This window comes from Agelaius tricolor, unplaced genomic scaffold (assembly GCF_023055355.1).
Source record: "Agelaius tricolor isolate 1412-34295 unplaced genomic scaffold, bAgeTri1.0.p SCAF_7, whole genome shotgun sequence".
Classification (NCBI taxonomy): Eukaryota; Metazoa; Chordata; class Aves; order Passeriformes; family Icteridae; genus Agelaius; species Agelaius tricolor.
In genome coordinates this window covers 33133767-33422124 of record NW_027269267.1, presented here as the reverse complement: position 1 = coordinate 33422124, position 288358 = coordinate 33133767, and the positions used below count along the sequence as shown (strand labels likewise).

General features: G+C 38.9%; 2 protein-coding genes across 2 annotated transcripts; both read right to left on the bottom strand.

The window, feature by feature from the left end:
• Positions 1-49589: 49589 nt before the first annotated feature.
• Positions 49590-205575, bottom strand: GABRG3 (gamma-aminobutyric acid type A receptor subunit gamma3). Its single transcript, XM_071429970.1, has 6 exons — positions 204678-205575; positions 201375-201523; positions 188103-188170; positions 53802-54022; positions 51401-51483; positions 49590-49627 (listed from the first exon to the last, which is right to left on the bottom strand). Exons 1-6 carry the CDS (start codon positions 204728-204730, stop codon positions 49590-49592), a joined length of 612 nt encoding a protein of 203 aa, XP_071286071.1. The 5' UTR covers positions 204731-205575.
• Positions 205576-211582: 6007 nt separating this feature from the next.
• Positions 211583-268054, bottom strand: GABRA5 (gamma-aminobutyric acid type A receptor subunit alpha5). The gene is made up of 11 exons (XM_071430886.1): positions 267902-268054; positions 267203-267257; positions 266422-266574; positions 258334-258455; positions 256461-256528; positions 256129-256349; positions 240083-240165; positions 221361-221504; positions 215520-215672; positions 214036-214247; positions 211583-213119 (listed from the first exon to the last, which is right to left on the bottom strand). The coding sequence occupies exons 3-11, from the start codon at positions 266505-266507 to the stop codon at positions 212817-212819; spliced, it is 1392 nt and encodes a 463-aa protein (XP_071286987.1). The 5' UTR covers positions 266508-266574; positions 267203-267257; positions 267902-268054; the 3' UTR covers positions 211583-212816.
• Between the last annotated feature and the right edge of the window lie 20304 nt (positions 268055-288358).

The window sequence follows — 288358 nt, the reverse complement described above, 5'->3', positions numbered from 1 at the left end:
GTGTTCTGTGGGTAGGAGAGTCTTTTCTCTCTTCTGGTTGTCCACTTTGAACATACTTTTAGCAGAAATTTCAGGGAGTAAGACCTATACTTACATATATTCTTGGGACCTTGAAATGCCCTGGTTTGCCATTGGCTTCCTGTGACTATCTGTTCCAAGAGAGCCTATTAAAATGTTTTAGTAAAAAAAAGGATTTGTTCTACTGCAAGCTTATTATCATCACTGGGAGAAATCTCCAACAGGAGCTAGTATAACTGTATTATAGTTCTGTTTCCAATCTTTTCAGCAATTACTTGAATCATGGCATGAAAAATACTTTTAAATTCTGTAAATCATTTCAACTTTCAAAAGAACTGCAAATGCTCTGGATTAGATCACAGCTCAAATTATGTGGTTAAATTGGAGATAGGGTCAGCAGAGTCAAAAATCATTACAATGAAACTTGTTAAAAATACATGCATGAACTGTGTGGGAAAAGACATGAACACCATTCAAGGCCGATGTTTACTTATTCCCAGTGCCACCCTTTCTGAGAAATACCAACAAGCTGAAGAGAATCCTTAGAAAAGTAGAGAGAAAACAGGTTCAAGAGGCATGAGTAAATTATGAATAAGTTTGATTCTTTAGTTCTGAAAAAAACTCAGAACTGTAAAGTTCTACTAAAAGTTGCACAGATTGTAGAATTTCCTCTTGAAGGTTTTTTTACAGCTGATCAAATAAGCTTCTGTTAAGGTTCACAAAAGTGTCCTTGAATCCATTTCAATGCAAAAGGTACTGGATTGCCTCTTGAAATTTTTTGCATCTTTAAATTTCTATTCTTTAATATTATGAAGCACCACTGCCTTTATAAAGAATGGAGACCTGGGGACTTTCAAAGTCTCCACACCATCAGAAGCACTCCTGTTCAGCTATGAAAAGATGATATTCCCAGTACATAAGTACCTGGAGCTGCTAAAGTGTCTACAGAAGTAGGCATTAAACACATCCCAGTTTTTTCTCCTCCTCAGAAGTTCACTCACAGAAATGGTAAAGAAAAAAAAATTCCTTTTAGATGCATATTTTGTTACTGTTAATATAAGGTGATTCCAGGAAGAACAAAAGGTTTGTAATTTATAACACAATTCATAAGATGCTGAGTCAAAGGAGATTATTTGTTCGGAGAGTGGCTAACAGAGGCTTTCCACTAGCAGATCTTTGTCATTTGAATAAACTTAATTTCTGAAGTATTCTCTCATAAGTAGCTGGAGAAAAATTTTTACTCCTATTTTTTCTTGCAATCTTTTTTATTCTTACCTAGAATTTACTGTTTGAGTATTAAAATGATAGGAAATTGCAATGGAGAAAAATGTCAAGAAAACTATGACTTTGTTAAAGAAAATACTTTTCCCCTCTCTATCTCTGCAGCGAAGCCTTTCTTTCCTGAACAAAATATCTTAGGAATAACTCCCATTTCATAAGAGATGTGAAGTAATTACAGCCAAGGCAAGGATGACTGACTGGTGCCACTCTAGTTGCTAATCTCTGGAGGGACATTCAGGCAATTAAACAGCTTGTCCCAGTCTGCCAGCATCCCTGCAGCCAGCTTACCAGGTTTTGTGTTTGCCAAAGTAAAAAATGCCTTCCAGGGCTCTGGCAAACAGTCAGAGTTGCCATGGTAACTGGAAAAATGGTGGCAAAACATAAACAAAGCTCTAATAATACTTCAGGAATTATTTACCTTTTAATCTCCAGTATTCAGTGGTTCTGCAAGCTCATTTTTAACTGTTTTGTGTCTCATAAACTACAGTTGACATTACTTGGCCTGCAAGGTCTCTTCCTGAGCTTTAGCGTCCTTAAGCAGATTTAACTGATACACTTTCAAAAAATTATATATCAGTACAGAAATTTTACTCAGTTTTGAGCCTCATTTGTGCATTTATTGTGATAATTTGATTTTGGAACCAGTTTAACCCTCCCAATTTTAATCACTGGAGCATAAAACTGAAATAATATAGAGCAGACCATCCTAAACAAGGCAAAATTTCTTAATCTGTGATTTTGATGGTTCCTGCTAAAAGTCCTAATTTGCACCGTCTATTAAGTTTAGAGGCTGGTGATGGAATTGACAGAGTACACCTTTACTTTTTGTTGTTCTATTATGTACCAGACTAGTTCATGCTTTCCTGTGTTTGAATTTGTGGGGCACTTCTATTTCAAAACATATCTGGCACATAATATTTTGGAAGCAAACCTGGGGAACTCACCCATTATGACCACAAATACCCCTTGCAGAGATAGCCTTGCTGCAAATTGTGTGGAATATTCCTACTTAAGAGCTACATTTTCATCTTTCCCAAGGGAGATTATAAACAAAAGTCTAGTGACAACCACTGCAATCAAATGACAACTTTCTATAAACACAACTACATGACACAATTACTCTAAATGTTCCCTGTGAAAGTTCTTCACATACTGTGTGTTGCGGTTTTAGCTCCAAGAGCTCTGTAACACTTTATTAAAAAAAGACCTCAGAGACACTTCTTAAACAAGAACAGAGAATATTACTCCAGTAAATCAGGTTTCAAACTGTTTTGCAAAGCAGTTAAGCATTAATGAAATTGTTCCAAAGGTCACTAGGTTTAGTTCAATTTCCCACTAAGTGGAGATGAGAGCTCAGTGAATAATTAATAGCAAATGATTGACTGAATTTCACCTTCCCACTGTAGTTACAAGCTCTTTCAGCAAGTCACCATAATCTCAAGGATGTTTTGAAATCACTGCCTAGCTTGTTTTCTAATGCTTCCTTCTCATGTAGTGTTTGGGCTGGCTCACCTCTTGGCACTACACGGATAGACCCCATGGCACTTGGGGCCTGCCACGTTCCTTCTTCTCTCCTTGCACTGGAAATACAAGCCAGCAGCAGTACACATACTGTACCCATGGCAGAGTGTCACAGCTCATCAAACTCACCTGAAGGATGAGAACTAATCATAGAAAAGGGCTGAGAACTCACAGGGTATTTCTCTAAGTTTTATATTAAATAGAGTAGGCCACAGGATGCGATGCATTTGTTCATTGCTTATTTTAGCAGGAAAAGGTTAAAGAAGAAGCCAGATACTTGAGTGGGCTCGTCTGCAGCTTTAAAGTCTAAAAAAAGAGTGCTGTCACTGCATACCCTGTAATCAATGTTTTTTAAAGCTAAGAGAGCAATTCAGCTGAATGATAAAACTGCTTACCACAGTGATTAAACAAAGAACATGCAGTATCTTAAGAGCAGCAGCCCATCAAAAGAAACAATTCCAGGCATCAGCAGAGGTTCCAAAAGCCTTATGATAGACTGGATAACCATAAACACAGTAAAAATGCTTCTTGAGAAGGAAAGGAGGTACAGCCTGTCTCCTACAATAAGTCATCAGGAACATCTAACTCCATGAGTCTGAGAGATGTCATTGCAACATAAAGAGTGTAGATTTTCTTGTTTGCACACTTCAAACTTTATGTATTATTCATCTGAATTTCTTCCTATAACACCAAACTCAGTGACCAGTTTTGGTGTTACATCACATTTGCCTTTTTTTTGAAAAGAATTTCACCACAGATTACCTCTGATACAAAATACTGGCTGGATGTTTTGCCAGGAAATTTTAGTGTTTTGCAGATCAAAAGAAGTTTCTGCCCTTTAGACACATTATTATTAATTAATTGTACTCCTCAGATACTACACTGGCTGTCCCTGGGATGATCATCATATTAAAGTTAATGGCAATCAGATTCTTCTCTCACCATTGAATGACATTTGCTTTGCTGTTTCAATTCTGATGATACCAAGACATTTGGTTTACAACAGGCAATAAAGGGAATACAGTCAGCTCCTGATGGCAGATTAGCATCTCCCTGTTTGAAAGACCACTGGACTAACAATAAGGAAAGGAAATGTAAAACACAAAATGTAAAAAAAGGAAAGAAGAGTTAATTTGTGAAAAAGAGCAGCAAGCTCCTTCTTTTTCCTAACAAATGGTTTCTTCATTCCAGTAGACTGCAACTTTTCTGTATTTTGGGAGAGTGTCTTCTGCTGGGAAAGAAATTCCCTAGAGCTGGCTATTTTTATATCATTGTTTTGATGTTTAATAACTCTTGATGTTCTTTTTCTCGATGTCTAGATGCATGGCTAAGCACTCTTTGAACCATTCATATTTTTAGTCTCCAGAACACCTGGGACAGAGTTTAAAAATCAAATTTTATAAAGGAAAGTCAACCTATCTGTTGAAAACCTGTCTCTCAATTGTTTCACTTGATGCTTCTGAGTTCTTACATTAAAAGAAACACAGAGTAATCATTTATTTTCTCTGGGCCACTAATCATTTAATAGCTATACATTATCCATCCAAAACTGTCATGACAACTTTCCATAACTTTCTGTGATTTCTTTTTTTAATAAGCCTGAATAATTTTTGTAGCATACACAAATTGTCTAACCTCATTATCCATCTCCCTTTCCAGGTAATTTGTGGACCTGTTAAACAGGAGATCTCCCTCTGAGACCCTACTGTTAACCTCTTCTCTTGTAAGACTTTACAATGATGTTTTCCTTTGTTTCCTACTTGGTCTCAACAACAGCCACATTTCTGGCTGTGTTTCCTTGCACTCCATACTTCAGTTTATTTTCAGAATGATTTCCAGTAAACCCATCTAGAATATTTTAAGTGAAAACATCCATCTTGTTTTCTGCTATTTGGCCTTGTAACTGACTGCAGGAGAAAATGAGAGTGGGAATGTGCAGTGGAGTAGTGTTTTATGTGTTCTTTGCCTAAATCTTTTTTGCTAATTCTAGATGTGTAAGTGCTATGCTGAGAATGTTCAATGAGGTAAGGAAAACAGCCCATTGCCTATGTGAATAAGGAATGGATTTGGCCTGTTAAGGAGTTGATTACCTAACATGACAAGGATTGAACAATACTGAGATAAATAAAAGTAGGAATACCTCTGATTAAAAATGATGTCTGATTCGTGTCTGTTTTCGTATTTAAAAAACAACTTTGACAGCTGTGAGCTAGTTTTAGCCACAGGTAGGTTTGTGCCCTTGTTTGCATTTGGAGTGTATTAAAGAAAAAAAATCAGAGCAGCAGCTGGGAGGAAGATGATTAATCACAGAGGGAGTTAAGCCTAACCCCCCTGTAGAACCAGCTTTCCCTTAATGCACAACCTTGTTCATGCTGAGCAGTATCTTGCTCTGCGAATCATCTCTCCAAGATTAATGCTGCCATTAGTTTCAGAAATGAAGCCCCACTGAAGACAGGGAGGTTTGCAAGGCACTTAATCAAAAGGCAATGGGATTATATGTTTCGCCGTCAAAGTACAATCAATCCTAGACTGTGAATGGCAATAATTTTTTATAAAATAGAAAATAAAGCTCACTACCAGTTTTGAATCATTTTGATGCTCCTATTACCACTTCTGTCCCTGATTTAGATTCAGTTTACGATACTGGGATCAGAAGTTAATTGGTGAAGAGCCTATTCAGAGGTGGATCAGGCTGCCTTAACTCTGGGCATTAAAGGTGCAGTGTAGCATTGTGTGTCCTGTATGGGTTTATTGTAAAGTTGGTTATTTTTTATAAGTTAAGAATTTGGTTTGACCCTCGGTTCCCCCCATGTTCTCCCTCATAATGGTTCGTTCCTTCCACCAGTTACCTGTCCTTCATTGTAACCAAGCCCCTTTGATTTCTAGAAATTTCTATGTCAATCTTCCCTTAACTGACATATTATTTGTCCCCTGAGCCTTTTCCCTCCCCTGGGCCATTCCCATTGGTTCAGTTGTGTCCCTCGCTCCTCCCCTGGGCTTCATTCATTGGTCCCTCGTGTCTCCTCCCGTTACACCCTTCCCCTTTATCAGTGCCTCCCTAACAGTTTTTCTTGACACTGTTACTGGCCCCGCCTGGGTCAATAAAGCGCCTTGGCATCCGTACGCGTGTCCACTCCTTCCTTCCTTCGCCAGGAGTGCTCCGCAGTCCTGCTCTCACCTGTGTCACCACGCCGCAGACAGAGCCACTACCCAGGGGTTCTCGCAGAGGACCTGGGAGTGGCGGGATTCGTGGTCTCCACCGGTCACTCTGGGAGCGGCTAGCCAGCACCCGTCAGCTCCATGGCCGCGGGACAAGACTGCAGTGCAGGGCAGCTGATGAGGGGCACTAACAGTTTCAGCCATCTGATTTTAACTTGCCACTACACTTTTGCCATGGCTCTCAGCATTCATCTAAGTTGTGCTAATGAACTTAGAAAAAACAGTTAATTATTCCCAGCTACCTTCACTGCAAAATTTCTCTTTTCAGTACACCCAGCTTTTTATTCCCCCCCTTCTTTGTTTTAATTCTTTGTATGTCTCAGCTCATCCTTTCATTTACTTCGGGAAAGCACCAGATCTTTATTCACATATTTGGAAACTTCCTCATCAAGGTCCTAAAGTATGCACAACTGGAGTCAGCAGGGCTACTTAGCTTCTTAATACAAGCACATACTTAAGCACCTTGATGAACTCTCTGAATTTGTGGATAAACACTCTATATAAGGTCAGATCTCTGATTAAGCTGAGAACAGATTAGGCAGTTCACATCTGTGTTATAAAGACATACAAATACTGGAGGAAACATGGGAGAACCCAGATGTTTTCTTTGAAACTACTAATGGGGAATACAGCATTACTGAGACAGAATAGGTGAGGACTTTATGGGGCTAGTGTTAGGTTTTCCAACTAGGTTCTGTGATCACTTTTCCCACTGATTTATGAACTCACAGATTAATTTCAATCAAATGTAAAAAAGCAACAAAAAAGCTGAAACATACAAAATTTTCACAAGTTTCACAAACCAGTAGAAACTACAGGTCCATGTCTGGCTGAATCCTGCACACTCAGACAAAGTAAGGCTGTGTCTCCCTGTGAGTGTTCCTAGGTCTTGGGGCACAACCTGAAGCTCTTGCAGGTGTTGCAAACGAAAAACTATGTTGATAATGGGGTTTTATTAGGTCCTTGTCCCATTGGAACAGTTTGTTACCACAGATGTCAGAACAGGCTGCACTAAAATTGCACGGGCATGTACAGGACTTGGCTTGCTAGTAACATTTGTTACAGTGAGTGATGGAACACTATTTAAATCCCTTGCTTTTTCATTAATGTTTTCCCTAATTCATCACAGGATTTTAGAGACAGCAATATGATTTCTCCAAGCAGAAGCTGCTTCAGGGGTTTAGACACAAATTTTTCTATTCCAGCTGAAAGAAACCTGGCATTCAGTCCCTTCTGGCAGTTGGACACACTAGAAGAGCTACTTAAAAATGCCTTGTTTAAGGACTCTGGTTGTTCAACCTAGGTAGGATGCCAGGTGCCCACCAACCTGTTTTATCACTCTTCTCAGCAGGACAGAGGAAGAGGAAAATAAAATGCAAAAAGCTGATGAGTTGAGATAAAGACAGTTTAATAAAGCAAAATCAAAGGCCAGATGCAGAAGCAAAGGTAAACAAAATCTTAATTTTCTACTTCCCATCAGTGGATGATGCCCAGCCACTTCCCAGGAAGCAGGGTTTCAGAAGAAAATACTGAAGGACCCCCCATCCTCCTCCTCCTTTCTCTTAGCTTTTTCTGCTGAGAAGACATCACATGGCATGGAATATCCCTTTGGTCAGTTTTGGTCAGCTCTCCTGGCCATGTTCCCTCCCAAGATCTTGCCCACCCCCAGCGTCCTGGAAAGGAGGAAAGGTTGGGAGAGACCATTGATGCTGCACAAGCACTGCTCAGCAGTAGCCAAAACACTGGTGTGTTACCCACACCTTTCTATCTGACAGTAAAAGGCACAACACTGCAAGGTTTGCCTCAAAGAAAAGCAACTCCCCCTCAGCCATATCCAAGGAAAAGCATCCTGTAACTCTCCTGGATTGCTGTGATTCTTTGTGGAGGAAGATGGAGCAATAACATTATGTCTAATCTATGTTGATCACCTATCAGTACTTTCAAATGCTTCATCTAGTTTAGTAGTAAGTGCTCTCTGCTTCCAATACAGTCGCTTGCAGCTATTCTGTATGATAGATATGCATAACAGCTGTGAATATTTCCTCCGAAAGCAAGTGCAACAGCTCATAGCTCAGGTGAAAAAAAAAAAAAAACCAACCAAACAGCAAAAAACCAAAATGCAACAAAAAAACCCCCCTGTATAATGTAGCTTTTTAGCAAATTCTACTCTTCTGTCTTCACTGATTATTCAACAAGAATATCATACTTGGAAATCACCTTCTGTGATATGACCCTGTAGAACACTAATACAAGACATTAAAAAATATTTGTTCATTATCACACATCAGATCAACATCCTTGAGGGATTTTATAGAGACAAACAGCATTCAAACAATTGCCTCTCATTAAATAACACCTAAAAGAATAATGTATTAGGAAGGAGACAAACTACACACATTCAGTATCTTCATAACTAGTCAGAGGATGCCTGTTGAGCCAGAATATCTACTTTATGATATATGTTATTTTATTTCAAAAATGGGATTATTCCACTTTTCCTAAAAAATGCCAGCTATCATGTATGTGCCATGGGCAGATGGTAACCCCTAAGAAGACATATGTATGCACATATGCTTTAATATTTGTATTCACAAATGACTTTAATATTAAAACCACTCTAATCCAGAAATTCTATTCCTGCAGTTCATATTCTCTGTGAACATGAGAATGTGTGATTGCTGAGGACTTATAAGCAACGAAAACCCTACTGAGAAAGCTTTACAGATATTAATTATGCTTGCACATCACTGAGGGAGAGAGAAAATGAGTAATTCCTTTTACAGCCCATTTACAACACTCAAGCAGCTCCACTTGTGACTCTGAATTTGAGACAAGTCAGGCTGTCAGGGTTCTATTGAAAATCTGTATTGGACAGTAGTGAGACTCCTTCCAGCACAAATTCCAGCAACAGAAAGGACAGAACACAAGACTCCATCAAAGTCCATAGGCTAAGCGATATAAAAGTTATCAGAGGAAATACAGAGAACATATTAGCAAAAAACATCAAATTAAGTTCTTAAAACTTCCTTAGTAGTTTCTTGTTTGGCTTTTGCTTTTTTTTTTTTTTTTTTACACTAATGTAAAGAGGAAAAAATGGGAAAAGTGGAAAAGGGTGGGACTGAAGGAAAACTGAAGGATCTCTTCCTTTATGAGGCAGAGCTTTCAGCTTTTAGCTGAAATACAAATAGGTCCATCAAACTATAAGGTAACATCCTGGTGTATATACATGACATGCTGATAAGGAGAGCAACAACTACTGATTCTGGAAGCAACAGTTTGCTATATGTGTAACTGTGCTCTAAAGTACTTAAAGTCCACAAAAAATAAAATTCAAACTTGCTAAAACAATGGGAATTATATTCTCAATTTATTTTGAGATCAGAGTGGCTCAGGTATTTTATTACATTTCCTTCAGTACGTACCTCAACAAATAAACAACATGTATTCATTCACCAGGCTGACACAATAATTAAAGGACCACAGGAGTGCCTGACTGGCTTAGCAAAATGTCAGTCAGATATATTCAGGTAACATTCCTTAGGTAACAGATATGAAAATGAAGAGTTGATTTAGTGTGCTGGGTTTTAGGGTAACAACACAGAACACACTACAGGTTTTTTTTTCATGTAAATTTTTTCTAAGAGATGTTGTTTTCAATTTCAGGATGAAATAAATGATTCAGTTTTGATCTCTGATGAAATGTGAAAGGAAAAACTTCTTTCCCTTACTTCCATAAAAACTAACATGAAATCCTTAATACAGTAGGAGGGTTAGTATATTAGCTTTCCTCAGCAATCTTTCCACCAAGTCAGCAAGAACCATCACCAGCTAATAAATGATCCAAGGATAGTAACAGTAATCTCCAACTGAAAAATAAATACCAAGATAGGAGTCTTTTGGGAAGTGACAGAAAATAATTGAAAACAGAACTTCTCTATTTAAAATAAATTAAACTGTAATTTTTAGCTGAGTCTGTGTGGCTGAATCTGGGGGAGTGAGAAATCCAAACAACAAAAACCTATCAGCCTTACTTACTAACAGTATATAAGAGAAATTACAACTGTGCTCACTTATTCTGTCTTTCAGTTGGAATATATAGTTGTTAACCTATGAGACAGATCCCATAAAGATGCTGGTGGGGGATTCTCAAACCAGGCTGGAGGTGACTCCCTGCAGCTGTTGCCTGTCCAAAAGGAGTTACATTCTGCCAGTGGGAAGGCACAACATTGGAAGGAGAAAGATGGTGTCAGTGTCTTCTGAGAGTGAGGAACAATGGCTCTCTCACAAAGAGAGAGCATTAGTCCCATGGAACAAGGGACTAATCCCTGAAGGCTTCTTGCTGCCTTGTCTGTGAGCATCTCATGGGCTTAACATGAGATGTTCCCCATGGCATTATTTATGTGCTTGATCATGGAATGCATTCAGGTTTCCAGGTCTATATTTGTGCTCCTGCTGGGTGAAATCTTCCTATTAGGCCAAGATCTGACTGCTAACCATCTCTCCTTACCCTCATTTTTCAGAGAGAGAAAAACCACGGCCATCGAGAGGGCTCCAACACACTGTTAAGCAAGTCCTCTGGATTACTAAGCAACCAAAATCCTGGAGGCACTGTAGCTTTCCCCACTGAGGAAGACTTGATGCAAGTGCCCAGAGACAAAAGTATACAAATAACATAAAATGAAAATTTGGAGGAGTTCATACATCATATCAGTGTCAACAAAATTTCTTCCTCAACCTCCTGAAAGTTGATTGACCAGAGCCTTTGATGTCTATGCATCTTCAGGGCAGCAGTAGAGAACTAAGCCTTCAGGTGGAAATTTAACTTTAATTTTAGAAGCAGCATAGAAACACAAGACCCAAATATACAGTTGTCAGTATTCAATATATCTGTGCTGGTACTGACTGGATGGTCATGTTTTCTGCCTGCCCTCTGCCTCCCTCACCACCAAGAGCCAGCCAGTGCCTGTGTTATTAATTCTCCCTGTGTACTTAAAAGAAAAATAAGCTTGGTTGTATCTCCAACCTTATGTTCAAATCAATATTGGTAGCGGTTCTTAAAATCCAGTTGACTATAAAGGCTGAGAGATAATGTTTGTTCTCTCCAAACTGCAAATACAAGGGAATGAAATGTGATTTTAGTGCTTTGAGTATTCCTCTGCAAATAAAGTCACTCACTGAAATTGCGTGTTGTGTTTATTCTCATCACACATCAAGTTTGCACATGCACAGTAACAGCAATGCTCTTCTTCCAATTTGGCTCTGGTCACTACTGTGACTCTTAACGGATGTTTTGTGCATTGTGTTCCTGAAAATTACTTTCAAAAAGAAGTTTTGCATTTCTTTGGGCAACAAATCAGAGAAGAAAAGCTGAGATGTACAATATAATGAGAACTGTTATTTATTTCCCTAAGAAGTCAGCATAAGAAATCCTTTAGATATTTTTAAAAATCAATAAACTGCTATAAACAATGTAATGCACCAAAATATTGATATTATACTTGCAGGTCTGTAAGTGAAAACTACAAGTTGTTCTAGAAATAAGTGACAGACCAATTTCATTAGTTCCAATTATTATGATGAATCATTGGACATTTTTTCCTTTTTCTTTGTTTGCTCAAAGATAAGCCAGGAGTAATGAACCATAGCCTTTTCAGCACTCTTCATACCTCCTGGTTTCAAAGCATGCTATTTACCTGGGAACATTTGAGTAAAACCATATTACTCCATAAACAGCAGGTAGCCATGAGATGACTGAGCTTTAATGCATGGCAGCAGGCTTGCACACCAGGTTCTCCCCTTGAGTAGGGACAGCTCTCAAGGTTAGTCCTTGAGGTAGGAGAATCCTCATTCAGTAAGCGAATTTGGAATAAGGACACACTTTGCTCTTTCAGCTAAGTGATATAAAACATTGATTGCACTTACAGAATCCTTTAGACATAAACCATTGACCAAGTCTTGGACTGAGTCTGAATCCAGCAGCACCTAAATCCCCTTCTAAGAAATTTAGACTGCATTTCAAAAGGTGCTTTAATAAAGTGCTTTCTGAACCTCATTATTCAACACGGAGGTATCACTGTCCATTTTGACCCTGTCTTCTATGCAGTAAATACTCCAGTGTACCTTACCAACAAATCCTGTTAAACCACTGTCACACTTTCCACTGTTATGTCACTGGCTTGTATCAATGCAAGACATTGTTGCTAATCTCTTGAGAGTGAAGTGCATGATCCACCTGTGACAATCACACAACACAATCACTCTATGTAGTCTATATAGTGTTGGTGGTCTGCAGCATGGGCACATATTTCCTATGCTAATATAAAAAAACCTTCAGAAAATATTACTTGTATTTATAGGAGCAAGGGTACAATATAGGAAATTAGAAAGATCAGAAAGAAATGCAAAATCCAGTGCACTACTGAAATTTGTAGGTACTTTTCCTGTATACAACACCTTGCTCTCAGGTATTTAATCCAGACTCCCTACTCCTGGGAGAGTTATGTGCCTACCAATGCTGCCTAGCACTGAAATTGGCACAGCAAAGTAAAGTTATAATCCACAAACAAGAGAGCTACAAAGATTTAAAGCAGCACAAGCACTATGGAACTGCAGCTGAAACTTTATCTCAGCCCTCCAAGCATGCCTCCTTGCTTCACATGAGAGGAGGAGTTCAATATCCAGAGAACAGGACAATTCAATGTGTAATGGCAAATTCTCCCTTTGAGACTGGTAGTGGAAAGATGGTTTTCCATCCAAACCAACATAGCTTATTCATAGCAATGTTATCTTAGTTAGACACAATGATTAATTACACACAATGATTAGATGCAGTAATTAAATCCATTAATTAAATATTGTTGCTTACCCACTTTTCATTAGTGAATTTCATTCCTTCAAAATACCAACATAATTGAAATTATTTGTTTCCCTTTAGTCATAAACAATGAAATTCACCAAAGAGCTAAGAATGGAAGTGCATCAGTTCCATTCCTAATTTCCCAAAGCTTTTTCTTACCCTTCTGTAGTGCAAGAAATGCCTGAATTCATAAGGTGCTTCTTTGTTTGACTTTAATCCCCATTAGGAGGCTGACTGTGCCCAGAAGTTGGCTTGGAGTAAGGACACCTAGATTAGAGCTTAAAACCTCTGCAAGAGAATACCTTCTCTCTCCTCATTTTGGTGGGCTTATTCATATCACACCAAAACAATACCAGCTACAACTACCACATTCACATGGCATCTAAGTGAAGAGTAGAGGGAAGTGATATTCAATAATATTAGTTTATAAGATAAGAGAAATTGGGAGAAAATTCCTCCCATAGTCTCTAGGGATCCAAATTCCCAAGATTCATTAACTGCAGGATTGCCCTGTGTTGCAAAGTTGGATAGATCAGGACTGCAATGCCCTCTGGTAAGGACAGGTCGAATATAACACAGGATTCACAAGATCAATCAAGAGCAGCTATCAGGGCCTGTGGTTAGGATTGTCTTGATCTTTGTTCCTACATCTTCTTTAGTATTTTTCCACTGTCAGCATTCTACTGTGTGGGAGGATTTAAAGCCCTTGAAACTGAAGGAGGAATCAAACCCAGTGCTCTCATCTCTAGGGCAAAAGCTGTTACATTCTAGGGATGAAAATATTTTTCGCCTGTACCACTTGCACAAACCCTGTGTTAAGTTCCTCAGACCTAATTCAAGAGAGACTCCAGGGCAACGGTATCAGTTTTCTGAAGTCCTGGGTAAGATGCCTAAGGATTCAAAAGAAAAGCACTCTTTAAACATTTCTATCTTTATTTTGTCTAGCAGTTTCCAGCTCTGAGTATCAGCCTGTGGGGATCCTGTCAATCTGTACCAAACTACCCCTTTAGGGAATCAGACTGCCTGGACGTGCTCTGGATAAGATGCCTCACTTTAAACTTAAAAGCACATCATTGGATATAACACAGATTTGAGATGCCCTGTTAATTAATATGGAGGTATCTATGCAACAGAGCATGGTGTCAATAAGAACTGAGAACATTCCTCTCTCCTAAAAATATTCTTGAAGAAAAGGGGAATTAATGAAACTGCCCCTGAATTTTTATCTCCCTGAAATTCTCCAAGCAAAGCACCTAAACTTTTCTCAGAGGCTCCTGTTCATAAGCAGAGATTTCCCAGCACCTTCCTAAAAGGCAAAATGTGAAGCTATTCCCTAAGCCGTGACACATGAATTTTAAAGTCACAATTCAATCTCCATCCAACAAACAAAGGTACTCCTGGCTGAAAGTTTGTGGGTTACCTCTGTGCAGGAAGAAATACTTGGCCAGTTTCTTACTTCTTGTTTTATATTTGTCAGACCACCAGAACTCAAGGGATAAATGAAGCTTTAAATTACTAAACAGATTCACAAACTTAGCAAAAGAGGGAATTCTCTTGATTCTGGAATGATTCCATGTAATATCATCATCTTTTGCTAGCAGGATGCCAACTGTGAAATGAGAGCTGGGGTGTAATTACAATAGTCATGACAGGAGAAGAAGCAACAACTGAAGAAGCAAAAACAGCCATGAAAAAGAGTGTGAAAACTCCAGAGAAAAATGTAAATAGTAAGGAAACCAAAACCCTACCACCACCTCAAAGCATCTCCCTTCCTCCATCCTCTTCTTCCCGCAAAAAGAATCCCCCACAACTCATCATGAGATATCTGGGGTCATACAAATAACCCAAAATAAAGATGTATCATTGTGCAGCATGTCTACTGCACTGTGGCATATGTATAATCATGATCACAGCATTCTCTGGACCAACATGTTAAAAAATATAATTATGTCTAAATAAAGTTAATGGGCTGGAAAATGGCTCAACAGCTTAAAATATCTAATGACTTTGAGAGCAGCTTAATTATAACTACATTAATTCTAGGCTCAGGCATGTACTCATTTATTGTAACAGTCATGAAAAAATATTAGTCCCAGCACAGAATTTTTGCTAAAAGAGCTTTTTACAGTAATTTTCCTATTTCTTTCTAATCTACTTCCCTTAAAAAAATCCTATGCTCCAGCACCACAAAGAATCAGAAGTTTCAGCTGGTTTAATCACATAGCAGACACTGCAATATGGCAAGATGCCCACCTTTGCAAAGCTCAGGAATTAAAATAGTTTTAGGAAAAGCAACATGACAATGTGCTGGTTTTCCAACAGAAGAGAAAAAATGCAAGGGCAGCAAAGGCTGTATCCTTCAAAGAATTGTAAGTGTTTTGCTACTAAAACAGGAGGTAGTGTTCTACACAAATCTATCATCCTGGCTTCAGTGTTATTCAGTATTTTTACTAGGAGAAAAGAAATAAGCCTAAGTTAAACTTTCACATTAAATAAAATTCAAAGAAGACTGAACAAACTGGGGAAATGGTTTGAGGAAAACAACATAATTCAATTGGAAGCAACACAGATGCTGAACTTGTGATATTCAGCTCTGAGCTGCATGGAAAAACTGCATTTTTATGTGAAATTAGAAATGTGTAAAATAATTGGAGAAAGGAATAACAAGAACAGTCAGAAGTGTGTGAGCTGGAACTGGCTGTTTAGAGAAGTGCATGGAGGGCATAAGAAAGCTGGGTAATTTCAACTTTGTGAAAAACAGGTATAGGGATAAAAAAATCCATCTCTTGTATGGGCAAAACTCCCACAGAATGACTTTAAATTGTACTCGAAGAATTCAGTCAGATATCACAAAAGGTGAAAAGAAAACCTAATGGTGAGGTTTGAGCAATGACCAAGCCATGAGTACAGCCCTCCTGGGCAGGTAGGTTCCAGTCACCACTGAGGAAAACTAAAGAACAAGCTTGGGGTGGGCTCCTGGGATCATCAGAGCCCTGGCTAGGGCTTGGTATTTGACCTCTCTCTTTTCATCAGTAACCAGAAGCTGCTCAAAGTTTATACTTATTTTGGTTTTTGTCTAGAAGAAGGAAATACAACCTCCATAAAGGAGCTCTTGAGCAATGCCTTCAACTTTTATGGTGGTTCCCCACTCTGTACTGAGGTGCCTTATTTACAGGAAAGGAGATTCTTCTTTGCCTGTTTGAGGTTTAAAAAATAAGTACTCAAAAAACAAACTAACTTTGAACAAAATAAACCAAACAGGAAAAAAACCCCAAACCTATTATAATATATAGGGGGGGGGAACAAGTTGATGGATTGCTCTTGTCAGCTCTTTGTGGAAAGGCATAAGTTTAAGACAACTACAGGAACAGAAAATGAATTGGCACTTCACACTCCAATATACTGTGAAGCCTCATGAGTGCTATTTTTATTCTTCTGATATTGCCCTAAGACCATACACATTGTAGATAAACACCCCCTGTCTGAGGCCTACCTGGTGCTGAGTCCTGGAGAAAGCCCTGATCAGACAGCTGTGTGAGAGCATTGGGTGGGTGCCCATCCTCTGGATGTGCACACCTACTGAGGCATGGCATGGCTCCTCTCTCCAGTACCAACACGTGGCTTTCCCTCTTTCAACACCATGACTAAACAGAATTTCATTTGTTCTTCCTTTCTGCACGCAGAAGGTGAGGTGACCACAACAGAGCCAGCCTCTCCATTGTCACCAATTTACTTGTAAACCTGGACTTGGAATGGAGGAACACACCAGCATGTGAAGTACAAACACTTATCCTGCTGTGAGCCACATCTTTCCTGCACACCAGGGAGACCAAAACCCTTTTCAAGTTATGAGAAGCACACTTGAAGTGAATACTTGGCACTTGCCCCCAGCTGACATCAGAGCTCACACACCACTTTGGTGTAGTGCTGACCTCAGTTTTAGATCAACACTTGAGAGACTGAATATAGCTCGTCAAACAAATATGAAAGCTAGTAACTTTAAAGTAGGAAACCTCAATATTCTATATTTCATTTTTTGCATATTTAACATTTGGTGACCATATTTAAGTTAAGGATAATATGAACATTGTTGCCATGGAAATTTCATTTGTGAAGTGCCCCAAACCACTACGAATTAAATGAGACCAAGAGGCCATGGTTCAGAGATGAGAACTCTTACGGAATTTCCAGATGTTAATAAATAAAAATTCAAACCATCTCATTATGATTATTTCTTTGCTGTTCTTGTATCCACACCTGGAGAAGTTGCAACACAAGAGCACTTCAGACCAGGAGAGGTCAGGTAGCAACCACCCTACAGCATGCATGAAGTGCAGATCTGTGGGGGCTTTTGTTCAGCAGACATTGGAGAAAGGAGGAAAAGATCCTTCCTTTCACTGTTCATTTATCCTCATCTAGTAATGCAGTATTTTTGCACTAGTTTAATAACTGATAATTAATTAAAATACAGTAATAATGGTAAATAATAATGGCTAAAGTAATAATAACAATAATAGAAAAAAACAAGTGATGCACAATGCAATTGCTCACTGACTGATACCAGATCCCCCCTTCCCAAACCAGACCAGCTGCCCTTTTGGGTAACTCCTCCTAGTTTATATACTAGGCATGACATTCTATGGTGTGGAATATCCCTTTGGCCAGTTTGGGTCACCTGTCCCAGTTAGGCTCCCTCCCAGTTTATTTTTTCTTTGTACTTCTCACTGGCAGAGCATGAGACAGGAAAAGACTTAAGATAAACACGGCTTAGCAAAAAAAACAAAACGTAAGTGTGTTATCAACACCATTCTTATTCTAAATCCAAAACACAGCACAGTAACAGCTACTGAGGAGGAATTATCCTAGCTGAAACCTGGACAACAGTTCAGAACAAATCTGACTCCAGGCTGCTGACTTTAGGGGCCAGACACATTGGCAGGGCCTGTGGCTGTGTACTGTAATGCCATGCAAATGGCTTTTGTAAACAATTTACTGGGAACATTTCACATTTAACTTCTAATTTGCATTGATCTGTACTTATGGGAAATTAATTTTTCAGTAAATAAGCCAGCATTTATAGTTGTTTAAATAAAAATGCCTCAAATACATTGTACGTAGGAAAAGCTATACTAATATGTGTTCTAAACTGAAACATAATTATTAAAGAAATTTGAGCATAATTGTTAAAGAAATTAAATATTATTTGTACTTATCTATCTACCAATTTATATCAGACCACCCTAGCCATGATTTTAGGTCAACTAATTCTCCTTTAATTACAAATAAAAATACTGCATCACTAGGTTAAAAACTCCTCTTTTTTTCAGGTTCTATTCAGCTTGACTAGAAATTAATTGAAAAATATAGGGAGAGAGATGAGAGGCTTTTCTCTGAAGTTATGGGAGCAGTTATACCTGACAAGGGTTAAGTTTTAACCATCTGCAAAACTTCAACAAAGCTAAATGTTCCCCATTAGTGGAACTAATGCCAGAGTGATTCAATCTTCCAAACTCATCCTCACTGCTTAACTGCCAAAGCATTTTTCTGCCTTCCCGTACACATAACAAGGACTGGCTGGCACAACCATAACTTAAATAGCTTTGAGCACAGAAGTAAATAGAATGTTACATGAAATAATAAATAAATAGATGAATAAATAAATAAAGCATTTAAATCAAGCATATGCTATTTATTTAGTTTGTCTACATATATTTATCTGCAATGAAGTATCAGAGAGACAGTTGTAGAAAATGTCTGACTATGGGTATGCTCCAATTTTTTCTTAATAGAGAAAGCCTATTTTTCCACCTGCTCTCACACCCTGCTCCTGATTTATACCTCCCTGGCCAGGTGCATCTGCACCAGCACTCTGACCTGATCAGTGAGGTGAACCCTTATCTGTGTGCCAGCAGCAGGGGCTGTGAGATGTGGCAGAGAGGGAGAAGTGACAGCTTAGGAAACTTTGTAATTTGAGAGGGTGGAAATTCTTGCCATGATTTGGTCTGCTCAAGGTCTCACCACATGAAAGCATCATCCATCTCAGTGCAGGACATACATGCAAGCACATGAGCCAGCTGGCATTGACATGTGTGGTGCAGGCACTGTGGCATGGCAGAAAACAGACCTGACCCTCAGAGTTAATCATGACATCCCTTTTTAAAGGAATGGCTATTCACACTCCCAGCATTGCACATCATAAAGTTCAACCATGATGAGTCTGCTCATCTGCATCTTCTATTTTCTCTCTAAGCTGCTAAGATACCTTGGCAAAGTGACTACCTTCATTTGTGTATTTATATATTTTTTAAAAATCTCAGCTCTAACTAGAAATGTGGGAGAAAACAAGCTGAAAGCAGCAGGCCCTCAGGTACTGCCAAAAGTCATTCCTCAGATGAAGTCAGAGAGGCTTTATTAGATTTATGTCTGGCTGGAGGCATTCCCTCTTGAGAACCTTAACATTTCACTCCCATCACCATACTGTGTACTCTGGTAAAAAGCTTAATATTTTATTAATAGTATTTCACAAAGTATCTTACCACACATGAAACAATCAGATGCTTTACTCCATCATCAGAACTACCTCTGGCACACAAGTGCACGCTCACATTCTTTGTCCACATCTCATTCTCACTGGCTGAGGTGGAAAGCCCTCTGGAGTGGGTAAGACAGGGAATCATTCACCAAGTTATTAGCCTAAGATGAAGTATTTGTGCGATAACATGCCTCTTACTGAAGTCAAGAGGAGCCATATGAACACAAGAGTGCAGAATTTAACCCATCCAGTTCTTAATTTTCTTGGGAGACAGCAACAACTGGCATGCAATCATGCTAGAAGAAACAGGTATATAAGAGGACTGTACTTTTTCAATACCTTTGCTTTTTATTTGACTCCTTCAGTCTTTCTGAGGCTTTCCTTTGTCAAAGTTCTCCGAAAGAGAAGGCCTTTGAGAAGGGGGGCAGAAAGGACACTGCCTGTTTAGAACACCTTCTCTTACAAATGTATGAATAAAGCACAACTCCCCTTTGTCAGCTAGAAGGTTCTGGTGAAGTGGTGCAATGTTTTTCATTATTTGGAGTGAATAAAGGCCCTTTTGATGAGATGCCACCTGTCATTCTTCCTTAACCAGCAGGTAGCCATTCTGACAGCACTGTGACAACTGCATCCAGAACTTTTCCTTTTATATAATCTCCAAAATTCAATATAAGCAATTCTCTGCTAAGATCTAAAATTCTTTGGTCTTTTGTCATAAGTTATGCTTGAATTACAGTTCATGAAAACTTGACACACACTTTTCAGCTATCCGGAAACACTCACTTTTCTGATTGCCATTTCTTTACATATGTACAAAAGTTTTTGGGATTTTCAGGTTTTTTTCCTTAGTTTGCTCCCCACCCTCTGCAGCTTAACTTTTCCAGTAGTCCAAAGAAGGTTGGTTTTTCAATTATAGGACATCTCTATATAAATTACGGAATATACCCCCATCTCAATAACAAACTAACATTTAAGTAATGAAACTTACTTAAAAAATCCAAGTGAGGCATTAGTTAGAGTTATGAAAATAGTTTTATCTTCATTGCTCCTGATTATTGCAAAATTAATTTAGTAAATTCACTTACCATTCTGACACTGGGATAAAAGGTTATGCTTTTCTTTTGGTAACATTTGTACACCAAGAAGCTTTGTTCTCAGCTCAAAACACTCTACTGTGTTGTGACACAGTGATGTACTACTCCCTCAGCTCTCTGACACCATCACTCGCATTAGTGAACTTCCAGCCCACATACAACAGGAAACACTCTGTCACTTCACAACACGAGAGAAACCAAGGCAGCAGGAAAAAACCTGAACATCCTTGTTCTACAGCAAAGACATGTTTTTCTGTGATTAGACTACTTGTAAAAATTCAACCTTTTTTCACTGAGTTTTAATTGCTCAAGGCTCAGCTTCATGTAATGTTAATCTTTTCCACTCAGAACATGCCTAAAGCTTATTATAGTTCATCCTTTGGTACAGGAACTGAAATTAGTTACCTAATTGTCTTTCTGCAAATTTGTGTATTAAGCATGGATTGATGAACACTCAAAAACTGTCATTAATCCATTTTTCTGTACCACTCTGTATGCTTGGGAAATTTGCAACTTTTATAGCAATACATGTAAAACTCAAAAAGCTTCCTTTAAAAAACATAGTAGAATTTGCATTCTAGTTGTTTGAAAGATCCTTCTGTTGTTTGAAAGATCTTCAGAGGCAGCTGATGAAATACCAAAGAACTCTTGGACTGCGCAAATATTACATTTAGTAGGAAAATCCACTACAGTGGTTACAACATTCCTATTAGACAACATTGGAAATGCAGGGAAAAAAAAGAAAAGATAAATCTAGGGATACATACCATATGATGGAGAACTAAAAAGATTTATTCTTTAAATCAGAATTATTTGAATTCTCAGCCACAATAACCACATATATCTCAGCTGTATAGATGAAATGCTATGGAAAAATTAAAGTTGTGATCAGTTGTGATCTGGTTTTACTGCTCTGCCACCTGCTTAGCTTATTGAGGATGGAAGGGCTTGATGTGAGCTGTGAAGAAAGTTAGCCCAGGAATCAGATGGCAAAATTTAAGTTTCTATGCTATGCAGAAAGATCACAAACTGTTGGGTTTTTTTGTCCCTAGGCTAGATATGCTCAGAATAGTTCCACAACAAGACAGAAATCATGAGGTCAGTGGTGGTATAATTGTGTAGCTTCAGGATCCTAGTAACAATACTAGCTGCTCCATGCAATTCCATGGACATGATAAAGCTACTGAATTCACAAAAGATAAAAGCTTAAGGGTTATCTACAAATAATTTGACTGAAACATGTTTTTTTAAACCTCCATTTGCAAAGTTGAACAAACAATATGCTGTTTACCTTCCTCTAAATTTTAAGTCTCATGAAGAAATTAGGTTTCCAGTTTAGATTGGTTTAAATATTGCACAAACCCTTATCCAACCATTTTGACTGCATTTCATAGCCAGTGTAGAATCATGCTTGGAGTAGTCTTCTATATTTGTATATTTTTTGAAGATCATGCAGGAATTAAATACAAAGTGTTTTACATAAACCCAATATATAATTGTATTCCCCATAACAAATATGGTCCAAATGATACCACCTGATCTTATAAAATGTTCAGTTATGTAGAAAATCAGATAGTTTTGTCCTTGTTTATTTTATGTACTTATGCTTATTGTAATTCTCCTACTCTTTAAAATATTAATTTTGAGTTGGCACAGTTTCAATGGAATTTTTACAATAATTCAGGAAAAGTCTCTATTTTAACTTTCTGTAAATATACACGCTTAAATTGTCACAAAATTTGCTTAATAGTTTATAATCTGTGGCCAAATGGATGGATGATGTTCAGAATTTTTTTCTTATAATATATTCTTTGTTTACAAAATCACCACTTAAAATCCAATTTCCACAGCATTTAACAGCAGCTTCACTGTAAAAAAAATATTCTGCTTCAAAGACATTGAAAATTTGCTAAATCTAAATAGATTATCTCTAACTCCTGGCAAAACATAATGCTTGCAGATGAAAAACAGCAATGCTGTTTTGTTCTATAACATTATAGAACAAATAAATACAAACACTTTTCAAATACGGAATTACAAATTATTTTATACTACAAGTAATCTAGTTTTACTTCTGCCTTACTGCTAATAAGAGTTGATGGCACATATATGATGGGGCAGTGTTACAGCTGAAATAGTCATGATGCAAGTCCCCAGGCAGAAATCAAGACAAGAAATCTGTGCCTCATTCATTTTCACTCATCCAGGCATTCTTGCCAAGCACTACCCCCTGTAACAATCATCACTCACTGCAGCAAAGTTAATCTAAAAAGGAGGTATTTTTATCACTAAATACACCATTGGGGTAAATTTGTCTAACACATCACTATTAAAAAGTTTTACATTTTATGTGCCTTGCTTGCAGATACTGGAGCTTATTTTCATCGAAGATTATAATAATGTAATCCAACATTGAATAAAATAAAATATTTTTTAAATATTTAGCTTTCCAAAATAATCACTTTTTTCCTTTGAAACTGCTTTGTGTATGACATTTACATACATACTGATTCTTCTCTAGACATACAGTGAAATATCCCTCTCTAAATTACCATGCAACTTGTTGTTCTTGCCTCTGCTGTCTTTTTTTCAGCCAATGTCAGGAACATCATGTGTTACACCTGAAATTTCCTCATAAACATTTCAGGACATAAACTGAGGTCCCTTGGATGTAACATATCTATAACAACAGTTTAAAACTCAATTACTGTGTCATACTGAGCTATAAGGAATACTTTATTTTGTCATTTTGAAAGTAATACCTTGGGATTGAAGTGATCAGGTGGCTTCCTCCAATTTGGACTTATTTTTCAAAATATTATAGGTTATGTAAATATTCAAATCTTGGATGCTAAACAGGTCTGTATTTATACAACAGCTTGAAAGAAACTTGCAATTTAACATTAAAAAATGTGTATTTTCGTTAGATCATATCCAATATACTCTAATGACAATTTTTTAAAATGGAAAAATTGCAGTGTTTCCAAAAGTGAAACACAATTATTTTGCTACCTTTTTGAAACAATGTAATGAAACATCTCACATGATTACTTTATAAGACAGAACACTGTTGTACAAACTTAAGAATCACATACTGTGATATTCAATCAATCAAACACACTAGAAAAATTCAGACTATTGATATACACTGAAAATCAACAGTAATTTTTTCTCCTCTCACTGCTATTAAATGTTCAATTCATCCAAGCTTCTAGGGTAATCTTTACAGTATCTGAATTCTTATAATTATGTTACTCAAAGAATGATCTGTCCTTTGCTAAAGCTTTCCGTACACCCGCAGCAGACCTAGGTCGACCAAGTGCAGCATTATTTTATTTATCATGCTCCACTGCATTAGTCTATATGAAATTTTCTTAAAAAGTTAGGTTGTGAATTCATTTAATATGGCCTTCTGCTGAAAATTATTTAAGAAGCAGTCCAATGCTTGTTGTTGAAATAAAGACAATTTCGTAGCACAGCCATCTAACTCTTCAACAATGTGTGCTTGTTTATTAGTCTTCAGTTGTTTGAGACTGCTGTCCAAATCCATGAGCATATTGTGGTAATATGAGCAACGTGAAGCTTGAGCCAACAAAAAAAAAAAAATACTTAGCTTGAAGTATTGTTATTAGGCAACAAAAGTAATTTATTTGACTCAGAGTGTTCTAATGGCCCACACACTCTCTTTTGAAAATAAAGTCAAAGTCCTTATGAATGCAGGCTCCTTCGAACATCACAAACCCCATAACTTCCAGGAAAAGAAACTGAGCAGAGAAATGTAGTTTCTTCAGTTCCAGCAATTTTTTTTTCTTCAATAAAGTAGTAAAGAGGAGATGGATACCACCAAATTATCAAGATTAAGTTCTGTTGAGAATTGCACATGAAAAATGCTGAAAATAGTGCATAATGTGACTGAAGATTTGGTGCAGTGCTTTCCACAGCATTCCACAGGGATCAGTTCAGTCCCATATTATCCCAAGGGAATATGCCACTTTATAGGTAAATTTATGCAAATTTTATTAAAATTTATTTTTTAGCCCTAACTCTGCCTTTTTTTCATTCTGCAAGACAAAGGGATTAATAAATATGGGTGGAGGTTAACAGATGGCTGATAACTACTGGAGTTGCTATCTCCATAATGCCTTATCAGTTGAAATACATTAAGATTATGATAGAAGTTTAGCTTACAACTATCCAGACATGAATCTACATTTGGCCATATGGTAAATTTAACACATGAAGGGTGGAGGAATGATTATTTATACCATTCAGCTAAAAATGTCTGATTTGTAGTCTCTCTAAGCAGCCTACATAGCTCAGGTGCTCTGAATCATCCTCTGGAAGAGCCAAATTCTCTCCATTGACAGCCTTGAGAGCCTTGTCTCAGATATTTGGTAGAGCAATCAGATTATGCAAATCTCCCCATTCTCCTCCTCCATCTGTCCCCCACACACATTTATACATATAGCTCAGCCCTGAGAGCTTTTAGAGAGGATGCAGTAATGGGGGAACAGCACACTAATGCTGCCTAGAGCCCACAGGACACCTCAATGTTTACTGCTTCATCAACCTGTCACTGCTGCTAAAAGACACAAAACAGTTTAATAACTGAAAGGAAGGACAGTTCACTCAGAGGTATGAAATGAATAAAGACAGTGTTTGGAGCAGAATACTTAAGGTGTCCTTCACTTCTGCCTTTTTGTCCTGTGCATGAAAGTCTAGGACACAGAGCTGAACACCGTAAGGGTGAGAGTGTCACCATGATATTCTCTGAAAAATCACTTTGCCAGCTTTTCTTCTCCTGGGAAGCTGGGAAACCTCAGAGAAGAATGAAAACAATAATTATCTGATTGCTTGGGAATGTGTCTGGAGATTGTTTACCAACAGGTGCATCTTTGACTGCTTCCATGTGAATTGTTTTTAATTAATGACCGATCACCATCAGCTGTGCCAGACTCTGAGGAGTCAGTCACGAGCTTTCATTATCATTCTTGTTTAGCCTTCCGATGTATCCTTTCCCTTTCTTTAGTATAGTTTTAATGTATAGTTTCTTTTAATAGAATATCATAAAATAATAAATCAGCTTTCTGAGAACATAGAGTCAAATTCTCATCTCTCACCTTGTCCTGGGGGCCTCACAACACCACAGTGAGTTACAAAACTGGGGTAGGTAGTACAGTCTTTAAAAGACTTTCTGAGAGAAAGAGGTATATATAAATTAGGCAAAAAATTTTACAGAATTAGAGAATTACTTCTTCAAAAGACTTACACAAAAGAGAGCACTAATCTCAAATTATTTTGAAAGTAGCATTTTTATATTTTTATTGCCCCATTTCAATGCCCAACATTTGAAAAAGCTCTATTCTTCAAAGTCCTATAAACCAAAATCTAGCCTTTAAAACATTGCAAAATATGACAATATGTGTGATTGCCAAATAATTCTCTCTAATAATTTTCCTCTTTGCAGCCTATCTTTGTAAATAATTCATATAAAAATCTGAATTATCCCAACTTTATTACTGATTTACCCAAGAATTCAAGTCATTGATGCCTTCATATACTCTTTAAATACCAGTTTCCAGAGGAAACCAGTACTTCAAGCACATCAGTGAATGAGATTGGAAATATTCAGTTGGAAAATGTTTGTTATACCTGTGTTATACTTTTAATAGTTTCAAAATGACACATTGTAGCATGATGCTTCTAATTCCAGTGAACAATACTTTCTTCCCTTAGTAAGTAGAGGCTGGAAAGACAGGCACTACTTGTCAAACCACATGGTTATTCTTGGAGAGGCTGAAATGCAGTTAAAAATTCAAATATATGCATAAAAAGTAAACTGGGAGCCACTTGTATTTCTCTCTTTCCTCACCCTGTTGCCTCTGCCTGCACCCATCAGAAGGAAGCAGTGTGCTAAGGGACATAGCAAATGAGGGCCAGCAGTACCCTCAGGTGGGATCTCATCAGGGGTCAAATTACTGAAAGCACCTACCCTGAAATCTGACTTGCCTAAAATTCTGATTCAGGCTAAAATAAGACTTGGGACTTGCTCATGAAGATACTTTCTGCACGTGGTAATACCCGAACAACTGAAAATTTTCTATCTGAATATTTTTTCTGTCAGAAAGACAGTATCAGTTAACCAAACTCCCCTGCAGGAACCCACTGATTGCCGCAGCAACACAAGCTGAAAAGTCAACCATTAATTTCCTTCAAAGGAAAAATACTGGCAGTGTCAGTGGACTCTGCCTGTTGCACAGCATTGTAGCCAATCTTGCTCTGTGATGTTATCACAAGACACAGGCGCAAACTGAAATACAGGAAATTTCATTTTAATTTAAAAGAACAACTTCACTATCTTCACCATGGCCATGTTCACTACTAGTGGAACATGTTCTGTGGAGTCTCCACCTGCAGAGATATTTAAGGCACAACAGTGCTGGCAGCCTGCTGTATCTGGCCCTGGGCTGTGTGGGGGAAAGGACCAGATGATCTTCTGAGGTTCTTTCCAGAGTCAACCCTGCTGTGATTGCTCTCACCTATTGCCACCACACAGCCTAATAAGAGGTTTAAAATGCCCTAGCAAAAACTACTATGTTAGTGGATGCTGGAGTGAAAATAAATAAATGAGAAATGTAGTTTTATTAGAGATATAAGAAGAGAAATGGTTTGTTTACATTCAGAATAGATTACTTCCTATTACTACTAGTAATGCTTATGATGAGCTCTGTGTTTTCATTGTATCACACACTCTGATCTACTTTGCAGTAGGATTTTCCTCATTTTCCCCCAGATTACATCCTCCAGGAAGCCAATGAACATATTTACTTTCAATCTCTCCTTTCTTTCCAAATATCATGCAATGATTAAATAAAATATTACATTCAATATACAGCACTGGAGGACAAGAAGGAAAGCTATCATTTAATTAAAGGATTGATTCAGCATTTTAACTGACATATTACTGTTCCCTCACACTTGTGATTTGAAAAAAAAATCAGTCCATCGATCATTTATATCTCTGTGGCTGGGCTTAAGAAAGAGAAATTGTTAGGCATACTTATATTAGTGTAACTACTTTAATAAGTATAGAGGACATTGTAAAAGGAGAGTGATTGTTGTGAAGAATCTCCACAAAAAAAAAATCCTTCCATAGACTACTCTTGGAATATCCTGATAACCCATTTTAACTAATCACTTGTTTTTCTTCTAGAAATTCTAGATGTGAGATGGGTTTGGAAAAAAAAATCTCTCAATTCAAAACACAGAGATATTCCAATTAGCAGTAAAATCATCAGAAGAGACACATGTATTTATTTTTGGTTGAGGTACAGCAGGATACCATGGATATCCATGCTCAGAATACAAAGGAGGAATTAATATCTTTTTTTCTTCATATGCTGTTGGGAAATTTTTTTATTCTCTGTAGGTCATTTGAGAAATCACTGTCATTCTAGTATCTGTCACAGGTTACACTTGATTTGAGAACACAAAGACTTTTTTTTTCTCATACACAAGGTTTAAATTGAGCAAAATGAAGTTAAAGGGCTAATGTCATTAGAAAATACATGTTTTTCAAATAACAGTAACATCAGTAGCAACAATCTTGAGGGTTTTATTTAAATGAAACTGAAAGAAGGAAGCAATCCTAGAAGAGATGATTTTAGAAAATATGGACAGGTATATATTGGGGGAAAGTCTGAGAAACAGATGTCCTAAAGAAAGCTCACATAAGGTTTCTTCCACACACATGCCTTTTTGTTTTTCCTGCAAATCATAAAATTCAGTCATAAATACTTGAATTACACTTTTCTCCTGCTAATCTAAATTACAAGTCATCTATTTGTATAACATGAAGAAGAAATACCAGCAAATGAAAAAAGTAATCACAAGATTCTATTGATTAAAATTTGTTCTAGATGTAGACAATATGATTTTCATTTTCCTCTAATGCTGTTCTTTTACTGTAAAGTCCTAAATCCTAAATACTTCAATTTATGTGCCTTGGTAGCAAAAAAGCTACTTAACACTGTGCTATCCAGAGATTACATTACACAGAGAGCCACAGGCAAAAAAAGCCCCTTGATAAGCAACTGAATGGGAACAGGCTGACAGTGTTTCAATCTGGAGCAGGACTGCTTTTCCCTTATCTACAGGGTTATTAAAATCCACGTACTGATGTATTGAAATAACCTTTTAAAGAAGGTGACCTTGTGCCTTGAAAAATTTGACCTACTCGCACTGTTTCAGCAGAGTGCACAAAACATCCAGTGACATAGAAGTGAGGACAGAACAGTGCTTCAAATCTCTTTCCATTCTTTTCCATTCTGCAAATCTGCCTGGCCTCTATTGAGCACAGCCAGGGTCATTCAGCACACAGTCACACAAGAGAAAGAATTTGGCTCACTCAGGCAAAAAATGAATTTCCCAGTCTGAAGCGTGTAGGTGCAGGTCAGGTATGGAATAGGGAACAAAAATCCCAATTCACTCCAGAAAATTCAACAGTCAAACTAAGTAGAACAAAGGTTTGTCTGACATGTTCAGTCCTGAAATTTCTTCCTGTGGCTGATGAAGGTCAGGATTTCTCCAGCCCCTCTGTGGATGCAGAATAGAGAGAACCTGACATCTTGCTGCTGGCAAGGGAGAGCAGAGTATTGCAATAAGAGACATAGAGAAGATTAAAAATAATCTAAACACCTCCTCTAAGTTACTAAATCTGTAAAAGGTAGAGTTCAAAGAATGAGCAAAGAACCTTGATGACTTTGTGAAGTATTTTTCAGACCACTATAACATTTTCTTTACATTAAGTAGACATTCACTGTCTAATGAATTCTCCCTGAATTAGAACACAGCAAGACAAAGTGTTTCCCAGTTGTCCCCATCTAGAAATCTGAATAGATTAGTGCTGATTAAAATGACATTATACCATTTGAGAATATCCTCTGCCCACCAGGATATGTTAAAAATACATTTTTCACATGCAGATTTTCTAAAATTGACACAAAACACTTCACTTTTTGGATGAGCTGGAAACGGCTAGACTAAACTGACTAAACTAATCTAAACACCTAGTTTTAAACAAATACCCCATTCTCACTGTCATTCTGGATAGTGCAATTTAGAGCTGTGACTAACTAGCTAATGCCTAAGGAAGATGTAATAGGAATCCTCATCTAATTTTAACACAGAAAAGTCAGAAGTCTTTTGAGACAGTATAATTAATACACAATTGAATACTGTTCAAACAACTTTAATGTAATCCTCATGAAGCTTTTTCTATAAAAAAATACCCATTTACAGGGAAAGTATTTTCTATAAAAGAAACATTACTCTGTTAGAGAGTACCTAAAGAGGGCCATGAGGATGGTGAAAGCTCTGGAGGGGAAACCTTATGAGGAGCTGCTGAGAACATGTGGTTTTTTCAGGCTGGAGAAGACTGAGGGAAGACCTCACTGCAGTCTCCAACATCCTCATGAGGGGAAGAGAAGGGGTAGGTTCCAATCTCTCTCTGTGGTGACAGTGACAGGACCTGAAGGAATGGACTGAAGTTGAGTAAGGGGAAAATTAGGTTGGATACCAGAAAAACTTTTTTTACCCAGAGGGTTTTGGGCACAGGAACAGGGTCCCCAGAGAAGTGGTCACAGTACAGCCTGACAGGGTTCAAAAAGCATTTGGACAACACTCTGAGGCCTATGATGGGATTTTTGGGTCAGGGGTCAACATGATGATCCTGATGGGTCCCTTCCAACCAAGCATATCCTTTGATTCTTATTCTGTGACCAAATGCACATGCACACAGCCTGATAAAAGACTGCCTTACTTTAGTTTCCTCATCCACAAACCACCACAGTCTTAGCTGTCCCTGTGAGTCACAGATGGTTACCACCCCACCACTTCTACAAGTAGACAAAAAGGCATTACTTTTCACTCCTCTCACACATCCCTAAAGAACCACATTACCTCTTTTATGCTCGCTGGTGCATGCATGTGTGTGGGAAAGAGCTCTTCTAAAAGCAACACCTCAACATCAGGCCAGGACATAGTATTCTCCAAGGCTAGATTAAGCCCCAGCATACAGCTGACATAAAACAATGTGAACAAAGCACTACTATTCAAATGTTTTAATGACTGCATCCCATTAAACTAAATAAAATGCCAGCTATGAGGCAACTAAAGAAAGAAAGATAATAATGAAATTAAATCAAAGAGTTGATTTCAGTAAAATGAGATTTGACATAATTAAAAGGCCTCCTCTGTGATCAAGGTAGGCTTTTTCTTCTACAACTCCATCAGTGCAGTAATTGTGAATGACCTTGAGTATTACTAGTTCAGAATCCAAGTTGAGAACACTGCAAAAAATGGTTTCTGTGTTAAGACAGTGTGGCCACAATGCATCCTTGTAAAGGTCAGGCCAATGTGTTGAGTTCATCAACTGTATGACTGATCCCAAGGAATCATAGTGAGCACCTTTCAGAGAGCCCACTTTATCATGGGCTCTGTTGACTCTAAAGTTTGAAGAATAGTTGAAATACCGGTATTTCAGATTAGGTAAATGGCATGTGCCCAGATGTTATCTATGTCTGTTCCTTGTAACAGTCAAAGGAACAGACATAGATTTATTTTTATCTTGTTATGCATTCATTTGGTATTTCGTTTTAAATAATGGAATGCATAGAAGACTCTCATTGAGAAAAAAAAAGGAAAATAAATGAGTAATTGTCGCTATAGGACACAAAAGAACACACGCTCACACCGTTCTCAAGGTGAAAGAGAAAAAAGGGCCGTTTATTTTCTGACTCCAACATTTATAGTTTTCCAAAAGTGACAGTGGATTGGAGGGTGACAGTGGCACCTCTCCAATGCCACTGGTCAAACCAACAGTCCATCAACTCTCTCCTCCTCCATAAAGGAATGCAAAACAATGAGTTATTTACAGAAGGTGTGTGAGAAAATTCACCACAAGAATGTCAACATCAGAAGGCTTAGAAAATCTTAAAAACTCAGGGTGACAAGTAATTATTTTAGGCTAAATAGAACACAAATGAAATTCCAGGTGTCTGGTAAGTTAAATACCTGGTCCCTATACAAATTTTGACTTAAATCCTTGAAGGTTTCTTTAAAGCAGAAAGAGAAATTCTGCTAGGCAGGAAGCAGTGATTTGAAGAAGGAAGATGACTGAAGAATCTTCTACTTCATGGATAGCATAGGTGAAGGTCTCCTTGAGATGGAATACAATGAGAAAAACATTGTCTAAAAGTTAGGTGAAGTAATAGTTGCCAGACAGTACTTCCTCTGACTTGGGGACAGGGGAGGGGCTTTTTGCCCTGAATATACATGCAGAGACAACTTCTGTTCTGTTTTCCATCATCTGGACTGTATTTTGAAGAGAAATTTGCCTCTACTTGCTACTCAGAAGAAAAATATCTAAATGCAAGTGCATATCTGCCATGGTGATATATTGCTTATCAGTTCTTATTCATTGCTCCTGATTGAATTTGAGACAGAAAAATTATTGATGGGATAAAAATATCTTTTCTGCCACTCACACAGGAGATGAGAGAAAGAAAGTGATATTGAACACTGGCATACACCATAAGTACAAGGATTAAATATGACTATATGGTGTTTGAGTGATTAGTACTACCTGGCCAGCTGCTTCTTGTCGAGTTTTGGCTTAGAGAAAATGAAATAACCTTCAGTGTTATTTGGCATATGGAAAAACAAAGGCGCAGGCACTTGGGTCACAACAACACCATGCAGTGCTACAGGCTTGTGGAAGAGGGTCTGGAAAGCTGCCTGACAGAACAGGACCTGGGAGCTGACAGTGGCTGATCATGAGCCAGTGTGTGCCCAGGTGGCCAAGATGGCCAATGGTTCACATCGTGGCCAGCAGGAGCAGGGCAGTGACTGTCCCCTGTGCTCAGCACTGGTGAGGCCATCCCTCAAATCCTGTGTCCAGTTCTGGGATCCTCGCTGCAGGAAAGACACTGAGCTGCTGTCCAGAGAAGGGCAATGAGCTGTGCAAGAGTCTGGAGCCCAGCTCTTATGAGGAGCAGCTGAGGGCTGTTTAGCCTGGAAATAAGTAGGCTTACTGCTCTCTACAGCTGCCTGAAAGGAGGCTGTGGCCAGGTAGGGAGTGGTCTCTTCTCCTGAGTAACAAGCTGCAAGACAAGAGGAAATGGCCTAAAGCTGTGCCAGTGATGGCTGCAATGGGAAAGGTTGTCTAATATCCTAACTGGATATTAAGAAAATTTCTTCACTGAAAGGGTTGTTAAGCACTGGGCCAGGCTGCTCAGGGAAGTGGTTGAGTCACCATCCCTGGAGGTATTTAAAAGACACGCAGATGTGGCACTTGGGGACATGGCTTAGTGATGGACTTGGCAGTGCTGGGAAAAAGGTTGGACTTGATCTTAGATGTCCTCTCCAACCTGAATGATTCTATGAACAAACACTATGTTAGAAGTTTGAGCATTCTCTTTCTAAAATCAATTCAGACACACAAACTGATGTAGAAAATTCCCCAGAAAAACACCACAAAAACATTTAGACCCCACAAAAACCAATCAAAAAACCTACTAAAAATAGGAAAAAAAAAAAAAAAAGAAGTGAAAGGTAACTGCACCATAGAGAAAAACCTATGAAATACATCCAAGAATTTCATTATAGGGAAGATGAGTAACAGATGTAGAGCATTTTAAGCCTATATTTAACATACACACAGGCAGCACCAGCTCTCTGATGCCCACCTCATCACAGAAAAGCACCATATTCATAATGGAAAGGCAGTCAGTTCTTCCTCCATGGTAGAAGGTGGTAATTATTAAGGAGACTGATGCTTCCATGCATCCCAGATTTGCTTGCTGTACTGATTTTGATTTTTGTGGGCAGAGCATTTCATGTGGCAAGCATCAAGTTCAGAGGGAAACAAAGAAGGGAGGCATAGCCAGAAGCATCCAGGCAGCAGCCTGAAAGTAATACATGGTAATACCAAACTGACCACATGATAACTGAGAAAACAAAGAGTAAGCAGATGCAAGGAAGAAAAAAAACAAAGAGCAAGAGATGACAGTAAATGTATGACAGAAGACCCATGGAAAGTGAGAACAAAGCAAAAACTGGTGTTGCTGTGAAACTAATGAGAACACAACAATGAGATCTTGAGGGAGAGTCTATATTCCCCAGGATAAGAACAGGGAAAAAATTCCCCCCAGTCTTCTTGAGGGGCACCAATTTTTTTGAGTTTTTCTTGTCTGTTTTTCTCCTAAAACTTCCTGTCCTTTTTGTCTTGTCAGCAATTCTATGGCTTGTACAACTTTATAGAATCTTTCTCTCAGCAAAGAGGAAAAAATGTGTTATGCAGAATCTTCTCCGAACTACAAGCAAAAACTTCTGTGAATCTTGACATACTGAACTTACAAAACACCAGATATTTCTCTCAATTTCTCTTTCAATGCTATCATTATTGAACTTGTGAAAAACAGAATTTTTTTTTATAGCAATAACAGAATAAATTTTGAAGATTGTCCTTCCTGATTCCCTCCTTTACTCTCTTGTTTGGTTAATGAGGTGGAAGATAACACAACTGATAAAGACTGAATAGCTGAATGAGTTTGTTGAATAGATATAGGGAATCTAATTTCAACAAAGAATAAAAATAATAGTTGACGTAACCTTTTGATATACATTATTCATGCTAGCCGAGAAGAAATAAAAAAGCAATTTCTAGTTTTCAAATCCTCCTTTGAATACTGTGTTGTTTCATGGGAACTACTTGATTTGCAAATGAATGTAAATCTAGATAGCAAGATTACATTTACTCTTGCCACTTTCATAAAAAATCCCACTTCTTGCATTGCCCACTTTCTGTTTCACTATTAGTTCTTGTCAAATATTTCATTCATATGCTGACATTTTTAAATAACTTTGCTTGATTTTAGTTTGCTAATAAATACTTTCTTTAACAAATTCAGAGATTTATTACTTCTTTCCCACGCTGAGATTTTTTTTTTCAAATTATTTTATCTCTCTGTTCCCACTGACACATGGAATCTGACAATTCCTCAGCTATAGGAAGTTATCCAGGATGTCCAGGTCCTTTTTGTTTGCTAAGCTGCTTTCTAGGCAGCCAACCCCTACATAAAGTGTTTATTCCACCTCAGAAACAGAATTTTGCTTTTCATTGTATTAAACTTCTTTTAAGGCTCCTGTTACCCCATTTCCACCACTGTATAAAACCCATTTGTTTTTAGTTTCCTGGTAGAGATACAGCCTCAGTGCTTTGAAGGAACTTGCTTTATAGGGTACCTTACTTCATAGGGTACTGATTCTGGCAGCTATTTAGTAGATGTTCTATCCTGAAAGTACACAAATATTTTGACTCAAAGCCAGACCCCCAGATTTATTTCAGACCTTTAAATATTTAATGATGAACCTAAAAATGTAATTTCTTAATATTAGGAATCATTTTATATTCTACATCACATGCACAAAGGTAAAACTGGGAGCAATCCAGTCTTGGGCAACATAGAAGAAAAATAGTAATTGGGTGAGATGTTTTTCTCCCAGTGAAAAATAAAATTACCTTTCCTAACAATTAGAAAACTCAATACATTAGGGGAATAGAATTTTGGTAAAATTTTTGGTATAGAAATAACAAGGCCAGTGATTGAAGGAATACCATGCTTTTCTGTTACTATCTGTAAACTCCAATCACATGCTGTGTAAAACCTCTCCTGGTGGAGCTGCTATTTCACTTACAAACCCAGCTCCTGGAATCAAGAACAAGGATGTTCTCAGGTTGCCATTTTTAAATTAAATTTATAAGTCTCACATTTGCAGGAAGAGAACTGAAAATAACAGTATGATTACAGAAATTCTATGGAATATCCCCTCTCATCTGACAGGTACCCAGCACAATTACACTTGGTGTTGGCAGCTCACATTAAACAAATTAGTCAAGGCTTAAGCAATCAAGAGGAAAGGCACTGAGGCCTTGGTGACAATCCTATATGGATTCACTGATCAGCTACTTTGGCATTCAAAGAATTTTAGCAGATGTCCATGCCAGACATCTAAGAAGATATCCACAGCACTAAACTTATTAAGATTCTCCTCTATGCCATCACAGCATGTGAATTTTATGTGTCTACAACATGACAACCCTTGAGTTTGGGGGTTGCTTTCAACACAACATGACACCTCCTCCAACCTGATAACCTGAGGTCTTTCTGGCATTGCACTGTTACTGTACAGACTTTGTAGATTTCTTATAGTTCTGAATTGTAACAGATGTCCAAACTAACACACTGACATAAACACAGCAAAGACATTAGAGATTTATTTACTTTTACATATACCCGGGTCATGTTAAACCTGGTGCAATGCTAAATGTATATGTGTCAGTGGGTTTGTTTTACTTTCAGTTTATAAGATCACATAATTCACAATAGTGAATGAAAGAACAGGCAATATTTTAAAGAGTAGGAAAAAAAAACCTTAAAAGTCACATCAAACTCTGATCTAGGTCAAAATCTACTCTATAACCATCTTCAAAGTTTATCATTTATATGAGGAAAGTAATTTCAACTGTTAAACTTCTATAGCTTTGTATTTAAAAAAAATGCTATCCCAAACTCACTTTAAATGGATTTTTCAGTAAAAAATAAAGTCAAGTAATTGTGAAAAAAACCCTCTTGATCAAGACAGTTCAGCAATATTCATTTCATATGTTACTATTCTAGAAATCTGATCGTGATAAATATATATCACACTAATAGTCATATAAAGTAGTTCTTTCAATTTTAATAATATTTCTAGTTGCAGAATTTCTGTAACTTTGGTACTGAATATCCTAAAAACCTCCAAGGCTGTACAGAAAGTAATATCCTACAGCCAGAATAGCTTAATAAAAAGGCCTTGAAATTACTGACACTTCAATGGTGTACAAAAGTATTTTAGGTTACTTAACAAAGGTCTCTTCAGTTTCCCAAGACCTTATATAGTTGGAAAAGTAATCTCAACCTGAGGTAAGAGGTGAGAAGAAATAGAATAAATAAATTAAAATAAATTAAATATGTTTTCAAAGAACATGCATAAATCTCCTTGAGAGATTTAACTGCCATTATGAATTTTCTATAAAGTTCTGATTATTACAGGTATTAGCTTTTCCTATGGTTTCAAAAGTGGTTTGTGCCTTTTCTAGTTAATGATGTTAAACTGAAGTTTATATTAAAATGATGATGCAAATTTGCAATTGCAGTCTGTCATTCAAGATAGTATTTGTGTGATAATTACTTTCCAGAATGTCAAAAGATTTCATTCTGACCATCACTGAGAAGAGTGTACATCTCTCTGAGCAATATTTCAGTCTCACATTCAGTTATTACATTGTCCAGAAATTCTACAGAGGTAAAACCTCCAGAGAGAAATTTCTGCCATGCCCTACCTCTCTTTATTGAACAAACACCATGAAAATATATTTTACAATATTTCAGCTCTTCTGCTCCAATTTCTGATTAAAGTGAAAAAAATACCAAAACAAAAGTATATGATAAGAAAACTACTGGAAAGAAAAATACGGAGAGTTTTTTAGGGATAGCTGGTCAGATTTCAGCAAAGAACAGACATTTCAGATCATTACAGAATTATTAAAACTGATGTTTATGAAAAGAATTTAGAAAAACAAATTCACAGAAACGTTTAAAATTGTGTGATAGGTATGTATATGGCACCGTTCCATGGTTTTTTATGCTTGAATCTTGAACAGTAAAGTAACTACAGATTTTCTTCCTCTGTTTATTTTTTGGTCTTGGTCTAGCTTCTATACCAATTCTCTATGTTCTCAGTACTTCCTAAATGCAAGTTTCCTGTGGATACCCTGAAATTCAGTCATAGTTCTTAATTTTTCTCTCTGGGGGTTCTACTTTGCATCACTAGTTTTTTGGATCTGTCTCTTCAAACACAGAAATTACTGTCTGTTTTTCTCCTCTGTTAACATCTGCATCACAAAAAGATTTTCTACTCCTTAAATATTTTCATTATTTTTTCCCAGGCTTCTTCTCTCAGCATTTTGATTCTGCCTCCTTAATTATATATAATTGTCTAGCTGAATGTCACTTGACACTTATCACACCCTGATCTTCCAAGGAAGATATATTCTCTAGGTGTTACAGTTATGGTTTCACAGGTGAACCTCAGCCACTCAACTCCTTTCTGTTCTTTGACAAAGAATGAAAAAGCTGAAAAGAACATCTGTTCTTGCCAGATGGAGAAGGACCACAGCCAGACAATAGTGGGGTGCAAATAAAAATTGTGTAGGTGGATAAAGGAAATATTCATGGGTTGAAGAATACAATAGGATGAAGTGAAAAAAGTATGGAGGGAAAGGAAAAAGAGAAAATGAGAAAAAAAAAAATGAACAGGGGTGAGGAAGAGGACAAAAAAGGAGAAGAAAAAAGGTAGGAAAAAAGGAAAAGATCATAGAAGACAGGAGAGACATAGGATGTTTCTGGAGAAAGCTACAAAGATAGGAGATGATTCTGATCCTATTCTCTGAATAGGAGATAGAGTAAAGGTGCAACAGATATTGTGTTTGACCTGTGACAAAAAACAGAAGTACTGTCTAATTTTAGCTGAGCAGAATGAGCTGCCACAGGGTCAGAGCCCTTGTGTATTGTTGTGGTGAATGCCAGTGGCCAACAGGTGGAAGAACTGGCTATGACAGGAACCTGTGGTACAGGGACCCTGTATGCCAAGGACCTGAAAGTCAGTTCCTGCACAGTGAGGAGACCTCTAAATGGAATAAAAGGAAAAATTCTGTACTTTGCTTGGCTTTTGAACATATTGCCTGTTTGTTTCACTTTTTGGAAGAATCCCAAAATATTGATCGACTTAAGTTTACCTTGTTTGCATATAATATACCAGTGATTACTGGTGGAAACAACCATTTCACAGTAAAAAAATACAGAAAAAACTTTACCATTTCTAACAGGATAGATATTCAGCCATTAAAATATATATATCTATATAAATAGGAAGTGGCAACAATTTTCAACTCTTTCCCAACTCCTTCCTGCTTTCTTGGAGTTCCTTAAGAAAGCCAATTGTGTTTTAAGACAAACACAATCAATTTAAGGGAAAGATGGTTTTCCCAAGTAGATATTTGTACTTCTGAATGTGGATGAACTTCTCTATAAAGAATAATGTATATTTTAATATTAAAAATTGTATTTTAATATAAAAATTGTTTTGAATGAAAAAAAGATGTTACAATAGAGTCCATCAGATTGGAAGGGATTTCAGGATGTCTCTAGTTCAGCCTCCTGATAAAATTGAGGTTGAAACTAATTCACACCAGGTGTCTCAGGGCTTCCTCCAGTTGCATCTCAAAAACCTTCAAGGACAAAGATTTCTCAATGTCTCTGAGAAAAATTTCTCCAACTCTTGATTGTCCTTGCTGAATTTTTGTTCCCTTCCATCAAGTCAGAACCTCCCCCACTTCAGGTGATGACCATTGCCACATTAATTCATGATGCACTTCAGTACAGTACCTGCCCGTTAAAGATTACAAACATGCACTGGCCATTATGTGCTTTGCTTTGGCACATGCAGTTATGCAAGATACTGGAGGGAAGACACCCTTTGGTGGCTGTGACAAATCATAGTGAATATGAGTGCAGATATAAGGGAGACTGTTATTCTGGAATCACAATAATACCTCAGTTTTCCTGCTGGAACTCCCATACAAGTAGTGACCAGTTCCAGCAGGCTGATTTTGAAATCTGGTAGCACCACAGACCGGGATTTTTGAATGTCAGTTCTGCTAAGCCTTTACATAAGAAATGTTGCTATATTTTGCACATAAATCAATAGAAACAGGCAGTACAAATCTCCCAGACAACTCTGAGATTTGCAAGTTGCTGGGAACAGCCTTTTATCTTTCTTTCTGCAGTCTCATGTTGGTTAGAAAAGAAAAGCTCTAAAGATTTCAGGTATGGACTTTGGAGAAAGGTGTTGGGGACAAACAGAAAGAAAGGAAATCCAGTGTTATAAACCACTTGGATATCTCAGTTTTCTTTTAATCATAAGAGATATTTATCCAAGAGTTTGTGGTTGTATTCTCTGACTGCCAGAGGCAAGCAGTGTTGTCTTACTGAAATACTGATTTTTCAGACAATTGCTGTGAACAAATACACAATTCAGACCTCAAAGTTCGCTTGTGCTGAAAGTCATCACTTGCAGACAAACTTCTCCATGCTCATTTGGTCTAGCAGCTTCATTTGAAGTCAATCAATACAGGAATAAAATACCTGTAAGGTAGAAACATGCATTTCCTGCTGCTTTTTCTTCCTTTTAACTCAGAAAGACCAATTTTCCAGAGCTAAAACATCAACAATAGTGAGTACCCTAAATGGCTACCAGTTGTTTCCCTAAAGAAGTGGTATTTTTGCCCTCTTTCATAGTAATACATAGATAGTACTGTAATTGCAAAATAGCTACTATCCCGTTAGGTATACATTTTGAACTAAAATAAGCATATTGATTGCACCTTCCGCAGTGAAAAAATCAGAGAGACAGAAGTAATTTAAAAACTGTAAAATAGCTACTGTGTGATCAGGCCACGTACAAACAAAATGAAAAAAATCTACTGAGAAGCTTTACATTGTCCTTTTAAGGTGAGATTTGAAACGAACCGTGCTTCAGGTTGTGATATGGTGGATATGTCTTTCTGTTGATGACCAAAACATGGCAAAGTTAAAATGTATGTTCCTCGAAAGATTCACAGGAATAATCTCCTCTAAAATGAAAAAAAAAAATTTCTTTGAAATTTCTTCATGAGCTCTGACATTCAGCCTTCTTCAGTTCAAATGCCTTGAGATATGCAGATTATTCCACTGCAACCCTGAAGACAATACTTTTAAAGCACAGTTATAGGAAATGTAGACTCAAATGTCAAATCAGTTAATGTTGATAAAACAAAGACCTATAAGCATAGGAGCATTGGAGTTCCTCAAGGTCCTAACCAAATATTGACATATATTCCATTGAGAAAAGTTAAAGGCCAGACTGTTTGTCCATTTTAGAGGATTCACACTAGGATTTGTTCTTTTCTTTCCCTCATCGTGTTTAATTCTACCTGGCTGCAATCATATTGCTTGTCACCTTATTAGCTGAGAACATGCAAGTAATGAAAAGATTAAAAATTATTAAATATATTTTTTCACATCCTTTCTCATTCTTCTAGTTGTGTCTGTGAGTATGTGTAGAAGGATGGATGTCTGTGAGAGAAAGAAGAACACAGATTATTTTTGGTAGGTTTGTTTTGGTTATGCTGATTGTTTTCTTGCCAAGGGACAAAAGTAGAGCAGAAGATGGAGTGGTCTTTTTGTCCAATATGTCCACCTAAAAATGTCATATTAGCCTTTCACACACATTATTTGATACTGCTCTAGTCAAAAAACATTTTAAATTAGGAATTTAGATAGCTTTAATATATCCTGGGCATGGATCTAGAATACCTTGATCTAGGGACCAAGTCTAGGAACCTCAGTAATTGTTTTGTTGCAAAAGAGACCCATGGCAAGCATGGAACAGCTCTGCTGTGTTTTTGTAGTAAACTGTGCTGCTGAGGATGAAAATAGAAAGATATTGATGAAGGACCTAAGTACTGTGAACTGCAATTCATTCCACTTCCTGACAATCAGATTCATTTTAATAAAAGTCTTGTTTTTTTACTGATGGTTGTTTTCTAGAGAAGAAACACTGAAGTAAAATGAGGCTCCCAGAGTTAAAAAAAAGGCATTAACTGGGACCTTCCATATACTGATGCACTCAGGGCTGGCCAAGCAGAAGAGACAGGTACAGCTGGCCTGGCTTCCCAGTGCTTACCAAGAGACAACAATGCAAGTGGAGCAAAAGCGACAGGCCACATGAAACAAATAATCTGATTAAGGTGACACAGCAACTGAGGGAGCTGGGAGAATTTCTGAGCTCCCAGATTCTCCTACCCCATAAAGTCACACACCAAAGAAAGTCCTTTGGCTTTCCTGTGAAAGAAGCTCAGGTAGAAAGAGCTAGAAAGGAAACTCAGTGTCCCCTGCACAAGCTGTTGATTTGGCAAATCACCTCAGAACAGCGTGAACTTTTTCTTCAATTCACATGCCTCTCTATATTTATTTTCTTAAAACTGATGGAAAGATTTTATGGAAAAATCAGCTCTTCCTGAGTTTTAATAGACTAGCAGCAAAATTGCCAGAAGTCACATTATAAAAAATTAGGGAAAAATAAATTACTTTTTAATATGCATGGCTAACCAAACATTAAATCATAACATAATGTCCATTCCACAGAAATAATCTCTCTATTTCGATACACAAAATTGCAGTGTTTCTTAAAGTACCAACTAAAAATCTACGTCCTATGGGAGAACATAAAAATACTTATTTAAAAATTGATTTAAATTTCATGTCTTGATGTGTGTTCCCACCTTCCCCCCTTAAAACTTATCACTTGTTTCTTTGTCTGTCTGAGGGGCTGTGTGGTAGGAAAAGGCATAATCCCATCTTATATATTATTTTGACAGAAAAATATGCTACCTAACTCTGGAAGAGGATTAAAATATTATTATCTGTCATACAGCATGCCCTTTACACAAAGTTAATCCCTTTTAGGGAGGCCAACCTGCACTTCATAGCAAGGGATACAGCCAGCCAAACTTCAGCAATGTTCCTCTTAGAGGAACAGATGAGCAGGGCATTTCCCTGATGGTTCTCTAGCTCTGTGAGGGAAACAACATTCAAAGCTGCATGATGCCTCAGTCTCCTTTCCCAGCTCCATCAGCACTTAGGATATGCTTTTGTTTTTCCATGAATTTTTCAGTACCAGAAGCAAGAAAAAGATGGGACATTTTATTTTATGTTTCCAGGCTGTCTTGTTTTTTCAGGTGGTGTTAAAAGTAAATAAAATTGACAAGACAAGGCTAATGAGTCGAGGACTTGTTTTCATCTTATATTTTGAGTCTGTTACAAGTAAACCTTTAATGGCTTCTACTAACTCCATTCTCATCTCTCAGCCAAGCCTGGCAAAAGTAACAAGCATCAGCTGGGCTCTAGCCAAGATGAGTTTAATTTGAGAGTCAATAGTCACTGGTTTTGTTACACTTCTGTGGAGTACTGCAGGTGTTCTGGATGACCTTGGCAGCTCTGGTCTCCCTTCATTCTCCTTTTCTCTTTTTCTCAATTACTTGGTATTTGTTCTGGATCTGACACTGCTTTGTTACCTTTTGGTTCTCAAAATCCCAAAAGGTTTCTTTATACTTTGAAGAAATTCTGCAGCAATCCTTCATTTCTTATAAGAAGATCAGCAAGTTCAAACATACAGTTCTCATATTTGGAGATGCATTACTGTAATTGTTAATGTGGCCACTGAGGTAACTAAGGACGACAATAACACAATCAATTCTTTTTTTTTTTTCTGATCCACTCTTTAAAACCACTAAAGAAATTAGAAAATGACGTGCTCTTTGTTTCTTTAAAAACATGAAATGTATTGTACTAGAGATCTAAAATAGCTAGAACCTTCTGGATTCAATCAAGCTTGTCTTCTGCCTTTGGAAATGTGCAAATTAGAGTAGGAGAAAGGATATGTTGCAACTTTTATGTTGCTCAGCAGGGGCTACCTGGACTTGTAATTTCATATTTTATGTAATATTTTATGAGGTACATTTCAATTACATTAAGGGAGGCTACAAGGAACAAAAGCAGTTAATTATACCAGCATTTGCAGCACTCCAAAGAAAGGAATACCAAATAAGCTATGTTGTAACATCTGTGCACACACAGCATGAATTGTGGAAGGTGTCTCTGGAAATTTCTTCAAGAATTAAGATAATTATCAAAGGACCTTGCCTGATTTCTTACACCTGGGGATCAAGACTTCTTGCAATCTATGGAAAGCACCCTTAGACATCTGTCAGATCTGTCCCTGAGGGCAGTATCCCAGGGATTTCTACTGGCTCACAAGGTTCCCCTTGTTGCCTTGGTCTCTAAATCTTACCCATAAGATGTCGACCAAGTCAAGGCCATTCTCCAGAGACATTCTGTCCACTTCTTGGTGTGGCTGGGATCCCTTGCATCACCTTCCTGTCCTGTCCCTGCTGGAGAGCTGTAGCCACCAAAAGTCATCGATGGCTACACGCTGAGACAACATGGCTACATTTTCCAGTCATATAATTGTTACAGTGTGTCAAAATCAGTCATTCCTTATGCTAAGAAACACGTTGCAAAAGACTGTGACTGTCTCCTCCTGGTGCTCTGAATATCACAAACACAAGCTCTGTATATCAGATTTTACAAATGTAGGGCTGCCAGGACTTCACAGCTTATGGACCAGCCCCTCCCTAATTATCAGATTAATCTGAAAACCAATTATCAAAGACCTAAATAAGCAGCTAACAACAACAGAAACCCGAAGTTCGTAATAGGTGTTATATTACATTTGAGGGTTAAAACTATTTTCTTTCTGCTAATGGTGCATTTGTCACGCTGTCAAATGTCTGGTTAGAAGAAAGATGAAAAGAACAGACTCACATTGGCACATGATGAGATGCTTAAAGGGGTTTTAGCTTCAAATACACACTGAATATCTTGAGATCTGTGATGAAATCATGGGAACTAACAATGACTACCACATGGCAGAGATTCCAGGGCCTGTTGCTGATACATTCAGCTTTCAGATATGCAATCAGCCATGTCTTGCTTCAGCACTTTCTCTTATTTTCAGCTGACACCACAAGCACAACTTAGCTACATATATTCTTGTCAAAAATAACTGGGGCTCTCAGGCAGGTTTTTTCTTTTCTAAAAGTTTTTGAGGCTGTTTTTTTTTTAATTTTACTAATAGAAAATACAGAAAAATAAGACTTTGAAAGGCTAGACTGCACCTGGGATTTTTAAGACTTCCAGTCTCCCTGTATAAATATAAGTAAGAGCTGGGGGGTCCTATCCATGAAATACAATCGCCTATATTAAATTTCACATCCAGGAATAACAGCACTTTTTTTTTTGCTCTGAAGCAGGTTGCCAAGAGTGTTTGTTTCATAACATGGGCATCCCATCTTCCTCAGAAAATTGTGCAGGGCAAACGGAGATACCGAGGATCCTTGGAAGACCGCTGCAAAACTGGGGCAGGTGCCAGGTTCCTGGAATAGCCTACCATCAATCCAGAGAGTCTCTGGAAGACTGTGCTGGCCTCAAGATATCATGAGTTAAGCATTTTAGGCTTCACTAATTAGCACTTACTGTAATTTTACTCTAGGGTCTCATTTTCACTGGAAGTAATGGCAGCTGCTCCCTCTCCAGAGGAGCCTTCAATCTTGTGGAGAAAAATTTCACTATAAAAGGAGAGAGACATTTGGTCTGCTACCAGTACAAAATCTTAGCTCTTTGTGAGGAACTGGAGCATGGGAACGAATTAACATGAATGAACCAGGGCCCTCAGTTCTGCCTGATCACTAAGGAGGCAGCGGTCAACCTATGACCCTGGGGGAGTTTCACTGCTTTTTTTACCAAAGAAATATAATCTATGTACTAGTGGTTATCAGATGCAATATCAATAGTACACTTCCACTACAACATGTTGCATAAATTTGTAGCCAGCATTGAACCATATAGCCATAAATGTTTAAAAAGGTGCCAGTAATATACCTTGAACAATGGGACACAATGCTAACAGAAACAGTAGTGCCAAAATAATACTTACAATTTGGCACAAATCTACCATAAATTTAATGTAGAAAGTATAATTTTAGTACTGAGTGTACTAACATCATGGATGAAATTTGAACAGTTTCATAAAAATACATCATATTTGAGAAATTAGATAAAAGTTAGCAGAACTTGCAATAAAAATTAACTTGTAATAATTATTATGAGTCTTGGCTTGGCTATAAAATAGAGTCATAAAAATCTAAAGATACTTAATGCAGTGTCTCTTACGTATTGAGAAATTTATTGAGTCACACAGAGAAAAGTAGTAGTGAATTAGTCAGTAGTGAGTAGTCAAGAAATTGGATAAATATTCCAATATTGATTCCCCAGGAAATAGTACAATACTCCCTAGGAATCTAACTTATGTTAGGTAAAAAAAGAAATATCCTCAGGGAATTTTAAGGAAACCTAAGGAGAGTTAAAACTGAGCAATGCAGTAGCAGAATACATTCAGAAAAGCTACTGGAATGACGAAATGGAATTGCATAAGATTATCACCTATTTTAAATTCATTGTATCCTGGTGTCATTGCAGGTATAGGTACCTCAGGAAAAAATGCTCAGAAACATTAATGCTCACAGGTTAACAAAGGCAAAGAAGATCCCTACTGAGTCATGCACACCTCATAAGTCTTTGGGATGATCAAATTTTCCTTAAAGATTGTCTTGCACACTAGTCAAGCTATTTGAAAAAAAAAAATGTGTAATTAAAACAGTTTAAGAGAGGGGAAATGAAATAAGAAGATATGGGAATGTGTAAGAGAAGAATTAGCAGATGAATAGGAGGAGGGGTGTGTCACAGATATGCTTCACATATTATGTTCATTAATTGGCATATATGACAAAAGTCATGCTAAATACAGAGCTTGGGAGGAAACTTCAAAGGACAAATTTTCCATAAATAGATTTGTTTTTTCTTCTTTATAAGACCTCTCTATATTGACTAGTCTCTGAAAAAGACAGTCTTCTGAAGAGAAGGATGAATGCATACGAATATTTCTACCTTCCTAGAAGAGGAAAAAGTGGCAATAGGTAAAATATGCTTATCACAAGAACTGGTTCAAGAATTCCATTGATGCCCCATGATCTGGCTCAGCCCATTACAGAAAGCACAGATGGAAATTCAGATCTGGATTAAAGTTCTTTCTGCACATTACAATGCCTTCCCAGCATCTTTAATGAAACTTCTCTTGAGATATGAACATTAAGCTGTGCTCCTTCTGGCCTGTTCTTCATCAGAAGTAAATTTCTGCCCTCAGACTGCATTAATGACTCTGCTGATGACAAAGGAGATGAAACAAAGCACAGCTCATTCCACAAAACCAGCAATTACTTTTCTAGGCTAGGAGAAACATACTAAAATGGGTGATGACAGCTAGTTGTGTTAGAAATTAATGATACAAGGCTCAAAGTACTGATTGCATATCCATAAGAGGTTTCATGTTCAAAGGGGGAACATTTGATTGAACTGAGTTTATATTTAGAAAAATGGGATCTGTTCCTTTCAAGCACTATGTTAGATTTGGATAAATTTCTTTTAAAAGCATTGCACATTTCCTTCCAATTTTTTTCCTGCAATACTTGCTATGCTTTTGTATATCACTTTAAAAAATCCCAAAACAACTCTGACATTTAAAAGGCAAAAATTATTTAAGTCCTGACTGAACAAACTGGACCATCAATAGCTGGAAATCTTGCTTTCTCCTATTTTAAACTAACTAAAAGTAATTGAATTCTTTGTGAACCTTTGTATAAGTATTCTGGTGTTTGCAGTAAGAATGGCATTCTGGGCATGCCCACCTTTTCCTGTCTTGCAGAAATCCTCCAATAATGGGCAGCTCAGGACACCAGACCTTCTCACTAGGGAGCAGATCAGTAATTGCCTATAAAGGGTGCCATAATTCCTGTTGTCTAAGTCAAAGGTGCTTTGAAAAATGAACAACTGTATCTGCAGTTTGATCAAAACAGCAGCAAGAAAAATAAACCAGTGAAAACCCATTAATCAATTTGGTCACCTTTTTTTTTTTTTAATTTGGCATCTTGCACTGCAGCTCAGTGCTACTGCATCTGGTAAAGCCCCAGGCATGGCCTTACAGATTGTTTCAGACCTCAGGTACGCAGCTAGCACACATTCCCACCACAAACCTCCTTGGACATCTTTAAAAAGTTAGTTGACCAGATGCTCAAAACAAGGTGTAATGGACTTGTCAGCTTCATTTTGTCATGGCTTTCATATGCTGTCACCTGAAGGAGTGTCAAGTTAATCTTGAGCACATGTATGGAGAGAGGAGATTTCTGCTGGTCTGGAAAAAACGAAGACCTCAATTAACTGTTACACAGCTTTGGGTGCAAACATTCTCACATTATTTTTACAGCATGCTTAGTCCCCTCAAATTAAGAAAATCCAGAACATTCAACAGTCTCACCAGTGACTGAAAAAGGAAAACTAAAACCATGTAAGCTAGCTAGAAAACAGTCACATGATAACTCTAATGCTGAAGAGTTCTTTCAAGTAGCTTAGCCATACAGCCCCTTTTTCCTGCTCTTTAATCTGTACTGTTCTTATCCCTCAGAATAAAAAAGTAGTGGCTGTTACTACAGAGTGATCTTGTTATGCTTGATGGTTCCCAATGTACTGTTGTTCTAGTGCTTTGTTCAAACACTTGTGAGTCGTTAAAATATTTGAGCACTCACAGTCCCCTGCAGAAGAAGTTTCACAATTAATGTGCTTAACTTTTCATTCCCAGTCTGCCTTTTGTTGCTTGTGTTTTATTTATCTCCTCTTGTGTTGACATCATCCTTCAGACAGAACACCTCCTCTTCCTTCCTGAAGTTTATGTGAATCCTAACTACCTCAATAAACTAAATTTTATGGCAGCATCCTGTGAGTATTTCCAAAATGCTCAAATCAATGCTGAATAGAGATAACCAAGACAGTTTAATGTGCTATTTGAGTGCCAAAAGCACCACAGCAGCCTCCCTTGGCTCAGGAGGATAAATTAACCCAAATGAAGAATGACAGTGACAGAATATTTTTACGTAGTCGCATATAGTACTTTAAAACCATAAGAAGAGTGATCATACAGAGAAAAATCTATCCAAGACTGCTTTAGTGCAATGAAGTCACAGCACTGAATCTTTCTTCACATTTACAGGGAAATGCACATTCATACCATGCCTTGCTGTAGCTCGTTAGGGAGAAATCCTGCTTGGCACATGTGGTTGATCAAACCAATCTGGTGCATGGAACAGACACAAACTGTCACATGGCACAGCAGCCCTGCATTTTGTTACTGGGATCAACTTCTCACATAAGCAGTGTGCTAAGTGCACATCTACACAAGAACAGCAGCTGCAGACACACACTGACCACAAGGCCTGATATGCCAGATGAGTCACCCCATCATGGCACCTCGCACACAAAACGTGCACAGGTTGAAGAGCTTCAGATTATGTCAATACTTTTTAAGTCCTGTAAAAGAAACTAGAGAGCTCTAGGAGCTTGTTCTTGAACAAGATTCTCCACAGGGAGGGGTAGGTGTAACTACTGTTAGCACACTGAGATGGGTCCTTTTTATAAGCCTTATAAAGCCTTGTTTTTTCCTTATTCATCCTGGCAACCAGATGAAGTAGAGCTCAGTATTCCCACTGAGGGAACATCAACTGTCTCCAGAGTAACAACAGGGTTAGGGTGCAAATTAGCTGGCACTAGAGGTAAATATTCTAGAAAAAATTTAAGATGAGTTTCATTACTTCTGAAATATCAAGGGAAATTTATATAAAAAGTCATAAATTTCAAATATTAAACTTCATCTGTGTGTAGAGGTGTGTGGAATATTTCCTGAAACTTGTGCTTCTTTGTGCCTGCCTACAGTGGAAACTAAAAAGATTTGTCTGTGTGCTGAGGAACAAACGGAAGGGAAGAAGGGGGAAGCAGAGCTGAGCTGTGAATTCTACAAAGGTTATTATTTCATTCAAAGACATACATCTTGGAATCCCTAATCAGCTTGTCCCTTCAGAAACTTGTCATAGAAGGCAGTAATAAATCATTCATGCATTCACTCAGTCATTCACTTCCTGAGTCCCACTGAGAGCTGTCTAGCTGGAGACTGCTGTGAATGTACACAAGAGTGAAAATACAAGTGAGTTATGTAACAAACTAATCATACAGGAGATGTCCTGTATGATGGCAATAGCAGCATTAAAACTGTTCAAGGAAAAAAATATAATTCAGTATGAATCTAAAGAAATAAACCCTTGTAGTCAACATGACCAAAAAGGTTGACAAAACTATAAAATATTATTTTAATATTCCTCTACAGGGTCCTCCATCTGGAAAGAAACTAAAAAGAACATACACAGGAACTACAACACATTCATATTCTGCTTTATCCAATGTAATCTCCATCTCCATAGACAGTAGTACATGTCTGATGGAAACACATACATTCCAAGGTCATAAATGTTATGAGCTAATAGATCAAAATTAGGAGGAACATTTGCAAAATGTATTTGGAACTTTGCCATGGAGCAGAGCCTGCTGAAGTACCCACTGATATCCTCTCTCTTTCAATAAAAACCATAGAGCATAACTTACTTCCATTTAGCAGCTGTCTAGCTATTAGGGAATGCAAGGTTTGAAGTGACTTCCTGTTTACTGGAGTTCACTTTCTTTGGATATTGCTATCACAGGAACAATAGAATTTATGTGGTTTAATTAGTATCTTTGGACTTCAACCAACATTTTAGTAGGTTTCCTTAAATCTCTGGAATTTGATTTTTAAGTTCACAAACCTTTCCCAGCTCTTCAACAAAACAACAGCAGATTGCCACAAGAGCAGTTTTATGTAGTAACTAAAGATAGCTGAGGTGCATAGAGTTCAGTGACAAGTGTTCATGAGCAGGAAAGCTCCTTCAGGAGCTATCTGCCTCTTGTAGTTGAATATGCATCTATTACACAAACCTGAACTAAGCACACAACTGTGTATTTCTGCCCAGATTCACTTATACATACAAAAACCAAAAAATTGGCAACATAGTGGTAGAATTTTAGAGGAAAGGGAGATATTTATGTGACAGATTTAAAAAAAAAAATTTCCTGGGTAAAAAGAAAAATCCTGGGTCAGAAATTCAAATCTGTTTTGTGATTGTGGATCACTGTTTATATAATATTTATAAACAGAAATATATACCATCACAATAGCATATTTATTATGAAAATATTCAATACTGTTATTCTTCTATCACTTTAAAAGGGATTAGGGAGATAATCTCATTTCTAAATAGATGGACAAAATGATACATTTTCCTTTCACTTTCTGAAGAACACATATCTTGAGTCTTATAGATTGTCAAGATTAAAATCTTTTGTGGAGATCCTTTTAAAGATGTTTTTAAAACCTTTGCATTGTGCGGTTTTGGAGTACAAAACTGTGCAGGTATTCCTATAAACAAACAGCTCTCAAAGTTTTCTAAATGAATCAGTATGAAGATAACTTCTCAGAGTAATATTGGACCCCAGAATTAACTCACCTGACTTTTGTTTTCCATACGTTTTCCCATGTATTTGTTTCGTCTGTTAGGAAGGTTTTAAATATGCCAGCAACACAACATACAACACAACACTGGGACTGCTGGCAAAGCTGAGCAATAAAAGGAAAATGAGATTTACAGTAGCTGCACCATTTACTTTTACTATGAAACAGAGAGGCATTACCAGGCTACGTGCTATAAACTCAGATGTTCAGAGATTTCTGGGCCTGTCCCCATGCTGTGCACCTCTGCCAGAAAACTGTGGTTTCAATTCTCATTTGCAATGTCAAGTGATTGTATAAATTAACATGGCACAGAATGGTAGGAATATCTGCTGAGTTTGTGACTATGGTATCAGCTAAAAAGTCTGATTCTAATAAAAATAACAGAGTAAATATGCAGGAGACTTCATGTCATAAGTCCATTGATCAGAAGTGCAAGAGAGGATAACAAAAATTCCCTAAATATTTGAGCAAACCTTCACTTCTTATACTGGTTATGGAACAACTGACCAACCTGACAGAAATCAAAATTAAATTCATGCCCCTGCATACACAGGAATAAGGCATCAAAGAAGCACTTACAGCTGGAGAATATCAGAGGACAGGAGTGTTCATCCATGGGGAAGTTGTGCAGCTGCAGCTGGCACTCAGCATTGATGGTAAGCCTGTGAAGAAACCAAGAGTCTGTTACTGTGTGCCAGTACAGGCAACAGCCAGAGGAGGAGGCAGGGTAACCTTAAGCATCATGCAAGAATGGATTTGATATCCATAAGTAAGGCTTGAAAGGAAAGAACCATATTTGCAGATTGTTCGGTGGCTATTTATACAAAACAACGATAATTATCTTTAATAATTTCAGACACATCATCAAGACTTTCTGGATCCCAGGAAATCTGTGCAATATGTGTTTCTCTAGACAATTCATCATAGAAGGTTCTGGGATGAAAACAACTGTTCTTTACAAAAATAACAGGAAATATGGCTCATGTTGTATGCAATTCCACAAAATCTGTACTTCAGAGGGAAACTTATAAAAATATTCTCCATGTGTACTTATAGTGTGAACTTAAAATTCTTTCAATTTCTTCAGGCTCCCTCTCCAAAACCTAATAAATCTCTACATGCCATTCTTATCGTACAGATGCAGCAAACAGATAAGCAGAAACATCTCCATCCCTACTTGAATGCTGGTTTTACATGACATCCCTAAAACAAAGTATGCTATGAACACAGCCAATTTTAAAATTACTGATAAAAATCAATAATCTTCAGTCTAATAGCCTACAAAGTGAATGTACTTACTCAGGGAAATTGAATTAAGTGCTAGTTTATTGTACAGTCTTTTTAAAAAATGCTACATAGTTTCATGACAATTAATGCATGTGGGCTATGTGGGTTTTTCCTTTTGGAAACTAAATAAAAAGATTAAAAATTTTATGGTGAAAGGTTTGTGTCTCAGATATAGGATGGCACAGAGAAAAACTGTCTTGGAACAGGTCACCTGTGAGGAATTTCATTACTGTAGTAAATTGCCCTTATTATTAAATGATTGCACTGCCACTGGAAGAGGATTTGCAGTGTTGCAGCAGGAGGGCATTCACACCCTAAAAGGGGCAGGGAAGAAGATGGAGAGGTAAGGAGCATGACTGTACCTTGTACACTTCCTCCTGTACACATAACACCCATCAACACCTGACAGCACCAGGGCATACACTAGCTACCTCTTCCATGTCATTCCAATCGTGACACTTAGATAAATTTGGCTTGAACTACACAGTGTTAACAATGATCATTCCAACAGCTTTTCCTGTTTAAAAATGAGGTCAACCTGATAGATCAAAAAGGACTCAAAACATCTTTCACAAACTAGAAATGCTCATTCCAATGGGTCAAGTATTAACATACTTTTAGCTGGTTTAGACAAATTTTGTAGTCCATTTGACAAATAGTTTCTTTAGTGAGAGGTACGTAAGTCTAACTACTATTATTATGTAGATACTTGGCCTGAAATACTGAAACAGATCTTAATAGAAAAAAAACCCAACCAAATAAATAATCAAAATCTCCTGAGGGAAAAAAACCCCAATAACCCAACCAAGAGAATATTGGAGCTGACACCTTAATCCCCAAACTCTTCAGCTAACGACAACTGCAATAAGCAAGAGCTCTTCACAGTAGAGCAATCCTAAGAAGGAAAGGGCACTAAAAATATCAGCAGCTTTTCCAGATGTTTATTTCCTTTCCTAATGTTTTCCAAAGACTTTGCATTGGAGCCCGAGAGCAGCTGCAAGTGTGATCAGCCCTCTCAGGTGCACTGAGAGGGCTGAACACAATCACAGAAGAAAATGTAGCGTGAAAGGCACATCTCTGAAACAGTTTCCCTTGTGGAACATGGCTTATGGCAAAACTCCCTTCTGAACATCTCATCTCTTCCACAAGTAAACACATATTTTGATTCCACAGGCTTTTTAAAATGCAAATATATACAGTATTTCTAATACCATATAGTCGATTTTATCACAAATATTAGAAAACTGTAAAAGCCTTTCCTCCAGCAATTCACCCTTGTGATGAGATGTGACAGACTATCTTTCAGCATGACTTATTTGAAGAATCAAGTATTGGCATTAGCATGAATCTAAAAATGCTTTATCCAACCCTGCATCTAACTCCGATCAAAAAGGCTTTTGACAGGTTTTATGGGACTACATATTCCCGATTTTATTACAAGTACTAAAAAGCCCAGCTTGTCCAATTTAGACAGACTTATTTCCTATTTCTCAAGGTCGCGTTCATAGAAAGACAAGACTTTGTTTTTTAAACTTGGCAGTACTTATGCCTGAATAATTAAATATTTGCAAAGCATGGCCACATACACATCAGGAAGAAAACAGCAGAGGAGAGCAAAGATATTGCTGAAAATTACTCTTACTACACCAGATCTGGGAGAAGCTTTCAGCCCTGCACCTTGCCAAGTGCTCACCTGAGGGTGTACAAGATCTTGCCATCATTCCAAATGCGGAGGAGCTGGTTGGGGGTGGTGATCCAGTGGGCCTCTGCTGTCTTTGAGTTACGAAATATCGTGTCTGGGATCCAGATCAAGCCAACCATGTTGCTGTTCAGAGTCAGTATCTTCATGGTGCTGTTGAAACGAAGACGGCTGTCTGTCCACGTCTGGGCAAAAAATATATCAATTTGATATTCCTGCAAAGAAAGCATAATACATCAATTGAAATCAGTTCCACATTTCTCACTATTTGGTATTTGATTAGGTCTGTTCCGGTGTAGATCAACAGGGTATGTTCTGGCCAATGGAGCTGTGTTTTCTTTTTCTACTGCCTTAGGAATACTTTTTTTCCATTTTTTCACCCTTTTTTTTTAATATCTAGCTGCTTAATGAAACATGCTAAACATCTCACTTCCATTAGTCCTGTGCTATAACAATTTCAGCATTAGCATATTCTTTTTCATTGTCTCTGAAGTGTCACAGCTAGAAGGTATAATTTACAGAGACTTTGTCATAGAACCCATAAGAGACATGAAAGATGAACAGGACCAACAGACATAAGCTAGAGAATGGTAAATTCCCCTGATTATAGCGATGCTTTTTAGGGAACAAGTTGTGTAAATGCAATAAAATAATTTTTCCATTTGCTACCAATTATTCAGCCACGCTTTCTCAGGCCACACTGCAGTAGAATGAAAAGGCAGGCATGAGCTCCTTTTACAGACCCTGATTCTAAGAGCTGAACACTCATCCCTGAATATGCTAATACCTTAATTTATATGAAATTTGTCCTTCCATTTACTCCATGTTTTACTATTCTGTTTCTGTAGGTAAGCCATCATAGTACATATAAATGCAGAAATTAAAGTACACATGGACGACAAAATTATACAGGTGAACATACAAACACAATGGTTTATGCATTTAAGACCCCATGGAAGAAATTGTATTTTAATTTTGTATTTGAATTGTGAATTCAAGCCACTGGAGGCTGGAAAAGGTCATGCTACATCTGCTTGTGTTCCTCTTCCTCTTTTCAAAGACTGAAAAATGAATAATAGACTGCTCTATTTTTGAACTTCAGGGAAACATCCTTCTGAGTCTGCCATGCAATACCCTCCCAATACCACAGGGCTGGCTCTGACAGGGATGACGTTTGCTGATGTGGCACAAAGTGTGTGCTCTACAACAGGGGCTAATACAGGGCTTGGGAATAATCCAAAGGAAAACATCTCTTTAGGACCCCTGGTAGATGCACTCCCAGTATATCTGAATAAAGGCTAATTAGGGCTGTATGTAAAGTCTAGTATGTCTTTGACCACCCCGAGTTTGCTTTTATTTCACTTCTTTCTGGCTATGGTTTCAATGCAGTATTATTGCATTTTTTTCTTTATAGACAGTTAGTAGAGCTTGCAGTCTGAATTGAGGACAGTGTTTTTACTAAGAGCCACCTGTTTCTCCTGTGCTATTACATTTTTGGCAGGCCATCCCTTCAAAGCTGATGTTATAACACCAGGAAACCCAATTCACTGGCACTGTAATCCAAGTCCAAAACACACTCTGGGCCCCACATCTCTAGATGATAAATGATCAAAAGGTGCATAAGTGGCACTAGCAGGTATCCAAACACCAGATAGTAGATCACCTCAGGAATTAAAGCCTAGCCACCAAAGGCAATAAAGACCATTTTCCTTCATAGCTCATCTCACTACTATTTCTCATTGTATTATTAGCTTTAGTTTTGCAGGAAAGATGACAGATTTGAATCTGAAGAGACTTTTCTTTCATAATGGATGACATCTCCACAGATTTGAGGCATGTAATGTAATGTACACAGTGTACCTCTGTTATTCAGAAAGAACATCCTTAATGCACCAGGTTTTAGATGTCAGAGCACTGATGTTCTTTTTTTAAGTCAACTGCATTTAGCCTTTGAAAGTCTAGTGACAAGTATTTGGCACATTCAGCTTCTGTAGAGAGGAATATGCCAGACATGTCTATGGGTTTCTCCAAATGCTGAGTGAGTAGAGTTGCTTTTCCTAGCCCACATGTGAGAATCTGTATTTATAGAACCAAAGACCGTTTGTGTACAGCTGGCTAATGACAGTGCCGTCTTTTCACAGGATAAGTTTTTGCATGATATTCACATTTGAGCTTATTTTATATGAATGCTTCATTTTGACTAAATTTAGGAGTAACCATATTTCTTTTCTAGTATATCATGCATATTTAATGATTTTTAGGATTTAAGGTATTCAGGATTTCTACCCTGCCAAAAGACAGGAAAGACCCTGAGCTCCTTAATACATTACCATGAGAAGGTACTGCAGCTACATCTGAGCGAAGTGGGCCCCAGGAGCAGTGTAAATGTAACATTGTGGTTTCTATTCCAGTAAACCACTCTGGCTAAATGGATTACATCAGCCTAGAAACAGGGTCATGCTAACACCACTGCCCAACTCCTGTTCTGCATCTTTGTTATTTATTGCTGCCACCAATGATCATTATTCAAAATACCTGTAGAATGGGTCACTCCATTTCCCTTAATAAAAAAATTTCAACTCAAATTAAATGGTTCCCAGATCTTCTAGAGTTAATTAGTTCTGAAAAAAACCTTCATTTTTCTTTTGGCAAACTGAGATGATAAAAAAAAAAAGCAGCATTTTTAAAAGAAAAGTCATTAAAGTTGAAGTTAGTTGCATTGACTTTTTAAACACTTTAACCCTATTTTTAAAAAAAAATTAAAGTATTTACAGTCCTCAGTCAGAACATAAAAATTACAAAACCAATTTTTTTTCCAGGAAAAATAAACACACACTTCCATTTAATATCTGAATTGAGATTCTCACCATTAATCCCTTTTGGAAGTGAATGTTATATCAGTACATCCCTTACATTAATCTTTGGAATTTCTTCAGTCTTTAACCAAGCAAATAAGTCACTTTTGAAGTTGGCACTCAATTCTCCACTTCTAATGGTTCCAACTCTATGCATATTTCAGAAAATTACCTCTATCTTCACTGACAACAGATACTCCATTCCCAGTGAAGGCAACAGCTCCCATACGCTGTTTTGCACAGAGCTGGTACACTGTGATCTCCAGCACACAGCATCCAACAAGAAACTGCCAGAAGAAAGGTCTCTATGTTGGTTTTACAGACAGGTCAATATCATATGATAAAAGAAAATAATACTCTTCCTTTTCTAGCTAATACCTGCCATTTTAGATCTTTACAAAACACAGTGATTGCACTTAGAGAGTTCAGACAGGACATCAGGTTTCAGTGATGTGATGTCTCACATGAAACAACATCCTAGGACTCTAAAAATATTCTTCATGTTCTGTTCTACCAATGCTCATTATGTCTGTTTATTTATTGCATCAGTAATTTTGTTAATAATCTTCCAATTCTTCCTTCTCCCCTTTTCTTTTTTTTCCTGGCAGCAACTATTGACTGCTACAATGAACACAGAAAGAAGTGAAAAACAGCAACATTTTAAACAAGGTTTCTTCCCAGCAGCAAAAAAGGTAAAACATGTTCTACAAGAAATATTGAGGTCATGTACAGAAAAGTGTTCTGTCACTAAGCCTTCTTGTCTTAATAGCACCTAGTTTGCCATGCTACCTAAACAGACCCAAGATTTTCCTACTTTTTCCATATATTCACAGAGTGCCTGGATGCATTCACTCCAGAGCAGCCAAACTTTGAAAAAGGCATTCATTTCCCACGAAAACTCAATCAGTTTATTTGTATTTTGTTTGATTGTATGAAAATACAGAGCCTCATTTCAGGCAGCTACAGAGTATCTTTGTGTGAAATGTCTTTTTGTTTTTCTTTTTTACTCCCCAGTGTTGCACAGCTACTTATGAGCAAAGAATTTCTCATGGGTACATTTTTTTGCAAATGTAACCTTAAATGAATGCATTACCTTATATATTTCATCGTGTAAAGAGACAGATTGTCCTACTTGGAAGACTTTGCAAGAAACATTTAGTATCATCTTAAAATTATAAGGGACATTTTGTCACTGAAAACCTCTGCATCACCTCCTATGAGGTTCTCTTTGAAAATGGGATCGTAATTTGACACCTGACAATGCTCACATAGCTTCCAAAAGTAACTCCTAAAACCAAGAAAGCATATTAGGGCTTTTTTACCTGCACAGTATGCAAGTAATTGTTTCATGTAGAACATTTCTTCCCATTCAAATTGTATAAATTCTTTAAATCTGTAACATTGGCTGAGAGAAATGACTGAATGAGATGAGGAAAATTAGATGGTATTTTCCTGTTCTATGGTTATGTAGGGAACAAGAAATTAAAGACAATTTTACCTACTTGATTTTCAGTGATTTTTGGACAGAAGCTATAACCCAGATTTAGCAACAGTATTACCTGAAAATAGCTGCAGATAGTCAAAGTTCCAACTACTTGATTTCAGCTTTATTTTTTTCACATTTTCAAATATTCCTAATGTGGTTTCATTAGTACTTTGAAAATAATCAAGAGTCAGCACTGAATTATTTGCCCTTCAACTGTGTAGGAATGATTAATGATTGTGAACACCTTGAAAATGCCATTGTCTAAGTTATCTGTAGTCACAGAGAAAAATACATTCTTTTCAACCAAGTCTTCAATTGTTTTCTCAGTCAAAAGAGTAGCTAACCTGCTGTTGGTAATACATGGAGCTTTTCTCCTATCACAATGTCTCCTTTTAATTCTGAAAAATATGATGTAATAGGCTGTCACAGTCAGGTAATGGATGCAAATGACTACGGATAAACAGTGTGGTATTCCTTTGTTGCTTCTGCCGAAGCCTTCTCATTTTTTCTGCATTTCCAAAATTCTTCACAATAACAGCAACAACAATGTCAAGAATCCTGTCCTTGGAAAAAATGCAAGAATTTCTTGCATGATACTTTTCAGGTTTTTACTGCTGCCAACTAGACTCTTTTTGCTTTTAGTTTTAACTTTTTTCATTTTAGAACCTCTATCTTGATTGGTGATAGAGTGAGACTGTAAATCATTAAAGCTGCTACTGGCATTTGTGTGAGGCTGGTAATCAACTAAAAATAGTGACATAATTAGGGTCCAGTTTATAGTACAATAATTCTGTGCCCTCCCACACCCCTTGTATAACATGCCAGCACACCACAACACACCACAAACATTGTCTGTAGAAGCTTGGAACTACTCTAATAAACTGTGTAAGGGATAAAATCTCCTTTAGCTACCAAAAGGCTGGACTTCACTGAAGTGGGAAATCCCATTTGGAAGTCTAAAACTGTTCTGGAAATAAAAACTTTGCTGTTATATTTCAGCCTAAACCATTCAGTAAGAAGTATGCTTAAAAAATGAATAATGGTTGAGTCTGTTATGTACAAAATGTCATAGAAATGTTAAGTATTATGTTTTAAAAGGGAACATGGGAAGGGGCTGTTCAGGGAAACAGGAGAGACATGGGAGCAAATCTCTAAAGACTGGGAGTCTCCCCCTTATTGCACACAGCCATAGACCACAGGTAAACACACAGGAATGTTCTTTCTTTATGCCCCTGTCACGCTTGGCTTAGAAGTACAAAGGGAAGGGTTTGAGATATTGTGTTTTCATAGAAAATGTCCCAAATACTAAAGCAATGCTCATTATGTCTGTTTATTTATTCTGCAATCTGATGCACTTGAGAACATTAAAAGTGAGTAATCTCTTAGGAGTTCAAAGGTGATTTTCAATAAAAGCATATTTTTTCCAGCCCAGCTCACCACTAAAAGAAAAGTTCAATGACTGATTCACCTGCCTGTTTATTTGTGTGACAAACAAGTGCAAGAGTAAATACTCCCTGAAATGAGTATGGATATATAAATACTCCCTGGATATATAATGGATATATAAATGGATATATATATGGATATATAAATACTCCCTGGAATGAGTGGTTCCCTCTTCCTGAACCAGTACATTCACATGTCTGATATCAAAACACAGAGAATTCTCTTGAGCACAGGCCACCTTCAGCTTCCCTGATTTATTGCATTTTACCCTGGGCTAGAGTGAGGAGAAAATTGTCCTCTGTCCATCTTATGAACAGACTTTTGATAATTTGAAGAGGTACCTTGATCATACCTATTTTTGGTATTGATGGAAATAAGTAGCTCCACAGCAGCTGCCACACAATGTGTGCTGATTATTGATCAGATTGCATGCTGTATAGATTGTGAAAAGTCAGGAACTATGGTGATCTCAGGAGACCTCTAGAAGGCTTAAAATGTTAAGCTTTAATGTAAACCTTAATAGTACTGCTTGACAGCTTCTGCTTGGGTTTGCACCCTGTGTGCAACATGCATTTTAATTTTAAGAACTGGTTAAAAGCTCTCAGATATCCTGTGGAAAGGAACTAAAAGTTCTACCAATGGAAACCTACATTCTCATTTTGTGGAAATAGTGCAGAAAGAAATAAATTATATTTGCTGTAGAAAACACAGTAAAATAGTGCACTTCATATGCAGGGTACATTCAAAACTCTTGCGGTACCAAGACCAACACAAGCCTTCCGTGAAGACAATAATTCTCACACAGGTCCTGAAAGTTTGCCTTGCTTCCAGCAGAGCTTGGGATGAGTGGAGTAGCACCATTAGAGCTGCCTGTCACTTTTCCTGGAGTATCTGCCAGGCTGGAGCTTTGTGTTTCCAGAGGCTGCCCAGGAGTTAATGGGGGTGTATTTACTTCCCACAATATACAACACTGGGTTTGTTGCCTAACAGACAGCATAGCAGGAATCATCTTCCCATTCTCCACCAGTTTACTTTGTTTCCACTCTCTGTGCTCCTGCTCCCTTTCCAGAACCTAATTCCTAATAGCCTCTATTGAGAGTGGAAGAGTGGGCAACATATTCCCACTTCTGGATTTTTTCTCTTCTTAATCTGAATTTATCTTTCCCATCAGTGTTAAGGCTTTACCTCCAAAAGACAGTCAAAAGAAAGAGATTAAAGATTAGTTTTACAGTAGTAGTAAAATATATAAGTTTGAAAACTTTCCAAACTGTTTTATGTATAGAAAGGCTTTCAATAACTTGCTCTTTTTTTTTGAGAATTTGCTTTGGTACTTTCACACTGTTACAAGCATCATGGTTCCATGGGCAAAACACAGCGGAAGAAGCAAATTCAAAATTGAGATTGTCACCACAAATGTAAGGGCTAATCTAGTTAGAAAAATCAAAATATTTTAGCAAGCAGCACCAATCATCTCCATAGCTGAATGCTTTGAGTCAAAAAAAAAAAAAGCTATTCTCATCACTGACTCAGTAGGAATGTTGGGGCAAGAAGGATGGAAGCTCACCTTCTTCACTGTAGTATTGCCTCCTGCCTGCTTCAGAATGTTATTTCTCTGATGATTTTCTGCTATTATAAAGAGGGAAAGACATCTAACTTCACACAAGAAACAAAGTATGCAAGTATCATATAGCACTTCCTTTCCCTGAGAAAACACTTGTCTGTCTCCCTCTGCCTATTTTGGCTCTTTGGAGGCTAGCTTTAGCCCTTCTTCATTCCAGATAAATTCTTCCATTCAGTTACAGGAAGAGCTGGAGATTTTTGGCTTGGCCCATCCCCTGACATCTCTTTGAGACTTCTCTTCACTCCACATTGATGGATTATCTCTTCTGCTTCAATCAATCATTTCACAGTCAGCAACAGAGCATGAAATTAGAAATGATGCATTTCAGAAAATCAGCTGTAGCTCTGTTCTCTCCCCTTTTGGTGGAAGACTTTTTAAGTATTGCCACTTCCCACTTCCTTTTGGAGCCTTTTGTTGGGTTCTGTTGCTATTAAAGCATTCCCAAAGACATCCTGATTGCTATGATCATGCCACAATTGCATTTCCACAGCCTGTTCTCTTGGTGTGTCAGGGTTCATGTCCTGTTGCAGACTGTGCCTGATGAGAAGCTTTGCCTTTGATGAGACATAACTGTATATGCTTAAAATTGGTCTGCTTTAGAAAAGAGGTATCCAAAGCATGCAAAGAAGTGCAGGGGATGCACATGGCAGCGTGCAGACTTTTCACCTCTGTTAACTGGTGAGCACTGTTACTCAAAATGCTAATCAGAGTAGTCCTTCCTAAGAAGATTGCTGCTGGAAGGAACAATGTTTTTTGGGACTGACAGAGAAAGTACAGTGCTCACTCTGACCTGCAATTTAAGGCTTTACTACTAAGACAGCAGTTGGGATGGAGAGAGAGAGAGAGAGAGAGACTAAAAATGCATAACTGAAGAAACTGAGGTTGTTAACTTAAGAATTCAGTAACATAAATGCACAAGGACAAGCTTAACTCCTGTGGAAATAGTAAAGAAATAAAAATTAATAATCCCTGATCAGAAGAAACAAAGAAAGAAAATTAGGAGACTGTGAATATATGTTAATGGCTGTACCTAATATAATAAAGTACATTATCAATGTCTCCTAAGAATGCCTGATATCTGAAAAATTTATAAAATTATAAAGGTACTCAATAGTATTTACATATTACAATAGAAGACTTACTGACTTTATAAACATAGTTTTTGAGGCATGACCTTATTCAAAACAGAACCTAAACTATACTTTTCACAAAAAATAAATGCATTCTCAAAGACTGCACACAAAACCACAAAAAGATTTTATGCTCATAGTCTCTGTATGAAACAGATTTTTTAACTGGAAAGAGTGCCTTTTAACCTAAGAAGTGAAAGAATATTTTGAAATGTCTTTTATGCCATCAGGAACCTAGGAAAGGAGAGGTTACCATGATGTTTTCACACTTACTGTCACTCTTAGCACAAGAACAGTTGTAAAGAAATGGGAGACAGGGCAGTCATGAAAAAGCAGACACTCAGAGTAGAGGGTCAGGTACAGTGATGGTCTCACACAGAATTCTGAGTGAGAGAAAAGATGGTAAGGAATACTTTTTAAGGAGGCAGATGGGAAGATCAGGTAGGTAAAAGTCTTGTTCTAGCTGCTCTCTTCCAGAGGCACTTTCAGGGCACCTCCCGAGGCCATGTTATACCTTAAGATCCCACATGCCACTCCACTAAAGAACCCAAATGTCCCAGAAAGTTGCACTCTTACAACACCATGGTTGGGAAACAAAAAAATTACAACCTCTTTTTCTCAGAAGCTGAGATATTGAGGGCATTCATGTCTTCTCCAAGATGCAGGAAAGCTACAGCTCATCTGGAATATTTTACCATCTCAAACCATCATGCCACGCATCACCGAACACTTTCAAGGATCAAAATACATAAATACAATCCTGCATTTGATCGAAACAAACCCTAACTCAGTGATTGTATCCCCACAGCTGAATAAAGAGAGACTACACACATAGCTCAAGCACCACACACCCAGTCATTCACTTCACTTTACTGCCAGCTGAATTCCTTGCACTTCTGCTCCCAAGGCAAATGTGCCACAGAGGCAGCTAAAACTAAAAAAATGTAGACATACACCAGTTGGTGCCACTCAGTCTTGGGGACAAGTATTGGTCCCTGGATATCTTTGATTTAGCAGAATAGACATACCCAGGTCACAAAGTCTAAATTTATTACAACATAATAGGATCCAAAAGGAGAGTTTAAAATTCTGGATGACAGAAATCAGGGAAATAAATGAAGCCACAGCAAGCAGGGGAGTTATATCCCATATCCACGGGATGTGAATAGGTGTTACTCTAATTAAACAAAATGATGCACAAAAAAGCCAACTGTGCACAAAGTAGCAGAAAAAAAAGCTCATCTGTAAAAGCCCTAATTTGCATATGAGGGAAATGCAAATGTTTAACTGCTCTAAAAATAAGATGAGTGTTTTGCCACGTAGGCACAAGAGGATGGTCTGTAATGAGTCTGTGTACAAACCTTTCTTGCTCTTGGCCTCCAAAGGAGCCAGGACAGCCCTGCACCCTGTGAACTGCTGGCTCAGGTGAAACCAGAGCCTTCTCTGCTTCTGCACTACTGGGAGCATGCTTTGAGAGGAGGCTGAGACTTCATGTGCAAAATACAGAGCCCATAAGACTGGGCTAGCTGCCCTAGTAGGCTGAGCCCAGCCTTCCCACATTTCTGAGCCTAAGAGCACTCCAAATCACAGCCCACCTCTTCAAAGGAAAACACAGCAGGTAAACGTGTGCATGCTTCACCTAGGCTTCACAACAGAAGCAAAGAGGCTTTTTCATAGGATAAGTATCTTGGGGTTGATCCTTGCCTCAGCCGCTTTGATCTCTTTTTATGGCCAACTCCAAGGCCCTGAGCTCCAGTGATCCAAGCCATACCTCCTCCCAAATCTTCTTGTATTATGTGGTTTGACACCCAGAATTAGTTTTGCCACGCCATAAAACCCATCTTTTCAAGCCAAATTCCAATTCCTCCTTGATTTCAGTCCATTCTTTTTTGATGTGAGACTTATTGAAACACCTATTGACATTGGTAATTCTTCACTGTCCCTATTCAGGGCACAAGGGACACCAGATGAAACAGTAGATGGCTGATTGCCATTCACTGGGCCCTGCAATGATTGAAATTTCAGGAGTTCAGGTTGTTCCTATCAGTTTTACATGAGCACATTCCTCTTATGTTCACAAATGCCATCACTCACCAGTTGGGGAAATTTTAAAGAAAATTACCAGAAAATATGATTAAGGGGGAAAAAAAGAAAAAATTAAAAGAACCCAAACAAGAAATGTTAAGATCTGTCTTGCAAAGCTCATTGGGGAAAATGAAATATAGTCCTGAAAAGATGTGCAAAACAAACTCACACCTTAAATCAGCATGTTTTCTAGTACTTCATTATTAATTCCTGATATTGGCACACAGCTTTTTACACTATATTAGAAAGAATAAGAAGGAATTCTGCTACAACTTGTGACCCATGAAAAGAGATAATTATGGGTGTAGCTTGTGTGGGAAAAAATGCTTTATATCCCACATACATTCACTTTTGAACTAGAAATGAAATAGTTAATGTAAATAGATGGTAACATTAGCACCCTCGATATGCTGTGCCCAAATCCCCCAGCACCAAGCAGGTAATTTTACATAAGGGCAGCTGCATCTCAACCCAGGGGAGGAAGGCACTTCATCTGTTGCCATGGTAACACTGCCACTCCCCCATCCCCCTTTGCTCCCCCACCCTCGGCTGGTCCCCTCCCTGTTGCTATGGTAACCACCTGACATCAGTCCCAGCTCCTCCCAGCCCTGCATCCCCTCCCTGGGCCCCCCCCCGTCCTTCAGCCATCAGCTGAGGGGACACACTGACATGGGCAGCTGGGAACTGAACCAGGGAGACACAGGGAAAGCACTGTTCCAGAGTCACAAGAGCTTGTGCAGGATCTGTTTGTTTTGTTTGGATGGACTTACAGAGGGATGTGCTACAGGGGAAAATCATGGGGTCAATATAATGTTTGTATGCAGTGTTCTGTGCTCCATGGACCCAGGCTGACCCTTTGATCACAAGTGTATGTCACTTTCTATTATTTAATGACCAAAACAATAATATTGACGCAGTCACATTTCTCTGACTCATGTCTTTTGGATTATTCAGTCAGCATTTTTTCCTTTCTGAATACTGTCCTTAAATTGGGAGAGGTTTTATTACTACTTCTGTTTTGTTTTTCTTTTTCCCAATTTCAGCTTAAGCAAGACGGAAAGAAATGTTTTGCTTAGAATCTTGCAGTATTTCTTCCTGAATCCTGCTAAAACTTCTCCAGCCTTGAACACTTTCCACTGCTAAGATATAGACCTGGTAAGCTTCCCAGCATAAGTTTTCTGAACCTTTCTTAATGACTTCAAACTGGCCCAGATTAATAAAGCTTCTTTCACTAGAAGAATAGGACAAGTCTTTCATGGTCTATCCTTTTGTTGAGTTGTAGCAGACAACTGGAAGTACAGCAAGAAGACATGTGAAAGTCCAAGGGCTAACAGTAATCTCCATTTTTACCAGATATCAATACAGATTCACACTTCCTCACCTGAACATCTCTAAACTCGTAGCAAGAGAGAAAAACTAAGATCTAATTCAACAAAAATTACCCCAGTACAGGAAGAAAGAGATGTCTTTTCTATGGCAATTTTCTATTTTACTGTTGTTCTCCAAAATAGATTTCATAATGCCCAGCTGTGAAGCGCTTCATGTAAAAATTTATAATATAAATTTCAGCTGCCTATGAAAGAGAAAAGTTATTATTGCAGTTTTAATACCAAAACACTAGTTCATTGGGAACAACATGAAAGAAGTGGACATGCTTTTTTGGTAATGAAATCCTCCATAAATCCTTACTTTTTCATTTCCTAGCATAAGAGTAAAAAGGAAAACAAAAGACTCAAAGTACAAACTGCTGGAAGCAGATTTTTCTCATTCTCAAAATGTGGAATGAAAGACATGAGAAAGATGGTTGAAATTGCTCTGGAGGAAATAACTGAGTGAAAAATTAACTAAAGAATGTGAGAATTCTTGAAAGCAGCTATTGAACAACTGAATTTTTAATTATGCATTTTTTAAAAAGTGAACATCAGGCCCAGTTGATAAATACATACATGTGTCAGCTGCCATTACAGTGAACAAAGCTTGAGAAGCAAGCCTAACACAGTTTATATATTTTTCCAAACTCATAAAGATGAATACTCATCAGAGCTGGAAACTGGCCACCTGCTGCAACTTTGTTCATTTGGTTCAGCAACCTTCATAATTAAGTGGCATTACCAGCTTGGGAGAAATAAGTGATCAAATATGAAACCAAAGCATTTTCTCAGCTGATCCTTTATTTGAGTTTCTTTTCATCATTTTCTTATTACAATACACAGATGTAGGAGTGCATAACAGCAACCATAGGAACTCTTCTACCTGACATTAATGTTCTTTGATAATAAGCTGACACTAATTACTCTGCAAGTGAGAAAAAAAACAACTTCTAATCCTACAAAATTAAAAATTAAAAGCATCCAAGGGACAACTTTGGACAGTTGCCAGTGGTCAATGAATCTAAAATTAAAGAAAACTGAGCACGATTATGTTTTAAAGAATGAAGACTAAATGTATAACTGATGCTTCTTTCCAAGCATGAAAATCTTCATCCAGATAAGGGTCAACAAAGGTAGGCAGACATTCCTCAAAACATTTATTTACTCAAATCATATGAACCATAAGTTCAGGGGAAAAACTCAGCAAAGCTCTGACCAAAAATGCTGAGGTGCTTCAAAAAACTAAAATGCCTAAAGGTGTGTTATGGAGCAAACTCAGCAGATTTTGCTGCTGGATGGCAGCACATTGCACACCTTCTGTTGAAGATATATCAATGTGTCACCAGAAAGATTAGTTTCACAGATCCAGAAGATCAAGACAAAAATATTCCTTTGACTGCAATATACAGCTTCTTGTAAAGTTAGCCAAACAGTGAAACAAGAACAAGAGTTTATGCAACTCACATTAGACAATTACTGGATGAAAAGGAAAAATATCATGCTAAAGCTTTGTCCTTCTATCTTAGCTCTCCAATCCTGTCTAAGTCAAGCTCTGACTTCTATTCTCCCAAAGATATTTATGGCTATCCAAAAGTCAATGCTCTAAAACATGTCCTTTCCATTAAATGTAATTTCTGTTAATTTAGGTACCCCAGAAATCAGAATTGTGCCCATTATAAATACTGAAATCTGAAAAAAATTCAGAATTTTCCTGGTGTTTGTGTGTCAGTCAAGTGCATGAATTATGCTCCCAGAGAGGTCTGATTTATGCCCAAGCCTGGAGTGAATGTCACAGCTCTTCAGACCTCTCATTTAAATTTGGCAGGCATTGCAGTAGATCAGGAAATGTAGCAGGAAAAGAGCACGTTTGCATCACACCTTGAAAATTTCCATACTATTTTAGCAGTCAATTGTTTCTCATAAGAAAAAAATTTAAAAAAAGGCAATTTAAGCCAGTTGAATAACTATATTTGACAGTGGTCAATCACATTTTTATTGGGAAAACCAAAGAAACTAGAAATAAAGGCACAAAGCTGAAGCGTCATTAAAATATTTGTGCGGAGGAGAATTCTGAAGTAGATAAAAGATAACGTAATCAAATGGCAAAGGCCCAAACTGATCCAGATGAATAGCAAGCAAACACAAGTCAATGACCAAAGTGTAACACCTGCTGCCAGAGCCAGCTTTGATGCAAGAAGTGTATTATTAATCTAAAGCATTATCTCCATTCCTATCAGAGACCCAAATATTTAATCTATTAATCACAATTCCTGCCAAAAATATTTTTATATATGAACCCAAGTGACATGTACTCCACACACTATTGTATAAATAAGGTTTATAATGAACATTAGGAACTTCATGGACAACTCAGCATAAGGCTGCTCTAAATTATACACCCAGAAGGATAATGCTAAAAGCCTCAAATTTATGAGGTAAATAAGGTTCTCTTTAGATAAATTTATCAGAAAATGCAGTTCTATTATGTAACTAAGAGTTTCTATATCAAAATCATTTTGGTATATTGTAGGTGAAGTTCCTAATGTCAACAAACAATATGGGATCTGACTTGTCTCATTATAGAAATCTATTTTCAGTACATATACCAAAAGCAATATCAGAGTCAAGTAAATGACTCAGACCAACTTTTTAATTATTGTTTTCATTCCAGTCAAAAAAAGTACAGCCATTTCTAAGTATGAAGTTATGATCACAACATAATCTTATTTAACATTACAAAAAAGTAAGTTTTGCAAAATTCCTGAAAGAAATTATTGCCTCAAGAACACAAAAGTCACAACAAGGGCAGCTTTGGCTGAGAAATCATACCTTTATGTATGTTGAAAATTTGCCCAAACTGTGACAAAAAGAAAACAATCAAACAGTAAACACATGTCACAGTCTATATATTCTTGTAAACAATTTCTAGATTTTTGCAGCTAAATTTCGCAAAGAATCTATCAAAATAGACAATTTTCTCTGTTGACAGTATGCAGGACTTTCTTTGTAATCATTGCTCTGCATTGCTGAGGCCCCAATGACAGAGCAAAAAGGAAATATCCTATCTCTTCCTACCTCCACATTCTTTTATTTCCATGTGCAGAGGGTGGAGGACAGATTACACCTTAGCAGAACCCAGCAAAACTTCATTGCCATCTTCCCAAGGAGGTGAATGAGAAAATGAGAAAAATAACTTGACCAGAAATTTCTATTAACTTCTGAGTTACACAATTTCACTGAGACCCTTGCATGACAATATGCATGCCAGCAGATATTCACTCTTTGCTATTTGCAGTGGAATATGGCATGATGAAATCACTGTGACTGTGCATGCAAATGTTCCAAAATACATGTGTTGTTGAAGGTAAATACCGAGTTTTATAGCAAGAAAGCAACAAATCTGATAAATTAAACTGAGCAAAATACTGATGAATGAGTTCGTGGTTCTGACAAATGTTAGGAAAATAAGAACAAAGATAGGGTCTGAAGAAGTGTTTGAGAAAAATTGTACCAGTTTTGGATTTACACAGTCAAGAATTTCTATCAGAAAATGTACAAGTAAATTATACAAGTGGTGCTTTCTTTATTCTTTCTTTATGCTTTTGCAATTTTTAATTCTACCTGATTTCAAACATTGTGCAGATCACTGTAACCTAAACAGGAACTAGAAAAATTGCAAAATTTATCTCAAGACTGCAGTCCAGGCTTGCCTCTCACTAGAGATCTTCCTTTTCATTTTATCAGTTGAAGATAAAACAGTTAGTATGACATTTTACACTATCACATTATCAGAATTCATGTATTTGACAGTGGCACCTCTATGCTAAAATCAAGCTCTGGCTCAAGCAAAAGCTAAAGTGCTGTTTCAGAGCTCAGTCTGGAAAAGAACATGTGCACACCTTCAAATCCCACTGAAATTTGCAGAAGTGCAGTGCCCTTAAATGCTTCCAAAGTTTGCACAAACTCATACCTCGAACTGGTAATGAAATGATGCAGAGATTGGTCAGGAAAAGGAGATGATGATGGCAGAAGAGCAGGACCCACCAGTGCCAAGGGACTGCCAGGTGTGACTGCAGAGCCCCTCTGGGTAATCCTTGATGAGTCAGAGTGACTGGGAAAAGTGTCCAACGACTGGAGAAAAGCAAATGTCATTCCCACCACCAAGGCGAGCAGGAAGAAGGTGACTACAGCCTCACCTCTGTCCCTGAAAAGGCGATGTAGCAGCTAGTCCTGGAAGTACTTCTAGGCATAGGAATGACATGTTTTTTTGATTTTCTGTCATTTTATGATTATCAACTAAGATTTTTTGATTTATGAATTTTCAGGAACAGTTTATCTTCCACTACAGAGCTGCTGTTTCATTTCTTATTGTCTTAGATTCCTAAAGGTTAAAGAACATACCAGGTGTTGTAGTTCTCTGTGTCTGTGCAAAGAGAAGGAAGAGTCACATTTCACCTGATTGAAGAGTGATCACATCCTGAAAAACACTGCCAGTGTCATACTAATTGTTTCCCTTTCTCTCACAGAATATGGGTTTGTCCACCTCAAAATATTTAATTTCATGAAGATCAGCTATAGTAAGTATAATAAGTAATATATATTTGAAACAGCTTTTTTTTTTGGTTTTTTTTTTTTGGTTTGGTTTTTTTTTTTTTTTTTTTGCAGTACAGCTTTGCAAAAATCCCACAAAACAACCAAAAACATCTCAGGTGTAACATCATCCTCCATATGCTCAGTGCAGCTCTTTGCTTTGGGACAGACAGGCGATACAGGCATGTCAACTTAGTGAAACGTTTCATGTGTCAAAATTATTTTCCTGTATCTCTTGCCAAAAAGGATTTAAAATGTCAGTTCTGCTGAGATGGCAGCTTGGTATAAAATGAGGAAGACAGCCTAAGTGTTTTGGTTTCCTACATGTACCATATGTATTTTTGATGTAACAAGTACAATGATTTCAAAGAATTACATAATGATTTCTGACATTAGGATCTTCATATCAATCAGTACATTTAGAAAAAATAAATCACTATGGTAGGCATTAAAAACCTATTTAAAGTACAAAATACATGTCTCAGAATCAAACATGACTTTTTTTACCTTAAGAAACACTGCCACCTTCTTTAGGCAGTGCCTACACCTGCCTTTGCAAAAGCAGTGTTATCTCTGAAATAGTTAATGTTTGATACATTTTCCTGCTGCCCCTTGTTAGGTTTACTCCAAGAATTCACTTTAGTGCCGCAAATTAGAACTGCTCTGTTGCAGAAGTGCCAGCTGGGACAAAAAAATTGTTATCAGACTGATTAATCAATTATACAAAAGGTCTGCTTATCCTGTAAAAGGCAGTCTCCAGAAGATCCTTCCAAATTATCAGTTATGGGACCTCTGCACAGGTCCCTTTAAAAGAAGGGCAGAGGTTTTTAAATGGACATCTCTAGAAAGATTTGGGAAAACATTATAACTCACTTCAAACCATATTTGGCACAATGGATGTGAGTTACCCAGTGGAAATTACTTCTCCTTTTCAATTAGGAGCTTTGAAATACTGCTCTGCACATGATTACTTTTTCAACAGCACTGCTATACTTGTAAAGTCTGTGGCTGAAGAGCATCTCACTGCAGAGTGCCTGAGCATCTGTTGCCAACTGTGCATGGCAGATGAAAGTTGAGAACAGAGATAATTACAAGATGGCAGCATTATATCATTACTTTTTTTGTATAAGAGACGAACAAAAATACCATCCAGAAACAGTAAAAATATTTTTGTGACCAAAACCTCAATATCTGAACTTTTTTCACATAAAATAATATCTTTGCTTATAGCATCACGAACTCTTCTCATATGTTCAAGAACAAAGATCTCCTTGTTCTTAATTCCCCCATTGTACCAGGAAGACATAAATTAATCTCATTCAAATATGACACAGTTTAATAGTATCAGAGCAACATCAGTTAAACTGTGTACCAGCTGCCCAGCTACATTGTTAGGTTGCCTTTTCTCCAAAATTCTACCAGAAGACTATTTTTCAGTTAAAAAACCTAGAAAGCCAAAAATCTCCATCCCAACACAAAAAAACAACCATCAAAAAAAACCCCAACTCTTTAGATTCTCCTTAACAAAGAAGGACTGCTTGAGTAAAAACTCTTAATCCACATCTTCTGTCCAGAGTGTTCAAATTCTCACAGAATATTTATATATAGCTCTATTCATGGAGACGGACAGATTTTGCTGATACGATAGGAATAGAAAAATTACTGAAACTACTCATACCATAGAGCTAATTGATATTTTGTTTTGGCTGGAAATAGCATGAAAGTTGCAGGAAGAGATGTTGAACTACATACTATGACATTAAAACTATAATAGAGTTATGATTACTGCAGTTGCCATTTGAATGCTGCCATTTAGCTACACAAGTGTTTAACCAAGGCCCTGTTTATATTCTCCTAATATATTTCTAAAATAAGACACTGCTGTTTGATGCAAGCATCATTTTCCCTATGAGCTTCCTGGAAAATGTTTAATTGTAAATCTGTGATCAGTGTTTCCAGGCTTTGCTGCCTGCCCGTAGGTCCTATAGCAACAGTTCAACACCCTTTAAGAGTCCTGCTTTTCAGAGTTTTGAGACATCAACACAACCCATGAAAAGCAATTGCTGATAACTCACATAAAATTTAAACATACTTTTGAAGACTAGAATATGCAGCTGGCTGCATAACTATGATGGCATTTGCCAAAATTTTGCACCTAAGTTAATTTTTTTGTTTTATTATAATAAATATAATAATTCCAAATTTAATATGGAATACTATAATATAATTCCAAATAACATGTGGAATAATTCAACTTTCTACAGGAAGCAGGTATTTCATGGTGTTTCTTTGGAATCTTTACTCCATTTGGACACAGATATGAAGAGAAGTCTAGAAAGTATCCTGGAATTTTACTGTTTGGGTTATAGTTCTCAGCTGGACTAACAAATAGCACAGAACTCTATGCATTTTAAAGGTGGCAAGTGTATTGCATTAAATGACCCAGAGAGTAAACCACTAGGCAGAGCCCCACCAAGGACAAGAAAAGCAAATCACAAAACAGCAGCTCCCCTGCTCACCAAGGAATAGCAGCACTGTGGGAAAAGTGGGGCAATCAATGAAGCACTTTGACAGCCCTAAGGCCTGATTAAGTCCTGCTAGGTGTGGTAAAAGCCCACGACTCTCACTCATGACTGGGAACACCTGAGTTCACAGCAGGAGTGTTTCCTGCAGGAGAAAGCCCATGCAAGCTTCCTCAGCTGCAGTAGAGCAGCAGGGAGAAAAGGGCTTGAAGGAGATTGTCCTTGTGTTACAGGAACTCTCAGTCACAGAAAAACAGAGTGGTCCTCATGGAAAATCTGTGACTGCAAACCACAATATCCCACTTTAAGTCCTTCTAAACAGAAAGCATCAGCCAGTGAGGTCAGTCATATATTAATGTATAATACTGCCATTTGCCAGGCACACAGTGGTTACTAAGGAAAAAAACATCTTCCATTAAATATTTCACTGGAGTGTAATACCAAGTTTTCACTGTATTTGAAAAAGCTGCAGCAATAGGCATCAATACAGGTCTGAGTTACTCAGGCTTTATCCCCCACTTTAAACACTGACATCTCCTCAGAGCAGTATCCTGCTCCCTCTTAAATTCCTATGCTACATTCCTTTCTCATTTTTGATGTCTGATTAGCTTAAGGATTTATCTGATTCTGAATTACGATAGAAAGAGTATATTTTTAAGTACAAGCCATGACTTCATGGAGCTTGTTATCAGAGCAGGACTCACCGCCATTAAGACTTATATCTTGGAACTGTTTATCTCTGTGAAAGAAGCATGTTGAATTAGGAAATTAGATCATGAAGAGCCTCACTGGTCTCATTCAGAACTATATTTCACATGTGTGTATGTCAGTGCCTCTGCTCAAATATCATTGTACAGTTAGCCAGACTTGGCCAAAAATTATATTATCCAATAATTTCAAAGCTCTAAGGTATTAAATACTGTATTCATCATGAATCAGTAAGAAAAAAAAATCAAAATAGCAGAATCATTCACAAAGAAAAATATCCCAAAATATTTTTTTCACTTTCAAGATATCGTCTGTCCATAAAAATCTTATTTTGAAGCATTAAAAATCTGTCAGGTACACTGAAAAACCTGGTGGTATTTTGACTGAACTTAATTTTTTTAAAAAGCCTTTTTCCATCATAAGGCCTTGATTTAGTTGAATTAGCATTTTCCAGTAGAACATTTCTATGAGAAAATTTTAGCCCTGGCCTTAGGAAGGAACTTATCAACATATTATTATTAACTTATTTGTTTGTGAAATGAAAACTTGCAAGTTCACTTGCAGTAAAAGTAGAAGCTGGGTGAGATTGACATCTTCCATAAAACAGAAACATCACCCATTTATCCATCCAACCTACTGCAATCACTGTGTCAAACTGTACACAGGTTGTACAGGTGGTACCAGGACTTTCCAGCAGACAACACCTCCGTGCCATCCAGCCACAGCCTAGCAGAGAAAGCAGTAATTCAGAAGCTTGGTACGTTAGTGTCAAATAACCATTTCTGTACTTCTAGAGCAAAATGTGAATCATTACATTCTGTAAGCCAGTACACACTAGGAAATTATTTTCCTTCATTCTAACCACTCTAAGAGCAGAGGGGTGTTGTCATCTTATTGCAGGGGCTCCATACTGTTGTCTCCTATCACAAAAGTTCCACACCTTCTTGGGGTTTCTCGTGGGCAGCTCCTCCGAGCACTGACTCTTTCTCCTTCACAAAGCAACAAACTGACTCCAGTTCCCCACTCCACCAGCCACCCCACTCCTTTATAGCACTCTTCTTCTCATTGCTTACAGCTACAGCTGTTAAAGTCAGGCTTGTTCCTAATCTTTGATAATTGGCCCAGCTGCAACTCCTTAGGGCTAAGATTACTTTCTACGCTATCTTTGTTTTCTTATATTCTATCCCCCTGCAGAGAGGCATTTTGGGGCACTAAATTGACCAGCTTCTAAGTATGCACCAGACTGTACTCTGCAGTTGAACACTAAAATAGTGCTATGTTTTCATTTCCTCCTGAGAAAAATGCTTTAATTTACATAGGAAGATAACCAAACACATAACACTGGTCTTTAGGCTATAAAAGCATCATAACATGCTACAGAAGGTGAGCATTAGTAACCAATTAGTAATCAGCAGTTTTTTAAAATTTCTGCTAGATTAAACAATATGTTAAGTAAATGAACTACTGAAAAGATCTGGGCATGGTCCCCTTTAGTCACCCTCTCTCATCTTATCTCCTCAGACTGAGTGCTTCTCCTGCTAGGTCTGAGATGTTTTTAACTGCAGAGCACGCTAAAACACCTTTTCAACGAGGCAGAACACTATTTCACTATTTAGTGCCAACTAAAAAAGGGGATCCAGTCAGCTGATATTGTTTAAGAAAGAGGCAGTTGTTGCTTCTGCAAGGTAATGTGCCTGCAAAAAGGAGGAGTGCAGATCCCATCCACTCTAGGCTGCCACACGTTTCCTGCCTCAAGCCATGCTGCAGGATTATGGTAGGCCAGAACAGAGCAGCAGTGCCAGATCCAGCCCAGCTGGCTGAAGTGGATGCCTCTGCAGCTTCCTTGCTTCACCTTCTTCAAAGAAGGTGCTCCAAGGACAAATCAGGAAAGTCTGTACTCACATCTTGTCATGACAGCAATGAATCTCTCTGTATCTATACATGTGCACTGCTCTTTCTCCTTCATTCGAGTAGCACACACTGTGTATTCATCCTATGGAGCCCCTCACAGCGAGCATCTGGAGTTCAAAGACAAACTGACAGTGAGTTCACTTTATGTGTCTATCTAATTTTAACCATCATTTACTTATATTGGCTTCTGCAAGGCTCTCAGTTATTAAAAATTCAAATAAAGTCATATCATTGGTGCTTTAAAGAATATCATGGAGACATATCAGTTACACAAAGCAGTAATATTCAACTACATTTATTGCCTATAACCAGAAAAGCCATCAAGAATGAAAAAAACAACTATATTTAAAAATAATAAAAGCTACACTTTTGCCTATACTCCCTGAACAAACTTGAATGGGTTGTGGCTTATGACCAATTTAGAATAATTTACCATTCAGATAGTCTGCACTGGAACAATAAAAATCCCATTTGTTTAGATTTATTTGAACAGCAAGATGATCATAGACTAATCATATATGCATCTTTTTCCCTACTGCATAATATATGTTTTCATTTAGGCAAAATTATAAGAATTTTAAATTCACTGGCCTTAGTAGAATAGAAAGGTAAAACAAATTATTTTAATGAATAAAAAAAGCCTTTGGGTCGTTGATAATTCAGAACTCTAACAGAGAAAAGAGAATAATATTATAACATGGATTACAATATTCAAGCAAGACAACAGCTTGGTTTACTTTTACCCTATTGATTTACCTCTTATTAGAAGATATGCCGTTATAATACTAAGGACCAGGGCAGATTTTAAAGTCCAACACTTCTAAAAAGCTTATGTAAGTTGACAAAGCTCGATAGAAATTACCAGAGTAGACCACCTTAAATGGTCTTACCTGTCTTCAGACTAAAAGTTACTTTGTGAATTAGTAAGCATTTATCCAATACTTATGTCAGAATGCAAGTGGTTACACATCACGCTCATTTGTAGAATCAAGAGGATTGATTTTATGTGTATTTATTTAAATATCAGAATTTCCTAGGTTGCTTTCCATACATTGAAGTGGCTCCCTCAGCAAATGCCATGACTCAAATGACAGAGCAGTACATGCAATCCTTGTGAACAGCACCAGGCTGGCACTGACTGACAGCAGGAAGGGTGAGCAACCTGGGGACTGGCACTTGGCACAACACAGGGAAGCCTCATTCTGTAGGGAAGCCTCCTGCAGCAGCTTCACTGGAAGTAAAACAACGCTTTCAAAACAGCTCAAGCAAGGTATTTATCAGAGTGATTGATTTTTTTTTAAAAAGCTTTCACTCAGGAATTATATTCCTCAATACAGTCCTGCGAGACCATCTGCAGCACTGTCAGGGAGGAGGGAGGAACATCTTTAGCAGGGCCCAGGCACAGCTGGCTGTAGCTGCTCCTTGAGAGGGTCCATGGCCTCCAGGAGCAGCTCTGAACATGAGGGGAAGCAACACTCCTGGCCCCTCAGCAGGGCTGCACAAGCACTTGCAGGCTCCAGCCACAGAGGACAGCCTGCATGACAGACCTGTCAGGAATACCTTAAAGAGCTCTTAGCCCTGAGCAGCTGGTGGCATGTCAGAAGTTTTGAGCAGAGGCGTATTTTACCTTAGATGCTTGCACAACTCAAACCTTTCTCTCTGATTTTCCAGGAACACAACAACTTGATGATCACTTCTCCCCTTCATCTCTCATGGGTGAGCTCTATCAGTCATAATTATTTCTTTATTTTCATGTTTGCAAAACAAGTAACAGAAACCGTGAAGAGTTATGAGTCCTGATGGGCAAGCGGCCATTAAAATAGATACATTTAAAATGCAATGTATCATTCACTTTAATTAAATTAATGCAAAAGTAGCTGCCTTTCTCTACCCATTTCTTGCAGCTCAGCGTGCAGAATCAGCAGACTAGATAAATATGCACAATCTAGATAAATATGCACAATCTTGAACGGCTGCATCATGACAGACTGGTTCACCTGGTAAATGCAATCCTGGGAAGATGCTGATCTTTTTTTTAGTGCTGCTCTTCATCAGTAACTGATGGATAATTACTGTGACTGACTGAGGAACCTGCTTGCATGAATTTAGGAATTCTGTTAATTATGTAAATCACTCAATATTTAATGCCTCAGTGTGTAATGAATCAGCCATGAACTACCTAAGTCCTTTGTAATTTACTGCCCAATCTGTCTGAAGATGAGGCCATGATAATGGAAGAGAGAAGTTAACTGAAATATTTAGGGTTTGGACGAACTCTCCAGTCAGATTTAAAAAAAAAAAAGCACTTTGGTCCTTGGTCCTTATCTGGACGTAGGAGTGGTAGATGTTTGAAAAATTCCCAAAGAGGAAAGCAAAGTATACAGAGCAGGGGCTGACAGAAACAAAAGGAATTAATTTCAGGGCAAGCGAATAAGGAAAGGGACATACTTTAACTGGTGGATTGGCTGTGGGAACAGCTGAGAAAGAGAAAATGACTGCAGAGAGGAGGAAGAAAGGGGTGATGTTCAGCGAGAGATGCCATTTGAAGAAAAGGATGTCAGGAGGGTGGAAGAGGACAGAGGGCTGTGGGTTTGTATCTGACTATGAAGGCAGATTCGTGAGCTCAGAAGGGAGCTGTGCCACAACCAGAGCCATGTCCAGCTCATAAGTGTCTGAGCTGAGAAGAGCTGCCACAGACCAGAAAAAACAAAGAGTTCTGTTGCATCTAGACCAAGAAAAAATTAAAGAATACCCACAGATGCAGCACCTGTGGGCTCAAACACAAAAGCACAGTAAACATCATGGACCTCAGATGGGATATGAGGCTGGGAAGGATGGCATTTGCCATTGCTCTCCTCATCAGCAAGAGCAAACAAGAGTTCAGTTACTAAATTAGAAGAATTTAATGTTCCATGCAATTAAAATTCTTGTTTTTTCAGATCATTAACTGTTTTCTAGGGGACAGAAAACTCTGATTAAGCTCCATTTCTACACTGTAATATCAAGCTATTTTTGAGTGCATAACGATGATTTTGAGAATACTGTCACTATAGAAACTAGTGGTAAAGGAAGTTGTCCTCTATTTTCCCACTAGGGAAAGGAAAGAAAATGCTCTTTATTAGCTGGTAGAAATGGATGTAGTTACATTTAAATATTTTCCTCCTGGTCCTCTTTAACTACTTTTGTACTTGCCAATAATACCTTCAGCTTCCATTATCTTTTGGGAAAAGGGAAAATGGGATTTTCCCTTTTTCTCCTGCAGGCTGTTGTCCTGGTATGCTTGTGTGTGACTGTGTTTGTGTGTGATCCAAGTAATAGACACCACAAATAAAACCAACACAAAATCCTTTTAGATTGAAGCTGGTGTTGTCCAAACACCTTGTTAAATAACATGCACTTTTGGACATGGGAATTCCTAAGATAATCTTCCTTCCACAAAGCTCAAGTTTGTCCTCATGCATAATATACAAATGCAATCAAGATGAGTAATAGCTTAGGAGAAGAATAAAACTGAAGAAATCACATCTTAAAATATGATATTACTATGCATAGTATAGTAAAACTCAGATGCTCCAAGCCACTTGCCCCCCCACTGTTTTGTGCCCCAATTGTGCTAGAATCTATATGTATATATCATAAATATATTTCTGGCTTCTAAAAAAAATTTGTTTCAGTATACAGGACTTTGGAACAACCCCACAGTTTGGGTATTCCATACTACCTATAATGTAAACACAGACATCATTTCTCCCTGCAGGAAAGCTGGTGTGTGTTGTGAAGAAGGCATTTATGAACCATTTACAGAGAGATCTGAGCACCCTGTTGGCTGCTCCTGATGCTGCAGCTCTCTCAGATGCACCTAACTCGGTGAATGGTCAGGAGGATGGTGTGACAGCAGGCAGGGCTGCCAGGTGACTCTGCACTACAGGCTCTGGTGTGCCACCAGGGCAGCCAGTCCCCTGGGAAGGTGACTGTCACAGCCCAAAGGCAACACCCCACCACTTGTTCAACTCTGCCTGCTCAAGCAAGTGCTATTGACTCACTCCGCAGCAAAGGCCAGCAGAGTGTAACCCACAGGTGCTCTGCTCTCAGCACCCCAGAGCCACAGGCCACACAATCCCAGCCTTGCTGAGGGAGTCAAAGTTCTAACCTAGGCATCAGCTTTGGCATGGGAAAAACTGAGGGGCAAATCCCCACGTTGAACCCACCCTGCATGTAGCTGTTGTTCTGTGATCAGATCCCCTCCCAGCCCTTGCATAACAGAGTATATGGATCCCGTGTGGATATGTGGGCAGCTCTGTGCTGCAAGGATTTTACTCCAAAAGCATTTGTCAAGGAAACATTCACTGAAAAGGTATATTTGCCTTCTCTGAGAAATGTCTGTGAATGAATGAAGACTGATTGGAAGCGAACAGAATTTTAATAACTCAGACTTCCAAAGACCAGCCTCCCCATTTTTTATACCAACAGTTTGTCTTTCAGAGCAAGGAGTTCAACAAATGTAGAGGCACTCTAGCACTATACAAACATAAAAAAAAATGTCTAAGGCAATAAGAAGGAGGTGATGAACAGCAGGGAATGGTCTTGCTTCCTTCCAACAGATAGTCCTGGGTAATATTGTCAAGAGAATTCAGAGCTGATCCGTTTAATGCTGCAGGCTGACATACTCAGTTTGACTTTGGTTTCTAAAATGCTTAGGTCAATAAAAGTCCCTCAATCTTCTTAAATTATTCCTGAGAGCATGTACAACACTCACAACTTAATTATGTGCTTTGGGTTTTTTGGTGTTTGGGTTTGTTTTCTTTAATTATTATTTTACAGGTTTCCTTTCCTTTACATTGAATTTCATGTCATAGGGTGCTAATACAGCACTAGAAAATAGTGCAGACCACTCACTGCCAAAGCTGCTGCTACCACATAAATATGAACTGAGTGAAAAAGTCAGAGTTGACTTGAGGAGGAGAAAAGAAGAGATTAAATTGTGAAATCATGCAGTAATATTATTTCATATAATGCAGAAAACTGCATTGCACTGTTTGATATATAGAAGAGGGACAAAAGCAGCTGCAGTGCTTTATGGTAGACCTGAATCCATCCATACAAGAAATTAAATGGCCTACTGAAATTCGATTGAATTCTGTTCTTTATTCACTGGCAATATCATGTCAATAACATATGCAGAATAAAAAAGCCACTATCCTGAGAAATACAGAGCCTTCTTAGCTCCAGGAGAAAACTGGTGATGAAACACACCAATTTGGTCCTAATGGATCTTTTAAAAAACTATTTTCAAATATTTTTGTAAATAATATTTGAATCTGAAAAATCTGAAATCTTTCACTAGAAAAGAAATTTCTACAGAAAATTTCATCTACAATTCCACAAGCAACATTCCAAGCTCCCTTGGTCAAGCTATGACCTTCTACTGCTCCCACTGAGGCTAAATAAATAACTTGGTATACAATTTACACAAGTGGGGAGAAAAGAAAAGTGAGACCAAGTTAGTAAAAGTACACATAATTATTTCCAGTGGTATAAATTATTTTAGAAGTTGCGAGATATCAAGATACTACCTATGCAGTCTATACAACTGGCCGGAGTTGAAAGACTTATTCCTGTGACTCTAGAACAAAAATATTTTACGATTATAGAATGCTGAATATGGAGTCTTTTACCACTCTAGACAACAACAGACTACTAAAAGCTAAATTTGCATGTCATGAATGAAGTATTTTATGCTGTAAAATGATAACAAACATGCATAAATTAATGGCAACTGGACTCTGGTAGTTAAAGGACTACAAACCTGGGATTTCCTACTTGTGTGCACCACAGCTCTTACAGACCATTTGTTCTGGCAAAAATGAACATGTTAACAAATGAATATGTTACCCAAACCAATGACATTTCATCCTGATTAGCACTTGTACCAAATAAAAAAATCCCCACTAGCATAATACTAATGCTGCACTTTTAAACAAAGGCTAAGGAAATCTGCAGGAAAACCGTGTTTGTTCCTAAGCTGTGCTATTTTCAATTACTTGTTTGTGCACACTGACATTTTCTTTCTGAAATTTGTTTTAATAGAGCCCAAAGTAGCAATTTAAAACTGTAATGCACAAATCTAAATAGAGCTGAAAATACCCCTAGGCGTTTACCAAGGAGGAGGCTTTTCAAAATCAAATGATACGCCTTTGGCAATCAGGGCATCAACAGGTTGAACTCAATGAAAGAGGACAGTAGCAAATGATGGGCAAAGGATTGCACAGCTCCCTCCAATTGAAAATGTATTTGACCACGGGCAACAGCAAGATATGGAAATAAATTTCCATCAAAATCAGGGATCATAAAAGGCAATCACATCAAGCTAGGCTGCATCACTTGGAAAGTACAATTACTGGAATACCTGGAAGTGAAAACAGTGTGGTATTCAGCAAAAGACTGAGCAGAGAAAACACACATACTGGGTTCAAAGCTAAAAAGTGCTGTTTTGTTGAACAACAGGAATCTAATGCTGGTCCTCCTATGGTCAGAAACTCAAAACATATACTGTCTCTCTGATTTTACCTTATAAAAGGTATCAAGAATCTGCACTTGTGAAAGACCTCAGCATCAAAAGAATAGTAGATGATGAATCACTTAACTGTACTCAATCTTCTGGTAAAATATATACAGCAACAAGAGAAAAAAATATAAGGAAGATTTTCATAATATTACAATTCTAAGTTTTCCAAGTCTTTAGAAATATTATGAAACTGAAACTTACTGGTCAGGATAAAAATATTTGTATTTAGCCTCTTCTTTCAAATATGGATTTTTATTTCCAATTTTGTACTCTTTAACACAGTCCTCAGGTTCAGCTTACTTTTGTTTCAGAATTTGTGTTTATTTTCTTCCTTTCTCACTCACAGAATCACAGAATATGCTGAGTTGGTAGGGACACACCAGGATAATCAAGTCCAACGCCTGACCCCACCCAGGACACCCCAAGAATCACACCGTGTTGCCTGAGAGTGTTGTCCAAACACTTCATTAATTAAGACAGGCTTGGCACTGTGACCATTCCCTGGGGAGCTGTTCCAGTGCCTGGCCGCCCCCTGGGCAAAGAACCTCTTCCTAATATCCAACCTAACCTTACCAACACAGCTTCAGGCCATTGCCTCAGGTCCTGTCACTGCTCAGCACAGAGACCAGTGTCTGTCTGCTCCTGCACTTTCTCCCATGAGGAAATTGTCGATTGCAATGAAGTCTCCCTCCAGTCATTGGGATATCCAAAACATATGAAATGAGGAATGCATCTTTTTGTCCAGAGGCAAAACAAAACGGTCTCATAGAAATCTAGCAGAAATATTTTCATTTCTGCTTTTATTGACAGAAAGATTTTCTTTAGGCAAAGTGAATTGTTTTAGTGTCTTCAACGATTGGCAGGGTCTAGAGAAAATGAAGACAGAACCTTCTCAGGGGACTACAGTGGGAGGACAAGAAGAAACAGGTACAAGTTATAGCAAAGAAGTTTCTAGTTAGATGTTGGAAAAAACCTGACTGGAAAAGCCTGAAAAGAGAGGTTACTGGAACTATTAAAAATTCTAGTGGACAACAGTCAAGCACTGAAAAAGCCTGAAAAGAGAGGTTACTGGAACTATTAAAAATTCTAGTGGACAACAGTTTGAACAACCTGATGCAAGGTGTCCTTGCTTTTAATGGTGGGTTGAACCTGATAACCCCCAGAGGCCCTTTCCAGTCCATATAATAATACTACAATATCAGGTTATTGGATACAAGCTAGACACAACTATAACTGAAGCTGGCTTCTGAAGAAGGAAATTAAATGTTTTTTCTTTAAAGGAAACAGCAACAACATTTCTACATAGCTCACAACTTGTTTTCTAGTTTCCTTTGATATCAAATTCTGAATAAATTTACCATTTGTGACTACAACAAAAACATGCAACTCCACAAAACACTGTTCCTTCAAAATTCATTTAATTAGCTCTGCTGTTTTGATTGTTATTCATTTGAAATAAGAATTAATTTTATTTATAAGCTACAGTTTTTTCAAACTAGCCATTGAATTTCAAACGAGTCAGAAACATATCCATGTTGTGGTATTCATGGGAGATACTAGAAGATTTAAAAAAAAAAAATTAGCTCCATGAATAATGTTTCTAATGTTTCTGCTTTGAATTCAGAGGTCTTTTTTTTTACTAAAGCCAACTATGAATCAACACGAATATCCTGCTTCCCACAGTGCAGTATTCCTTGCCTGTGCTATTAAATGTGTTCTTTGGAGTTGTAATTGTAGAAACATCTACTTGGGAAATGAATGATTTGTATAAATTCACTATTTCTTGTTAGGATTCTTACAAGTCATGAAGTTCAGGGACCCAATATAAGAATTGACTGGTCTTCTTCAGGTCCTAACTAAGCATTTTCTCCAACCATGTCTGACAACTCAGGATAATGTAATGTGAATGAGTCCCCATGATTTTGGGATGCCGATCATCAGGTGTGAACAGAAGTGATGTATCCTGAATGCTCTGACTGATGAGACAGTACTGCCAATTACAAAGCTGACAATACCTTCTGATTCTGGAAAAACTGGAGCCCAGCTGCTGAAAGAGCTAAAAGGGAACAGTCTCAGTGGAGGAAAGATCCTGAGGTAGGGGGACCCTGGAGGTCAGCAAGGTGCATGGAAACAAATGGCAGAGATCCCCAGGGACCTGGTCTCCAACAGCTGAGTCAGGTCACCAACAGCTGGGCAGCTGCAGAGCAGGGACTTTCTGTCCCACCTTCCCAGAGCAGAAACCATCTCTCTGCTGGGAAGAGAAGCTGAGATTTGTGGAAAACAGCACTGAGGGAAGTGCAAGAGGTTGCATGAGATAAACAAATATAATCTTGCTGGTTTTAAACAATTCCCAGTATCCAGATCCTCTCTGGGATGTTTTGCACTCTGCCTCACCCATGGCAGATCCCAAAAATAACAGTGAATATAGGCAGCCAGCAAAATGGAAGGTGTCTGTCTTTTCCTCAGTCATCTTGTTTGTCACTTCATGATGCCCTTCAGGCTATCAAGTGCCTATGAAGCCATGTAGCAAGACACAATACTTTGCAGTGCACATGACAGCACAGATCACATTGCATCCAATGTAATGTCTAAGGCAATTCCCCACTTTCTCTAGCTGATCTGCACTCAACAATGAGGATGTTTCCATTATGCAAGTAGAAAACAACCACAGGAAAAAGGCTGCACGTCTTTTCTGAGATAAGTCACTGGGATCAATTTTAGTGAGCAGATGTCTTACAAAAGGAGAGCAACTGATCACCTGTGGCACTGTTTTAAGACATGCAGAAAAACAACACCACTAAGCAAGAGTCAATAGGAAAAAATGAAGAAGAAGGGGGGAAAAATACAAGAGGCAACACATTCAGAAGAATGAATAAGGGAAGATGGCACGTGGGATGTTCATCCTTCCATTTCCTAAAAGCAGATTAGTCCAACTATTACCTTTTCTGTCTGCCCCCCTGGAAAGAGCAGCCAGAACTGAAAAAGATTTAGAAGTAACTGAACATGGTCTCTGTACCAGGGCTTCAGGATTTTTTCACATACCAAGACCAAATAATTTGAAGGTACAGTATTATAGAGAGAAAGGAATTTGGCAAACATGATCACTTATATAATAATTAATATTACTCAGACTCAGAAATCAATGTTCTCTTTTCCTTCATTTTTCCCATTTGTGACAGAGTTTAACTGGCATGTAAATTAATCTAATGGAAAACAAACTGAATGGCTACTGTTGACCTTCCTGATTAATTAGATATCTCAGCCAATTAGATATATTACAACTTCACTATTTACTTCTTTACTTCTATCAAACAGCCTCCTCTCCTGAAGGTATAGTTCTGGTAGTTGCCACTAAGTGTCACTGTTCACATAGCCTCAAAACCCGTATTATCATGCAAACAAAATTGGGCTTGGGGAAGACCATCTATAGTTGGGTGGGTTTAGGTGTAGAAGCTTCATGGGTGACATTCTCATGTCATCAGAGTCATCTACTGACAGTGCCCCAAGCCAGGCCTGTTCCTGTCCTAGTCTGGAGGCTGTGACACAGCACTGAGAAAGGATCACAGCTGTTGGAGGAAAGTACAAAGAGTAGATACCAAGTGGTGAGCAAGAAGGTTAACATACAACACAAGAAACTTGAGGTGAGACACCTCAAGTTCGGTAAAGAGCAGCTCCTCACACCCCCTCGGTGGTAGCCAACTGCAAGAACACTTCCAGCCTGTTTCAGAGGAAAGGCAATCTCAGGTTAGCTGAAAACACCAGCCATCACCATCCTGCTAAATAGCAGGCCCCAGCTGAGCACTACTTTGGGTGAAGAACCCAGCAGTTTGTTGAGACAAATAGGCTAAGCTTTTCTTGGGAATGCAGTTCATATACATTAGACAAATCTGCTCTGGAAGTTCAGTTAATTCCTAGAAACCAGATTTAACCTATAGAAAAATTACATTAATATTGTTTGACGATCTAATTTCAGAACTGGTAGTATGTGTGAACAAAAATCAGATTTACAAAGCAACAAAATCAGATACCACCATCAGTCAAGTTTCTGGGAAATATTCTCAGTCTTATTAGTCTCCCTTCTGTAGGACATGTGAAAGTGCATGGGCTACCTTCAAAATCCAAGATAGGAAGTTTTCCAAGCAGTAAGGTCCCAAGCGCCCAAGTAATCCTCCTTAGACTTATATGTGAGGGTAATGCTAATAAAGAACAGCCTGCTGTTAGCTTTCAAAGTTTACATGTGTTCATCAATAGAAATAAGTTAGGCAAAAAAATCATCTTTGCCTTTTGGAAATCTACTTCGAGTCACTTAATCTATGAAAAGTGTTTTCCTATCATCTAAAGCAAGTGATAGGCAGGGCACAACTTCAGCAGAGCTTAGAAAAATACTGGGAAGCAAAACTAGGAATTTGGATCACTTATAAGGGTAGAAAAGGTGAAGAGAAGACTGTGGGTGGTGTCATTGACTGTTCAATGACAGAAATGTGGCTGCATTTTATGATTACAGGACAGTTTGGCTGGAATTTTGAGACCTGGCTGCTTAGGATGAGCAAACAGCAACAGAATGTCAAAAAGGTTCAGGGAACTAAAAAGATTAGGAAGACTGGATGAAGGGAGCCCAAGTTTGTCCTGCTCCAAGGGTCTGCCCAATGACTGACCTGGGGCACTCATGCTCTCCAAACTGAAGTAGCACTGACCTAACTATGAATGTATAATGGAAAGATTTCTCATCTATTACCCCAGTAATGGACTGATCACTGTGTAAAGAACAGTTCTTGGTTCTTTTAACCTTTTTCTGTTGTATTTCTTCCTTCATCATTTTATGCAGGTCTCCCTCAGCTTGAGCTCCCTCTTCATCATGTAAGGTGCTCCCCTACACAGCTCAGAGTTTGGGATTATGGCAGGTGGCAAGGTGTGAGGGCTTTCATTGTTACAGGACAGGAGCTCTGCTACTAGACTGCAGCTGCCAAGGATTTTGGTATAACATAGGGTGATTTGATGCTTTCAGTTTTATACTAATGAGGCAAAAAATTCATATTAAAAAAAACCCCAAAAAACAGAACCCTCAAAAATGAACAAAAAAAAAAAACCAAACCCCAAAACAAAACATAAATTTCTCCCTCACCTTTACTGCCCCTCCAGTGAGATATGATAAGAAAAGAAACCTAGATAACTAGAAAAGCAAACATTTAGCAAATGCTTAGCAAATAGATATGATTTCATTAAATGTACCAAAGAACATGATGAGTAAAACATGTAGTCACTTCCAGACTGCTCTCTTATCTGAGCAAGAGTTTAAAAGTTATACAGTTTTGTGTTCAGGCAAATTACAGGAGGAACATTCTCCAATACAATCCTGTAGTGTGTGGGAAGACATTTTAGCTTGTGCAAGCTAATCAATCCCTCCTGTTAGCAGATTGAGCTGTCATTTAGTAGGTCAGAGAAACACTGAAATGCTATTCTGTAGTCAGAGGAGACATCTCTGAAACAGATTTTAAAATTTCTCAGGCCATTTTCTTCTGCTCTGTCAGCAGGCAACTCTGATTTACAGACATGTCAGACCTGAACCAACCATTTCTACTGAGAAGAAAATTACTAGAGAAAAAGATGAAAACATGTAACAAGTGATTTGGGTATTTTCTCATACAGGTGAAGAATAAAACAAGTTCAACTGCAAATGTTGGAACTAAGCATGAGGACAGATAATGGTTCAATAAGCTTTGTTTCTAAACCTTGGCTCTATTTCATCTCCTCAGACACAAACGGAAAAGCAGAAGTCATGGCTTTCCATCAACACACACAAAGCTGGAAGTGTGTTGCCTCTGCCATTTGTCCTGACAAATAGATGCATCTTTCTTCAGCATTGCATCAGTAACCTTTACTCTATTATTACCATTGGGATTGACAGAAATATTGACACTGCACTACAAAAAGAATGAACAGCAAAATGAAGCCCACTACAGCATACAGGACTTACTTGGGATTATTGCTGTTTTTGGGGAAAAAATTAGAGATTTGGATATTTGCTGCTCACAAAGACTGTACATTCTGATGTTTTTTTCCCACAATTTCCAAATAGCCATACCAAATTTTTCATCAGGGATTTGGATTACTGTAAATTTACTGTCAGCAGTACTATGGTACCACTGACACAGCAGTGAGTACAGCATCAGATGCCACAGCAGAAGGCAATCACAACAATTTACAGACAACTCTGTGTTCACTTCTACTGGCACATCAGACATTTTAAGCAGAGGGAGCCATCCTGCAAACACACAGGAATGTGGCCCCAGAGGAGAGTTCAGTCCAGCAGCTATTGTTATTCATCTTGGAAAGGTCAAGATCCCATTTGTTACATACTCAGAGACACCCCTTCAGACACACAGACACATCTTCCTCACTAACTTAATATTTAGACAAGCGTTAGAGTTGCAAGAAAAAATTTTGGTTCCAATTATTCACTTCTTATGGTGGCTGGCAACTTTTGTCACATCATACACCAACTAACAAGCCCATCATTTTGATTAAAGCAGTAATTATCCGTATCTTGAGCCTACTAGGGGATTATTTTTATTCTGTCCAGTGTTGGCTGAACTTTCTAGATATGCACTCATTATGATTTTTCACCTCTAACTTTAAATCTGTCTTTTTTTCTCTCTCTCTCTCTCATTTACCTGTTAGGTTTGTTCTTTTCCTTATCTTTGAATTTAAACCTGACCTTTCCTATTCTGTCACAATGTTAGATGAGTTCTTTGTCTTCATCTTATTGGATTTTCTTTCTAGAGCTTTTGACATTTTGCAGTTCATGGTTTCCTTCAACAAATGAATGCCTTGAATGCCTTGAGTGATGAATATTAGCATAATTAATATTGGTAATGGCAGCTTTATAGTTTGGGATTTTTGTTTTGTTGATTTCTTTTTAGTTTGAGTAAAGACTAGTTAAGGTGAAAAGAATGTTCTTCATTAAGGCCACAGGCACTTTGTTTTCCCCACTTGGTTTTAACCAATTTCAGACTCAGAAAAAAGTCCAACAGTTAGGACAAAAAACCAGATAATTCCAAAGTAAAGGATGATGGAACATGCTACTTGAAAAATTAAACAAAATAATAAATGTTAACTCAGCAGAGGAAAAAAAAAATCTCAAAATCCCCCCAGAAATGCAAAAATTTGTATACTTTATATGAATTTGATCTTGCAAACCACAATACAATACAGAGTTATCCCAGCTGTTAGCAAATCAGCTGGGTTTACAGGCATACCAGCTAGATTTGCTAAATCTAGATTGCTTCACTCAAAACAGTGATTCACAGTCATATTTCTCATTCTTTATTTTTAGTAATGTCAATACCAAAACCTTGCACTGATTCAGAACAGCTTGCTGGAGCCACTGGGCTGTCCAGACTGTCTAGAACTGAGATCGTCTTCCTAAACTCTGCTGAGATACTGGTTCCATTTAAGGTTGCTGCAGTTTGAAATTTCTTGGGCCATTTGTTGTTTGGGTTTTTTTCGTACAAATGAACACACTTGTAGAGCTTTAGGTTTGGGGGGTTTAAGTGCAACTATAAGTTGTACTTTAAGTTTTGTCTAGTGACAAAGATGAACAACAATGAAACATAAAAAGCCATCGCTCCTCTACTACAGAGAAAATGATGAAAGGAATGAAAAAGGAATATGCCAAAGTTCACCATACCACAAGAACTTTGAAAATTGGTGAAAATTTCTAACACATTTCCTAAGCAGCTGAAATTCAACATTTCACAGTGAATTTGGAAAAAGCTTTTTGGGAACAGGAATATTTTGCTTACTATGGAATACTGGTAAACATGTTATACCAAAGGAAATCAGTGACAGCAGTTGTCAGGGAAAGCAGGGAAAAAGTCTGGAGGTAAAATTAAATAGAAGCGTATAACAGTATGGAAATTAGAGGGGGAAATGTGGTCACTACTCCCTGGATGACACGGTTAAATGAATGTCTGACTTTCCACACACAGTACAATCTAAGGGGACTCAATGGAGGTTCGTGAAGCAGAGTGGAGACACCTTGGCCAGGCTCTGTTAAAATCCTTGCAGAGGAGGGAGCCTGGTGACACCTTTTAGCTGATCTGAATGATTTCTGATGTAGAATGTACTTCTTTGAAATCAGAAAATCAGGTGTTCAAGTCATTATCAGCCTTTAAGAGGGATAGATGAGAAACATGGGAATATGAGTTGATAAACTTATGACTGAAAATTATCATCTTAAAATTGGGAAAAAGCATCTTAAAACTGAGGTAGACCACCTTAAAGCTCTGCTCACTGCAGCTGAGCACAGACAAAACTGTTGCTGAAGAAACAACCTCCTATTTCAGATAGGTGGCTCTGCAATTCAGTACTTTATACAGACCTTGAGGCTTAGGATGGGGATATTTGGTATGATAGTGATGATGATGAGCCCTCAGAGAACCCTGACTCTTAATCTGATGAGGGTAACAATGAGATCCTTACTACTGTGCACTCTATTCCCTAGTCTCTGACAGAGTTGGCAAAATTGCAGGAGAATTTATTAAAGGAAACCAGAAAACTCTGAAGTTGAAATTATGTTTATACAGACTTCTGATTCCCTTGGCAATAATGAAAATATAGAGGGGTGATCCCTATGATTACAAACCAGGGGGAGATGATTCTTTATCTCCTTCAAATTCCTATGTGCATAAAGCCAGGTGTCCCACAAAACCTCAGGATGGACAGGGGGAGCCTACCTGAAAAACAACTCAATTTAATCCAATTCAAGTGGCTGATTCCCAAAGGCATTATGGCCATAAGCCAGGCAAGACTGAAAAACAGCAAGTGTATACATAATATCCCATGCATTTGGATTCCAGTGGGTTCTTGTCAACAGTTAATAACATTTCTAATGGATGGGGGAGCTCAACCTTTGATACTAAGGTAGTGAGATGACAAGACTCCCATGCATTTGGATTCCAGTGGGTTCTTGTCAACAGTTAATAACATTTCTAATGGATGGGGGAGCTCAACCTTTGATACTAAGGTAGTGAGATGACAAGACTGGGATGGCAAAAAGTTAAAATCACTGGAGTAAACAGAGCAAGTGTTATCTGCTGCTAATGTTAATTTATGGCTCTTGGGTGAGAAGCAGATGTTGGCTACTCATTGCAATCAAAGATCACGAACACAAATCAATCACAAAGGATTTGAGAAAATCTCTTTTATGTGACAGTGGTACACTATGTGCTGTTGAAACAGCTAAGTCAAGTTTATTCTGCATCAAGCTATCTAAAGTAACATTATTAGTTCTAAATCAGTCAGGTTATTAGGAGAAAGCTTTTAATATTCTAATATGTAAATCTTTATGTTTATTTTTATGAGTTCTTTTCAGAGAAAGACATTTTAAAAATCTCTTTGTCCACTCACACACATGCACAAACACACACACTCCTTTTCTTCTGCCTGCTTTGTATCAGCTTTGAGAGATTAGAGAAACATGATGTGAAAAATATTCAGAAGTCATACCCAAACCAATGAGCTTCAAGCCTAAGGCTCAGGTGGCCCCAAAACAATCTCTGGTTAGAAGACTAAGAGATCAGATGTTCTGAAATAAGCTTGCCCCAGTGATCAGACTTCAGTTCTAATCACTGCTTTCATAGCAGTGAATGAACATTCCAGTCCTGTTCTCTTGGGAATTGCCTTTTGCAGGATATGCATTTTTTACCCCACAACATTTTGCAACATAAATGCTAGAAGCCTCTCACAATGAACAAAAAACATAGGCTCAGGAGTCTCACATTCAAAATCCGTCAGTGCTTTGCATGCAGAACTATTTGAAACATCTTTTTTAGCCCACAGTGATTTATACTTTGAAAATTATTTTTCTTAACTAACAGAAATGCAATGTACTGTATTCCTGATTATTGTGAGAGATTGTTTTGGGAAAACTATGTAACACATCTTCAGCATGGAAGTCCAGCCGCAGAACAGGACAAGATCTTGCAGCAGGAGGGTAACAACGAAATGAAAGAGAAAAGCATCAGCTACCTGAAGAGGAATTTCAGCTGCTCTTGCTATAACATCATTTCTAGATACCTAAAAAAACCTTGATTGAAGTTATGCAGTCTTGACTAAACATGAGAGGTAGCTACATTTCTGGATGACAACAGGTCTAAGTCTGGAATTATCCATGGATACCTCCCACATGCCATGTTATCAGTATTTTGTGTGAGAGCTTCCTAAGCCATCTGAGAAAATGGCTTTTAGTTGGCAATGGCTACATCTGATTTGCTGCTGGCAAAAAAGATAACGAGTTTGGTTTTGGCAGAGAGATTACTGCAATGCTCCTGATGAAGACATGAAAAGGTATACTTGGTAAAAGTATAAAAGAAGTTCCTGATCTGACTCAGACTATTTACGGATCCCTATTCCCTGTGCCAATCTGGGATGCCAAAAATGGAAGAGGGCACTTATTTTTTAAATTGAGCCTGAGCTGATCATACAAATTAACTAGTGAATTATTACATAACAGATAAAGTAATATCCAGGGTGAGTTAATTCCAGGAGAATGTCATATACTAATGGATCTTATATTCCTCAACTATCCAGAGCTCTTCTTTGCTGACCAATGAGACTATTTGCTTGCCAACTGGACCGTAGGGAATTCCTAAATATCATGGCAGATCATGTACTCATGAGGCTCCTGAGCAATCTCTGCCTTACGTTATGATGCATGCTTCACTAAAGCACAGCACAAAATCAAAATAAGTGAGCAAACCCCACCTAAGGTGAATGCATGAGAGGTTGTTACAGTGCCCTCTGCCATCTGGTCCCTAGCAGTCCACACTGGCCATACTGTTGTTGCACAACAAGATGCACATCATGGCTTCACAGCTCCCAATTTCCTTGGAAGGAAATCTAGCTGTATGCCAGGTTGACAGCTATGGTCAACTTCTGTACGTCTCCCAATTGACTTGATAAGAGAAGGACTCTACTGCAGAGTATACCTCCCTCACAACATAGGTAGAAATTGTCTTCTAAATGCCATGCACCACTAATAAAATATCCTATTTTAACATACAAATCAGTGGGGGAGAAAAGGTATGCCTAAGACTTCTTGGTACGAGTGCTGCTCTTCTGTTGTGTACTTCTTGGGAGATGAAATACAGGAATTACTCAGGAGTTGTGTCTTTTCAGAAGAGGAGGTTTTCTAAGTAAATGCTGAGTCTGCTCTTTAATGATTTAAAGGCTGCCTTTCCTTTGGATGGTGTGTCACTGACCCTGTGCCCAAAACACAGAGGAAGTATCTGCTTAGAAAACCAAAGGAAACCTCAACAGTATATAAGTTAATGTTATTCACCAGAATGACTGCCCCCCAAAGAGCAGCTGAAGATTCAAGGACAAACTTAAACAAAATAACAAGGCAGGTTTGTTCAGTCCCATTGATCCAAAAGACAGCACTCACTAAACCTTAAAATCTATTTTGTGTCTCCTGCAGAAAGTCTGCTGTGAAAGAAATGGAGTTTTATAATAACTATTTGGAGCCTTAGGGGTTCAGAGCATCCTCTCATTCACATTACTGCTGCCTTACTACCCAAATGCATTTTCATGTGTACCCTAATCAGTTCATTTACTGTTTGAATGCTATTTTTGATGCCAGAAAGAAATATCTAAGTAGAACACTGTAAAAAGTTCTCTTTTCATTGGGAATGATGAAAATCCTTCCACATAGATTTCAGACTCTATTATAAACTGCATCTGATAATGTGAAAGCTCCATCTCCTAGCAGTACATTAGGAAAATTAGTTTTAAGCTCTACTTGCTCATAGGATTTAATATGAGGTTTTATTTTTTAAATCTGATATGTCAAAAGAGAGATGACAGGTAGTGCAAGGGACAAAGAAATTTCCTGCAGAAGGGAATTGAAAGGAACAATATCTGGAACTTAAAAGAAGGGGAGAAATGTGTGAATATTTCAAGAATAGCAGGAAAACATTATTATAAGCATGGGGAACATGAAAGGGAATTGGACAGATGTCAGGTGGGAAAGAGGGAAAATTCCTCTGATCAAGGCATTTGCTCATGGGTGCAACAGAAAGAAAGCCAAATGCTTAAACATCGTGGTGGAATTTAGTAGTCACTTTAAAAAAATATTTTATATGAGTTCTGTGTGATAAAGTTTAATTTAGATACCAATTTATGGTATCTAAAGGCTTTGGATTAGATATAAATGTTTTCATTTGAGATGTATTTGGTTCACTTTGTTGAAAAGAGTTTAATTCCTCACTGATGTCCTGGCTATTACTTGAAGTCCTTAGTGGCTCCATTCATGGGTGTTATGCACTAAAGCACCTCCCCTATGAGGAAAGGCTGAGAAATATGGGGCTGTTCAGCCTGGAGAAGAGAAGGTTGCACGGAAACCCCACAGCAACCTTCCAGTACAGTGAGGGTATTTTTGTCAGGAACTGTAGTGATAGGATCAGGAGTAAAATGGGTTCAAACTAAAAGAGTAGAAATGTAGGTTGGATTTATGGAATAAATTCTTTACTGTGAGAGTGGTGAGGCACCAGAACACATTGTCCAGGGAAGTTATTGATGCCCCATCTGTGGAAGTGTTCAAGGCCAGGTTGGATGGGGCTTTGAGCAACCTGGTTCCAGCCACAGCAGGAGGCATTGGAACTAGATAATCTTTAAGATCCCATCAAACCCAAACTGTTCTATGATTCTGCAATTCTATGCCCAATAATTTGCAAATTACTGCAATTCTTACCCTATTCTCTGTACGAAAAAAAAAGTGAAGTGACATCTCTAGCTTTCTTACAAAGCAATACAGGCTCCCTTAACTTCATCTGGAATGGCATTCTTTCATCACTAACTTAAAATACATCCCTGTTGTGCTAATTATGATCCAATGTTTTCTAATCCTTTCCTTCATAGATCAGAAGACACCAGTAGTGAACAGTTTCCCAGCCCCACACAGGTGTACAGGACATTACACATCTGTGCGTGCAGTGATGCAAACTGCAACATAATGGTTGAACACTCGCTCTGCTCAATTTAACACAAAAAAGTGTTTGTTTTTTTTTTTTTAAGTAGAAACAGTTGCAGGATGCATAGCATCTACACTAAAGGAAACAATATGCACAGTCGAAATTTAATTTGATGTCTGTGTCATCCTCTGAGAACCTTCTGTTGGATTTCATGTGTTATTTCATGTTTTATTCTGTTGTTATTTCATGTGTTGGGGTAGGAGGCTGGAAAGAAGACATGACATTCACCTCCTGCTTCTAATACACAAGGTAATGGAAAGTAACATAAATGTAGACACAGCAATGCATAAAATATTTTCAGTGGGTAGACTGCTGGACTTTGCATAAGGATGGGTGTGTGTACTAGTTATAAAGACGTTGATCATACCAATAGACTGAAATACAGTACAGTTTGAATGCAAAACTACCGCTAGCCTAAGGTAAACACACTGTTTACCTCTGTAGTCACTGGAGTTCATCCTACCAAGCAGCTGTGGATCTATACATGTTAGCAATGCAATTCAACATTAGTGGAAAGACATCACTGAGCTTCAAGATCTTAAAGGGTGACTTAGTTGGACTGGACAGTTGAAGGACTTTGATGCAGAGGCAGCTCTGAACTTCTGGAAGACAAAGAGCACATTGTTGGTTCTTGACTGAGATTGAGGTTAGGTGGTAATCAAGTGACTTAGACTAATAAAATATGTGGGGAGGTTGATCAGCAACATTTTATTTTATGTCTAAAAATGGAAGTTGTTCCTGCTGTAACAAGTCTGTCAAGACAGCTTTTCATTGTTCTAGGGTGCAGCATCTCTGAAAAGGAGAGAGGAGGCTTCAGCTATCCTGCCTCATCTATGGCAGAGCGAAAGTTGGCAGAAATAAAAGACACCTGTCTGTCCTGTATATTCAGTCCAAAAAGACTTAAAACAGCATTTTTCTTGGGTAGGGATAGTAACACAAAAAGCAGTCAGGCAAAACCAATAATTTCAACAAAATTTCCAATTCATGGAAACCCAAATTATACATGTTCAGAGAGTCAGACAGTAGTGGAAACTGCTGAAGAACAGATAAAAAATTAAATATCATGCTTTCAAAAGCATAGAGGTTACAAGATCTGGTACAATTTTTGAGCATGTAGTTTAATCTCTAAATGTATGAGTTAAGTTAAATAGCAAGAACTGAATCCACCACTTGAGGTACTATTCCACTAACTAAAGGACTACATCTATTATATAAATAAAAGCAGTGATATCTCCTTGCAAATATCCCAGCAGTTATGAGATGTCTTGGATAACTCATTGTATACCTGCAGCCCCAGGCAGTCACAAGATTGCATTCAAGCAGGGCCTGGTTGCAACAGGACAAGGGTTGATTTAGATACGAATAAGGAAGAAGATTTTTACCACAAAGGTGCTGAAACACTGGAACAGGTTTCCCAGAGAGATCATGGATGCCCCATCCCTGGAAACATTTAAGATCAGATTGAAGGGGTCTCTGAGCAACCTGGTCTTGTTAAAAATGCCCCTGATCACTGCAAATGGGTTGGACTAGATGACATTTAAAGGTCCCTTCCAGTCCAAACTATTCTGTAATTCTATGATTTAAGAATTGTCCACAATCATCAGACTGGAATGAGTGTTTAATAAATTCTTTTATTGTTCAACTGAAAATGCTTCTGTGTCAACAATCTTGCCCCCCAGAGAAGGTTCTGAACCACAGTACCAGCATGACTTACAGGAGAAAAACATTTCACAGATTTTAAGATTGAGCTTTTCTAGCTTATAAAGTAGATTAGGCCACATGGCTGGATACTAGGAGATGCTTCTACTTCTAATTTAATCAAGACACCACAGATATAAGTAAGAAAGAAAAAAAATTATGCTTTAAATAAGCAGAGTTCACCAACACTACTAGTAATGCTAACTTTGAATGAGTTTTATTTTTTCAGTCAGAACCAGCCCCGATTCTAAAATGTAACAGAAATTCAACTTAAAGAAATCAATTTTGAAAAAGCACCTTGGAGAGAGCTTTCACAAGTCATCTTTTAAGTCAGTACAGATTGTAACTTGGTATAAAGATTTCATCTCTTATGGTTAAATAACCTGCAGCTGAGAAGAATGATTTTAATGTGCTTTTCATTTTCAGGATACACCCACCCATATTTGTAAATTTAATTATGTTGTTCAAAAGTAGACACTTTTCACTTTTCATTTCTATGTGCATGAAAGACATTTCTATGCAGCTTTTTCCTTTTTTCCCACAGCTATAGCTGAAGAGCAAGCCAAAATGGCAACCAAGACCCCATCACAAAAGATATATTCTATTTTATATGGTGTTATAATTAACAAGAAATATTTGGATGTAGAGAATGCAAGTATATGAGAGAATATTCACATGATGCATATGAATTATCAATCACACTCTTCACAGATGGGATATTTCAGTTTTCAAAGAATAAAAAATAATCCTCTGTTTTAAATAGTTTATGTTCACTGAAGCTGTATAGGAAAATTCATAGAATGATGAAAAGAACTGCATAATAATTAGGTACACTATAACCCAAATTACACATTATCTAGACTGAGGAGAGCCTTAGGGATCTGAAGGCTGAATGGGAAGAAAGACTCCCACTTAGAAGTAAGGCAATAATGGAATACTAAAAAGATCATCCTCAGCACTCTTCAGGATGACACAGAAGAGATTTTACAAGAAGCCATGGCAGCATCCCCACCATCCACACTGCCTGTGGGCCAGATCTTCCAGGTGGGATGACAAACCAGCTGCTCTATCACCATACAGTCATCACTCCAGTCCCACCCTGGCTGCATCCAGCCCTTGAGAAAGCACAGAAGTGCTGCTCAGCCATTTACAACCAGCAGTCAGTTTCCCAGGAGGGCTCAGATGCATACAAAAGATCAGGGAAAGCATTAAGTGTCTGTGAAGGTTTATGCAAAAATTCACATCAGTATTCAAGAAAAATTATTCATATTGCTAACTTAGAAGTTCTTATTATGTTTAGGAGTCATCCAGATAAAAAACAAACTAAAACTATATGGCTTAGCTGAGCAATCCCAGTGTGAATTACAAATCAAGAACAGTGTCATAAAGTTTGAGAGTAGTCTGCAGGGTGAAAAGGCTCATGTAAATGCCTATACTGAAAAATTCAACATAATCAACAACTTCATTAAGAAAATAGTGCCTAAATGTAGGCTACTCAGACACAGAAAATAAAATTGGATTCAGTACTTTGTTTCTGGTAAATAGCTGGTCTTCTGCTGTTCTGCTAGTGTGAGGTAGAACTGCAGCATTGCCCAGAGCTGCTACAGCTATTTAGCTACATAAGCAGACAGAAAAATGGAACAGTATTAGTATGACTACAGCTAGTAGGAGTTAAGGATGCATTTCTTCACCTCCATTAAACTCTTTTGGGGTCACATTTGAATAACTGTGGTCCTCTTGGGGCTCCCCACTGAAGGAAAGTTACTGGAACACTGGAGAAAATCCAGCAGAAGACCCCAAGACGTTCAGATGCAGTAGCACATGAGATAAAGGGAGAGGCTGAGATAGCTGTGTCTCTTCACCCTTAAGACAAGGCTCAAGCCAAGATTTTAACTATTGCCAGATAAGAAGGCAGAACCAGATTCATCCTGATGCTGCACAGCAAGAGGATAAGAGGCAAAGGACTGAAACTGGAACATGGACAATTATGAATTATGATTAGAGAAAAAGGAAAGGGAAAAAAAAAAGGAAAAAAAGAACTTTAAATGTGGTCAAATACTGGGAAAGAGGCCACAGAGGTCGTAGATTTACAGTCTGTGGAAGTGTTGAAGACCTGATGGACATGGCCCTGAGCAACTTGATCTGACCTACCTTTGAGCAGAGGGATGGACTTAATGATTGCTGGAGCTCCCTTCCAACCTAAATTACTCCATGGTTCTATGACCTTAAATACACACATATATAGAATAAAAAGCTAAACACTAACATAGAGAACTTACTTACTCAAAAGATGAAATAATGAATCTGTTGTTGAGGAGCAGAAGACTGGGCATTACTATTTGAAGTTATTCAGTGTGCCAAGCATGTAAAGACAGGTGACATTTAAGACTTTATGATACACACTAAAAACCATGAAAACGAGTCAGAATTAGCAAGGCCTTTCAAAGGAGAAGAGCACAGGCTTTCCAAGTACAGCATTTTAAATGACTTGTTGCTTGTGGGCCTAAATTGTCCTCCAAAGACAATCAAGAAGGGTTTTGATGGTATTTGAGAAATCTGCACTATAAATATGTAATTCATCTCAGCTTGCTCTATATACTGGACCCCCACAGATGACGACAAAGCCACTTCAAATCACACAAAAAAGTTTGAGAGTAGGTAATATTTTGTTCTGACTTATGTCAGCTAGACAGAAATTTATATGGGTAGCAATTTAGTTTTTATTCACAAAATGAAAAGCATAAGAGAAAACTCTCAAGTTCCTAATATGTACATCATTTTATTCCAAAAACTTTCTGGGACAGTGAACCGATTGCATTAATATGCAAAAATCAGACAGCTATAACTATCCATTTGAAAACTAAGTTTAATATTGACTGTCTTAGTGAGTGAAAGTAAATAGTAAATCCCTATTTATTCATCCTGTAAAATAATATTTTATTTCATCTTTTGTAATGTGAAGGAAATGAAAATACTTAAATAACATAGGAAGGAAAGGAAATTACTAAATTATAGTTTTGTTATAAGTAACAATAAAGCCATTACGTGCTGTTCAGAAAAGTAAAAAAATATATTTTTAAAGGTTATTCCAAATGTCGTAGAATTAAAGCATAATTAAAATCAATGTAAGACCAGAAAAGGAAGGTAAAAGAAGATGTATGCCCCCCCATCCCTGAAAACAATACTGGTGAACTGGTAACAACAGAGAAGAAAGATGAGATCAAAAAAGGTTTTGCCTTGGTCTTCAATGAAAATTCTCTTCCCACCTCTTGAGTGGATGGACAGCCAGACAGAGGCTGGGGGAGCAAAGTGTCTCTCACTGTAAGTATAAACCAGATTTACCACCACTGGAAGAACCTGAGTGTGCAGGAAACATAATACTATGGACTGTGGAGGACCAGGCACAAGCATGTTTTTGTCTCAGACATTGTGACTGCTGTGACAGAAAAGTTGTGGTTGGAAGAGAGGGTCCTGCTGAGTGGGGCAGTGCTGTTCTGAGCCAACTTCTGGTTCCACCTGGAGATCTGTGCTCAGCATGTCCAGGTTGAGTCCCACCCTCCCACTCACCTCCTGGAGGTTTCAAAAGGGGCTGGCTGTGCGTGTGCCAAAACATCTACTTTGCATAAGAAGTGTGCACCAGGTTAACTATGGAAGGAAGTGGATCAGCAACCCTCCCCTGTCTTCTATTTTTCGTCTCTTTCTCTTTCTTTGTCAGATCCATCACAGGATCTAAGGACTGATGATATTATTTGTTCTCTTTCTTTTTTTCCTCTTTATTTCTCTTCTCCCTTGCTTTGTCTGGGCAAAGTGCAGCTGTCATACTCTATTCCATACTCCATCCTGAAGGACAGGATGTCATCCAGAGGGACCTGAACAAGCTGAAGGAGTGGGCCTCTGGGAAAGTCGAGATTTAAAAACTCCAAGTGCAGGGTCCTACACTTAGGGCAACCACCAATATCAACACAGGCTGGGGGATGAACAGATCAAGAGCAGCTGTGCTGAGAAGGACTTGGGGGACACTGGTGGATGAGAGGCTGGACATGACCCAGCAATGAGCACTCACAGCTCAGAGAGCCAAACGTGTCCTGGGCTGCATCCAAAGCAGTGTGGGCAGAGCCAGGGAGGGGATTCTGCCCCTCTATTCTGCTCTGGTGACACCCCACCAGGGGTGCTGTGTCCAGTTCTGGGGTCCCCAGCACAGGAAGGACACTGGACTGTTGGAGCAAGTCCAGATGAGAGGCACCAAAGTGATCAGAGGATGGAGCACCTCTGCTATGAGGAAAGGCTGAGAGAATTAGAATTTCTCAGACTGGAAAAGAGAAGGCTTCAGGGTGACCTAATTGTGGCCTTCAGTACCTGAAAAGAGCCCACAAGAAAGATGGAGAGAGACAATTTACAACAGCATCTAGTGACAGTACAAGGGGGATTGGCTTCAAACTGAAAGAGAGTAAGTTTAGATCAAATGAGGAAGATCAATATTAGGAAGAAATTCTTTAATGTGAGGGTGGTGGAACAGGTTTGTTGATGACCCATCAGTGGAAGGGTACAAAGCTAGATTGGATAGATCTCTGATCAGCCTGGTATAGTTGAATATGTCCCTGCCAACGGCATGTGAGTTGGAACTACAGTATCTTTAAATTCCTTTCCAACGCAAACCATTCTATGACACACAGACAAACAATATTTTCCTGCTTTTTCTTTAATGATTATTTTTTTCTGCTACAAAACAAAATAAATTTCCCAAATAGCTGCTGTTGAACTGGAAATAGTTTTGCAATCTTTATTATCAAGGGATTAATATTTATGGGAAAATATTTCGTATTTTGAGGGATAGTCTCCTGGGCTATCACTGTGCTTTTAGCACTGCAGATGTCTCTGAGCGTTTCCTCACAGCCAGTTGCTGTAAAAATAAGTATATACAGATGGAAGTACAGCAAAATGATGCAAAGTTACCGTACCCCAGGCACTAATATTTTATGCACTTTTTAATGTTACATTTAAAAATTTTATGAGGATCTACTCTGCAAACCAACTCCATCTCTGTTCCTGGGGGTTAAAGTGTGGCTTTATATACCACAAGTATTTCAGGTGAGATGGTTTGAGAACATAGCAATGAAGGGAAGAAATCTGTTTTCTGATTCCCAGTGGTAGGGTGGATCATGTAAGCTGGAATTAGTAGGTTCTGCATTAATTCCTTAAATTAAGTGCTGGAAGAATCACTGTGATACCTGAGGCCAGCTGGATGATCTAAAGATCCTTCTCTCCTTTTAATCTATAAATGTGAACATGGCTATTTGATTGAGTGTCCAATCAAGACAACAAGTACAACACATGCAGTAACCACAATACAAAAGTAGATCAGGGAGCCAACAGCAGCTTCCAAATATTAGTTTAAAAATGAGAACAGGCTAAAGAAAGGCTTTTAGCATAGCAAAAGACCACCTGTAAGTATTCTTCTTATGTAAGTCCCATATTTGCCATTAAGACTTTCCTTATTCACAGAACCTTTCCAAAGTCTGATCAAGAAGCTATTTACACCACATTTGCAATGTACAGAACTCACAGCAATGGTTTGCTGGTATCTCATAAATTGGAAGACAGAAGAGTGGCATGAAGCTGTGCTAGCCAGATTCCAGATCTTTACCAGTACCCAACCAATTCCTTCACCTTCACAGGACATTTTCTAAGCCATTGAGTGATATAGCTACAAAATGCAGAGCTGACAGCATGGGCAGAATGATTTTGAACATGCTTACCCAAACCTTAATTTAACCTTCATTAGCAATTATGAATTGGTTGATAGCTGTAATTCAGCAAAGTTTCTGATGGAACACAGTTTCAAAACATTAGCAGTAGGTGATTTACATTTAAAATTTATTGTACAATCAAATTGCTACTATTATATTAAAGGCACAGTGATTTATCATAACCCAATTAGCTGAAAAGCCTGATAATCTCTATTAGTGTCACTTCGATACACTAAGAAAGCTCAGATTCCTACTAAGATATTATTTCATTTATTAAAGGAATGCAGATCTTCTCTGAAAAATGCATGTAATGTCTGCTGACTTCTTAACTCTTTTCTAGGAACTTAGAAGATAAAAGCCATGTCCATGAGGAGCCTCATCTAACATCTCAGTCTTTTACATAATCTCGCATCCAAGCATGCAATGATCACAAGACTAACTGAGAATAAAGTCTGACTACTCATTTTAATACCCTGTCTAGTACTTGTAACAAATTGTCATCTGAAATACTACACATGTCTATGGCAATACATAGTCATGTACAACTATTTAAAATAAAAAATAGAAATATTCTGAAGTATTAACCCTTAAACTATGCTTATCAGCAGCATTCTGTTTGTGTACTCCAATATACAGCAGTAAGTACTTCCAAAGCCTAAAGTACCAACAGGTCACCATTTAAGCAAACATGACACAATCAGATAAAAGTCCACATTGCTAAAACTGGAAAGGACAATGAAGAATACATAATGAAGTGAAAATATCTACTCAGTGTTTAGCCTGCTGCAGTATGTCAGTTGATGCTGAAGCACTAATTTTCACGTGGAAATTATTTCCTTGGTGTCAATACCTACAGAGTGAATACCAATTTGAACATCTCAAATGGGGCACTAAGGCAAATTGAAGAGTAGGCCCAGAGGTAATAGAGCTAAGAATCTTAGAAAAAGAAACAAATAAAAAAAATGCATCATAAGCAACAGTATTTATGTGTGGCTTAAAAGTCACTGTAGAAATGTTTACAATGAGATACAATCCATTTTGTTAATTTGCAAAACATCCTGTATACATAAATAGGCTCAATTGCAATTCAAAATTAATTCAAAGTAAGAAGAGTTGATAATTTTATAATGCTACAAAGGTACATGCAATTTTTAACTAGATATTTAATAAAAGAAAGAGAAAAAAACTTGGTTAAGCAAGGCAGCAAAAGTTTTTGCTGGCATAGATGTTGCCATATCAAAGATTTGCTAACAAAAGGGAAGAAAAAATTTTAATTGAAGAGCTGGCATACAACTATGCTGAATGGCAGGCTCCACCATGTTACCATATCTGTGAAGCAATCACCTTGAATTGCTGAAGCCACCCAAATCATAGCTAGCCAATTTTTGGGGGAAAGAAAAAATGTCTCTTAGAATACAATCATCCACTTCCAGAAGAATGACTAATAATCTCCAAAGTAGGCATTCCCTTCACTCCCAACAACTTTTATGAAAGTAAGATGCAATTTATGACATTGTAATACAGAAAAAGCAACTTCATAATTTTCATGTAACAGTGACAAAATATATAATCCATAAGACTGTTGAGCATAAAGGTAAACTAAACAACAGGAGAGGCCCTGTTAAAAATTCCTTTGCAGTGCAGGGATATGTTTAGATAGAACTCAGGAGATCTCCTCCATCTCTGACAACGCTAAGCAGTTGGCTGATTTAGGTTCAGAGTGGAAAAAGCTTGCGCTCTTGAAAACCTTGAAGGGAGACCTTTAAAAGGCAATCTAGAAATTCCCCTCAGCAAAGAATTTTATCCTGGGACAATACCTTTGCTTACTCACCAGTGGCCCATAAGCTATTAGCTGCCCTCTGGAAATCTCTTTGAACAACTCCCTTCTTCCTGCTCTCAGTGATGAAGGCAGGTATTTGTGACTGCAGTTTAGAGCACATTTGCAGTCAAAGCAGCAGTTAATCACAGATGACAGCAAAAAGCCATGATCAGTGAGAAATCACACTGAGAACAGTTTAAAATTCCCTTCAGATAAACCTGTAGCACAAGCAGGACAAAATATTATCCCAGACAAATTAATGTCTCGAGAAGACACATTGCCAAGCATCCATGTACATCCATTGCCACGTACATCCAGCCCTTTGAAAGACATTTCCATGCATCAGATCCTACTGTGAGGTAATACCCCTTGAAAATATTGCACCAGAATGTCTGATTGGCCTCTGGTTCAGCCATATACTTTCCTACACAGGACAGGTAAATATCAAAATAGCACACGGTGTTTTGGTAAAGAGAATTCAAAATAGAGCATGCAAAGGTGGATGCTGCATAGATTACACCACAATTTACCATGCCAGACCTGTGATGCCACCTGACTTTACCAACTAGCTTGCTGTTCCTCTCCTCCAATGGCTGACAGTGGACCAGATGCTTGCAGAAATAATAATTTAAGTGGGTACCCTCCAGCTAAAGGAGGAGAACATGAAGAAAAGGCCACTTCTACTTCCTGAGAAGAGCCAAGTGACTAGAGAAAACTGAGGGGAGGGTGAGTTGGAAAGGACAAAGAAACCAAAGTTGTTGAAAGTTACATAAGAAAGAAAACGCTGAAATACCATCAGTGAGTGGAACATTTAAAGCAGAAGAAAGACTAAGAACAGAGAAGACTCTCTGAAATTTCTCAGGTACAATTTGTCTTATTCAACTTAGATATTTCCAAAGTCCACACGTCAACTACTCACCCTAGGCTACCCTTGGGAAAAACAGGTTCTTAAAACCATTTACACTCTAGAAGCATCTGGTTTTTTTCCTCCTTCGAACATTCAGGGAGTGAAGATTCCTTTTTCAGAACTTGACATCTACACTTGTGACCTTTGGGAAGGAATCAGACTCACAACTGGCTAGAATACATATAGTGTTATTAAAAAGAGGAAAAATACAGGATTAGACAAGGAACCACTTTGAATTTGGGCCCAGATTTATCCAAATGGTTTTATACTCTTAAAATTATTATGGGAAATTGATGTTGTTTTTTGGTTGGTTGGTTTTGGAGTGGTTTTTTTTTTTTTTTTTTGAGGAGGACATTTCATTTTCCCTGTCAGTATTTTCTTGGAGAGGTACAAATATGCTGCATAGTTTGAGACATGACATATGTCTCAATATCAAAATATGTCCTGAAAGTTCTGGATATTGAAGTCAATCAGGCATCCAGATTGTTGGGGTTGTTTTTAATAAACAACTAAAATAACCTCTAAGTTTTTCTTTCTCTTGATTCCAGACTGTGGTAATTGGCTTGGGCAATTCCACATTCCAAATAAGCCATTTCCCTTTGCTCTATTTTTTAACCTTTTCAGCTATTTACTCTTTTATCCTTTAGGGAATAGGGCAGCAAACTTCAGGGTAGCATTTTCTGCTATATTCAAGGTAACCTACATCATGGCAGTAGCCAATTGATTGTCAAGCATTTGATATACAGAGAAGGTTTTCTTTAAGGTCATTCTTTACTTACAGAGATTTAACCTTCTGCCAATTTAACAAGAGGAAAGTGGAACAACCTTTGCCTAATAAGATGGTCTACCCTTGCAGCATTTAACAGTGGTAAATATTTCCCTCTAGGGTCATATTTTTGTCAATATGTTGAGATCAGAATTTTATCTCAGCAAAAAAAAAAAGTTTTGTCCTTAAATAAATTTAAAAGGAGGTCATCTAGCCATCTGCTATGGGAAATGGACAAATATCACCCAGGAAAATTCAAGATATTATGGATGTCACAAGATATCTTTCCCCTCTTCTTCTAAAAAAATCTGTGGGGGAAAATGGAGAAAGGAAACAATGAGAAAGTAAAATTTGTCAGTAAGGAAAAGAGAGGGGGAAATATGCACAATCTACTTTGTTGCCAATACTGTTTCTAGACAAAAAAGAGTAAAGTTCTTACAGTATGAAAGTGATGCCAAAATTATTTTTGCTTTCATATTTCCTTCATATATTCGTAGTTCTGTAGACTATTGTTGTATAGTTATACAGTTCCTAGCTAAATCCAGTACTTTTCCTCCCCTGATAGGCAGAAAGACCAAATATATTCACCAGAGGCTCCAAGCCCTGGGGGTCCAAGGCTAAATTCTGTGGGAAGCAAGAACGAGCTACTCTCCCAAGACACTTTCCCATAAACAAAGTACAGCTAGTATCAAGAGGGGGGGCTCTGGAAAAGGAGCAGAATTACCTCACCACCTGTGCTGCTAATTGGGAATTCCTGTCAATTATGCTAATTTGCTAAATTTATAAAACTGTATTAGCTCTGTGCAGGGTGGGAATTTTTCCATATCTGCCTCTGGAGGCCTCCAGTTAAAGACCAGCTTTTATATTACCTCCTATACTAATAATATCTTGAAAGTCTGTTGTTTTATTTCTAGATCTTTAAGGCAGCAAAAAATCCAAAACCATAGCTAAAAGTTAGACTGAACCATTCCAATGGTTCATATAGTGCTTGAATCAGGTTCCTCTGTTTCTGTAAGATACAGCTGTTACATACTAGTAATACAATTAGTACTGAAATACAAATATTTGTTTCTTCTGGTTTTATCACTGTAACTAATAGTTCCCAATGTTATCTATCTCTTAGACAATGCACATGCATTGTTTTTCCAAATATTTTTGTACTATAACTCTGGTGTGCTCCGTAAATTCATGAACCTCTTTAAATTGGACAGCAAGTGCCCATAGTGCTGATAAATCTCTCAGCTCTGTTGTAGTTTACGGAGCAGATCCACTATATTTCCCCTAAAGAAAAGCTCTATTTGGTTTTGACATTCATGCTCTTTAAATGATGTCATTTTTGCATTGCAGCATTTCTGAGAGAAGCTATATATTTACATTTTAAGGACAGCTTTGCATTCTCTTACTATCAGTTTGTATCTTTGAGAAAGAATGTGTATCTTCTCTGCTCCTTCCAAATGTTGTTAGATTTGACATCATTCTGAGATTTTTTTCACTATTCTTTGAAAAAAAAAAAGACTGCAATGATTAAAAGAGCACCACATATTAACAATCACAGCTACAATGAAACTGTGTGCTGACTATAGTTCTATTTGTAGCACTTGAATATTACTAAAACATAAAGTCAGAAAAGGAAAAGTCATCTTCTATTCCTTCATATTTATTTGTATACTTCCTGGGATTTGTTCCCAGCTATTTTCTACCTAGATTTAGCTAAGAGTACAGTCAGTAGGAACTTATTTCATATTCCAAATAGAAGAACTGTGGCAGAAGCAGAGAATAATAGCATAAAATTTACATTCATAAGAGTAGGTAGAAGGGTTTATACAAGGCATGCTACAGAACTGAAGTAGCGTATGCTGTTCCATCCTCAACCAAAGAGTAACCTCAGAGCCCAGTCGACTTATTTCTGACACAGAATTTGTGTAGAGGTGTGAAAGCTAAGTAGCTTTACCTTGCTGACTAACCAGCAAGACAGAAATATTTTGTTGCTCTTACTTTTCTTGAGTTTATTTGAACAGACTGCGCCTAAAAATCTGCCTGCAGCTGACACTTGTTGGAACCAAACTTAAATGAAATTACTACTATAGAAAATATAATGAAATTATGTAAAAGGCAAACCAGTGAAGATTTTTATGTTAATGAAGCATTTGAAACAAATACTCTTCTCTGGCACCTGTAACATAATATAAAGTGCTATAACACAGCACAGTTTAGGGGTTTTTTAAATGTTTTATTATTGATCAGAAGCTAAAGCAACAGGAAAAAGAAAAGAACATTTTGATGCCAGGGATAGTTTTTCTGGTATAAAAGATATTAAACTGCTACAGAGCTGCCTATCTATGTAGAAAAAAAAAGAAGTTTTAGGCAGAATAGGTTCAATATCCATACCATAAAGCAGAAGAAATTAGGCAAGAAATTAGCTATGGGCAAACATTTTGGGTTTGGGAGTTTTTTATTATTAGGAACAGATAGCAGACATCCACATTAAACAGAAACTAATAGTTTGGTCAATATTGCAAGTGAGAAATTAATTTAGTGCTTACTTGTGGTGTGTCAATCCAGTTGTGTAAGAATGAACACGTATTCTTAGGCAAAAGAGCATATAAGGGCAATATAAATCAATGCTGCTTTGTCTTTGGAAATTGTTATTAGATTGCAACACCAAAAACATTGCCACAGTTAGGAAGCAAAAGGTTAGCAGCCACTTGGCAGAAGGCTTGTAGACACCAATCTATTCATACCAGGCAACCTACAAGGAAATGTGCAGTGTTACCCCCAGCCCTAGGCAGCCTGGGAAATACTTGCTTTGAATCTGTAAAAAAAAAAAGCTAATTTACCTCATTTCCCTCAGGAACAGTATGTGAGAGGAATCAAGGAATATGTAGAGATACTCCTTCCACAGCCTCAGATTTATCTTTTCCAGGCTGCACAGCACAGCAGCTATGGAAGATCTGGCAAAAGAATCTTATGATCTGAACCTTTGTAGCTAACAAAAAAAAAAAAAAAAAGGAAATCCAGCCATCAGAGAAAGGCTTATGACATGCCCAGGATGATCAGAGTGGCTGATACAAAAGGGAGTTGGGAGTTATGCATGCAGCTGTTCTTTAGGCTAGGGACATAATTTGTATTTACAGAAGGGAAGAAGAGGAGCCCCCCTCCTGCACTTGACAATTTTTAAAAAGTAATTGACAAAGTTTCTAAACACCTCAGTCTCAACAGAATTGCCAGATTCATACCAAGCTATACAAAAACTCCATAATTTGAATTATTAAAGATGCTTCAGTCCTAAAAAAAGCCAAGACTGAAAAGACCTCCTTGAGGTACTTACACTACTCTTGTTTGTGTTAATTGCCAAAATATTAAAGAGCAATTTTGCACTTGGAAGAAAAGAAAGATAAAAAGTAAACAGCAGAAAAGCCAGACCCCTTGAGTATCTAAATATTGCAGGACTTTCAGAAAACTTGTTCTAGCACAAACACAAGACTCAGCTGCATCAAAAGGAAGCCTTCAACTTTTGCTGCCACTACCTGGACAAATAACACCCTAATTGCTGTAGGTAAAACTGATGTGGTTATTTTTACTCTTCTAAATATTAGCTGAACTGGTCGAAACCTAAGCATGCATTTCATAAGTGATATATATTGTTTTTTTAAATGTGCAAATGCTTTTAAAAAGGGGATGCTTAATTATAAATGAAGAAGAAGAGACCTGTTTTATTTTGTTTGTAATTATGATTAACTAACATAGCTCAAGTCTACCTGCTTTTGTAATTAATTTTCAAGAGATAAAAAATATTCATTATGGAACATTGAATAAAACAATGTTTATTAAAGACTATGAAGTATTTGGATTCTGCAAACAAAATCCCAGCATAGATCCCTCAGCAGATGTAGTGGATAAAATGACTAAATTATATCATAGCAGAAACATAACTGCCATTATTACTTCCAAAGCCGTTTGTAGAGATCTTGAAAGTACCACTTCTATAAAACAAGGGGAAAAACTTAAAAGTAAAAAGAAAGGGAAAGGGAAAAGAAAAGAGAAAGAGCATCTATGTTGTTTATATATGCAGAGTGTGAGCATATGCAGACCTATAAATTTACATATAACTTCCTGTGAAACCAAGTTGGAGCATTAAATTATGGACTGCACTCACAGGAAGTATGTGCAATGTCCATTAATTTGCTCAGGAAGAATACCCACATACCTACCCTGTCTACTCTGCACAAGGTCCTGACCTCCAAAAGGGGTCCCCAGTGATCTCAGTATTCATTTGTGGAGAAGCATTTTGTGTCAACCATTCATCTCAAAAATAAAACTACTCCTAGGAGCAGTAGCCACAGTGTGTCTCCTTTATTCACAAGTGTGCAGCATCTGCTCTGGCTCATAAAAGCTGTACAAGGGGTCACCATGGATGACATGTCAATGACAGCTTCTGCCTCTCAAATGAACTTTGGTCTCTACTCAGTCAAAATAGTCAAAATATTATCCCAAAAGCTCTTTTTCCTGGCTACTCAGACTTTAGCCTGCTTCTGCTTGTCCATACCTGTTTTTAATTTGTCATGAGTATTTCAGTAGACTTAAATGGAGATATTAAAATTTTCCATTTCAGAAGAATACAGACAACATTTGTGGGATTGGGGTCATTGTACTAACATCAATACTTTTGGATTTCTGATTAAAAAAAAGAAAATATCTATATACAGATCTGAAAAGCCATGAATCAAGTGCAGCTACTCTGAGAGCTGTCATGACACATAATATCAACAGCCTTCTCATTTAAGTGCCTTGTTACTCAATTTCTCATTTTCTTCTTTTATCCAGATAAACATAAGTAAAAATGCTTCCATAGGAATACACTACTACAGGAACATTGCTTGTCTTGAACTTTCTCTAAACCTATCTTGGTTCTGAAAGACTGTAGTAGGAAACACTTAAAAATTGACTTCCTGACAGACTTCCACCACCACCACCTATTTCTACCTTAAGCATTCCTCACCAGCAGCAAGACTTCCATTACACCGGTAGGCTGACCAGTCTCAATATGAAGGTTAAATTAATGGGGAAAAAGTTCTGAAAAACATAAATACTCTTCAAGATTCTAGAACCTGTACCCATGCACAGAGATATGGGATGTTGAGAAGGAGGTATATGATCTTTGTCATCCTTGGACAGCTTAAAAATCATTAAAGAACCACTCACTACATGGACCTGGCCTCCAAATGTAACCTGCAGCTGTGTCCTGAGTATAAATCAGACAAGATGAAAAAAGGACAACTCCAAAAAGTCTGTAAAATCAAGTAGGAATGTATCTGTGGGCCCAGGTCTCTTCTTGAAGATAACCTGGGGATCAGGACTGTGAAGGTGCACTGGTCCCGTGGTGTGATCCTGTCAACTAAGATCTCAAAACTTGAGGCAACTGCAAAGAAAACTAAAAATGAGCTAACTCCTTGCCTTGCTCTAATTTTCACTCAAAAACTGGACTTTTCTGCCAGTCTTCAGAAAACAGCAACAATTGAAAGTCAGTAGAGGGGACAGAATATCTGATATTATCAGTGGTATCTAGGTAAGATTGGTTTAAAATGAAGTATAAAACTAAAGTAGTTAGTAGTGAAGTAGTTAGTAGTGAAGTAATGAAGAATGCTAGATATTTCTCTCCTGCCACGTAAGCAATAAAATGCATAAGGATGCATTGCACTGTAAATATTATTCAAGAGATTCCCCTCACATAACCAGAATTTTTAAAGGTCAAACATAGATTCACTGGAGGGGAAAAAAATAAAACAAACAAAAAGTACTGCCACTGCAACATTGTTCTCCTTGAGAGAAGTCACTGATAAATTTATTTCCGTAACCAGGTAAGCAGCCTTGGTTGAAAGTGGACTGATATAAACTAAGCTTTTAAAGCTATCAGTTCTAGAAAATTAAATCTATGAGCTTTGAAAACTGCTCATAATTCTACAGTCTCCGGTACATCAGCAGTAGGAGATACTGTGCAAAGACTATCGTGAGCTTTCATTTCAAACATAATTTTTTTTTTTTCTAGGTACTTTACAGTAAGAGCTTTCCAGCAAAAAAATGGCTGTTCAGAAAATGGACATCACTGAACAACAAAGGAATCTATCTATATTTTCAGAAATTCCCACCCCAAACAATTTTGCACATCAATACATAAATTAATGGGGAAAATTTGCATGTAATTGAAATATAATAAAGCATGTATTCATGTGTAAGAGTACATCCAGTTACACTTCTAGAACTTACCCTAAGCCATTGGGAAAAAGAATCCCATTGCATTCAAAGGTGATCAGATGGCTTTTTCAGGTTCTTGCCTACAGAAGTGCCTGGCTCACTTGCTGTCTAAACAGAGATGAATTACAGCAGGACAGAGAAAGGTAGGAACAGAACTGAGTTGACTTCAGTGTGGCACAGAGTGAATTACTCCTCCACAGGCACATGAGAAAGCTACAAATTTCAATGTCTTTGAATAAGACATTCCCACCTTCTCAAATTATTGAGACAATTTACCCTGCTAGAAAAGTATAATCAGAATGAAATTTAAGATCTACTATGACCATGACTGCACAATACTGCAGATAAATTGAAGAACACACATTTGCTGTAAAATATTCATTAACAATTTTGATCCAGTAGTAATCACACAATTCTACACGTAAACACTGAAACTTTTGTGTGTGATTTTTATTTCCATTTATGTGAGTGCATGCTCAAGGTGAGTAGATACTGCACTCTTTTCTTCTATGGGAAAGACAAAAAGGGTTTTGAAATCACAACCAGGTCTAGCACATCATGTCTGATATCCAATGCACTTTGTGAGGAAACGTCAAATCTCTGCTTTTATACCCAGAGCTGCCATAATTCTTTTAGAAGACCAGGTATGTAAGAGAGAGGAACTCACACAACTTGAAAATTACTATTAATTTCTCTATCAATGGTAAAAACAGGCAACAGAATGAAAGAGAACACAAGGGAGATCAGAACAGATGGAGGACAACAGAAATCACATATCATAATAATCTAACAAAATCAAATAAAGAGAAATATTATTTCCTCTTTGGTGGCATTTAAAATACTAAATATGATTAGTCAGTAATGTGCAAGAACACAGGTCTTTCCCAATCTCTCCTCTCCCCACTATGAAAATGCTACTTCATTTTCAAACTTTGCAGTGTAAAAATCTAAGAATTAATCTCTGCAATTCAAGCATGCATCATGAGAAGTGTAAACTGATGCTTCAAATATGGAAACCCAAGCATTTACAGGTATAGTTGTGACAGTTGAAGCATAGAAATAAAGCTAAAAATGGGGAAAAAAAAAAGTAGAAAACACACAGATCACACGTCTATTCTGCCAAGGGTGGCAAAGAATCCTTCTCACACATAGATGGATGCCCCACTATGAGAAGGAAGAGAAATCTCATCCTTAATTTCAGCACGAGGGGCCCAGCTTTCAGAAGCCTGCTTTTAGTTTCTGCTAGTGGTGTCTAACCTCATCAGGAAGCTCTGCTGAAATCCATTCTCCTTTGGAAACTGTGCTAAGCAGCCAGAAAGTGATTTCAACATGCTTCAGGATGCCCTGCTGAAAGGACTCCTTCTGCACTGGAGTCAAATAGTCCAAGAATTTAATGCAAAAATCATAAGGGGAAACATTCATTAAATAAAAATGTTAAAGTCAAATATGCTGCATTATTTTTCAGGCAATTTCAGATATTGGGCTACAATGTCTCCTCACCTGAGTTTTATACAACTCTGTCTTGTTTGTTGTTATATATATGCTTAATACTTAGAGCTGCAAAAATAATATTTACACATAATATAGAGAGAATTTAAAGAATACTTCTTGTGATTTTGGTGATGCCTTCCTAATAGCAAAATATCTTAAGCACACTTTCCGAGGTTTAGTAAATCGCATTTTCTACTCTAAACCACTCAAATAAGTATGTCAAGGTTTATAATTTCTACTTTTTCAACTACCATCCTGAGATTATTGTAGTTATCTAATTTTAAATTTTAGGTTTTAAGGCTAAGTGATTTTAAACACATTAGATAGATAAAATTACTTTTCTTGCATTCTCAAATTAATGTAAAGCCAGTCGTCAACATTCAGATATCTTTTTTTAGTCTGATCAGAATTGTGATCAAGTCATCTTTGCTATTACTCTGTAGCCTTTCAGTTTTGCTAATTATTTCATACTGGTAGTTTTACTATGATCTGCCAAGACTCACTCATGCTAAAGGGAAGTAAGTAGTCAGTTTGTTGATTCAATGGAATAAAAATATGAGGGTAAGAGATACTCATGCAAACTAAATTGCACCCTGTACTCTAATATCCATTATAACTTAAACATTTGGGTATTTAAATCACAGACTTAGGAATTATCTGTTTGCTTTAGATATTCACCAACTGATACACAGCTAATTTAATCACATAACCATTACTTTCATTTAATAATTAATAGATTAATCTAGAATATTAATATGTAATATATATTAGATTAATTAAATTTATATATTTTATGTAATAATGAGTCTCATTAATGACAATACAAAATTTTTCTACTTGTATCAATTTTATTATTTTAGTACAACCCTATGTCACTACTTAGTATCTATAGAGAAGTGTGTGAATATGTGGTGGTAGATATGAATCTACTGCTACACAAACCAGCAAAAAAATTACAATCAGAATATAGTATTCATAATATGTCTCATTAAAAAAAAATCAACATGTTCTTTAGTCAGATTTTGAAATTTGATTTAAGCGTTACATAGCTAATACCACCACTGACTACTACTAATGTGGACACTCCAAAGAAAAGCCACTTTTTCTGTATTGCAAGAAAAATACTGGCACAATTCAAGAAGCAATAAGAGTGGAAGCTTGTGCTCTCCAATTTTTATCATTAGGTTCTATTTCTAAAGAAATTTATTCCAGAAATTGTAGAATAACACATTGATAGAAGGCATATTTTAGAGTGCCTTCTTGGAATAAGGCTACTTGAAAAATTCTTAAGGGAAATAGATTGTCTAATGTTTGCTATATTGCAACATTTTATCAAACACTTCCCATTTTTTTACTAGTAAGGACTCATAAGGAAAAAACCCTACTAATTACATAATAAATTTGTGAACCAATAAAAGCTCATTTTAAAAAAGACTGCATTCCAGTTGTTTTTTCCAAATCAATCCCAGTTTACATTTTATTTTCTAGAGTCTCTGTCTAATTAAGAATTAGTTCTAGATCTACAAAGGGACTTTGACACCAAAATACTTGAAGCAACCTGGCCAGATAGTGGATTGAACTGCCTTGTGTTAGACACCCACATTTACCAAAATGCAAGACGAGTCTCATGAGCAGACTGAGCACTGTCTATGGAGAAGCTTAGAAGAAGGACTAGTCTATACACCTGGATCTTACCAAAACACAAAATACTTCATATAATTATAAATACACAAGTATATATATTGAGGACTCCCAGATCCAAAGTTTCTCCTGAAAAAAACCCCAACATTTAAAAAGCCATTTATTTGAAAAGCAAACTAAAAAGAGGTAGTGAGGCACCTATAAGGGTCATGGAACCAGCGCAATGACCATAGCTGCAGAAGTGCAAATTTTGAAAAGAAAGCCAAGTTTCAGATTAAAAAGACAACACACAAATCAAATACTGAAAGAGGGCTTAGGCATGTAGGCCACAGGACTTACAGTGGGTAGAGCAGAACAATTTTCAAGGCAGGAGTTTCAATGTCATGCCCACTTTTGCTGATCAGTACCAGCAGTATGTCAGCAGTATTTAACTATCTGCCCTCCTAAAAATGCTTGGGTAGTCCTTCCCAGCTGATGGCAGATGAGATGTGAAAGCAACAAGACCTCTAGATGTGTGTGAGATGTATATAAAACAGGTATGGACACAGGTGTTGAAATCTTGGGATACTTGAACTGAAACTCAAATCCCATGGATGGCTCCTATGGCTCTGAAACCCCTCCCAGCACAGTCCCAGCTCTTGGCTAGTTCACCAGCTTCCCTAAAAAAGAGGACTGGATTTATAGGGTGAGGCAAGGGGAGGAATGCACTGCTGCTATGTCCCTCTACGTGTGAAGCTGAGCACTAAACCTCAGCAGGCACGTGTTGCTGAAATTTTGCTCAGGTTCTAACAAAAGCATGTCCTGGGGGTTATTTATCCTCTGACTCATATATTCTTTGGAAAATCATTGAAAAGGTAGAGAGGATATTAATTCATTGCTGGAAACAAGTCCCAGTGTTTTCAAACAGCAAGTAAGTATTAAAAAAAAAAATTTAGAAAAAGTAGTTAAAATATCTAAATATATGGTGACTGGGAGCACTGAAAAATAACAATACAGTTCTGTGGACTTAAGCTATCCCCCAGCTTGCAAAACAGTGGCTTTTACAGACTGTTTGTTAATAACAGTTTGAAACACTGTGGTAAACCAAGGCCTGTAATTTGCAGTTTTTATTTTTAGAAATACTCATTGGAGCACTGTGGCATTGACGGCTATGAAAAAAGAAATAAGAGAAAGGAGGGAGGAAAGAGTCCATGCAAAATTAAAAGCCTTTCAAGTTTCCTGAAAAGAGCATTTCAGAACATGAGGTTCCCCTGTTTCTTAGGGGAAGGCTAGGAGCCTCAATTCAAGGGCATAGCATATGCAAAGCACATTCAGTGTGAAATGCCTGACATTGTATCACATCCATAAAAAAAGCTGCTGCTAGCAAAATAGATAGCCAAATTGAAACACACACCCCATTGCTATAAAAAACAGGGAAGGAAAACATCAGAAAAACTGATGTCAAGATGAAAAGCAGACTTTTTTCTTGCTGTCTTTACTCAGTGCTGTAGTCAGAATCATACTGCAGAACAAGACAGTCCAGTCACAATTAATTCTGAATGGGGTCATTAAAGACAGAAGATACTTCTTCACAGCTTAATTTAATTGTCATTCCTGGAAATTGGAAAGCCTTTTAACATTTCTGGAATACAGATGTGTTTCCAACAGTTTCTCCTCTTTGCTAAAATGCTCAAGAAGTCATTTTTGAATTGGTTTCTTCCCAGAGCTGACAAGTCCTGTCACAGATGTTTTTGTCAAGAGGCCCTGAAACCCCACTAGGACATTGTAGCTTTGTTTTCTGAACCAGACTTATTTATGTTCACTGTTTCACCTCGAATTGTGAATTGTAAAATTACATGCTGTCTTAAAAATTATCCTAACATTAGCAAATGCTCCCTCCCTCAGTGCCTGTTGAAAGCCATGCTGTTTGCTAATGCGACAGTGCAACTGCATCCCTTTCTTTTGCTTTTTACAATTTCCTCAATTCATTAGTGTTTTCCTTGCAGATGCGCAGAAATGAGCTGTACTAAACAGCCTCCAGAAAACAATAAATAACCAAAGTCACAAAAAGTAAACCCAATATTCTCCTTTCAATTAGCACAAGGTTATTCAAAAGTCCTAGGTCTCAACTATCTGGGAGCACTGATTGTGGATCTTAAAAGTGGGATACAAGCTCAATCTGCTGGACCACCTATTTTCAGCAAAAGGCATGGAAAAATTCAGCCCACTTCCTCACATCTTCTTTAACCTCAAGGGCAATTCAACACTGCAAAACAAGAATGGGTTCATCTCTTATCTAGGTAATATCCAGTATGACATAATGTTCAACTTCAAATAAAACACAGCTCAGTCACTGGCAGCACTCTCGTTACTATGGTTCAAAGTTCAAAAGCATGCACAAATCCTTACAGGCTCAAACTACAAGTCACTCACTCATGTACAGTCCCATCAGAAGCTCTGTGTGACATGAATATTTCTGTGTATTTCATGTCTTGACAACAGCATTACTTCTAAAAAAGCATAGAGGAATAGCAGAAGTCCTTATGACTGCCCAGAGACTTCAGGGGACTCTGGATCAGATTATAATCAGCAGCCAAAGAATCAGAACATTTTGGCAGCTTTATTCTCTTTAAATTACCACCTGCTTCTAAAACCAATTTCAAAAGATCTAGCACAGGAGGTCTCATTATTACTCTCATGGGTGGATACAGTTTAAAAAAAAAAAAAAGCTCTTTCAAAATTGGATCTTTTTATTTCTCACCATAACTACTGTGAGACCACCTGCCTTTTATGCACTGTTTGTAAAACCAGTGTCTTAACTGACATGAAATAGTTTCCATTTTTCTGGTTGGGAACATTTAACATCACTGAGTTTTCTTCTCATTGTGATACAGAGCTTTGCACTGAAAGCAGTTCTGCAATCTCTCCTCCCTTGGGTCAAATCCTGCTAAGTTCTGCCCGTTCCTCTCAAATGGCTTCTGGCACTGTGCAACAAGGCAGCACTTATTTGAGAAAAACAAAAAAGCAAAACACACTTTGAAAAATTGTGTTGCACAGTGTGGGGTGCAATTTGTCCTACTTGTATATGCATCCTTCTCCTGATTCCTAAGCAACATGTACATGAGTATGAACATAACAAGTGTTTAGTATTTTATTTCATATCATCCCAAAAAGTTGAGGTTTTTTTCCCCTCTAGTTCTTTTAAAAGAAATTGTACCTGGGACAATTTTAAAATTCCATATATACTAATACTATGAAGAAGAAGGCTCCAGAGCCACACTGAGCTCCGTGCAGAACACACCTCCTTAGTCTGAAATCCTCCTACTTGGAGTCTCCACTGCTGTGGAGATCAAAGCATAGAGGTAACCAATCTCTTGGGTGCCAGATGGGTTACACATCACTACATAGGGTTCACAGCAGAATTTACATCAGTTTTATTTGCTACAAGCATTATTCATGGCACATCTTCCCTGTGTTCCATTGTTTTACTTTGCTTTGTCTAAATCTTGTTGCATCACTCAAAAATACCTGAATGCCTAATTTGGAAGCTAAAATCTCTTTCAAAATGTGTAAAGATTCACAGACAAATTTACCAAGGCTGTGCTTTCACTTGCTAAGCAAAACAGCAAAAATCATTGTGGTTTTTTTCCTTGAGCTATTATAGTTTCCTTCCTTTCCTTCCTGCATCTCTGATCTATTTATAAAGGCCTTTATGTACAAACAGTATTCATCTATCATTAATTTTTTATTCCACAACAGTAGTTTAGAAGGATAACCAGTTAACTTCATTTCTCTTTAATATCTTCTAGGCTTGGTTGACACTGTTTTTAAAATAATGGGTTTCCATGATTTTTTGAGCTACCTCTCTCAGTTCTACCTGCCCCTACACACACACCCTTTACAAATCTTGTAACCAAGTTATAAATACAGAGAAAAAAAAGTAGAAGTACACAGACTGAATTTTAACTTAGTGAAAAATTATAAAGTAATGGTTTATTAATTATTTAAATCAATGTGAATTCTACCATGATCTAGGCACATACTATTCTCCATTAAGTTTTGGGGTTTTTTTTAACTGTTATAAATATCTACAAGCCAAATCTAACTCAGATCATAAAGAAGCTATGCAGGGCTTCTGGCTGAACAGTACATCTAAGCTAAATATGTACCTCTGTCTGTGGCAATTTCACCAGCTCCCTACATTCACCTGGAAAGGAATCAGAGTGAAGAGTTTGGACATCTCACCTACAAATGCTACTTAGAGTTATATTTGGTGGATGGGCATTACTAAATGAATCACTGTACTTTGAAAAGAAAGATTCTACTTTCTCTTGGTGTGCCATATCTTCACATCAGTCTGAAACACCACAAAGCAGCAACACTCAGTGTCACATAGGAAAGAATCTTGAGGTGAGCTTAGGCCCCTCCTGAAATAGGACAGTCTTGAAGTCTTTTTTGACAATGAAAGGGGAACACCACATCCAAATCCACAAAATTAGTAAATTACTAGGCTGAGAAGGGCAGTTCTGGGTGAAGCTGTGAGAGCTCCTATCCCCACTAAATTTCTTTTCAGGAATATTTGCTCTTTGTGGAGTGTTGATAGAGGAGCATCCCTGAGACAGGGAGAGGAGAGAGGAGAAATCTGTTCCACTTTCTGTTTGTTCCTGCTGGAGAGCAGAGACAGGTAGGCAACCCAGCCCCAAGAAGATGCATATCAGGGAGAAGCACAAGATTAGTGAAGTAGATGCCAAAATAGCCACCAGAGCTATGAAGTTGGCATTATTTACAATCTGGGATTATTTTTAAAGCATTATCACCATTATTCTAACTATTATGGGACAGTTCAGTTAAGAAGTCCTTGTGTCAGGAGGGATGTAGAATGAAGAACTCTTTAGGTGGTACAGTCACTCAGCAGAAGTTCATGTTCCCCTTAACAACATCACAAGAGAGGAAAAGAGAAGATAACTGCTTTTCTAAAAACTAGACACTTTTTCTATTCAATGCAATGGAAATAGGGGGGACCACTACTGTACCAAGAATCTGGTATTCTTGGATTTTGTTTAATCTAGAACTGAATGTACCATTGAAGTGAAATGACCAGTTCAGACCATCCTTTTTATTTTCTTATATGTCTTTCCATCTTAAAAATGAAAAATTAAGTTTTGAGTAATTTCTTAAGCCCTTCTGTATATGAAAAAGGGTTGAAGTGAGACAGAAGAAAATAACCAAATTTTCACTATTTGTTAAGTTCTATCATTGCTTTGACCACTGCATTTTAAAATTATGCCCCATATCAAAAATAATGTATAAAAAAACCCCACTAATATGGGTCCATCTTCATGAAATCCTATGGGATAGGAAGGAACGCTATGAGAACTGATGTTATAATGTATTATTACAAATTTCTTATGTTTCTAATAGAAGAATGAGATATCTGATGAAACTTTCAGATGAAAACAATCTTTAGGCTTTTCCTTTCCAAACATAAACCAACTAAGTTTTGAAGGATAAGTGTGTCTGTTTTTCTATGGCAATCAATATATTTTATACAGTTTTCTATTTCCTATGCTATAATCTACTGAGAAACAACTGAGAGAGATTTAGTGGCAGAGGTTAATACCACAAGAAAATATCACATCTAAGACAGCCTATTCGTGCATGCCACAACAATGATAGCTAAGTATGCTGAAGGGTGCAAAGATAGAGATTAGGCACTCTGTAAATGTATTTTTATGTGCAAAGTCTACAATTTAAAAGCTTCCCATTTATACAGACTCAAAAAATCCTTTGAAAGAAAAAAAAAAAAAACAAACCAAGGGCTTCTTTGAAGTATTTCTTAATGCAGCTGGCAAATTACAACTAAGAAATTCAACAGATTTGGTACTGGCAGGAGAAGGACTAACTAATGTAACCAGATAGGTGACAAGCTTCAAATATTACTGTAGTAGAATACTGAAGTTAGCAACAAGGAAAGAACACATGTACTTTAAAAAAAATAGACCATGACTAAGTCTCTGAACTGACAGAAAAACTAGAGACTACAAAGTGCTTTATGTTCTAGAAGCCTGTTTTACTCCAATAGCTGCAGAGGGATTGGCTCACATGCAGTGTGGACCACATGCAGCTGAAGTGGAAAACTCTGATAATGCAAGGCCTGAAGTTGACCATACACCCCCAGCAGAACCAATGATATTACAGTGATGTTACTGCACAGATAAAGGATCAAGCAGACAGGAACCTCATGGAGATCATGCTCATCAAGTATTTACTAAAGGTAACACCTTGCGCTCTGCTCTGGCCCATTTCAGTCTGGGTCATGTTTCCTCTTAGCTAACACCGGTCAATTAATGTCAGTGGGCCCTACATTGCTCAGTACTCAGATCCCAATGGCATGGGAGCACCCATTTAATGGTGTCTGATGTTCCAAACATGTCTTCAGGCTCATTTCTTGAGGATTACTGAAAGCTTGGGGTCACAAACTATAATCAAAGCAATAGTAAAACAAAATAAAAATGCTGACATATGATAATGCAGTCTTTGGGCATCATTAAAGCCTGAAAATCATTGTTTCCAGTTGAAAACCAAGGAAATCTAGTAGCCTGGCCTCTGTGCTTTCTATGCCCCATGCACAGAGCATTAGAGTCAGTGGAAAAGCTTCTGTTGAGTCTCGGGTAAATATTTACTACAGCAGGTGGTGTTCCTGGGGCTGGGCAACTTACTTGGGTTCAGGGTTCAGAAACATCACTCATCTTGTTTTTTTGGTTTTTTGGGGGTTTTTTTTGTTTTTGTTTTGGTTTTTTTTTTTGCACCAGCATAATAACAGTGAAGGTTATCAGGGTGAATAGTAAATGGAAATGCTTGGAGGGGACTTTGGAGCTTCTTCAATGTCTTTTTTCCTCTCCTCAGCTAATGTCTTTTATTGAAGGCTGGACTATACACACCAAGAAATTTCCAGAAACAACCAAGACTGAAATAGGTAAACGCCACTTTTAGAATTACACAGATTTTTGGTATCTTGTTGATCAAGCCTCAGTTGAAACCTCAGTGACAGACTTGGCAACACAACTACTGTGGTTCACCTGCCACCTTTCTTCCTTCCCCTAGGCATTGGTCTTAATTCATATTCATTTAAAAGGGAAATTGCTCTCTACTCCATAGATCCCAAACAAGCAGTGGTGCTGTACAAAAGAGTTGCCCTGAGAAGAACAAGAAAACTTTCATTGTGTATCATACCTTGCATCACCTTACTGGTTTACGAGGATGTGATTGCACTTATTTGAACAGGAACCATTTTTTTTATTTCTTCCAATCTGTGTTAAGAGGGTTGTAATGCTTGTTTAATGAAGCCTGGGGAAATAAAGGTGTTACTCTGCTTCTGTTTAGTAGCTTTGTTAGAATTTATAATACCTCTTATAGAATTTTACCCATTGGTTTTCAGCAGCAATATTTTTCAGTTTCACCAGAATTACTTTAAAGAAAGTCCTGCTCTTTGCAAGATGCATTATAAACAGCCTTCCTGAGGGCTTTGCCTTTTAATCTCATTACAATGATTTATTTGCTTTTATCTAATTTCTCTTTGAAAACAGGTATTTAAAAGTGACGCTTATAAATCGAGTTTGTTATTTGTGTACTGAAAATTTTCCAGTGGAATTCATTAATGTTTCTTTTAAACACCAAATACTATTCAAAAATATAATTTTAGAAAAAAAAACTACACTTATGTAGAAGTGAATGGAATATTTTGGATATGCATTTAGGACTGCTTTTCCAAGATTTTTTTTTTTCCTTTTTCCCCTGCTTCTTTTTAGAGTACTATGTAGTTTAGTTATATTAGGTGTTGTGTTTAGTAGGTGTTGTGTTTATTTTAAACCTTACTTGAGTTACCATGTGATGCTGTCTTTTCAATTCTCTTGGCTAGAGTATTTGAGCAGTTATCAATCATGTCACTGAATATTACAATATTTGATACAAATAGGTATTTTTTTACCTTAAACATTCAATTCAACTGTCAACCCTGAAGGTAGAGGTTTGTCCTTGATAAAAATTAACTTCCTCCAGGGATAGTTGAAGGTCATGGAGAGATCTTTCAAAGCACTAAAGGCAGTAACAATTTGAGTTTTCTGTTTCACAGAATATTTCTTTGACCCTTCTTCATATAAAAAACTTACAGTAAATGTGGGCAGGATAAATTCAATAAAATAAAGCCAAAAAAATTTTTTTTCACTGCACACAGTTGTTCCCTCAGGGTACAGGGAAAATAAACATGAGACAGATGTTAGTCATTCCTGAAGGCATGGTAATGGCATGGCAAAGGGAGCAGTCTGGGAACCTATCAACACTGCAACTTTTAGAGAGTAGGTGTGCAGCATATGCTTTCAATGCCATTCCTAGATCATTTTAAACAAGTTTTATTTTCAAAGCTGTTTTTTTTTTATTTCAGTCACATCTCTTGTGCTAAGGGTGGAAAGCAGAGGAGGTAGGGGAAGTAAATTACTCATTCAAAGACAAAACTAGCAGGGTACCTTCTCTACGAGCTTCCAACAGCAGCCCCACCTGTCCCTCCTCCCACTGACTTAGGAAATTTTTGTGTAAAAAACACCCTAGTGAAGAATACAGAAAATATTTCACTCTAGAACTGTCTTACACAGATTCCAGAGCCTTGGTGAAGGCTGAGTGTGAGGGGGTGTTGTACTTCTCGGTTTAGAGCCACAGCTTTAGTTGGGAACTCTCCTATTTTTTTCCCAGAGTTTACTCACATATATCATGCTGGCCTGGAGTCTCAGGAAATACATTTGAACAAGGAGAATAAATAATACAAGACTTTAAATACTGCCACTGCTGAGATCACAAAGGACTTCTAAACAATTGTTGTGAGAACTTATTTTTGTCCTCACAGACTCACATTGTTTCGCTCTGTTACTGCTGGTAAAAGTCCCCATAAGAGCAACATAATAGCATCCTTCAGGACTAGGTAAAAACAATCGGTGTTCAAAGCAAATAACGATCTGAATCTGCAACATCAAAACTTTGCAGAGATATTAAAATTCATGTTCTAGAAAATGTAGCTTGATATTCTTTATTGCATCATTTGGAACAGGATCCCATTTTTAAATGTTACTGAAAAATACATTAGAAAAGCATAATCTGGTTTGCTTCCTTAGTCAGGAGATTTTCATATTACATAACAGTTTAGTTACTTATAAATATAAAATGTCCACTCCAAAGCCCTTCATACATGTTTTCAAAACTGTCTTATTTTGGCTATTTACTTGGACTTCTCGATGGGGGAAAAAACACCCACATAAAATATGATAATGAAAATCAGCATAATGAATAATTTTGTGCAACTTCAGCTGTTGTAAATCACTTTGAAGCCTTGCGGCTCCTACAGTTGACAGTGCATTACAGAAGGGTCAGTATTTCCAAAATGTTTTTAACAATAGGAAATCTTTGAGCATCTGAATACTGGCTGAGATTTCTAAACATAATTGGTTTCTCTAAAAAGGTCAGTTTCTCTTTCAACAAGTTTTAAGAGCAAAATAAAAAACAACATTCTAGAAGGGTAAAACCGACAAATTCCAGATTCACTCCAGATGGTGTGGAGGTTTGAGTTTTTCTTTAGGCAAATCTATCTTCCATTTCATAATTTCAAAACCTGGGTAAACACTAAATAAATAAATACATATGCTATTTGGAAACCTTTTGTTAATATCTTTTTTGAAGACTTCTAGCAACTGTTTATGGACCTGATGAAGGTCAACAGGAAAAATATAATTAACAGGTATTCAGTGATAATAGCTACAGGGCTCAAAGCCTCCAGACAATGAGGTTACTTATTTTCTGTAGCTAAGTAGATTTCAAATAACAACAGGTTATGTGACATAACATAAATATTAGGTTTATGAAATCAATATATTTACTAAAGAATAGATTTATGAAATAAATATATTTCAAATAGCAACAGGTGCCAATTGCTGTTCAGGGACCACCTGTGCATCTGTCAGCGAGTCCAGTAGGCATAATGGAGCCCTGCTTTCCTGGGATGGCTGAACACCTGTCTGCTCCTGAGAACTGGTGAATGAATTTCTTGGTTTCTTTTGCTTTGCTTGCATGCGCAGTTTTTGCTTTACCTATTAAACTGCCTTGATCTCAACCCAGGAGTTTTCTCACTTTTAGCCTACCCATTCTCCCCTCATCACACTGAGGTGAGTGGCTGTGTGGGGTTAATTGCCTGCTGGGGTTAAACCACCATCGCCTAAGTGCAGGTAATTAAACTTGAAATAGGGCTGTCTAAAGACACAGAAATGAAGTAGCACTAACCTAAAACTCTGGATTCATCCAGATGTAGGATTGTTGGATGGCGTTTTTCCCTTGATATGGATATTGAATATTCAGTGATGAAATTGTTTCTCACTCTCCATCACCCAAAGTAACATGAATTCCTACCACACATCTCTTCATGCAATCTTTCACTTGGCCACAATTGAAATCAAGGACTCATTAAAGATTACTTTAAGTATTATCTTCACTGGTGCCAAAAACAGATGTTTCAAGGAGACGCAATACTCCAAACAGACACTCCCCTCCTGTATGAAGGGCAGTGGAAATATAAAATTCACACAAACTAGAATTTAAAAACTTGATAGCTGCACTTAACATCCATAATGTGTTTTCAGACAACTAAATAAGTGGATTCCTTTGCCAGAGCTCTGCATTCCTGGAAGATCATGTCATAGAAGAAAACATTCTATTAGGTTCCTAGTTCTTTTTCAAAGTAGTTCAGGCTTTTAAACACACTTCTAACTTGATAAGCTTAGCCAGCATCCAAACAATTATGATTTTATCAGTGTTGCTGTTCATTTCTCAGAGAAGACTCCACATATGCACACTGTTGAAATCTCTTTTTGTTATCCTCTTTCAGAGTGAATAACTTCCCAATACCAGAACTCATTCTTATCTTATAGTGTTCTAAGCTACTCTTAGTTGAGTTCAATTCTTGAAAAACTGAAATCCTGTCTAAAATACTTCCCATGAAGTTTTTATTCTTATTTCTTCAAACAAGTTTTTGAATTCATATAAAAAAATCTTACAGGTTTGACTAAAAAGGAAAAAAGTTGCTTCGAATTCAGTTGACCTTTCTTAGAATAGGAGTAATCATTTCAATTTTTTAAAGCAATATTGCACATGTTTTTTCACGCTGTGAAAGATGGAGATTACTGTTGAAATTCCATCTGAATACAAGAAAACACATTTTTACTACAGTAGTTGTCAACTATCAGAACCGACTGCCCAAAAAGCTTGTGGAGTATCTATTTGTGGATTTATTAAAAAGCCCAACTGGACATGGGCCAAGATAACATGCTCTGGTTTACCATGCCCTGTGCAAGGGGTGGCACTACAATGATCTTGAGAGGATCCTTACAGACTCAGTTATCCATCCCACAATTCCATGACTACATGTGAAAAATGAACATCAAGGTTCTTCATTCATCAGAACATTGTATAAAAATCTTGGAATATTTCTGTCCAAAAACCATGGTGAAATAAAAATGGGCATTTAGATATATTAAAACATATACAGAGCTACCTATGTTCTGCATGACATCACACTTCTGTCTGTGCAGAAAGTCCTCACAAGAAACTTGAAGTCCCTTCCTCTTTTGAACCCAGGCCATAAAGGAGCTGTAAACTTTTCACAATTGTGTAGATGGTTTTCTTGTTTCATCATTGCCTACTGACATCAAGATCTCATAGTCTGATGAACAGAAATCCAAGTTACCACACTTTTTTAGTTAAAAGTTAATCTGTAAGTTTAAGTATTTACATTGTGTATACAAAATATTCTATGATACTATGATCTTCCTAAGAGCCACTTCTATTACCCATCTATCTCCAGCAGGTAGATTCTGAGCTGTAGCACACAGTTGCCATCTTTTATCCAAAGCTGCATTTTGTAAGTGAAAGAAGCAATTTCTGAGTAATAAGTAAATTAGGCTATAGATCACTTTGGGATGCTTCTGAATGACAGGTATTATAAAAAAAGAAATCATTCCCACCAAATCATTAGTGACAAAGCCATTATTAGCTGATGGCAGGCTGGAAGTCAAAGTGAAATGAATTGCCATCCACTTCAGTAATGCCTTTAATTTGTCACAGCCTAAACCTAAGAGCCTGTTCTGCTACATAACATGAAAAACTCCTGTTAGCCACAGCTGTAACTTGGTGCCTCCTCCTGACTCAGGGCAGGCATGCAGATCCCAGCAAAGCAGTACTGCACTACTGAAGACAGAGCCTCCCCAGGCCTTCTGCCCAGTACTTTATCCATGGAAGGTGATCAATAGCAGAACAAACCAAATGCACAGTCTCCATTAAACTCATATACAACATCACAAGTTTTGTCTCAACTTATTTTTAAGTTGTTGACTTTCAGTCCCAGAGTTTCTGATGGTTTTCACTAGCCTGCCTGAAGATTTCATCTACAAGGACTAAAAGCCATCTTCATCCATAAGAGGGAACTCAACTCCTATGTGTGCATACATCTGTGTGTATGTGCATTTCTGGGGGGTGGTGGTAAGTGAATCTACCTCACTACAAAAACAGTAATCCAGCAATCATTCCACAAAAAAACAATCAATATATTTATGTCTTCTAGCAGTATTTAGAGACAAAAGATCATTTTTTCTTATCATTATTTTATCACACATTCCAGACCCTTCCAATTAATCTTTTCGAAGCATTCAACAAAATCTGATAGGAAAGGGGACATTAAAAAGTCTTCCTGGAATATAAAACATTAGACCAAAAACAATCTTTGGAATACAGATTTCTCAGACTAAGAAAATCCTCTGTAATTTCAGCTGGCATGCTTTCCATTGATGTATTTATGGCAGTCTATTACCCAAACAGGCTGTTTGAACTTCACTCTGTTAAAATCTGCGACATATTCAATTTTCTGCCTTCACTACTTTCCACATCAATGGATTTCATATTGTCTACAAGAGGATGAGACATTTTTCTACTGCTTGCTGTAGAAGATACAGATAAAAACATGTCCTCTCTTCAAACTAATTTTCAAATGCTTCTATCATAATGCACACTATTTCCTTGACTTTTGTTTGCCTTTCCAGCCTCCCATAACAATTGAATAATCTCTCCTGGGTTTAATGCACTACATTACAGTGAATTCACCATTCAGAGACCAAAAGAGTTTTAAAACAGTCCCAAACTATGGTTACAAGTTTCAGGGGAAAAAAAAAAACAAAAAAACAAAAAAACCAAAAAGAGCTTCAATTTTTACCTCAGTTAGAATGACTAATAATACACTACATATGCAATTTTTACTTTTTTTTTCCAAAACTGAAATCCATATGAGAACTGTGTAATTAAACAAGGAATTTGGAGGGCATTTCAGAAAGTGTAGCACTGCTTTTTTTTTACAACAGAAATCATCCTCTCCTCTTCTCTCACTTTCATGATTCTGAGCCTGGCAAAAGTCCCATCACTGCCCTTTCATAGAGCATATTTGTAGTCCACCAGAAATAAGCTAATAAAATATCTAATACATTTTCACAACAAGGAGCTCCAAGAATTTTCAAGCATCCATCTTTGAAGGTAATTTTTTATACTAATAGTTCAGGAACTTGATAGATTTTTGGTATCTCCAGAGGCTTTATCTACAAAGGACACAACAACTGAATAGTAAGATAGAAAGCACAAAAAGGAAAATACTGTAACTTGGTGTAGTATTTTTTCCTTGTAGAGTTCATACTTCAAACTTTTTCTGTTGACATCCTTTCCTGTTTCTAAAGCACTGGATAGCCAAGGTCATTATAACCTTCTAGTAGCACATCTGTGCTTACAGTACGGGTCCAGAAAGGAGAGCAGCAGTAAGTTGGGAGGTGTTTCACCAGAAAATTAAAGAAACTTTTGCCTGTCTTACAAGCTCTTTACTTCCCTTCCTCCTATCAACATCTCCCCTGCCACAAAAGAAAATCAGACGTGAGGCAGAATAAAAATACTACCATGTCACACGCCATGTTATTCACTGGTTATTACAGATCTCCCAGTTTAGTAAACGTCTCCTTAAACTGGGTCCAGAAGGCTTTCAACACAGTATTTTCAGAGGGTTTTCTCATTCTGACCTCATAAAGGCCAGCTTTACCTAAGAATGGAAAATTCTGCTCTGCAGCAGCAGCAAAGACAAAACCCTTCCCTGCTTCCTTCTTTTTCTGTGTCAATCCAGAGCAAGAGTCTCCAGTGACACACCCTAACTTGGAACTCAAGAACAGGAGGAGCAGGAGCTCAATACCAATCAGATTCTGTCACTGAGCTGGAACAAAGATACCAGTGCTTTACAGGATAAATCTGTTGTCTTTGATCATTTTAAGATATGGATGGCACTGAAATGTATATGGGACAAGTGAGGAGTGTGAAATGCACAATTTTAAAAGAGGACCACAAGACATCAACCAGTTCTTCTTCTACCACAGCCAGTTTGCACAGCAGCAAAGCACACCCATTGTGTTAGGACAGAGTCCAGAAGCAGTGTAAAGATTTCTAATCAGTTCATTTCTCCAGCAATGAGCACATCATGAAAATCTACTGCTAGAGAAAGTCATTCTAAAAATGGATTGCCTAAGATAAAGGTGTAGATATTCCTACTGAACTGAGTGAATGCATTTGTAAAGAAAGAGTCATTATTTCACTGGGATACTGTTACTTGCATAGCACATTAGCTTTAAGTTTCAATTCAGTGCATGTTTAGGTACAGGCCTAATTTTAGTTCAATGTGGCTGCTCCTCTTGAACTCATAGATTCACAAGTAATAGTTCTGTAAAGGACTGGATCCAAGAACAAACACACACTGACACAGATTTACATGTCTTTGCACTGCTCCATAGGATTATCCCAAGCTTTCACTTGCAAGGTGTGGAGTACATGTGGAAAAATTGTCTGGGGTAAATAAATAATCTTACCAAAAACATTCTTAGCAGTCTCAAAAGACATTTAATCCACGTATCAGTAGGAAAAAAAAAAAAAAAAGGCTCCAGACTCCTATGAACTTTAATGCCTTTTCATCAAAAGCTTGGTTTTTGTAACAATACTGCATCTCTGGGGATTTAGGCATCACACATTTCACCAAGAATGAATATCACTGCTTAGGTTTTAATGCTTTAGTTTTTCCTGCAGATAAGTTAAACCTTATCTGTGGAATGTTTGAGCAGTGCTTATCAGAAAGAAAACCAATAAACCAATCCCCACCCCAAAAATAAAAATAACCTGCTAGTAACCTCTGCTCTTACACTGCTGTAGATCTTGATTGACAGATCAAATTGACAAAAAAATGTTCCTTCTTCTTTGGATCATACTATTTTTTGATTGTGAAAAATAAAATACTCATACAATCAACTAATTGCACATCCTCATACTAAGCAGCAAAAAATCTAATTTACAAAAGATTACACATAAATATTTCCACTGGTAGTGAAGCAAAATTGAGTTTTACAAAGATCATTGGAGTTGTATCTGGTATTTTCACAGTAAATTGCATCTAGGAGTGATCCTTGAGGATTAAGTATGAATCTACTTTTACTTATCATCTGTGACAGCAGCACTGCTCTTGTTGAGAAATTGCCCCTGCAAGGTTGCCCCTGCTTGTCTTGACACAGGGAGGCAAATTGGACAATCTTCTCTTGTTCTACCTAACAGCTGTATTCTGAGTGACTAATTGGCTAGAAATCCCTACAGGGAATACGAATACTAGTAAAAGAAACAAGCGAAAAAAATTCCATTTAAACCTGGATCAAGATTAGGGGGACATATGAAAAGAAAAAAAAATAAAGACAGTGATAAAATGGGAGAATAAAGCTTATTAGAGAAAAAGTAGAGAGATTAAAGTTCCCATTATTAGCATTCAGGTAGAAAGTACAAGAGAAGCAAACTCTGACAGCACTCTCTTCCCCATTGCATATGAGCAGCTGATGTTCCAATGGGACTCTGCAGTGGCTGGAAATGGCATATCACAAACAGAACTGTAAAACACTGGGAAGGGAGTTTGCCAAATGCAGCAGTACAGGGCACTTCAAGATTCTAGGTTTGGTTATTTGCTGCATTCCCTGTACAATAATTTTCTTGACAATTTTATCATTTCAGCATGAAAAACCTTACCACGAGCAGAAGTGTGTGAATGGAAAGATCCCTTATAGGGGCAATGCCAGACAACTGAGGTGGAAATTGTCTTTAGCACAACAGAGTTACATAGGTTTGCTTACAAGTAGCACTCCGATAAGCAGCTGAGTCAAGACCTGCTGTCTCATAACTCCTCCCCCTCCTCTATTCAGGAACTGAGAATAATGTCCAGATTACAACCAATAGGGAAATTCAAACACTGGTATTCTTCTTCAGTGCCATTATCATGATGTATAACCTTTCCTGAAGCAGTAATATTTTCTATTATGTTAGGGCAGGATGACTTTGCACACACTGTCCTAAGGGTGATCAAAAGAGTGATCCTGATATGATGTCTGTTTCTATCACCTAGATCATTAAAAAAGGATTCAGCTTCTCACTAATATCTTCAGAGGCTATGTAGTTCCTGTCAATGAAACACCAGGAACTGGAAATCTATTTACATCATTCAGTTTGGTGCTTCTTTACTTTCTGAATTGATGGGCCTTGAAAATTTGACACCTAATCACAGATTATTTACTATGAAACAATGTGTTTGAGGTTTAAAAAATCTTTTGCACTTAGCCACTGATTAAATTTAGTCATGAAGCACTGTCATTTGAATCCACACACCTAACTAAAATCTGTTACAACAGATATCTGTTATAACAGATAAATTCAGCTTTTAATTTCCATAAGTTTTTGAATCCTTAACTGTGGTAAATCACTCTTCATCTCCTGACTGACCATTCTGTAACAAAATTTGTCATCTTTTTACTTATTCCATTTGACTAGTTAATTGCTCTCCCAGTAGAAGGCAGTTAGAATCCACTCTGCTGAAACAATCTGTCCAAAACTAAAACCAAAACAGGGGTTTTAAACTGAACCCCAGAGTCTGGAGCTGCTCTAGCTGCCATTTCAATGATTCTGATCTCTTATATGTAATTTCTTTCTCATTATATCAGTATGGACCCAACTGGCTGCTGCTCTTTTTAACCTATTTCTTTCAACAATCACATTTTACCTCCATCAGTAAGCATCGATCATGAGTTGGAAGAAAGGGCAAAGGCAGCACATTATGATGAGAATGGTAATGAGGAAAGCAATTATAATCAGTTCCAAGGAGGGTTTTGAAAGTATTTTTCATGCTTTGCCTAGGAATGCAACAGACACATACAGCCATGACCCATTTCCAATGGGAAATAAGACAATGGGGAATAAGTGGCTTCTGAATTTTAAGAAAGGAACTTTATACTTCTGACCAGATTCTAGTCCAAACTGCTGAGAAGTAATACATAAATCATCATCACCATCTGTGTTGATGGGGGCACTTGTCTGAGAGGTCAGAACTCTGAGAAAGCAGACAGGAGGATGACTGCTGCTGTCACAGTTTGTGGACTGTCTACTGGCAGGAAGGCAACAAGCAGGAAAAAGGATCAACAAGAAACAGCAGCCTGCTATATGCACACTTTACTGTATCAGACTCACTGTGGGGGCCTTATTTCACCTTACTTCATAAATCCAGTGCAAGTTATTCTCCAAGCCACCCTCAGTTTCCTGCAGATACAAAACCCTTCTACAGACTCTGACCTCATTCACTGAACACAACTGTTTTATCTAATAGCAAGCCTCCTCCAGGCAGAATTTCCTTGTTACTAAAGTGGCACAGGAATAGCCTGCCCTGTCTTATGTTGTCTTCCCACTGCCACTAAGATGTGTAAAAATCTCCAGCAAAGAATTTTTTCCTGCACTGTAGAACATAGCAACCCCACATGCGGTTCAAGTGAGCCATCTGGAAACAAAAGATAAGTGATAAAAAAGAGCAGGCCTGCTTCAGTTCAAGAATCATTTACATTGACAAAATACAGGAGCAGGTTTAAGATGACTTTCACTTTCTCATACCAGTTCATTGCTGTCTTAAACTGAAATGCATTCATACTAGGAGTGATTGTGTTTTAGCCAAAACATTTCGAAATAAATACATCCAAATTTGAGTTGTGTTTGCAGAAGTTCCATGCAAAGCCTGTAAATGGAGCATTACTAGCATTGTCCTTAATAATCTCATTATCCCAAACCAAAATGAAAAATAGTAAAAATTCTCTCCAGTTTTGAGGAACAGCCCACAAGCTGAGATGACATGGAGAACTTCTTCCTCAGCACCAGTGACACTGAAAGAGTTTGGTAAAGAACTCAGTTTTTCTTTCTAACAGATGCAAAGTCAATAGAGATGCCATGATTTTATTTCCCCTTTAAAAGACAAGGTCACAGTTTCTTAGGGTGTTGGGGGCAGGGGGGTTTTGGGAGTTTTAAAACCTCACTCTGATACATAAATCTGGATACAACCAAATGCCCAGACCAATGGTTTCTACACAGGACCAAATCTGTTTTGATTGAGGAGCTAAATGAGGATTTTTCAAAAATTTAATATGGTGAATTAAAATTTTAGTCTGTTTCCTAGAAAATGAGAAAGAAGAATGAGTGTGGGTAAAATCTGTCCACAGAAGCACCAGGAAAAAACATTTGTTTCATCTGTGTTTGCCAGGTTTACCTTAATTGGTTTATCACATGGGGCTGTTTGAAGGCCGATTGTCTTTTGTAAACAGTTAATAGAAGGCAAATCTCATGTATCCATCTATCTGTAGAAAACTGCTAGATTTGAAAGATTTGCATAAAAATAAGTAGTTAGATCAACTGAAGCAGCATGTTGACAGAACCACAAAACAGACTGTACAGTGATGAAGGAGACAGATGAAATACAAGCAAAAGAATTTGAGTGTTGAAAATGCCTAGGGGCTACCTTAGAAACAAGTATCCTTGCTGAGAATTTTCCACAAGGCTGATTTTGGTTATTTGAACAGAGCAGCACATAGGAAATTCAGAATAAGTAAGAAAGGAAACATTTTATTAATTTGTAAGGTTGCATGTCCAGTGATCCAAACCAAATACTGTACTTCTGATAAATAGAGGTTCCATGCTGCCCTTCACACCTTACTCAGACTTGCACAGTGGAGTTGGGCACTAACAGCCTAAGACTGCATTAGGGGTCCTCGTTGTGCACACAAAGTGCTTTTACTCAGCATACCATACCGTTTTCCCCCCTTAAAAAACGTCACATGCAAGTTTTCTCATTGTGAAGGAAAAAAGAAAAAGAAAGAAAGGAAAAAAGTGTCATATGGTAGATCATATTGCTGTCACTTTCCTGGAAGCATCTCAGATTTTTTGGCAACAGGCACACTACAATGATATGAATAGAACTTAACCATGCACAGCCTAGGGAGTTATGCAAGTGGCTGTTATGCATTTACCCAGAGAGAGAATTCTTTCAGATACGTCTGTTGATAACAGTTAATGGGCTGAGTAGGTGTTGAAATATCTTTGCTGAACTGTATTCACTTTCCCACTTAAGTGAAAGTGTTAGCCAAATGAAAATCCTTTCATACTGAAGTGTTTTTGCTAAATAGCTTCCTTTGAGTAAGTCTCAAAACAAATACAAATTTATTTTTTTAAACTCTGTAAAAATTATGGCAGAAAAAAAGCCCTCATCTAGATTTAGCATGTTGAAATACGAAAAAATATTTCCCTTAGTTTACATTTTCAGTCTTTTAAAAGATTGTACAAGTGTGCTTCAATGTTAAACATCCTCTGTTAAGTCAAGGAGGAGGCTGGAAAAAATAGAGATAAGAAGGGTTTAATTGAGAAGGAAATAGAGTGTTTACCAGGGAACCTCATTCCCTCTTCCATCAAATACCTATGTTTATTTTTACTAAGGTGGATTATAGTGCATGTGAACATGATAACAAGAAGCAGTAATGGAAAACTATTTCATTATATTTGTCTTTTAGTAGATTATGACCAAAAAAAAGGAGATGAAAGGCTGAATCAGGCAAGGCGCAATTGAGGTCTAACTTTGATTCAGAACTACCTAACAGTTTTATTAACCATAAAAAAGTACACATATACATGGATAAAAAATAGTAATAACCATATGATATCAACCTGGAAGTGGCTTTAAGCAGTTAAAGGACATAATAAGAATGGATAATGATTTTGAAAATTGGAGAATGTAGTGAAGGAAAACAAAATCAAATTTCTTAGAACATATGTAAATTACCAGATCTAGGTCACTGTCATCAGCTACACAAACAAGAAGGGTATGTGAAAAAAAATCCTCCTCTTCTATGAGATAGTAGTAAGGACTCACCTAGAAATTTATTTTGAGACCTATTTTCAAGTATGATATCAAGATAGGCACAGTCTGTCAAAAAGTTCAAAGGGAACATAAAGACATAGAGTAGGATCCGAGAAACTGGAGATCTAAAATTTAGCAGTACAGACTGAATGAGCTGTGGGACGAAGGAAGAGATGTTAATTTGAAGAATAACAGTTCAAATAAGACCTTATAGGATTCAAATATGTAAAAGGCCGGTGGCCATCTGTTCTCCATATTTTAAATGCCCAAGGCAGAAAGGGATATTTGAGTTCCTAAGAGTATGCAATATGAAGAACTGTAAAGTGGAAAGGCTTGAGAATCTCCATCTTTATACGTTCAGCAACTGATACTACATCTATTCATTTGGTGAGGAGGAAAAGGCAATAGATCTCTGATTTTGTGCCTTACTGGATTTCTGATTTGCTACTGCATGGGTGAGCAGTGAAGCAGAGGTTTACCAGTCTATTGAGCTTGGGAAACAAGAATAAGGACAAAGGAAATCCACAGGGAAATGAATGGCTGTCACAGAAGAGTCTCCTACTCCACACTCCTGTATTTGTATCCTTCAACAATATTGACAATGCACTCCTGCACGCAGTTCCACATTCACAACCATGAAACAACACCTCCCAAAAGTCTCATGGACAGCATTCCCTACTTAGACTCACGTAAACGCATCACATTTTCTAAATGCATTTGATTTTTGAAGGTGAAAGGCAAGATCTACACCCCAGGTGTTCTTGTGTCCAAAAACTCCCACATGGAGGCAACTCTTCCCATCTTTTTTCTGAACCTACAATTACAATTCTGTTCATTCTGCAGTTCAAAATCAGACTTGAAATAGAGCAGACTGAATAGAATTTTTGGACAGGCATGCTAGTGTTGGTAGCCTTAAGTTTCTCAACTCATCCTTGTTATGATGATTCCAGGTATCATTAATAGCTCCTTGCAATCCTATGAGATGGATAAGAAATCACTCTGAGATTTCAACAATGTCAAAAAAACTGGAAAAACAGAGAAAAGCAGCTTTTCCTAATTGGGGGAGACAGTTTGAAAGATGGGAATTTCACAAAGCAGCCTACCTTCAAAATTATTGACTGTTATCTCCCATTAAATCATAGAATCATCACAGAATGGTTTGGGTTGAAATGGTACCTTGAAGATCATCTAGTTCCCATTCCCCTGCAGTGGGTAGGGGCACCTTCCACTAGACCAGGTTTTTACCAAGTTGGCCTTGAACAGTACCAGGTATGGGGCATCCACTTCTCTGGATCCAGTGCCTCACCATTTCCAAAGAAAATAATTTTTTCCTAATATGTGATCTAAACCCACTCCCTTTCAATCTGAATCCATTCCTCCTTATCCTGTCACTACATACTCTTGTAAATAGTCTTGTCCCATCTTTCTTCACTAATTTCCCTTCAGTACTGAAAGACTGCAATCAGGTCATCCCTAAGCCTTCTCTTTCCTTTTCCAAGCTGAGCAATCAGAAACTCTTGGCATCTCCTCGTAGCAGAGGTGCTCCATCCCTCTGATCAGTTTGGTGTCCCTCCACTGCACTCGATCCAACAGCTCAATGCCCTTCCTGTGCTCAGGACCCCAGAGCTGGGTGCAGCACTGCAGGTGGGGTCTCACCAGAATGGAGTAGAGGGGCAGAATCCCCTTCCTGGCCCTGCTGCCCACACTGCTTTGGATGCAGCCCAGGACACGTTTGGCTTTCTGGGCTGTGAGTGCCCATGGCTGGGTCATGTTCAGCCTCTCACCCACCAGCACCCCCAAATCCTTCTGGGCAGGGCTACTCTCCATCTGCCCATCCCACAGCCTGCACTGACCACAGGGTGCAGTGACACAGGTGCAGCACCTGGTACAGGGTCTTGTTAAACCACACAGGATTCCCACATGCCCACTTCTAGAGCATAAACACATCTTGTGTTTATATCTCTCTGGATGGCAGCCAACCCTTCAGGTGTGTTGGCTGCAAAGTTGTTGAGGGTACACTCAGTTCCTCCACATCAGTAATGAAGATACTAAATAACATGGTCCCAGTACAGATCCTTGAGGGACACTGCTCATTACTGATGCCTATTGGGACTCTGAGCCATTGACCACTTCCCTCTGGATGTGACCATCCAAGCTATTCCTATTCCACCTAACACTCCACCCATCATTCTCCAGCTTGGAGGGAAGGATGCTGTGGGGACCAGGTCAAAGGTTTTACAGAAGTCCATATAAATCCAGTTTTTGTACTGAAATTTTTCATTTCTGTCTTTACTCAGGTCTGATTTTTCTTGCATAATAAGGGATTCAAAGAACACAGATTTTGCTTAAATAATTTAACTTTCATTACTTGTCAAACCAGGTTCTCTATCCGTCTTGGTCAGAAGTAGATGCACTCCTCCAATACTGCGTACAGAGGCAGAAAGGTAAAGGGGAGAAATAACAACTATCTCATAGTGGCTGTTGGATGCTTTCTGGATTTGCTTTTTATTGTTGTTGCTTTATAGATTATATTCCCAAGTACATTTTTGGAAAAGACTGACTAGGACTATTTTATTTTTAAAAGACTCCATAAAAAGCAGCTGATGTGTTGCACAGGACTACATTTGTCTACTGTTTTATTCATCATCTAAAAAAATATCCTGCTTTTTTATATTGTGGTGCTGTAACAATTTACTTACCTTGGTAGTACATTTAAGGGATGAGATATTAGAAAATAAAATAATGACAGCAGCAGTCTCTAAGATCCAATTAGGTTGAATGGCAGAAGTATTTCCATAATGTGAAAAAGTGACACAACAAATATAAAAGAGCATTCAATAAAATTAACTGCAAAGCAGCAGTCGTTATATTCTACAGGTCTTCAAGATGATTCCACCATTGAGCTATCTTACTGACTTCTTTTTTTCCTAATTTACTCCACACTTGGAGAATCTTTACACATCCAAGGTCAGCAAGCAGGACTGCTTCAGGATCAAAAGAGGCCGTTTCCTGGTCTTGTTCAAGTGTCAAAATCTCTCTGTCTTGGGTGCTTGGATAAAAGCCTCTAAACTCTTTTTTTTTTCATATATATATACATCCTTATACAAAGACTACCTTCAACTTCATTTTTCATAGTTTTAATTGTTAGGAAGATTTCTCTGAACAACATAGGCTTTATCTGCCCCTCAAAAATGCTATGCACACTCAGTGCTGGAAAAGCCTTCAGATTTTTACCCCTCTGCTTTCCTATTCTGTTCTAAATACAAGGAAAAAACCCACAAGCTAACTGCCACTCATAAATATTTAATAAATACTGTAGGAGAAAATTCCAAGAATAATTACTTCAGATTAGATTTTCCTAAATAATGGATATCTTCATTGGTTGAAGCACTGAATGACAAACTACAGTAAAAGCAAGCCTAAAGCACTGAATATTTATGCTTGCCTGGCATTTGCATGAAGAAAAAAAACTCATCCTAGAAGTAATGTAAACAAACTTCTTAGCAGTGAGATAAGATACAAAGAGAATAATCTGAGGATCAGCTATCAGCACAAATGACTTTGGGTTACAGCTTTCCAGACTTGCCAAACTACTCTAAAATCAATTATCCTTCCCATAATGACTTTCTAGATTTCTGTAAGGGCTTTTCACCTGATTCCAGTTGGTGTGAAGTCAGTATTCAGTCGACAAATTACACTAAATTCTTATGGGAAGTAGTTTTTATAGATTCATGAAAGAAAGTAAATAAGGTGAGGAGACTTGAAGCCTAATTCAAGTCTCAAAGTTGAAGACACTTGTAACACATTTGGATAGGCCTTTGAGCAACTGCGGCGGCAGGGTTGGACCAGATGATCTTTGAAGGTTCCTTCCAACCCAAACCATGATGCAATTCTATGAAAGACAGACAAACTTTGGTGAGCTAAAAGAAACATCTTAGCCAAGATGGAGAGTGGTGTTCTGGGATATGCTGGAATCAAGCACATGACAGGAGAAGATCATTCAATTACAGAAAAGCTAAGCAGAGTAAAGGGAAATTTTCCAGTATCTACTGTATTCTGATGATAAAACTAGAGACATGAACACGTCTGTATGTAGCAGGGAAAGCTGAAAATGTGAATCAGTTTTATTTTCATGGAAAAGGTACAACTTGACTTTGTTTTGTGCCTACTGCAAATTACTGCTCTATATCCTGGTAGAGGAATTCAGAGACCAGAGTTCCTTTGTATATTTCTCAGTTAATTAATCTTCCCACATCTCTCCTGAAAAAGCTGTGAAACCCTGGAAGGGTCTTGTCACTAATTTTACCTCTAACCTCACCTTTCCAACCTCTTCAATTAGGTACTGGACAAAGCAAAAAAGAACGCAGTGTCCTGCTCTTGAAGTACAGTAAACTTAGACTTTTGTTTCCCATTAGTACACTGCTGTTTTAAAATTAATACCTGAAATTAACTATTTTAGATTTGACCAAATGGAGATTTTTGCTGTTGTTCAGCTGAACATAAAACTCTAAGGTTTTGTTTTATTAAAAGACAACCACAGAAGTTTCTGAACCTGCAGCAATCTTTCCACTTCTCTCAATTCAGCTGATTTGGAAACCAAACTTAATCAATTATTCACATTCCCAAAGGGCAAATGCAGCCTAGTTATTAGTGTCTCTTTAAAAGCTGACAAACTATCTGTACCAATTAATTAGCACATAGCTCCCATTAAAACAGGGGGTCTTATCATTAAGTTGTTAAATTCCTTGGCTACTTGCAGTGATTAAAACTCACATCCCCAAAGCCTTCTAAGATATTGCCTATGGACATCAAGGTGCTATTGCATGAATGATGACCAATAAAAATAATTTACAGAAGTCTGAATTTAATTGATCATGCTGCCAGCTTCCCTTTCAAGGGATTGGAGAAATTAGTTACCAATTTAAATTAAAATCTCATGTATCATTACAAGAACAACAGAAAGTGATTTCAACATATCCTGATTACAATTCTGGGAGGATCAGAAGCTCTTGGAAGTCTTATAATTAAAGAATGATATGTCTACACGTTTGTCAATCTAGCACAATATCTCCTAGTAGAAAACTACATAGCTTTTGGTTTTCCTTAAGAGGAAGATCATAAACTTTGATCCACAGATTATTCTGATCCCCCCCAAAAAACCTTAAAAACTAGTTTTAAAATATTTCAAACTAAATAGAAAAAGCACAAAAATATTCCTAATGCATTTCTATGGCCAGCTTTTTAACTAATTGGTTTTACAGATTTACTTTTATTTTCATAACACAATTTAAGCCCTTTTTAATCTTAAATAATCTCAATACTTCTCCCAATTTTTTGTCATGTTTTATTATTTTCTTTGTGTGCCCCTCTTCTGACTGAACTAATCATGCTGTTCTATGCAGAGGATAAAAGTCAATAAACAACCAAGAACACCATTCTGTGAGGAGCTGATTACCAGTAGCAGTATCTCTCAATAAGGGCCTTTTGAGGTAGGAACAAACCCTTTTTGCCTCTCTGTGGTGAAAAACACTAGCACCACTCTGCAAGTGATCCTATTCAGCTGCAGACAAGTTGGCAGAGCAGGAGATTCAGAAAGAACTCAACTTCCCTCCATCATAAATTTCTTTGTGCACTCAAGCGCAGCTTGAGCATCTTTTTGATTATTGTAGGAATGGACAGAGATATTAAATTGCTATAGGCATTGTGAGCTTGTTGCACATTTCATGGGATGAAGGGGAGAAATACCACTACAATATTTCTAATGTGCCAGAAATAGAATCTCTCCACAAATGTGCACAGCACCCACCGGTCAAGCACCATACAGGGTTTCACAAGCTTTTTCTTCAGGAAGAAAAGGAACTAATCCTGGGTCATGTCAGCTGCCCAGTTAGTTTCATCAGTAGTAACAAGTACTGATCCTGACCTCAAGAGCAAAACCTAGATTCCTCAGTGACAAACTCCCTTTTCTACCATCACAGCAGAGGTTGGGACTTCAGATTAATGATGTCTTAGAAGTTGTATGCTCCTCTCTCATCATTGTTCAGTTGCTACATTCTTGCATTTTTTCTCCTGCTAAACTGGCAAAATTCAGAAGGATTCTTCTTTGAATTTCATAGTATCATAGGACCAGTAAACCTGCAATGATGAACTACTGAGAAATAAACATGTTTTTGCCAAGGAATGACTACATTGAAGGATGTGTCCAAAAATGTAAGCCTAATATATGCAGAAAAGAGATGAACTATATAAGGCTATAATGGAGGAGAGACATGTAGATAAAGATTATCTACAAGATAAGAGAGAGAAATCTTTCTCATATTACATTCCTGTCTACCAGAAGAACAAAAACCCCAAAATACCCCTGAAAGCACAGTGTAATTCTGTTACAATTGATACATGCAGTACTGACTCTCAGTGACAAAGGAGAGCATGTAAAAGTTCTATTCTGGATCATAAGGGCATAGACTTTGAATGTCTTGTTTAATGGCCAAAGCTGTAGCTCTGGAACATTTCTTCTTGAGAGCATCCATTCAGGGAGAAAGAAAAAACAAATAAACAAATCAAATTCTCTTTTACTTTAAGCTTGAAGAACACCAAGCCATCCCATTTCAAGAGCTTTGACTACTAAAACTCCTAAACACATATTTTTATCATAAACCATTTTCCTTGAGTTTTATCTATCATTGATGCTGATGGATAAATTGCCTACTAATATTAAATGCAAATGTTCCAAAGCTACATTTACACCCAGCAAGAAGTTTCAAAAAAATCTTTTTAACTAGCAAGTGAGAAAAGTCAGCATTGATCAAAATACAATTAAATGTGTTATGCAGTAACATTTCCAAAATGAAGAACGACTTTCTTAGTTATCTCAATAAATAGGCTGAACAGTTTTTAAGGCCTCTGTAGTTTTCAATCCTAGATCTGCATTCTGAGCTTCTAAATCATCTCTATTTCAGACCTGATTTCTTCTTGCTTATTACAGCTTTCTATCTGGCAAAGTAACTGTTCTTGTTTCTGACATTTGCCACAGAGCCTCAGTTTAGTTACCTGATGGACCAAACAGGAATCAAAATTCTTCCTGAGAGGAAGAGCCCATCTGAAACAGACTGTTTCTTTTTATTGCATGTGAACTCCTAGCAAGAAAATGAAGTCCAAAGATTTTCTTCTTTTAGATAGAGATGTCAAACAGAAAAAAAGGAGCATGTTCTGAAACTGAAATGAAAGGAAAAAATCCTTATTTAAACTGTTACTCATATGCACAATTATAAATGGTCTGGGGTAGGAGTGGCAGGGTTTGTTATTTGGGTTTTTTTACTTGATGAACTAGATGGTTAACATTTTCTCTCTGTGGAAAAGATAGCTTCTTTATTTATATGAGAGGTTAGATAAACCACTTGTAGAACTTAATAGATGTTTCTAAAACTTATTTTTAATTCTTCTTTTGAGGTCCTTTTCAGCTATTCAGAATCTAAAAGTTATAAAATTTTGAAGACAGTATCCCAAAAAGTAAAGACATGGTTTATGACAAAAAAAGTAAATACTTCATTACTACAAATCACAGCAATTACCCTGGATTTTGTTTTGCAGAATTTTGTCAGTCAGTACTGGAAAGTCAGAGGTAACTAATATCTCTAATTTAATGGAAAAGCTCTTTTAACTGAAAATTATATTTCAGAAATTATTTGCATTAGTTTAGTTACTATATGCTATCATGTTGATTTCCGCAATCTACAGAAAGAAGAGCTTCCACAGAGGAAGAGGAAGAGCCTAGGATTTACACATAGAAAAAAATACAGGAAAGTTTTTGAACATATTTCTGTTGACCACATTAGAAACTTCACTTTTGTTAAAAAGTGTGGAAGTATTTAAATAAGCCTGTATCTTCAAACTCTAAGGTCAGGATGCTTTGCTCTGTGACAGGGTGTACTGGGCAGTATCACTGTGCAAGGCAGGCTTTCAATCTCCAATTCAAGTTAACTTGAAGCCAATCCTCTTGGACACACCACTGAAAAATCCCAATACACTGATTACATTTCCCACTGTAAACGCAGGATTGTACAGTCAAATTCCTACATCACAGTTTCTGAAAATTTATGGTTTGAATAATAGTAATCTTAAAATATACCTCAGCAGAAATGAAAGAGAAAATACCAGTTAAAACTAAAGATCAACAGCAGCATCTCCTTCACACAAAATTTTGAGCTAATACCTAGCCTATACCAAATTTGCACAGAATATGGCAAAGACCTAGCAACTAGCCTTTAAAAATGTGTCCTGCACAAAACTCCACCAAATGTCACATGTAGACTTGTGCTGATGAATATACTGGGGCATTACTGACATCTGAAGATACGATGTTTCACCACAGGACTAGAGTTTTCAGTGACTGTCTTGCCTAGGCAGACTTCCAAACCTGCCAAGAGGTTTAGAGTAAAGACTGAAATGGAAAGAGAAATGGCAGAAAGTGAGAGGCATTTTTATGGACTACACTGAATTTTCTGTAAAATGAATGGGAATTCCTTAAAAATTAATACAAAACTTTTGAAGTGCTACCATATTTCTCTCTAAATTTGCAATGCAGACAATGAAAAACAGTCTTTCACATACTTGGTGCACACACAGTTCAAAATCCTTGCCAGAATTCTGAAAGCAATCCCTCTATACTACTAGCAGCACAAAAACGACTTCAATTTAGTCAAAGATGCAGAATGTGTTTCATAGCTTGTCTCAGTTTCTCTCACATTCTTTTGGAACATGCCAAGATAAAGGTGACATGTTTCCATAGGTCAAGGTCTTTATCCCTTTCCTACTAATGTCTTTTCTGGAATTTTTCAGTATTCTTCTTTAGTCTCCATTTCAGCCAAACTGTCACACAATTTTCTTTAACAGTTTATTGCTACCACAGACAAAACTCCCCAAATGGGCTCTGCAACCTCCTCACCACTCAGTTCTTCTTTGTCTTGGGTCTTGGTAAAGAAAAACCTGGTTGCCCAATACTTAATTAAGGAGCACATCAATCTGGGAGCTTGGGAATGTTCCCAAGTTTCTAAAGTCCGAGTATGTATCCTACCTGTATCCACAGTAGGGCAGGACTTAGGCAAATAATAAGTCTTTTGCCTAAATCCTGATGTCTTTCAAAGGTAGCCCATCCCAACAAGATGAGTAAGAGTTGTAACTCACATTGACCAGAGTCACAGCTCAGCTGAGAAACCACCTCAGCTGAACAGATGGTGTCCCAGTTCAGACACTCTCACTGCCTTTAGAGACTGAAGTAGCTAAGAATTGACTTCTCTGACAAGTTCTCTATCTTCTTTCTGACAGGCAAAATTGTATGTGATGAATTCTGTGGTGGCTGGTGGGTGATTAACAGAACATTTTAAAAATTCTACAGTTTCACATCCTTAACTGCACTGGATGAATTGAGCAGAACACCCTCCCCCAAGTCATTACAGAATTGTATGATCTCTTTTAACCAAAATCCCCAGCTACTACGATGAAAACGTGCTGTTAAGCTGGCAAATTTTCATCTCCCAAGTCTGTACTCAAACATAGCTGAAAGCCATCGGAAATAGCTGCTAGACCATGAAAAAATGAGGATTAACCATCTATAAAATGCTATTTATAGCAGACAAACCATTAACTAGGGATGAATTACTAATTTGCCAGTGGTTTCTCTGTGACAGGGTCACCTTGGAACTTTCCTGAATTTCCATCCATAAAGCTCCTGTTTTGTTTCTTTTTTCTTTTCAATAATACATTGTCCTCAGTTTATCTTTTTGCCATTTTAAAGTGCATTGCTCTATTTTGACAGGATTACTTCGTCTGCTGATAATGACTAGGCTGATAAAACAGATTCTCTCATTTCTTAGACTTTAATGGTAGGACCAAAGTCCTACAAGGTCATGAGTCATGGATTGCTAGGAGCATTGTTCAAGCATGAGGAAAAAAAAGCACTACACTACTCATTACACAAAAAATATTGACATATGTGGCTAAATACTTGCTCAAATGCTTGGCTGGGAACTAGTCATACTTCTTATTCCTCATTATTGAAAGAGAATTAAAAAAAAAGGCACTATTCTGAAATTTGTGCTTGAAGCAGGAACTTGTTCAGTAGGTGCCTAATACACAGTGACTAAGAATTTGTTTTTGAAGAGTTAATCCGAAACTGCAGTATGACTCTGTCAAGTATAAAAACTGATTTTCATTCAGTGAAGGCACAAACATAACATATATATGTGCCTGATGTTTTCTTTGAAATGCTCAAGCAATCTTTGCTAGTGCCAATATTTTTTGGATGACGCTCCTATCAAATTTTATTTCCATTTGAAAAAGAAGAAGAAAATCACAAGTGTTTGATAAAATTGTGAGTTCTTCCTAGGAATTGTCCCTAACAACATTTTTTCATGTAGAATGCTGGCTGAGATTTAAGCTGTCTCAGACAGTTGAAATTGATTGATTGATTCATGCACCAGCAAGAAATATAATCCTATGGTAGTTTTACTTCTGTGCATTATTCTTCCTTATCCCTTCCCTCTTTTGCCCCTTGGAAGGTATTGACTCAACATTAATATTATGTTAGTAAATTGCTCTCAAGTCCCATGGGGGCTTAACAGTATCAGAAAAGTGAGGGCCTTCAGTCCTTCCAGACTTTGAAGAATATATGACCAGACTCAAATTCTCACTTTCACACGTGTATTGAAGCCCAAATCAAGAATTGTTCTTTCACATTACATTTGCAACACCAACAATAAAAGGATTATCATCTAGGAATTAAAAATATAAAATATGAGTCCAATCCTAATCTAATAAATGGATTTCCAAGAAATGTTATAAAACAAAGAAAAGTACAGTGTCTAGGAAGACAATACTCAAAAAACTCAAAATACTCAAAAAAAAGCTCAATTTTTCATATTATATACTTACATTTCTGACATACTTTCAGGTTCTAGAACATAGAATTTTGTTTTGGAGGTGCTAACTTTTTCAATGATGACTTCAAATTCAAACAAGATAAAAAATTTAAATTGTACATCAATATTTAATTAAAATCTTGTGTGCTTGCATTTTTTTAAATGGAAATACACCAGAGCTATTTGTCTAAGTTTTTATTGCACCATTGGTGTTAATCAATGAAGTTTTCAGACATTTTGATGTCACAGGCATAAGCCTGACATTTCAGAGGCAAATTATGGCTATTGGTCATTTCTGCAAGAGAACACTATAGCCATTACAGTCCAATAATTACCAGTACTCAACCCTCAAAATCAAATACAAGTAATTAATCTGCTGGTAGACTACTAACCTATGGCACAGACTTCTATTTTTAACAGACATCATTTACATTTATCTGCCTCTAATAGTAACAGGAAAGGAAACACAACTACAAAAAAAATGAATACATCTTTCTCCCGTCTTCTCAGGAATCGAATCTCTCAGAACCACTTTGACTTTCCTGAACACTGAGGATGCTTGCTAGCAAGCCTACAAATAAAGTGAATATAAATCCTGAAAACAGCAAACAGGTGTTGCTATTCAGCATAAGGAGCTTACCAAAATGAGATTTGTCAATCACTTTCCTACTGTCAATTTCTCTTAAGGCTCTGTGATTACCACAGGGGTCTATGAGGAAAGTTACATGGGACGATAAGTGACTGACAACTGACTGCACGTATGGGCATTTCTCAAGGGATCTATACTTTGCCATTTAACTCCAAATGAATGATTCATAGATAGAAATAGGCATGAGAGGATGCCCTATTATTCTGTGTTCTGATTCCTAATGAGATTATTTCCTCAATGAATTTGAGGAAATTCCAAACAGAGAAAACAGAATGCAAAGATTAAAGATGAAAGACAAAAGTAAAAAATGGAGCTGACAAAACAAGAGTGAGATAATCCAGTTTTAGCCTTGCAATCAATAGAAAAGTCTAGAGGCTATATTTTTGGACAGCCTTTTTCACAGTTGGCACATCAGCCAGGAAGTAGAGAAAATACAGGGAGTCAATATATATTATAATAGTCCCAGGTTTAACAAGATTTATATTCTCTGGGAAAAAAAAAATCAAAGAAGTGATCAGAAAAACAGACTCTTACTAACACAGAAAATAAAAGCTCAGTCAACTTAAACTGAACTTAACTAGTATGTATCACCCATTACAGTGCTTAGAGAATGGCACACAACACTGCCTTTTACAGACTGTATAAATAAGGGCATTGTACAAACTGTGTGTATAAACACACAGCATTAAATATAGTCACATTCAAAGTCCACTGATGCCAAAGAGAAATAGCCTAACTTTAATCTAATTTTTCCTCTTAGAGATTTTTAACAAGGCAAAGATTTGTGAAGATTTCTGGACAAGGCACAAACAAGGCAGTGTGAAGCATGATCCTGGATTACCTTCTCTTTGCTCTTAATTACTTAGTACTAATTTTGTAGCACAATGTCTAGAATTTGTTATTAATGTTTTGTTTTTTTTCTTTATGTTAGCAGTAAACCTTTTATTTCATATAGCATCAAGGTAGAGTGATCTGGATTGTCTAGTACCTATGCAGAGGCACCTATCACCTAAGAAGGAATGTTCCTTGGAAACACAGAACAACAGTACTCCTGAAAGAAGCAGGTGTCTGAGTCTCTCCTGATATCCCCCAAGCTGTAGTAATAAGTCTTTGCAAGGCCCTCATCTGAGAAGATTTCCTTTCAGCATTCTAATTTTCCACTGCTCTATGTTCCAAGATGGAGCAAATAAAGAAAGTGAAGGGAGTGTATCTAGCCTTACAGACAAAAATGTGACAGCACATGAGACTATAGGCATCATGGCAAAGAACCTGTCACCTCACTCAGACTTGCATCCATATTGTTTTCCTGGCAGGACCAAAAAATGACATAGCCTGGAGTTCTCAGTGTCTCCTAAAATAGCTCTGAATTTGTATCAAACTTCAACAAGAGAAGTCTTCTCTAGCTTGCTAATTTTCATGTTACTAAGAGCAGTGCCTGCTAACAGGTACTTTGAATTACTTTTATTGAGAATTCAATAAAAACATACAGTAAGTACTGTCAGTCTGAAAATTCTCCCTTCATGGTGGTATCACATGCACCAGAGAGAAGGAGAAGCAGAATGCTACCTCTCTTGTTTGGTAGTCCCAGATCATGACTGTCATAATAAGCAGAAAGATTAAACAAGCCACAGAATTTATATTCTTCATTTAATCTTCATTCTCAACACTGCCCTTGGTGAAGCGTTCTGCGTTTGCATCTCCTGGCTGATTGTTAAGGCCATGGGGAAAAAAACCCACATAACTATTTATTCCATTTAATCATGTCCCTCTTGTTAAAATGTTGCATTATCTAAATAAATAAATCTAAATGCACCATTTACAGTCATGGCATAACATCCTGAATACTCACGACATGCCTTCAAGAGACAGCAGTACAATCTGGTGAATGCAAGAGGTTTGGCTCATGTGTCAAAAATTAAGGTGAAAAACACACAGCTAGAACACTTGTTTGCAATATCCCTTAAAAAAGTATTTCTCTCTGTTGAAGAAGAAAAAAAGAAAAACATTACAGCTGCACAAATACCCTGATTACAGAGAGCAAAGAAGTAATGCAGAAGCAGTGTATGTCACTCAAAGCTGAGGAGTTCAAAGTCATGTGATAAAATGTATTTGGAAGCACTGTAACAGAAACAGAGCAGTCAGAGCTGAAACTACTATTTTCAAGAGCCCTCTAGGAGAGATCAATGAAAAATAAAAAAGTGAAAAACATACTTCTGTTTGTGGAGGAAACGATCCATCATTTCCACTGTAAAATTCTTAGGTAGAGCCAGACACAGCTGTGTTTACCCTTTCAGATGCATACTTGTATTCATCTGGATATAAAGGAGTAGGTAATTTTACAAATTAATTAATTGTGTTCTATGGAAGTCTGCTGTCTCATGATACTTTTTTTTTTATCCTTTGTAGGAAGAAAACAATGCATACACTGGTTTAAAACCTTACTTATTATTCATAACACTATCTTCTCAGAATTCCTTGGTAACAAGTGCAAAAATATCAGAAGCATCCCAGTGAAAAAATTCCTAATGCACTTTAAGTCTAAACATTACCATAATTTTGAGAGGTATTTCCAAACTTCAGAGAGCAAACTACATTTGATGTCAAGCCAAAGCATTTCAGCATGGATGCATCTCTTCAGGCTTCTATTTATAGAACCATCTATTTTAAGGAGGAAACACTACTAAAAATTTACATGGTCTCCCTTGGAGTTTCAGGAATTTGGCTTGAATTTCTCATCATGTTTTCAATCCAGCTCTTCTAGATTTACAGTTTCTCCATTATCTATATGGCCACTGAGTGTGCTCTTGTTTTCAATTAGATAAATTCATTATTTACTAAAGCTTTCATTCTTGGTCTCTTATAGCACATCTAAATGTTTAAGGTTAAACAAATTCCAGTCAAGTATCCTACAAGTAAACATTAATTCAAATATGAAACTGTTATTGTTCACCTCAAACCATAGCATCATTTCTTCTGGCTTACATGAACAAGTCTGCATGAGTTAAAATGCTTATTAGCCAAGACTGAGATGGCAATCCTTTTAGTATCATGTCCATCTGAAGTAGCTTTTAACATTGAAAAGTATACAAATACATACATATTTTATGCCCTAAAACATTTAGGCTGTATTTTTAAAATTAACTAATCTCTTTTCAAAGAGATTACTGAGAATACTGAGTGACTGCTTGTACTTGCAAATTCTGCTTATAAAAATAATTATTCCTGATTTCCACAACATTCTGCACAACCATAGTAGCCAAGAATTAATTTCTTTCAGCTGCCTGGGAATCTTAGCACTTATATGCCTCTTAGTCAATTCAAAAAAGAGATAGGTTTGCATAAACATTTCCTTGTAAATATTTAAAACCAATAAAAGTGATGTCTAAAAGGGATACCTTGAGAAAAATTAATTTTTTCTCTCAATTGGCTCTACAAAGAATCTAGATTATTAGCATAGATCAAACATTTAAAGGGTTTATAAATGGCTTGGATCTGATGACAGGCCTGCCACCCAAGGGCTCCCTCATCTATAACAACAGTAATGCCCATGGGTCTGCAAGGTAATTAAACCATGGAGAGATGAGAAGGTAAATTCACACCACTGACAGCTATCCATAGGTTCTCCATGTATAAAAAGAAACATCCAGGACCTACAGCATAATTATGGGCAGTTAGTTGACCAATGCCCTTTGTAAGTTGGACACTGTACTCCCATGTAAACCATAAAATTTGAATTTCTGATAAACTGACTAAACAGGATTTGCAAATGCACATATTCACCCCAGATTTGTAGTGCTGGAATACTTGCTCTCCCATGGCCCCTTTAGTCTTTTTGTTTCCTTAGGTTAAAATGCCAATCACAGTAGAGCAATGTCAGATCTGTGTATTTTCATCATGACTCCGATTCTAGGAACTCTGTTATTTATTTGACTCATTATACCTTTAAATATTTATGTACACACCTGCACTGAAAGCTACTCAATCTTGCATTGAAGGATTTATTCTACCAGGACTCTCAACCTCAGTAGTTGAGTCAAGAAATTGATTTAAAGGAGCTCAATATTGATAATTTTTCTAACTGAACTCAAAACCTTAGATAACCTCTAGAAAAACCTGTCATCTTTATTTTAAGCACCAACTCAAGTGATAAAGCACAAATACTGTGAACTTGTAGAAAACAGATTAGCTCTTTTCCCAAGGCTTTTCTAATGAAAAAGCTAGAATTAGACACATATACCTACTTTTCCTGGTTTCTCTGTCTCTAGTGAGGAAGCTCTATTTCTTTGGCAGGATTAATACTATCAACAACTCCCTGAGTGGGAAGAGGCAGGAGGGCGAAGGAAATCAGCCCCAACCACTCTCCCCAAATTTTAGTTTCCTTAGTCTGAAAAGTCACAATCTATAAACCAAGAACATAAGGCTATCAGAAAGAAACAAATTTTTTTGTTCATCTGTAGTTCAGAACTTGGGGAATTAAACACAGCAGTGTACAAAATGTCTCTTTCTATTGCTAAATAAAGCTACCATGTCATCTCCCACAATGCAATAAGAATTAGCTAAGTACAGAGTGAGTGTAATGAATGCTAAATGCTTTCCCACCCTTCCCTCTGGAAACTAGCTGACCATTATAAGGTTTCCCTGCTAGACCAGGTAGCATCTAAATAAAAACTCTGTGATGTGGGTAATTTTTCATGCAGACTTCACACCTTACCAGAGCAGATTACTACTCCATTATTATCTTTCCAATGAGATGAAAGAGACAGGAAAGGAGTCCTGTGGGAGCACCACACATTGGGTTTTTACCTCACTGTAATACTGAGATCCTACTAGGGCTGTACCTATACCTGACCAGCTCATAAACAGTCCTATATTTAGTAGTTTAACAAAGTCATCTTTCACCTGGTAAAGCCACTGACCTTATGTCCCAGGCAGTGAAAGTTCACTACCTAAGATGCTCAGTACAAGAAACAGTAAAAGAGCAGTGCCTGCACACAGTTTCTTTAAATTAATGTAACCATGTATGATGGAAGCACAGTCATGGGTTTAAGGTCTACCCAATTTTTATTTGATCTGTTTTGCCTTCTATGAAAATACAGGCTTCCTACTGTGGGATGAAAATCCAGCACCATTGGTACATGGACTGTCTTCTACAGGCAACAAGAGCTTCCAACATCGTGAGGTTTCTGACTGCTTCTGATTCCCTATTTTAACACCTCCTAGTTAAAAAGCATTATGAGGTTGGCATGCAGAATTCCACCAGTATCTGTGAGAGGATTCTGACGACAATGAGGGCAAGAGATCTATAGATGGAGGTATACACACAGCCAAATAAGCCCTGCTTCAGGAACCTTCACAGAAAAGCACCAACATTAAATGTAGTGCCAGAGTGATGTCAGACTGACTTCAAGATCTGGCAAGGTGGGCTTCAGAGTATTTAAGAGCTGAAAAGAACACACTGAAATGTAAATGTGGCAAAGAGTCAAGAGAGAAAAGCAGAAGAGGGAACAAATTGGAGAAAAAATATTCAGAGCAGTGTGTTGGGGGGAAAGATAAAGAATTGAAGCTTTTGGGGAAGGATACAATTGTGTCTTTTCCTCCCTTATTTTTACCAGAGAAGCAGTTGTACAACTTCATCTGTATTAAAAAAAAAAATGCAGGTTTCACCATGAAACCATAAGCAATTATTGCTGGTTAGGGACTTGTTCAGACAACATCTTTCCTCTGCCATCTCAGGCACCCATTTTTTTGTGAGCTGTTTAACTGTAGCTGTGACATTATTGGATTTTCTTGCTCTCTGGTAAGTAAATTACCATGAAGAACCTAAAAGGTCAACAAATTGTCATAACTTGAACTCCTCACAATGTCCTCTGATCACTTAGAGACCCTCAAAAACCTAAAAAGTGTTCTGCAAAGAAAAAGCACACTCACCACTGCTTAATTTATATGAACAAAATTATTTGATCAGGACCATAAAAAAAGATTGACACACTGAGGATAAACCTGATATGCCAGAGAACAATCTCTGTCACTTATTTGTAAAAGTTTCTTAAAGCTAATTTTAAGCCTCTGGAGCATTTATATAGCCCTGTTTATGGTCTGGGAACACTTGCAGAACACTAGACTAATGGTAAGTGTTTAAATAGCAAGAACTAAAGTTTTTTCACTTCAATATCCTTTTGTTGCATTTATGTTCCTTTCTTCAGCTTAAGACTCAGATCTTCTCCTGTTGAGCTAGATCCTGAATCCCTGATTCAGTTTTTGCTTTGATGAGACTCATCTTGCTCAGTAGGACTTGTTAAGTAATGGCCCTGACCTTGGTGCAGTCTCTATGAAGTATCAGCCTGCTTGTGCAGGATGAAGAACATATTGTAATCCCTTAGGGAAAACATTTATACCATACTGTGTCTGCAAAACCTGCAATATTTTAAAGGACTGTTAAGGAGTGAAGAGTGGCAAGAGAAAAAAAACCCACTTGATCAACCTTTTTATCCTTCTTAAATTTCAGTAAGTGTACAGTTTTGCTAAATTCTTACAATGGATTTGGTACCCAGGTCTGAAAAATAAAATCAATAAAGAATATTTAGACTTCACCTTAAGCTCATGTCTCTTATGGCATTCCTAGTCCACCCAGTTAATCATTCAAGTTGCTATGGTTAAATTGGCACTGAAGCAGGTTCCTGTCCAGGTACACATACAGGTTCTTTTCTTCTGACTCTGTATTTAGGCAGGTCTCAGGTGCAAACCAATTCTCAGCCCCTCAGTTTTGGCTTCTTAAGCAACGGGCCAAGTTAAATGAGCTGGAGAGAAGCCACAAAATGATATGGCACTAGGTCTTCAAAGGATGCAAAAAATAATCCATTCTAACAATCACATGCCTGGCAGATTCCTGTTTTACTAAGAGCACATGCATTTACATTTACACACATACACAGCCTTCAAATGTGAACCTGAAAACATAAGACTAGTTGCATTTCTATCTCTTTCAGTTAGACCCAGCTAAGTCAAAGCACACTCATTTTCATGTGATTTTCTGCTACATTTTCAGGACACAAACACTTTTTTCTTTCCCTTGATAGGAATGGAGCTGTTCAAACATAAGATCTTTAGACCCCCAGGACAACATGTAGTTCCCTTCCCACCCTCCTCAGTACTGTCTCTCCTTCCATATTAGTCACTAGTCCAGTTTTCCACCCCATCCTCACTGTAGGCTTAAAATTGACTATTTGGAGATGTACAATTACTAACAGGAGATAGACTCCCAGAACTAAAAGGCTCCCCTTTAGCAGAGAAAAATATGTCCTTGAAGAGTGCACCTGGTCTTATCATAAATTATCTTTGTCTGATTAGATTATGCCTAACCCCACAAACACTTATTTCTCTACTATTTGCTATCATTAGTAATTCAGAGGTAACTGTCAGAACTTAGGATATAACTGAAATTTTCCATACAATTTTTTCCTTTGTTTTATTTCCATAGCTAAAAGGGAACTCTAGGCAAAATGAAAACCCCACACATAATTTCCAAAAAAAATTCTTGAGCACTGGGTCTTCAGAGATCCTCCAAGACATCTGTTGTTCATATTTTTTTCCTCTCCAGAGAAGCATCTAGCTGTTATTTCTATAAATTAGGCCATTTCTTGTTTAGTTGATTTCCTTTCTCCTCAGTCAGTCTGATAAATTGGGTTTTTCTTCTACATAATATGCTCCACTCTTCTGTCCTAATCCCATGAGCAGCAGTTCCTTCATAATTTCTCAACTTTTTTATCTAGACCACTGTCTTCCCTCTTCCATTTCTAGGACATTCCATTATTGTCAGCTTCAAAATTACGTAGAGAAGAAAAACATCAGTACTCCTTCCCATGTCTACTCTGTTTTCATCTGACCAGGAGCTCTCTCTGTTAAAAGGCTTCCACTCGGAGCAGAGTTTCAGTTTCAAGTAGCAATCAATACACCTCTACCTTTAGTTGTTCAGTAAGGCAGGCAGATGAGTCCTGGCAGATACCATCAAGGAAATCACACAGACGTGACACTTGTGGTATCCAGGGACCATCGTGGAATATATTGCACGTTTTTTCTCCACAAATGTTAACAGATGATCAACATGAAGACTGCCATTAAAGGATTCAATTCTACACACACCTATCTGACCACCTTCTCTCCAGAACTGTTCTCATACATGATCATGATAGCAAAAGAAAGTGGTCTTCAAACATACACATTCCTACTCACCGAAAATTTTGAGTGAAAAAGCAGGAATAATATATTCCTTGGAAAGGGGTAATTTGATCAATACCATTTCAGAAGCACAGACAGTAATAGACTTGTGAACAATTGGAATTCACTTTATATCATCTGAAGACAACTTCTAAACAAAAGAAGCAAGTTTCTGACTAAATATCCCCCCACAGAGCAGTGTCCTGCTGCACAGGATCAAAGCAGGACCTGAAACAATAAATCACCCACGTTACAGCTCTATTTCACTCTTTTCAGCTCAGAGGAATCCCTAGGAAAAAGTAATGTGGGGCAAACTACTAGTCCAATTTTTGTTCCAAGTTTTATTCAACACTGAATGCTACAACAGAGATGTAATAAATCATCTGAAAGAAATGAAGTTCCCAGAGCCACCATGCTGAAGTATATTAAATTAGATGTGATTCTGACAAATCTTTGACAGTGCACGTCATCTTATTCCAGCACTAGATTCTCCAATCTATTTCCCTAGGTCTGGTCTCTTGGAAGCAAATTGTGGTAGGAATACGGTTTTTTTCACATAATTCTGAAACAATATAATACACATCTGCAATTTTAGGAAAAAAATCCCCAAACAAAAAAATACTGGGGATTTCTGCAGCTGAGCATGTACTGTAAAACCAGAAATAAATTCTAGTTTTAGGTTAGCTCTGCTGTTGGAGATAAAGCCAAACATCATGATGGTTCTCTAAATAGTTAGAATCCTTTAGGTCTCACTGCCATGTTCAAGCATAATAACAAGGAAATACATTTAGCCTTTCAGTGCACACCACTGGTGTCCTCAGGATGAAGGCACTATGTCCTGCTGTACAACATGAAGCTCCTCCTAGGTCATACTATGACATAAAATCAGTCAGCCTTCATAAACACTACAGATTACTGTACTACAACAAACTATATAAATTACCAAAATAAAATCCATCGCTAAGAAAAGGAAACGTTGAAAAAATCCAAACCAAACTCTAACAAATGCATCCAGACAGCAAACACAAGTGTTGCCATGCCAGTCCTTCAGCTACTTCCCCAATCTTTGTGTATTTTTGTACTTTAAACACTGATCAATTACTTACAGCCAAATGTTATGGTTTATATATAAACTGTTTCTCTTTATTGCTTTTGAGCTAACAGATGGAGGGGGGGGAAAGGAAAAATAAGTATTAGGCTAACAACAGGTTACATATGGATATGGAACACACAAAGAGTTCCTCTGTGAAAACATTTATACCTCATTACCTACAAATATTGTTGCTCTTGTTCCTCCACTAGTCACAGATTATAAAGACCTCCACCATAATCTGATTTGGTCTGAATAGCCTTACCATAATTGTACTCATCCTATATGCTCTGTATCCAACACCTTCTCACTTATTAGAAAACACATGGTACTTACTAGACAAAAATGTCAAGAACTAAAACAGATAACTGTTTTAACCTGAACATATAATATACAAGATGTATAATATGCAATATTATAATATAAAATATGTAAGATGTGTTATGCTAAAAATCTTGGCACAGGTAAAACGTCTAAAAATTCTTCTAGATAATAACAGCTCATCCTTGATCCAAGGTAAACAGACATTACTGAAAAATAGTGATGGCAGCCCCAATCTTTTGTCCACGAGAGATAACATACTATGTTTTAGAGAGTGAGAGTAAATAAAGAATTAAAATAAATAGCCAGGCATTTACTAGGCTAACTGCAGAGCTTATTAGAGACCTCTATTCTTGCATATCCAAATTTGCTGTTTTCTAAGACACTGTGACAAAATAGCAAGACAGAATCATGGCTCAGCTCCAACAGCAAGATCAATTAAAGTCTGTTCAGAAAGAATCTGGGAGTATGACCCCAGCACATACATTAGAATCACTTTAAATGTGTTCTCTTCAGGGTTGGGAAAGGCAAGGCAGAAAGGAAATATTGTCTTGAATATTGCTTTCCTAAGTTAATAGCTGGATACAGTATTCAACAGTCAGGCTAATTTTTGCATTAGCATTTGTAGGTTGTCAATTCAGGAACACATTTTAAAAGAAACATTAACTGTTCAGGTTATTTCTAAGTGAAAAAGGGCTTTCAAATAGCTTTTGTCATGAAGAAAAAAAAAGCCACAAAGCGGTATTTTGTAAGCCCACAAGTTTGTAGGCAGCTAGTTCTTAATATATCCTATTCCCCTGGGAATTCAGGGGCTCAGGAGGAAAAGCAGAGAACCTGAAATAGCTTAGGTCTTTTGCCAGAAGACAGTTCCTGAGCAGGGATGTTACTAACTACTTTTCACCGAGTGTCTGAGAGGACACATTTGTATTCTGCTCTGTTGGTGGTATCTTTATACACGATGGGATTTCCCATCTCAACACACAGTGTTGTTACTATTTATATGGTCATACTGTAACACTCAACTCGATAATACATACCCATATTCTAACGGAACATGCTTGACAATACAACAGTTTATGCATAGCCTGCAACTTCTGGCATTACAGAGAATATATTCTGGCAAGAAAGTGTTCTCTTCCAGTTTCATTTATATTAGCAAAGATCATAAAACATCCTGCTCATTAAAATCTGAATCACTTCCACTGGGAGTGCACTTTTCTGAAAGTATTTTCCTACAGCTGGTGGCAAGACAGATCTGCTAGCTAACCAGAGCACTAATAGGACATTATGAAACCCACAATGCAGCATGAAGACAGTTGCATAATCAGAGCAACAATTACCAGCTCTGCTAAAAAATGGTGAGGGCTGAAGCACAACAGAGTAGCATGTAACAAACAAAAGAAGCCATTCTTGTCAGTCTGAGATCCTGAGCTAAACTTTTATATGTTATATTATTACCTTCATCACAAGCAGGTGAAAAATAGATCAATGATAAAGGCAGTAGTATATGAAATGGGACTATAAATCACAAGTATAACAAATACAATCATTAACTGCAGCACAAGACTCTGATGTGGATTACCAGCCTTTAGTTCTTAGTGTTCCTCCATCATTTCACAAACCCCTGTAGCATCCAACAGATGTCTTGTCTGAGGAACCTCTGCCTCTGAGTCACAAGTGCACTGATTGACCCTGACCAGCCTCACCAGGGAGCCCCTATCTACAACACAGCTGATTTCAGCCCATGGCCATATGCACCTGCCCCAGCAACCTGGCAGGAGTGCTGGTCTCTGGCTGTATGAAAGTGATGCCTCTGCCTGGCCATGACTCTCAAGGATCCTGGCCCTGAGCTGCAGGCTGGCATCCTGACCTGGCCTGGTGCAGCCCTATCACCACTGGAATTTCAGGAAATTTTGTAGCTTCGAGTTTATCTGTTACTTTAGACCAGTCCAACTACCTTGGCCATGCAGATGACCCAGGAAGCTAAGGCTGATGCTTAAAGGGGTGATTTGACAGATCATTGCAGGTCCTCTCCAGGTGGGACCTTCATAGAGATTTCCCTCAGGCAGCTCCTGCTGTGCCTAGCCTCAGCAATTTGGATTTGTTGATTAACATCCCAGGTAGAGAATTTGGCCTTTTTCCCCAAAGGCTCCTCTAAATAGTTTGTGCTGCAAGATAGATTACACTGTAAATTGGCGAGACATTCGTAAATAGTTATTAGAAAGTGAGTTTGTATGCAGTTAAGATAATCAATAGCAATGAATTTTACCTGTGCTGGGTGGTCACCAAGGGCCAAAGCCAGAGCTGAGCACAGCAGAGGTTCAGGAGTCCCATCACATCCAGGTGAAGCTGCCAGCTCAAGGACCTGCAGTGGAGCCTCCTTATTACCACCTGGCCAGTGACCAACTGCTCAATAGATTTGTCTACCCTTGAGAGCATTACTCTATATGAAGAACCCAGTAAATAAGTTTGTATTTCTAAAAAACACTGTCTGCTGCTCTCTATGCAATAAATGCATGAAGAAAAAGGTACATATTTTGATTTATACCTGAACATTGGAGCAACATGGATTTGCATAAGTGTAGCAGCATTTCCATTTATTCACTATGCCTATCCATATACACTAAATATATTCACTGGCCTAGCCAGTACTTTGGCTATTTCAGTTAGTTTAGATAAGAAGTGTGAAAGAACCAGAAATCAGACTTTCTGTCCTGTTATCCAGGTACAGGACACCAGAAGCATGCAGTGTGACCCCCCAGTTCCTATTTGCAGCAAAATTTCAGGCTGCTCTGTCTCATTAGTATCTACCACCACACATCAAAAAAACCTTACACTTAGGTGTAAATTCTCCACAATTTCAACCTAAAACAGCATCAGAAAATTCAAAATTCTGCCAGACTATCTCTCCATTAAACCCCATTGCTCACACTTAATAGTAAGATATAATGTATAGGTTTTAAAGTCTTATTTATTTGTGTAAAAGGATCTAATGGCCTCAGATATGAGGGGAAAAAAACCTGGCATTTTCACACTGCATTGAAACTTTTAACATTAGAAATCCTTACAAATCTGCATTAAATAGAAAACTTCATTCATTATCTATTATATTGTGATTTATAGAGAGAGTTCCTAAAAAAGTGCTAAAGAAAATCACATTATCTATAACCTTACTGAAGGCATATGAACACTCCTAAGAATTTTTCAAGTCTCTAATAAAACGTAGGTTTTCTTGGAAGAAGATTTAAGATTCTGTTCAAAGTACTCCTAGGAGCAGATGACTGTAGATCTACTTTAATAAACCAGATAGGCTGAGGGATTAAAAACTAATGCTGTATTTTTCAACTGGATACAACCTGAACTTAAAAGCCACTTTTTACATCATAACAAACATTATTACATTGTAAATCTACAAATAAATAACAGATCTGTACAAGGAAAGACTGTGGAACAGAAAATTGATTAGCTACATTATTGTAAGTAATTTGGTGATTCTGTGGTTGGTTTTGTCATCTGGAATGATGGAATTGGGTAATCAAATTTAACACTATGTTTGGCTTATGACAACAATGTATAATCCTTTAACAAGCTCCCTCTTGAAACACATTTGCCTTTCCTTGGAGAAGACCATTTTGTTTTCACTGTTCTGAGTTTGAAATATTTTTTCCAGCCAGCAATGAAACAACATGTATCTATAATTGTGTAAGGTTTGTATTAACCTTGTCCTTTGAACTTCTTCATTCCTGTTGTTTAGTCTCATAAGAGGATACATAATCAGCAAACAAAAATCTTGTTACTGAACAAGCCAAGCTTGTTTAAATCGTTCAGTTGTATTGTTCTGGTGAAGTTGCGCCTTCAGAATATAAATCTACAAGTTACCTTCCCTGCCTCTTCAAATGAGCTGGCATAACCATGTATCAGTTTATTTCCTCTCCTGGTTCTGTCAAAATTATATTAAAACCTTCTCCTGCTGGAGGGTTTTTGACAAAAGTGGGTTAGATAATACATAAAAATCATACGCACAGATCTGAATCCATCTCAACTGCAGTCAAAATGGCTTGTATAACAACAGCTTTTGGATTGTTTTTCTTTTCCTAGAAAGTAAAATCTCCACCCTCCTTATATTTTGCTTGCTCTTCTTTACATCTCTTCCATCCATCTTCAAGTCACCTTTCAAAAGGAATTTCAGCTGAATTCTCATCCCGCCTTGTACAGTATCACTAGCCCTCCCTGCTGGTGGTAAATCTGCAATTTTATGCACCAGGTAAAGAGTGGCTAGTCCCTTGATCAATCTGTAGGTTTGTGCCTCACAGTTGTCTTTGGGGTTTTTTTTCCATTTTTCTTAGCTATTTTTCTACAGCACAACTTTCTAATTCAATTGAGCAGGTATTCATTAAGCATTGAGATCACACAACATTGCCAGTGAACAACAGCCCCAGTTGTACATAGTCTCTTTGTACTTCGCAGATAAAGTACTACAAATTTAAATATTCTTTGGAAAATGTTTTATCTTCTGAATTACTTTATTTTCAGACTTGGATAAATGGGCTGAGTTTTCAGTAAGTAATCCACTTTCTGTTCTTAACAAGGTCTTGGCCAACTCTTAATTCCATTTTCCCTAGATGTTTAGCCCTCTTCTTCATTATCCCTTGTACCTCCATCCCACTCCTTCTGCTTGGGATGAAAGTCCGTTTTAGAACTTTGAAGTAAGCGCATGCCTCTTAAACATCAAATTTCTTAAGATGTTCAATCAACATGACCTCATTAAATAATTCTCTTAAATTTCTAAAAGTTTGCTTTTTTAAATAAATCAACTGAAGTGAAGGCTAAGTTGAACCAATGTGCAACCTCTTAATTTAACAGCCTTGGAATTTTTTTTTCAATTTTTTTTAGTACTTACAAAAGCAAACATTACAGTTTTTTGGCACAGTAATTACTTAGTAAAAAAATCAGACTGCTATCACATCCAGTAATAACTGAACTTTATGATGACCTTCACACATTAGCTGAGAAAATTACAAGCCCAAAGTGACCAGACTTTTTCAGAAAAAAAGTAAAATTCTTTTAAGCTATCAACTTAATTATGCAGTAGAGAGACATCAAGAGTAAAGAATCATATCAGCTATGACATGCTACACTTATAAGAAGGTATTGCAAAAGATTGTTTGATAAAGGTAAAATGAAGCTAAGAGTCTGAAAAAGAAAATAAATCTTTAAAACTAAAAGTAATAACTATGTCAAAGTACACTGATACTAAAATTACTTCCACAGGAAGAAACCTTACTTAGCTTATCTCAACTGGCAACTGAGTTTCAAGAAAGCAATCATATGATTATACCATCTTCTCTGTACATAAAACAATATTAAACAATAATCCATTACTTCAGCTGCTTCTTCAATCAATCATCTGTTTTATTTTGTACTGAATACTATAGTTGTCAAAAAGGTTTTTATTCTAGTTATGAGAAACCTTAACTTCATACATGGATATCATTAGCAGAAAAATTTCTCACAACATCTTTCTGAAAGACTCCATGAATAATAAAATCTAGTCCTTGGAATATATAGGTGTCCTGTACATCCTATATATGGATTTCCTTTAAAAGAAATGAAAAACAAATCAAAACCTTAAAATCCAGCTCTACACAAAAATCAAAGGGAGTTCAAACCATGTCTGTTCCACTTATAACATGATTTTTTAAATGGAACTATCCCATCCAACAACAATATTAAAACATGACCTATTTTCCCTTAATAAAACAAAACAATCAGCACTTGTGTTCTGGACAATTATTATTTCTTACTCCTAAAAATGTCTTGTTTTCACTAACTCCGGAACTGTCAGATGCTGTTTGGAGGACACTGATGATACCAGTCAAGTATGACTCCCACTAAAAGGTAAGGAGATTTCATAATAAAAATACCTGAATAACTAGTGGAATGAGCATCTTTGAATCCGGCAGCCTATTCACAGTGTTGAGACCAGAAGGTTCCATATATCACCCAGGTCTCCACTTCAAAAATGTTTTTCTCAGTAAACTGTCCAGGTCTGTGGCAGTGCTAACTGATGTTGCTGAAGGGAAAAATCAAGACATTTTCTTTTGCCTTTATTGCTTCCCCCAGTTTCTGTTTTGACAGCTCCTCCTCCTCTGTTTCCAGTACATCTGTCTCTTCCTCTATTCTCAGTTTTGTCTTCAACTTTGTCATCACGGCCATGTATTTCTACATACTACACTCCCAGTCCAAAAATCTGTATCTTATGATCTCCTCTACTGTAGACAGATACAAATATTTGAGAGCTAGTCAAAACCTCCATTTTCATCTTTAAACCACCAGCAGCATTTCAGTTGCATTTTAGGCCTTCATCCTCTCTTTTTAGGGTGGGGGGTATGGAAAACTTGTTCAAAACCAAAAAGCTTTCATCAGATATAAGAACAAGTATGTCCCACAGTTTTGGCATCCAAAACTTGAAGACAGCCTTCTTCAAACAAAGCATCCAAAACACATTGCTTCATCTGCTGCCTTCTCCCATTTTGGCATCTCAGTTTAAGCTAATTTTTTTTTCTGCTTACAAAGGTAACTTAGCACCACAATATTCCAAGGAATCCTATATAAATTCCTGTCAGCATGCTGAGTATGTAAATACTCTTTTTATTCCAGATCAGGATATACAGGATCCCATTAAGTCCATATTTTTCCAGATTAGGTATTTAGAGGGCATGCTGCTGATATTTCTCATACTAATTTAGGTAGAATAAAGGTTTGGCAGACAATGGATCAATCTGTTTAACTGCCCAAGCACATGGCATCCTAATCTGTTAGAATGTAGAGTATAAAAATACACAAAAGTATTCTACTTTTCTACAGAAAATAATTTCTGTAGCACTAGCCCTGGATTTTCTAGACAGAATTATGGGGAAAAAGCAATTAACCTGTAGATTATAAGGTCCCTGGGACAGCCCTGTTGCCTGTACAGTACCGGACCCTAGTATTTTAGGATTCCTTAACTTCTTAGGGATATGCTAGTTTGGACATTTTTGTAAATTTACAGGAATAGTAGGTTGACCCCTGCCTGATCCAGGCACCCACCAAACAGCTTTGTCACAACAGCCTTCTGTTGTCTGTACTCCTCTATAAGGAAAGGTAAGAAGTAGAGAGAAGAGCAATGCATTGATCAAAATTCAGTGATGAGTCTGAAATACAATCAAAACGATCCAAGTCCCTCCTCAATGCTTTCTCCCCAACTCCACATCACAATATATCTGGTGTGATAATTACAGACTAAACTGAACATCAGGTCAAGATTACAGTGAAAAATTTTCATAAATTAAACGTATCATCAATCAAAGTAAAAATACCACAGCTTTAGCCAATTTAGCTAATTGTGTTAGCTATTCCATGACAGTTTCATGTTTATTAAATAGCTCTTGGTCTTCAAAACTCTGATGAACATGAGCCAATATTACTACATTAAAGGATGCCTAATTAAGTTGCTAAAACATTATAGCTAAACTTGCAAGTGAACCTGAAAACTTTAGAATCTATTTAGAAGTCTCAGAAATCTATTTTTAAAAAAAGTATTTCAGCTTTCAGTATCTTGCAGCCTTTTATCTACCCAACTTGTTTCTATCCTGATAATTTAATGAAATTGCTCTTGTATAGTTCATAGCAATATTCATTAGAATTGCAGATTTTTCTAAAACCATGCAAGAAGGAAGTTCAATTTTTCCACATAAAGATGGGTAGAGAAAACATAAAATTATTTGCTTTAAGAAAATTAATATTAAGCAAGAACAGACTCAAGCAATGGAATCTACAAAACCAAAATACAGCTGAGAAAAATCTACATAAGTTAGCTGAACATGTCTTTAAAATAATACCAGCAGATTTCCAGCGAGATTTAAAACCTTCTTTTTCACCTTTGTCAGCCTTTCATGCTACTCTTTTACACTCAAACCCCCATCATTATGTCCTACCCTTAAATTAATATGCTGTCATTTAAAATTTCTTCTGTCATTGCATGGTAACAAGAGTCATATCTCTAAGAATTATCAAGTGTCAATTAGGACGGTCATGTATAGGACAAAGAAATAGGAGGAAAATTTGCCAAATTAAACCAAATTAATATTTTTCTTTGCTTGAAAAATATTCTACACAGCATCCCTTACTAAAAAAAAAAAAAGCCTATTACTCTGGCCTGGTGTTGGCTTGAATGTCACCACTGATGTTATAAAATATATTTGTTTTCTAGGTTGATCCTAGAATCTTTATAAAGCTATTAATATTTGGCAGTTACAACTCCAAGGACTTCCTCAATTATCTCCCTCTTGCCCTCCCACCTTTCTGAAACTAAGAGACCATTACAAAAATAGAGATATTCAGCTGAAGACTCAGCTAATAGAGAAGCAGAAAGAATAAGGATCATGAAAAGCTTCTAAGAAGCAAAATGCAGTTTCAAGCTTATATTGGATCCCCCTTCTGATTATTTTCAACAAAATAATGACCTTCACAGTTTAACATAACGTAGCAGCAAAATTTCAGACAAAAGCCAACTAGCTCTGACAAATGTATATAGATAAATAAAAATGCTAAGAGTTAATAAGAAAGTATAAGTCAGCAATTTATTAAACATTCTTTTTAGTACTTACTGATAAAACTAAGCCAAAAGTATATCTGTGGTCAAAATGCTTCAAGAAACTAGAGGAAATATAAGGATAGTAATACCACACACATCTGTTTTCCTCTTGACTATAAAGCCTATTAATTACAATCACTTGAGTTATTTCCTACTCTCTTGACTATATTATTCATAATGATGAAAAAAAAGTAAAATCTAAATGGATGCAGGACTCACTTCCAAATCAGAATGCTTTCTTTCATTTTGTACAAATAAAACATCACCCAAAAGAGAAAGTCAAATAAGAATAAATTCCAATAAATTGCCAGCCAAACAACAAGAATTCAGAACAGGCTGAGTAATGATCTCGCCCTTCTCTCTCTTGCCTTCCTCTAGTTCTTTACTGAATTCATTTCCTAAGCCAACTCAGTTTCCTCAAAAGAGATCTACTGTCATGAAACTACTACCATGAAACAGCCTACTATCATGAAACTCTTTCTCAGAGCTCTAATATACATACCTCTGAAACATGAGGAATAGGGTTATAATCTTTTGGAGGATTGCTGTGAACCTTAAGTAACATATGCATAAAACTGCACTTTACCTTTTTTAATGAAGAGTGGGAAAAAATTGAGAAGTAAATAGCCACACTGCCCTGCCTGTGAATCACTTGTAGGTTGCTAAAGCAAGTATTTCACAATGCTTTTAGTGAGTTTGTCAATGAGTTTGTGGACTGCTGGTCCTCAATATGCTGTTAGGACACTTTACTGATACGGTTTTGATAGTCACAAAGCCCTGGTGAACATCAGGAACTAAGCACTGAATTGCTTAATTAGACCAAATGCACGTACATAACATTTGCACTTTGCTCAACTGTAATAATGCTTTGTGAAAGCTGGAATAGCTCTGTAATTAATATGGCTAATCTATTAATAAAATCTAAACCCCAGGAAACAAAAAACAACTTAGTTTTTAAAGAAGTGAAAAATGAGTGCTAAAGGAAGGAGCAGATTTCCATGTTCAAACATCTGTAGCCTTATTGAAGGCCCAACAGCTGTTGCTAGCTTTAATCCCATGGAGACAAATTCATGATATCTGCATATCTGTATGTTTCTGTTGATAATCTGACAGACCTGAGAGCCTGCTGTAGCTGGACTCATACATGCATGAAATAAATTCTGCAGATATTAGGATTTCCTTGGCTTCAAACGGTTGCCTTGGACACAAAGAGACACAGACTTAAAAATAGAGCAGTTTCTACATGTGGATTAGACAGTCAGCATTCCTTGGGCCAGACAAATGAAGATAAATCATAGCTAAGAAAGGCTGGGAAGAAGCTTTCTTGCTGTTTCATCTGATTGCTAAATTAAATCAATTGGGATTGAGAGAATACCGCAATCATGGATAGCTGCACCATGATTTTTCTAATGGCAAAATATTCTTTCATCTTTAGATTAGTTCAGCCAATAAAGGTATTCCACAGCTAACATTTCATTTTTGTTTCGTCAGCTTATCAAGATCCGTTACTGCATGAGGAGGCCATTGAAGAGAAAATTTTGAATAATCTCTAGAGAGATTTTAACAGTTTTTCATGCAGATATTTCCCACTCTTCTTCCCAAACATTAAATTACCTTTTAAAAGTTATCAGTTAAAATATGTATCCTTCTATGACAGTAATTGGCTACTATTGTGGATATAATGAAAGGAAAAGTTACATATCCATTTTTCCCCCCACCCCTCTGTACAGAGCAAAAAAACAATAAACCCGTCACAAGGCCACTGTTTATCATGTTTTGGTCAGTTTCATCCTGTAATAAATAATCCCATGTAGGTAGGCTAAAATTTTGCCACAGAATTAATCACATAGTTGTCTGACCTCCAACACCTGAGCGCAGTCAATGTCCATATTACAAATGCATCCTTGATCCACTATGCACTTCCTAAAGTATGTCAGTATTGCTTAGATTAAAAGATGAGTCATGACCTCATTCACAGAACTGTGAAAAAATAAAGAGGGGGAAAATGGAATTCTAAGAGTTACCAATAGATAAAAACAATACATGAATTGTTTTCCCATGTTACACTTACAGCCAAGTTGATGGAGTGGAGACTCAATAAATAGAATATAAAGTGTATGGAAAATTAACTGGGCTCACATGGGTGTCATCAGTGGTACAAAGTACAGCTGGAAGCTAGTTACTATTACCATTCCTCAGGGATCAATCACTCAATCTGGTATTCTTTCACATCTTCATTAATGACCTCAGTGCTTGACACAGCACTCTGGGAAAGCGTGCATAATACTGCCAGGAATTATCAACATGCTGAAGGCCTGGGTTGCTATTCAGAAACACCTTGAAAAAGCTAAAGAAGTGAGCAGACAGAAAACTCACAAAATTCAACATAAACAAATATAAAGTTCTGCAGCTGGAAGGAAAAAAACCACACAATGGCTTTGCAGGAAAGGACTGGAGGACTAATGGGCAAGTTGACCATGAACCAGCAGTTCATGCTGCTGTGGGGGTGAGGAGCAACCACATAATGATATGCACTAACTAAAGCATTTCCAGGGGGTTGAAGGACATGATTGTTCCCCTCTGCCTAGCCCTTGAGAGGCCTCCTCTAGAGTGTTGTGCCAATTTGGGGATTTTCAGTACAAGACACTGACATACTGGAGCAAATCTATCAGGGGATCATCAAGACCATCAGGAGATTGAAAAACATGAAATATATTTAAAAAAAAAAAATCAGAAAACGTGATTTATTCAGCCTAAATTATAGCCTTAGGGGAGCTTCTCAGCTACATTATGGGAAGGTATATAAAGAATATGGAGCCACATTCTCCTCAGAGGCAGGACAAGAGGCAATAAATACAAAATGGAACACAGGAATTTCCAGTTAGATATATATTAGATTTTCTTAAACCACAGCAGTGGCCAAACAAACTGCAATAGCCTGCCCAGAGAAGCTCTGGAATCTCCATTCTTGCAGATGCTCAGAACTGCCCTGGCTGAGGCCCTGAGAAATCTGATCTAACTGAAGCTGCTTTGAACAGAGGTTTGGACTGGATTACTGGATTTCCAGAAGTCCCTTGCAGCCTAAATTACTCCATGATTTTAAGCATGAATCAGAATTATTTTTCCCTACTTTTTTTTCTATCAGTAAATACATTTTTTTTGTAAATTAAAAAGCAAAACAATACCAACAACTTTTTAGAATAACAAGTATTTTGACTTCATTACCACTTTTTCACATCCAAGATAAGCCTATGTTCAGCTGATTCGCACATTCCTAGTCAATTAAGGATTGAAAAATACAAATTTCATTCATACTAAGGACGTACATAAAACTACATTCATGCATTGATTGAATCAGATTCCAACAAACTGGACAGAGTGGAAAATGATAACAAACAAGATTATGATTCTGACTCTGCAACTGAAACAACCTTTATGCTAGACTGGAATACCACATAAGTGTCCACTTCTTCTGACTCAAGACAGTCTTCTTGTGACTACAAAGAAACTGTTCAAATCTAAAGGAATTACTATAAACTCTGCTCTATGCATAAATTTTAAAGATTGCCCAAAGTTAGTCTACCACTTGAAAAACTCAGTATTGAACACTGAGAAAGACTGCCTGTGGAAGAGACTGCTCCTGCTCTTGCAATCACACTTTAAAGACTTTAATTTAAGAAAAAAGAAACTGAACAGATAAATACAGCAAACCTGAATTTCATCAGTCTTTATCAACCAGGTTACTGATGAGCCAAAATCATCCCCCCATGCTCTCGTTCACATGTGATTTTTGGTAATTGCATGTATAATGAATTAGAGGCTTCTGCTGCTAATATTTTTTCCATGACCATATAACTATGTCTAAACTCACAAGAATCTTCTATCATACACCTTAAGCAATGCTTTACTATCCAAATTACTTGGAATATGGATTTTAATTTTGACTGCTTTGCAATTTTCTTAGTTAATCCTGAGCTACCTTGAATTTCACTCACACACAGAAACAAAACAAAACCCAAACAAAAAAAAAAAAACAAAAACCCAAGCAAACAAAAGAAACCCCCATAGTTTTTAAGAGCTACAAACTTTAGATTGATTAACTCCTGTGAACTTTGGAAAATTTTAAGATTCATCCATCAGTAATTATAATGTACTTCACACAGAGGAAAACACCATTACTTAGAATACATTGACATTTGCAGTGTTAAAATGTTACAACTGTATGAGTTGACATTTATACAAAGAGCCCTCAAATTCTTAATTTCAGTACAGTTTGTATACTAGGGTAGTAGTAGGTCTTTAATATTAATCATATTATTAGGAAGAAATTATATGAAAGGTAAAATTCAATATAGTTCTGTTGTACACACTTTATAAATGTCCCATTTGCTAAAAAACTGGTAAGCATGACAGAACAGCAAAAAGAAGGCACAAACCACATAGAGAATGAGTTATGGAGGAGTAGTCAACTGTGCCACAGCTCTACTGGCAGGGAGAAATACATGTTATAGAGAAGGGGAATGGTATAAGTTAGGATTAGGTACAGCTAAAGGAAAGTAAAGGCAGAACTAGGACTTCAAAAGGGAAATGAGAGTAAGAAATTATGAAAGAACTGAAGTAAAGATTAATTATTTTATAGAGATGGGGAAAGAAAGCAGAGGAACCCCTAGCAGGCCCCTTACTTTGTAATATGTATCAGTAATGAATCCCAGTATCCTCACTCTTTCCACATGGTATTCTGACTATATGCTGCTCTTATGTTAAATAATTTCCATTTTGCCATGTAATGTCAGCAGCTTGAAGCAGAAACTCTTAAAAAAAGACAAGGGAGACAGAGAGAGTGCCTAGGCTTTATTTCCACACTCTGCCAATGGCAGACTGTATGAATTAAACCCCAGAAAGTAACTAACTCTCCCTTCAGATTCCTGTTTCCCTTTTTTCAGCCTGTAAAGATCATCTCTTCCTCTGTTCATTTACTTGATCCAGCACATGGCATCTGGAAATCTGGATTTCAACTCTCTCAAGTAAGAAAAGAAACATATAGGAAAGCAACTCCATTTCTACTCTATGATGTGCTTCTTCACCAGCACAGGAAAAGAAGGAGGTGCTAATCTCTGCATTCATCTGAATGACCAAAATTGAAAATTCTGGTCATTTAATCCTCAGAAGTAGAAAACTATATTTTAGGTCTAAGACTAAAGAAGTATATATGAAAAGGACTAGCTTACAGCACTGTGGAATCAGCTCAGTGAATTAGAGGATAACTTCTGTTTTTATTGCCCTGCATAAAGAAAAGTGTTTTCAAGCATGGTTCTAAGGTTATATCCAAACCTGTACATTAGCCTGGTCTACAGTCTATCCTTCCCATAAAGCTTTCAGTTACTAATTGCTGAAAGATTTCTCCTCCTTTAACTAATTTAGCTTTGTTTACTGCCATTATATACTTAATACTCCCTCTCAGGCACAAAATTATCATCATCTCCAGACAAACAAATCTCAGACAGGGATTGCACTCCCAGTGTAGGAAAGCACTGTGAAAAGCAGAGACATTTTCAAATCAGTGCTCACCACTAGCTAAGACCCAGCCAATCAATATACAGCTGTTACTAACAAACACAGGACTCTGTGCTCTGTAAAGCAGGTCAGAACAGCTACTGGGATCCACAAAGTAGCTGCACCTTTATAACCTTTGAAAGAGCATGATTTAGAAAGGTCCTTCTGGTCACAAAGCCAACTGAGAATTTAAGAGCCCAAATATTCTTTAGCTTGTAGACACATCTAGAAATCTCACAATAATGGCAACACTTTCTTTTCTTTATAGCACACCTTTTATTCCCTCCATCATGAAGCATCACCTGCATTATGTCTAGGACAACAAGCAACAATTTTTCCATTCATGGCTTCTCTCAGTCAGCAGGGACACCTCCATACTTGATTGGCACAAAAAGATTGTACTGTGTCCTGCATACCCAACATAAGAACAGCCTCAACACTCCCACTAGTTTTTCCTAGCTAAGGAAAAGGTCTAGCAAAATTTTATGGGCACAGTCTATAGAAGGAATAATGGGCAGCACCATTTATTTTATTATAACACAAAATATAGAAGATGCAGGTACAAAGTGATCCCGTCTTTTCCATCCAACATCCAAGGAAAAAAAAAAAAAAAAAATCAAGAAATCGTCTTAGCAGGGCTCTTTTATCTGTTAGCTTAACAGAATTACAGAATAATAGGGGTAGAAAAGACCATGTTGCCATGCACCTGGATCCATTAAAAATTGAAACTGAGCCATGGGCTTGCATAGTTGAATTATATCTGAAAAAACACATTCAAGACTCAAAGCCATCTGAGAACTCTAAAAATTATTTCCATTCTCCATATAAAGAGCAAAACTCTCTTTCCTTTTCATTTAATGTTATTTTTATTATTAGTCTTACTATTGTATTTTCAATTATTAAACTGGTCTCATCTTAACCCCCAAATTTCTGATTCTCCTCCCCATCTCACCTACCAGGGTCAGAGGGAGTGAGAGAGTAGTTAGTTGCATGGTACTAACTTTGTGCCAGAGCTTAAAAGAACAGAAGGAAATGGAGGAGAGAAGAGACGAAGTGAAGTGGTATGAGCACAGGTGAGAAAAGGCAAGGCAAGTGAGCAACAAGCCAAGGGGACAGCAACTTTGCCTCACAATTTTCCCCTAGAGAAAACAAAACCCCCAAAACCACATCATCATACTTTCTTCAAAAGCTTTCTAAAAGTACACACAATTTTTGAGAGGAGAAAATTAGTTGAGGAAACTAAAGGTGATAAGAAAAATCTAACTTATCTCCAGAGAACCTGTTGGAAGAATAAGCAGAAAAGAAGCAGTATTTCATACTGTAGTTCCTACTTTCAGGCTGTACCTTCAAGCTATGGATTGGACAGATGTGTCAATTTTGGTTATCTGAAAGAAGATACAGAACCAAGCAAAGGTATCTTGAATAGAGATGTTTCTACACAGCATTACTGGCAAGTATTATAATCAATAATTCATTGATTAAAGTTAATTTCTTTAAAATATATACTATAGTAAGTAGAGGAATGTACCTGTAAACTTAGAGATTTTGACCATTCACATGAATGACATTAAAAATTGCAGGCTGATTTTATAATGCACTAATTTTAAATCAATGAGTGAGCAGGGATTTGATTTACATGCCAAGCAGCTGTAGAGCCTTACTTCCAACAACTGAATTCTTCTAACATGATGTAGAACTTGCCATATGTCATATGCCTTCAAGCAAATCATGCTGAACCCTCCACTTAAGCCTTATCTTCTTTATTCAAGGAGTGTTTCTTGCTTAACTATATCAAAATAGTTAGGGGAAAATAAAGATTTTTGTTAACCTTTGCACTCCCCCCAGTAAAAACATTCCATAAATTACACGGAAATAGAATATGGGGCATTATTTGGAGTGTATCATACAGTCTTCCCTTCAAAATATGAGCCGAGTTATTTTTCTCACTCAGTTTTCTAATCACTGTAATGTGAATTACTCATCCTACATTTAGAAAATATAGGTTATTTTCCTTTTGTATTCTGAGTATCCACAACAACCACTGAAGAGGGATGCAAAATATTCACGGAAATGACTGCAGAGCAAGAAAAAACCAAAATCAACCTAGCTACCAACAACTAAATACCTAGTTTGGATAGGATTCAGTAGTGAACTCCTGAGCTCAAGTACTGGCTCTTTTCTAGGCCAGGCAAAAATAGTGATCTACATTCTATCAGAAAGGCCTCTAATTATTTAATCCCGCACTTTATCTCTGTTTCAAGCTCAAGAAATTCTCCTGGCTCATGAGTAGAAAGCTGCTCTTTAAAAGGCTATTAGAAACTCAGAGGTTTCAAATGAGACATGTCACTTTCCAGCTCATCCAAAGAAAAGAAAACACAAAAGCAAATTGTCCATTCTCCTCAACAAGCTCCACCATCCAGCAGCCCTTCTGCTCAAGAGGCTGCCACACTTTCTGCAGGCTCATCTCATGTTGACTCTGAGTTTCATGTAACTTTCTTTTGTCCAGTTTATTTGTTTCTTTCAAACTAGTCCTGAAAAAGATGCAGGCAATCCACCCTTCAAAAACTATTTGTCAGGTAATATACATATGGATTCTGTATTAAAACCCTCTGAATTTCCACCAGAAAGTGAGATCCCTAGCCATTTCAATATCTCATCTATAGAGATATCCAGAAGTTACGTAGTAAAACTAAGATTAATCCAAGTATTTCACGAAAGATAGAAGTATACCTGGCTTGACACAATACCAGTGCAAGATGCCTTTTAAGTCTCAAAGCTACTTTCACTGGCAATCCCAGAAATTTAGGATAAGCTGATTAAGAAATCAACATACTTTCTTTAAACAGCAAAAGGATCTTAAACCCTACCTAAATCATGCCTCATTGCAGAGGAACTTACACCTTTTTGCTGCAGGCAGAAGATGATCGTTAAATGGCAGCACGTCATAGTTCAGCAAGGTGTTCAGTTGTGTACAGAAACAACAGGAGGAAGCCCCTCTCTTCCAGCTCTTCTAGAAGAGCCCATTATATTTGTAGCTGATGCAAATTTACAGTAAGAAAACAGGCACTTAAGGATACACTAAAGGGAGAAATATAAGGAGAGTCCAGATAGCATGGAAGGCCTTTCCATTTAGCTTTAGTGTGTGCTTAAAAATATATGTTGAATGTGCTACCAGACACTTATCTGTCTTATCTTGTCCTGGGGTCCATCAGGCACAGCATCACCAGCAAGCTGAGGGATTGGTCTGTTCTGCTCTGCACTGGGGCAGCCTCACCTTGAATACTGTGTGCAGTTTGGAGCATCACAATATAAGGAAAATATTGAACTGTTAGAGAGTATCCAAAGTAGGAACATGAGGAAGTTGAAGGGCCTTGAGGAGAAGCCATATGAGGAGTGTCTGAGGTCACTTGGTCTGTTCAGCCTGGAGGAGACTGAGGGGAGACCTCATTGCAGTCACAGCTTCCTTATGAGGGGGAGTGGAGGAGCAGGCACTGATCTCTTCTCTCTGGTGACCAGAGACAGGACCCAAGGGAATGGCCTGAAGCTGTGTCAGGGGACGTTTAGGTTGGACATCAGGAAAAGTTCCTCCACCCAGAGTGTGGTTGGGCAGGGTCCCCAGGGCAGTGGTGACAGCACCAACCCTGACAGAATTCAGAAGTTATGTTCCACTGGAGCTCCAACCCCAAGGCCCTCCTGCTGGGTCCCTACAAGCAGCTGCTTGCACTACAATAGCAAGAAAGAGAAACTCCTGTACCAAACAAAGAGCCTCACACCAGAGAAATTATGTCTCTGTTGAAGGAGGAACTACTTTTGCAAAACCATGGTAGACTATCAAGAAATGCAGGACTGTTTCATCATGCCTAAGTACAAGTGAGGGAAAAAAAAAAATCAACCATAACTTTGACTTTCCAACTCCTCATTGCTGCTGCATTACAGCAAGATTACTAGGAGCACAGAACATTGCTCTTTTACACCAGCTTCAGTAGCTCAAAGTTCTCCAAAAAATCTGGCCCACACTCACACTAAAACATGTACAACACAGGTGGAATCAGAGACCTAAGCTGCTAAAACCATTTTTTCTGCAGAGCATGCACAACCACATTTGCAGGCAGATTTCCTCAGAGACAACAGAAGGCATTTCTAACATACAGGAAATGCACCAGTTTTCCCCCTCCAAAGCCTTAAAATTTAATGTCATTTTTAACTAGCATGACATAGCAAGGCTTGGTGAAAGTTGGAAGGTCACTTGCTTTTGAAAATGAAAAAAATACATGTTCCTATATTTGCTTCAGAGCCAAACCACTGAATGAACTGCCTTTGGCAAAATTTTATAATATATATATATATATATCTGCTATTCTTCACAATATTAATCTGAAATCCACTATTTCTAAAGAAAAATATTACACAGATGTTTAATTAGGTTATAGCATCAACCCCAAGTACTTATACCCTTATTTCACCATTTTTAGTTTTATAGTCCAAGATAGAGCCACAGGAACAAATTACTAAATAAAGCTAAAATTGCCTACAGTTTTTTCTGGGTAAAACTGACTCTGTCCTCCATCTCATCCTGGAAAATGCTCAGTTCAAAGAAATGAAGATTTAGTCCATGGACAAGCTTCAAATTCTGAATGAAAATTGAAACTGAGCCTTGTAAGACTCCATTAGAAACAAAATATTCAAAAAACACTTTCAAATCTGGTGCCCTCTTATTGCAAAAGTTCCATACCTTCTTGGTGATGTCTCATGAGCAGCTCCTTACAGCACTAACTGCTTCTTCTTCACAGCACAACCAACAAACTCCATCTCTTTTGTAGCACTCTTCTTACTGGACACAGCTGTGGCCTATTAAGGGCAGGCCTGTTCCTAATCTTTGGTGATTAGTCCAGCTGCAACTCCTCAGGGGTGAGACTACCTTCTGCACTATTTTATTACATTCTATCCCTCCACACAAATCTAGTTCCTGACTTTAGCTTCCATGTGATGCTTGGCATAAATCAGATCATTTACTTAGAAGCTGACATTTTTTACATGCTCCTCAATTTAATTTAATTATGATTTTGACTGCTAGTTTGTTTGTCATTTTATTCAAAGCATTTTACAAAGATCCTCATAACTCTAGACCTATAAAGAGTTTGAAATTTGAGAGATTCTAGTATGTTATCACTGGCTGTATTTTTACAGGCTGAAATATATTAGTAACAGAACACAAAAAACCAATTCCACATGTAAGAGGTGGTGAGATATCTAGAAAGAAGCCACATTCCTAAACACTACTGTGTCAACAAAAACTTCATGTATAAATCTGAGCTAAATCAAAGAATTTACACAAGTTGACCATTCAATGTATCAGCTATCATTATCTAGAACAATCACACAATGCCAGTTTAGCCAGACTTTTTAAAAATCCAGAAGAAACTCTCAAGTAATTATTTTAATCTGCCTCTTTTCAGTTAGCTAACCTTGCTGTGCCACAATCCATCAAAAACTCTATTAGCTGGTCCAGCTAGGCAGCTCTCAAAATACAGGTCCAATTTTCTCTTTTAAGATATCCTCCCAGACTTCCTATATTTGTTTACACTTTCCTTTTCTTTATGCCATTTTTACAGTACTATCCAGATGGCAAAGTAATGCTCAGACCTATTTACATAAATACAGTTTCAGACACCAGAGAGTTAGAGAACACATTGCAGGGAAAACAATGAAGATAAAGAGATTTCAGGAGAGTTCAATCAAACAATCTTGCAGTCTTTTTTTTTCCTTTTTTTATTCAAAATAAAAACTCCTAGTATCTAACCTTTTAATCTGGAAATAATAAAAGGTACTTTAGGTAAAAGGCAATATGAAAGCAGCAGGCTAGCACAGATCACATTTCCATTTACACTGATGAATTCAACCAGTTATGTCAGGTAAGAAACTGGGTCCCCTGTGGAATTCAGACTGCAATATCAGGCATCAGGCAGATCCTGTGATACTGTATACATCTCCTATTTATTTGGCCCCATCCAGCACAGAAGAAATTCCCCAATTTACAGGTGTTTCACTTTGCACTCTCCAAACAGTGCAAATTCAAAGAAAAGACAGAAGGCAGTGAGAATCCAATATGTTCTAGCGCCAAAATCAACTTTGGGTAATTTTCGGTCTTATAATTAGACTCTCAGTGTGGAGTATTTTAGGAGAACATGGCTCAAAATTATGCCTGGCATAGTTCTATTCACTTTCTGAGAGATTAATTTAGCTCTTTTATTGTTTATGCTGTTCCACACACTGCATATAGGTATCAGAATAAGTCAGAAACAGAGACAAAATCATTGACTGCATTTACTTCAATCACTATGTATGCCCTAATTGAATCACAAGCAAAAATGATTGCATGAACTGAATTTATCCAAAATTGATAGTCTGATTTCAAATCAGCGTTGAGCCTACATTATTCTGACCAAACAATAAAGCTTGATAGCTCATCTCAGTGTCTAATGAAGTAACATTTGCATAATGCATGAATCTAGCTTAGGAAAATTGAAACTGCTTTGCCTTAAAGATGGCCAGATGTTTAGTGAGCATGTGCTCAAGGCACAGTTTCACCCAGAGTAATGAAGACCAAGACTGAGACAGATAAGTAATACAGGAGGAAATTTTTTATTTCCATTTGCAGTGGGAAAGACCAGCAAGCTTTTTGGTGACCCCAATCCTTCAGTTACTAGGAGCAGTAAAATTCAGAAACTGGCACTCTTAGACAAACAAAAAAAAAAAGCTTTTTTGATTCCAATATAATAATCTCTATAAATTAAAATAATATTATTGTACCTTTCTATAATTCACAAATTTGACTGCTTTGCAATTTGACCACAATCTACAGGCCTTCTAGGTAATGAGAAACACATGCTGTGCACACTGCAGCAAATATACCTCAGGGAAATACCTACCTGGAAAGCCATTTGAAAGCACAGAGCTGTCAGAGTCTGATATATGGAGTGTGTGTAAGCAGATGACAGTTACTTCTTTGTCTCAGTTAGCCAACACACTTTACCAAACACGAACTATCAGCCAAAGCTCACAATCCCTGGAGTTCACTAGAAGGATTTTGAAAGGCAAGGTCTAAAAACAAAGGTAACTTACTGGTTAGACAATACAGGTGGAAAAAGTCTTAAAATCTTGGGCACACATGTCCTTTTTCTTATCTGAGAGAACCACTGCAAACTTCTAGCCTGTTTAGACAAACATATTCTGGGTAAAAACAAGAATCAACAGACAATAGAGAGAAAGGTTAGTACATGCAACTGAAGAAGAAAAAGATGCAGCACACAGGAAAGGTGATGAGCAGTTACCACTTGCAGAAATTACCAGGAGCACAAGTACAGAGCCACAATACCCATGTCACTTTTGAGCTGGTGCTTTTCTGTATTCAACAGGATTATGAAATTCAGTTTCCAGGATTTTTCTTTTGATGGATTTAGTAATCTCTCTTAAGGAGAAGGACCAGGAGATCTGAAATAGCATGACTGTCTTATGGAATGTTCTCAAAATAGTACCAAACATTTCTGGACTTCCCCCTCTCTTGCAGCTCCCTGTGCTGTATCACATTTGTTCAGTTTCTTGCATAGCCTCCAAAGAACTTTTGGCTTCATAGAAGAATAGTAATACAGAAGCAAATTATATGATAGTGTAATCATCACTGTGTCTATGTCAACATGATGAAGAGTCTGCAAGACCAAGTGTTTTTTCCACTTTTCCTTCTAAGAGCTGGCCTAAACTCCTTCCTTCAAATACTGTTATTTGAAATCTCAAATCAAAACAGGTACAACAATCCTATTATTATTACATATTTTTTGTTTAGGCCAGAATTCCCAAGGAAGAATACTTAACAAAAATCATACCAAATTTCTTCTGGTATGCCAAGAATCAATAAGATTTCATCTAAATTTCTAATCTCACCTTATTCAAATATTCACTAAATATGCAAGGAAAATATCAGTGGAGCTGGTGTAACCATAGGCATTTATGTTAAGCTAGACACTGTAAGAAAGAGTTTGACACCCTCATACTTTTATGAACCTGTTGCAATTTTCATAAATCTGACCTGACAAACAGAGGGCCATATTCACAAAGGTATGAAGGCTAGGGATTTAATACCTCCTATTACTAAGTTCCTTAAATATTTTTTAAAATTCTGTTCTTGAAAAATATACAAAAGCAATTGTAAGAAAACCAGAATCAGTTATCCCTGCTCCCAAGTCTCCCAAGAAATGCAATTTGCTAGATAAATTATGGGGTAAGCACAGGAAACAGTCAGAAAAGATGACAGCAGTTTCTTTCATTTAAGAGTCTCACAACAGCCTTGAGAATTTAGTCTCCTAGACCCCTGAATAGTTTCCATACCTTTACCATTTATAACTTAAAGAAACCCTCAACAGTTAGTAAAATTATTATATTACCATTAAAATACCTGTGGTGAGTTTCAAAGCAGTCACTACACTTTAATGTCTCAGATGTTTAACTAAAACATATCCAAAAGTCTGTGGTCAAAATGATCTGCTTCTGTGTAGTGTAGAAAAAGTTAATAATAGTTATAATAACAGCTTCCTCTCACAACATTTCTTCAGCTTTCAAGGGTTGCAAATAAAATTTGCAGAAGCAGGGAAAGAGCCACAAAGTTTCATGAGAAGATAAATTTTTAAGTGTAGAGAGCAACTTACCCAATGCAACACAGAATGTAACAGAACCACCTGTATCTTAAAAGTCTAATGGGAAGCAGATACAAAAGAAGACTGTGGTAGAAAGACCTTTGAGGAAGAGAGCTATGAAAACATATAAAGAACCTAGAATATCACTATTTTTGACCAAATAAAAGCCCTTTTTCCAGACCATGAAAGCAATAAATTAAGACTACTTTGATTTAAACGGAGGAAAGTGTATGGTGTTAGCAAAAGCATGGAAGTGCTGGGATACAATACAACCCCGCAGGCTGTAGACCTTTTTAATTGCAGAAACCAAGCATTTGTATTATTCTTCAGTTCTTTGCAGTCATTCAGCAGAAATACCTTGCTTATATCTGAAAAACTATATCTGAGAGTACTTAAAAGTCAAGGGACACCATGTTCACTAAAAAAATCTTGAAAGGAAATGTAATAAAATTCTCTAAAGCTTTTTTTTTTCAGAAATCTGACAAAAAAGGAAATTACGACCAATTAGACTGATGACAAGCTCTCTTATGGAAAAAAAAAGTAAGGTAGGGAGGGTCTTCTGGGTTTTGCTCATGGCAATAATGGTGTGGAAAATCATTGTTCTGATATTCAAATGATGCTGATGAACAGTATTCATTCTTTACCATGCAAAAAACCTTACAGAAAACTGAAGATGATTCTGTGGCCCAATAATGGTTTATAGGGGGTTACACTGTATTCAGCTATTCCTTCCTAACTACCAAGCACATTTATAATGCTGCTAGAATTGCTCTATGGATGCTGTGACATCTAGGTCTACATCCCCAGAAAGTTACACCATGACGTCTTATGACAACTTGTCATTAGTACATCTCTAGTACTTACAGAACAAATCAGCAACATCCATTTGCTTCCTGAATAAATCCATAACTGCAAGCACTAAGGAAGACCAAACTCTCAAAACCATAGTTTAAATTACATCAATATCATTCAGGAATCCAATAAACAGGTCAACACAAAAGTAATTACTCTTTTATGGAGCAATCATGGAAAGCTCAAAATCTAAAATAAAGTTGATAAACACTTGACCACTCAAAAATGAAATTGATTTAGGCCAAGAGATTGCCAATTTACCCTAAAGTAATTCAATACCCTTTACAGCAATTTAGCCATAGTTTTTCTAAACTAACTTTCCCAAGTGCTGGCTATAAAGAATGTGAAGCCATGTACTGCTGAACAGACATGAAGGGCAACTACTGCTTTCTAAAGGGACTTTAACACTTAGTACACTACGTCTAAAGGCCTGCAGCTCCAAGAAACAGGTTTTTGAAGTGGGAAAAATCAAGCTTTAAAAACTGCAACTTAAGTTTTAAAGTTTCAAAAACTTTCCAGCTTTAAGAGCTGTAAAGGAGTTTCTTACCACTTTTTGTGTGATGGCTAATACATTACCTCAAAGAGGAGGTACCTGTTACATATTGTCACCCTGTTATCTATGGAAAAAATATTCAGCCTAGCTGCTCTTCAAATCTTTTTTAATATCCACTACTGAGCAGATGAGACATTTAATTTTACTATCTTACTGAAATTAAATTGCTCATTTGTCATACACCTTTTGAGACAACTCTAAGGCTAAGTTCATCCATATTTGACAATCTGCTTGAATTCTGATAAGACAGAGCAGCAGACCTAAGATCAGTCCATTACCAAAGACTTATGACAGAATCTATCCCTCCTCCAAGAAGTAAACTGGATTTCCTGCCAATGCAGTAAATTATGGCAGTATGCATTTTACTGCTGCACATCACAGCACGTAAGCTACATTGCAGAAAAATTAACAGTAATCTAGCTCATCCAATTGCACCTCAAACAAGAGCTGCCTATGGCCCTTCTTTATCCAAGTCTGTATCTCCCAGGCCCTGTTTTAGTTACACAAAGTGGAGCTCTACAGAAGACCAAATGTAGATGCTGCCAAGGTGATATGTAAAATAATCAATCTATGTTCATTTCCCCAGGCCCAGCTTCCTCTTTTCCAGTCAGTTTCAGTTTGAGATTATACAAGCCTCTCACAAGGTCAATGGTGGAACAGAAGCCACGGACAGATTCAAATTTCATTTTATTACTACTACCTCCCAGAAATATTTTCATAGGGAGGCACTGACTACCAGAGCTTAAGGCAACAAGAACAAGCTTGTACAAGAAGTGATTTTGTTTTATTAGAAAAAAGTCCATTCATCTTAAAAGTTTTCTTTAATGCATATATTTTTTTATTATGAGAGATCCAAACTTAATGACAGTATATAAATATGCTCTAGAAACAAGAACAGTAATCTGATCGTAACCTAGAAAAATGTTTAAGTGTATGATTTGTATATCAGTCCTCGTAAACAAACAGACCCACTCAGACTAAAATTTAGTCCAGTACATAAGTGTTCTCTTAGGTCACAGAGCAACAAAGGAGCTGGTAAGATTTTCAGGGGAAAACACAAATAGCCCAAGGCATACCATTATTATAGTGATTCTCTGAACTCATCAACTGGAAAACTCACTCCTCAAAAATAACTGAAACCATCTCCCTACACAATTGCTTTATAAATAGATTAGGTGAGATAGTGAGATAGAGTTAGAAAAACACACTTCAAGTTAACAATGAACTGGGCATCAGCCTTGTGCTCAAACAGTGACTTGCTCTATCTTTGAGAAGATGTCTGTAAAGGAAATTCTTGGGGGTATTTCACAAGGGGCTAAAAATGGGATAAAATCTGGCTATAAAGTAGCTCTGCCAAATGATGGAAAGATTCAGCAGGCTATGTTTCTATAATTGCAGCTGTTCTAACAATCATTTTAACAAATAGACAGAAAGACAAATAAATATATCAAACAAATAAAGACTGAAAGCATGCAAGAAATTCAGGTTTAATCATAAGCTTTGAGTAGTACTTTAGACAAGTCTCCAGATCAAGACTATTCTTTAAGATACGTATAGTGTCCAGTGGAGAAGCAAAATGAGCATGTGGGGACTTTGAAACTGAAGTTCAAAGAAGTCTACCAATACATTAAAGGGTAAAAGAGAGTAAAAATTGCTTTTATTTTAGAACACTTAACTGAAAAAATGGGAAATATAGCACCCATAAAGATATATGGCTTAGCCTAGAGAGTGGACACAATAGAATGAAGTGATGAAGTACATAAAAGAAACACTCTGAAGTGCCATTTAAGAATACTTGAGAATAAAGAGATGACCAGTAGGCAACCAATTACTATTTTTATGGACAGGTAAGTACAGTTTATAAAGTTGTTCTTCACACTCTCTTCAACATTCTTTCTGTACAGCTGTGTTAAAATGAGACTCCAGTTGCAAAAACCACACAGGCGTAAAATTCTTCCTTCACTAGCAATTTGTGCTGCAATCTCAGATTCTTGTAGCTACTCAGTTAACCCTGTTTGTGTGAATGCATAAATACACAGGCTTTGACGCCACTGAAGTTTAATAGTCTATTTAATCTCAGCATGTTTACTTTTCTGTCTCACAAAACTACTTCTAGGGGATTTTTTCCCCCACTATTTATGTCTAGTTCCCAATTTGATTATTGGTCTCTTTCCCTTTTCTGTTCTTTTATAGACAAGCCAGTATTGCTTATCTGTAGAAAACCAGGTTACAGTAAGCCATGTTAAGACTATGGTTTATAAGACCATCTATAAACCTTTACAGCTATTGACAAGAACCAGAGGGTTGATGAAAAATGGCTTATGGGTTTTAATGCAAAATCATATGCCTCCTGGACACCATTTTCAATGGAAAATACTAAAGAAAAAAAAATTTAAAAGGCAGATATCTAAAAACTGAGTGATATGAAATTCGTACATCTGCTTTACAATATAAAGCATGAGGAAAAAAAAATTGCAGATGAATTCTAAAATTAAAAATTAATCAAGAGAACTCATTTAGAAGATCCTTAAGATTTTCTAATATGTTAGAGCAGTCATTATAATTACAGATATAACAAATATTTTCAATAAGAAAAGATTGAATTAAAATCTTGCATCCTACAGCCTAACGTCTCCAATGACATTGCACCTTGAAATGGCAAATTGCAGATTTCTTTAACTTACTTTATTGGATGATGAAAACCAAGACAAAGAGATATAATGTGCACTCAAGAATTTGGCTCATAGAATGCATTTGTCATTTACTTTTGAATAAACCAGATTTTATATCCTTTAAATGAGTCTAAGTCCTATTATGTTCTTGATAACGGACAGGCAAGATATTATATATGAGATGGCTTTCATTTATTAAAATGACAGCCTAAAATTTTTGAATGGGCATTCATGTATCTTGGAATTTTAAATTCAAAATACTCATAATATCAATAGTATCTACCATTTCATAACATCATGCCATAACTCAAAATGCTGAAATTACTTCTTTAAAGCTATTGCTACTCACAATCACTTCCTAGTATCACTAAGTTCATTATTCAGTCTGGTTTTCTTTGTCTGTTATTACACAATACCTATTTCTTCATATCAGGTTTTTTAAACCATGACCCAAAGAAATCTTCCATGTCACAGACAAAGGAAGAGTCACCCCTGTCTATTAAAAAAACAAGTTTCTATTGTCCTCATAAAGATAATTATGAGTCTCTAATAGAAGACCAACCACATTACTGTTCTACTCTTTCTGGAAATCTTGAGGTCTAAAATAGACATATTGAAAGTACCTAGAAAATGAGACACTGCTAAGACTTTTAGGAGAAGTGGCAGAAACTCTCTGCAGAAAGTCTGGAATGCAGGGTTAGCTGTATATCCCTGTGGATTTTGGTGTCTTTGCCACAGAACACGACCTCTCCTTTGACTTGAATCCTTTTTGATGAGGTCCCTAATATTTCTTCCCTTTGTGGCAGTTACAGCCTCACTCTAAAAAGATTCATTCTTCCTTGTATTCACGTGCAGTTCATCTGAGATTAACTTTGCTACAAGTAGGTGTCTGATAGCAACTGTCTTTTTCCTGACTGTTAAGAATCCATTAGATATTAATATTCATGCTGAAGTCTAAGCATAATTGCAACAGTTAGTGACACCTGAAAAGCTTTGCTCTACAAAATCGGCTTGAATGTTCAGCTGAACACCCATTGAAAAAATATCTTAAAGAAAATTATTTCCTAGGTTTCACCAACTAGATGAAAATCACTGATGAAAACTGATCAGAAAATATACATGCAGAGTTTGATTTCTAGAGAAGCTCCACATGATTTTCCCTCAGAAGTGCTGCAGACTAAGAAAAAAGTAATTGAGCTAAGGTCTAAGTTTGGAAGTACACAGCAGGAAAGTCCGCCTTGTACGTGTTGATGATCTCACCCGTGAAATAGAAGAGATGGAAATCAAAGTAATCATCACTCTTTTTGATAAATCTTACCAAGTTGCCTGGACAGAACAGCTCAACTTTTAATAATAATTTAGGGGAAGAAAGTTAAAAGTTCTTGTCCTGGTGAGAAAAAGAGCATAGGTGGGCTCTACCAAGAATCCCCTTATTTTTTCTCCTGAAATGAGATTTTTCATGCACATTCCTCTCCCTTTGAAATTTCAGTTATATGACAGATACCAGACTGAAGACATCCATTCTTCCTTTCTTCCTCTTCCTCTGACACGGGTAATTTCTAGCTTCTATTTCTGTTCAACTCTTTGTGTACCCATGCTTCAGTGGTTCACAGTCTACATGAAAAACTGCTTACTTAAAAGTAAATAAATTATTATTTTTAATTCCAAAAAGTGTTTGATTTTTTTTCTTCCAGTAGACCAAATAATGGCTACTGAACACTGTAGCCAAACAGTTGAAATAACACAAACTGGGGGAGAAGAAGCTTCTCAATCAGTTCTGCCACTTCAGAGACAAGCCATCATACAGCACAGTGGCCTGCAATTTTGTGAGGACTTGCCATCTTCACTGTAAATTTGAGACTGCAAGATCATTACTGCTCTCTTATGTATGTTTGGACAAACTCCAAAGTAACAGAGCAGAAATGGAGTTTTTGGACAAAATTTTGTTACATTTGAGTGCCTAATGTTAATTTCCTATATTGGTAATTAGGTTTGCGAACAGAAATGAAATTCAAAAATACTAAGGTAGTTCAGATTCAGTTTCAGTGGGATGTACTGTCCACAAGCACACCTGAAATAATGTCCATGTCTATTCTAAAGTTTAAATATAACTTTAACTTTATGCAGTCTTGAGTCCTTAAACCTCAGATACCTAAATTTTGTATTTCATTCTTTTACTTACCATTCTGCCCTTACACATTACACTTATTTTTTCTTCAGCTGTAAGCAAGAAATATCTCAGTGTCATACACTCATTAACCATCCTAACAAGACCATTTACTATAAAAGAGATACAATATGCGTTTTTAAAATGGATATTTTGGTGCATTTATCTATTTTGGGTATCTTGAACTCAAAAGGTATATTGAACTAAAAGTTAATACATAAGTTAGTCCGTGCCACAATAATCTTCCAAAACCCACTGATTTCTTATATTACTAATTTTTTCCTTCTACCTCAAGTAGTTTTGATGAAATGCTTTCTTATTATTCCACATGCACTTCCAGCACCCCAAAATTCTACTTACAAACTAATTCAGAGAGGCAAAGAGCAAAAACACATTGTCCCCATTGCTTTGGAACAGAGTGCCCATTCCTAGAGTAAATGCAAGCCAAGGACCTTCCAATAAATTGTTCTCCAGAGAAGTCATTATGGTATGCTGTCACCCTTGAGCCAAGAACGGCACAAGAACAGACGAGAGACCCAACTGCAAGGGCAGAAAAAGAAGCTTTATTACAAAAGATTCTTTGGTTTATATAGACTGATACGATACACTCCACTTGATTGGCTAGTTAATAAAAAACACCTTTCTCACACACCATCCTTGAGAAGAACAGGAAAACAAAGTGGAAAACACCACCTGCAGATTGTTTATACTAGCAAGTTATCACATTCCTACAACTCCCTAAAATTCCCAGTAGCCACTGAGAGAAACGATTGCTGTTTCTCTCTCCCTGACCAGACTGGCATCCACAGTAGGCCATCGGGGAAGGACAAGATAATTAGCTATTTATTAGTTCAAGAATGGAGCGGCTACTCCCATTGCTTGACATTCAGTACTTCACATGAAATATCAATCAACACATTTCACAGTTGGTGAATATGACACCAAGATGTCCACAGCACATAATTTGTTTCTGTGTTTACTTGTCAGATTTTCAACTACAAGGGTGCATAGGAGTCTCTGACCACCTTGTATTTGATATGCTGCAATGATTTGCCTACTTTCATATTTATAGGCAAAACCAAAGAATAAGGCTGAACAGACACCTTTTAAATTCAGGAGCTTTTCTTCCAAAAATACAAAAGATACATGCAATGCATTCATTAGATTCTTATAGGAACACTGTACACGGCAGCCTTTGAATGCCATTGTGAAAAGAGACATTGCTTTGAAGAGGTTATTTTAAAATCTCTAAGTACAGTAAGATATTAACAGGCCCTCCATTTCCAAGTTGTATTCAAAAAAAATCAACCTAATTTAAGAAGGGGAATAATATGATGAATCCAAACTCAAAAGTTGCACAAGCAGCCACAACTACCCATAACCCCATATCTACATAAACATTCAGCTTGCTTTTTAAATCTGAGTATGTTGCTGCAGCACTGAGGAAAGACCTAGAGTTCAGACTGTAACAAGGGACCAACCATAGGTTTATTATTGCCACACAATCACACTCTCAGTTTCTCCTGCCTTTACACATACAGTACATCTATGAATAACTTCTTCAAAATTATACTCTTACATTCAAGACTGTTGGTAACTCAGTGAAAGAAAAGCAACCACTGAAGAGATTATGAATTCCAAATAAATATGCTGTTATTACACGATGACTTTCATTAACTCCACATTATTAAGCTGTATATTTGATTGCATCTTGAAACAACATCTCAAGAGCTTTCTTGAAAATGACTTCACTTCAAACTTTTTTTTCCTAAGATGGCTATTTTATCACTGAAAATCTACCAGCATGTTTCAATAGACAACACAGAACACAATATTGCTTACACGTTTGTTCTCTTGATGAGACATAAAAACCAGAATTATAGCTAAAAACAGGAGTAAATCAGAATCAAAACAACTTATACCACAACTGTGGTATTTAGTGTCTTTTTCAAAAGTTAGTATTGATGCCAAGATCAGCAATCCAGATAAAAATCTTTGTAAGTCACTTACCATATTTATTGATGATACAGGACCAATGCTGTTAACATAAATGTCAACATCAATAACTGTCGGTTTTACTGTGGAGAAAAAAAAATTAATATTATTTTGTAGACAACATAAATAATCACTTTAAATACTTTTCCCCCCAATAGCCACAAGTTCTTTTTTTCAGATACAACTACTGAAAAATATGGATAATGTATTTTAAAAAAAAACATGGCTCTATTCCTCGTACCCAACAAAAATAATTGCCTTAAATTAAGACCTGTACCACTTCATCATCATGATTCCAATTTGTCAGCAGCAATTTGTTGAAGAAACTTTCACTGCTAGGCATGGTAGCTCAAAGTAAAGCTCAAACCTAAGATGCCTGACATGAAAGTAGAAATAATGTAGCATAGTACTTTTTCCCTTTGCCTCAACATTCAGGTCCTTTAGCCTGTTTGTTTCAGATCAAAAAAATCTTTCCAGAGTACTGCATCTCATCAGCCCTGAAATCATCCTAACTTAGAGTAAAATCTCTATGAAATCTGATTAGCTAAACCTAAGCAACTCCTCTTTCAATTCAGATTCATCCCCTTCAGACGACATTGCCTTTGCACTCTTTCATTCACAGGCTTTTGAATTTGATTTGGTTTAGCCAATGTACATTTCCCATCATATTTTCCACGTTTTCAGACTTCAAGGACTTTATAAGCCAAGACAAGCTCTGTATTCCTTTCTTTTGCTGAAGCCACTAGGATTTCTCTTTCTTTCAGCATCTTTGCTATCAGTGTAGCTGCTGGACATTACTGAGCTCTTATTGGTGACACAATCTAACTCTAATATAATGCCACTCTTACACCAAAAGACACATTAGTTTTCTTTACTTATACTGCTATTATTCTAGCCCCACCGGCTGGAAGAATACATTAAGCTCTAAATTGAAATCTAAATTAGTGGTTTACTTTCTCCAGAGTTAGCTGACTCAAAACTAAGTCTAAAGAATAAATGCTGTTTTAACCTGCATAGTGAGAATTGATGCCAACTTGCCCCTAGTAAGCCAGCAGCTTCTGTTGGACATCTTTCTTTCCCACAGAAGCACCTTCTCCTCTACATTGTTTTCAAAGATCTCCAGAGAGTATTCAAACCACTGAAGTTTGGGAACTATATTGGACTTGGACTTTTTTCACTAACCCCCAGGTCTCCTACAATGAGGAAATGCAGGTGTATCAGCCACGCAAAACTCAGGAAGCTTTCCTCTGGGAAGCTACTGAGCAGAGAAGTGAGGAACAGCTAAATACCAAGGTTCTGATAGAAGCTTATCTCAGGTAACAATCAGTCAATTGGTCTAAAGCCACCAGATAGATAGACAGGGATCTTCACATGTAAAGATTAGTATTTTTTGCCTGCATCCCCCAAATTTCAGACCATCAAAGAGGTGTCAAGTAGTTTAAAGTACTTGAAAATTTAGATGGTTATGAAAAAAAGAATTTATATGCTGGCCTGTCCGGTAAGACTTTGTATGTACATATCATTAGGAAGGCTATATCCCCTGTTGCAAAAACCAGACATTAAACTGGGTACAAATAGTGGTTAAAGATGATAACCATTCTCTCTAATTCATTTTTACAATTACAATTAAGTAACACATACTTTTTGACTGTGTATGGTCAGAACATCCAGGATTATTTAAGGTCACGGTTTCAAAGTGTCTGAAGTACAGGCTGATGAACTCAGATCTCCCCTTCAGCAAAAGAAAATGTGAATTCAGCTGAACAAGCTCAGCTGATTAAAGCAATTCTAATTGTACCCAGCTAATAACTAAATAGGAGTCTAGCAGCTTCTGGTAATGAGTTGCCTCAAAATGCAGTAATAAATGTCATTACACAGGAATTGGTAATAGCAAGAAACTACAGCTAGCTCTTCCACCAGAACAGCATTCATGGAATAAAGAGCTCTAAGCCTTATAGGATTTATGCATGTGTCTACCTGGAAGTTCAAGGCTAAGGAGTTCTGGTGAACATTAATGGCACTAGACTTAAGGATACAAATTGGCATGCAACTGAATCTTGGCAGGATCAGGAACAAAATTCAGGACCAGAACACAGTGCTAGAAATCTGGTTTTTTAATCTGTTTAATCACTGCAGTTAAGTATATAAATAGAATATGAGGTGATAATTTTTCCTGGATGTTCTGGACAAAATTCTCTTACATTGCAAAAAAAATTATTAAGCACTGTGTATTAATGCTAAAGAGAATTTGATCTTACTCACAGTAAAGGTCTAACCTTGAAACAGAACACTAAACAAGAGTCACTTCTTTTATCAGACATTTCCAGTGAAATTCAAATTGAAAATAAACAATACACGTAAGCTATTATACCTGTTCAATTTTTTTTTTAACTGAAAGTTTATTTGAATTTTTGTTTTAATTTTCCTTGGCAGAGGTAAAAAATACAATTGTAATTTGATTGTATGATAAATGTTTGTTCAGGTTTTAAAAGAAAAGACAGAAGAGCATAGTTCTTGCTGCCAGTGGTCTTTCACGGATATAAACACATATAAACAAACAAGGGATTATCAGGTATAAATTTTATGTTATTATCAGGTATAAATTCATTTTATCAGGTATAAATTCATTATCATAAGTTTTTAATTCAAATGCCAACCAAAATATAGCAAGGTTTTAAGATTATTTCCTCCAAAATGTATTATGAAAAAGGAAATAACTGAGTCTTAATGTTATCATGTCTTCTTAGAAAGAACTCACCCTACAGTGCTCTTACAAATAAAACTGAGTTTCATGGAAATATGAAATAGCTACACGATCAAGCAGGCTGGACCAGATGATCCACTGTGCTCCCTTCCAACCACTCTGTGATTCTGCAATTTCAATGCCTGCTCAGTTTTTCTGGGTATTGCATTAATTTGTGAATGCTCAGTTCATGAAGGAATTCAAGCCACACATGGAATTGTTGAGCTGCAGATGGAGCTTTTTTTCTTGCACTAGAAGAATGCTCACAGTGTTGTTGACAGAACAATTAAAGTGTTAATACCTCACTAAAAGCTGACAGTAAGATTAAATATGGATACTCAGCTACAGTACTGTTTTGTTATTGGCCTAAACCCAAGATGGTCCTGAAGAGCTGGTAAGAAACTTAGAAAAAATACTGTCAGAACCATGTGTATACAACATGCAAGAGAGCAATTAAAGGTTGCCAACAAATGTACCAGCCTTCTCAAAGTTCTCTGAAATGCTATTTAATATATGGCAGTAACTTTCCCTAAAAGACAGTGTAAGCACATCTGAGTAATTGCAGTGTTACACTGCTACTCAGTGCTACCTAAGGTAACCTAGCTGCTTCTCACAGTCATTTAATCTTCAAACATGCTGGTTTTAATTGAGATGGGGGATTTATAAAGCCAATCAAAATGTTTTTAAACAAAACTAAGGTCATCTGAGCCAAATGCCCTGGCTTTGAGACAGATAGTGTTTATATTCCAGTCAGCTTTGTAACTATCACATTGCAAAGACGCTACCAACAAGTAGTGCCTACAAACTTTAAAAAAACCTGACAGTTTAAAAGACATCTAGGACAACCATAGGATTCTTTCAGTCCTGCATTGTGGATTTAGACTGGTGAAAGAAAACAGAACCTGAGCTTGAATCTCATTAAAATCCATGAAGACATTACTGTTGGACACATGTGAGTTGATCATGTGTATAAAAAACTCAACAGATAAATCAAGAGAATTTTAAAAGACTCTTGAGTAAATCAAAAGAGGGAACGTTATACAATTTCATGTCATGTAGGGGGGAAAAGCTGTAAAAAGTTCCTGTCATTTTATTATGCTTATTTACTACTCTGAATTATCCTGTCCTTTTAAAAAAGAGATCTTTTGATAGATCTCCACTATTCAGAACTGATGCTTATTTAATGAATGAAACTACTTTTCTTCCTACAGAAAGCTTCCTCCACATTTGAAGTCTGTCCAAATAGCACTAATGTTCCTGCATAAATCATAAATATTTAGAAATATTTTTAAAATTTTAATATTGGGAAATATTTTTACAAGCTCAATTAAACAGAGTAAGTCTTACTGAGTTGTCATAAATTTTAAAATAAAATTATTTTTTGTTGAGAGTTAACCTTTCTTACATTGTTCAACCAACACCCAGGTTTATTCTGGTTTTACCCAACACATCAGTGATAAAAAATGTTGTAGACCAATACACATTTATAGAAGCAAAGCAACAAGAACCAGATTTTTAGAAGGCACATAACTACATAAAAATCACAGTATGATCTCTGTTCAAGAACTACAGGGCCACTTGAGTTCTGCCCAAATTTCACAAGACTTCTGAACACAAATGACTAACAAGATTGGCTCTGCAGTAATGAGATATTTTTTTATATTGCTCTATAATGATATTTTACATTCTCTCATTACCACATAAATTGCTATTTTTAAATTAGGACAAAGCTGTAATAAATCATTACACAGTTATTGGTAACTGTAATAGTAGTGATTATAGTGTTAATTTTTACTTTGCATTGGTGATGATGACTATTCCAATTTTCCTACACTACCTCATAGGCAACATCTATTTGCCTAGCTGTTCCTATAAAACAAATTACTATGCCAACAAGTCACTCCTCAAGACTAAACACTGTTGGCTACCACATCTCCATTTTACAACAAATCACCACATTTGAAGAAAAACCTGGTAACAGGAAGTGTTAAGCCACCATCCCTGGAAGTATCTAAAAGATGAGTGGATGTGGCACTTAAGGACACGGCCTAGCTTTGGATTTAGCAGTGCTAGGTTAAGGGTTGGACTCAAGAATCTTTTCCAACCTAAATTATTCAATGGCTCTTTTCTACAATGCTATGAATCTATCAGTGAGGAAAATTAAAAACCCTCATTCTTCCTGTATGGAAGAGAATGGGCTTGAAAACAGATGTCCAAGTCCTCCACTTGCTACAGACACAGAAACTGACAGAAATGACATCCATATGTTTTAGGTTCAAACTACCAAAACGGAACTGCAAATGAAAATCAAAAGAAGAAAGAAAGTTTGGATTAAAGCAATACCAGGATGAGAATACAGTCCTCTGAAAACAGTATTTTTTTTACATGCTAGGTTTGGTTGTCATTTTGTCCAGGAGTGTGAATGACAGTGTGCACATAAACGGACTCCCTCAATTAACTACAAATCACTTTTATTCTTCATTTCCCACCATAACTATCAATCAACCTTCAGCACTTTCATCCTTCATTTACCATTCCCTAATGCACAAGCTGTAATTTTTCAAGTATTATGTTATGGAAAGAAAACTGTAGATCTTAATGGTTAGGCTTGTTTTTCAATCAATCCCTACAGTTTTAATTTTTGTTTTACTTATATTCATCAGAGAGGAGAATTCCTGTGTGATATCATAAGACTGAACAATAACAGAATTTGTTCCTGCAAAGTCTAGCAAGCTAGCAACCAGGGTCTGGATGAACAATAGCAGCCATGAGAAAACTATACAGATGTAAAAATTAGCAACACTATTTAAAATAGTATGTGCAGAACATAATATGTCCCTGTTTTAAGACGACAGAACAATTAGTTTGTGCCACTAACACTGAACACCCTTGCATTTTACAAATACTTACTAAGAAACCTCGTTAATGACAGCATAGTCTGGGAAATCAGAGAGGGAAGGGATAAGAAGAAAAGAATTTTCTCATGTAAAAACTTTACCTGACTCTTACCTAACTTTCAACTCATGGCATCCAGAAAGTTTGTGTGCTATACTCCCATGATCCCCTCAGATTAAAAAACATGATAGTGAAGCTATAGAAAAGAAGAGAGAATAAGAACTAGCATCTTCTACATTTAGTTTTGTGTGTGACAGTTAAGACTAAGAGTTAGGCAAACATTAACTGTCAACCAAACTTTCCTACCTACAGTGCTATTCAAGAAAAAATTCCATCGTTGTATGCATCAACCCATTTCAGCAAATAGTCTCTGTCAGGAAATAAAACACTAAATAGAAGTTATCTGTGTAAATTAATTATTCACATTCACAAAGATAAGGCTGTATTTTAAGGGAGCTTGCTGTTCAGTAATTAGGTAAAACACAAAAGCAGTACTTTTTTCAAGCTCAGAGATTACACATAAGAAGACATAAGAAGACATAAGCATTGCAAAGATACAAGTGGCTTCTTAGAAATGAGATAAAGGAGCATTTTATATAGGCAAAAAACTGCATTAGCAGGGATAAATTATTGGCAGTAAATTATTAGGTAAATTCAGAAAAACAGGGTTTGAATACTAAAATAATTCTATATAGTGAAGTACAGTAAGCTTAAAATTAAAGTGTTGCTTTCCAGCATTTAATCAAATCCAATTTGATTAAATTAGGTGATCTAAAAAAAAAAAAAAAATTAAACTAGGGTTCTTTGGAGAGTTTTAAGCAGAAACATTGACTTGTAGGGCTTCAGGCTCAAAGCACTGGACTAAAATTTCTCTACTTACACTTTCAGTATGGCACATTAAAATTTTACCTAAGAAAAGGATGAATAAAAAGTAGGTTGTTTCCCCTAAGGGTTGAAAAGCTGCAAACCAAAGCAGGTCAGAAAGCCAAGGTAAAAATTTCCCGTACTCAGTCCATGGTTAAGCAATCAGAAAAGCAGAATTCAGGCATGAAGAAAGCTCACTGTCAAGATCCAGTCCTAATCAGAGTTGCTCCCATGCAGGATTTTGAAAGAGCCTATGTTTAATGCACTGGGCCAGCATCAAACTAAGACTATTTGTTTATGTAATCGTTCAAAACTCAAACATGTATCACAAAAACCAGAAATGGGTATTTTGCAGTGTTTTATAGAGTAGTTTACCCCTAATTTGCTAACTTTGCTATTAATATTCTAGAAATGTTCATGGCCAACACTGCAAAAGAAAGCATCAGTTCCCGAAAATGGTAGAGAATTAGAACTCCTGCAGAATCAGAAGGATTCTCATCTTCACTGAACAGCAATCCTTTCCTCAGGAACATTCCTCTTCTTGAGGATTTCTAGTTAGATGGCTAAATCAGAACAAAAGTCCTTGAAAGGAAGACAATCCACTTCCACCCCACCATAAAAGAACAAAAGGAGAAGTATCAGTGAGAACAATCAATGCATTTCTGATTTTTTTGTTATGATTTTTTTTCATTGAGCTGTCACTATATTCAGCCCTGTTTCCTACTAGTTCTTAGCCACAGCACTCTGTGTCCTCAACAACAGGTCATTCAAGTTTATTCTTCCATATAAATCTAAATTAGACTAAACTCTACAATCTTCTGCAGTGCCCAGTACTACAGAAGTTGGATCCAGGACTATGGCTTTCCCTTCCTGAGTGCTGCCATAATACAAACAGAATTTACCCCATCTCTCCTTCCCATGTGCTTTACCTTTACACACAAGTTGGCTTTCCAGGTACAACTCTCGATGATCAATCCTGAAACAATGAATGTCTCTCTCACTACCTCATGCTATAAGATGCCTGACACTGTCTTGTAGGCTAGCACCAAGAAGGACTTACAGCAGAAAGTAGTAATTTGACCTTGCATGACACTTCACAGCTTTCTCTGCACTACAATCTGGAAAATATTTTGATCTGTCAGGCAATATGCAGCCCTCTGTCACCACATATGGGGAAACCTAGCTGGAGCTAATTTAAAGAGCATCAGGTGTGGCAATCAGCAGCTAGCAAAAATAACCTGACAGCCTCTGTGGTAATCGCCTGTGATGCACTTCAGGGTTCATTTCTGTGTGACATGGTAGGAAAGCAGGTCAGACAGGAGAAAGACTGTGATACTGCTTCAGAACTCAAGATTTTCAATAAGATTGTGCCTGGAAAAGGACATGTTCTTTAAAAACCAACAGAGTTGTTTCCTCTCAACCAACAGTTTTTCTCCTTGCACACACTGAGAAACTGGTTAAATTAGTTGCTAAGAAAACTTTTAACTGCTTTAAAAGAGGACTGCTGTTAATGCTCCCAAACAGCACAATAAAGCACATCAGACAGAGCTTACTCTTCTGAGTATGCTGATTCAAATGAGCCCATCTATTTGTACCAGCTCTGCTTGTACAAACCTACTCGGGGTAGTGAGAGCTGCACAGCAGTATCTGAGACTGCTCTCATCTTCAGAAATATGGCTAATGGTTATAAAGATACTGGAGGAGTAAAAATAACCAGCATGACTCTCAAGACAGCTAGAACTGGTGGAGTCATATTCACTTCATATTCCAAAGTGAATTTATTTGGGCTTATAAATAAAAAATAAATACAGATGACTGCTAGAGGCTGCAAGGATCAAAAAAATTTAGAGGATCCAAGAGGAAAAGGAAGGAAGGAAGGAAGGAAGGAAGGAAGGAAGGAAGGAAGGAAGGAAGGAAGGAAGGAAGGAAGGAAGGAAGGAAGGAAGGTTGGTTTAAAAGCAAAATTCAAAATTGGTGTTTGTTGAAAATGTCTCAGAACACAGACTGGTGAAGCTTTCTTCAACATATGCAATTCAGAGGCTTCCCTAATGTAAGGATACATCTGAGAAAGAGAAGATGTAAATATGAAATACAAATTGCCTTACTACTCTGCCATTCAAAGCCTAATCTAGGGTGAGGCTTTTTCCCTCCCACTACTAATGGCACATTTCAGAAACTGTCGCAGTGGGGGAAACTTGGACGCTCAATATGAGTGTTTAGCAAGCTTCATTTATTGAAGAGAGCATCAGACTTTTATGCACAACAAGTAATAAGCTCATACATATTCTGCAAGCTAAGCAATCTATTGGCTATACTACAATATCAGCTCTTCCTCATACCTTAGAAGTTACATCTTTCTTTTCTCATGTCTCTCTCACAACTTGTTATTGTACCACAGCCATGCTCAAAGACACAGTGTTTTGCAAGTGCAGGGACCCAGATTAGCTGCATCCTCCCAATTCTTAGTCCAGAACGTAGCCCCTCTCACATAGCCATTCTTCCACAAGAAACCTCACATATACTAACTTTTTGATTGGTAACTTTCACAATTAAAGAAAAAGATTACATATTAGTTTCCACACATAAGGTCACTCAGGAAATGTGACTGGAAAACTTTCCACTTAGTTAAAAATTTTCTGTTTGAGGCAAATTATATTCCATATGAAGTTAAGCTTGAAACCATGTAGGGTCTGAAGGTAGCTGTTCTTTTCCATAACTTTGTTGTGGTCTAAGCTGTCCATGAAGGAAGGTGAGAGGGGAAGATTTCATTAAAGTAAAATGACTTTGAAGGAAACTGTGTTTCACTTCATTTTTGGGTTTTCTTTTGTTTGTTTTTGTTTGTTTGTTTGTGTGGTAGGGTTTTTATTGTAATTTAAATTTTAGACCTGTCAATCAAAGAAAAAAAAAGATCAATTACAAAAATATGGTTTATTTCTAGAATCTAAATTAAACTGAAATATTTTCAGCTCTAATTATCATCATTCCGTTCCATGCCTGTTGGTTTGCCTAATATCTCTGTTTCATTTTATTAATAAAAAGAAAATAAAATTTCAGGGCCAGAACCTGCTCTACTAAATTTTAGGATTTGTATCAATGTGACATAGGAGGAGAAAAGCACACTTGCAGGGTAGCAAGCCTTACTGCACCTGCACGTAGAAAATGACGCATATCCATTAAAGAGGTCTTTTCTTCAAAGCACTTTGAAACAAAACACAGAATACCTGCCTATGGAAGAGATGTTAAGACTTTCATAGTTCAGAACTGGTTTAGTTTTTTTCTAGGATTGGTGCCTTTCATACCACGCAAAAGACCTGAGTATCTCAGATCTATAATTGTAGCTGGTAAAAAAATAGGTGAATAGATGCTTTACATCATAAAACACTTTTCTTTTTGATCTAATCAGTACACTGTTATTAGCTCTTCAGTATAAAGTGCTTCCTTTCTTTTTTTTTTTTTCCAATTCAAAAAGGCATGTATTTTTTGTGGTATAATAGAAACTTTCCAGATACCACCAGTAAAATAAAAATGCTCAAAAGCCATGATATTCATGGAGACAAGAAATCTGCCAAATGTGTGGCCACAGGGGATGCAGTCAGGCATTCCCCTGCTGGTAAAACACTGCTTTGCTTCTAAAGATCAAAGGAAATCTCCTTTGAGCGAGACAGGTCCTGTAAAGGTATCACTTTGCTAATAGCCTTCACAGGTTAGCTGTTTTGCCTAATATTTAGTTTGTTCAATCCACTCAATCAAAATCCTGGCTTGGAACCTTGCAGGTGATGCCTGATGTGCTGAGTGTAGATTGTGCCTATGATCTGAGCAACAGCCACTTATGTACAAGCTGAGGCCAAGTATAGGCCAGGATGAGGGGAAAAAAAAAAAAAGTCCTAGTCTTGCATGCAAGCAGTGACCTACACACTCTTTACAGTGGTTTAGATATGCTTGGGTGACAGGAGGAAAGAGGGTAGCTAGGTGTTCACAGTGCCCTCACTGATGGCTGTACTGCTGGCCTGGAGGAGATGAGATTGCTGACAATGCCAGTGCCCACAGTACAGCAAAAGGGCACTCAGAATATGCCTGTACCAGGTAGGACTCTATTTTGAGCTAGCCAAAATATCAGTTGCCCTGAGAGGAATGAAAACCACGGAGAAGTCACTGCCTGTGCCAGCATGCACTTTGATATATTTTATTCACCACAGTCTTCTCCTTCTCTCCTCCTTTTTGGGCTGCAGAAGTGTCTTCCCAAGTGATCTGAAACTGGCAATCCTAACCTTAAAAAGTGGAAAGTATTTCCTGGGCCTTTCTGACTGCATTCAGAACAAAGATCATTTCCTCAGGACAATAGCTAAAGCTACACACTGCTAGAAATAGTGGATTTGCAATAAATGATTGAAAAACTGAGTGAAGAGCAGTGTGACATGAAATGGTGAGTGTCCCTGCCCTGTGGGTCAGACAACTTACTTCCCAGCAGTACCATGCTAATGCAAAGGCCCTAGTGAGTAGGTGACTGTATATGAGTCCTGGATTTAACCCTCAGTATTGGCTGAACTTCTGCTTGAATCTGGGAATCACTTCTCGCCTCTTCTACTGGTACATGCTTCCTCTAATTTCCAAAATATGCATTTTCTTATTGTATGGTCTATGTTACCTGGCACACTACCTTTTCTTCCTGGTGCTCTAGCTGGTATGTATTATGCTTTAAAGTATTTGTATTAATACTGAGACCTTCAGGGCAGCAAGACAATTCTGTTGCTAGGACATGTCAACCAGTTTGTTAGGAGGATAACCAGCTCTCAGATGGAAAGGACAATGTGTTTGTGTGTGAGGCACCAGCCAGCAATTCAGGGAAGTTATCTGTAATGCCTGATTCTCTAGCATTCCCCTTGTGTTCTCCTTGCCAAATGCGACAGCTCCACAACTTCAAAAGGGCAATGTTATTTATCTGCATCAAAGGTAGGAGAGGTGCAAAGAGGGACCAGGGGAGGAAGCACAGATGAACTGACTTCTGTAGCATTTGAACAACACTCAGCACAGGTTCTGAAATAGCCAGATTGCTATCAAAGACAAAAAACAGCCTAGGACCAAGATGCTTGATAGAAACAGATGTAGTTGAGAACTATAAGATCTGTTTGATACATGAACAGCTGTGTAATTTCTCAAAAACAAAATGTTGTGGAGACACAAAAGGAATTATTTTGGTAACAATGACTTCCCAGAGCTGTAAGTTATGCCTGACCTCTACTGATTTTATGGCAACTGATATGGGGACTTGGAGTGATTGCTTTGCCCCACATAAGCATAATGTAATTCGCTCTGCCTTAAGTCAGTGATCTGAGGACACAGTGTACAAAATAAATCAAAAAATTTGTCTGAGACTGTCTTCCAGATGTTGATATAGGTGGGAAAGTGTGTTAAAGCATCTCTTCATCAGATATTAAAGATAGCTAAATCCAGCATGACAAACGAAGTAGAGAGAGATAAATGTCACTTTGGGATAAAAACAGACACATCTATCAAATATGATCTTTGTAAATACTATGGAAAATCAAAGTAATAGCTATAAAAAAGAACTAAACAGACCCTCTTTTTAATACCACAGGATAGTCTTTGTTTTTCTGCAACTGTTGCATTATTGTGTAGCTATGAAATACTCATAATTGTAATGATGAATACATATAGATGGCTCTTACTTCCCTCTAAACCAATCCAAAGGGATCACCTAGAAAGCATATCAATACATGTGCCATTAGCAAACAATAATTGCACTTATATAAGTGGTAGGAATGCTCCTCTAATCCCTGCAAATATCTAGGGAAAGCAAAATATATAAAATATATTATATATTATATTATGTGATTATTTTGAGTATTCCTCAGTCTCAGTTTGTCCTGAAGCGCATGCAAGGTACAGTAAATATAAAAGACAAATTCTCTCTGATTGCTGTCATACAAACTTGCTATGAACAAACTGAGCAGCAGTTGTGCTACCAGCCAATATGCTGTCGGGGTGCAAACTGAGAAAAAAGGGCATAACTCCAATAGGTGGAGAACTAAAAACAAAACAAAATAAAACAAAACAAAAAAAAACAAGAAACAAACCAACAAAAAAAAACCAAAAACCCAAACAAAAAACCACAGTTGATTTGAAACCTCATTATACAAGTTAAAGCAATATAGTAGCCCAAGATGGTAATATGCAGGTACCTACAGGCTCTTATTTAAATTTTATACTTATATGTAGTAGTGCTGACCATGAGACACTTTGACTATGTAAGATTTCTTTTGGAGATGTCTGCTGGTTTGTGGAAGATCATCTCTGGAGTTGCCCTATACACAGGCAAATCCCAGTGCATTATTCTCTGCATTAAGGAACAGAACTTTCAGGATCATATTTTGAAGAGAACAGGTGCACATTCTTCTCTTGCTGTGTCCTACTTTCTGTTTTAATATGCTGAGGTTTTGTTTGCTTCTCAGAGTGTGAGATTTTCAGCATGGACTGGATGACAAAAGAGGTGTGTTCCTCTGCCAAAGACCTGCTGAATACTTAAGGATTAGCCCTTCCATATCCTTACACAAACTCTGTAAAAACCAGCAAAATTTTAGGACCCCAAGCTACCACCAGATTTCCTTGTGAGAATTAGCATTTTTAAAATACTTGGAAATCAACTTCAGCCAAAAAAACTTAATCTACACTTCCCCAGATTTTTGTGCACACTTCCAGAATATAGTAACATATCTACTCTGCATCCAGAGAAGCTTATCCTCACTTGTGCAGAAAGAAGTACTTACTTCCAATATCTGGCCGCAGCTTTTTGTCATACTCTCTCAACAGCTTGTTTAGTATGAGAGTCACATCTGTATCTTGGGTTTTTGGAGCTAAAACCCAGTTTTGGTTAGTTGCTCCATCTTCATATTCATCGTCTTCGACCTTTCTAGAACTGCAAAACAAATGAAACAAACAGGTATTATTTTACATTACTAAAATAGGATGCAACAGGATGCAGCAGGATGCAACAGGTGCAAGAGGATTTTCCCATTAACAATTGTTGAGTATCTGTGGTTGGGTCATGACTGAGAATTGTTTAGAAATTGTCTTCTGGAAATGTCTTCAAAATTTATACTCTAGAAGATAATACAGCTATCAGAGTAGTATTTTATATCCTGTATTTTAATGAACCTATTCTGACTAGTTTACAATATACTTTTACAAAGAGCGAACATCTGCAGTATTACTTTATTAATACATCAAGACAACTGATTCATCTCTTGCACAAAGCCTAATAAGAGTATTAAAAATTCAGATCTGTTAATACTTCCTGATCATTTTATCCTATTAATAAATTATTATATTCTCAGTGCATGAATTTCAGAGTTTAATGTATTACAAGGCTTAGAATTAAGAGCTCATTCCTTGAATTTGAGATGGATTATCACAAGCACACAAACACATTGAATAAATTAATCTGAATTTCCCTGCAGCTTTAGTAACTTTTTTTAGAAACAGTACTACACCAAGAGTTGCAACTTTATTCATTTATAGGTGGATTATGTTTGTTTTAAGGCTATATTAATGCAAATGTGATGAAACTACAGTTTGGCCAGAAATCACAACAAGAGCTATTTTCACACAAGACTAATTTCATTTGTGCAGCTTTCTGGGCATGGACTTTAAAATGTTGATTTGAAGACGATATCTTCATCAGATGTATCTTTTGGTATCTTAGAAACCAAATCTGTTTGATGCCTCTCACTGGAGAAAATCTATGACAGACTAAGATGAAGTTATTAGAAGAAAAGATAACCTCAGTGGTGAAACCTATGTAAGGAATCATGTGTTATTTCAACCTGCAATTGCCCAGGGGATATGATATCATTTTGGGACTTTTTTACATAAATGTCAATAATTATGTGAGGTGCAAAGCAGTGGAGAATGAGAGGAACAAGCCTTGTTTGTTCATGGGATGTGCTACACACATCTGTGCAACTTTCTTTCTCTCCTTCTCCTTTTCTCCATAATGACACCAGTGTATTTTAAAATACCTCAGATGTCCAGAAGACTTGATAAATACTCTATGTGAACATAAAAAAACCTGATACAAATATAAAAATTTAATCACAGAGCATCATCGACCCTCACATTGCTCGAAGACCACAATTTGAGAACATAATGAAACTTTAAACTGAAACTGCTTTACAGCCAATATGCCCCTAAAGATTAACCACGAATCACTTAACATGACCTCACAATTTGCAATTGCTGTAGGCACAATTTCTATAGAAAAATAATTTTTAAACCTAGACCCTGGGGATTTTCTGAAGTGAGCTCATATAACTAAGCTGTAAAAGCAGAGAAAACTTAGGGCAAAATTTTGAATAGACAACCACTAATTTTCTGTTATTGGGCTGTATTTTTTAAAAACTTGAGTTTTTTTTTTTTTCTTTTTCTAATTCACCCAATGAACATTGAAAAAATCAAGAGGATTTTGGGAGAATTTTTTTTTCCATCAGATTCATGATAAGCCCTGTGTCTTAATACTCCTCAATGGTTACAGAACCATTCTCAAAGGAGGTATCATCTCCAAACATACATGGTTGATATTTCCGAGCTGAAGCTCTGCAGTGGTGCTGAATTGCTGATAGCAAAGAAGGACAATTCATATGTCTTCTGCTGCTGCAGCCACCACAACTTTACCACAGGCATTCAGACTGCACCTGGAAATGAGAACTGAGTTCAAGCAGTATCATGATTCCTATTTCAGGGAGATGCTGCTTTAAAACAAGTCACTAACAAGAGTCTAACAAAGCACTGTCAGACCTTTTAGATCCCCTCACTCTAGCAGCTTCTTTCCTAGAAAGTACCTCCAAACCATTTAAATCCTTACCTATCTTCTAGATTAAGATTGGTGGTGGAAGAGGTTTCACAGTGGATCAGACTAATACACTAGACACGTATTTTTCAAGCTTTTTTGCTTTCTCCCTTAAGAAGTTATTATTTCCCTTCCATTGCTTGTCTCCACATAGTTAAGGCAATAGTGCTCCTTCAAGGCACTTGAGGCTGCATTTTTCTTTTGTAACCCTACAGGTGACTGGCAATTCCTCTCATATTCCTGTGATCCAGAGAAATAACTACAGGGTGATGACAAGCCAGCCTCAAACTAGGAAGGAAAAAAGGCTACATGCCTTTCCCCACTCTTCATCGTTTTGATTCTGTAAGGAGACAGAGAAAAGACTGTGCATAAACTGCAGGGGAGGAAGTCTAGAAAACTCTCAGAGGTTGTCAGGAAAGGGTTTCTTTCCTGCAATAGGTGTGTCCCACACCTGCTCTGGAGGCTGGCAAGAAGCATCCTCTAGTTCCTGTGGGGATTTAGGAGATAGACGCCACTCAGGTGTGGGGCAGGCTGCCAAGGAGGACAGGGGAAGGCCTTTGAGCATGCCTGTAGCCTGGTTTGTGCTGGTTCCTTCAGGGGGAGCGGAGCTGACCCCTCTGCCTGAGTTATTCTGTGAGGGTGTACAACAGCCCCGGACAACCAAAAAGACCGAAATCCAAAAGGTCGGGGCTGACGCTGCCGGCTGTGCCCCTCTGGCCTCTAAGAGTGGATACCGGACCCCCTTCCCGGCCCTGAGGCGGGGACCAGGGGATCACGCACCCCGCGGCTCATCCCTCACGCCGACCCTGCCCGCGGATCCCCCGGGGGTGGCGTGGAGGGAAGCTGGGGCCGCGAGGGGAGCCCGGGCAGCTCCAGCCGCTGTCCCACCGGGTGCCGGCAGCCGCCCGAGGGGGAAACTTTCTGCCGGGCCGGCTCAGGACAGGGCCACCGCGGGCGACCTCCGGCTTCACGCGGGGCCGGGAAGGGACGGCGGCGGTGCCACCGCCCCGGGCGCACCCGGTGCCGGGCGGGTCCCAGGATGGGAGCCGGGCAAGCGGCGTTTGGGAACAGAGCCCCGGCACGGCGCGGAAGAAGGTGGGGAGAGCCCACTGTTCTTCCTGGGTGCCGAATATTGTGCAAACTCCGGCAACTGGGACTTCAGCCCTCCAGCCCCGGAGCAGAGAGGAGAGGGGCTGGAGGGGAGGCGAGGGGAGCGCAGACTTACCAAGCGTGGAACACTGAGAGGAGGAAGAAAACCGGCAGGAGCTTAGCGGACATGGTCCGGACAGCGCTGGCCAGGTGAGAGGTGCGGCAGGATGAAGGAAACGTTGCAGAACGTTCACATGGAAGGGAGAATGAGGCAGTGAGGTAAAGGTCTGAGCCTCTCCTCCTCTGTATTCTCAGCTTAATACCCTGAAGAAAACACTCTCTTCCACAACGCTCCGAGAAGGGAGGGGGGAGGCGAGAGGGAAAAGAAAAAAAAAAAAAGCTGAAGAAGAAGTGGAACGAGGGGGAAATCCCCAGCGGAGAGGCCAGGTATAAATCAGGCTCCGCGGGCTGACAGGTGTTCAGCGGGCGCGGAGCTGCGGCGCGTCCCCTCAGCCGGCAGCCAGCAGCCGGGAGCAGCGGCGCGGCCTCTCCCGCTGCCCGGGCTGGCGCTGGCCGTGCCCCCCGGGCGGTGCACAGCGCCGAGCAGCCCGGGCCCCGCCGGGCCGCGGGAGCCGCGGGGCGGGCCGGGCCGGGCCGGGCCGGGCCGGGACGGGGGCGGGCCGGGGCGGGGGGAAGGGGCGCACCTTGCCCCCCCCCGAGCGCCTGCCCGCAGCCAGCCCCGCAGCGCGGCACCGGAGCGCTGCCGGGGACCGCCCCGCATCGGAGAGCACCTCGTCCCCGCTCCCTGCCCAACAGGTTCCCGCCTCGCCGGCAAGTGGAGGAGCCGGGAAGTGAACCCTGCCCCCGCCCCAGCGGGCGCACACACACGCACACAAGAGAGGGGGAGCAGCAAACCCGGCAGCCGCAGTCACTCGGCAGCCGGGAATTCTCCCCGACATCACCAGCCCGATGCCCCGGACAGGGTAGCCGGTGGAAGGATCCCCGTGATGTTTTGCGGGATCCCCTCACGCCCAAACCCCACAATTACTTGCCGAAAGCCCCCCCACCGCCCGGGGCTAGAGGTGCTCTCGTCACAAGGAGGGAGAGGGGTCGGGTGCTGGTCTCGGGGTGATCGGTGCGAGGGCATCCCGATGTACACACAGGCGCAGATCCGTGTAATCGGTGCGGCTGCTTGCACGGACAGATAGACAAACCCAAGGCAGTGTGTTTCGGTGTGCCTGTGTATCTAGGTGGATGCATGCAGAAGTTTGCATGCACTGTACGAATGCATGGGTACACATGTATATGCAGAAGGTATGCCAGAAAAATGTATACACAGAGAAAAGAAAAGGTCTACACGATTCTGTAAACCAGGTTACATGGACTTATGTGTACATTGTGAACTTCGCAGTAAATTAGGTTTTTCTGCTGTGAGAGCTCGTAAATGAGACAACAGTCAAGTGTATTCAGGGCAAAAATAGTTAGGGTTTGGACAACTTTTGTCTTTCTACTCCACTAGGAACAGCACAGTGATTTTTAGCGACTTCAATTCTCTTCATGGAGAGAGAAGCTTTGCACCAGGCATCAGGGTAATTGGAATATTCCCCTTTGTTTTCAGAATGGGGAGTCACAAAATTTCACTTACGTAATGCTAATTTGAAAACAAAAAATTGCCAGAGGTACAGCGAGTCACTGCTTTCCTGTGATCAGAAATCTCGGGAGTGTAAAATCTCTGTTTCCTTCTCCCTTAGACATAACTTCCATGTCCTGGGGGAGTCGTTTTTAATTGTTTAATTAAAAACAAAATCTCCTGGAAGATGCAATCTTGCTTTTAGAATAACTCCTACATGAAGCCTAGAAGAGCTGGCTATAGGGAGTTCTGTTCCCGAAGTTAATTTTTGAAGGAACGACACAGCTTAAGGAAAACCTGTCGTGAGTCAGGCAATTAACTCTCAGTAATTCACTTTAGGGCTTTTCTTTCAACCTTTCAAGTTTTGTTGAGGTTTTTTTTTTTTTATTTCCAACCTAAACGCCTCTTTACTAGATTATACAGCAGTTCTTTCGTGTTTACTTTGTCTAATTGGAGTTACCGTGAATTGCTAATAATCATTTGTTACAAAGCTTGTGCTCTTTTCGGTCACCAGCAGAGAAATGCGGGTGGAAGCCAGGCCGCCTGCTGCCCCGAGAAAATGAGGGAGGGAACGGACGGCGAATGCTCGGGGGTTTCCTGGATTTTTCCAGGAACAGCTATGCTGACGGTCAGGCAGCACACCGATCCTCTGCTGTGAAGTTTGCGGGAGCAGCGGCGCTGCGGGGCGGGCGGGAGGCGGGACGGGGCGAACCGGGGAGCCGCCGCCTCCCAGCGACCCGAGAAGGTCCCGCGGCACGGGCTTTGCCACCGGCGGCACTGGGTTTGGCACCGCCGCACGGGCTTTGCCACCGGCGGCACGGGCTTTGGCACCGCCGCACGGGCTTTGGCACCGCCGCACGGGCTTTGCCACCGGCGGCACTGGGTTTGGCACCGGCGGCACGGGGTTTGGCACCGCCGCACGGCGCCGGTCCGCAGGCACCTGAAGGTTTCCTGAAAGCTGCTGCTTATGCGAACATCATTTAGGGTTCCCAGGTCTCGGTGCTCACGTCTCGGCTGGCAGCGCCCGCGCGTTTGGAAAGCAAGGACAGGAAGCGCCCCACATGCAAGGAGGGTTTTCCCCTGCGCTGGCCGTATAGAAAAATGTGTGTATTCACACGCACACTCAATTTGAATAAATAAAAGCTTAGCCCGGCCTCGGTAACCGTGCCGGGGAGCCCAGCAGCGCGAACAGCTGGGGCTGCAGCATGGGAGAAGGCTGCGGCGGCCGGGCCGGGGGAGTCGCTTCGCCGCCAGCGGGAGGGGGCGGCTGGGGCCGCCGTGCCCCGGCCACGTCCCGGGTGGGCGGCACGAGTGAGCCGGATAGCAGGTGGCAGAGAGACCCGGGGGAGAAACACGCCAGCGGCGATTTACGATGAGAAATGACGAGGGTAGGTCCAGCCCCGCATCCCCGCTCTCGGCGGCCCTGCTCCGCGGGAACCCCGGGCGGGATGAGAGGGAGCCGGGGTGGCTTCCCCGCCGCGGCGGCTCCGTCGGGCGCCGCTCCGCCTCTTCCTCGCCCGGCAGCCCCATCCCGCCCTCGGCGCATCCCGGCGCGGTTGCGGGATCCTCTGGCGGCGGCGGCGGGAAGCGCGAGAGATCGGACCGGTCCCCGCTCCGCGCTGCCTCCAGCCGGCGGCAGAGAGCTCGGCAAGCCCTGCGCCGCGACAGGAACTTCATGTGACCATCGAGTCACTCAGACCTCGAGAAAGACCCTCACAGTGTCCCCTCTTTCCTTGCATGAGAGTCTCATAAGTCCCCAAGGCTCGATCGGAGCAATGTGGTTCATTGATTATTGACTCCTTCTCCTCAGGCTGTAAGAAAAAAGGTGATGTTTAAGGGTTTCTTTCTGTTCTCCTCAGTGTGTTAATGCCAAAGGGATACTTTAGCACCACTCTTCATTACACCTCATGCCTCATTCATTTCTGCTCCCTCTCTTAATTCTCACATCTTTTTATTTTATTTTTAAGCACACTCTTTGCTGAGCCTTTCAAGTTGTATATTCAGGTAAGGGTCGTGATTATCCAGCACAGGCTTTAACAAAAGAACTTTTTATCACGCCATGTAATGATAGTAAAATGTTTAGGTTCTCAGTACTATTCTCCAGCATAACAAAATGCATCCACATTCTAACCTACCTTTCATTGCACTTTCACAGAAGGTGAGTATCTTTTCAGCCTGAGGGATACCTGTGTGGTATGACCTGTGCAGTGGGGAAGAATGAGTTTCTGAAAGTAGCTGTGCAGGGAGCTAGCTAGCATAAATAAGGGAGGAAATGCCAAAGAAGGGAATGGGACTCATGGATCAAATTCCTCACTTCCTAGAACTGAGGGCCCCGTCTCAAGCACTGATTAGTTTGGGCACCTGAATTTTCTGAGATTCAGCGTTGAAGGAGAGCCCTACTGGTGATTTTCCTGGCACCCCAGTGCTACCTATATACCATGAGAAGCACAGAAGGGAACTGGGGCTGCTCTGAGACAAAGAAGGAAGGACCTGAAATCCATATCCTACAGCTCCTGGAGTCCTCCAGCTGAATGCTTATTAGAGATTTCTAAGAGGCTTGAGCCACGTTATTCTGACTGAAGGTCTCTGTTGCTCCTGCTGGAGTCTTTAGGTAGGAAGTTGAATCTCAGAAGTCTCAACAATTTCTGTGTTCTCTCAGTTCTTCAGCACAGGGCTCTCTGCTCTCTGGCTCATGGGCAGGATAGGGAGAATCCTTCCTGATACTGCCATGCTGCAGCTTTTCAGCAGCTTTGTGTAGACTTCTGGCAGAAGCATGGGCATCCAGGGCAGGCAGGGCTGCTCCTCTGGGGCTATCTTTGAGCAGTTGTCCTGAGAACATCAAAAACTCCAGCCCACAGTCAATGAAGAACTGAGCCCAGATCCACTGAGGCCAAAACTGCCTTGGGTAGCTGGCTCCAACATTTATTATCATGTATGTGTTAAGTTATAGTGGGTGGTTGCCCTCTGTGTAGTAATTTTCCTACCTACAAATCCAGCCTATCATTGTTGGTCCAGTCTATTAGAATCTATCAGGGCTTCTCAAAAACTCTCCAAATTCATCTAACTGAAATTAGTTGGTCTCTTCAATCAATATTCTTACCTTTTACTTTGCTTTTAGCCAGGGACTAATTTAAGCAGCAACTTTTAAGACATTATGACTGTGAGAAGTGATAATTGCTTTTGAGGATGGCACTGAAAAGGAAATAATGCATTACAGAATGGGACACTTAGACTTTAGTCTAAATTAGGGGCAATTCTTGGAAGATCCTTCAGAAGTCCTTCAGGCTTCATAAAATCTAACTTCCAATCTTTCTATCTTCTCAAAATTGAACAAATGTCTATAACAACATAGTGGAAAACAGAAAATTGATAAAGTAAGGATGTCATCTGAGAGTCACTATGCAATGACCATACTTAAGTGTTTGTAGTGACATAAAAACATATAAAAGGTTAGAAAGGATTCAAGTAATTTTATAATTTCAGTGTCAATTCCAATCTGAGAAGCAAGGGTATTAGGGGAAATACATCCTTATTACAAAGAACTGTTTCTCCACAAATTTTCTCCAGATTTAAAAAATCTGCAAGTGATACATTCATCTTCTCTGCATAAAATGAAGAGCAAAACAGTTTAATTCATTTTTCTTCAAAGTTTAACTTAGATGTTAAGCAAGAATTTTTGAAAGATGAGATTATTTCATAATATCATTACTTCCTCAGTTTTGTTATAAATGTGTTCAGTTATTCCACAGAGGGCACATTCCATTTAGAAAAAAGCAGAACACAACTCAAGATAACAGAAGAGGGTTCAGCTTTAGAAAATACATTGTTGCTTAAATTCATCCTTGAAGTAAGCTGGCACAGCTCAAATATCAGAAATTAAAAATCTCTTCCATTGTGTTTGATTTGTTCTTTCATTCTTACCGGGTGCGAGGAAGGAAATTTGGCAGCAGCCTGCACACACTTCCCCTACAGTGCTGAATTGTTTAATTCACTTTTCAACTATTTTTTCATGAATGCATACATGCAAAAATCAATGAGAAGCAATTCCTATTTATTACTCCCTTTGGCCATGACTAAGCTGTGAAGTAGCTGTGTCCTGCAGGGTCCTGGTTCACCCATGCTGGGGACAGTGACACAGCTCACTCTGTTCCCAAAAGCCCAAGCTGCTTCCAGGGATACCAGGGGAAGTTGGTGCACATCCAGATACCACCCCAGCCTGGGGCAGAACAAAGCTAAGGTGTTTTGGTTGAGCCAGGACCTGGAAAAATGCTCCTGTCTCCCACAGTTCAGGTACCATCTCAGTGAGTAGTGATCTCCCACACAAACAGTTCCAGTGACTGTGGAGAGATCTGAATTGTGAGGTAGGACATAATGCAAGGCAATAGCATTTCAGTATTCCAGCCTGGAATGTATCGGCTTATTGAAGCATCTTCCAAACTATGGGACATCTAGTGTTCATGCACAAGGACATGCTGCAGGTACACCCATATTTGTTGATTACTTTCCATGTAAGTAAAATAGACCAGATTTAGAGATCTTTTCACTAAGTCCTGCAATGGACACCAAGAAATGATGCTGTAATACAGAGTCAGACTGGGTGTAAGCAGATAAAACCAAGTACAGAAACTCTCTGGGGAGACTTCAGAACTGGTCTGGAAAAGATGCTACACAAAGATGGCTCTGAGTTTCTCATTCTCAAAACTCAGTCATGTAATTCTTCGAGTTTTTCACCTGAAGAAATAGCCAAGGGACTTGTATAAAGTTTTGCCTTCCAATAAGCACAAAAGCCAAAGGGATCCCCCAAGGGGATGATGAACAAGGAGATGTGTAGCCGCTCAAAGACACAGAGGCAGGCTACATGAAAACAGAGATCTTGCCTCAGCTCAGGCTAGCACTGAATAGATGGGTGTGCTCCCTCCCTTGTTCCTGTTTATCAGCATCCAGTCACTTGCTCAGTTCCATGGCTTCTCTATTGCCCTCAAAAATGTATGGATTTTTCCTTCCACAGCATCAAAAAAAAAAAGCTTCAAAACCAATAGACACATGAGATTTTTTTTCTTGGCAATTTTTAGGAATGAAGGGGTTGAAGAAAGATACAAAAGAAGCCAACCAACTCCCCAGTCCTAGACCAGACCCTAACCTCAAAGTGAAGCATGAACTGTCCACTCTGTCCCCAAAAGATCATGGGATTGTTGCTCCATAGCAGGATAGCACCAAATTCTGCAACAACTCAATTCACTGTGTTCACCTAAGGCATGTCCCTTTCTGGGCAACAGGGAGGATATGTCATGTGTGCACACGAGATTGAGTGTGCGCATGTGTGCTTTCCAGTTAATTCTTCAGCTTCTCTGGTGTGCTCTTTGGTCTTTCTAAAAGGACAACCAGTATAAGAATGACATTTTGCAATCAAATGTTGAATGCATTTTTTATTTAAACATTAAGATTTAATTACAAAAGCCTCTGGAACAATTAAAGGATGCCAAGGAGGAAAGAGCTGAAAACTCAGACTGCATTTTCTCATTCATTGTGAAAGCAAAACACATTGTCAGCAGCAAGGCGTTTTATAGAAAAGTTTCAGATGGACAGTACAAAGACCTTTCTGTCAATATTGTCACTGAAACACCTTGCTGTCATGAAGCACATCTTTTTTTTCTGATCACACTTTCTAGTGTTGGCTGATTGATTTTTGCAGTGGGAAACAAGTAATAATTATTGCAGAAATACTGTAATTCTTTTCTGCTAATCTCTGCTAATATAACACAGTCTTCTTCTTGGAAAAGTGTCCAAACATAATTTACTTTACCCTGATAAAAATGTCTGCTGCTGTTGTTAGAAGTTTTATTTGCACAAATATTTTCCTAATCTATGTTAATTTCATGCAATATAATTCTTAATTTTTGGAATAAATACTGAGAATCATTAGAGAGAATTCTTTGGAATCCAAAATCCAACCAAACTTTGTATTTTCATTTAAGGGCAAGATTCCATCATCTTTATTTACATAAGTAGCATCCTGCTCCCTGTGTTATTTCACTGCAAACTAGAGTCTCAAGCAGTGAAAATCAGCATAGTCCCATTAGGATTTACTGCATTGTATTAAACTTCCAGTGAAAATTGGGCTGAGCAGTTTTGTCTATGGAGTAATGCACTACCTGTAACTAGTAAAGGTGCTCAAACATAGCCCTACACTTAATAATTTGGCACATTTACAACTGGCGTTACTCAGTAACTTATCAGATGACAATAGTGGAGCTCTTCTGTAAAATATAGGTTAAGCCCATATTCGTATGACTGTACATCTGAAGTATAAAAACCACGATATGTAGTACACTTGAACAGTTAAAAAATATAACTTATTTTATTTGTAAACTATCAATGCAAGATACTCAGCAGCAAAGAAGCCATGTTCAATGTCTTCTGATCTTTTATAAAGATCCATTGCTGTAAGTAATATAATCGTCTCCAAAACATCTGAGGTTACATGTAGAAACAATCAAGGCAATATTATTTGTACATATTATTAAACATGCAAAAAACTTCCTGAAGAATATTGCCCAAACGTAGAAAGTCATCTGGATCTCAAATTTTCCTTGGTAGCATCTGCTTTGTAAGTATGGCTCACATGTGGCTCCAGAGTACTTCAGTTTATTTTGGAGAATTGGCACCTTTAATAACAGGCTCCCTATTCAAATATGTGGCCCAGTAAACTAAGTTAAAAGTTCCAAACAGCACTGGAAAAATTATCCGGGACATTTTGTCAATCTTACTGATGCTGTTGTAAGTCTTTTTGCTTTCAGCAGGCTTTTCTTCTGGAGGCTTCACTGGAGCAGATGTAGTGTTTGAGATGACAGCTGGGGCTGAGTCCTTTGGCATGTTTGGTGCAGGAGTCATCTTCCCAGTGGTGTAGGTATTAGTTGGTTTATTTCCCAGCAAGTTGCGCTCCTTTTTCTGCAGCATAAAGAACAAAATGTTATTCCACAAGAACAGAAGGTGGAAACATGTTCTCAAGGGACTGACCCAAAAAGCTGAGCACCATAATCAAGCATGCCCATTAATGCCTGTTGGCTCTTCTGACTTTGACTACCAAACAGATTTTTTGCCTTCATTTTGTAGCCCTTACTCAAGTGTGACTTTCCCTGATGGGAGAAAGCTGAGACTTGCTGGTTGCACCCACATCCCACCTGGCATGTGCATTAGCAGCTTCTTTTGTCAGTGAGATGTAGTCTGGCATCTGCCCCATGGACAGCTGACAAGATGTGAACTTCATTTCCCCAGATGCTGAAAAGGGTGTGGCGAAGGGCTCATTGCCCCTGCCAGCTTAGCCTCTTTGTAGACTCTTTTGGGATGCCTGTGGGTATGAGCTCTCTAGGAGATGATTTACTAAGTTAGTCCTATCCCAAAAATTTCATTTCAGCATGAAACTCAAAAGTTTGTGTTTTTACATAATTAGTCTTTTGTTTCTTTTTTTACTGTGGTGGGACCCTGACTCATGGAGCTCAATGTGAGCATTGTTATTTATTGGGAGAGAATACAGGGACTGCTCTGCAGAGACATGTTTCATAGTTATATTATCAGAAGTCTGATCACTGAAATCCCATGTCCTGTGTACTCAATGCCCAATGTACTTCTGTTAGCAGTCCTCTTCATAGAGATGACAGAGACTGGTAGTCTATCTCTGTGAAGGGAAGGCGGGAAGGCACTGTATTTCCTTGCAAATTTTCCTCCACAGGAAGATAAAAGGTATGTCATGAGGTGATTAAATACCTTTTTCACAAAGAAGCTGGAAATTGACCATTCAGTATATTTAAACTATACTGAATATCTGCTTTTTATTTTAGGTATTTAAAAAATGTAACTTAAGCACCTTGATTTTTGCAGCTTCCTGGGCTTTTTTGCCATCCCATGCCCAACTCCTCTTGGTGAAATAGTTGACTGTTGCAAATTCAATCAATGCCGAAAATACGAAGGCATAGCAAACAGCTATAAACCAGTCCATTGCAGTAGCATAGGCCACTTTTGGCAAAGAGTTACGGGCACTGATACTTAAGGTGGTCATGGTGAGGACTGTTGTTACTCCTGCAAAGAAAAAAAGTAAGAGTCAGAGATCAGTTTGCTAACCCTTATGGGATCCCAAATGAGTTATGAGCAGGTCCCAGTTCAGCGGGATATCTAAGAAGGCCACATGAAGTCAATCAGTGTTTGCATATTATGGTTTGAAGGAATAAGAAAAAATGAAAGCCTTCACCCTCAGATATTTTATTCTATGGAGTTCTGGTTACTTCTAGCTGTAGTGTGTTTAAATAAGGATTTTTAGGGTAACACAAGCCCAGGGTTTATAACTGTCAGAATGAAGTGGGATTTCTTATTTTGTTTTCTTATACAGAGATTGCATATTTAAAATTGTTGACTGTTACTGGTTTCCTTGACTGTAGCTCCTCCTTTCCCATATGATAGTAAAAGACAAACAGCCAATGCTTTCATCTGTGGGAACATTTCCCCAGGATCAAAAAACTCAACTCTCAGTTACAGCTTTGTAAACCTAGAGTAAGTCAGCAAAATGATGCTACTACCTGTATTCTCTCCATACAACTTGCTGAGCTGATTTTTGAACAAAGCTGCCAACTGACTTCAGGAGGCTGGTACAGAAGAGTGACTCCTTTCAAATATCTGAACAAAGTTTTACTTAAAAAACTGCTCCTACTCCCCTTGTTTTTCTTCTAGTAAAAATCTTGTATTTCATCAACTTTCACTTTCTCAAGTGCTTATTTTCTGCAGCTTTCTAGGGATAAACCAAGTAATTTAATGACACCCCAAAGGTTTTTTCCATAACAATTTCTTCAGTAAATACACATTTTCTAAATGCAAAGTCATATTAATTTGTTTGATGGTTATAGAGATAATTATCACTAATTAACCTCTACATGGTTTTCCTAGATAAAGATCCTACAGTAAAGATGAGCAAAATGTCTTGAAGTGATATCTGCTTCAACTGCTTAGCTAGGGTATACATTAAGTATGATAATCCATATGTATTTTTTTCTAAACCATCCAGCATCCACTGAAATGAAAAAAAAAAAAAACCCAAACCAAATCACACTAATCTTATTCTTCTATCTTCTGTCCTTAATTTTCACATAATCGATTGACCAATTTCTGTCACAACTTTACAAAAACAGCCCAGACAAGGCTTTTAAATTGATTTTGAGTTTAAACTGGAAGAGAAGGAGAAAACATTTACAACATCTCAAGCAGAAATAAACAGTAGTGAACTGTGGTTTTATTACAGCGAGTCACTTTCACAAGCCACAAAGATCCTATCTGTGTCCTACGAACAAGTGGGATACTCACCAAACACAGTTCTAGCAGGGACAGATTCTCTGTTTAGCCAAAACGACACTTGCGATAAGATCACAGTCATTATGCAAGGAAGGTACGTCTGGATGACAAAATAACCAATTTTTCTTTTCAGATGAAAATGGGCTGTCATAATGGTATATTCACCTAGAAGAAGAAAAATGTGGATTTGAGTAAAATAAGGAAGGCTTACTGACTTAGGTACTGAATAAGGCCAGTTCCAACCTTCCATTAGAAGATATCACTAAGCCATTCTTAATTTTATGAAAAATGTCTGGATTTCTGTGCTGTGGAAAACCAAGACTTGAGACAGAGGTGCTGCTAGATCCTCACAGTCTTCACATTCAGTCTCCAAAGCAGAAGGCAATGACTGCTGTTCCTACTACACTGAAAAGCTGCAGTCCTCCCATGCACCTGGAATGTTGTGATGTTCACAGGCTTAAAAATCTAGTTTGCTGGCACTGCCTCAACACTCTCTGGTTTTGGCTCAGTCCTACAAACTCTTGCAGCATAGTAATAATTAAGACCCTCAACTCTCTGAAACCCGATTTAGCAGCAGGTTTAGCAACTTCATTAGTGAAAGTGTTATGGCCAAGCCAGCAATTTTCAAATGTGAAAATGGGTCCAGACACTCCTTCTGCACCACATTTTAGGGACTGCCAGTCCCAGCATCTTCTGTGAGAACTGCCACGTTGCATATGGATCCTGGGATGTCTTATTAATCTGAGTACTCAAACCCTTCAGATTGCTGGTCCAGAAATAAAAAGTCCCTCTAATGCATGCCATGTTCCTAGAATTTGGTACACTTTAGCCCTACAAAAGATTGTCTGTTTCTGGATAGATATTGTGTTCTGTCTTGCTCACCTGTGCACTGAATAGTGTACTGCCTGCATGGAGAGTTCCCTAAAAGCTGCCACAGCAGTGCTAAATTCCATTTCTTTTTCATATGCCAAATTCACAGCATTGCCTTAATATGCCTTTTATCAGCTACTCTGAATTTCAATAAAAGCCTAAATAAATGCACTCAAAAATCAACAGACCAGCTGTCACCTTCCCTAATGTTTCAGAAAAATTCAAACCTTAACCAGTTCTTTCAGATTGTTCCTGGAAAACCATATAGTTGTTACTGAGGGCTATTCCTGGTAGTAACTGCTCCCTGGTTCTTTCACAGTATTTCTGGAAAACCATGTAGTTGTTACTGAAGGTTATTCTTGATGGTAACTGCTCCCCAAATCCAAAATCTTGCTAGCTAAAAGCATGCTACTATTTACCTAGGAATAATAACAGTAAAAACAAAATGTAAGAATAAAAAACAATTCATCCCTTCAAGCCCTAACATTTCTTCACTGATATCAAAGTAATTTAAAAGCATGCATCATTCAGTTGGGTACTGATGAATCAGAGAAATGCCTGTTTTGAAATATATATTGTCCTTCAAGAACAACTATAGCTATAATCTCTGCTACAAGATTTGACTGTAAGTCTCTACAGAACATCCACAAAAGGAAAATATCCAACAGACTGATTCTGCCTTGAGTGAATAATATGGGTTGAGCTGCTGCCAGCATTACTAAGCTATTAGATTTGGCAGATTACTTCTAACTGACAATATGGCTAATTAGCAGAGAACAGGTTTACAGTGAAAGGGTTTTTGCAGGTATAGCTGCACTCATACACTATGCTACAGGAGCTCTGCTATTCTGCATCAAGTTTACAGACCTTGTTCATGCTGAGGATTTTAGACAGAAAGTGAAATAACACAGAATACCTATCTGACATCCTGCCTCAATCTTTATGTCTTTCTCTGGAGTCTGATTTTCTGGTGAAATGATTCCCTGAAGAATGATGGGGAAATGGACATGGAATGCTGTGAAACTGGGGAGGAAACCCCTGCAAAGAAAAGCCTAATTCCCTTCTATTTAGTGTAATTTTGAACCAGGGAGGCTGAACATGCAATGGTCTCAGGAGGAAGCCCACTTGCTCTTTATTAAGGAGTATTTGCAGCAGTACTGCCTCAGTACTCTCAGGCAGAGGGGCTGTTTCTCAGTTGCTACTGCACTGGGATGTGTTTGAGTCAGTTTCCCTGCTCGCCTGCTACAGAGTGACAATGTGCATTATCTATTTTGACAGTATGCTCTCAGAGCTGGAATAAAAAAAGAATCTACACAGCTTCAGAAGAGCAACAGGACCCTCCTTTTTTCATTTTTAAAACACAGGAAATGAGTGCCTACGTTCTGATGGCCCTCCACAGCTGATTTTTACCTTACCATTTTCTTCAACCTATCAAAACTCTTGTCTCCACTGAAATAATCACAGCACCTTGATTTTGTACTTGCTTTTCTCCCAGCTGATATATTCTTTGATTTCCCATGCTGTCCCTTTCAGAGATGTCTATACCAGGAATGCTTCCTCCATTAGACTTATGGCTTAAGAAAACCCCAGAGCTTGGTTTTTAATGCCCTGGGACCACTGCTTAAAGTAAAGCTAAAAGCTGCCTGAGTTGGCGTTTTGTTTATAGAACAAGATACTGGCTCTGTTGGAGCAGCAAAGCTCCCTTTTACTTCTGCAAGGCCACTGTTTATCCTTAGACCATAAGCTTTCTTGAGCAAGAGCTAATTTTTGTTATAGGTTTATGTAGCACTTAAAAGAGAATCCTGTTCCTGATGGGGTCCACTCATCACTGCAGAAAACAAATTATTGTTAGTAAACAAAAACAAATCTAGTACTAATGAAAAGCCCTAGAGCAGAAATGGCTGCACTTCATGGAGCTGTGCAACTGTGCTGCTGCTCTTAAGGGGATTTTTATGCTTTAAAAGCTGCTACAGTATTTTTTTTTTTTTTTGGTATATAGTTGATGGAGTTCTGGAGATCCCGCTTACAGATTTTCCAGGATCTTACACACATTATTCCATTGCCATCATGCTGAGATTCAACTGAGTACTTTAAGGAGGCTAGACCAGCCCCCAGGCTTGTTTGTTTACTAGATATACCTGGACTCAGTTCTATCAATGGCTGTTCTGGCAAGATCCTGACAGTCGGTACATTAGACACCTCCCTGACTATGCTGACATCCAGAATATTTCGGCCCATGGAAAAATGCATGTTCCCTTTTATAGTGATACTAGAGAAATACTCATCTCAAGAAAAAAATCAGAATTATTTGGTTCAAAATGAAGAGCTGAGTGATTCCTTTATTGTTTCGGCTTTGGGTATTACAGAGCTCAGGCTCCAGCTGGCAGTATACAAAAGAGTGGGTTTATGTTTTGTTTTTTGCCACTGCAGATCCTAAGTTAGCTATGAGAGATTCTGGGTATGGGGAACATAACTGGGCAACCATTTGTGGAAAGCAGCAAGATCCACTTGGACTCAAATCTCGTATCTGATTGTTTTCAGCACTTTTACCACCAGAACATAACAGGTGCTGGTTCTGTTAGAAGCAGAGTGAGTAGGAAAATGTCTTCCTTTCAGGTGGAAGACATTTGGGGATGTTAGCACAAAAAACCCTCAAAAACCAAAAAACCAAACAGCCAGAAAAAACCCCAAAACAAACAGGTGGCACATGACAGAACTGTTTTCTGTGCCATGGCTAAAATGTTCCAAGTTTCAAGATTGGTTGGAGAATTAGGAATGCCAGGGTATTTTTTCTGAGAAGCCAGCCAAACAGCAGCTTGCCTACAAATCAGCAGAATCCCAAGGAACCAGTACAGGTCTGGAAATTCCATTAAAAAAAAAAAAAAAAGTCTGCTGGAAAGAAGGGCATAAATGACCTATGACATACACAAACATTTTGTCTGTACAACTGCAAGGGCTGTGTAGTTTGACTTGTGTGTCATAAAAGCCACAAAAATCCAAGCACTTGGATTATGCAATAGCTATTTGGTTTTTCTTTTTCACGTTCAACAATTCAATAGAAGGAAGAAATGCCTTCGATGGCCATTCGTAAGTAATGCTGATTACTGGCCTCCTACGAGGTTGATGAACTCCAGAAAATCCATCGTTGACTGATGCTTTCCCTGTGCAAAATCGGATTTTTGTATTTTGCTAATCCCCGGTTACAATCTGTGTCCTGCTCTTTGTGATCCACCCTGCAATCAGAATCCAGCCAGCCCAGATGTAACCCAGGACATTAATATAAAATCTTGACGTTGGAAACACAGCATTTATTATAAATCTTAAATACGTGAGGGAGGTGTTTACTGTGCGGAAACTTTGGGATTTGTCTGGAGTGTTTCCTTGGGCTGAGGAGTACAAGCAGCTTTCACAGGCAAAGCGGCAAACTGGAAGTGGCCTGGAGCTGACACGCTGGAGCACTCACTGCCTGGGCTGGATGGTTTTCTTGCTCTGAGGAGCAGGACGAGGTTGTAGGAGATGCTCCAGTACATCCTTTGGATCTTTTTCTTGGCAACAATGAAGGCGAGAGGGGAGCTGCCATTCATTGCAGAAAACAACGCGGCTATGATGGTGAACTGGTAAGGAGAAAAGTGTCTTTACTCTTTAATGGGAGATAGTGTGCTCATTCTTTTTCTGCAAACGTGACCACTCTGATTTTATTTTTCTCTTGACTTTATCAATCTTCTCTTTAGCATCAGCTTTGTGTCTCCTGAAATGGGCAAGGGAGGGGGTGAATGTCCATAGGATGGAAATGGCAGTCAAGTTTAGTGGCTGCCCAAGGCAAGCCTTCCCTCACTTTGTGTCCTTTCTGGAGCACAAGCGCCAAGCTCAGACGTCTCCTCTTTATTTGCCAGGCGGAGCACAAAGTTTTATGCATCTTTATGTTCCGGTTCAGCTAACTTTGTGTGCAAGTGTACATATATGTACCTGTTTTCATGTCTCCTTAATTTCCTACAGATAGTAAAAGGTTCCTAATTTAATCCGTACTTTGTCCTCTACCATTCTGGCCGTCATTTTTCTCCAGGGACACAGTATATCACCAGCACACTCTGCTGGGCTTTGCCTGCAGGAACTGCTCCCAGGCATGTTGCCACAGGCTACCCCTTTCCCCGACCCAAGCCCCTTGCAACCCCTAGCAGTGGAAATCCCCCTTTTCTCCATGGCAGGCTGTTTCATTTCCACCTCCCCCTCCCTCCCTTCGCTGGATGCCACTAATGCTCTCCAGCCGAGTGCATTGTGTAACCTGGCGAAGCCCGGGTCCCGCTGAGCGCACGTGATCCCTTGTCCCGGCCCCGACCCCCGGGAGTCCCCCCCGCCGATGCACGCCCAGGGCTGCCCTTGCGTGGGAGCCTTAGGAAGCAGGGGGGCACGGCTCACGTGGATGCCCGGCCTGGGATTAAAGCTTCTTTGCCTCCCTAATGCTGCCACATCTGGCGCCTCCGCTCCCAGCCCGAGAGGGAATGGGGATCCTCGGGGTTTGCACCTCCTCCCCGGCCACGCCGCACAGCCCTGCCATGCCACAGTCCCCCCTGTGCCCCCATTCCCTTCCCCCCCACGCAGTTCCATCAAGCAATCATTTTAAAGCGATGATTGAAACGGATCAAATGCGTGGGTGGTGTTTGCCTCCCAGGGTGGTTCCTCACTCGGGGAAATAAGCCAGCAACAGCGCTGGCAGCCGCGCCGAGGGCGATCGCCAAGGAACTGCGTGAGGCTTCTCAGGCACTCCTGTAAATACCAGGAGCCTGGATATGTCTTCAGCAACGTACCTACGAGCCAGCATTTAACCCTCAGTGTTTAAATGCCTCTACATTTAAACACAGGATCTCCCTGGCACTCCACATCCCACAGGTGCTTCCCTAGCCTTACTGCAAAGTGACCAGAGCCTGTGAATCTCCCCTCCTGCTCCAGCCATCAGCAACCGTGGGATGGAAATGCTCCCCCTACCTGTACTGGTACTGATGTTTTCCGTGCCCACGGTTTGTCCCATCAGGTGGTACTGGTTGAGTCGTGAGCCATCTTCAGCCACCACCACAGATGTTGTGGTGCTGTTAGTCCACACGTAGATCACTTCAGAATTGGGGTAAGCATCTGCCAACAAGGGGGGGGAAAGACAGTAAGGAGTAAAAACCACTGTGTAATATTTTAGTGGATCTTTAAATGATAATGACAGGGAGAGAGAATAATGGAGGAGTGAGAGTGAATGGAGAAAAACAAATAAAGATGATATAATCGTGGTCCCATATGCCCAGCTCAAAAAAATATTAGGTTGAAGCCTCCTAATATAAGAGATGTGTGGGATGGTTTGTGAAAGCCTGGAACAGTAGAGGTATAAATATAATCCATCACAACCACTCAATTTAGGAAAGCAGTTCAGACCTATACTCACCTCACTGGTGGCTCCTAATACCCTAGCAAGCTGCTAAAGGTATTTTGCTGAAGTTCCCCTTCAAAAGGACTCAGACACCTTGAATGCCAGGACAGCAAGGACCCTCCTTGTCTTGTCCTTCCCCAGGATAGAATTCTAAGTGATGCCCTGTGCAAGTGCAGGGTCTGGTGTGTATGCACTGACTGGAATACGTACGTGTGGGTGAGGGCACAGAAGTCTTGCATGTGGGTAAAGGAAGCTGGAATGTGCCTGCCTGTGCCTGTGATGCTGAAGAGGAGACACAGAATGCAGGGGTGAGAATGCATGGAGAGCAGGAATAGGGCAGGGAGCTGCAAGGAGAGGGTGGTAGATGTTTGTGCATAGCAGAATGGGTGATGGTGTGAAAACACCTGCACAGCTGCAGATGTGTATGTGACTTCTCTCATGTTCATTTAGAAGTCCTAGGAATTAAATGTGGTTGCAGTAGTGCCAGCTCATTCCTTCCTCTATAATGCTGGTGTAACTTTTAATGCTCCAACACCCAGAGTGATCATGGTATTATAAGGAAATCTCAGTTTTCTTTTACAGACTGTCAATGCTGGGTTTAGATTTTAAGCCTTCTCTGCAGATGGTCTCAAAAACCCCAGGAGACAGCTCTAAATTTAATTATATTTCATTTAATATAAGTAGCTCTCCCACTTTTTAGAACTCCTCTAGCATCAAAATTTTTCAGGTCACACTTCTGCAAGCATGTTACAGTAGGCTAGAGTACATTGTACTAAAATGTCTGGAAATCAGGCAAGGCTTACTCTCCAAATGGAAGGTGAAAAGCAGGTAAGCTTGGGAGGGATCTGAAGTCAAATATTAATATCTCATCTTCTGCACTTTTGAACTTGGAAGGTGTCAGGACAGAATGTTTCTTTATGGAAAAAAACCTGACATCCTCATTCAGGAGACAACACATGGTGGCTTTCCAGATTGGGACTTAAGAGTAAAGGACAACAGGCTAGGTTGAAGGATGTTAACTCACTCCATCAGACTGCATGTTTTGTTTGCAAGTGAGCTGTATTGGAAAGGTGCAGCTCCATGGAGGACTTACAAAAAATTCATAAGCATTGGGTCATAGGCAGTGGGTCAGCATGAGCTTCTGAGGCACTGCAAGGACAAGAAATATGGTAAGGTGATCCCTGGATCCATAAAACCAGGAATGTCCAGCAGAAAATGGGAAGCAATCCCAGTTCAAGCTAAGAGCACATGTGTAGCACTATGAACTTCACTTGAATGCTTGACCAGGTGGCAGGGAAGAAAGCAGCACCTTCTTTGCACTGTTATTCGTGTTACCATGTCGGATGTGGGAGGCAGGGCACTAGGCTCAATACACCTTTGCTCTGACTGTTTATGGCTTTTCATCCACACCTCAGAAAAGTCATAGAAATAATGAAGACAGAGAAGGGGAGAGGTCAAAAGAAGGTTACAAGTACCTCCATGGACTGGAAAATAAGTCATGATTTGACACTTAAGCAGCTCAGCTTATTCAGCTCACTGACAAAAAGCTGAGATGTAGCTCAAGCTCTGAGTATAGATAATTGCACACATAAATCTGAAACCAGGCTGAATCTCTTGGACTACTCACAAAAGGTGCCTGAAAGATGGTTCCAGGCAGATTCAGATGAAGAGCAGGGCAGAATTTCCTAACTGGGTGGGAGATGGGTAATTATACAGTGGCTAGCCTTCTGAGAAAAAAAAATAATTACAAACTACTGTCACTACAAAGACATTGATAATTTGAAATAATTTTTTGTCACTTATCTGATAGTTGCTGCTGTATCCAGGGCTGATCCTGGGTTTGGAAGTTGAGAATCTACAAATTTTTTATCCTTTGTTAGCCATGCAGGACTGCCCACATGCCTTCCTTATGCTTGTATTTGTAGCTCTGCAGTAAAATTACTGTAATTATATGTCATGATCTGCTTTGAAAGGCTAAGAAGAAATGTCTTCCCTATTTCAAAATATTTGCATCACAAAAAGTCATGGAATTTCACCTTCCCTTTAGAGCTGAGATACTTTACTATCTCTGAGATGATTACAAGTTCACAATGAACTGTAAATAATTTCAAAGCTGCATCTGGAGAAGACAAGTGGGAGGAGATGGGTCCATTTAAAAAAAGTAATGCAGAAAGCCCTCATTTTTTTAAATGGTGGTATATGGTATATGTTGTTCATGAGCCAATTATCCCCAGGAAATGTGGGATATGTTTAGGTAGCTTTGGGATTGTCAGAAAATTCGATTTTTACCTATGTTACTTCCTATGCAAAAAAGAAGTTCCTAACAACAGCACTGGACTAATTTTTTTTTTTCTTTCTGGGATGATCTAGATGTATCTCAGCTCAGCACCTCCCTGTCTCTGCAATGATCCCAGCAATCAGGATAATTGGGTTTTTCTTTGTTTTCTGATGATGATATACATTAATTCATCCTGGCTAGATGCTTCCCAATGCGAGTACTGTAACCAAATTCATTGAAATTGCAATCACACAAGAATTTAGCCTCTAAGTTTTAACAAGATTTCAGATGCTTTTCTTCTCTCCTCTGTCTGGCCTGCAGGGCAGGGGAGTCCAAAAATAATTCAACACCTCTGCTGTGAATTGCAGCCTTTACTGGGTGCTAAAGCACATGTGGTGGAACAGAGTTGGGGGCTCCTATCCTCTTGTAAAATCCCTGCAACTCAGAGAGAGGCCACAAGGTGCCAAAACTGAAGATCCCACAGGTATGCCTAAGCATTACTTCATGAGGCTGTTTTCTTTTGAAACCATGCCAGGGAAGGGGGGTGCCAATCCCAGGCCAGTTGGTGAGAAGAGAGAGCATTCAGGCAGGCAAGAGCACAGCATGAGGCCAGTGCCTGCCTGGGAGGAAGACTCTTGTCTGTAGGTCCTTCCTCACAGGATCTGTTGTGAGGCTACAAGACAGAGAGCTGTGTCACTGCTAGGCCAGGAATAGAGTATCCATGGGAGAAGGGAGAATAGCTCATCTAGAAAAGACTCTTGTGCAAGGGCAGGATGGTTATAGCCACGCCTTGAAGACACAAGAGGATAACAAATGTGTGCCTGTGGAGCCCAACCCAAACCAATGCAACCTGCAGTGATTTTACCTCCTCAGGAGAATCTGCCACATTAGGAATAGCATGAATTTACCTCAATCTAGATATATTCTACTGTGATGGATCACATGTATTATATGATCCTCATCTATCTTCCATGCAAATATAATAAAACATGGTTTGTGTTTTAAGAAACTCTAATATAAGATTTCTGACTTAGTGCCTCCTTTCCTTATTACACATCAGGTTCTGACAGGAAAAAGCCACCCCATGCTCCTTGGTGTGGCAGCTGAACATCTCTTTTCTGGTCATCTAGATAAACCTCCAGAGGGATAAGCCTCTGTACTTTTAGCAGGTAGCTGTCTTCCTGCTGCAAACCTTATGCCATATCTTCAAGCCTCAAACTCCAGTTACCCCACACCTGACAACCAGAAGCTCCAGCTCTCCGGTTGATAACCCCTGCAGTAAAATCAGGCATGGTCATATTGAAAGCTGACACTGTGGGTACAGTAGAGATTGATGTTATTTTGCTATCAGGGTAGAAGTACTAATGGAGACACAATATTATTCACTGTCATAGCAAATTTTGTAAAAACACTCTTCCACTTAAGCAAAGCTTCCAACAGGTTGCCTTCTAGCCTTGCTTGCTGGAGCACTGAACAACTTTAGGTCTTGCTGTTTAGAAATATGAGAAAGATGTACCAACAAAAGGAAATATGTAAATATATCATCTCCTTTACGGTACACATAGAGTGGGGATGTCTACAAGAGGGTGATAGCAAAATGTAGTTGCAGCTCTGGAATAGCAAGCTGAGAAAATGATGCTGATAGTTTTGCAAAAGCAAACTCAACTTCAAAACCACTGTAAATCCAAGTGAGACTGCTTGGTGTTTATTCTACTTTAAGCAAGTGCATGTCTTCTGGATTTCTGAATCCAAATAATTAATCTTGTGTTCTTTACAATCATTTTGTTGTCTTGTCAAAGAAAGGATGAAGTCTCATTAAAGTATCCTTTCTCTTCTATGCTCACTTCTTTGAAAAAGGAAAAAAAAAAGGCTGCAGTTCAGATGAACAGCTAAAATTACAAACAAGTATAATGTTATTAAATGTGAGAAAATGACAACAGACATTTATTTCTACTGGACAGTTGATAAATGGCTGCAGGCTTATCACCTACCAGAATGATGAAAGAAATAATATCTTCACTTATGTATTTATTGACAAGCAAATCTGTTTTTCTACATTCTAGCATCCAACGTACAGCACACAATATAAAAATGGTAAAGGTGTCCTTGCTCTTCTCCCACACTTTCCCTGCTCCTGTATGGCTGGCAAGGAAAGCCAGACATGGTCTTTCTTATACAAGTGAACAGTGGGCAGGGGAGAGAGAGGAATTACATTAAGAAAAAGTCTAGCAAAGCACAGCAGCAAGTGGGTAAGACCTGGAGGGTCCCAGACATTTGCCTTGGCATTGAGGATAGCCCTGTTTGCAAATGAAACAGTGTGAGCAGTGCAGAATCCTCCCTTCATTCAAAAAGCAGCTCACAAGCAGGGAGTTTTCTCCTGCCACTGCCCTCCCACCACAGGGCAGTGATGGCTTCTGACAGACACTCTCCTCCTTGCTTTTCTCTCTCCTCCATATTTGAAAGAAACTCCATGGAGGAAAAAAAAAAGTGGTGGTGGGGAAGACTGTTTCTTGGCACCTTAAGCCAAATAAACCTAAATGTGGATGGATTAACACAAACTTCGAGTCTATGGGACCCAGATATATTTCTAGGACTTATTTTTTTAAGCTGCAATCCTTGATTAAAAAAAAAAAATCACCACTGATATCTGCCAATAAATTTTCATTCCTGCATTACAAGGCATAAAATAATTGAGAAACAAAGAATCCCTCTCCAAAACACCCCCTAAACCCTTTGACAGACCTCACAGGAAGCATAAAGCAGTGTCTGCATACTTAAGTTAAGGCAGCCTGTGCAGCATGTTTGGATGCCCACCCAGCATGCTTGAGGTACGTTCCACAATTAAACAGACCATTTATCCACAAGCCATGGCTGGAACTTTCAGAATTGTGCTAGTTGGATGCTGAATTAACTTAAGGAGATATTGCAGAAAGACTACTTCTGGTTTGTTTTCTATTTTATTCATTCCAATTGTGCAGTTACATTCTAAGCCTTTATTATCGTGACTTTTAGTACATGCCACAAGGATTGTCAGACTGCCTAATCTTGGGAGTATTGCTAATCCCTGCCAAAGCCTGTTGATTGGGGAAGATGTGCATAAATTTTCAGCTTTTTTAGAAACTCTAATTACAATCTGAATACACATACAAATATCTATCTTATCTAACCATTAATGTATTTGACTCACTTAGAGGCTGTTATATAACTCACTAGTGATCCAGATTTACAGCCTCTCAGACTCCTGCAGGCTACGAAACAGCGCTGCTACTAAGCCATCATGTACCAGCTTGAATTCTAAGAGTCAGGCTGGATTTCTTGGGGTTTGTGCACAAATACTTTGTAGCCCATTACAAAGCATCTGTCAACAGTTGTGCCTATGTGACTCAGGCCAGATTTGAGCTCCATAATTGGAATTTTCCCATTAAAATGACTTTATAAGAACGACTCAATGTACAAATGAGATCATTGTATAGGAAGGGCAAATGGAAAGCAAATCTAGTAAAAACATACATTTAAAAATAACAAGACATGGTACTAATATGCATGGTCTAGGTCTTGGGGGAAATAGCTATTTATAAAAATAATTTTTGAATGTAAAATAGGAATACAAATACTGAGAGAAATGTCTTCACATATTAAATGATTAAGAGCCTAAAATAAAGACTTTGCAATAGTGTGATGAATTCTGATGTCCTTGGGAGAATTTCAGGGTTATGGCAATTACTTTAGGGACCTGAAATCATTAAAATTGAGACTGATCATTTAAACTGGCATGAGTTTACAGCATACAAATAAACAGCATGCATGATTTTGAATACATCACAGACAAGAAGTGTAATGTGTACAAACACACGGGACTACAAATTCATGTAAAACAGAGTCACAGGATGGCAGGGACTGGTAGATACCTCTAGTGATCATATGGTCCCACACCCTGCTCAAGCAGGGACACCAAAAGCATTTTTTCCAGCACCATATCCAGTCAGTTTTTTAATATCTCCACAATATTCAAATCTCTGTGGCCAACTGTCAATCCCTCTTGACAACCTGTTCAGCCACTTCCACAGTAAAAGCATGTTTTCTTCTGTTTAGATGAAATGTAATATTTTTTAATGACCACTGGCCCTTATTCTGCCAGTGGGCACTACTGAGCAGCACCAGTTCCCTCTTCTTCATCTCTCATTCCCCAACCCCTGCAATTTATACAGATGTATTAGGATCCTCTGAGACTTCCCTTCTCCATTATGAACAGTCCAAGATCTCAGTCTCCCCTCACAGCAAAGATGCCCCAGCCCTTCAATGATTGTTGTGGCCCTGCACAGGATTCTCTCCATAAAGTCTCTATTCTTCTTGCACTGGGAAACTCATATTGGCCATGCACTCAGAATGGTTTCAGATGTGAGTAAAAATTAAATGCCCAGAAGGAAACATTTTTGGAATTACATAGTATCATTGTCTGTGACAATAGAGGACATCCAAGAGGAAATTATACATGAAAACTGATGAAACTCATGAGCATATTAATGAAAAATTATAGGGCACCACTGGCTGTAAAACAGGCAGTACGAAGTCCGATCATACTGAAATGTTCATTTCTGTCCTTCCTGAAATTAAAACAAAAATAAAATTTGGTAATATACGTAGTATTCTCTATGTTTTCCTGATACAGTTTTATCTGATCTTGTTGTCACATTCTGCAGGGAATAGTATAGGATGTTCTGAAAAATGTGCCAGACAGGTCTCAAGAGACTTCATTACTAAGCAACACTAATATACTCTACTGATCATTGCTAAAAAAATAAAGCTCTAAGTTAGATCAAAATTATTCTCTTTCAGAATATGATTTACAAGTCACCTCAGGAAAAGGTGGGAATAGACATTTGGCTTGGAAAAGAAATGGAAGCACAGACTGTACCCACAAGGTGGTGAAACATACAGAACTGAAGATGTCTGTCAAATTCATTTTGAGACACATAGTTTTGCAAAAGCCATTTTCTTTGGCTTTTCAAAGAAAGAAATCAGGTGGAAGGTCCTGTGTAATTTTAGAAGTTCCAGTTAATGGGAAAAAAGTCTAAACATGACCCAATTTTGAGGTCAAAAATATAAAGCAAAGGAAAAAACCCAAACTGAAAGCAACTGTGATTTTGGAGGTTGGATTCATGATTAGCATAGGCAAATCTGCTGACTTCTTTAATACAATAAATTTACTGTTTTCAAGTCACTGAATCACAGTCATACTGATGATGGATGTAACACAAATAATAATGAATAGTGTTGTCCTAAGAAGTCAGTCAGGCATAGCACCTTCACAGGATGCTATGGCAGCCTTTAAGAAGAATCCAGAGCTCAGAGCTGTGCAGAGTAACACAGAATGTCTCCCATGAATGATCACAATCACCAGTGACAGCAGCTCTTTCTTACCCTATCATGCTCACCCATACCATGGGGGAGCAGTAAGAGGGAGGCATCTATATCCCAAGCACTGGGATTGCAAGTGGGAGTGACTACTTACTGTGAAATCTGACACAAAGGCAGTAAAAACCAGACATGGCACACTGAACTGAGCTGTATGTCTTGGGATTGCAGGTTCTCAAGGCTCAACTCAGAAAAGGAGGAAGAAAAAAAACCCAGCAAATTAAATGTTTTTCCATGGTGCAGCCTGGAGCATGCCAAACAGCAAACAGGCATGTAGGTGTAGACAACTGATCTCTGCCACTTGTGGTGTGGGACACCTGCCACATACTGACTGAAAGAGGTGTCTGAACAGGGTGTGCTGTGACATCCAGTGCTCCAAGGCACCAGCAGCACCAGGTCATCCCCCCAGCGTTCCTACTTTCATCTGAGAGCTGATGTTAGGGAGCGTCATGCCTTCCTTCTTTTGTCTCTTCCTGTTTCTTCCTCTCACCGTGGTCAGTAGTTTTAACACAACTTCTTTCTTTATTTTCAGGTTTAGTGCCAGCTGTCTCAGTCTAGAACTAATCTGAGAATTGATTTTACATCACATTTAATGGTGGCTACACAACTGCTTTTCATATGGAACATGTCAAAATCTGGTGTGCCAGCCTCTGATCCTTTTCTTTTTCCCCTTTATGCCTGGCATAAATATCCACTGTAAGAGAACTAGAGAAACAGAACGGTGGGATGTCCTAGGATGATATTTTAAATGCTAAATGTCCTAGGAATGTTTCTGACCTTACATTGGTCTTTCTAGGCCATGCACGTGGTAATGCCACACCAGCCAGCCAATTTGAATGCTGTACTAACACTTAATGAACTTTGAATTTACAACCACAATATTAGGCACTTATATTAGCTGCTTCATTAGGAAAAGCAGTATGGTTATGAGGATGATGTTAAGACATTTAATTTACTTTTTGCACGGCAAACAAAAGTATCCTCCAAAGTATGGCACATACCATTACTCACTTTGCATAGTACCTTTAAAAAGATTAAGCACCTTTGCTTAATTTTAATTGCAGTGGTCCCCTCCTTTTGCAAGGTGCCACTTAATATCAGCAAAGCTAAAATGACCTGCTCTGCAGGAATGTCACTGGAGTTTCTTTTGAGACATGCAGAGTAAATTTTAGAAAATATGCCACTTGATCTTGTTGTGGAGGGTGCCTTCACAAACATGGTATTTTTGGCCACGTGAAACATCATAGAATGAAACTGTAACCTCACTGTAATCTACAGATATTCTTCTCACCCATTTACGTGGCATCAGGGACTCAACCATCATAGTGTATCTGCTGAGCTTACCATTCAAAACACCCTTACTTATAAATCTGTATGGCCTGAAACCAGCTGAGAGTGATTGGAACTACTTGCACAGCTAAATATATACCTCTGTTTCTGAATCCTATCCCTTAATGAAGACATTTACAAATCTCAGAAGTACTGCTACATTAATAACACTGTGTGAATGTGTAATCAATAGGTATGCAGAGAGAGCAGGCTGAAATATTATTATTCAAACACTTTAATACTGCCTTGAAATTGCAATCACAAGAACTTATTCCCTACACCAAAGGTGCAGTCATCTAAACTTCCGAAGGTGGATTACAGACCTCTGCTCTGGGGCACAGTGCAGCCCTGTATTTCAGAGAAGGGGATAAAATCTCCTGAGGCTGTCAGTTCAAAGTGCCCAGCCTCAGTGATGGATACAAGGAGCCTCTGAGGCAAGCTGTTGCTGACCAGGGGCACTGCCATTCCACCTGCTCTCTGCTGGAGTACTCAGGCACACATCCTCTCTTTGGGAACTGTCCCCTCCCAGTCCCTCTGGAGACCCAGATCCAAAGGGGCTCACGATCTCATTTTCTCTGTGCATAAATAAAACATCTCCTTATTTACAGCCATCAGCTGACCTATTTTAGGAGGAGATTAACCTGAACCTAAAAATATCTACTTCTCTCCCCTAAGACGGTGAGAGCAATCAGCTCAGCTGTATATATTTACCCTACAAAAATATAAATTTAGGAGAGAGGAATCCCAGCTTTGCTGGCATATTTAGCTCTGGGATGTTTTCAGCAAAATGGCTGGCTCTTAGCATAGGCTGGCTGTGAGGAGACTTTCAGTGACAATGATGGTGAAGGGGGAAAAAACCAGAAGGCTTATCAGGCTTTCCCTTCTTGGCAGTTCTCTTTCCTTCTCATTTCTTCATGGGGGACAACATGAAACAACTGTTTCCTTTGAAGAAGCTTGCTGGGCTGGGACTGCGGCAGCACTGGGTAACAGCTTGGACTGGCTTGGCTCTCTGTGCAGGAGAGGAAGCTAATGAGGTTCCAGCAATTTAGGTGGAGGACTTCCTGGCCCACCAGAGACTGAGGTGTCATAAAGGAGCTGCCAGACTAGAAACTGAAATCCAAGTTTGAGCAGTGTCTTACAGCTTTTTTCCTTCCCCAAAAACCTTAGGCAAGTAATTTTGTCATTAATGTACTGCAGTAGCACTGGGAGGCTCTAATTGAACCTAGGGACCCATAACGACAGAGGCAATAAAAGCAAGTAATGAACCACTCTATCTTTGCACAGAAGAGACTGTAATTGCTCTTTGCTTCCTTTATGCCCACCTGCAAAATGCAGGCAGCAGAGACCTACCAACCTCACACAGGGATCATGAGAATGATTCCAGAAATGTTTATGAAATGCTTACAAGCCATGGAAACAGCCACCTTAGAAAATAAGAGACATTAGAAAGCTGGCGCGTAAAGCAGTGGAGCAGTATCTACCCATTTGTCACATTTACAAATAATATCCCTTTTGCCAGTGGTATAGACCCATGATCCACGGCTGGCAACCGCAAGCCTGGCACTGCCTTCTGGGGCATGATGAGACCAGCAATGTTTTTGCAGGTTTGCACCCAAAGGCCATTTGAAAGCTTAAGCATATTAAGCACAGCTTCTGCGTGTTGTTTCCTATTGCTGGCAACTTATATTGATTCCCTGTAATCAGGCAGTTGTTCAGCCTTTAAGTTTAGGCTGTAATCTCCAAAGTGGGAAACGCGTGCTGATGTTTGTACCATTAGCAAAGCACCCCGGATCTCCACGCGGCTCCACCACAATCCTGTCTAGACTTCTTCCACGTGAGACAAAAACACCACTGCTGAGTACCTCCACACCAACCCCTACCCCCGCCTGAACTTTTGTTTCCTTGAGCTCAAAACCACCACCAGTTGAGCTTTTCTTCCCCAAAGAGCCTGAGAATGTGAGCCACCTCAGGAGGAGGAGGAGGCTGCTCGCAGGGCAGGCGGAGCGCAGCCTCTCAGTGCTGGCTGCTCAAGGGGCTCCTTGCAGCTGCTACAAAAGCTGCTGCCAGCACCCCCCAGGCAGCCGATCCAAAGAAAGGGGCTTTGGTAAGGATGATCCTGCCTGCATGGACACTGCTCTCAGCTGGTAGGGAGCCAAGCCCTCGGCCACTGCGCGTCAGCAGAGTTTGCAGCCTGGGCTCAGCGCTGGCTGCGAGACGTGGGGAAGGCAACAGCTTCTGTTCCTTCTGACCTCCCTTTCTCACTTTTTTATGAAGCTAAGAGGGAAAAACTCACTGGCTTCTATGCAGCAGGTGACTAGAAGTAGAAGCTGACTGACCCAGAGCTGGGCACTGTTCCAAAGGAAAGCCATCACACAGCCAGGGGGCTAGGCTGCTATTTTAATCTATTTTAAGCATTATCTCAGTGCAGGCATACAGTAACTTAACCCTGTATATATGACAAAGCCTTTGAAAAGTTAGAGACAGTTACTGCAAGTGCTTGAAGGATATACTACAGTTTCTTCAGCCTTTTCAAGGAAGTCCTAGATGTGTCCCTACAATGGGTGAAGTAAAAACTGACTGATCTGATCATTTTAGGGAGCCCTTTTCTCTTTTGTTAAACTAGAAGGTATACTTCAATGGCAAACCTACCAGACAGTGGTTAAGTTATGGTCCAATACATTTGCAAGTTATGCAGGCTCGGGTCCTCCAACAACAGCTGCTGCAGAAGCCTTATGGTCCACACCCAGAACCCTGTGTTTTAATTTCTAAGTAGATTCCTGTTAAGAAATCTTCTTACATCTCCAGAATACTTGAATATTACAGTTTTTTCTTTTACACACCATTCTGGATGAATTTCCTGCCCTTTAGATGTTCTGGGCTGCACTGCTCCACCTTGACTGTGGGACCTAACTGCCCAAAATGCTGAATTAAAGAAGCTGTATTGCTATACCTAGATATACATAGGCTACGATGCAAAAGCTGTGAGAAGGCTTAAATGTCTGTTCTAACCCACTGCACTCAATGCAGAAGAAACAGCACAGCTCATACAAGATGCTTGAAGAAGTGGTTTTCTCTATACTGAAAAGCCCTACTGACTGTCTCATTGAGATACTTTGAAAAAATGGGACTTCCAGCAGAAATAGCTGTAATAGTCATTAGGAGAGATACAAAAGCTCACCACCAATATAATGTAGCACCTAACTAATCTACAGCAGTGACTGTTTCTTCTGAACAAAGTATGGTTTTGTATTTCTGAGCTAGCAATGCAGAGAAAAATGGACTTCTAAGTTGCTCTGACTAGGGTATAATACACTTACCTACATGAGATAGCACTGCAGAAAAATAGGAACTTCTAAAACATGATTCATCTCATCCTTAGGCATATATCAAAAGTAATTCTAATGAACCTCACTGCAGAAGTACTTCTTTCCTTTCAATGGCCATAGAGGAACTCTAGATAACTAACTGGAGCATATTTTTCTATCTGAAACTGTCACAGATCCATCCCATCCATTCCCTAGAGCTTTGCTGTCAATACAAGGCTTTTGATATGGGCTAAATCCCTGGGCTCATTCTGCATTAAAAGATTTAATTTTTTTAAACAACACAGCCCCATGACAACTCATGACAAGTCATCTGTCCATGATTCCAAGGAAAATAAAGGCAAATAACAGCAATATCATTATGTGGTGTCCATCCCCTCCATTCATTCTAAGGCTTCTACAGAAAATTAGTTCAGGCTAGATGTCTGTGCTTTACTAGCTAGCTATACTTAAGTAGAACAACAACAATGGTCCAACACAGTTGTCTAGACTGCCTGTTTGATGCTGCCACAAGCAAGTCTTTCCTTGTGTCTGGAGTTCTAGCTTCTAAACAGCTAAAAATAAGGGGAAAAGTGTGTTAACTAAAGAGGTGGTTGGAAGCTGAGGGTAATGTAGGGTTGAAAGAGAGAGAAGAAAAATACATCAAATGTCTTAGAAATATTTAGTTTTAGTGTTCACCTAACTTCACCTTATTTTGGTAATTCAATATCAATATTATTTTAGTAATTGCAATGGAGGTGTCTAAGGAAGCAGTGATAAACCTTGGAAAATGTAACAGAAGATATTATGTTAGTGAGCAGAACACCACCAAACCTATCCATTCCCTATTAGCTGACTTCTGCCTCAAAGTGCAAAATCATAACTTAGTCTTGTTGAACTTGGCTGCTCAGCATTTCACAGAGGTGTGCCCTGGCTCTCTCCACGTGTCTTTTCACAAGGAAGGCACTAATACATCCCAGCAGAGTCAACGAGCTGTGCTGACGATCTCTGCTCTCAGGAATAAATTCAAGGAGCCTCTTCTGTCCAGCTGTAGGGAAAAGAAGCAGAAAAGCTCTGCCTCTACATATGAGACTGCAGTTCCAGCTGTCCCTGAGAGCAACCTATGAAAAGCTTCCTAAGAGCCATTTCCACTTTTCAAAGTCTCTTAAAATTAACATTTTTCTTTATTTATTATTCATTTAATTATATTCTTATACAAGACTTTTACACAGAGGTTTTGAGAGGCTGAATACATTATTTATCATATTTTACTAAACCAGAATTAAAGTCTGTTTAGAAGGACACTATTTTCAAGTTCTCCCTCCATACTTGCAGTTTTGCTGCAGCTCTTGCAGATGCTAATTGGGGAAAGTACAAAATCAAGAAAAAACCCTGTAGGTGCCTTCACCTCAGTGCCTCCTCTGCATTCTAAGAAAATATCAGAGAATTTTTATTAAAATGCCTTTTTTTAAAAAAAAATCCAAGTGGCTAGAAGAAATGGATAGTTTGTGAGCAGTGAGTGCCTTAATGTTCAGTGTTGCAGTAAAATCTGGGATACTGGTGAAGTTACTGTCTCCTCATTACTCTGACTTCACCATGCTTATTAGAGGAAAATAATTTGAGCATATCTCCTGCTACAGAACTAGCCTGTGCACTTTCCTTTATCAAAAGTCAAACTGTGACTTAGTTTGAGGTGTTAAAAAGGAAGATGTACATAAACTACGTTAGCTACTATCTCCAGACACTACAAATTGTTCCCTTACCAATAGCTGGAAAGCTCGCTTGTTGATCAACAGCAATCAACCTTGGCCATCTTCATGGCCGATTAAAATTCATCAGGAATCAACACAGGTCCTCTTTTTCCTGTGCTCATGAGCTTGGGGAACTCATTATTTTCAGAATATTCATTAAATTCTCTACTTACTCTAAAAATAGCAGGGGGTGGGGGTGGGTTTGCTGCTGAGTGACTACGAGGTGCTTAATGTATTTGTCCATTCCATGATACAAGATCTGGTAACTCCAGGTACTCAGGCACTGTGTCTTCAAGAGACAGTTGTCATAAATAGACTCCACCTTACAGAATTCAATATTGTCAAAGCACCAATTAACAGCAATTAACTAATTCATCTTCAGGGCAACCCTGTGAGCTAGGTAACACCGACATAATTAACACAGGAGTAAAATGAGATTTAGGAGTTAAGTCAGTTGCCTGGGCAGAGGCCTTCATGGTCTAGTGGATTAGACATCTGCCTCTCCAACCAAAGACGTTGAGTCTAATCCTTTTTCTGACATTGATTTGCTGTATGACCTTACAGAAAGTCAATTAACTTCTCTGTTTCAGCTGCACTAGAGATAATGACGCTTACCTACCTGGTGACACACGGGCGTTGGAAACTGTACTAAATTATACTCTTAATGTATTCTTAGGGACTGTCAGTGGAAGAGGTGAAACATTAAAGCTAGGAAGCTTTAATGTCCTTGCTATTTTATCTAATTCTTCCTTCCCACACCAGAAATAGCCTGGAGTTGAGATCAAATTTCTTGGGTTAAGGTGCTCCTAGTCAAACTGCTTCTGGCATCAGGAATTTTCATTACATCCTGTTTGACCAGCAAAGTTATTTAGAGTACAGGTCAGCACTAGAATTGGAAACCAAAGTTATTTTAAATTTGGCCATGGAAGAAACCAGCACCCTTCCCATGCTACCATGAGATAATGAACTGACTGTCACAGCAATCCCCATCAAGCACCCTGAATTCAAAGAGAGCAGAGCCTGCTGCAGAGATCTCTGAGCCTGTGCTCATGCATCATCCCCAGTTCCCTCTAAATGAGACTTCTGCAGGATAATTTCTACAGGTGTTCTGACCCCTAGCAGGGATGCAATCCCACAGGAGATGTACCTGTATACATGTACTCCTGGAACAGAGCCACCTGATCTTGCCGTCTTGGAGCAGTGGGGAGCTGTACTTAAGAGAAGGACAACTAAAGGACAACTAAAACCTGCTCTGTTCATTTCATTAGGAGCTGTCCCTGAACTTCTGCCCTTTTCACGACATGCCAGAGAGTGCTAAAAAATACCACTTCTGCAGTGGGCATTTGAACTGCCCAGCAGGTACCTAGGCTGGTGGCATGCACAGGTACCTTTCTATCACATTTTGTGTATTTGACCAGGCTTTTAATTATTTCTAAAAAATATTCTGTTGCTATGTATCATGTTTCCTAGGCCCCTAAAATCTCACACAATTCTAATTTAGCAAGAAATCAGTAAAACAGGACATAAAAATTCAACATTTACCTTTATTTATGTGAGAAAGCTTAATTTTCCTTCTCTTTCATAATGAAGAAAACATCAAGCACTTTTTGCCTTTTGCCTGCTGAATTATAGCAAACATAGTGAACACTCATGCAGCCAGAAAATGAATAACCTGCTCCTGCCTCTGCTGCAACACTGATCCCTTCTCAGCATCCTTTCTGCTGCTGATCCACCGTACGCCAGCTCTTTCATTCCACTGCCCTGCTCTCTTCATCCTCAGACTGGTTAGCACCACTTCTCCACCCTCCCAGCTCCACTGATAATGTGTTTAACATTTACTTTGATGCTATTCCTTGAGGCTTTTCAAAAACCTTTTTGGAAAGAAGGCCATTAAAAAAGAAGGCCTGTAGGGAAAGACAGTGAGGAAAGCTAAAGCAGAAAGGGTATGTGCTTATCCATCATATTCCCCTGTAGGCTTTGTCTTGCTGCAAGCCTGCAGGTGACTCAATGCAAACCCACACTGCTGTAAATAGGGAATAAACATTGTCCTCTCCTAAAATATACCTGGACTAGTTCAATAAACTCAGAGTTACTGGCTGCTGCTTGTACAAACATATTAAATCCCAATAAATTACAAGGGAGCTGTCAGATCAGTAATACAGATATTCTCAAGGCTGAAAGACTGTCTATAGCTTGTCCCTGTATATTTACTTTTTGCAGAGGCCAGTGGTGTGGCTAGCACAGACCAAATGGTTCCATGTCTACACACTGTGAAAGAACTTAAAGGTTCTTTAAATTCTAGGTTCTTTGAAATCCTAGAATACATTTATAAGGTGTTTCTTGTAATACCTTATAAAGGTATTCTAGGATTTTATTCTGAGCATGGCAAGGGGCATAAACTAAAGCTCTATTCACCCCTCACAGGCCTAAAATATAAATCCTTAGTGTTGGTTTTGACACAGATTAAAATTACCTGTGCGCTAAGAGGTGATTAACATGTAACACAATTGGCACTAGCAGGACATATAATTACATTCAGACAGATTACTGGGCACTCCTTCTAAGCATTTGTAGCTTATCTTGTAATGTTATCTCATGCACTCACATGTTTGACTGGGATGCTTTTTTTTTGGTCTTACTATGTGGAGAGTTAGAACCTGGACCTTACTGCACCTAATCTACTAATACACAGGAACATCCTTTTAACTTTAAGGTTGAGCTTCAGATCTCTGCTGCATCAGGCTCTTTATTTAAATATGTATGTTTTAATATTGCATATTTTGCAAGATTTCATAAAACTATACAACACATCAGTTCTGTAGTCTAGACTAGAAGTCAACTAATGTAACTTCATCTACTGATAAACAACATGTAATACCAGGAAGGACAACTTATTTTTCTTTGTCTTATTAATTCTTTCCAGTGGCTTTTGTTTAATCCTGTATATAAACAATTACAGTCTCCTGTGAGATGTTTTCCCATTTTCAAGTTCAGAATTAAATGGGTGATTTGCATACACATTTTTTAAGTGGAATTTAAAGGTGCCTGGACCTTCACATTTATATTGGCTTTGGTGTAAATTAATGCTGCTGAAGTCAATAAACACACTTGAACCTGCAGTGAGTTTGTAAAATACTGGTGACTATTTGGATGAAACAGAATGTGGATTGGAAGAGGGAAAGGAAATCAGTTCATCTTAAGTTTGGTAAAGGTATAGTTACTGTAAACAGTGTTTTTACTTCTTAGTATGATCACTAGAAGACAATGTATAGTCAGTATTAAATCAGGGCAGATACAGACGATAAAGGCAAAGCTTAATCTTGCTAGGATTAGTGACTCTAAATTGATACGGCTGAAAAACATTGCAAAATGCTGAAGTTAGGTGGCTTCAGGGGCTAGCAAAATGCCTTGCATGGTAATTATCAAAAGTCTTCAGAGACAATGATTGCACCTGGAAGCGCTGATTTGATTACCAAAATAAAAAAATAGTCTACTGCAGTAGCCTCATTTATACTTTAATTAAGAGCTTTGTTTTTAAATATAACCATCTGATTCCCTGGGGTTATTTTTAAAGTAAGCTTCTGGCAAGGCAGCAGTGTGGTGGATTAGAGGCTTGGAATTGAGGAAAAATCATCGTTCAGCATACAGTTTAGAATAATGTGTGCATATATACAAATACATGTGTATTAAACATCATGTAACAGGATACAGGACTGGATTTATTAAAGCCAAATGGAAAGATATTTCCTCTTTTAATATTCTAGATCTCTTTTAATATATGCAATGCAGATATTGTACTGCAGTCTGGTTCATGTAAATACCATAACAATTGCATATCAATCTGATTGAGCCAGTGAAAGCTGTTTTACTGCAGACGTAAAACCAAGTTATCAATTTAGCTGTCTGCATCTAGAACTCCATCTAACAGTGGCTGTTACACTTGATGTGGATATATAAGATAAGGTAAGACATATCACCCAGCAACTCACCATTTATCATGGAGTATGCAGGCATGAGTTGAAAAGCAGCAGGCCCAGATAAAGCATAGTCATGGGAAAGAAGCAGCAGGGTAGCAGAAGGGGAGCAGAATGGGGATGGTAAAGAACCTTGTTAAAAGGGGAAGGCTGGAGGGGAGGGTGAAAGATCTGTACAAGACCTTTCTGAACATGAGAAGACAGAAAATGGTATTTTTCAAGTTCTTATTCCAGAAGAGAACTTACAGCTTCCAAATTTTAATGGGCAAGCATGTGCATCCATGGGGAAATCTTCAAGCTGCATGGGACATTCAGCAGAGATGGTCAATCTGTGGGGGAGTAAAAAGAAAACACATCATTTTTTTTCCCTGCGCTTTTCCTTTAGGCCCCTCCCTGCACTACATGAGTGCTGACACAAGCACACTTTTCCTGACGGCTCCTTGCTCCTGCTGAAATCACATATAACCCCCTGTTAAACTGAATGTGAGATAAGCCAGGTGGACCACTCTGTGTGCATGCCCCAGGCATTATCTAGTAACCCTGAGACATGTGGGATGATTTTATTTATGTAAGCTGTCCCAATAAGATCATTCTTTTTATTAGTACATGAAGAAACTCCTGTGATGGAATTTCTGCCATGTACTTTATACTTATCTGCTCTCTGTACATACTGCAACTGGACTAGGAATTTGACTCCTGGGCCAAATAGCACTGTTACAGACATAAAGAATCATTGACCTTATATGTAGATGTAACTATTTAAATGCATTAAATAGATATTTATAGATAGAAATATATAATATACCTAATATAGCTATATATAAAGTTATATATAATCAAGGACATATATGCATCACTTTATCTAGCACTATGGTTAACTTCTGTGGAAATCACACAATATTGGAGTCCATTTCAGTTGAACACACTGTGAATTACCTGGGCAAAAACAAGAGGGTCATATCCCCCAGCATACTGCTTAGGGAAGCAATTCTATCCTGGACTCCCAAGCCACTATGTGAAAATATTTCATCTAGACCAGACAGAGGGGTAGGGAAGAAAAAACCCTTAGGCAAATATAGATATTTCCCATGGATGTTCTGCATGATTGACCAACCAAGCTGAAGACTAAGAATAGTCTGAGATAAATTTCTGGGCAGTGCAATATCAGTTATATTGATATCAAATGCATCAAATATATCAAATATCTCAAGAGAGCCAAAACGTGCTTCTAGCACAAGGAGAATCTGTTTTGTTTATGCCATTTCGGTATTTGCATAATACAGACAGTTTGCTCAGGATGTGAAGATGAAAATCTCATTTTACTTTATGAATATCTTTATGGCTTTCTCATTTTATGCTGTTATTCCACCTCAGAGGCAACAGCCCAGAGACCCCCAAGGCTCTACAGACTGCCTGGTGATGGGCTGACACAGGGCTCTACTGGAGGGCAGCCTGGTTCCTAACCAAATTATTGCTTGGGGAGGGAAAACTTCCAAAGAAATCCACAACACCATACTACCAGCATGCAAAAGAACACTTTCCTATCCCTACAGCAACATGGAGCCATATATGCTGCCTATATAAATAGTCATCACTTCCTATGGTGCCATAAGAGCTGCTGTCAAAAGGGGCTGTGAAGGTAATGATCTGTGTACAGATGGCACAGTGCTCAGCCAGTCCAGTTCAGTACAATGCAGTGATGCCTTGCTAGGGCACTACAGCTCACAATCAACTGGAGGAAACAGCTCCACTCTGCTGGAGCTAAAACACAGAAATTCTGGAGCTCTACCAATGGCTGGAAATGGCAAAGTAAGCATAGAAAATGCAACAGTATCACTGGCTAGAGATCTGAGGATGAGGATGAGCAGGGAAACAGGGAGAGAAAAAGGCAAAATGCACACAGTAATAGAAAATGTAAAGATAACATGCCATAGAAAGCCAAAGAAAAAGAAATCCAGTTCAGAACAGAGATAAAAATACCATTTGTAAGAACAGACAGGAGAGTACAATATAGAAAAGGCCTGAGATTCTTGAGCTGTTATTGAGCTTTATTTTTGTAAAAGATATTTTAACATCACTCAGATATATAGTTGTCTGCAGTGGCGACTGCCCTTGGGCACCAAAGCCAGCAAAGCCAGAGTTACCAAAAGTGGTGTGTGGATGAATTTAATAAGCTGGTTCTAGTAGTATCCTGCCCAGAACTCACATCCTTTTCACAAACAACACTCTAATGGGCACTTGAAAGCAAGGCTGCCATCCCTCCAATGCATCATTTTATTTTCCATGTTAAGCAGTACAAATTTAACCTTCTTGATAAATTCAGAAACCTTGCTGCAAGAGCCCAAGTAAAGCTAGTGTGCTTTGCTGCAGTCCATCTCCTGTCTGTCTACCAACAGTTTAGGCATGCCATTTCAGAGCTGCAGCTTGACAACATTTTAATATACACACTTGTCATCTGCTAACATCAAAGGAGGGAATGCCTATATCCATCTCACAAAGACAAAAGGTGTAGTATCAGGAAATGAAGAATATTCAGTGCAGAATTATGCATAAGACCTTCTGCTTCATCTTGCTGTCCTATGAATTGTATCCTGCTGGCCGCATCTCTGGAAATAACCCTTGTGTGTAATGAGGAAGGTTGTAGACATTCATCAGCTATAAATGTGGAAGAGAAGTGAAGATGAGTTGCACAGACACTGTGACCTAGTGGAATTTAATTAAGTCCCTCCAGAAATTATTTTTGCCTGTCTTAAATAAAAGGGTAGCAGATAAGGCTGGAGGACATCTGGCTGCCACTACCTGACTCAGAAACCACAAAGACTCTTGAGGTGCCAGGGCTACTCCTCTGTCCCTTCTTAATTTCTCATCCAGCAAAAGGCAGAATATCCTTTAAAAGGGTGCTGCCTGCTGCAGTCTTCTGGGTCTAGCCTGGGGAAAGGTAGAACCAAGTTTAGGAGCTGTTAATGTGCTTGGGACAGCCTTTCCTTCCATTAACATGAATTCTTCGGTTAAAAATGTTCATTTTGCTCTCTATCAATGATATCTGCACGCTTCTTTCCTTTTCCCATGCCCCCATCCTAGGACCACATGTAGTCTGGCAGTCTTGAACAAAACTAAGTATCTCTACCTATTTGTTACATGCTATCAAGAACTATGTAGGTGATTTTTAAGTGCTCAATAAACACTCTCCTAGAAACCTCTTACAAAAGTGTGCATTACCCGAGGCTTTTGAAGTGTCTTGTAATGGCCAATGTGACAAAAATTTTGACAGGAAACTTGTAAGAAAACTTGACTGTGGGTTCTGATTCACAGCACAAATGTCACCACCCTGAATTTCTGTAGCTGCTCTGTGCCCAACACGAACTGGTTTTCATAACTGTGTGAGGACCTAAAAAACAAAGTCACTCAACTGACTCCTGGTTCAAAGAGGCTGGATTTCCTACTGCATACAGAAATAAAAGTAGTACAGCAGACATCTACACTCTGGGGGCTGGAAGCACAGGTTGTTGCATACAGATTTGCTCTGAGATGCAGAGTACAAACTATATATTCAGATCATAGCCCCAGGAGGCTCAAAAAATTGATATCTGGGTCTACTCCTTCAAATATCACCTGCAGTGGTATTTGCACACTTTGGCTTTTAACATTGTGCTAAAGCTTAGGGACCCTTTGTATATTCTAGTTTACACAGCTGATTATTACACAGTCCTTGGTCACAGCCAGCATGGCATCATGCTTTTCAAACCTGATTTTCTTTAATGACAACATAACCCATCTAGCTGATCAAAGGAAGTCATCAGGGAAGCTGATATCATCTTCTTGGATCTCCATACAGCCTATGCTACTGTCTCTCACAGTATCCTTCTGGACAAAATATCCAGCACAGAGCTGGATAAATACATCATGTGATGGGTGAGCAACTGGCTCAGGGGTTGGACACAAAGGGTTGCAGTGAACAGATGACATGAGACTGATGACCTGTCACTAGTGGGGCTCTGCAGGGCTCTATCTTAGGCCCTGTGCTTTTCAACATCTTTGTGAATGACTTGGATGCAGGACTGGAAGGGATACTAAGCAAGTTCATAGATGATACAGAACTGGGAGCAGTTGTTGCCTCCTTTAAAGGCAGGGAGGTCCTGCAGAGAGACTTCCAACAAATCAGAGGGCTGGACAATCTCCAACACTATGAAGTTCAACAAAGGAAAGTTCTGGATTCTGCACCTGGGATACAGCAGCCCTGGATATATGGACAGACTGGGGAATGAGATGCTGGAAAGCAGCACCACGGAAAGAGACTTAGGGGTCCTGGTCAGTGGCAAGTTGAACATGAGTCACCAGTGTGCCCTGGTAGCCCAAAGGACCAACCATGTCCTGGGCTGCATCAGGCACAGCATCACAGCTGGGCAAGGGAGGGGATTGTCCTAACTCTGCTCTGCACTGGGGCAGCCTCACCTTGAATATTGTGTGCAGTTTTGGGTACCACACTATAAAAAAGATAGTAAATTATTAGAGAGCATTTAAAGGAGTGCAATGGACATGGTGAAGGACTTTGAGGGGAAACTGTATGAGAAGCAGCTGAGGGAAGCCTACAATTTCTGTGTGAGGGGAAGAAGAAGCAATGATCTCTTCTCTGTGAGGACCAGTGACACGGGACCCAAGGGAATGGCCTGAAGTGGTGTCACGTTGGATATTAGAAAAAGGGCTCAGGTTGGAGGTTCAGGTTGGATATTAGAAAAAGGCTCTTCACACAGAGGGTGGCTGGACACTGGAACAGGCTCCCCAGGGAAGTGGTCACAGCACCGGCCTGACAAAGTTCAAGAAGCATTTGGACACATTGTGTGTTTCTTGGGAATGGTCCCTTGCAGGGGGAATTGCACTTGATGCTCCTTGTGGGTCCATTTCAACACAGCACATTCTGTGATTACAACAAAATTACTCTTAGTTTGTATTCCCTTAAGAAAGAGAAAGGAGGCCTGGGCATGCATACATGAAACAGTCTTTGCCTAATGCTTTTAATATGGTGACTCCAGAATGATCTGTGATTCTCCAGAATGATGATGATTGCTGTGCCCAGTGTAGCAGTGTGTAACAGTGTGTAGCACCTGAGCTAGAGACAGTCACCAAACCAGGATTTTTCTGTCACAGCACACACATTGCTCAAAAGGCAGTTCTCTTCAACAGAAGCACTTAAAAGCTTCCCTCCCTCCACCATCATTCTGTCTTAATAAAACCCCTGAGGGATTAGTTCCACTCAAACAGGGTCTATGACAAGATTATAAGCAGCTATTAAAGGTCCTTTGCAATAGGAGAATAAAACTCTGATTTTATTGAAGATAGTGTTAAAATTCTCTCTGACTTGAATGGGACCTCTATTCATCCAAAAAATGTAACAATTTACATCACAGCTGCTGATTCATTAATGACAAAATTTTTGTTTTCATAATGCTCCAAATACTCACACTGCTAACCAAGTGTTAATCAATCAACAAAAAACTGCCAGTGTGTATCTTAACTATCTGAAAAAAAAAAAGTTAGGTCTACAAATTCTTTAATCTATCATTATAATTGTACATGAAAGCTTTATCAAAGCTTCATAATATATAGCCTTTAAAAACATAAAGTGATTACTGACATTCTGTTTCAAGACACATAAACAAAATTCTAAGAAAAGCAGAATTCAAGCAGCAAGACTTGTTCACTTCAGAAAAGTCACCTTCAACCATTTCCACTGGGGAATTAAGCATGACAATGCTTTCAAGAGATTGTTCCTTTTTAGCAAGAGGGAAAAGAAGGAGGTGTTAAAATCAAGGATGCAGCAAGGAAATAAATTCAGATATTAGGGAGGGAGACATTTGGAGTTAGTGTGCTTCAAGGTGAGGTGAGAAATCCTCAGTAGCAGTCCCCAAGACAGAGGGCACCCTGTCCTGCAAGACCCTGTTTTAGGTCACTACAGGGACCCCCCAGCTGTTCCCATGATCTCCTCAATGCAAGGAGCATCTGTTCCTACTTGTGGGTCAAGAGAGGGGGGACTGAGCATCCTTCCCCGACCCTGTGAGTGCAGGAAACATTTTCCAACATATTATCTGCAGCTGCCAGGCAGGAGTTGAGGGCAGTCACCTGCCCAGGGAGCCACAGACAGCTGCAAAACTTGCTTCTGCTTATCAAAAGTTATTTGCTAGTAACTTTAATATGAAAAAAAAAAAATAAAACAGAGAGCTCTAGAATGAGAGGGGAGCAGAAAGGCAGTCACCAGTGGCTTTTGGGAGAACTTAATTCAAGATAAATGATGAATAATAAGAGTTACAGATGAGGGGACACAGAAATACTTTTGTTGGCACTAAGGTACTATGGCTGGAGAGATATGGAGTTTTTCTGCCTATTTGCACTCATCCCTAAACCAGCTCCATCTTCTTCGTTATTTATTTCAGTGCACTACCCTCACCCCTGTTTAAAGGGAACATTTAAATGATGTGCTTTGACCCCACCTGTGCTGGCAACTAGTATCTGCTATGGGGTTCAGGTGAACCCAAGTGCCCTTCCCAGCATGAGACCAGCAATTTTCCTTAATAAAAAGGAAACTATTTGCTTGAAACTCACCTTAAACCTACCACAACCTATCTCTCCAACACACCAAAAAAGAGTTAAGTGGATGCAGCCTTCAGCCAGGCTATATCTCACTCCAGTGGGCTTGCTGACCCCAGCTGGGTCAGACCCTTTTCAGGAGTCAGCTCCAGGAGAAGCTTCCTGGGGTACCTGCTCCAGCACGACCTCAGCAGAGCAATTTGAGCCCTTCTGGAATGCCCTCTGACACATATGGGGCCAGGAGAATAATAGAGTCATTGGTTTGGATTATTTTTTCAAACTGTGCTGTTTCAAACTTTAGGTTTGTGAAATTATTCATTTGACCTTGACTGATGACACAACCATTCACCTGTTCTCCTACTGTGATGTCTTGGGAACACTTCAAAAACCAAACTTCTATTTCTTTCAAAAGGTTTTACAGTAAGACTTGTTTTAGACCCCAGTACAGTAAGTGTATAGTCCAGGGAACTGATCTCTCCTGTGTTCCTGAAGTAAATGTCATGTGCCAGTATAAGCCTATATATTGCATACATACATACATACATATATATATGCATGCATAAACAAGCAAATACACACACACACACACACACACAAATATATATGAAGACCTCTCTTGGTTGTGAAGCACTTGCCATATAGTCCTAACAAACCCTGTTGGTGGTAGTGGGTTACAGAACAGAAGTTACAGAAGTTTTAGAATGTGGACAGATGTTCACCCATGGAAACACAGTGGCTGTGAGAGTCACCCTGAAACCTGCCCCTGGCTGGGTGACTGTCTGCAGCCTGGCTCATGGGTAAAGAAGTGATTATTCTAAGTAACTCAAACACTGCTTTGCTCATGGATTTCCATCACTTTGTTGTAAAAAAGGCCAAAATGCAGATTCAGAGCCTTAATCTACATGTCCATGTGGGATGTGTAAGCAGTTCACCACTGTTTCCTACTTATAAGCACTGATTTCTTTGCAATACACCAAATAAAGTGAACAGAGAACAGAAAATAAAGCTAAGACTAGAGTGAGGTGCTCTGCAGAAATTTCTGTCTCAGCCCATTTTACCTTCATAACCACTCTGCCAAGAATACTACCATGTCCCAACTTTCCTATGATGCTAAGATATGCTATCATTATGTGACAATGAAATATCCTTTAAAATGCTACAGGGAAGGAACTATGGAAGACTAAGAGCTCCAGTCATTGATGCTTTTGGGAGCTGTGAATACATAATTCAGATGCATGGTGTACTTGACAGCAAAATTCTCACTTTAAGCAAACAAAATCCTCAGCACAGCTTCTGCTGAAGTGTAAAACAAGACTTTATTTGCCTAGATGAACTTTGCTGAAGACAAAATTATTGTGATGTGATCTGTGGTGGCAGAATTGATCTCAAAAGCTGTGCCACTATAAGAATGACCTCCCTGAATGTGGAATAACTTGACATACTCTTAGACAGGAGCAGGGGAGATGTTTAGCCTGTAGACACAGGAAAAACAGAAAAAAGGCAATGAAATAACCAATAGGACACACAAATTACAATATATGGATTTGGGAGGTTACAGAAAGATTCGCAAAGCAGACATTTATAGTAAAGGTTATACTTTTCATTCTCCAGTATTTCTTTTAAGTGCATAAAACCAGTAGATGAAGCAGTGAGTTTATGCTTATCCAACTTGTCATATAAGTAATCTAATGAAGTCCATAAGCAAGGTAGAACTTGCTGGGAAAAGCTCTGTTTTTTTATCAGACTAACTAATGCAGTAAAACCCCAACCTTTTTGACAGAGAATTCCTTCTTCAGTCTCTCTTCCTAAAAACTTTACTTCCTAAAGAAACCTGAGATCAAAATGTCTATGCAGCTCTGAATGCTCTGCACAGTATCACACCCATCTACTGGATAGTTTCACTTAAAAACCTCTCCAAGCTTTCTCTTCTTTATGGTCCCTTATCCATGGTGAATTCTCTTTTGGCACCCCACGAAGAAGGCTTCCAACCTCTGCAGCAGCTTCTTTTTTTAGTGAGTTCTTGAATTAAAACCCAAAAATCTAACTAGCTCTAGCAATGCTGAGAAGCTGATGCAGTTGTTGATGCAGGTGAAATGGGAAACAACATCTCAGCAAGCCCACACCTCGTTTTTCCAGGCCACACATTACCCAAGTCTGCCCATTCCTATACATTTTGACTATAATCTCCTTATCTGCATGGCTTTTTGATAGCATGTTGAAGAAGGAGCAAACTGCAGTAAGTACAGTTGTTCTTGAAGTGCTGAGTAACACTGAACTATGAGCTTCTTTTTGGCTCTCAAGAGAGGCCAGTCCCTGTTACTGGCAGAACCAATACCTGGTGCCAGTCAACTGCACATCTGATCTTTGCTTCCAGTGGAAGACAACCCAAGTACACGAGAAAGAAGAGAGCATAGAAATCACACTAAATTCTGAAGGCTAAGGACTGTGATGGACACATTGCAGTCATCCTTCAATTCTGATATCACCTGCTAGGCAATTTGATCAGTGCAGGTTTTCTGACTGTCCAAAAGGGGTTTTGGTTTTCCATTTCTGCCTGTCAGTATGGCATGAGTTCCTCCATGGATGAAGGATACCTCACTGCACAGACATCTTTTTGCTTCCTCCCAGTTCACAGACCCTTTTTATTTCTACGGACAGGCATAAACTATATGAAGTATTTTCTTCTGAGAAAAATTATCTGGATTTAGAAAGTAAGACTGGGGGAGGGATGAGGAGGAGGAGCAGACACCAGATGGGCAGTACCAGCCCATTTGGGCTCTCTCATATTTAGATTGGGATGCACAGACATGGCAGGGTAGGTAGGAAAGATTATGACCTAGCAACACAGAATACAGAACCCAAAATAATCTTTGGTTATTTTCCACAGTTCAGACCTAGAACTTAAAACCATCAACAGCTTCCTTTCAGACACTTGCATTTAATTCCTGCTTCCTCTTATCCACCTCAGGTTTACTTCCAAGATCACACCTCATCATAATCTCCTGCCTTTTGTGTAACATTAATGCTCACCACACCTCTGCAAAAGAGGGAAGCAGTGATTTGGATTAGAGGGAAACCTGCACATCCCTATGTGTATGTACCTTACTGGTACATGAGGAAAGTTGTTTAGCCATCCAAGCAGGATGTTATTCTCTGGATGTTTTTTGCCTTGCTTCCAAAATGCTACATGCTCCTGATCAATACAGCCATGAAGGGCCAGGTAAATGGTCAGACTGCGGATTTTCACTGCTCCAGGAAAAGAGCCCTATGATTCCTCAGCTGTTTAACATCATAAATAGCCATTAAACAGGCCTCAATTTACCATCTGTTTGCTATTTATACCACCACCAGTGCTAGCATCTGCTACAGCATAATCACCTGTTTGCTACAGTTCAACCTCAGAGAAGGAAGGGCTGAATCTGCTGGAGACATTTGTTTCTAGAGCTCCTCATAAGGTGCACTATATTCTCTCCTACACCCACCTAGACAAAAGCAGAGAACTGAACCCAATTTGTGTGTTCAGGTGCACTGCACTTGCACAACCTTGGGCTTTAGGTTGCACAGAGAGGAAAGTGTATGAGTCCTCCACAAAACAGCTACAGGACCAGCTGCTGGCCAGAACATCCCATAGCTTTAGGTTGCTGGCACACTACCCATTTCCAGGCTACATGAGTATGGAAGTGGGAAACACCGAAAGATATAACTAAGATGGGACTCATGTGACTTAACAAAGGTATTAGTTACACTGTACTCCTCTGTCTGCCACTGAAAAAAACAACAAGAACCCCTGAAGTGTGAGTGGAGAGAAATAAGCCTCTTTTAACTTCACCACTAAGTAGACATCTGAAATAATGTAGACTTCTAATTCCATGAGAAATTCTCTCTCCTGCACTAGGAGCAAATCTGAGCAAAGACACTTGGCTGCAGTCACCAACATTACAGATGAACAGAATTAGGTGAATCCCACCCACCCTGCCTGGTGCATTATTACACCACAATGTATTTCAGATTATCCATTGGATGTTTCAGCACAAATATAATGTACTTCAGAGGATGGTATTTCTGATTAGGCAGATGAAGATACTAATTTCAGTCTAAGTGAAATGACCAGGGAGTCCACTGTAATGTCATCCTCCCCTAATAATAAAAAAAGACAGCAGAGCCATAACAATTCTTCAGCATCTATCAGGTACTTTCAAAGCCCCCAGATTCAGAAGCAGATTGGGATGATACAGAGACACCAAAGCATCTGTGCTTTCCCTGGGTGCTTGCAGGCACCTGTCAGGACACTGCTTCCTTCCAGGTTCTGTTCAGTCACCCCATCCATGCATGCCAGCCCTGCTGGCTCATGCCTATAAAGCAGGTGTAACACAAAGAAATTTGGCAGAAACTGTACCAGCTAACCCTAAAGGGAAGGTGGGTCTGCCTCTGAGCCCAGCACAGACCTGGAACTAAAGTTGTACCTTTTGTAGCTCCTCAAAGTCCAAGCAAGCGTCCCCCTCCTCCAAGGACATGCCGGTTCTGGTTTGGGTTTTGCTTTTAATCAATTCTGCCCTTGCTGTGTGAATTCCCATCTCTGTGATGGAGATCTCTGTGGGGCTCTGCACACTTTTATTACCAGCAGAATAGACCGTTGTTACACAATCTACATTGGGATTATATTTGGTCATAATTGCCCATTTTGAATGAATACACCACAGTCTCCTCTGATGCCTTCCTCTCCCTGTGAGTAACTCCAGCCCTGGATTTTTCAAACCAACAAATCATGGTTCCTTGAAGGACAACTGTTGAGAAATGGGGCAATGCGCAACCAAAACAGAGCGAGGGGAACCAAGAGACTTGGTGTTTAAACAAGAATCCTGCTGCTATCCTCGGGGAAGGGCCCTTCACTTCACATATCCCTATTTTCTCTTGCTCTGTCAAAATCTGAATTGATGAAAAGCAGCTGAGAGTCCTTGCCACCACGACAATTTTTCATCACTCTGCAAGATTCAGCCCAATGTACAGAAATCACTTTTTTTTCTTCCAGCTTCAGGCAGGTTGAAGCTTGAATACAAAAGAAAATGCAGCAAGTCTAACACAGGGAAAGGAAATGCTTATTTGTATGTCTTCATAGCTTGTAATTAATTTTGCAATAATTATGCAACAACTTAAAAGCATTGACAGATCCCTTTCTGTAGATATAAATAAGAAATAAGAAAAAAAAAATTCAGATTGAACAGAAATGTTCCCATCTAGACATCTGGCTGATGGAAAACTGAGAATTCATTTTAAATCATAGATTTGCTGGTCACTTGTCGCTCGTGGGCACACTAGCAAACCTATGTCTGGCAAAGTCAGAGCTTGAGAATGTACACATTTATCATAGAATAATTTTTCCTTAAACAAACAAACAAACAAACAAACAAACAAACCCTGTCTTTCCCATTAAAAGTCTTGAAAGCAGCACCATATCTTCTGGTGAACTGGTTTTATGATCAATAGCTCAAGAGCATAAAATGGTTAGGTTGCTAATCCAAGTCCTTCATGGCAGAGCAGAATTAGTGCTAACATGCACCCAGGACATGTGTTCACTTTCACATACAATTTTAACACTAAGTGCTAATGTAAGAATCCGTATTTTCAGCCTAGGTAAGCCTGTGTGTGCACCACAGCAGAGCAAGCAACGTGGTTATGCTGCCATCAAGTGGACACACATTGCTGAATTGTAAATACCTTTCTGGAACAGTAAAGATAAAAGAATTTCAGGGCTGTATTAAAAATTTTGGAGGTTTTTTAACACCATGCTGAAGAATTTCTGCGTTCTCCAGCTGTTAAATTATTCATATGCAAATTATTGGGGGACAGATTTTACTGTAAACTCTACCAGGTTCTCTGGCAACCTTCAGTCACCATAATAACATGGGAAAAATCTGTTTGAAAAATCCTTAGATATATGACTATGTCCTATTTAAATTCCCAGATTAAAATCCCAGATTATATCAGATGCATAGAAGCCTTGGTGGTAAAAAAAGGGATTTGGGGTCCTTTCAAATTGACAGTGAGAATAGGGCTCTAATGGGGCTTTTGTGATGGTACAAGAAAGATTTTTCACTATCTACAAGCTGATAGAAAATCACTAAAAATGTGTTAAAGCTGCTGGCCAAAAGTTAATTTATGGTTCAAAAGTTTAGCTCTAGTGAGCATACTCTACCTCATATAATTTTTGGCTTCTTTTCTTCACAGCATTTTTTTCTGGCATTCTACAGCAATGTTTATCAAAGCTTCTGTCTTTACATCCAATTCCCACTGAGCAAAAAAAAAAAATGCAGCTCACTGAAACATGATGGTTCTCAGCCTGAAAATGTTGCTTAAATCACTGTTCCAATTTTTCAGAATAAACGAATTCTATACTTTTTACAATATTTATTTCTCAGATAAGATAAACTAAATACATTTTCGTTTTTTAAAAGGAATCTAATTTTTACCTTCATTCACAAAGCTATTTATATAGTGGAATATAAAGTACGTTTTCTACTGCTTTTTATAACACAGTTTTTACTGGGGAAAAAAAAAAAAGTAAAAAATTTGAAAGTGGAGCTACAGACAATACTCCCCTCTAGGGGCCGAAGCAGAATTTGCAGCGCTCCATTCAGGAGCGCTTCATTTGTAAATCACATTAGTGAAATAAAACTAATAGGTCCTCCCGAGTGAAAGACTTGCAGAATTATTAAATCATTCCCCACAGAGAACGCTGCTGTCTGTGAAATCTGTCTAGAGGACATGTTGTGCTCCTGTATTCACACAGAAGGGCTTTAATGCCACATATATACAGAAGCCCATTTATCAAAGATTTCCCTGGCAACACACATCCCATCTCCTTCCGACCCAGACCACGTATCCTCAAACGCAATATGCGAGGTGTGCATCTTTCTGTATAAGTAAACACGTGTGTCACGGAAACGTATGTCCTGACAAGTACTAAAGCTGGAAGTTTGCTCAGCTGCTCATACTTGGTATATTTGGAAGTGAAATAGGATGGAAGGTCAGCATTGGCTCGGCTGCTTTCCTCCCCTTCATTCAGGCAGCCAGATGCAAGGTTGCAAAAGCAATTCAGGCATCTCTGTCAATGACAGAGGGTCCAATCCTCCCCACACAGAATACTCCTACGTACAGTCTGGGAAGCTCGCAATTCCTCCTTGGAAACGAGGAGAATGCAGAGCTAACAGAGGGTTGTCTACACATCCCCAGATCCTGAGAACTGAGTAAGCCTGATGGGAGCTATAGGAACTGGGGCTCAAGCCTCAGCTGAAGCTCAGTACTGCACAATGCACTACCACTGAGACAAGCAGCTCCCCCCCAAAAAAGCCCAGTGCTGTCTATCTTCTCAAGAAATGCCATCCTAGGTAACTCTGCTAGCTGTTACCTTTGTTAGGACACTCAAGGAAGCTGAAGGGGCTGGCTGCTTGTCACAGTCACCTCTGAACAGGCTGGGATGGAACCCTCAAGCCACTCTGTGGCACAGAATGGCTCTGCTTCTAAAGGAGCACAGCTCCATGCATGTTACAAAGGCAGGCTCCTGACTCATGACTCCCTCTGACCCAAGCAGAAGGGATAAACACATGAAAGTTATTACTTGTAATATTGGAAAGCAAGCTGATTTAAAAGCTTTGCACTCTATTTCTTATCACATATCCTGTGGTCAGTAGAAATTTTATTTCCACAGACAATATTCTAACAAATAAAAGTTAAGTTGCGTGGTTTTTAGGCTACAAAAGCATTCTGTTCTTTCTGTAGTCTACAAAATCATCAATCCCAAAAAATCAGGAGAAAAGGAGCTGAGTGGGATGATGAGAAAGTCTGTGTCACATCCGCATTTTTCTCCAGCTGCATATGCTGAGCTTTTCCTCAGCAGGGTACCTGCGGGTACCCTGAAAACAGTGTGCCATTTTCACCAGAGAGACACCTTGACAGAGTCACTCAGATCCAGTGATGAGCTCACCTAGGTCTAGTTTACCCACTCTGCTAGCTGTGGTGGCTTAGCTCCTCACCTCATGAATCAGGGCTTCACTGCATTTGTTTAACACTGCAAAAACCAGTGCTTGCACAGAAATTGTGCAATCTGCCCCACAACGTAAGGTTCTGCTCCAGGCTGAATGTGAGTCTGATCTGGACTTCACTTACACAAGTAATTTACAAAGATAATTGGGAATTGCCATTTCTGCAATCTCTGAGCGGTAGTTACGTAGTCCATGCAGCAGTGAGACTGGTTTTAAGGCTGGCATTGCTAATTTTTTTGTGAAGTTTCTCTGATAGCTATTTGGACTTTTAAGTGTGTCCATGCATCCTCACGTTTTTTGGTTTATTACTGCGGTGATCACTAATCTGGGGCTAGTAAGTACAGCAACACACACAGTAGAAGAGAAAATTAGGATGGTTTTTCCTTCTTTTAAACATGACTTCCATCATGTCTAAGTCTTTTTAGTGCTAATGTAGTTACAACTGGGATGGTCTAAAGTTGTAAGGACATACCTAAGGATACCCTGTGTTTCCTTTTCCTTCCACAATAAAGGATTTAAGACTAGGTTCAAAAAACTCAAACATATCTGAAATTACTGAAATAAAACCTGGGAAGCTCCAGGGCCCTGTGTACAGAAGCATAACCTCCTTGAGTCTCAACAAGTCTTAGCCACTAGGCCCATGAGCGAGCCTGGGACTCGCCCTGCCGGCATGCAGGACTGTGTGGCCCCACAGCAGGACACAGCACGGGCTGGAGCTCAGCTCCCCACACATGGCTGGGGCTGCCTGCTGAAAACCCAGTCATCTCAGTGCCCAATTCAGGCTCCTGAGCACTTTGCTGGGTCCCAGGCACCACTCTGGGCTCGTTTATGGAAAGTTTAGAATAACCCTTTGCTGCTCAGTAGGTTTTTCCTTTTGCCTCTTTTTCAAGTTGTCCATATGACTATGGTCTTGGAGAAAACCCTGTTGAAGATACACAGCAGTCTTAATTACTAGAGGCTAATTACCTTTAATGAGCAAATTTCCATACACTGATGTGGGATTTGTCCTGAATAGAATTTCAGACACCTAAAATCATTGATGTTATATCTTCTATCTGCATTATGCAATGATGATTCTTGGCAGTATACTCAAATCAGAAGAGGAATACATCTTTGAAGATCTGAGACATTCATTTGCTCCTTGGTAATAAAATGTCCCAGCTTTGTTTGCAGGATTGTACTTGCTAAAGCAGCTTCACAGGGCTGCTAGCTTATGTCATTTATCCCTATGATCATTTGCCTTTTAGCACTATTAGTCAAATCGAAAAAAAAATATAACAAAAGCTCCAAGGGTTCAAGATGTACTGCCCCAGAACAAAGTCTCAGTTTCTGGTCTTGGATACTGTTTTCCTGCAGTCTGCACTACAGCTACAAACACAAACAGTAAGAGAGAACAGATCTTAAAAAAGCTGAACTGAATCATCAAATCTGTTGAGAATATGCTTTCCATTTAATCAAAAGAAATAGTTAAGCACTAGCACTATTCAGAAGCTACTAATTATTCTATACTTGAAGGCTACAATTATATTTTTCATTTTCCTTGATATTCATACAAATATGTGTGAAAGATTGGTTCCCTGGCTCTACTAGGAGTGGGGAAAGTGATGCTCACCACAAGTAATTGCAGTTATCTGGAAATCAGTATCAGAAGACATCAGTCCTGGCTATTACCTCATGGTATACAGCAGAGTGCCATCATCCTCCAGGCGCAGAAGTTTGTTTGGGGTTGTCATGTTGTGAGCAATAGACTTCTTGCCATTGTGGAAAAAAGTGTCTGGGGTCCAGATCTTGCTGGCAAGCAAGTTGTTAAGAGGGAGGCGTTGCATAGGTCCTTTGAATCGCAGCCTTTCATCCTTCCAGCTTTGTCGGAAAAAAACATCAATGGTGTATTCCTGGCACAAAGAAACACTCAAGGTATTGCAGGATCTGAATAGAAATGATGGTTCCAAAAATGACTTTAGCAAAGTAAATACAACCGAGTTGGCAGCCACATGCTAACTTACCATTTCTGTGTCTGACACAGGACCAAAACTGGTAACATAGATGTCTGTTTTCACCTGAGTTATTCTCTCTGTAATAAACATAGGCTCTGCATCAGTAATTGCTTTAAAATGCATATACCCACTGGCAATGCTTATTTCTATTAATTTCTGAATCACTGAAAAATCCCCAAAAGACTGAAATTAAGAGCATGCTTGAGTAGGCCTTTCATCCCAGATCAAATGCAGTTGTTGACCTTTGGGAGCCCAGGCTTTGTTCTTACAAACAGAAAGAAACCAGCCCTTCAAGGATGCATTTCCTCTGACTGACAGGTTTTGATCATAGAGACACAGAATGGTTTGGGTTGGAAAGGATTTTAAAGATCATCTAGTTTCGACCCCCTGCCATGGGCAGGGACACCCTTGAGTAGATCAGGTTTCTCAGAGCCCCATCCAACCAACCTGGCCTTGACCACTTCTACAGATGGGATATCCATAGCTTCTCTGAGAAACCTGTTTCACTGCCTCATACACCCTCAAGGTAAAGAATTTCTTCCTATTACCTAATCTAAATCTACCCTCTTCCACTTTAAAACCATTACCCCTCATCCTATCACTCCCTGATAAAGGGTCCTTTCCCCATCTTTCCTCTAAGCACCTTTACACAATGGGAGGTTTCTATAAGGTCCCCCCAGAGCCTTCTCTTCTCTGGGGTGAAGAACCCCAACTCCCTCATCATGTCTTCATAGGAGAGGTACTCCAGCCCTCTCATCATCTTAGTAGCCTCCTCTGGACTCGCTCCAACAGGTTCATGTCCTTCTTATGCTGGGATTCCAGAGCTGGACACAGTACTCACAAAAGCAGAGGGGAAGAATCTCCTCCCTCAGCTTGCTGGGTGCTGTTCTTTTGATGCATCCCAGGATGGGATTGGCTTTCTGGGCTGTCAGTTAGCACTGCCAGCACTTATGCAATACCTACCACAGGATCTGATCAAGTGTATCTTGGAAGGACTTACTCCCCTCTGCTGGCTTGGGTGATCTGCCTGATTCCAGACATCTATCAGAGATGTCCAAAGTTAGGTCAAATTATTTCCATCCTCAAGTCTCTAAGTCCTTCTGGCATCTTTTCAAATCCAGGTCTAATTTAATTTAAGGGCAGAAATTTCAGAAGTTCGTTATATAAGATAAAAAGCATCAAGCCCTATTTTCAAGTAGCTCTGTGTAAAGTGAGAGGAGAAGGAGAGAAAGGGATGAAAGAAATGTGTTGGTCTCACAAGAGGAAGGGGTGGGGGTAGCCAGATTAAAAAAGGGCCAGGAAGAAACATAACAGATGGTTTACACATGGGTAGAAAATGAGAGAAATCTGGGGGAAAGAGAGCTGAAGGAGGGCTCAACAAGGTTAGGATGGCAACCACTATTCACATGCTACGGTTTTAAAATAGCTGCTGTAGAGGTTATCAAAAAGACATATCAATACAGATTTGCTGTACTTGTCTAAATACGGGTGGTTTGGGGATCTGTTTTTAAAAGAAATATGCATTACCAACATAATTTTATACAGGCTGGCCAGTTAGGCAATCTTGCAGCAACCTGCTTGCATAGTGTCTTGCTCACCTTAGGAAATACCAGAAAGAAAAACCCAAACCGTATTCAATTACAGGAAAAAATGTATCACAGATGCTCCTCTAAGCCAACCTCAGATGACCTGAGTGACTGAAGAACACAACTTTCAGTAATCCTTTTCTTGTGCTCCATTTGCTAGGAGACAAATCTTCTTTCTGGACTTAGTTTAATTAATCAAACACAAGTCCCCTGTCACAGCCAAGAGCAGGTAGCCACTTGAGAGGTCACCATGTGGACAATGCTCCCCTCCAGCAGGGGACAACACGTTATCCTACCTCCCAGTCCTGGGCGCAGCCTGTTGTCGTAGCCGTCCAGCAGACCGTCCAAGATCCTGGTGAATATAGTGATGTTATCATTGGCCTCCTCTTTTACTGATGGTGTTGGCGTTTGTGAAAAGCTGTTTCGTGCAAACGAAAGGAAACAACGTCAAAAGCCACGCTGGTTTCAAGGGGCTTCAGTCTCCAGGGTATTTTGTGATGGAGCCTCCAAGGCTCTCTCCTCTCCTCTCCTGCTGCTCCTGAACAGCACAGGGAGCTGCAGCCATTTATTTCATCACTACTATAAACTTGTAAATAGCTCTCCCTGGAGGAGGACCCAAAGAAGAGCCCACGCCATGGAGGTAAAACCATGGAATGCAGGATCAGGGGACACCTGAGCCCTTTGATCTTTGCCCGTGATGGGTAGGCAGATCCCTGTCCCCTGTGCTTCCCACATCAGCCCCACCACCTCCCCAGTGCTGGCATGGCTCCATCCATGGCAGGGAGCAAGGTCAGCTCACAGCACTGGCAAGAACTGTTACTGGTTTTCCTAAGGAACTACATCAGTTCCTTGGGAATTACATCAGTTGGCTGCAGAGCTACATGAGAAGCACAGGTATGCCTGGAGATGCACCTTCAAAGTATGCCTGAAGGTGCTGTTCAATCTTTAAATGCCAAACAGCTTCTAATTTTCAAAGTTTCTATAATTTATTGCCAGAACAAAGGATGAACTGTGACCTTATTTGAGGATAACAAACTCCCACTACATTGAAAAATCCCACTGGGGTATCACTGGGGTATCTGAAAAACATACTGCTGTACAGAAAACACAGTTCTTCACTCCTCCTCTCTCTTTTGCATAAATTAGTTCTCCCTTGTAGTATGCAAATAACAGCAATGTGTAGTGGGCCTCATTCCATATCTTTGGGGCCAGATTTGTTTTTATTCCGAACTCTTTTTTATTTCATCATTTTATCCATGGCTCAGACCTAGGAAGCTGCTCACAGCACAACTAACAACTTGCATTTTTAAATCTGTTTGATTTTCATTTAAAGATGCTTAGGAGAATCCCCTGCTTATTAATGCCTTTGCTTACCTAAAGAATAGACATGGGAGATTATCCACAAGCATGCTTCACCTGCAGCAAGCAATGAGCATCTCTTAAGACAGCTCACACTAGGCACTTATTCATGATTCAGCCTCTGCTGAGATCACCAGCAAATCCTCCAGCTGTGACAGGGCACACTGCCCCACCAGGAACTGTTCCCTGCCTCATGCACCCTGCCAGCAGGCAGGAATAGTGTACACTCAGCAACCTGAACTCGATGGGAGAGTTATACAGCGATAAAAAAAAAAAAAAAAAAAAAAAAAAAAAAAAAAGAAGAATCCATGTTTATTTACTACCAGACCCCAGGAAAATAAATCTGTAAATAATCTGAGCATCTCTCTGAACAGCTTTCCTTGCAGAATACTCGTAACATAAGTGGTTGCCTTACCTAACAGAATAGGATTCATACAAAGAAAGACAAAGGGACCTCAACCTGGTTTTACCTGCAAAAGGTTTCCACTAATGAGACCTCACTGACACCCCTGTAGTGCATCTGAAGTTTTAATGACACCAGAGCTAGCTCAGAACAAGCTGCCCTCAGCCATGTATCCCCTCACAGACACAGCAACCCCCAGTCCTGCACTCATTCCCTTTACAGTTTGGATGCTTCTGCTGGAAGAGGAAGGGATTGCAAAGCCTCTAAGGACACAGGAGTAAGGTCAGGTCAAGGGAGCACAGATGTGATTCCTTGAAACATCGAAGCCCATAAAAACGCCTGCTTGAGGAGGTTTCTTCTGACCCAAGTGCAGCTGGCACTGCTGCAACCCTCAGCAAGCTCCACACTGCGGAGCCCAAGGCCACCAAGGATCTCCCCTCACTGCAGGTGGAGGCATAGCCACAAATCTTGCCTAGTTTTCATCTCCATGGTCAAAAGACCAAATTAATTCTGTTTTCTTTGCTGTGACCACAATCTTTAGTGAGCAACTGAGGCAAACAATAAAGTTAATCCAGCAGATGCAAACTGATTTCAGAAACATTAGACATGTTTTCAGGCTGGACCATTCCAGAAAAAAGGCTGTACACTTTTTTGTCAATTGTAATTGAAGGGATTCACCATTTAAAAGTGAGTATTCACAAGTAGCAGCCTAACAAATGCAAAGAGGAGACAGAACTTAGAGACTTTCTTTAAATGCAGCAACCACAACGAATGCTTTGATAAAATCCTAGTATAAAGCATGAAAATCCAGTAGACCTAGAATACTATTTTCGACTTTTCTCATCTATTTTATCTTTTCTTTTTCATAAGAAAGAGATATGCATCATGCTGTCTGCCTGCTACACCGCATCAACGTAGGAACCCATTTTCATTTTCCACTGCATCTGACAAAGAAGCAGAGAGATCAAACTTCATTTCATTCCTACAAGTTTCATGAGAAACTATGACTAGACAAGGGGAGAGCAATCTAAATTAGTGCCTCATTAAGTAAAAATGTGAGGTTAGCAGTCATCTATTCCCTCTGGCTCACTGACTGGGCCACTCAGTATGCATGTAGCTCAGAAACAGCCCCAGCAAGACCAGCCCCCCTCCTCTCTGACAATTAAGAGATATTGCAGGGTCATTATGAAAGATCTTGGGAGAAAAGGACAGTAAAGGTAAAACGTAGGTGTTGCAATGGGAGATGGGAACAAGGGATATCAAATGCGGAGCTGGGATTATTGCAAAGATGCAGTGCTGGGGGCACAGGACACAAAGCTTCACTAGTTTTTCTGCTCTTGAAAAAGCTTGTTATTTTTAGTGCTTATAGCTGAATTCAAAGCCAATTGAACTCTGAGGGAGGATTTCCATTGAACTATTTTTGTGGGGATGGGACAAAATACGCTTAATTCTCGGAACTGTTCCTCTCAATCTAACAAGAGGAATTGATGCTACTTCCTTCTATCGCAGTTATGTACGTCTTTCACAGGAATAGTACACACACCCCATATACTGAAATACTTTTATTTCTTCACACCAAAAGCTAATAAATAGAGGAAAAAGATGGAGAAACAACTATGGTGAAGACCAGTAAAAAGTCTGCACTTCTGCAAAACTGCAATCCAATTTAGATTTGGCAGATCACTTCACCCAAAAAAGAAGGCATCTGATTCCAAATTTCAGTGAAATGCCAGTATTATGTGAAGTTGCATTTGTAGATGGATTGCTTTTTGCTCTCATCTAAGTGTGACTTTTTCTGTCTTAACAGAAAGTTAGTGTTTAATTTCTGTTATTGAGATTGCTGGTAAAATGCATGTTTTGGAGTAAGGGCTGAGATTGTCGTGACATGTAAAAAGACATGTAAACTCCACTTGCAAAGTTACATGCATAAATTAGATACTATATAGCTCAATGAATAGAGAGGAATAGGTGCTACCTACCTTAAACCAATTATTTCCACACAGCTGAGGATTAGGCTTTATCAACATATTAGTAGGTAAGCACATTATTGCCTCTCTGCAGTGAAAAATGTTTTTATAGCAGAAATTTTCAGTTACGGATAAAAATAAACCTATAAAAGAATCTTAGGGAAATGCTAAGAAAATTCAGAGATAATTGCATTTAAAGCTCATTATTGAACATAAACTAAACCAACCAGGAATACTTCTCATCACATTTATTTAATATTGCAATTTTAGGGTAACTGAAAAAAGTCATAAGCCACAGAAGGGGCTCATCAGTGTAAAATGTAATAACGCTCTAAAGATGCTCAGCTACCTCTTCTGATAACTTCATAATTTACCACTTTAAACATCATTGTCTTTTTTGCCATCTAGTCAGAATCGTGGTAGGTACTACTCACAGCTTAGTTGTAATAAGAGGAAAAGGTATGGTAGATATTTAATGATTTTCCCAAAACCTCTTTTAAAAGAAAACGTTAAAATTTCTGAAAAAATAACTGAAGAGTGTTTTATTACTGAAAGATATATTTTACTCTCTCTCTAAGAGTAGTGTTTCCAATAACTTGCTTTAATAGGATTGCAATTATATCTGAACTTCAGACAAATTAACAGTTTGTGGAAGACAGTGGAGAACACAAACTTTTGGATAAAGCCAGCTGGCCAGACATCAAAGGAAATTGATTTACTTTTCTAAGTTAGCTTCTTGCCACCCCTTCTGTATGGATTCTTGAGATCTAAAAATGTTGATTTTGTGAATTTGTGCACTGAAGACTCAATTCTTTCACATTGGATTAGAATAGAGAACTGACTAAGATGATGAAATTTTAAAACAATTTTCAGATTCTTAAAAAATAATTTAATTCTTTTGTTTAGCAAAAGCAGTGTTTTACTGCCTTCGGGGAAGGAGCAATTTGTGAGCAGTGCAGTGAAAGCTTGTTTTTCACAGGGTGGCATCTTACAGTCCTCCCCATCTCCCGACATCCTAATGCCCCTTTCCGCGTCCTGAACTGCTTCCAGGGTCATTGAACACCTCCCAGCACTCTCAGCTCCCCAGGCCACTGACCTGCAGCTTCACTGGGAGGCACTGCATGCCAGGGCTTCTCCTGCACCAAGCAGAGCTGGAAGGCCTGAGGGACACTCCTGCTCTTTGGCCAGCTGGCAGGCCAGAGATGCTGAAGCTGTTCAGCTGTTTGGCAGTGGGACTGACTGATACCTTCTGCCTCCTGCACGCAGCTCTAGATTGCAATTTAGTTTTCCGGTTATTAAAATTATCTAATGGGTTCAAAAAGCTATCTGGAGATATGAAGAATGAAAGGAAGACAGAATAAAAAAATAAACAGACAAGCATGACTGCATAAGGATACAATAATTCTTACAAAATTAGTCTTTAAAAATATGAGGAAGAACTCCCTAGCATCACAAGTACTTGAAATGAGGTATCCCAGCAGAACTAACTGCTTAGGGCTGCAGAGACTAACTTGAAATAACAGCCTGAAGGAGAGGTATGTTTTGCCTAAATAGCAGGATTATGGTCTTAGTAATAACGGCTGTGAGCTGGAGAAGAAGTATGTGAAAATACAGACACACCATGGACTGAATTCTTCAGAGTGTACAGAGAAATGCTGTGCTGGCTACACATAATTGGGATCTTCTGTTCTCTGTGTTTCTGCTATTATAAATATTATTAGCAGATGGCAACTATACTGTGGGTACAGGAACAACGTCCATCCCTGTTGGTTCTGGCTCTAAGACAGATTTCTGAAATTCCACATCCAAAACACAAACACACCAGGACTGTGCATCACCAGTGTGACCCCATGGACAGCCTGGGACTTGCCAAGTAAGAGCTGGCCAGCTTGGAGCCAGGCATGGGTTACCTCATCTCAGGGAGATCTGTGGGTAAGCAGCCACACGTGGCAGCAACCCTCACAGGGCTGCCACTGCCTGGGTGCCCTGAGGGCTCACAAGCAGTGTTTTATCTCACCTGAAAATATTCTTCATGGTTTTATTTCACTTTCAGTCATTCTCTAGCTTTATTGTTTACTTTTGAGACAATTGTGAGCTACCTTGAAATGCTTAAGTAAAACACCTTAACTTGTTAGAGCATTATACAACTCAAGGCTGAATTCAAGCACACTTGAAAAAGCTTTGACCCGCGCTGGACCATTTCTGCAGAAGTAGATTCATAAAACTGTTATACCAAAAACAGGAGTGGGGGGGAGTTCAAAACCTCTTCTCAGTTCATCTGTATCTTTGCATTTTAATTGAGTGATTTTTCTTTAGATAGCTGCTACCAGTTATGTCTACAGTCCTCCTCTACTGCCTACTAATGTGGATAATTCTCAATAGTAATTACACATTTATGTTTAACATTAATCACAGTCTTTTGCTGAGATTTCTCAAGTAGCCTAGTAGATTGAGATACATAATTTCTGTGTATGTTACCAGGCATTGTGCATCAAAATCCCCCAGGGTGGCTTTGGCTATGTCAGCAAAAACCGTATCTATGATTTAATATAAATATGGAACGACTATGGAGAACTGTAAAAATATCTGCCTTCATCTGTAATGTCCTACTGTATTTTGATTTTTAATTTGTGCTCATTTGACCAATCACTTTTATCTAGCACATTGCAAAACTCACTGCAATATAACAGGGCAGTAGAAACATGGATGAAGCTAATAAAGAAGAATATGGTAGCAACAGCAAGTGTTATCAGTATTAGATTCCTGCAGTTAATACAGCAGCCTACATGTTAATTGTACTCCTCCGTCCTGAAGAGTCAGTCCCAAAGCACTTAGCAAATTACACTCTGAAACTGCTTCTGCCTCTGAAGCAGAAGCGCTGGAGCATCCTCTGTCTTTTGAGCAGGGTCAAAATTCAGCCCTAAGGCAGTGTGTGAATGGTGCAGTGAACTGGAGCTGCTTATCTCTGCAGGCCTGGACTAAAATTACTGGATCAGAAATGGGGGGCAAGGGGGGTGGGGTGGGGGGAATTTATGTGATGATCTCATTTTAGTGCACAGAAGCTTTTTGACTAACTTGCAGAAAACAAGTGTCCTAGTTTCCTCAAACTGTCCTATTCTGGTTATCTGCCAGGTTACAGGTCACACTGATTTCTACCTGGGACTTTATTCAGTATTTGCTTTGGAGTCAAAAGGGAGTTAAACTGTCTGGGTTTTGGATTGTTTGGTTTTGGGGTTTTTTGCATCCTTGTCTATCTATTCTTGCGTTAGAGGAGATACACACTTATAAGACCCACACACCAAGCAGGTCACACTCAGCTATTGCAATGTGCTGCCTTCTGCAGGGAAGACAAGCAACCAAGAAGGGCTTAAGGTTATGGTCACCAAGATTTTCTCAATGTGGAAATACTTTGTCAAACTACAATAATGTAAAGACAAGTTTAAAGCAAGTCCCACTCTTCCCTCTTAAATTCTGTCACAAAATCCTGGGACACTTTTGCCTTAGACCATGGTGAAAGAAGGACCAGGTTTTTCCAAGGTGAATAGATGAGTGTGCAGCTCTTTGCATCCTTTGTAGAGTGCAGTCCTACAACTGTTCATATAAACCTCTGAGGTCACAGGCTTCTGCCTACCTGCACGGGACACGTGCTGGATACCAGGCTAAGCTTTGCTTACAGCATAGACAGCCACCACTCAAAGTTTGGTCTTTCTCCTTGTTCCAATCTGGAACAAATCCGTTTGCTTGAAATCAGAAACTGATTTGCATCTCCATTTTGTATCTTCTTATAGCAAGGAATTGATGGGTGTGCTTGTGAATCAGCATACTGGGAGGATTCATTTTTTTTCTGGTGAAATCATAAATAATTGTTCTCCTCCACAAAGAAGAATCAACCTACGTTTCCCAAGCACTTGGAAAATGCTTTTTCCAGATTCTATTGTATAGCTCATATTCAGAAAGTTCTTAAGATCTCTGGGTACAGGGAAAACATATAAATAGAGGGCTTCTGATTTTATTTTTCATTTTCTGACACCTACAGTTGGAGCATCTCTTATTTCCGATACAGTTTTTGGAATATCACTGTCAGGAAAGCATCAAAAGTAAAAATAAGGAAACGGGATTCCTTGCTATATGCTTCAGGGAAACACGATTTCTAATTATTCTAACAGGTTTCCAACTCAGATACCCTTCTAAGCAGTCACTATCTTAGGTCACTCAGGAGGAAAGCCTGTACCAGCTAATAACATGCATCAAGTCCCATTATCGCAGTTTTGGGGCTGGTTTTGCACTACTGCCTATAACCAGCACCCATCAGGTGAGAGGGAAGGTGCAAGATCCCGACATCACAGACACAGGGGCAGAAGGCACCACAGCCCCCGGCTGTTCTAAACCCAGGTCAGAGCACTCGTCAGCTGGAGGCCTGATCTGAGCCCCTTGTGCCCCACAAGCCTTTCCCTGTGCCACCATAGCAGGCATAAAGAACTGATACAAGAGAGCAAATTTGAACAGGAGAGCCAACCACTCCCTTCCCCCTGACACCAGCACCTTAAGATGAAACGCAGAGCCCGCTTGTTTTGCTCAGCTGCTCTGTACCACACGGAGCCAAGGTTTCTCATCTCCTTAAAAAAGCAGAAATTCAAATGCAACTGGCAACTCACCCGAAGTGGCTGGCTAAACTCATGGAAACGCAGAAGAGGAAGAAGTTTTTGATCATGATAAAGTCAGAGACCATCCCATTGTCCATTCCAGAGGAGAAGAGGAACGCAGGTGGTTGTTTTGGTGGAGGTGCAGCTGTTCACTTTGTTCTTACACTGCAACAATACAAAAAATTGATAAATTATTGCATGGACAGAGAGCAGGATAGCGGAGTTCAGCTCACATCGCATCTTTTGCTATCTGCGTTTTTCACAAACTTATCTAGGCTTATGTAAACATCAGCTGTTTATGTAAAATTGTGTATCTTCAAGGACATGTTTTACCTTCTGCTGTCAGCAAACTGCAAAACAGGAAAAATTCTTTGTGGCCCAGCTTTTCCCAATATTCATCTGTGGTACAAGTAACTAAAAAAATAGCCACCATTTTCCAAATGCCAATTTCAACCCTTTACCTATTTCAACAACTTCCACATGCCTGCAAACCCAGGGCTGTGTGCAGCCTCCGCATCCTTTCCTTCCATCGCAATTTTTTCCCATTAAATACCCGGCTTCCCTTTCCAAAATCCCAGTTGAAATGCCAAGAAACACCTACTGCTTCTTGGAATTCATGCTGCTGATGCACGGCTTAGCAAAAGGAGGGTGGGTTGTTGGGGGGGGGGGGGGAGGCGGGGGGAGGAAGAGGGTAAAAAGTGACCTTCCTCGCAAAGGCACATAAACCTCACGCTAGCACGAAGAACGACAGTAATGTAGCTGCTCCAGCGACTGCTGCTTTTTGGATACCTGCCTCAGCGACCAGATCACCAATTTCAGCATTGTGCACTAACGTTTTCCTCTGTGCCCTATTAAAAACAAACAAAAAACCAAAACCACAACAAAACCCCCCAAAAGCCAACGGAACAAAAAACAAACAAACCACCCCGAACCCAACAAAAACCCCAAAACAGCCCTCAAAAACACACCCAGAGGGGAATCGCCTGGATTTTCCACCTGGACCCTGTGCCCCCGTGCTACATCGCTCAGCAACTTGTTCTCCCACCCCGCCGGAGCCGCAACGCAAAAGACCCGAATCAAAAGCCGCCCCCCGGGGCTCCCCCGCCCGGCCCGCGCTGCCCCGCAGCGGGTCCCGCTCGCTCCGCACCGGGCACTGCGGGGCCGCCGCTCCCTTCCCGCAGCCCCGGCCCGCCCGCACCTGTCCGGCGACCGTCGCTCACTCGCCGCCGCCGCCGCCGCCCGCGCACTGCGCCCGGGGCGACGCGCTCCGCTCCGCTCGGCGGAGGGTGGCACCTGCCCGCCCGTGCCCGCTCCGCCGCTCCTTCCCGTCTCCCCTCCCCGGTCCCCTCGGCACCCCGGGAGTGCCCCCGCCCCGTCGGCCGGCCGAAGTTTCCCGCGGCCATGTGCGCGGCGCTGCCCGCCCGGGGGGCTGCAGCCGGGGTTCCCCGCCGCCCTCCTCCTGCCCGCCCGGGTGCCGGAGCCCGGCGCTTACCAGCCGCCGGCGGGGGGACGAGGACGAGGGGGCAGTGTTTGCCCGAAAGTTGCGGAGCGGCAGCACGAGCGGAGCGGGAGCGGCGGCGCTGCCTCCCGGCCGCTGGCAGGCGCGGCCCCGCCGCAGCGCCGCGCCCGCGCCGCCCCCGCGCGGAGCCCGCGGCCGGGAGCGCGGGGCGGTGTGCGGGGCGCGCCCGACCCTCGGCACCGGGGCACCGCCCGGCAAGGCGCCGCTCCCGGAGCCCTCGCAGCCCCGGGAGGCTTCAGCGGCTCCCCGAGCTCCCCGCACTGGTGTCCCTCGAGCAGCCCCCACCGAGCGCCCCCCGGGGCAGCGTCCCGGGCGAGCCCGGCCGGCACCGACTGTCCTCGGGGAGAGAGGGAGCCCCTGCCACAGCCCGGGCGTGCAGGTGTCGTGTGACCGTGGGGCAGGGGTACCCAGCACGGGCGAGGCTTGCCGGTGTATAGGCTCGTTGCACCACACGTGTATTAGCGTATATATGTATAAACACACCCCTAGATACCCAGATCTTACCTATGCTCCTCTTCCAGTGGAGCTGACCTAAACCTTCACAGCTCTTAAATGCTGAAGTGGTAGGTTTATATCCACAACATAAAGTCTCTTTTTACATCCTCGGTGTTAGACATCCATAGGTTATATATCAGTATTGTATATTCCACGAGACCTGCAATAACTTCGAGGTTTCCTTGTGATTGTTTGTGGTGCTGTTCCTGAAAAATGGATGCATTGTTTCACAGCTTCAAGGACAGGAGCATCACACTCTCTATATGTTCAAGTCACATATATAATGTACTGCTTGCAGGTTCATTTTGAACTACATGAAAGATGAAATGAGCAGTATAGTCCCAGTTCCTTGGGATTCCTTGAGATGAATGCAACGTTTTGCAGCATGCGCATCTTACACGTGATAATATATGATTTCAGTATATACTGCTGTGACTGTATTTCAAAGTAACACTCCAAACTCAGTTATTAAATTATCAGATCTAATGAGGCAGTGCATGTCTTTCAGGCAACGTTATGGATCAATGAAGCACTTGTTTTTTTCCTATATCTGTATAAAAGCTCTATGGAATTAATCCCTCCAAGGAAATCAATATTGGTTCTGTGTTCGTTGCCACAGAGGGTGTTGCTTTATGTGTGCCTAGTTCACAGTCTGCAGTGTCTGAGTTGAAAAATGGTCCTTAAAAATTTCAGTTTACCTTTTTTTCTCACCTAACAAAACCATAAATGTTGCACCAGGGAGAATTTTCTATGTAAACATTGAATCATTTTCCTACTATCAATCGAGTAGATTTTTCTCGGACAGTTCTTTGTAATTCTTCTCTTCAACATTCCCTTGAGACTCATCAGGGATTGGATTTGATGATTTTTAAAGGTCCCTTTTAACCCAAACCAGTTTATGGTTCAATGGCTCTATATCTGGTGCTTAGCTGTGTTCATTTTACAGCAATGATTTATGATCTTGAATGCAGAGCCAATGACATACGTTGTTCCTCGTTGTTCCTTAGTGACTTCAATAAATATGAAGTTGTGAATGAATGTTGCTATCAGAACAGCTTTCCCAGTGCTTAAAAATATCTGAGTTAAGTAGTATGAAGCGCCAGTAGTTTCTCATTAAAATCTTCATGCCTAGGAGTGTTTAAATCACATTTTTTACAGTGCTTTGATTTATAGTACAAGCTATTTATATCTCTATATAGGTGATGTTATAAAAATATGTGATCTTTAAATAATTTTACAAAGGAGACGTGTAGGAGTATTGGCCTAGACTTGAGTGCAAGCAGGTGAGAGATGTGTGCTTTGGCCTCTCGCTCCAGCTCCCTGGCGAGCAGAACTGAGTCTCGGTTCCTCTGACTCCCTACATCTTCTCCGCGAAGCCGTATGCTGCAGATCCGCTTCTCAACACCAAAGGGAGAGAGCGTTTCGGCGCTGGGGGAGCAGAACAGCAAGAGAATGTTTAAGGAAATCTCAAAGAAAAAGAAAATATGAATGGCCCGGAACGGTTTGGTCTGGGAAGATATTTTAGCGATCACCCAGTTCCACCCTCTGCCACGGGCAGGGACACCGCGAAAGCGCCTTTCTCGGCCAAACAGCGAGCCGAGCAGTGCCGGCCTCCCGGGGCCCCCCGAGCCGCCCCGGGCCCGCCGCTCCTCCCGCCTGTCCCGGTGCCCGGGCGGGCGACCTCGGCCAGCGCTGCCGCTGCCGCTGCCGGTCCCGGCTCGGCGCCGCCGGAGGGCAGCACAGCTCCACGCAAGCGGCGGCACCGCGGCCGGGCTCCGCTCGCTCGGAGGGGCGCGAAGCGGGCCGGGCAAACGCGGACTGCGCAGTTTGGCGGGCTGGGTCCGGCAGGACAGTGCCCTCGGCCCGGGCTCGCAGTTACCGCCGGCAATAGGCAGGTGCTGCTATGGAGGCAACGGTGTTGCGCGTCCTCCGCTGTGTGTTTCTTCAGGCAGTCCCTTGTGATTCACACACACCCTGTTTGGATCCTCAGCCTCCTTGTCACGTTTTAAAGCATACGTTGAATTTAGTATGTGAATCAAATGCATTCTATTATTCTATTCTATTTCAGAGAAATGTTTTGTTTGGCTGATTGTTCTCTGTGCTGGTGTGTAGCAAAATACAAACATGGCCATTCCATACAGTGATTTTCTTTCAAATTTGGGAGAAGTTTGTGTGGTCCCTCTCTGACAGTTCTCCTTCCTGTTTCACTATGTCACTTATTTGCAGTGATGAATGCATTTGAGGTTGATCATCCTCTACATGGGACTGATACAATAGTGCAGGCAGATTGGTCTGTGATTTTTACCATGGCACATGCTTGGGAACTCACTGGGAAACACACACCAACCTCTCACTGTGTTAGAAAATGGCCTGTTTTGCCAGTAACCAAAAGTGCCTCTGTAATTGATCAAGTCATTTCTTCTTCCAGGAGAGTTACAGAGAGCTCATGGAGTTGTGTGGAGTAGTGACATGCTGAGGGAATTGGTGTGAGTAGGCTCTTCTGAGGCATTCCCTCTACTAAAACAATTCAATTCCATCATCTAGGTAGGGAGGACTGCCTGTTCTCTTGAAATCTTTTACCTTTGGCCCCTTAGCTAAGATTCCATAAAAGGCAGCACTTGGAACAGTGACTTTTGTGATACAAATCCTTTTCCAATAGAGAGCAGTCTGAATTCATCCATCATTGAAGGATCCCCTAATCATCAGCTAATACAGACTGAGTGACTCTCAGTGCAGAGACTGGATCTGAGCAAAGGGTGAAAGTCTGGTTTTCACTCCCTTCTTTACTGGTATCTCTAAAGACTGGAGTCAAGACTCTACTGAGTCCAGGTGAGACACACCCGGAGTTCCCCAGCATGAAAGAGACATGCACATGGGTGGAGAAAGTCAAGCAAAGGACCAAGGAGATTATTACAGGACTGGAGTGTCTCACCTAGGAAGGTGAGGCAGAGAGAGCTGGGATTTTCCAGACAGGATAAGAAAAGGCTAAGGGGGATACTTATCCATGGGTATAAATACCTGAGGGCAGGGGGCTGAAGAAGAGGGAGACAGATTTTGCCAAGTGCTACTGATGACCGTAAGTCCTATGAGGAGGGAGCTGGGGTTGTTTAGCCTGGAGAAAAGGAGGCTCAAGGGAGACCTTACTGCTCTCTACAACCACCTGAAAGGAGGCTGTAGCCAAGCAGGGGTCAGCCTCTTCTCCCAGGCATATATATATATATATATATATATATATATATATGTATGTATATATCATCCCAACGAAAGGATGAGAGGAAATGGCTTCAAGCTGCACCAGGAAAAGTTCAGGCTGGACATCAGGAATAACTCCTTCACAGAAAGAGTTGTTAAGTATTGGAATGAGCTGCTCAGAGAAGTGATGGAGTCGCTATCCCTGTAGGTGTTCAAGAAATGACTGGATGTGGCATTTAATGTCATGGTCTTATTGACAAGGTGGTGATCAGTCAAAGGTTGGACTTGATGATCTTGGAGGTCTTTTCCAACCTAAATGATTCTGTGACAGGAAAAATGATTCTGTACAGTGGTCACAAATTAAAAGACATGACATTCCATCTGAATACAAGAAAACACATTTTTATTTTAAGGGTTGTCAAACATAGGAACAGGTTGCCTAAAGAAGTTGTGAAGTCTCTGTCTGTGGAGACAAAATTTGAAGGTAAACGATCCTGGGGAACCCACTGTAACTGACCCTGTTTGAGCAGGAGGTGGGCCTCAGTAATCTCCAGAGGCACCCTCCAGCCTCAGCCATCCTGTGATCCTGTGAAGTATGAAAACTGTGCCATCCTCCAGAAGTCTCTCCTACGTTCTCCAAACCATTTCACAGCTGTGTCTGGAAATGATAAAAACAACCTTGCTGATGTGAGAGGTATTAGAGTGTGATAGACTCTGAAGCATTTGATGTCTTTCTGAATGAAATGGAGGGATATTGATAGCCTTTTTTTTCTCTCCTGTAATGCCATGGACACCATAAAACATGACCAATTTGCTGTGTTTCACTTGTCTGCTGGGCCATGCTGCAGAGAGAGCTGCTTTTAGGACCTGTTGGTTTGTTCTGTGCATCCCAGTGGCAATAGGGAACTACTTACCCAAGTTTTGTGAAATGTGGCTGGGGGCAGGGTAACACAGGGAAGGATTGCTCAGAGAGAGAGTTGGTCCCTTATTGTGTAGCACAGAAGACATCAGTGGTGCCATTGGGAGAGAGAGGCAGATGCCCACCTGCAGTGTTCCAGCAAAATTCCAGCTAGTTGTGAGAAGTAGCACCTTTAACAAGCAACACTGATACATCTGTGTGCTATTTGTTGTGATTCTCAAATCTGCAGGTTCAAAGGTTCATCTGAATCTAATCCTGAGCAGGGTGCTTTCTGCATGGCTCAGTTTAGAAATTAATGAAAGGCTGCATTTTCTCTTTAGCACTTCTTCATCCTGTCTGCTATGGGCAACCTTCAGACCATTTCCACATATCAGACTAACAGCTGAGCTAATGTTCAGAGTGTGCCAGAATGCTGTTGTTGTGGATTTATACAATGTCCTAAGATTCACTGTTTCTGAAAACCACTCCAGGCACCTTTCAGAGGTCCTTATCCAAGACTAGAACCCCAGGTGCTGGCAGCCTTATTTCTCAAAAATGTCTGTCAAGAAATGTATGACTTTGTATTAGAGACTATTTGTATTAGAGACTTTGCCCCATTAGATAAGAAAAATGTTTCCTAAAGATACCTCCCACACCCAAAGGAATGGAGAACATTTCCAACATTTTTCAGCCCATTTTAAGGTTTTAATGCTCTAACCCTTGGATTAGTGCATTAAAGCAAAGATTGTTACTTAAAGTGACATCCCTGTCTTTCAGCAGCCATATCAAACTTCCACCTTTTTCTCCAAACCCATGTAGGTGTTTGACTCCTTACAGATCCCTTGTCCCTTACCCATTCTCTCCTCCCTACAGGTTAACCCAGCTGTGGGGCTGATTGTGGGTTTCATCAGCCCTGACACTGCCCTTGCAGTGCATTTGCAGGGAAGTGTTGCTCACAGGCAGGTTTTGACCATTTGTTTATATCAGTTCAGCTTGCCACTGAGATGGCCCTCTTTGCCTCTGCCTTGGAAAGGAGAGAATTTCCTCCACACCAGTGGATAGCAATGAAAACTCAGAGTGAAGGGTCAAACCTCCTACAAATATTTTTCCTGTGGAAGAATTGTGTTTTTATTTATATCCTTACTAGGTTCAGATGTGAAATCTGCTCCCTGTTCTAGCAGCCTACTGAAGTCTGCCCTTGAAACACAAATAATGAAAGCCAAAGGGATTTACAACACATCCTGGTTCATGGTCTTAGATTTGGGAGGCAGAGGAGCTACCTAACAAAAATCCCTCCTGCATCACACAGTCCATGAATTTCTGTAGCACTATAAACTGTGACTTCCTGTTTTGCTTTCCTCTTGTGTTGTTAGAATACAGGCTCTTTTCTCTGGGTATCCTTAAACTGCAGCAAGTCACCTCTTCCATGAATCTTATATCCCATAAACAAGGGCCTGCTGTTATCTCACCTTGAATCTTCTCCTGGTTTCTTCTCTTGTTGGCACTGTGCTTTTAGCAGAGATAAGTTTGTGGACACAAGATTTTTCCACACAAGTGAGCATCAACTCAGAAAACCTGTGAACTGGAACTTTATGACCCTATCATATGTAAAATACCTTTAGTTAAATTTTTCAAAACAGTTAAATTGACTGGTTAGTATTTTAGCTCAGTAGAGTAGCAGTTATATCTATATCTGAAAAATAATGGGTCATTAGGGTAGCATTGTACATAATCTTTAAGGCCTCAGCCTCGGGATTTGGGTGCAAATTTACTGTAAGGTGGTGCATGGTGCACTCCTTGTGAGGATAGAGCATGCCTTTAATGATACAGTGGAGCAAAAGCCCATCTACTTGAGAAAGTACTTTGTGGAGAATAACCACACTATTCAGCTTCATACATATGATTCCTAAAGAAATCTTAATCAGGCTTAAACTGGAGCATGCAAGCTCTGCATCAATATTCAAGGCTTTATGCATATGCTACTGTACATGTAATTCCTTCACAAGAGGAAGGAGAGAACAAATCTTAGAAGGAGCAACACAGAAATTCATTGAACTAAGAGGAACAGATCAATGTTGATAAATTCTTTATTAAGCACATATTCAAATATTCATAATGGATGGAAGGTGAGTGTATTAATGGACAATGTAGGACTATAGTAAAATAATGTACTTACTGATGTTAAGAACAGAGTATTTGAAGTTTAGAAATTGGTTAAATACAGCCAAGAGGAATCAAAATCTATTTGACATTCAGAGTAAATCTCTGAGTTCTATTATACATACATATGCATGTGTGTCTCTCTCTCTCATATTTAGGTTATAAGATCTACATATTTATGTCTATTGATACATGTATGTACATATCAACTGTCAGCTGGGCTTTGGCTGTGTAAATACTAAGATAAGACTGGATTAGCATGTTTTAAGTTGTTGTGATGAACCCAGGTCTTTTTTTGGTTGCTGTAGTTTCCATATTTACTGCATTTCCCTGTGTTGTTTATATGTGTGCTGGGCATACTGACAGAACTCATTATTTCTGTTTCTGATCAATAAAGGTAACTGTCAAAGATGCCAACAAATATTAGTATCCACTTTTGTAAAATTTCACATAAGCTTTCAAGTCACCCTGTTCATGATTCATTACAATAATTAGCTGCTGCTACAGGAAAATACATTAATGCATACCATTTGGAAAGCTTGTAGACACTACTTACATTTATTTTAGGATTTGCAATATACTGATTTTCAGGCTGAATTTATTGGCAAAGGTTAGGTGGGAATAAATGTTCTCAGCAGTTCCGAATCCCATTAAATGTGACTTCTGTTGTGTAGATTCAAGTACTATAATTAATAAAATTTCAAGAAAAATGAGTTTTTAAATTGTTTTATCTAGAATTAGCTTTTACTGAAATTGAACTGAGCTGGTTAAAAAAAAAAGGAAATGACCTGACAGTGCCTTGTTTTGGAAAAGATATTGATTATTTCAAATACTTACAGGACGTTAAATATTAATGATTGAACTATAGCAACCATTAAAATATATCACACCAATGCAAGGTGATGCCAGTCCTGCAGCTTTGTAGGAAAATATTTTATCAGTCCCAGTGCAGTACAATTCAGAAAGATAAAAATAGTAGCATATATCAGTCAATAAGCCAGGTTTTCATGCAGTATAAATTGGCTAAGTAAAGGGCAGCAGAACTACACCCATTCATCAGCTGAGGTTATGCCTGGAGTGTGACCCAGTAATTATGACTCAGTCAATGAGAGTTTGTTTGAATCTGAAGAATTAGATTTGGCACAAATATTAAAGAGGGGCATTTTTTTTCATTTTATCGCAAACTTATTCAATGAAAAATGCAGGTGGCTTGCTCACAAAACAACTGCAGTGCAGCCTCAAATTTGCTGATTTGTATTAGTCAAGGGAAAAAAGTAGATTAAAACGGCAGAGTTAATAAGCATTTTGGTTTTAATATTTCTGAAAACATCAGTGGGATGGAAGAGGAGGCTGTAATTGCAGAAAAACTTAAGAACAGCTGTGAGGAGCCATCATATAACCCATGCTTTAGATGTTCACTTGTGCTATGAGAAAGTCAAATTAATTCTTTGCTGTGGGCAGACATTTTCTTTTGGGGCATTGGGAATTTTTTATGGGTTTTCCTTGTTCTCTCCTCTTAGACTGTTCCAGTTTTATGGAGGTGATTGAGTGTTCAACATATTTAGGATGTAGAAGATTCAGTTTCATTCCTAGGTGCAGAGTGTTTTTCTTGACAGCTTGTGCTGTAGTTTTTGAAGGAAGGAACCAGGCATATGAACTGAAGGGATAAGGACAGGGCTTCATATCTACTGTGTCTGGTTCTTCTTTAAAGTCCATAACAACTTTATTGGCTGCATATTTTTGAGAAAGAAGACTGCTTGCTTAAGTAAGATAAACTGGATTTATCACTATGCCTTCCACCTTCAGCAACTGAAAACTAGTGGGTTAGTTTGGGGCTATATACTTTGAATGGATAACAGACTGCTGGTCAATTGTCTGCAAGAAACTTTACCTGCTTGTCTCAACAGATCACTTGTGGATGCAAGGAGCTAACACCCATGTTAATTTTAGCAGCCAAAAAGTGGGAATGGTCAATGAGCACAGCATCTCAGTTGCACAGAAGAAGATCAAAAGAGTATCTTCAAAGAGAAAATAGTGACTTAAATAAATCATGACCACTAGAATGATTGCAGTTTGATCTACTGGTGTTTTCCCAGTTTACTAAAAAGAACAAAACAAGAGCCATCAAATGTTAATCGGATGCTTTTTGTGTGGAGAGTGCTGGGGCAGCATCCTGGGTATGTCCAAGACAGCTGGAGGGAATGAGTTTCAGGTGAAGAATCCAAGAAAATGGAAGAGCTGTATCATGTTTCTTTTAACACACTCTGGTGAGATCTGTCCTTATTTCAGCCCTTTGTGCCTCACACTGGGTGTCAAAAAGGCCTGTCATGATTTAAGTCCCCTTCCCAAACCCAGGTCAGCCCCCATTCATGGTGACTCCCCCCATTTATATGCCAGGCATGATACTCTGTGGTACAGAATATCCCTTTGCTCAGTTTGGGCCATCTGTCCCAGCTATGCTCCCTTCCAGTTTCTTTTGTGTACTTCCTCACTGGCAGAGCATGAGACAAGCAAAATGCCCCTGACTTAGGATATCAACAACTTAACAAAAAAACATAACATCAGAACATCAATATCATTCTCATTCCAAATACAAAACACAGCACTTGAGAAGCAGCTAGTGAGAAGAAATTAATTCTACTTTTGCTGAAATCAGGAGAGCCTGCCAGTTAGTTTTCCACTCTACTGTGTTTCATCATGAAATGCCATTTTTTGAAATCAGATTAGTGTTCTTTTATCACAGCTTTTTGAGTTCCAGCATCTACATCATGGAAAACAAAATTATCCACCCTGGAACCACCAGCAGCCTGGTAGCTAAGGTGTTCACCTAGGCATGGGTGAGCACTTTTGTAAGCACTGGATTGGAGTATTAATCCCAGTGTGAAGACAGCTCCAAAATTTTGGCAGCTGACCTTTAACTGCATGTCTTATTTTATGGATGACCAGCTTGGGCTGCCCAAGGCTTATGGAGCACTTGAAATGGTAGACAAAGTTGGTGAGAGCCATGGTTTCTCAGTGCATCAGACTGCAAGGCAGTGCAATCTCCAGTAAAGTGGGCAGGGTTGCAAGCCATGAATTTTAATCCTTACTCTGCCACTAATTCACTGTGTAGCTCCAGGCAAGTCCCTATCTCTTCAGCTGTAAAATGGGAATAATAATAATGGTTTCCTATCTTTCGGCAGTGATAAATTCATCTGTGTTCTTGAGGCATGCAAATACTACAGTGATGAGTGGCCCAGAAAAGACCATGAAAAAATGAATAATTCTGTATTTACAGCAGGCTTTGGGTGTGCAGTAAATAAGGCACTGCTAACTGGCTGGTGAAGATTACTTTTCTAAGTATCTGTTTATTCAGTAGGTACTGTGTAATCAGTACCTACTTATCCTGTGTAATGAATGATAAAGCGTTTCTTGGGGGAAAAAAGGGAGGTAAAGACAGATTTCAAGAAAATCTTAATACTGATTTACAGGAAAGTACAGTTAGGATTTCATCATCCATTTAGGTTCTAGTGTTCTTCAGCTTTAAAGCTCTTGATTTTGGCAGACATCATAATGTTCTTCTGAGGCAATTGTCTTCTGTGCAGGCACATATTTAGGTGTAGTAACCTGCCCCCTGCCATAAGACCGAAGGGATGCTTTAATCAAGAAATAACATTGGGACTATACACATGTATCATTCTCCATGTGCAATTATTTTGGTATGAAAAACAGGAAAAACTAATCTAACATTATTTTTTTTTAATGGCTGTTTTGATCACACCATTATATTCCCATTCCTATATTGCATTTTTCTGAGTTCTCAGATTAGTTTCAAGGTAGGTGACCTGCACAATACAGTACCTTTCTCTTTGTACACAAGTAAAATTCCCCTAAAGGGCTCCTCTCTTAGCAAATAAATTTCTGCTGTTGCAAGTAGCGAGAAAAACAATGAAGGCCACTGTACACAGTGGAATGCTAACACCTGAAACTTTTTTAGAGTAGTCTGAGCATGTTTATCCTGCAGTTTAACTGCTTATTAGACCATTGCCATCACATCTGTTAAAAGCATGTGCAATCCTCAAAACAAGCTGCCAAATGTCCCTTTACAATTACATTGTCCAGAGATCTGTATTATCATTCTGGCTGGGTAGATGAGGTAAAAGAAGTGCCTGTGGTCTCCCTTATCTTCAGCAAGACTTTTGGAGTCATTTCCCATAAGATCCTCACAGGTTAGCTCAGGAAGTGTGGGTTAGACCAGCGCCCAGTGAGAGTGAACACACAGTGAGGGGAGCACACAGGTGGAGAGCTGCATGAGGGTTGTGACCAGTGCCACAGAGTCTGTTTGTGGACCTGCAGCAAGCAGTGTTCCCCAGGGACCATTGCACTGGGGACCATTCTCATTCAACTCAGTCATCAGTGACCTGGATGAAGGGATGGAGCATGCCCTCTGCAAATTTGCTGATGGTGCAAGATGGGGAGGAATGGCTGGCACACTGGAAGGCTCTGCTGCCAGTCAGTGAGACTTGGACAGGCTGGAGGGTTGGGCAGAGGGGAACCTAATGAAGTCCAAGAAAGGCAAATATATGGTCCTGTACTTTGGGAAGAGCAACCCTGATCTACAGCACAGGCTGGGGGCTGACCTGCTGGAAAGCAACTCTGCAGAGAAGAACCTGGAGATCCAGGTGGACAACAAGCTGTCCATGAGCCAGCAGTGTGTCCTTGGGGACAAGAAGGTCAGTGGTGTCCTGGGGTGAATTAGAAATAGTGAGGCCTGCTAGTCAAGGGAGGTGATCCTCCCCCTCTATTCAGTCCTAGTGAAGCAGCATTGGGACTACTCTGTCCAGTTCTGGACTTCCCCATTCAAGAAACATAAGGAACTACCTGAGACAGTCCAGTGGAGGGCTATGAAGATGATTGGGGAATAGATCATCTCTCTTGTGAGGAAAGGCTGAGGGATCTGGGATTGTTTAGCCCACAAGAAAATGAGAGGCTGTCTTATTGATGCATACAAATACCTTAAGGCTGGGTGCCAAGAGGATGGTTCCAGACACTCTCACTCTCAGTATGAGAAAGAAGTCGACTTTGAGGGTGACAGAGCACTCAAACAGATTGCCCAGGTTGTAGAGTTTCCTTCTGTGGAGATATTCAAAACCTGCCTGTATTGTGTAACATGAATTAGGTGGACCTGCTTCAGCAGAGGACTTGGAGCAGACAATTTCCAGAGATAATTTCCAACCACACCCATTCTGCAATTCTGGAATTCTCTATTTTGTACTTGTGTATATGAGGTGTTAGTGCAGCAGTCAGTCCCCCAGTGGATCTTTTTGAGTATAGTTTTGAGTCACACTTACTTTTCTATACAAAAGAAAAATCTGTGTTCTGCCAAGACGGGGTATGCATAGATTTTTTAGTCTGATCTGCACCCCATTCGGTTGTGCTATATTTAAAATTAGGACATATCAAATTAGAATCGTGGTATTTGCAGTAGTCTTGATAGAACAGGAAATCATCCACTGCATAATACTTACAGCCCCTAGGTAAGCATGTTTTATTGTAATCTAGCCCTACACATTTCTAGACATTTACTTGTTGTTATTATTTGTGATATTTAAGATCTATTTGAAATAAAAAGAATAAACTGTATAAAACAATGTACTATATGTCCTCAGAGGATATTTATATTTAGATCTTAAAATAAGTTTTTTCTTGCAACTTTACACTGAAAACCTTCACAAGCAAATATTTTGGAGCAAATTATTTCCATAGATGTTTCTTTATAGGCCCTTATGATCTAAACACATAATTCACTCTAGGCATGTGAATTTTTGGCAACTGAGCCCACATGCAAAGTCATAGCAGTGATTAACTCAGTAGAAACATATTTGCAACACTTTAGGTTTTTACTTTTCACTTAACAAAGGGTGCTACCAGCTATGAGCAGGATACAAACAACAGGCACAGAATTATTGTTGGGGATGGCTTTTACCTCTAGTCACTTATGAATTAAACATCTAATCTTTCACATTGAAAACATTTTAAAAATAGTTTGCATATAAAAAGGATGACTGTAAAACAGATTTCAATGAAGAAATCTTCAGTGTGTTGTGACCATGGCAGCTTTGCTGCTCAGGAAAACTTTGCCAAAAGTACATCGCCCTTTGCACTGTTGTCTAACAGAATCTGATGGCCTAAATTTCATTTAGTATCTTTTGCTTAGTGTTTGCTGTGGGGTATGTCTACACTTTCAGAGGCACCTAGATAACAGAAAACATGGTGAAGTAAATGGAATGGAGATTATTTGAATGTGAATTTTCATGTGGATTCCCTCACAAAAGAGAAGTCAGAAATGTCCTTTTTCTTTAGCCACTAATGAGCTCATTGGAAAAAGTCACCTAGCATGATCTCCCCTGAAAATGGTGGCCACTGAAATAATGCTACTATTGAAAAGTATGAGATGAGCACAATTGCAACAAGCAGAACTTCTGCAGAGACTGTGCTAAATACAGAGAATTCAGTGCTAGAAAATGATTGTAACCTAGCTGTACTTGGAGTTAAACACAAAACTCTCATCTTCTTGGAATAGCACCCTGATGCTTGTAATCAAAACCAAATTGAAACACTGATGTCTGTTTCTTGGTGTCAGGGAAAGAGATTAAGGGCAAGGAGAGATCACTGTCATCTTTCATATTACAGAATGTACTTTGAAAAGGTCAGAGTGACACCAGGGAAAAACCTGAATGAAGAAAGGATGTACCATCTACCAGTACCTCAGCACCAGCTGTAACGCAGAGCTGCGAGCAGCACCACAAGCTAGGTTATAATAAGATGCCTTAACTTAAGAGAATCTGCGGTGGCCAGCAGCAACTACGCAATGGTGGCCTGTTTAACCCAGTTATGACTGCATACAGGTTTACATTTTAAAGATGGGAATTAAATGTGGAAAGGAGATTGATGCTGTAAGTTTTGCTGTATAACTCTTTCCATTGGGATGCATGGAGAAAATTGAGTGTGTTTGGAAGGCCAGAGCCAGGTGACAGCATGACAACCTGAGCAGTGCTCCATATTATATAAATAGCCTGAATCATTCAGAAGATTTCCTATCTTTAAAAAAACAAACAAATAAGAAAGCAGACATTGCTGCTAGGCCCTCAGATGCCTGCATAAATAATGACAGCTTTCTCTGTCATTCTCTCTATTGCATGTAGGCACTCCATGGTATTTGTGACTTTACTAATGTGGGTAATTTAATTTCAATCTGATTTTTAATTGTTATCATCCTCCCAGTTTTTCCTTAAATATATTTCCCCAGTGGCTAAAAGATTAATGATTACCCTCCCATTAGGGTGGAACAAAAAGACGGCTTCAGCATTATTTATTTATTATTCTTTTTCTTAGCTGGAAATTGAATTATCTACTCCCTATTTAAGACCCTTCTAGTGAAAATGTCACTTGCCATGAACTAAATGCTCTTTAATAGCAGCAGTACATATGTTTCTTAATAGTAACAGGACATAGCTACCCAGCAGAGCAGAATAGGAGAAGAGAACAAAAATAAGACTTGGATGTAGAACTGTGCACATCTACACATGGAAATAGATTAAAACCTTTACAAGAACACCCTGTGCACCCTCAGCAATGTGGTCACATCTTTTTCAGGTTACTCCTAAAGGATGGAATACCATCCATAGGGACTTGGACATTTTGAGGAGTGGGTCCATGGGAACCTAATGAGCATCAACAAGGCCAAGTGTAAGGTGATGCACCTGGGTCAGGGCAACCCCTGGTAACAATGAGGGCTGTGGGATGAGAGGATCAAGAGCAGCCATGATGCTCCAGCCCTGCCAAAAAGGACTTGTGGATGCTGGTGGATGAGAGGCTGGACATGGCAATGTGCACCCACCATCCAGAAAACCAACCACACCCTGGGCATCAAAAGCAGGGTGAGGGAAGGGACTCTGCCCCTCTGCTCTGCTCTGGTGAGACCCCATCTGCAGTGCTGCATCCAGCTCGGGGTCCCCAGTGCAGGGAAGGCATGGACCTGCTGGGGAAGATGGAGAGGAGGCTACAAAGATGGTCAGAGGACTGGACCCCTCTGCTGTGAAGACAGGCTGGAAGAGTTGGGGCTGTTCAGCCTGAAGAAGAGAAAGCTCAAGGGAGAACTCATTGTGGCCTTCAGGAGTGTCACTGAGAAAGATGTGACCACATTGCTGAGCCCGTCTGTTCCTGTAAGGTTGTCTGTCCTAGATGTTAGATGAACGCTCTCTTTTAGCAAAATATTCTGACTTTTGCTAATGAATATATGTAATAACCCCCCTAAAATATCCCATGCTACCCATGTTATTAAGGTTTCCTCTTATCTAATTCTTAGGAAAATTACTCAAAATTATCAGAATATTCTAAGGAAAATTACTCCTCTATCTGATGGTACATCAAGATCTTCAAAGACTATTGGAGTTCCCCAGAGTTCGGGCTAACCAAATTATTTATGGTGGTTGCTAGAGGCTGCTATCCAGTACCACAGTATGGTGGGGGTCTTTCTAAAGAAAAAGCCAAAATAAATTTGTCAATCCATTGAGTTTTTTAGCAAAATGACTCCTGAACTCATGCTATGCCATCATGCAATCTGCTCCAGGTTGTCTTTCCTGAAGTTTGGACTTATGCAAGTATTTTAGCTCTTTCTATCTCTCTGAGCTGCAGGTATAAAACAGAGATTTGCACCAAATTTTCTTTAACCTGGGATATCACCAGCTCCCTATGTTTGCTGATTTGGGCTTCCTGTGCAGAAATGGCCAGAGTGCTCAAGCAATTCCCTTCCTCCTGATGGGAATCTCAAGCATTTTTATTCATTCATAAGTATCCACAAGAGACATTTCCTAAGGGGAAGTTTGGCCTAATGCTAGCCAGCCCATGGGACAAAGAGGGTGACTATACCATGTGAGGTGTGTGTGGGGGAGGCACAGGCACACCTGTGTGTCTGCTCCCACACTCTTCCAAGGCAGTCATGCATGTTACTGAGGGCTGTGTCAGCATTGCTCTCCCATTCCTGGCCCATCAACCATCCTCCAAGATGGGAAAATAAAACCTAGCCACCTTCCACACTGCCCAAACCCCTAGGAAAGGGCACGGTGCATGCCTGAGAAAGGTGCAGCATCTGGCACGTCTGCCATGTCCAATGGAGTTCCAGAGCTCCCAGTGGGCTGTGCAGCTTGCCATAACCTCCAGAGTATGCATGTCTGTGTGAGGCACAATCTGGCCCATCATTTCATTAAATCCCCTTAGTTTAGCAGAAAAATAGGGAGTTGTTACTTGGAAAAATATTTTTTTTTCTAACTATTATTGTTTTTTACTTATTTTTCAACGTGGATTGTGTGCATAAGTGTCGAAGAAAACAGATCGGAAAGAAATTACTAAAAGAAGAAAAAATTTGTTTCTGTTACAAAAGCTAGATTCATCTTTCCAGAAGGGGAACTGGAAAATATGATAGAATGTACCACATTGAAACGTAGAAGCTGTCAGCTCTATCATTTCCTTTTTCAGTCTAGTATTAATTACAGTGGACTTGTAGCAATTTCACTTAACACTGAAGGGATCATATTAAGGTGGGAATAAAGGCTGACAAAATACATGTTTTATTCAATTTGCTACCGTCTTTAAGAAGTCTTAAACTTACTGCAAGTTATTAGATTATATGCATTGAACAAAAAGCACAAAAATTTTTAAAACATAATATGACATTGATTTCTATAGCAAAAAGGAAATTTGGTCTGAAGTTCAGTGAACTATAGTATATTTTCATTATAGATACTTCTGCTGAGAGATTCTGTTAAGATTTAAAACTGCTCTGAGTGCATGCAGTGAAATAGCAAATCTCTGTACAGTTATAAGCACATAGAATGGGAACACTGGAACACACCAAAACACCCTATTCAGTGATGCCCCCTAAATTTACAGAAAATTAATAACAGGACAATTACTTACACAACTACTGAAGGGGGGAGCAGTCCCCTTGTGCTGAGCAGCAAAGAAGGCCTGGGAAGGCTGTGAGAGGGTCCAGCCTCTCATCCCCTCCTCCTGTGGTCCCACTCTGCTCTGGTGTCAGTCAGAGACCCCACTCTGCCTGAGGCCCACCTGCCAAAAGTTCAAGAGGTTTAGGAAGCTTAAAAAAAAATTAAAATTCCAGGGTGGTAGTTTAGAAGCAATGAGAAACTTTCTGGTGATCAAGGAATTAATATCCCATTGGCTGAAGGGCCAAAATTGCATTCTGTGGTACCCAGCATTCCAGGGAAAGTCAGTTCTTCTATAACTCCCAGGTTCTAGCAATCTGCAGCTTAAAGTTAAATGTTAATTGATATTTAATCATATATAATACATCTTTCTATAGAAGAGTGCTGCATGCCGACTTAAGGGCATTAGGATGTCTGAAATACTGTAAAATAGAGGTCTAATTGATTTATTTTGTCTAAAGCAGTGTTAAATGTAGAATTGCCTTCTATATGGGAAAATATAATTTATGTTTCCTAGAAGTTACTACAAAGTATTAGGCATTATATTCTCTTCCCTAATATTAGTATGAGGCTAATATTCTCTTCCCTATCTGCCAGGAAAACCTTATAACCAGGACTCACAGCCTGACATTGATAAATGATTTAATTCTGTAGTGTTTGCCCCATATTCCTCAAGTGGGATTTTTAAATGGAGATTAATAACTGCTCTCCTCTCTGAGGTTTCAGATGTCCCAGTTTTACAATGTCTAATATATATGTACACACAGCATTTGAGAACTTTGAAAGAAAAATACCAAATATAGTTGAAAATTATGTTAGGGCCTTTTAGCCAGCTTGCATGCATGGTACAATTTATAAAGCTGATGATAACAAAACCAGGCAATTTAGAGATTCTAGTGAATGACTAAACACTGAATGAATATAAATAAAGGGGTATGAATATGAATTTTTTTATTGTTGCTTACAGGCAATAGAAAAGTACTTCAGGCATATCCAAAACTGTTTGTAAAACTCTTGATATACTGAGGTGTTGAAATGTGTGCTCTGGATTTCATAAGTGTTTTTTCAGACTTAATTACTTCACAGTGTCTTCCAATAAAGATGGAGGGAATTTTGAAACATCATTTTAATAAAAGTATATTTTAAAATTTCATCCTTAAAAAGCTTTTTGGCTTTTTTTTTATATTTATCAAGATCAAGAGGGAGATCTGAGAGCATTCTAATGTCACTGGATGTTTATTTTGCATTTAAAGAAAATAAAAGTTTTAGCACCACTGCAACAGAGAGGGGGATGTCCCAATATATTCAGGACAGTTTCAGTGTTCAGATTCACATCTCAAAATCCTGTACAATAAAAACAGTGTTAGTTCTTCTGATGCATTTTTAAAGCAAAGAACATTTCCATGTTTTCCAATTCATAGAACATTTCCAATCTTTCATAGACTGGCATGACTATTTAACTACACTTTACAGTTCTCTCACCCTCACACTTGATGTGCAGTAGGGAAAATGCAAAGATGCATAGGCTCCTTTATCAGCTTGTTTCTCTTTTAAATCAAAACTTCTGATGATTAAAGGAGAGCAGATAAAAGAAAGTACAGCTCGAGGCTATGATATAATGCACTTAGAGGTCCCAAAGGCAATATTCTTAACATCTACAACCAACCCTGAAACATAACAGAAGAATGTAAATGTTAGGGCTGGGCTCTTAAATTCAAGTTTCCTGACACACTGTGGGCTGACAGCCTTTGAATTTATAAAGACCTCCTATCTAAACAACCAAAAGAGCTAAAGATCACTTAGAATAATTATTTTGATCTGTACTTGCAAAGCAGTAGCAACCTTTGAGAAAGTATTACCGTGTACATATCCAGGCAATTATTTCATCTGATGGTATGTGATTTCATCATCTTAAAATTGCTCTTCCATGCATATCTGGAGACTAGTTTTATCTGTAAAAGTCTGTGTCAGGGGATTCATAATCCATTCTAAGTATTTGTGTACAACTGCATACACTTAACATGCTTTAGAATGGATCAAGAAATTTTTCTTCCTCATGATATTTTTTCAAATGACTGAAATAGTCAAGTCTTTAATGGAAAAGCCTTCTCTTAGTTCAGGGGTTTTTCCATAGTATTATTAAAAAAAAATCAAACCAACAACAAAAAGAAAAACCAACAAAAGAAAGTATTTTTATTTTTTTTTGCATGCCTAAAAATCCAAGGGATGAGCCACAGAAATTTCTTTGGAGACCAAGGGCACCTTAATTTTTTTTTACCATAAAAGTACCTGGGAGTATCTAATGGGCACTGTCAAACTGATGTGCTCCTTGGCATGGCTATTGCACAACAGCTCGGTTCAGCACAGAGCATGTTAGCAACACCTGCTTGCAGTCAAAACTGTCATGATGTTGGGCCAAGGTGACCTCTTCATTTTGTAATATGGGTCATTGAAAAACATGCACAATGTCCATGAGGATGCCTGATTAAGAATTCAGGGCTCTCTTCTGCCTCCATGTACTTTACATGGAAAACTCAATCCCTCTTGAAGGGAACTGCCCTTCACAGTCATGAGGCTTTCAAGGATGGCATCAGCTATTCTTTAATGAATTAATTTTTATTTTTCCCAGACTATTAACTTTAATTCTGAAAACTAAAAAACAAACAAACAAAACCAAAACCAAATCAAAACACTTATAAGGAATTTAAGAGCTTGAGAGAGTAGGTTTTTTTAATCATAAATGCTTCTGCCACCAAAATTGACATGAACCCCAATACACCTTAAATTCAATATATATCACATCTTTTATAATACAGATATGCCTATTGAACGTATATTCTGGTCTGTAAAATGTAAAAAGGTTTATTCTAAATGTTTTTATGAGCACTAGCTGCATCTGAAATTTTTTTCTTCTGAGTAAATGCATGTTTTACAACAGCTCTGTAATACCTCAGGAGAGTTAGAAGGACACTAGCAAAGTTTTTATCACCCTGGGATGTTTGCAAGTGCTTCAGAGGATCAAAGTATAGAAATCAAAAATATGCAACTGAATGAATTTCTGATGTAAGAGAAATAAAATCAGTGGTTTATTTGGGCCAGTGGAGAGTGTAGTAATGAAAACAACAGAAATTTTGAGGTGTGAAAGTTATTTAACTGCTGGCTCATGGTAAACCAGAAACATGCATTTCTGATTGCACTGAAGATAATCATTCCCAGAGTGAATCAAGCCAGCGTTGTGTCAGTTTGCTGTCACCTGACAATGGGCAGTAGTAGTACTTTGGGAAAGGCATACAAAACAGCACAGATAAAACCCAATTCTTTCCCAGGTATACACTTTCATTTTCAAGCAGGCTGAGGTTTATGGACTTCCTCAGGCAGAGGGTGCATTCACATCATTGATCTTAATATCTGTTGATGGAGCTTCTTCTCATGCATTTGTCTAATGGATTCTTGAGCCCATTTATATCTTTGACCTCCACAGCTTCCTCTGGCAATGAGCCCTACAATTTAATTATGCATTGTGTGATAAAGGACTTCATATTGTTTGCTTTGAACTGACCACCTGATCATCTGAGTGCTTCTCTGTTTTTTCTAGTACACATGATCTGTTTTTTCTAGTACACATGACAGCAAATAGCCATTTAGGCAGCCTATGACTTCATATACATCCATCATCTCCCTCCTCCCTCAGCTGCCTTCCAG

Coding starts and splice junctions, on each gene's coding strand:
- GABRG3 (XM_071429970.1), bottom strand. CDS start 204,730: ATGTCCGCTAAGCTCCTGCCGGTTTTCTTCCTCCTCTCAGTGTTCCAC. Junction 201,524..204,677: donor CTCTCAGTGTTCCACGCTTG/GTAAGTCTGCGC, acceptor TTTGTTTTGCAG/TTCTAGAAAGGTCGAAGACG. Junction 54,023..188,102: donor CTGTATCATCAATAAATATG/GTAAGTGACTTA, acceptor CTTTCTTTGCAG/GAATATCAAATTGATATATT.
- GABRA5 (XM_071430886.1), bottom strand. CDS start 266,507: ATGGACAATGGGATGGTCTCTGACTTTATCATGATCAAAAACTTCTTC. Junction 215,673..221,360: donor AAACATCAGTACCAGTACAG/GTAGGGGGAGCA, acceptor TTCTTCTTCTAG/GTGAATATACCATTATGACA. Junction 213,120..214,035: donor AGGAAGCTGCAAAAATCAAG/GTGCTTAAGTTA, acceptor TTTATGCTGCAG/AAAAAGGAGCGCAACTTGCT.